The 288,358-nt window shown below is 38.6% G+C and overlaps 3 protein-coding genes across 6 annotated transcripts; 2 read left to right on the top strand and 1 right to left on the bottom strand.

The window, feature by feature from the left end:
- Window positions 1-125,611: 125,611 nt before the first annotated feature.
- Window positions 125,612-159,236, top strand: DPH5 (diphthamide biosynthesis 5). 2 transcript variants are annotated; one of them, XM_040998365.1, is made up of 8 exons: window positions 125,612-125,697; window positions 125,843-125,992; window positions 133,338-133,462; window positions 140,442-140,550; window positions 149,694-149,814; window positions 154,662-154,701; window positions 156,401-156,504; window positions 158,218-159,236. In XM_040998365.1, exons 2-8 carry the CDS (start codon window positions 125,858-125,860, stop codon window positions 158,445-158,447), a joined length of 864 nt encoding a protein of 287 aa, XP_040854299.1. In that variant the 5' UTR covers window positions 125,612-125,697; window positions 125,843-125,857; the 3' UTR covers window positions 158,448-159,236. The 2 variants fall into 2 exon arrangements, with proteins under 2 accessions (XP_040854299.1, XP_040854300.1); XM_040998366.1 differs by lacking the exons at window positions 125,612-125,697; window positions 125,843-125,992 and adding an exon at window positions 131,281-131,568.
- Window positions 159,237-172,330: 13,094 nt separating this feature from the next.
- SLC30A7 (solute carrier family 30 member 7) lies at window positions 172,331-248,139 on the bottom strand. 3 transcript variants are annotated; one of them, XM_040999084.1, is made up of 11 exons: window positions 247,884-248,139; window positions 247,535-247,636; window positions 239,466-239,579; window positions 233,962-234,049; window positions 233,234-233,360; window positions 227,636-227,779; window positions 221,229-221,279; window positions 217,246-217,381; window positions 190,322-190,412; window positions 187,372-187,521; window positions 172,331-178,485 (listed from the first exon to the last, which is right to left on the bottom strand). In XM_040999084.1, exons 1-11 carry the CDS (start codon window positions 247,961-247,963, stop codon window positions 178,438-178,440), a joined length of 1,131 nt encoding a protein of 376 aa, XP_040855018.1. In that variant the 5' UTR covers window positions 247,964-248,139; the 3' UTR covers window positions 172,331-178,437. The 3 variants fall into 3 exon arrangements, with proteins under 3 accessions (XP_040855018.1, XP_040855020.1, XP_040855019.1); XM_040999086.1 differs by lacking the exon at window positions 247,884-248,139 and adding an exon at window positions 241,870-241,927 and having other exon boundaries at window positions 247,535-247,624; XM_040999085.1 differs by lacking the exon at window positions 239,466-239,579 and having other exon boundaries at window positions 247,884-248,127.
- Window positions 248,140-248,234: 95 nt separating this feature from the next.
- On the top strand, window positions 248,235-269,729 carry EXTL2 (exostosin like glycosyltransferase 2). Its single transcript, XM_040998684.1, has 6 exons — window positions 248,235-248,488; window positions 249,075-249,221; window positions 251,701-251,775; window positions 264,663-265,090; window positions 265,592-265,662; window positions 267,839-269,729. Exons 3-6 carry the CDS (start codon window positions 251,771-251,773, stop codon window positions 268,325-268,327), a joined length of 993 nt encoding a protein of 330 aa, XP_040854618.1. The 5' UTR covers window positions 248,235-248,488; window positions 249,075-249,221; window positions 251,701-251,770; the 3' UTR covers window positions 268,328-269,729.
- Window positions 269,730-288,358: the final 18,629 nt, after the last annotated feature.

Here is a 288,358-nt window from a genome sequence, read left to right as displayed (position 1 = left end):
TTCCCGGAGGATGGGAAGTAGAGGATGTTTCAAGTGCTCCTAAATTTATGTGGGATATCAAGATGAAATTCTTGGCTGGCTTTTGGCCTATCCCTGGATGTTGAGGCAATCTGGGAAGTGAATCAGCAGATAGAAGATCTCTGTCTCTCCCTCTCTCTCTTTTTGTAACTATCCTCCAAAGAATTCTTTAAAAAATAACAGCAGCTAACACTTATTGCATATTACTGTGTACCAAGAATCACACTGTTTTTATAAGCAAAATCATGTGATTGCCTCTGCCTTTGAACAGCACTGTTAGCAGTTGTTCCTATTGTGAGCCCCTTTGGATATTAAACATATTAAAGCACAAAGAGGATCTCCATGAAAATATGGTGCTTCTAAGGGACAAAACCAGGATTTTACCCAGATATTCTAGTTGCAGACATATTCTTAGCCTCTCCACTACATTAATAAAAATCCATCAAGAAATGGATGACACAAAAGAGATTTTTAGAGAGAGAGAGATTAAGTTTTTCCATTTTGGTTCTAATGTATAGGAAAAAGGTTCAAATCAGAACAATGTTATACACTAATAGCCAGCCACACTCTTTAAGGCTAAGCTAGGCCATAAGAAACCCTGCAATGTTTCCAGGTAGAGACCAAAGAAGACTCAAATTATATAAAACAGATGAAAAGATAGAATATAAATATTTACTTATCAAATGAGTGTCTACAAACTACTTGTTTAGAACTATGTTACAAGCATTAGGCACGTAAACTAACTGTAATTGACTCTTGGAAATAATTAGAGTAGATAATAAGTTATTCATTTATGTGGTACAGGCAATAAATACACTTGTAAACTGGAAAACAAGTTTAAAAGTTACTTATTTTTAAAAATAATTCTGAAAAATTTAACTGAGAACTATTCATATGCTTCCACATAAGTCTGCTCAACAGAAGTTCTAGGGAATAAAATTATGGAAACCATAAAATCCCATAAAAATCAAGTGTAAAAAAATAAGGAACAAAACTGAAATACAAAGTTTTAAGATCAATTTTTATTTAAAAAAAAAAAGAGAAAAACAACAACAAGCAAGCTTTGTTTAATGATATGACTAAAGTGGAATAGAATTAGGAAAACTGCCTCAGGAAGCCAGAATACAACATAAATCATTCAGACTTTCCATACCTTCCCAAGCGCAGGAAATCTTAAAATATAAGTCCATTTTGCCCGTGTGTGCAGAACAGGCCAAGTTTCTAAGGCATTCCAAATATTTTATAAGTTTGAGATTACATGCACCGTCAAACTGAAGTAACAAATCATGTGTTACCCTTATTTGTATCATTTCAAAGGAGATTTGTTATTAAAAAAAAGAGTAAGAAATTTTATCAAAATTGAGCCAGAGGAAAAGTATTAGTAAAAAAAAAAAAAAGGTAAAATACAGAGACAGAAAGAAAGTTACCTCTTCTAATCTTTCAGAGTAAAATAGTTCATGCTTGTTGAAATGGTAACTATACAAGTATCACCACATGTAGTCACAGATTTTCAAGTGCATTAATAGATGTGCAAGGAGCCAGAGGAATTTAGGAGCTACTCCCCCTTAGAATGCAATTGATTATATGAGATAGAGACTATCTTGGCCAAATAATTCTGAAATTTCTTTATTGAACTAGGTAAGAAGTTCAGATACTTGGGGATAGGCAGCCAAGGAATTAAATCACTTATTTCCAGGAGGCCAGTTTTGTGGTATAAAAGAATCAGCCCAGCTCTGGCCATCTTGGTCACGGGGAGAACGAACCAGCAGGTGGAACATCCTAGTCTCTGTCTCTCCTACTCTATCTGTAAGTCTGCATTTCAAATTAAAATAAATAAACCTTAAAAAACCTACTATCTTATGTTACAATTTGTACACACAGTCATAGATAACTGGAACACACAACCAATATTTGCAGACAGATCATGACACTTCTAAATTCCTTCATACTACAACATTCAATACTACTCTATTATTATAGAAATACAATAAGTTCATATATAAATCAAATATTTGAACACTGTCACTGGGCCCAGCGGCGTGGGCTAGCACCTAAAGTCCTCGCCTTGAACGCGCCCGGGATCCCATATGGGCGCCAGTTCTAATCCCAGCAGCTCCACTTCCCATCCAGCTCCCTGCCTGTGGCCTGGGAAGGCAGTCGAGGACGGCCCAAAGCTTTGGGACCCTGCACCCCTATGGGAGACCTGGAGGAAGTTCCTGGATCCTGGCTTCGGATCGGCATAGCATTGGCCGTTGTGCTCACTTGGGGAGTGAATCATCGGACAGAAGATATTCCTCTCTGTCTTTCCTCCTCTCTGTATACCTGACTTTCCAATGAATAAATAAAAAATCTTAAAAAAAAATCTATCACTGAACTCTACTTATTGGAATCAAAAATATGATTTCATGTTTTGTAAAAAAAAGTTAAATGCCATAAAATTATATAATCGAAATGATATATCAGAATATAATACAAAATTTGATAATAATAGTCAATAAGGGAAAATAGTTATGTATCCTTTTCCTGAAAGATTTTTTTATTTTTATCTGAAAAGCAAATTCACAGAGAGGAGAAACAGAGAGAAAAATCTCCCCCGAATGGTTCTAATGGCTGGAGTTGAACTGATTTAAAGCCAGGAGCTTTGTGCTGGTCACTCACATAGATACAGAGTCTCAAGCACTTGGGGCCGTTCTCTGCTGCTTTCCTTGGCCACAAGCAAGGACCTGGATTAGAGTGGAGCAGCTAGGACACAAACCTGTTCATTTAACCATGGCATCTGCCTGGCTATTTATTCTTTTTAAAATAAGTTTTTAGGGTGTTTTTATATTCATACCAAAAATAATGTAAAGTACAAAATTAACATGGACCCATAATTCCATATATAATCCTTCATTATATTGACCTCCACCACCAGAGCAGTATGTTTGTTACAATTGATGATCCTTTATTGACAAACTGTAATTGCCGCAAACTTATAGTTTATATCAACCTTGACTCTTGGTGTTGCACATTCTATATCCTGTATAATGACATGTACTCACCAATTGAGTATCATGCAGAACCATTTCACTGCTTTAAAAAAATCTATTATGCTCTGCCAACTCACACTTCGTTTCATTTTAACCCTGGCAATCACTGATCATAATATGTCTTGTGTTAATTTTTCACCACTAAAAGGAAATACTTGAGACAGAATATTTTAAAAAGATAAGAGGTTTATTTTTGGTACACAGTTCTCTAGTGGCTTTTTTGCAGTCAGAATCCTGACTCAGGGCAAAGCATCACTTGATAAGAGATGGAGCGTGCAAATTCATGTGTCTATCTGGTTTCTCTCTCTTCTTATAGAAGCACCAAGATTCAAGCATGGGGACCACACCCCAATAATTGTATCTAATCCCTGTCACTTGCTAAAGATCTACCTCTAAATACCATGGTGGGATTATACTTCCAGCTTCTTACACTGGGGACTAGATTTCAACAAATGACCATTAAAGGCATTCAGACTATATCCAGATAATTGCATGCCTTTCCCAGAATGTCATGTCATTGGAAACATTCAGGAAGCAACCTCTTCAGATCAACTCCTTTCACTCCATAGCATACACTTATTTTCTATGCTTTTTCTTGGATTAATTATCTTTTTTCTGTGAAAGAAAACTCAGCCAAATGTCACATCCCTTCATCTTTGAAAATAGCACTCTGTATTCAACATCTGTGAACTCTATACACCTAGCTGCACCATCTAGTCTTTCCCGCAGCGCTATTACCACCCGTTTGTCCCTTAAATCCCTAACTTGAACCTTGTGAAACACTTATGTTCGCAACAAGCTCCACCTGAAAATGCATGTTCATTCCTTCCCTTTTATCGTCCTAAGAAGTGTGAAGAATTTCCCCAAAGATTGTCCTTTTCCTTAAAATAACCAAGAATAATCTTTAAGAGCCTCTCTTGCTTCTTACACTCAAATTGATACTCAATATTATCAGTTCTCGCCTACTGCATCTTGTGTTTGCCTATTTTCTCTATTTGTTACATGTCTTACCTAGTTGAAGATCTCATTATCTCCTGTTTAGAAAATGTCAATAGAATCCCAGCCCACCTAGTCTGCAGAGCCAGCATTCCATATGGGCTCCTGCTCAGGTCCCAGACACTCCACTCATAATACAATTTCCTACTTAGGGGCAGGGAAAGTAGCAGAGGATAGCTCAAAGTTCTTGGGCCCCTGCAACCAGTTGGGAGACCTAGAAAAAACTCCTGGCTCCTGGTTCAGATTGGCCCAGCTCTGGCTGTTCTGGAAACCAGCAGATGGAGGATTTCTCTCTCTCTCTCACTCTCTCTTTCTCCCTTTCAAATATAAATAAGTAAATCTTAAAAAAAACTTTCCCAGATTTCCTTGCCTACTAATGCCTACTTTAAAGTCATTTGAGGGTCCAGCGCGGTGGCCTAGCACCTAAAATCCTTGCCTTGAACACGCTGGGATCCCATATGGGAGCCGGTTCTAATTCTGGCAGCCACGCTTCCCATCCAGCTCCCTGTTTGTGGCCTGGGAAAGCAGTTGAGGACAGCCAAAGCCTTGAGACCCTGCACCTGCGTGGGAGACTCCCAAGAGGCTCCTGGCTCCTGGCTTCGGATCTGCACAGTACCGGCCACTGCGCTCACTTGAGGAGTGAATCATCAGATGGAAGATTTTCCTCTCGGTCTCTCCTGCTCTCTGTATACCTGACTTTGCAATAAAAATAAAATAAATAAAATCTTTGCAATAAAAATAAATAAAATCTTTTAAAAATAAAAATAAAATAAATAAAATCTTTTAAAAAGTCATTTGAAACATAAAATGTATTTATATTAATAGTATAATTCTGAAATAACAGATGGCTGAGCAAGCTGTTGTATACAAAACAATTACAAATATCTTGCAAAAAGATAAAATAATGAAGTAGTTTGACATCAGATGAAAAATCATTCAAGTAAAATGACATTTATCCAGGAAATTACCCACAAAGAATAAATTACATGACTCAAGGAAGAATATTACATCTTTTTTTATCCCAAGATGCTTTCAGAATTTTTAAATATAATGCAACCTAGGATGATGATGCTGGATTGAATCATGACTTTAATCTTTTACAGTACAAGTGTACTGGTACTCACAACTTCCCTAAGATTTTTGTTATTTGATTTGATTTTGGAGTGCAAAAGTAGAAAAGAAAGTCTTATTATTTATATCATGAAAGGATATTTTATTTTATAAGGTTGCTTTTACATTTTAATGTTAACAATATTTAATGGATTAAATCCAGTTTTGGGAACACAATGACAGTTCCTTCTTCCCTCTCCTTACATTTCACTCCCATCAGCAGAATTTTGACCTTTCAAATGTTCCTGAAAATATAGAAAGAGCTATACATTTTGTCTAACATACATAGTTTTTTGACCCTGGCTAAGTTAAAAGTATATAAATTAGTGGTATAGACACATGAATACTGTTCAGATTGACTTGCTAATAAACAGAATTTGCCTGCACTGGTACTCCTGAGTTTGTGTGTCAATTCTGTCTCATTCCACATGATTAATTATGATCTCTCTGTAGTAGATCTGTGGGTAAGTGGGTAGACTGATAGATACTGCTCAAAATATTGTTTTCACTTAGGAGTCTATGACAGTTTTGGGCCATGGAAGCAAAATGACGTTGTGAGTTTCTTTAACATTCTTACTAGTAAGATTTCAAAAGATTTTAAAATAAGTTGTTTCTCTTGGCCATTGAGTTATCTGGCATTCATATATTAGTCTTATCTAAATAAGAAAATATTAATCTAAAAAACAGGAAGCATGATATTATTCTTGGTTCTGTCACAGATTTTACAACTTGACCAAATATTTATGTTTTCAATTTTAAAAGAAATTTTAAATGGAACTTGTTAACCCTAACTCTTCTTTCTCAGAATAGCAATTTCTCAAAAATATGGACAGAGGGAGACAGATGAATTGAAATATATTAAATTGGTAGATGTTAATCATTTGCTTATTCTTTGGTTCAGTATTTGTATTTTAATTAACCTATTTGTTTTCATCTACGAATGACAGAAATAAGCAGAGAAACAGACATAGAGAAATATCCCATTCATTGTTTCACTACTTAAAGGAAACAACAGCCGGAGCTAGGCTGGGTCAAAGCCAGCAGACCAGAAATCAGTCCACATCTCCCACATGCTTGACAAAGGCTCATCCACTTGATCCATCACCTGTTGCCTTCCTGAGTGTGTTAACAAGATGCTGGAATTAGGAACTGTGCCCGAGCTTGAACCCAGGTACTCTGCTATAGACCGTACACTTCTTAACTGGCATTGTAACCATAGATCAAATGCCTCTCAGGGTTTTTTTGTTTTCTGATTTTGTTTGTTAATAATGATTATACAAATTAGTAGTGTGTAATGTGACATTTCAACAGAATATTCATTATATAGTGATCCAATTGGAGTATATGCATCTTATCACCTCATTTTTTATGAGAACATTCAAATTTCTCTTTTCTGACTTCTTTGACATCCACAAGGTATTATTTAATATGGTCCACCTACTGTGCAATAGAGCACCAGAACTTTTTCCACTCCTCTAACGGAATTTAACACTGATTGGTTCACCTCTCCGTTTCACCACTATCCCTTTCCACTCCCTGGCTTTTAATAACCACTGTTCTATTCTCTGCTTTTACGAGAAAAACTTTTCTAGATTCCACATGTAAGTAAGATAATGTGATTCCTCTCTTTTTGACCCTTACTTAGCTTACTTAGCATTATGTCCTCCAGGTTTATACACACTCTCAAACAACGGTATTTCATCCTTTATAAAGCTAGCCATTGCGTCTTCCCTGATTCCGCATTTGTTGAGACACACTACCTGCTAGGCAAATGTGAAACAGCAAAGCTGCCTCCAAAACGCTTGCCATACAGAGGGGCACATCAAACGGCAACCTCTGTATCAGAGTAGGCCAAGTTTTGCTAACAAATGGATTTGGCACCAATTATAAAACAAGTCTTTGCTTTTGACAGCTTTGGGGGATGTTGCAATCGTAGGTAAAAGGTGGTGACGTTATGCTACGGTGTCATACTACATATTCGAGGATAGATGTGAGGAAAGAGAACTATGTGAATATAGAAATTGACATTCCAGCTCAGACTGGCAATGCTGGTAGATCATAGAAGCTGGTTAAAGCTTTGAATGAAATCAAAGCATTGATTATGGTATATTATGGTCCCTTGAAACCTGGAATGATATTGAGGAAGAAATTGGTTCCTGAATGTGAAATTTGTAACTACTTTTGAGCTTTCTTACTTTACTATCAGCTACTTACTATTACCAAGGTAACAATGAAAGCATTATCTGACTTATTCAATTGCCTAAATGATAGATTTTTTAAAATTCAGACAATGTGTTAAATAACAGGATCTTCATTATTCAATCAATTATTTCCTGCATAATTATACTCTAGTCCAAAGTTTTCATACTGTCTTACATGGTTCGTTTGGTCTCTCAGCCCAGTCATACATCGTCTACTCTGTCCCAACATACAAAGCTAATCAAATCACTCTTATGCCTGAAAACATTTTATAGGTCCACACTTGGTAGGTGGGACATGGGAGATACATACATATACAATACACATATATTATAAATATATAATTGTATATGACATAAAATAAGTGTAGGGGCTGAGGTTGTGATACAGCAGATCAAACCATCTCCTGTAATGCCAGCATCTGATTCTTAGAGCACCGGTTCAAGTCCTGATTACTGCACTTCATATCCAACTCCCTGCACCAGAGAAGGCAGCAGAGAATGGTTGCCTTGCCAACCACGTGGGAGACTTGGATAGAGTACCAGGCTCTCGACTTTAGCCTGACCTAGCTCAAGCTGTGGGAATCATTTGGGGAGCGAGCCAGGAAATGAAAGCTCACCTGTCTCTGTAACACTAATTTTCAGGCAAATAAATAAGTCTTTAAACATAAATGAATGTAATCATATGAATGCAATTACGTACAACTGGAGGATCATAATTAGAAATGTGGGGCAGGCATTCGGTGCAGTGGTTGAGATATCGCTCTGAAAACCTGCATCCCAGATCAAATGCCTGGTTTCAAGTTTGAACTCTGCTACTGACTGAGCTCTCAATAAATAATACCTAGATGGAAGCAGACGCTTCCTACCCCTTCCACCCATTCAGGCTTCAGCCAGGCAAGCCCTGTTGGCTGCAGACAATTAAAGTGTAAGTCAGCAGATGGAAGAGCTTTCTGAATCAGCCCCTGTTTCTGTCTCTCTGCCTTTAAAATTAAAAAAAAAAAAAGAATGAATGAGCAAATAAATAAATAAAAATAAAAAGCAAATAAAATGTAAAGCAGATACATCAGAGATGAGACAGTAACTTATACCCAAGGTCAAGGAGAGCAAAGAACAAGGAAGCTTTCTGCAGATTGCAGATTGAACACTTGGTGACAAAAGGCAGAAGAGCCAATTGTTAGGTGAAGATGTGTGAGGTAACAAAACCCAGGCCAGACAAGAGCTTATGCTGAAGAGGCCCCTGGAAAGGAAGTGAACGGAAAGCAAACCTACAACTTCAGTCTGTTTAGTATGTACCTGGAGTATTTTGTTTGTATATAAACAGATTCTTCAGAATTTGTTTTCTTAATAGCGTCACCATTTTTTTCTCCTGGCTTTTCTTACATAAAATATTTGTAGTATATTTTAAAACACAATTTAGGAGACAAGTGTGAAATTAGTACCTGGTCAAATATATACATTAATTTATCAAAAACATTGGAATGTATTTGATAAGTGATCAGCATTTTAGAGAAATTCTGAAATATTCACTAAAAATAAAATACAGAAACACAAAAATTATTACTTTATTGAATGTACTTTTTTAAAGATTTATTTTTATTATTATTATTTTTTTTTATTGGAAAGGCAGATATACAGAGAGGAGAGACAGAGAGGAAGATCTTCCATCCGATGATTCACTCCCCAAGTGAGCGCAACGGCTGATGCTATGCCGATCCGAAGCCAGGAGCCTTTTCCTGGTCTCCCAGGGACCACGCAGGTGCAGGGTCCCAAAGCCTTGGGCCGTCCTCGACTGCTTTCCTGGGCCACAAGCAGGGAGCTGGAAAGGAAGTGGCGCTGCCAGGATTAGAACCGGCGCCCATATGGGATCCCGGGCGTGCAAGGTGAGGACCTTAACCACTTGCGCCACCGCGCTGGACCCATTGAATGTACTTTTTTAAAGTTTGGAAACCTATACAAAAGCTCAATAGCTGTGCCTTTTTGAAAGCATTTGAATTCTTAGTTTCCACCCTGCAATATACTTAGGGATAAAAAGTAGAATACCTCAACTATTCATGTTTCCTAGCTGAAACACTGTTAAAACTAAAACACTAAAACTTTTAAAGTGATTTTTTGGATTATGTTATGACTCTGTAACCAGAGGTGCTAAGTTAAATTTGGAAAGGACAAAATCTATTTTATTTGTCATGGTTTCATTCAAATTCCATTACGAGAACAGGAATTGAGAAAAGGTGTTTAATATGCCTTTGCTTTTTCTTCTCATGCACCATAAGTCACGATTCAGCCTGGTTCTGCTGGAGTTGCTCTATTATTTTTCATTTCCAAATACGATCTGACCTCCTTGGGTACTTATTTCAGTGATAGTTTCAGACATCATATTCAGACGAAATTGAGTATTCCTCAGGTACTATGAAGCATCAATTACAGTTCAGCGAACGGTAAGAAAAAATTCACTTTTTTTGTGTAAGCACAGTGTTATATTCCCTATCGTAATCTGTATTTCCAGAATTTTAGCTCTGCATGGTCATCTTTAAAGACTAGGAAACAAAAGATGAAATGACTTTCCCACATAATCCCATTCAAAAGAAAACCCAGTCAAAACTGGGACCCAAATTCCTCATCCCTTGCACAGGATGTGTTCATTGTTTAACTTCATATATGGTAGTAAATTCCATTCACTCATTTACTTATCCATTTAAACAAATATTTATTAAAGTGACCCAATATCAGGCACTGGCACAGGGAATGTAGAGAAATAAATGAGACAAAATTTCCTTTCCTTCTATACTAATTTGAGTGGGAAAAAGGAAAAAAAATAGGAAAAAGAAGAAAAAGCACAGTTATAAATCAATTGGTGATAAGGATTATTTAGCAAAATAAAGCAACCAGGGGGACAAGGCATAGGCAGGAGGATACTAAGCTTGGCCAAAAATTTCTCATCCAGAAACTGTCATCTGAATAAAGATTTGATAAGACAAAGGACTGGATGTATAGATATTTGTGACAAGAGTGGTCTAGCAAGGGGAACAAGTGCAAAGCCCAAAGATGAGGGTGTGCCTGTCACACAAGGGAGGAACAAAGAAAATGGGAGCAGCCTTGAGACCAAGGAAGGGAGGTGTCCAGGAGATTAGACAAAATTTTGTGGGGCCTGTCTGGTCCTTACCCTAAAAGAGATGAGAAGCCACTGGAGGGCTTTGAGCAGAACAGTGATCAGCTCTCAGTCACATTGTCACTGAATTAGGTAGGCTGCTATTTGAGAGCAGTCTCAGAGTGCATCAGTGAAGCCGAAAGACTAATAAAGAGTTTCTAAGAATTGGTAAAATACAAGATGCAATGCAGAGAGGCCAGCATGACGTAGGCAAAAAGATTGACGAGTGGTTAAATTCTGGGTTGACTTTGAAGGTTGAGTCAACAAGGCTTCTTACCGATTTGGACATGGGTTTAAGCACAGAGAGGAGTCAGGGACAATTCTAAAGGCTTAAGTGATGAATTCACCAGTTTTCACTTAACAAAGAGAGGAAAGCCACAAAACAACAGGATTATAAGGAGAGCAGGAGTTCAGTTTTGACATACTGAGTTTGAACAGCTATATATTCAAGTACGGAGGTAGGACTACAAATATCTGTTTGAGAGGTCAGCTGTAGCACACACACACACACACACACACACACACACACACACACACACACACACTGTTATAAAGTTCCAGGCCTCGATGAGGTCATGAGAGGAGTGACTACAGAACACTGCAATGATCACAGATTAGGAAAGTGAGAAACAACAGATAGGAGCGTGCAAGACTATTTAAATACTGCTGACGGCTCAACTTAGATGCAGACTGAGAATCAGCCACTGCATTTAGCAATGTGAATGTCATCAGTCATCCAGCCAAGTGCTTTACCGTGAAATAGTTAGATGCCTATTGGAGTTGGGTCAGGACCAAGCTTCGTGAGGAAAGAATGGGGAGACTGCAACTATTCAGCTTTGTGTGGTTTTCATGAGATTTCTATGTGAGTGATAAGTATAAAAAAGTTTGATGGTCATAAAAATAACTTTTATTGGATGCTGCTTACATTATAGACCCTGCAATATGCTCCCCATGTGATCACGAGTGACATAGTGATGTCTTGGAAAATATGGCTATATGATATTGGTTTCTACAAGAGTATAATAGAACTGAAAAGTTTCTATTTCTTGGTGACATCATACCTGTTATTTTGCACTTTTTATAATGTAATGCTATTTATGTGAAGTTAGTGCAAACAAGCTGTTGCACTTTAAATATAATTTTGTACTTTTCATAATATTTGATAATGACAATGAATAAATATCACTGGCTTAAGAATTTACGGCAGAGCCCAGCACGGTAGCCTAGAGGCTAAATCTTCACCTTGAATGTACTGGGATCCAGTACTGGTGACTGTTTATGTCCTGGACACTCCTCTTCCCATCCAGCTCTGTGCATGTAGCCTGCAAAAGCAGTAGAGGATGGCTGAAAAGCCTTGGGACCCTGCACCGAGTGGGAAACCCATGACCGTTCTCTGTTTATTCTTCTCTCTGTGTATCTGCTCTTCCAATAAAAACAAATCTTTTAAAACAAGAGAATTACCCACAGTATACTTTTTACTAAGCAAAATAATAAAAAAAAAAAAGGGGGGGAGGAGTTAACTGTGGAGTAGCTCAGGCAGGCCCTGCAGGAGGTATTCACACAGCAGCACTGAGATCACAGGAGATGGACTCTATAATTGTACTACCTATAAAGATCTTCCGGTGGGACAAGATGTAGAAGTAGAAACATTGGTGATCCTAACCCTGCGAAGATCCAGACTAATGTGTGTCTTTGTGTCTCAGCTTTTATCAAAAAATTTTGAAGTTAAAAAAATGAATATAAACAAAGCCTTATTGAATAAGAACATAAAGAAAAATATTTTTGTACAATTGGTAATGCATTTGTGTTTAAGCTAAGTGTTATAAAAGTTTAAAAAATTATTTATATAATATAAAAGTATAGTAAGCTATGGTCGATTTATTATTGAAAAAAAAATTATTTTGTAAACTTAGTATCCACACACATGGAAGACCCAGGTAGGGTTCCTCACTCCTTGTTTGGCCTGCCCAGCCCTGGCTGTTGTGAGTTTTTGAAGCATGAACCATAGGATAAATTCATTCTTTCTCTTTGTCTCTCTCTCTCCCCCAACAATAACCCATCTCCATCTTTAATTCACTGTCATTTTGTTTATCAAACACAAAAATAAATGATTCTTAGAAATTAAATATTACACCAAATTGTGAGAGTGGTTGTTTCCTTATGTTAAATACTAAACTATAATTAATAAAGTCTAATGAAGATCTGCTTTCCTTGCTGGTGAAGGTGTTTCAATCTCCAGCAATGTGATTAGTGGAACACAGTAGGTCTACAGGGCTGTTCCTCATTTCAGATGTCAGCCAACTCACAGCAAAATACAACCATGTCAATGGCCTTTTCAGTATAAAGTGATGTATTGAACCCATTTCAGAAATGCTGCCAAATTCAAAGGATAATTTTATTAAAATGAAATCCAGAGCCATAAATTTTAATAAACTAGGCAACAGCAATTCTGTTTATAGTTCCAGAAGCCCAAATAGGAAAGTACATTGCTTTTTGATCGGTCTTCTGTTTGCATGAAAAGTCATCCTACTTACTCTGAAGCAGAAGATTCTGAGTTAAACTTAAGAGGAAGTACTCCTAATGGCCTATAAGCCCACTCTTTGTCCGTAATTCTATTTAACTTTGATTGATATTTTAATTTTCACTCACACTGAGCAATTAAATTCCCTAACAGCCTGACTTGGGTATAATGGATAAGATAAAGTGATATCAAACACAATTGTGATGAAAGACCATGTGGCCATTAGGATCATAATTGTCTTATGATCCTGTGAGTTTGACTCAATCCTTAAGAAATAAAGTGCTGGGAGAATCAAGATGGTGGAATAGGGTAAGGACACATTTAAACAGGCAGAGAAATATTAGCTAGTGTGAAGCAGAGAGGGCACATGCCAGGAAATAGAAGAGGATAGAACAGCAGCAGAGGGGTACCTGGAGACTGACAGACACAGAAAAGCAGCGAAAACAATGGTTGGTGTTACAGTGACCAATACACCAGCGGCATTGAGGGAACGGTGATCTGAGCTCCACCAGCAGCCAGAACTCCACCAGCAACCAGAACTCCACAGCAACCAGGTGGGAGAGGTAGTTACCCAGGAACTCAAGAGGTGAACCCAGACAACCTAATGCCCATCCTGCTGGTCTGTTTGATTTGACCAGGAGCAGAGAAAGAGTGGCAGGTCCCAGACAGACACTGCAGGAACAGGGTGGATTTCACAGCCCAGTTTGCCTCCTAGAGCTGAATTAGGCACAATTTCATTAAGGAGGAAAGGGCTATGGGGCAGGGCTACAAATGTACAAAGCTGGGAGTGGTTTTATTCCTGGATCAGTGAATGTCAGCAACATAGCATCCTTCAGGTTCCACGCAAGACAGGTCCAAGCAGCCCTCAGACCTAATGGCCAGCAGATCAAGAACTCTAGTAGTGCTACATCAGGCACGATTTTGCACACCGTGGCAAGGACTTTGAGACTGTAGGGGACAACAGTAAGCTGTACATGTGCTGAATTCTCACTGAGCTCATTACATTGCAATTGTCCCTCAGAAAAATAATACTGACTATGGCATTGTATGGGTCAAAATAGGTTCAGGTGGCCCTCAGACCTAATGGCCACAAGATCTGGCAAGATCAGCACCACCAACAACCTAGCTATATAGGACACCTGGCATCTCCTTAATCCTGGGACCTGCTCCACCCAGAAGTGGGAGAAAGATTGTACAGAAAGGTGCAGCCTCAGCACGGTATCACAGGAGGTGGAGACTGGTGAGCCAGGAGTTGGGGCTATGGAGACCAGGGTGGAAATCTAACATAAGAACCCAGACCTGGAACATGCTGATAGGAGTGACATAACTGCAAACAAAGAACCTTGTACCAATTGCAATAAGTAAAATCAAACTGTAGACCTATGTGTCACACAGCTTTAAAAACCTGCCTAAAGGAGAAGAAGCTGATAACTAGAAGCACAATGACCGAGAGCAAAAGAAGAAACAAAGGCAGAATGAATACTACTGAAGACACCACTGAAAAGGAACAAAACCCTATGCCAACCTCAGAGTTAACTAAGGAAGACATCGAGAAAATGGGAGATACAGAATTCAAAACACTTGTTATAAAGCTTCTTACTAACAATAAGAAGCATATAAAGCAGGTGTTAAAGGAATTCAAGGAATATGTCACACTGTAAATTAATCAAATGAAAGCTGATATATCAGAAGTGAAGAACACTGTGGAGCAAATTAAAAGTGCAGTGGAGAGTCTCTGATATAGAATGAAACAAGCAGAAAAAAGAATCTCAGAATTAGAAGATATTTCCTGTCACCAGGGGGAAGCAAACAAAAAGCTGGAAGCTGAGCTGGATCAGGCTAAAAAAAGTATTCAAGAATTGAAAAACACTATTAAAAGGTCAAACATAGGAGTTATGGGAGTCCCAGAAGGTGCAGAAAAAGAAGCTGGGTTTAAAATGTATTTAATGAAATAATAAGGGAAATTTTCCCTAATCTAGAGAAAGAGTAGGGAAACAGCATCCAAGAGGGGCACAACTCCCAAAAGGGTGGACCAAAAGAGATCTTCACCAACGCACATGATAATCAAGCTTATTCAAATGAATATAAGGAAGAGATCCTTAAATGTGCACATGAAAAAAATCAACTGACATGTAAAGGAATGCCAACCAAATTTACAGAGACCTCTCACAGGAAACTGTACAAGAAGAGAATGGAGTGACAGATTCCAAATTCTAAAAGCAAAAATATGTCGGCCCATGATAGCGTACCTTTCAAAGCCTTCTCTTGTGTTTGAAAATGAAATTAAATTCTTCCCTAGGAAAGAAAAGTTAAAAGAATATGCCTCTTCTAAACTTGCCCTACAAATGATACTTACTGATATTCGCTTGACAGAGAAAAGAAATAGCGCCCATCAAAACCAAAGGCCAATGCAAAGAACATCCCAATAAAATAACAACAGAAGATAAATCAATGAACAACTCATTGCTAAAATGACAGAACCAAATTACTACCTATTTGTAATAATCCTGAATGTAAATGGCTTAAACTCATCAACCAAACGTCATAGGTTAGTAGACAATTTAAAACAAACCCATCTATTTGTTTCCTACAGGAGACCTATCTCACCCACAAAGATCAACGGAAACTGTATCTCATGGATTTTGATTTTTTTTGTTGTTGTTAGTTTCATCTCTTCAAAACACTTTCTTCTGATTAAATTCTTCAGTGATTCATAAACCACACAGTAGCATCATTTTCTTCAAGAAGGTCTTGATATTCCTTTTCATTTCTTCAGCAATACGTTAGTCATTCAGTGCATTAGTCATTCAGATGTTAATTAACTTCATGGTGTTATTAATTTCCTTTTTTTTTTCTTCCTGTTGTTTGTTTTCTTTTGCAGCTTTTCATTTAAGGGGATGTTTTGTGACTGTGTACTGGAGACTATCATATCTAGTCACATGTTATTTAACTTCATGGCATTGTAAGTTTCTTATTTTTCTACCTCTTGTTGATTTTCCATTGTGGCTTTAATTTAAAGGCATGTGTAGTAACTGAAATGGAGACTAACATAGGCAGATGTGAGGATACAATGCAGTATGCATCTCTACTTCCAGACAAAGATAGACTCCCAATGAAACAGTTTACTATATCTTGACAATAGGATGCTGGACTCTCTGCCATTGTCCATGCTGGCAATGATGGACATATGACTGTGTATGAAGAACTACACTATAGTAATGACACAGGGGAACTCAGTGAGGGGGGAGGGAATTGGAGAGGGGATAAGGGAAAACTCAGAGTCTATGGAACTGTATCATAAAATGATAATAATAAAAAGAAATAAAAAAGCGTTAAAATCTTCAATGAATTGTTCTTAAAAACTACTGAAGAAAACTGTATCCACTGGTCTTATATATTTGTATGCATTATAATGCAAAAAAACCCTCACTGTACATCATTCAATGTGACAATCACATGTTAAGAAAAGTACAAAAGCAAATAAAATAGTTTTCCCAATATACAAATTAGGAATAAACAGTTATTTGTGGAGTTCTAAATAATTCATAAATATGAGCTGCTACTATCAAATAAGAAATAATATGGCTATATATGCTAATCCATTGACTATGCACTTATAGTTTCAAGCAAATAAAAATTTTAAATATTGGCATCTGTATAGTGCTTCTATTCTTTTCAAGAAGATACACATGCACAAAAAAAGCTTAAGTATTATTATAGTATTAGCTGGAAAAGACCCATGGGTCATAGGGTTTACTTCCTTTCCTCAAAGGTAACCACAGTGTCTAACGTTCTAATTGGCTGCTATATGTTTTGTGAATTTTGTATCAACATAACTATTCATACTTATTATCTATTTTTATGAAGTAAAAATGATTATCATCTCTTAGTTTTTATTCTTTTCATTTTATGAATTTTGTTATGGTAATTACAGCCCATTAAAAAATAAAGGAAATCAGTTCCTTCTCTAAAAGTGTTAAAGTTTTTATTAAACACTTAAATTGTGCTTTGACCTTTAAAAATTCACTCACACAAATTATAAACCTGAGGTTTTAAAATACTACTAGAGGGGCCCTGTGCAGTAGTTTAGTGACCAGATCCTTACCTTGTATCCACCATAATCCCATATGGGTACCAATTCATGCTCTGGCTCCTCCACATCCCATCCAGCTCCTGCTTGGGAAAGCTGCAGAAGATGGCCCAAAGGGGGAGACCCTCCACCCATGCACAAGACCAAGAAGAAGCTCCTGGCTCCTGGCTTCAGATTGCTCAGCCCTGGCCATTGTGGCCGCTTGGGGAGCAAGCCAGCAAATGGAAGATCCTTCTGTGTCTTCTTTCTGTAAATCTGTGTTTCTAATAAAAATAAACAAATCTTTTAAAAAAGGATATTTATTACTAGAAATCAAAACTCCAAAGCAGTAATCATTTAGGTCACATTCTTAAATGTTTGGGTTTGAATGTTATTTTACTCACTGTTATTTGTTATTAGGAAATAGCAACTGGTATTGTTAGTTCAACCTGGAGCTTTCGTAGGGCCGCCTTTGCTGGTTCTAACAGAAGTTCTGTCAGGTGAACCTTGTCTTTGATGCCTAAGTCTTCCTCACTTAGTCACTAAATAATTTGTGAATCCAGGTTACGTTTTAATACAAAAATGAAACACAAAAGCTGGTGGAGGATAAGAAAGACGAAGTCTCTAGCCTCTATCTTCAAAGTTCCAAGTTGGAACCTGGAAATGCATTGCATTGTGGTTTTCGCATTTTCTTTCTGTTCTTGGTGTAATTAATGCCCTGACTTACTGAATGTTCAGTACATACAAACCTGGACAAGAGTGTTGTCTTTGCTCAGTGGAGAACATTTGGATGACTTGGAACCTCTGGTCTTTGGAAAATAAATCTTTTGCTTTATTTATTTATTTTTACAAAAAGCTGATAGTTTTTGAAGACTTGAGAAATGATAAAATGTGCTGTTATATTTGGGGAAACAATACAGAAAAATAAGGATTTGTCATTTTTTGTTATCCATGGTATGCTTAATGTGAAAAAAAGCAAAGTATGACTGTTATGATTGGTTAAAATAACAATTTTCGTGTAAGCACTGCTGAGGTACTTCAGGAAAATGTGCACAGAGCCCTCTGACACAGGACTTCCTCCTGCCCCCACGTCCCCATCCATGCCCTTGCTAAACAAGATGCTCACTGACATGGCTTGTTGCTGGTGTCCAGATTTTAGAAAATAAAGCTCTCTCAACAAAAATCTTCTACAACTTACCTACAAAACGGAAACTAAACCTTCAACAAACAAGAATGATAAACATAGTAATTTTAATGAGAAAAAAATTTTCCAAAATATTGATTTGGGTTATTTTGGGGTCAGGTAGACAAACCAATAGAATTGAACTCTCCCCATTTGCCTGATATTTGTTGTTCCTGGAATAGCATTAGCAAAGCTTTCTTTAAAACCAATACTTCATTATCCAGAGCTACAGTTATGAATTCACTCCCTGCACAGAAATGTGCAAAGATAAAGTTCAAACTAATATCAGAAATAATATCACTAATTTCAGCGTTTTTACTACAGACTAATATTTCTGCAACTCTGTAAAACTGAAGAAAACTAGCAGCTGAAAAATGGAATAAAATAGGATGAATAGATATATGGGTCCAAACAAATATAATACAAGAACAAGAAGCTACTTGTAACAAATGAAAAAAAAAAGATATATAACCACTATGGAAAGTCAGTATGGACCATTCAAAATTTATTCACCCTATGACCCCGTAATCCCACTCCTGGGGATACATCCAAGAAAAGTAAAACTTACATATAAAAAAGCAATCTGCATCTCTATATTCACTGAAGAACAACCAACAATAGCAAAGACATAGAGACAGCCTACATGCCTGTTGAAAGAGGATTCCTAAAGAAAATGTGATATATCTGCTTTGTGGAATATTACTTAGCCATTAAAAAGAATGAAATTCTACCATTTGCAACAAAGTGGTTCCAAGTGGAGATCATTATTTTCAGTGAAACAATCCAATCTGAAATGGACAAATATTATATGTTCTTTATGTGAAAACAAAACAAAAAATATATGAGTAAACAAATAATACATTTATAAACAAATAGTATAATGGAAACTAGAGAACTAGGAAACAAAGAAGAGCTGCAGTATTCACCTCTACCCCTTCATGCAAGAAGACTCCCCCAATAAAACTGTTAAAAATACCTTCACAACAAGATTCCAAATTGTCTACCGTTGCCTACACCTACAATGTCAATACATGTAAAAAGCAGCGTGTTGAAGTCTTGATGCAGCTGAAGGACTACGTGATTGTAAAATACAGGGGACAATGAGTCCGGAAGTAGAAATAGGGAATAAAAGAAGGGAAAGAGGGGAAGCCGGATACCTACAAACTGTACAATGGAAAATAAGAATAGAAAATAAGAGATGAGAAAATGATATGTAGTCATATCTGAATTACAGCTGAATATCTTCTTAAGGATGATGTAACTCAAATACTGCACTTAAATATTGAACTCAAGTAGCAGTCGGAGAACAGCTTGCTGTCACTGTTTCCTTTCTTTCCCAGAATAGAGCTCATTGCTTTTGACTGCCAAGAAGAAACAAAACAGACGAGTGAAGGATTTTTCCCCACATCTCCTTAGACCCAGTTGAAGCTGTAATTCTTATCCTTTCAGTGAGTAAAGCATATATATTCAATTCAAAGTATTGCATTGACAGTGATGTGACTAGGACCTAAGTTTTTAAAGATTAGAAAGAGCTGATCACTCTGAGAACAGTCCGTATTAAGTACTACAAGAACCTGAGCCCACAGCCAGCATATACTGAAGTTCTCTGCTGCTGTTTACAGGAAATGGCATTGAACAGGATACTGAATCAGAAGGAAAAAGGGTAAATGATTGTAGTTTTTAAAAATGAGGAAAATATTTCTATGCAAAATAAATTAAGAACCATTCAAAGAAAGTGAAAATTAAGACATACAAATACTTATGATTCACATACAAAGTAAATGAAAAAATTCCCTAAAATCTATTAATTAGAGAATACTACTCATGTCATTATTATCAATCTACAGTACTCAAATGATATTTCTGCAAAAAAAGAGAGAGAGAAAATTATACAATATGCCCATGGCGGCAAAACCAGTTGTTCCATGACTAAGACCACTTTAAAGAAGGGGGAAAAAAATCTTTAAATAATTACATCAGCATATGGACTCTGGAAAATTTCTACCAGCGTAATAAGGTCAGATGGACATTTCCTGTTTCACATTTCTAGTACACGTTGTCTTTTAGACAATACTAGTGTAAAACAATAGTCTGGCATGGGTTCAATGCATACTAAGAAATGCCCTGGCTCTTGAAGGATTGGATGAGTCAGCCTCAAATGTCCGAGATCTCAATGACGACAACAAAGGTGGGGACGGTATCTGGGGATTGGTGGCCCTGGAGAGGAAGAGTCAAGTGGCAGGCACCGCCTTGACTTCACTTTTTGATTTTTTGTTTTATTTTCTGTTGACCTTTGAAGAGCTCTGGTTAAAGGTTACATTTACAGAGACAGTATTTATGCATGTGTCTGAATAGCTTGGCCTTCTGTTGGCTTGTTTGCAAAGTAAAGCTGAAATATCAAAAAGAGTGAGCTGGTGTTTCTACTTAGCTTGCTCATTAGGACTAATCATTGCTTCCATCTTCCAACCTCTTTACCGTGCCCTGAGGAGTCATGTATGCAAAAAGGAGGACTCTGTTTCCCTTTACCAAAGTTTCCCTCCCACTGCAAAACCCTGCCCCAACCATGGATGTGATAGCTAATTTAAATGATGTGCGACAGACCCATTCAGTACTGCATCTCTCATCTTTCTTCTCTGATGTCAGATTGGAACCCTCATCATGTGCTGCCATCAAAATACCATGTTTTTATGTGAGCCTCTTTGGGGCAGTCATGGTAATGACATCTCTCATCTCTAGTCTGCTGCTTCATTAAAACAAATACTCAGAGAGACCATTGAGAAACTAAGCAGAGGATGCAAAGTGGTTGATAGCAACAGAAAGATCAAGGTTATAGTTAGAATGGGTGGGATCTGGAATGAGAAATCACACAGCAGGAAGAAGGACCTCCATGGGTAAAGGAGTAGTATGACCTTTAACCAGTGCAGGGGGTGCCAGGGATGAGAGTGGCAATCTTGCTTGCCCAGCTTTCTTTTTCACTCTCCACAATCACCAAGTTCTTTCCTCATTTTTTTTTATTGCAAGGGTACAAAAAGTGTCTTGTGCTGTTTGCCCTGCTAAGTAATAAAGTTTGATTACTTAAAAATGTATATAAATATATAAATAATACAAAGCCTTCATTTTAAAATTGCAAAATCATTTTTAAAATTTTTATAAAGCAAAAGTAGCAGTCACTTCCAAGCCTACTGTCCAGAAATAAATTATGTACTAGCATTTATCAAAGAATTTCTAGAAATGGTGATAAACAGATACATGTGTTCTGTGCATGTATGTTCCATGAATGTAAGCATATTGTATAAGATTGTTTTCACAAGTATCCTTCTTTGTAAAATTATGTATTTATTTTATTTGACATACAGAAAGGGAAAAAGGCAGACAGCTCTATCCTGTGCATTAACTTACTCCCCAAATATCCACAATAGCCAGGACAAAGCCAGCACAAGGCCCAGAGCCACAACTCAGTCCAGGTCTCCCACATGACTGGCAGAGATCTAAGAACCTGAACCATTATCTGCTTCCTCCCTCACTGTGCATTAACAAGAACCTGTATTGGATGCAAAGACAAGACTCAAGCCCAGATACTCTAATATGGAATGTGGACATCGCTACAGGGGTCCCAATTGCTGCACCAGAAACCTGGCCCTACACAATCATTTTTAATGGTTGAATAATACTGTTCTGAGGGATTTTTTTTCATGATTTGTAAAATCTTCCATTGAATCATTTTAAAGTTTTACTTAGTATTAACATTTATATATGAGTACTTTGTACAAATAACTGTGCTGTTATTTATTAATCTGATAATAAAAAATAACTCATGCTTTAAATTTTATTACTTCTTGGGCTATTTGTGTTCTTTGATTATTTGTATTCTTTGAGGAATTACTGTGTCCATTTGTCTCTCTGAAAACTTTTTTTTCTTATTGATTATCAAGAGCTCCTAATGTTATCCTTCCATTTTTCATCATTCAAGTATCACAATTATTTTTTCCAGTTTGCCACTTACTTTTCAAACAATTTTACTTTACTGAAACAAGATCTTTTCATTCTTTTAAAAGATGTAGTTATTTCTATTTGGGAGCCAGATTTACAAAGAGAAAGAGAAACAGAAAGAGGCTTCCATCTGCTTCTTCATTCCCCAATTGGTCCTACCGGACAAAGCTGAACTGGTCCCAAGGTGGAGCCAGGAATGTCTTCTGGGTTTCCCATATGGGTGCAGGGGCACAAGTACTAGAACCATCATCCACTGCTTTCCCAGGCCATTAGGAGGAAATTGGATCAAAAGTGAAGCAGGTGAGACTAGATCCTGCACTCATATAGGATGCTGGCACTGTAGGCAGAGGATTAACCTGTCGAGCCACTGCACCAGTCCTCAAGTCTTTCAAGTTCTTTCAGAAATCTCACATCCACTGGTTCACTCTCAGGGTGCCCACAACAACAGGGGTGAGGCCAGGCCAAACTCAGGATGCAGGAACTCATTGCAGGTCTCCCAAGTTGATAACCAGGACCCAACTATTTGAACCATCACCGGCTATTTCACAAGTTGCCCACTGGCAAGGAAGCCAGATTGGAAGTGAAACCATGACTCAAATTAGACACTCTGAGGGTGGATTGCAGGGGTCTATGCAATGGATGTCCCTGGGAGAATTTTTAAACAAAATAGATTCCAAAGAAAAAGCCATGCTTTGGTGGAAATTTTCAGAAGGCAATGAATAAGGTGATACATTCCAAGCATGTGCATCAGGTAGGGCCTTACATTTGACAAACTCACTGTCTTTTCCTTCTTATCATGTTGGTTTCCTCCATCTTCTGGTAGTCTGGTGTGACTATGGGATTGAATTCTGGCCCCAGGATATGGGAGAAATTGGGGTGACTGACTGTTCCAACATGGTCACTGCCAATAGTGAAAAAGGACACTAATAACTGCTGCCGTCAAAATTCAGGCATCAGCAGGGCCACATTGTTGCTGTGGGGAGGAGGGAAGTGTGCTATCAGAGGGCAGGCTCAGCCAGGCTTAACCTCTCCCTGTCTTCTTCCGGCTGGGGATAGAGGAGCACTTACAGAGGACTCTGCATTCCCAATGGGGCCTGAAGAGGAAGACTTGAGTTAAACTCTCAGGGAGAGTGAATTCCAATAAGTTCTTTAACCTTTTTTAAAAGATGTATATATTTGACAGAAAGAGAATGTGAGAAACAGAAAAAAAGAGAGGAGAGCTTCTATCTGCTGGTTCGGTTTCCAAATGGCCTTAATAGCCAGGCAGAAGCTAGAAGCCTGGAATTCCATCCTGGGTTTTCCACGTGAGTGGTAGTAGCCAAAACGCTGTGGCCAGCTTCACCGCCTCCCCGAGCACAGTAGCAGGCAGCTAGATTTTAAGTGCAGCAGTAGGGATTTGAACCAGTTTTCCAAACTGAATTGTGGACCTCACAAGTGGCAGCTTGATCCCTTGAACCACAGCGTGGGCCTCCTCTGTTATTATATCAAACCACTAATTTTTTTAACATCAATTCTTACCCTGATCAGTACCATTTGGGACACAAGGCTTTCCAGTGTACAGTCTCTGCCTCCCTCTTCATCTGTCATCACTTTCAGATTTGAACTTGAGCTCTAGCAAACAGAAATACTTAGACATTCTAAAAACAAAGAAAGAAAGAAAAATCTGCTCGTATATCAATTTTTACCCTAGTCAAGGAGCTCATTGATGACAGAACTTAATTATCTCTGTAGCATTTACAATCTTGCATATAGTACTTTTCATAAGTATCTGTTGAATGAAGAAATACTTACTCAGAAGTGAAAAGCAATTCTTTCAACACAATTTTTCAAGCACTATGTCATGGCCAGAACTAAAATATCTGCACTATATTCATATGTTGAATGGTAGATCTTACACCTGCAGATCTGTATTCAAACTGAAGACTTGGGGGGAATGAGGGATATACTTTACTAGTTCTGAAATACAAATGTAAAATTATTATTTCCCTTTCAGTGTCGCTTTATTGCCATATTCTTCTTATCACGTTTATTAGCACACACACACATTCACTCACTTCCTGGGGGAATATTTGACTTAATTAACAATAGTGCAGTAAGTTTGAAAGCAAAAGAAAGAATTAAGATTCTAAGTTCAGATCCTCATATTGGCCAATAATCCCCACACGAGGTGCTTCAGCTCAGCAGTGGGATTTACCTCTTCTGCTTCCCAAGATGATTAAGAGTTGACGTATAATTGACAATGATGTACACTGGAGCATGTTATCAACTCAAGAAAGGAGCTTTGCCGGCATGATTTCATTAACATTAATGGTGGTTAAGCTGCACACACAGAGAATAATGTTCTCTTTGCTCTAAGCAAAGGAGGGGCTTTCATTGCCTGGATTATGAAATATTGATTAATTCATGTATGCTCAGACATCCATCAAAAAATAGCACTTTTCAATCTGTCGCTTTTTTCCCTTAAACCACATATAAAAACACAGTGGCAGGCCTGAGAAGAACAAAAGGAGTGATGACAGGTGGAAATGACAAAGGATGGTGAGCGTCGAGAAAGAAAAAGGCTGCAAATGAAATATGCCCAACTATGCCCATGGACAAATACACAGTGTGCACAATTACACACACACACATGCACACACAAATCACTCTAATGATTACTTCAGCTTTGCCTTCATGCCAGATATTAGAGAAACATTAATTAGAGAGAAATCTCATTAGTCCATTTCCCACTACATTAATTATATGTCAAAGCCAAGTTTTTTGGTGGTCTGCTATAGATAATCCTGATCTGATAAAAATCCAAAGCTGTGCATTGCACAACAGTATGGGATTTTCCTGAATTTATGGGATGATACTCATGGTGTGTTCGATTTCTGTGTGGCAGATTTGTGTTCCTCATAAATACTCTGTGTTTATGAAATGTCCTTTAAGCTGCTTGGAATTGTTTCCTAGCCAATACTTCATCCAACTCTGTCACAGTCACATTACAGATTCTATTGAACTAGGGGGAAAAAACAATGCAATATTGTGCATGCACTTAATGCCACTAAACTGTACACTTACAGATGGCTCAGTAGTAAATCCAGGCGATGCGTATTTATTGCAATAAAATTACTAAGAAGGGTTTATATCTAGACTTTTAGGAAAAGTTTAATTCAAGGGAGACTATAAAAATGAAAAAGGTTAAAAAATTTCGTCCCAAAAGACTGCTTAACCTCAGGCAGAGAAAATATTGTGGACTGGGGTAGAGAGCCCCGAGGACCTCCATTGTGCTGTTGGCAACAAGTTTTGAGAAAAACAGAGATACTGAATGGCTTCATCTACTAACATTAATTGAGCATATGGAATGTTCTCAGCAGTAGACGTTAGTTAATTTGGAGGTACTTGTGATTAATCACATCCAGTCGCCTACTGTATTATCCCCTATGTTACTGCTTCATTTCTTGATCACCAACTGGATATTATAACCCACTTACGAAATGCCGGTACTATAGGAATCATACTGCCATGCAACCATGCCAGCCCAGTTGTATGGTATTTTAAAGTTCAAATTCAGCCATTGACTCAACAATGTGAAAGAGGCATTGAAAGTATCTACATTAACAGATAAGGATAGGGCAGAACAATGTGATGCTATCAGAGAAGCAGCCTTTGGGACATAGTCTCCCTCCCTCAAGCCACCTGAATCAACTTGGGCTCCATCTTGCTACAGTTACTGCTCTAGTTGGAACAGCAAGTGTGTGGACGCATTGCCCACTGATGCTCCCATTGACTGGTTAGTCAGAGAAGCAGCAGTGATGGGAACCCCACGCAACCTGGCAGACATGATGAAGCTTTTGGTGTCTCAGTTTCTCACTAGGAAAGTCCTAAAAGAAAGGCAGTAAGAAGTAGCAGTCAAGTGTAAGATTTTTATTAAGTTGTCCATTTAATTATCTTTGCAAATTATCTTTGATGAAAGATTAATGAAAGATTAATGAAAAGAGTAATTTTGAGTATATGATTCAGAAGCAATCAAAAACAAATGTTCGTTTTTTTCAGAGTTCTTATCCCAATGCCATATACTTATGCATGTGATAAGACTTATCCGGACATGTATTTATAAAAAAAATATTGAAACCAGGGACCAGTGTTATAGCATAGCAGTTAAAACCACCACCTGTAGCGTCAACATCCCATATGGGCACCAGTTCATATCTTGGTGCTTCACTTCTGATTCAATTCTGTGCTACTGGCCTAGGAAAGCAATAGAAATAGTCCAATTAGTTGGGCTGCTGCCACCCGTGTGGGAGACCATAGGAAGCTCCTGGATCCTGGCTTCAGTCTGGTGTGCTCCTAGCTGTTGTACCTGTGAGAGTGAATCAGCAGGTGAATTGCATGGAAACGTGACTTCAAGGAAAAATTATGGAAAAAGAACTCAAAGACTTGCTTTTTAAATAAACAGTGGGGATATTAAATTCCTGGAAAACCTAGATTATATTAGCTGTCATTTTAGAAAGATACCTCAATTTAATTTTAATGAAAACGTTTAAAACACAAGAGTAAGCATATCTTGTTCAATATTTTGAATTTATAATAAATATTTCAGTTGCAAGAAGGGCACACTAAATTTTTTAAAATCATATTAAATTATATATGAGCAGAAAAGTTTAAAAAACATTATTACAAGATATCACTACCTCTAATACTTACAAAAACAATCGCAGGTAATTCTAATGTCACTCCTAAAACATACTAGCTAAGAAAGTAAAAAACAATGTCTTCAGATTATAAAAATCACAATTCATCACTAAAGTAAATATGACCAATTGAAAACATGAGGCTCATTTGACATCTCTGAATTAACAGTTGTATGGTTCTTCTACATTTTAAAATCTACTGGCCAGCCCATCATGCATATCAGACAAGAGACAATAACCCCAGAGATGCTGTATAAGTAATCTTATAATTCTGTGTCATTTGTAGAAAGAAGCCACATTATTATTTTATTATGTGATAAAGAAACATACATGGACTTGATAACAGAATCCTTAACCCTGGCAATGCTCAGCTGGCTGATATGTGGGCATCAGTCACTATGTTTCAGGAGCTCATTGACTAACCAGGAAGTCATTTGCCCTGGTGGAACTGCATACTCATAAACAAGGAAGACACACATAGCACTCATGAACAACCTATCAAACAGAAAGTGGCAATCTGCATGTTTCAATAAATCTTTTGCAAGAAACTGACAATAAATGATCAATGTTAAAGTAAGATTGAACTTTTAATGAAAATTTAAGGTGGAAAAATATTAAAAGCAACTTTATCAGGCCTATGAGAACATACAGTTCTGTCCCAAATGTGTGCGGAAAAAGTCCTACAGTCTAAACACGTTGGAAGTCCCTAGTGTAAAACACTCTAAGCTAAATTATGGGAAAAGCCAAAGTTATATCAGCCCCAAACAATTGCCCTGCATCGGAATGAAAAGAAGGAAATGTTGTTCTGAACAGCTTGCCAAGGCTAAAGAAAAGTAGAACAGATGCCAAAGTAGTCATCATGGACCATAAGAATGTATTCTCATTTCTGTATGACAGTTAAATTTTGAAATAGTTCATTATCCTCAAACTTAAGACAAATAACATCGCATTGGAGAAAAATACAAGAAGAGGGAGAGACACAAAAGAGCTTACAGTTAACTAATGCATTTTAATTTTCATGCTTAAACAATACATCTGATAATTCATTATGAGGCACACAAATGCTGTGGTTTCCCTTGATAATATTTGGTGTGAGATACAGGTAGATTAAGCACAGAAGCAGTGGATTCGGATATTCCATGATTTAAAAAATGGACAACACATTTCTCGTATAATGTTTGGTAAAACCTCTCCATCACATTGCAGCAGTCACATTTTTAAAAATAACTCTTAATAAAGGAAATGTACTGGAACATATGGGTTACTGCCTTTGCTCCTTCTGCACCACGATTCTGTGCCACCCTCTGCACTCCAGAAGGCTGCATCCCAAGGATGAGAAACCCTAGTATAAAGAAATAGCTACCAATGTAATCTAGACATCTCTTCTTTTCTATTTGTATCTTTACATGCTTCATGAAAACTGGTTCTACTGTTTTGTTTCTCAAGAAATGTATTTATCATTGCAGGTTTATAAGCACATGATGAAAACTAGAATTCTCAGAAGAACGTTTTCCTGTCTTCAGTGTTTCTCTACTGAAACAGAATAGAAAGCTCACACAAGGCATTACTTTCTAAAAGTTGTTACCTGCCCCCACCCCCAACAGCTGTTTGAGAGCTTTATGACGTTGACAGTACGAAAGAAAAAGGATCCAGATCGTTGTGCATTGGAAATCTATACACAACACAGCTGGAGTGCTGGTATGCCTGGTGGCAGTACGACTGAGAAGCTAATGAACACACAGCCAAGGTTGTGTTCATGTGCTTTGAAATGACAGTCCTGCACTGGGGACACAGGCCACAAAACATTCCTTGCCTTGATACAACACGTACACTCCCTTTGTATAGAAGACTATGTTATTAAAGCAGGACTTCTCTTAAGTATGCAATTCATTTTTGTGCAAAAAAAGCTTCCCTTTCTCCAAAAAAAGACAGGTGATTTCTTTAGGTTTCGTCGGGAAGCACAGCTGCAAAATAATCTTCCCTGATTTCTGCTCTGTGCACACATACAGAACTGATGAATGCTAATGGAATTCACACATTAAAAAAGAGTGCCCTCAATCTCAGGATTATAAACATCATTCAGAAAGTTTGTGATTAGAATTTATTGGTATGCACTTAATCTAGGTCAATTTTAAACCTTCAAATTGTTATGCCTAAATGAACAGAATTATCTCCACTAAATCATATTTAATACTGTTTGTAGAAAGAAAGGAAATTATAGTAATGCTATGTTTGCACTTTATTAGAGAAAAAGCAATCATATCTAAATGAAATCTTTCTTTGGTTTCATGGAACATCCTGTTTTGCAATTATAAGTTTCTGAAAAACTATGTCACCATTTGAAGATTCCCATTTTGACTTTATTTTTCTAAACATGCCCATGATAGCATTGAGCAAAGTACGTTAGATAATAAAATCTTCCTCATATAGCACAATGTTTTCCCAAACCATAGTTCAAACATGAAATAAGACAATCTAGCTTTCCACCAGGGAAATTATTATCTGCTTCATGTGTACCGTATTAATTAGATTAGGCCCAAATCCTGGTAGTTTGCATAATTGTATTTAATTTGCCAGAAGGGGTCAAATTGTAACATTGGACCTCTGCAAAGAGGTAATGATGTTTATTCAGCAAAACATAGCACATTCTAAAGAAACGAAAGTACTTATGATTTTAGAAAAATGAAATGCAGTTTTCTCTTCAGAGGCCTAAATTTTTATCCTTGAAATGCTAAAACTCCAGAAACATACATGGCCTAATAGTTGTAATTATGGAATATGGCTAAACATTATTTACAATCTGATTTATTTCATCCTATTCCAGTTTAGGATCTTACCTTAATTGTGTTTTCCAGCACACTTGTCATTACAATGTTAACATTTCAGACACTGGTGTTTTGCTGTTACTTTTTTCTTATATTCCTTTCTTTGGAAGAAAGTATGCTTTCTCTATATTAAATTCATTTTTTACTCTTCATCCCCTACTGCTAGAAAAAAGGGCATTCTATAAACACAGCTACTTGTGTGCCCAACTGTTTCCTAAAGTAGTGCTATTCAAATATGTGTAACACAAGCATCACCCAGGGCACTTGTAAGGTACATATTTCCAGAGAACCAATGCACATTTATCAACTAGAGCATAGGAGTAAGGTAATACAAAGGCAGGAGTTGGCTTTTTCCAGGAAAATTTCTCAGAGGTTTCCCAAGAACAGCTCTATTGAGATGTAATTCTCATAGCATACGATTTACTCATATGAAGTTTATCATTTGGTAGTTATCAATATATTTAAACATATGTGCAGTTATCAGAATTGTTCAGCTTAGAATATTTTTCTGCTTCCAAAGGAATCCCACACTTTGGGTTGTCACTCTTACACTCTGCCTCTTGCCACTAAGCAACAGATATCCCTACTCTGGGCCTGTCAGATGAATAAAATCCTACCTTCTGTGGCCTTTGGGGGCTAGTTAATTTCAAGTAGCATGCTTTTAAGGTTCTCCCACAACTGATCCAAATTGTTACATGTGTGAAGATTTCAATTCTTTTTTACAGAAAAATCATATTCCACAGTGTGAAATAAATGCAATTTGTTTATCTAGTCAGTCATGAGGGACATTTGGGTTCTTAGAGGATTTTGCAACCACTGATAGAACAAAATCAACCCATGTGAGGCCAATTGCAAACTCTCCTCCGAAAACAGCCTGGCTCCTGCATTAGGTCACGTTGGCTGGCAAGGTGGGAGGTTGGGATGGAATTCTGGCTTTGCACCTTTTAAAGTCACATGTCCCAGATAGGGTCATTAATTCCCTTTGCCTCTATTTCTTCACTTATAGATTCATAAAATTATGATGGGAATGCCTAAAACAATCGAAATGAAGTATATAAAATTGTCTGGCACACAGGCACTTCATACACTTTATTCTTGTTCTTCTTTTAAGATTTATGTCTTTTTATTGGAAAGACAGGTTTACAGAGAGGAGAGACAGAGAGAAAATAGCTATTCTATCCACTAGATCACTCCCCAAATGGCCGCAACAGCCAAAGCTGAGCCAGTCTGAAGCCAGGAGCTTCTTTCAGGTCTTCTACATGGGTTCAGGGTCCCAAGGCTTTGGGGCAGTCATCTACTGCTTTCCCAAGCCACAAACAGGGAGCTGGATGAAAAATGGAGCAGCCAGGACATGAACGAGCACCCATATACCCATATGGGATTCTGGTGGATACAAGCAGAGGCTCTAGCCACTAGGCAACCACACTGGGTCTTTTATTTTGGAGGGATGTGGGAGGCAGTGAGGCAGGCCTTTTATTCTTGTTCTTATCTTTTTTGTTGAAGCAGAGCAAAATAGCCCCATAAATACAGAATTATAGACAGCGGGTATATTGTTTTCAAGTAGGAAATAGATTATTAAAAATAAAATAAGTCTCCCAAGTTATTAACGAGTAAAATGTAAGTTGGAAAGTTTATTTCCTTAATTTTTCAACTAAAGTCTAAGTAGTAAATAAGCCTGCTTTTACATTTTAGAAAAAATTGTTTAAAATCACATATAAGGGCCTACCGCGACAGACTTGTGGCTAAAGTCCTAGCCTTCCATACAACGAAATCCCATAAAAGCACCAATTCCCATCCCTGTTGGCCCTGCTTCCCATCCAGCTCCCTGCTTGTGGCCTGGGAAAGCAGTCGAGAACAGTCCAAGGCCTTGATACCCTGCACCTGAATGGGAGACCGGGAAGAGGCTCCTGGCTTCTGGCTTTGGATTGCCTAGCTCCGGTTGTTGCAGATGCTTGGGGAGTGAATCAACAGATGGAAGATCTCTGTAAATCTGACTTCCCAATAAATAAATAAGTAAATCTTTTTTAAAAAAGATCACAAATATTTCTGGCTTTTTGTGTTTTGAAGGCTACATATTTTTCATATTCTGATTCTCTTGAAAATTTCTACCTTTATTGTTATTGGTATGTATGAGGTATACTCACATATTCACACAAGTATATAATTATGATTAACACTTATTCAGCCCTTGATATACACCAACTATTGTAGTTTATGTTCATTGGCACATAGTATCTAATTCTTTCAACAAGTTGCCATGATCAGCTAAGGTGGTTGAATCATGCTGTAATCAAGAACCTTTCTCTGGTTCACATGGCAAATGAGAAACAAACCCAAACTATGTTCCATGACACCTGAGAAAGTTTTTCTTCCTTGTTTGTATACAAGATAGTAGAACAGACATCACCGTTAACCTACTGGATATGTCTACAGCTTCAAAGAGCTTTTACTATAATTCATAGCCCAAAGATGAAGACAAGGTATTGAAGTGGCATCTAAGTACACTTTGCTCCAATCTCTTGTCTTTCAACTTAGGCTCTTTCCATATTATTGAATAGTCCAGGCACCAATTTTCCGTTTATCATTTTAAAGCCAGTTTAGTGTGAATATGTCAAAGCAGGTTCAGGGTCTTTCCTTCCATGCCTAACTTCAGAGTCCTTATTTCATTCTCCTGGTGAAACACTCTACCACACTCCTAAAGCTCAGATCAAATGCAATCCCTTCTATTGAAATTTCTCTACTTCTGTGAATTCAGTCTTGGCTTCTTTCTTTTCTACCCAAGGTATATTTTATCCCTTGCACGACTGTATTTTGGAATTATTTAAAGACCAAATCGAAGAAAGGCAGCTTTGTGAAGGGTACTGGTTTGCACACTGAGCTCCCTGGTGCCATCTGAGACTCAGAGTAAGCCAAGGTAGGAACTCTGCATTTGCTGCCTTGATTAATCCAAGCAGTTCTGCTTTAATTTTTTTTTTTTTTGCTGCATTCTGACTTTTATCTGTTGGTTAATTTCCATTTCAGTGGTTTCTTGACACAAGAAACTGAAAGCTTCTGGTATCAGAAAAACCATGGAGCTCTGGAGCTAAACCCAAGCCTAAGGCCTCTTTACACACAGGTAGTTCAGCTGCAGGGGCTGAGTAACCTGTGTGTGACAGTATGGAACCCAACACAATGGAGATCGATGCATTAATTCCCTTTCCCAATCACTGTAATTATTTCCTTACTTCCCTGCCAGTCTGTATCTCTGAATGTCCATCCTACTTAGCATAATATTAATCAATATTTATCAAGTAAAACAAATGTAATACTGGAACCAAAAGAGATCAGTTTTGAGGTTAGAGGTAGATTACCAAGTGTTTTAAAGGCTGTTAAAATTTTAAACTGAAATTTTGAAAGGTACAGTTATTTTAAATAATGATGTTTGTTTTATCAAACAGATAGTTCAGCTTGAGTCTTAGCCACTATGTTTTCAATTCAGCTTATTGCTAATGTCCCACCTTGGGAAGGCAACAAAAGAGGGCCCAATTGCTTGGGTCTCTGCCACCCAGGTGAGAGACTCAGATGGAGTTCCTGGCTTCTAGTTTTAGACTAGCCCAGACCTAGCCGTTGTAGCCAAATAGGGACTGGGCCAGTAGGACCAAGGTCTCTCTCATTCTGCCTCTCAATTTTACGAATAAATCCTTTAAAACTTAAAATGTGTTGAGGATATAGTTGGACTTTAAGGCAGAATATAGAATCTTGAAATCCGCAACTGGCCCAACTGTTAAGAAAACAGTGAACATGTCTATATCCCACACAGGAGTGCCGGAGTTGAATGCTGTTTCAACTCCTGAATCCAGCTTCCTGCTAATGCAAACACTGGGAAACAGCAATGCTGCTCAAGTAATTTGAGTTCCTGCCACACAAGTAGGAGACCTCAGTTGTAGCCGCAGCTCCTGGCTTCAGCCTGGTGCAAGAGCCCTGTCCATCGTGGGCTTTTTGGAAGTGGACCAATGAATAAAAGTAGTCTGTTCCTCTGGCACACACTCTGTCTCTGTCCCCCCATTTCCCTCAAATAAAGAAAGGATTTATTCTTTAGAAAAGAAGCAGTTTATATAACAACCTCACATTTATTAGCTGTGTGACAACGGACAAACCATTTGACCTCATTTCCCTGGTCTGTACTTTAATTATTCTTTACAGCTATCCTTCTCTGCACACACTTCTCTTACTGCAACTTTCCCTTCTCCAGCACACACAGAGCCTACATGCCTTCAGTGTTAGCATTTAACCCAGCATTTCCCTTCCACTTAACTGTTTTCCCAAAAGAAAAACACTTTAATTGTAGATAAATGCTTTCATTCCACAATTAGCGATAAGGAGCTTGAACATACAAATATCTGAAGCAGTTTTAGCTACAGATGATGATATCAAAATGTTTCCTGTTTGGAGGGAAAAGAGTTGGAGGGCAAGATCGTTGGGAGGGGGCAGAGCAGTCTAGGGGCATGGGAGATGGCCTGATACAATTATCCAACATGTTCATGGTTCTGCATTACTCAAGTTCATCTGAGAACAAGCAGAAAAGCTGGGAACAGCAGTTCTGAGGGGCCATGCACAGACAAATAATCATGGAAACTTGATTGACTAATAAACCTAGGCAGAGATTTAATCTGTGATAGAATATTTATTAAAACTGGATGGAATTTTGGATGGAATGTCAGCTGTTTCAAATAAGAAGTTTTTAATCAGATGCTGGGAATTATGAAACCAAATTCATAGTACGGTTCAAATTTTGTTGGAACAATTATTGTGAGAAAATCCTCATTTCTAAGCCTCACCTTAGAATGGTAGTCAAATTAATTCAAATCACAGTTGTTGTAGTTAATAAGCCCAATGTAGACAGGATCAGAGTCCCTTTTATAAACTAGTTCATAGGTGTGTGAAGTACTGGTAAGGTAAGTGAATAGGAATTGGCAACAACTGAAGTAAAAATACGTGAAATCCTATAACCTGCCCACATATACTTTTTACATCAATTTCTCCATAAAAGTAATTTTTCCTCAACTTTTTTCCAATGTCTTGTATGTTTAATGGTCCTAGCTATGCAACATTAGTGTTGTTGCTCAAGTGTACACACATTGTAGCTATTTGATATCATAATTTCCATAGTAATGAATGCTTTCCACCTATTTCTCAAATCTTGGGATATTTATTTGGCTAACTGTGGTTAACCAAACAGTCAGAGGAAGAACAAATGCCAAGATTCTATGAGCAACATACACAGAACAAGAGAAATTTACTTCCTGGGAGCTAAAAGCTCTCTGTAGTCCCATATGCTATTTAAAATGAATTAGAACCACACATTAGCAAAGAGAGATTAATATTTAATTTTGAATTTCTACCTTTAAAACATAATTTTTATGTGTTTTCCACCATCGATTAGAAAACTTTTTTTACAATAAATATATTTTATTTCTGACAATGTTCACATAGTCAAGAAGGGTGCATGCCCACGTCGACCACCAATCAGGGTGGGGAGGGTCGAGGAATTGGGGAGGGGAAGTAGATGAGACAACTACCCTCAATTTCCATTTTTCTTCCTGCATCTAGGGAAAGTGAGGAGAGGAGAAAGGGCCACACCCACAGACCGACCTCATCAGTACCCGGGGATGGGAGATGACCTCCCAATGCCATCCCAGGGTCCCCAGTGCGAAGCATGTTCCAAGGGTACTGCTTAAGTGGTTTCGATGATTCTGTATTGCTGTTGATTTCATTGTTCCAAGGTTGAAGAAATTTGTCTAAGTTCCACTGACTGACGTAGTCTACCTCTGAGTCTCCACTCCCCCAGATACTTGCTGTCAAAGCTTGACCAGCAGAGCTGTCCAATTTGTTCTGACTTCTGTGGTACTAGATGTTCTGTGCAGGCTTAAATGAACAGATTGTCATGTCCCCCACATGCATCCAGGCATACCATCCACTGCACAGGCTTCAACAATTGAGGAACTCAGTTCTGACACATGCACTCCATGGTCAGACCACAGATACTGTGATTTTCCTGGCGGTTGGAATTCTGAGTTCAGTGTTTCAGTTTTTGGAGGAGGGGTTCCCCAAAGAAACCTCACAAGAGGTAGCCTTAGACGTGATTCCTGTATGTGCCAGCCAGTGTGGGGACTGGCTCAATCTGTCACCCACATCAGCCTACACAGACACTATGGTGGTTGCAGTTGCCTGGTCAGTTCTGTCCACAACTGCGTCTCATATACAAACCAATGGATGCTGTGGCCCAGACCATTCACTGGTGTGTTCCTACCCACCACACACTCAGTCCCCATGTATTATTGAAAAATTTAGCAATATAAAACTTTAGTTTACCTGTTTGGGTTGTTAAAAAAAAATCAAAATGTGATGGATTAAGCTATATCTGTGCTTAGCTGGCAGATTCATAGACCAGAAGACAAAAATGAGCTCACTGGCTAAAATCAGTGTCAACATGGATGTGTTTCTTTCAGAGTCCTAGGAAAGAAGCCATTTCCTTGCTCAGTGAGGCATTGACAGGATCGAGTTCCACGTGGTTGAAGGACTGTGGTCTTTCCTGGATGTGAAATGGAAGGCTATTGCTGGCTTTTAAAGGATGTTTTATTCTCTGGCTCATGGCCCATCCCTCCATTTCAAAAGCTGATGATGATGTTTGAGTCTGTCTCTGATCATAGCAGATGGAGTTCTCTGTTTCCAAGGACACATGAGATTAGTTTCGGCCATCTGGGTAATTATTCAAGATAATTTGGTAAATAATGTTCCAATCTCAAGATCCATAATCTTCTTCACACCTCTAAGGACTTTTCACGTGAAAGACCTATATTCACAAGTCTGAGTAGTAGGGCAGGAGCATCTTTGGTAGTCACTTTTCCTCCTGCTACACCTGAGGAAGCACAGGGTGAGTGGCATGGAAGGAGAGAATGTTTTAGCAGGGAACTGTGGGTTTACACATCTTTTCCAAAACACTGCTACTACTGTAAGTGGTTTATGAAATGGCATGTGAAGTGGCTTATAGTACACAACTCAGGTCGGTTGAAAAAACATCAACCAAGAAGCATGGGCTCCTGGGAGTTTTCTAGCCTCACCAAATCAGGACATTAAGCCTCCCAAACATCAAAAGCCCCAGGCTTCCTGAAATAATGGTCCTGCATCTGAATGTTACAAAAAGTCTTTATTAAGTTGAGCTACAGTAAATCCTCCGAAATAGATAACTTTATTTTGAGAATCTATTCCAAATCTTGGATTATCTTACCAGTTTCAGGTACTTCCAGGAATCCAACATTACTTTTAGGTTGACTCTGCTGACTGTCTGATTTAATCCATGTATTTCTGACTTAGACTTCTCTGGTATTCATTTTTCTGCTTAGGTGCAGTAAGCACTTGAAGTAAGCCTACTATCTTTTCTTGGTCTTTTTGCTAAGAACAAGTGTGAAGTAACTTGACTACTGTTGTAAACTTCTAATTCACCCCTTGCTTCCACTATAACCCATCCCCCATGCTGCCAGCACAGAGAGACTCAACTCTTTGCTTGTCCTAACATATCTTGAGGAATTCAGTTCTCTTCCATTCATAACAGTGGCTCACAGTGGTTATATGTCTCAACAGAAGGTTTGTGAAGGTTATATAAGAATCTCATATCAGATGATGTGAACATCTGTCACATACCTCCGAATGATTCTGCAACATTTTCTTTTATTTTTGGGAGACTTATGGCATAAACATGGCTTACCATATTGCCATTGTTTGTGCCAGACACTATTCTAAATACTTTTTATATGTGTTAATTCATTTAATGTGTAAGTGTCATTGCTAACCCAATTTTACACATGAAGGACATGAGGTTAAGGACTTACCTATAGTCACTTTGCTTATAAGTATCAGAACTATAAATTCAATTCTATGCTCTTTTTTAAAGTTTCATTTATTTTTATTTGAAACACAGATTTACAGAGAGCAGGAGAAACAGAGTTCTTCCATCCATGGTCTCACTCCCCAAATGACTGCAATGGACACAGCTAAACCTATCTGAAGCCAGGAACCAAAAGTTTCTTCCAGGTCTCCCATGTGAGTCCAAGGGCAAAATGAGCTGCATCGTCTTGTGCTCCTTTCTCAGGCCATAAGCAGGAAGCTGAGTTGGAAGTGGAGCAGCTGGGACACAAATAGGAACCCAGAAGATTCTGGCAGTACAGGTGGAGGTTTAGGTTGCTATGCCATATCGCCAGCCCTCAGCCTCTGCATATTTAACCAATAAGTTACATTAAACCTTAATACTTTTGTTGAGAACCCAAAACTATTTGCTAAAGTATTAATGTTCTCATATCCGCATGTTTCAAATTTTTCAGCTTAGAATCTCAACATAATAGACCCAAAATGCTTTTTTAATAACTTGGTTAACATGCCTAACAGGTCTAATGACTCTACTCAGATATCTCTCAGGCTGAGTTCCCTAGAAAACAGAGCCTGGAGTTAGGTAATGAAAAGTGTGATCTCAAGGCACTGAGAGTAAGAAAAAAGGGAAGTGAGTGTGGGAAGGATGAGAATAATAAAACGTTACCTTGCTAGCTACTGTTACATAGTAAACCATAGAAGGAACTAGATAATCAACTGTAATATTATCTTCTCAACCACACTGGTAAACTGTTCCTCAGAGCAAGTGTGTGTGTGTGTGTGTACTGAGAGAAAGAGAGAGAGAGAGAATTAATCCAAATCTTCAAAGGTTCAAGTTAACCCCCTAGGGAGTTAATAGCCTTGTACTTTGTGGTGTAACATGTGGCTGATCAGGAAGCCAAATCATGCACTATGGTGAATTTGTTAGTGACCAAAGCTGCTAGGTACTCTGGGCATGTGGCTAGTTACATGCTTGCACAGTAACTTGGTCAGTATACTTGGACAAGCTACTGGTTGACTTATATCAGCAGATCACATGAGGTACAAGGTAAGTGTACCTGAGCAACTTCTGAGGAGAAGTTGAAGACCGGGGAGGCAGAGTAGGCAAGAACAAGCACATGTACAAACATACATAAGTTGTCTACTGTGATACTTTCTGTCTTTAAAAAAGGTTAATTCACTTATTTTTAAATTCAGAGTTACAGAGAGAGGGGGGTAGGGAGAGACAGGGAGAGGAAGAAAGAGAAGGAGAGAGAAATTTTCTCTTGGTTCACTTCCCAGATGGCTACAGTGGCTAGTGCTGAGTAAGGTTGGAGTCAGGATCCAGGAGTTTCATCTGGGGCTTCCACCTGGGGTACAAGCCTAGGCACTTGAGCCATCTTTTGCTGTTCTTCCCAGCTGCTCTAGAGAGCTGGTTCAGAAGTAGAGCAGCCAGATGTGAGCCAGAGGTCCTACAGAGTACTGGCATCTCAGGCAATGGCCCCACTCATTATTCAACAATGCTAGGCCCAGATATTTTCTATTTTGTAGTTTCTAAGTTCTTTTAGGATAGAAAAACTTATTTATGTGTTATTCAAGGGTTTGTGTTTTGAAAGGCAAGTAACATAGAGAAAGAGAAACAGGAAAAAAAAAGAAAGAAAGTATTTCATTTGATGATTCACTCCCTAAATGGCAACAATGCCTGGAGTTGGGACAGGCTGAAGCCAAAAGCCTGGAACTCCAGCTGGGTTCCAAGCATTTCTATGATTGCTTGCTGCTTTCCAAAGTACATTAGCAAGGAGCACCTGGAACTTGTACATCATAGTACAACTTAACCTGCTCTGTCACAAAGCCTGCCCCAGGACTATTTAGTTTCATCTTACAGTACTTTATATAACTAAAACTCTCTATTCTGTATGTGAGATTTTGATGCAAAGTTTGCAAGGATTTCAAAGATAACCAGCAGGGAAGGTCAAGACAGGAGAGCAAAGCAGGGGAACTACTCAAGCCTTCAAATTGAAATTAATGAGGGAGAATGTTGAACTTGAGTTGAATCGAACACAAAGCGAAAACGATCTACTTTGCCCGGGATGGGCAGGCAGTAACAGCTGACTGAGTATCTTGGCTCCAAGGGAAGCTTGTGATTCTCAGCATCCTACCCAGCAGTTGAGCAGCACCTGCTGACAAGATACAATCCCAAAGAACAGAGCACAGAATACAAAGGATACTATTCAAAGCATGATTTCAGTCCCAGGCATTAACTGGAATAAAACAAATGGCGAAGGAAGGGGAAAAAACCCTCAATCTGGGTCATGGGAACATGCGAATTTTACAGATGAATGGAACTTTAATAGTATTTATATTAAAAACAGAGTAATTTATAGTCAATATTGACTGAGAGCACTAACCATTTTTTGTCATGTTATGTGATCTTCCCAGTAAGCCCCTTAAATGGGTACTTTTATTATTTCTACTTTGAAGATGAAGAAATTGTCAGATATGTTAAATGCCTAATGGATTGAAGGCCTGAGTCCTAACCCCAGAGACTTCTTTTTCCAGAATCTTCAACTACTGTTGAAACTATTAAATGAAAATGGCTTAGAAAATGTTTAGTAGATGCCTAGTCATATAGTGAATACTGAATTTTTCAATTATGTTTACCAATAATAGTGATATTATAATAGAAGTAGTACAATTAATTCTAACAGTGCTCACTGAAGAAGTAGCATTAGCAGGTATGTAGAACATAGGATTAGCCATGAGACTTCTTGACTGTACTGGTTTATAGGAGAAGACTATGAAATATGAACTGTACCGGGGTATAGAGACTATGATTCAGGTGTGATGAGAGAAGTACAGACATAGGGAAATATAACACAGAACCATGTCCTGTCAACAAATGTAATTGAAAGGTGACAGTACATGGGTTAAAAATGTAGACTTTATAATTACAGAGTTATTTATCAGCAGTGAGAACTTCGGTGAAATTACACCACAGATATGAGCTTTAAGTAACTTGTAATTGAAGCTGACAAAATGTCCAAAATATAATAACCATATAACACATGCTTATAGAGTTGATTAACTGCTTTACTTTCATATTTTCTGATGCTGCCTTCAAAGTTTGCAACAGTACACAGCTGCTATGTAAACTCTTAAATATCAAGGCAAATTCTTGCCGGTGCATGTGGCTACTCTTTTTAGCCAAGATACTTCATTACCTGTACCACCTGACATTTTAAACTCCTGCAGAGCTGTGTGCAACGAAAGAGAAATCTGTAATGTACTATTTCTAGCATTCTGGTTCTATGCCTCTGCAGTGAATTTTCTTGTGATATTCATCTACCTGAAGCCATTTTGATTTAACAAGAAGAAGAAGGAAGATTTGAAAAGTGTGCCCACATCCCCCGCTCCAAAAGAGCAGCTCAGTTCAAAGAGCTCTCATTTTAACAATGGCACAATTATGTGTGAAGATAAATATACATTAAAAGGAATGGGTCATCCCTTTCACTGGCTAATTTTCACTATAAATATGAATTCTACTTCCTGGGGCTCAAAAAAAATAATACTTTGATTCATGAGAGCAGAGAAAGAGAGGAGAAAGAACATTACTGCCACCTCTCGCTCACTTCTCGAGAACTTAGGCAATGTCAGGGAAACCTGGCACTAGTTCACCAAGGATTCACATAGACAGACTTCTTTTTTCTTGACCTTTACTGGCTTTCGGTGCAGTCAGAGCCAGTTTGCATGTATATTGACACTATGGAAACCACACAGATAAGCAGTTTTGACTTCGCCTGCTGTATTTGCTTTGGCACTTAACAATGATACACGCATTTCCCTTTAGAGCTCCCAAAGGCTTTGTTCTGATCTCAAGTTGCTTTACTCTTTTATGCAGCTTTCAGATTGCTTTGTAATTACTCTATAGTGTATAATAAATCTAAATTATGAATGCATGAATTTTTAATATATTTTGGCCTAGGTTTACTTTTATTTTGCTATCGTGTGCACTATATTAAGCTTCTTTTAAACAAGAGTGGGAAGAATCCTGTTCAACCTGGGAATCTCATACTCCAGAACTAAGCATCTGGAGGGATGCACAGTTAATTTCACTATCCTAAATATGCAAATAGAGAAGGAAAGGGGGACTCTGTTTTCTCTGATGGGACAAATATTGCAGCAGGGTCACCCTCATATCCAAAGACATTTGAACTTCTCTGTTAAAATCTGTCCCTGTTACCACTGGCAAGAGAATACTTTCTCCAATTCACATTCTGTGTATCAGTTAGATCAAAGCGTACTTCTGAACGTTCTGAAAAATCTGATAAAATGTATTTATAATTCCTTTATTGTGCTGAAATAAACATACCATTTTAACTCTTTTAAGTGTACAATTCAATGATGCTAAATATATTTATACTGTTGTGCAAATATCATTATTATCCATCCATTATTATGCCATCTTCTCAAACTGAAACTCTATACTTGCTAAACAATCAATACCCATTAGTCCCTCCCCCAGCTCCTGCAAAATGCCATTCTATGTTTTGTTTAAATTAATTTAGCCATTAAGCTTACGGCATTTAAGCAGAAGCATATACTATTGTGTCTTTGAACCTGGCTTTTCACTTAGCATAGTATCTTCAAGATTCATCACCCTTCCTGCAACAGGCATGAAAATTGGATTTAATTCCTTTTTTTAAAAAAAAATATTTATTTTCATTTAAAAGGCAGATTTTACACAGAAGGAGAAACAAAGAGATCTCTTTCATCTGCTGGCTCATTCCCCAAATTGCTGCAACGACTAGAGCTGAATTAATCCCAACCCAGGGGACTCCTCTGGGTCACCCACATGGATGCAGATCCCAAGGACTTAAGTCATCCATGGCTGCTTTCCCGGAACATAAGTAGGAAGCTGAATCAGAAGTATAGCACCTAGGACATGAAGCCAGCACACATATGGGGTGCTGGTGCCTACAGGTGGAGGATAAGCCTGAACTGTCACAGCACTGGCCTCAGAATTTAATTCCTTTTTAAAGTTTAATAATATTACATTATGTGAATTTGCGTACCTAAGCAGTTGGGGCATAAACCAACATTGTGTGTGCTTTTCAAACAATCTAAGGTGAAGAATTATGGAGTTATTAGCCTATGCTTGTGCCCTTGACCTTGAGACCTTAATAGTATTAGACTGAGAAGGGATAGAAAACAGAGACACTCTAGTAACTAAGGAGGGAAGAAGAAGACCATATGGCTAGAGAATTGGGTATAAATGGCTCCATGGAACCAAGAAAAAGAGAGATTTTTGAGATCAGCGATGTATTTTAACAAACAAGTTGGATAAGCAAATAAACAATGAACAACGCCTGGTTGATTTTGTGCCTGTATTAGTAAGCTTTCATGATTGTCATGAAATACCCAAGACAAGATAACGAAAGAGGTGTATTTTCACTTTGAAAGCTGAAGTTCCAGATCGGGCAGTCCCATTGCTTTGGCTTTTGATGACAGCAGCATAGTTAAAGAATTGCCAGAACAACCTTCCCCGGGGTACATCCCAGATGACCTAATAACCTTTCGCTAGGCTCACCTCTTCAAGTCATAACTGGATCAAATTCACATCCTCTAAGTACCACATAACTTTTGTACTTAGTAGCCTATGACGTTGGAGTTTGAAGGCCTGTGTGAAATCAGAGGTCAAATCATGTTCAAATCATAGCAGCACCCAGTGACCACAGGAAGCATTCACAGATCAGTTCCAGGCCAGAGGTGTAGGAAGGGGCCTGTGAGATGAATTGAGAACGGAGAAGGCTCAGTTAAGACATTTCTGAATGAGTAGGAGAAATACAGGTGGTACCTTGAGTAGGGCATTCTTTTCTCTTTTTAACTGAAAAAGAATTTTGAGCCTGTTTTTGATTAGAAAGAAGGAACTAAAGAAAAGGAAGAGGTTAAAGAGACAGGAAGGAAAGGGAACAGCTGAAGGATCTAAGCCCTGAAGAGGCGGGATGAATGAGATCCAGAGCACAGGTGTCGGGATTAGCCTTTGCTAGGAGACAGGGTATTCCTTGGAGCAGGAAAAAAGGCAAGGTTACAGCATACAGATATGTCTGTAGAAGTGAGAGGAGGACAGGAAGCTAAGAGCATTTGTGCTTGAAATAGCCTCTGGGAAATAGAAGCTAATGCCTTAAGAAAAGAGAAAGGGACATTTTGGAATAGCAAGAAATCAGACTGGATACATTGACTAAGGTAAGAGTTCAAAATAGAAGGAAACTAACATGATTGTCAAGGCATGAGGTTGTGTGAACTTCAAGGGGTGATAACAATGTGGTTGGAAAAGAGAAATGAGAAGAACATCATGCTTTTTCCTCATATTCTTTTGCGGACCAAATGCCAATAATAGCCTAGAGGCTATGGGAATTCCACATTATAAATATTTCAAAATATATAAAAAGTATATTTTTGGAAATAAGACTTATTAAAGAACTTGCAAAACTATTGAATAGCAGTACTAGTTTGCCGTGGTTAGTTCAGTCTCTGGACTATCTTCATGTCTTTACATGTGCATGTGTGCATACATATGTACATGCACACACATGCACAAACTCAAGTGACATGAAATTAAAATCATTAAAACTGAAAGGATTCTGAGTGACAACCCCAGATAAACCAGGAATGTATATCACAAAGCATTTTAGCAATTTCTTTTAAAAAAATTTTGTGTAGGGGATTTATTTATTTATTTGAAAGCCAGAGTTAATAGAGAGGGAGACAGAGATCTTCTATCCATTGGTTCACTCACCAAATGTCTGCAATGACCAAGGTTGGGCCAGGCCTAAGTTAGGAGCCTCAAGCTTCTTCTGGGTCTCCCACGTGAGTACAGGGGCCAAAATATTTTGGCTATCTTCCACTGATTCCCCAGGGGCATTAGCAGGAAGCAGGATCAGAATGGAGCACCTAGGTCATGAACCAGTACCCATATGTGATCCCAGCCCTTCAGGCAGCTGCTATACACACCATGCAACAAGCATAGGCCTCAAAAGATTTCTTTATGTTTTTATTTGGAAGGCCGAGAAGAACAGAGAGAAGGGAAGTCTTCCATCTACTGATTCATTCGCCTAAATGGGTGAAACAACCAAGCCTGGGCCAAACTGAAGCCAGAAGCCAGGAACTCCATTCTACCTGGGTAGCAGAAACCTAAGCTCTAGGACCATCACCACTACTTTCCGTAGCAATTTAGTGAGAAGCTGGATTACAGAGAACCTGAGATTCAAATCAGCCCTCTTATATAGCACATCAGTGTTGAAAGTGCTGGTTTACCCCATGGCACCACAACACCAAACCAACTCAGCCTCAACTTGAATAATAAATTTGACCCTATTCAGTCTTTGCATGTAGTAAGAGATATCCTGGTTGGATATGTAAGGAAATTGTGACCTACTCTGAGAGGCTACGCTAATAGACCAGCATCTGAGCCTTAGCCCCTCACAGAACCCATCCCCTCAGCAAATCCTAAACTGAAAGCTACCCAAGTAGGTCCTAATAAAACAAATGCAAGACTGCACTAAACACAATCTGAATGCCATTTCCTGTCTTACAGATGAGTAAAATAACTTACTGCATTGTAAAGAAATAAGCATAAGTAGGATCCATCTTTGTTCTGGACTGCTGCCTAGTTACAACCTACTCTTTGTTAGGTAGACTTTGTTAAGTTTGGCTGGTCTCAGTTTTTCCTTTTAGTAGTTTAATCACATATGCATCCATTCAGATACTGATTGCTCCCATGATAGGTCAGAATTTTACCTCACTCGACTACGATACAAGACCAAATAACGATCCAGTATCAAAATGCAATCCTCCTATATCAACTGCTTAGTGCATGGACCCTAGAATTAACATTAGTCACCGGACCATCAGAACAATGTACTGTTCCAGACGACTGCTGCCTCCCAGGTTATGGCCACCCCTACATGCGCACTATCATTCCAAATATCTTAAAAAGGCCCGCCACTAGCAAGGACAATGACAGAGAACTCTCACATAACAAATAGAGACATCTCAAATACATCGCAAACCTCACTATCTACGTCTCGCATAGACACATAGACAACCACACTAAGCCACCACCTCGATGTCCCTAGTTTCAACAAATACAGTCCTATAAAAACGCAACCTGAAGATGCAAAGGCAGATCGGACAGACAAAACCCACCCCCCCGACTGATATTCTTACAACTTAAAACACTGCGAGTATGTGTGTTGCCACCCCAACCCTACATGCACCGGTGCAAATCACTAGCTACTCGATTCTAGCCAGACTCAACTTCTATATTCTCCCTAGCAAAAATGGTATATATACATAGAATAACACATACCTGACTGCTCTACATCCCCTTTACAGCTTCAAAAAAAAATCTTGGAGTCCTGGAGTACTCACGATCTCAGTTATAACAAGAATATCGCGTTGCCTATCTAAAACTCACTGTCTCCTCGCATAAAGCTGTTCACATACAGTGCCCAGCCCAGAGGAGAGAACTGCATGAGCCGTCGACCTTTTAAACAGCATGCTTCATTTGTTTATCGCTATATAGATGCAAAGTCATGCTAGTATATACTATCGATAAGTTATGTATACAAGTGGAGATGGCAAGTAGGCAAAGTCCTCAGCTCACGCGGTGTTCACTGCATGAATGATGATCTCTACGCAGAAAGGTATGCGATTAAGGAGACTTTTCCTTAAGTCAGGATAAAACAAGTGAATTGTGGATATTGATATGCTAGTGCGAGATAGTATATCAGAGTGTTGTACACCGTTACCCACTGCAGACGCCTTTGACTACATGACTGCGTCGCTCTCCGGCACGTTCTAGGACAGCCACTGGAGATTAAAGCCCCTGCGAACGACGAGACTGGATGCACTCTCCCTATCTTGAAAATGCCTGACAACTGAGCACACCCGCTCGCGCCACCAGTAGATCACATGCTTGACTGCTACAAGCCCAACTATCATGCCCTCGCTCTAAGTTACCACCAAACGGCTATGCCACGCACCGATCGAAGCGCTGATCAGTAAACCGTGAACGCTCTGCATCACGCTGGTCATTTGATAACTCTCGTATGCGAGGTGTGATGACGCGAGGGTGAGTGTGTGTGTGGGCCCACACTTGGCCACTCGTAATTTAGGAGCAGCTGCTGCTAAGATGACCCTCGCAGCACTATCTACTTCATCACCATACACCCTAGCTCTGCCAGAGTGTGTTCGGTGGGTATCTCAGTTAACACTTTTACTCAAAACAGTACTTTCACAGCTTTTTGGTAGTGGCCTAAACTTAAAAATGGTGATATTTGAATAGTACAATGAGATTATCAGAAGCAACTGCTTGTGGTTAGAAATAATCAACTGAAGTTCAGGCTATGGCCATGTAGCCTACATGGGGAGGCTAAACATTAAAGTAATAAAGTTGTGGCACCTGCAGTTCATTCTGGGAAACAAGGACCCATTGAGGTTTTCTAAGCTAAAGAGTGAAATAATATGTGTTGTGCATAGAAGACTGATAGTAACACCAAGAGTAAACTGGAGGCAGTCAGAGCAGCTGGAAGCTTTCCTGGGAAAGTTTAAGAAAGAGATCTTTAAGGGTTTGTCATGTGGCATTGATGGGAAGGATCAAAACAAGAGGAGGATTCCAGAGTCTGTGGAGTCACAATGAAAAGTCTTGGTGCCAGTGACACCTTTAGAAGCTCTATATACAGAAGCTTAAGACTATCAAATAAGTTAGAAACAAAAGAGAACCATCATATGTATTTGTATTTACTGTTAACTGCACAGGTCAAATCTTACAATCTGTGTGAAATAACTGACAAAATAATTTAAAATGAAACCTGTGATGTTTTAAAACCTGCAAACATGATAAAAATCAGTTGTCTTTACAACTCCAATGCAGGAGACGGTTTTCACCCCATGAAAGGAGGCCTGATAAGAAGCAGTCTTATTTAAAGTGTTTCAAAATTTTACAGAAAGTCCAAGAAACAGATTTTAATTTCAGATATTATTGTCTAATGTACTTATATAAACATGTCTTATGAACATAGAGCTCTTTTTTCCTCCCCTCGTCATCATCTCTCAGTTTATCTGATCAAAAGGGTGTGGCTCCTGATCCACAGTAACCACTAAGCCACTAGAGAAGGAGCAACAGAGGTGTGAAAGTCTCTCAAGCGTGCAGGAGTGCACACAAGCCAACTTGATTGTGTCCAGTGCTCTTGTACTCAATGCTGTGAACATTAACAATCTAATTAAAAGTATATCCACCAAGCACGTTTTCTTTATTATTGTTCTTGTCAACATGGTGGTAGCATAAGCAAGACTTTATTTTCTTTTTTTATAAATCAAACTGCTGGGATCTACCATGTTTTTATTCAGTAGCACAGTTTTATGGGTTCCTCCCCCCATAAATAATTACAAGAGTAATTAGCATTTCTTTACTAGAATTAAAACACAGAATCTCTTGAAGTATGGCAGTTGAGAACTCAGGGGACCCTCCAAAGAGCAGTTTGGGAAAGGAATGCTGACCACAGTTGGTCTGTGGCCTGGTGTTTGCCGTTATCTGCTAGAGACAGCTGTCGTACACTTTCTGCCCAATTCATTTGAAGACAAAAAAAAAAAAATACCCTGAAGTCAGATGCATGGGAAAGTAGTGCAGAGCATGTCAAGACAGAGAATGAGCTTGATCTATTGCACACCTCACAAGGAGCCAAAAGAGCACTGCAGGAAAATGGAGTGCTTTCCGAGGATCCTCCCCGGTTTACGGAAGGAAGGAAGGAAGCCCAACCCTCAGAGACTTAGAGGAAGCAGGCACGAGGTGGATTCTCCTGCAGAGCGGCCCTTCACAGAAAGAGGGGCACATTTGCATAGACACACAATGATCGCAGCACTTCCTCTTACAAAGGCTGTTGTGAAGATGTGCTTCTATGCCAGGCTAATTGTGGCTGCTGTACACGTGACTGAGAATCAAAGGGAGGACTTCCCAAACAGAAGGTGGTGTGCCACATGCTTCGCCGAGCAAGGCAAGAGGTGAGGAGTACTTGCAGACGCATTCTCCAGAAGCCCACGTTCAAACAACAAAGAGCTTGAAAAACCTCCAGAGCTCTGAAGAGCTACAACGGATACATTACCCACCCCTGAATTTTCCAGATTTGTCAACATCATGACTTGGTTGAAAACAAACTTATTAAGTGTAACCAAATTTTAGTGCTGAAATAATTTTGTCCAGGTGTCAGGATGTGATTAAATTTTATCAAACAAGCTTATATTCATATAAATTTCCCATACATACCCTTAGAAGCAGTAGGCAACTATATACAAACAGGAGGTGTAAAACTAGGAATAAAACACACTGTAGATGCCCAAGAACCAAGTCATTACAACATTACAATGAGAACTCTAGCTATTTTCTGTTGTTGCTTATCGCAGAATTTGAAATCAAATCAGACAATAGCACCCAGTAATATCAAACAGCTCTACTTTGCTTGTTTGTTTTAAAGAAGATGTAAAATTCAGTATCCTTAATTGGCTTAACTGTGAATTCTTCATATAAAGGGGAGTTACTTCTATTAAAAGACGAAAGAAGATATTGGAATAACAACTTTTTATGAAAGCAAAGATCTAGAATTACAGAATTTGGTATGTACAATTTAAGTGGCCACTTTTTTTAGGTGATCAAGAATTCAGATATTCTACTTTAATAGACAATATGATAATAAGTTAGCTTTCATGAAAATTACCATTTTAGGTTATTCCACATAACTATGAAAAGAGTTAGGAAAAAGATAAAGATGGAATCTTCACTATTCACATAGGCTGAGATAATTTTGATGTTCAAAAGCTATAAATAAACCCCAAATGTTTGTTTCAATCCTGCTAATCTTCCCAATAGAGCCAAATCCACAAATAAAAATATGTTAAACATTGGTAAAAGTTCCAAAAACTAGAATTACATGTGCATTTAACTAATACATTTTGAAAAAAGGAAAGCAGTTTTGATTGAATGGATTCTGCAACTTAGCATGGATAAGAAAACTTTTCAGTTTACCTATATGAAGAAAAACTAATTAAAATAGTTGACTTTGCTCTCTTCCCACAGTAGAAAGAATGTGATAGCCAGTAGCAAATGATTCTGGATATTAAACTGCTAGGGACTTCAGTTTTCCCCTTCCTTCACTCATTCAATTGATAAATATTCATTCAGCATGCACTATGTACCAGGCAATGTTTTGGAAGACGCTTTATTTAATGATGATTTGTTGTATGTTCCATAGAAGGCAATACAGACAGCACAGTGTAGTGTTTGGTGATTCCAAGATATACCTTGGAAACTTCTCTTAAAAGATTCCTACCAGTTTGTTTTTGGTGATAAAACTACCCCTATGGGTTTCCCATAACTTCATATTCTTAAACAGCTTAGTTGAAGATCCGTGTTAACCACTGTTTCACTGCAAGGCGAGATAGTTCAGTAAAGCAATTACAGCACTGGCCTAGAGATGACTTATGCACGACTGGCAGAGCACATGATGTGAACAGCATCTTTCTTATCTGTCTATATACAAAAGCCATGTTTGCATAGAAAGAATAAGTAGTGGTGCTTTGAAACAGCACAGCCTCAAGCATCAGACAAACTTGACCAGTGATTATGGAGTGAGGCCAGGTTCTTTCAGACTTCAGTATGGTTACCTGACAAAAAAGAACAGAATAATGTCCATTCCAAAGATACTCTGAATATTTAATAGGAAGACCCATTCAGTAAATATTCACTAAATGCTCCAGAGGGCAATGGAAAGTCCCTGTGGGTCTTAAAACTGTGGCAGCATAATTAGATTTGAACTTTGGAAATACCTTTCTGGCTGCAGTATGGAAAAAGAATGAAAATAAGGTTGGAGGAATGGACATCAATCAGGCTTTTATTTATCATCTTTGTAAGGAGAGGCAGCAGCAGTAAGGAGAAATAAATATGTTTGAGCATTATTAAGAACTTTAGAAAAACAGTATCACAAAGAGAGGCTAACAGGGTGGCTATAGATGTTGAGTGCAAGGTGTGAGGGGGAACATCAGGTCTCACATGGCTATCTGAGAAGGTGGTACTGACATTAACTAGGAGAGAGGACATAGGAAAAGCAGCAGATCTTATGGGAAAGATGACATATTCTTTCCTAAAGAGGTTGTGCCTGATGTACCTATAAGAACCCCTAAGAAGTGACAGATTGTGATTAGAAATACAGGGCAGGAGTGCTGGCATAGGGCACAGCAATTGAGACACTCCTGGGATACCTACCTCTTACACTGGAAGACCTCAGCTTGAGTCCTGTGCACCTCGGGGGTTAGCAGTTGATGACTTAAATAGTTTGGTCACTATTACCCATATGAGAGACCTGGATTAAATTCTGAACTCCTGCCCTCTGCCTGGTTCTAGAGGCTGTTGTAGGTGCCTGGAGAGTGATCCACAGATGAAAGACCTCTTTCCTCTCCTCCCTCCCCTGGTTTTTCAGATAAATAATTTCTAAAATATATATGGAATAAGAGATATCATGAAGGAGCATGACACAGACTAAAGGTAATAGAGGGTATTACTGGTCAGACTTTGTAATCTCTGCAATACCCAAGTGGCCCAAAAACACCCACGGCTCAAAGACCATGTAATGCATGCTAGGTAATCTTTTGAATCTGTTGTTTTTTGTGGGTTTAATTAATTTATTTATTTTTATTGGAAAGGCATATTTATAGAGAGAAGAGACTTCCACCTGCTGGTTAACTCCCCAAATGGGTGCAATGACCAGAGCTGAGCCAGTCTGAAGCCAGGAGTTTCTTCCGGGTCTCCCAGTCAGGTGCAGGGGCCCAAGGCTTTGGCCATCTTCTACTGCTTTCCCTGGCCACAAGCAGACAGCTAGATGGCAAATGGAGCAACTGAGAAATGAACCGGCACCCACATGGGATCCAGGTGCTTGTAAGGTGGGGGGACTAGCTAATTGAGCCATCACACTGGACCCTTGAATATTTTTGTAACCACCAGCCTTACCTGAAAAGTCCATCTAAAGTCTTGTCTCTTGTGGTTTCCCAATTCTGCTCAAAAGGAGTCTTTACATGGTCCACTTTCAGCATTCCATGTATTAGTTAGCAGCTATAGTTTCTCAGAAGTTCAGACTTTCCTGCAGTATTTTAAGACACACTTAATGTATACATGCTCCCTCACTTCATTTTCCCTATACAGCTATTGAGTATAACATGTCATCTTTTGTATTCTTGGGGCATTGGTTTCCCACAAGGATGCCAAAATCTACAGTTCTAAGAGGCTACATTTCCATAAAGGGGTGCAGTGTTTGCATATAACTTAGGCACATCCTCTCATATACTTTCAACATCCTTAGTCACTTTTAATAGCACCCCAATATTCCAAATATTATTAAATAGTTATCCTACTGCAATGTTTAATGACTATTGACAGCGTGGGAGATCTGTACATATTCGGAGCAGATGCAATTTTTTTCAAATATTTTCCATCTATGGTTGGTTAAATCCATGAATGCAGAATCCATACTGTGAAGGCCAAACACACATTATAACTGGGTAAGAATATTTAAGTAAGAGAAGATACAAGCAGTTCTGAGATAAAACACATAAGGTATACTAAAAATCAATGTGGAACTAAACTCCAGGATAGGAACAGTGCTTCAAAAAGATTCTGGAAGGTGAGAGGAACAACCAGGAGTTACGGGGGAATGTGCAAAAATCCAGGGATAACAACATGACTTACTCTGGAATTGCAATATCATGATTCAGGGAGTAAAGGACAGAAGCTGGAGAAGTGTTCTTTGAAGGAACAAGTTTTTGTCATGGTAGCTGTCATGTGGAGAGTGGATTGGCTGAGACACCAGTAGTGGCAGCCAGGAGACTGTCATGTAGTTCCAAATTTGATAATATAACTGTCGCTAGGCTAGGGGAGGAAGGAAGAGAGAGAGAAGGAATAAGGATTATTGTCACCTGGTTTTCCAGTATGGGCACAGATGGTAGCATCCTTCTGTCTTGTCCTTTCCTTAATGAAGATGATGGATGTGTTTTCTCATTTTGGGAGTTTACATGGCTATTAGAACAAAACAGCCTAATACTACCACAACGGTATGCATGTGCATTAATGGAACAGATAAGCAAATAGTGAACTGAAGATTTAAACCTAAGACTTAAAACCACCTAATAACTAGAGAAAAATACAGGAGGGAAACTGTGAGACATTGGCATAGGCAAAGATTACTTGAGTAGAATCCCTAATACACAGACATTAAAGGCAAAAATAGACAAATGGGATTACACCAGCTAAGAACCTTCTGCACAACAAAGGAAACACTCAACAAAATAAAGAAACAACCAATAGGAAGAAAATAGTTCTGAATTTACATCTGCTAAAGAATTAGTATCCAAAATATATAAAAAGCTCAAGAAATTCAACAACAAAAAAAAGCAGTCCAATTAATAAATGGGCTAAGGATATGAACAGGGATTTTTTTTTAAAGATTTATGTATTTATTGGAAAGTCAGATATACAGAGAGGAGGAGAGACAGAGAGGAAGTTCTTCCATCCGATGATTCACTCCCCAAGTGAGTGCTATGGCCGATGGTATGACGATCCAAAGCCAAGATCCAGGAACTTCTTCTGGGCTTTGGGCTGTCCTCAGCTGCTTTCCCAAGCCACAAGCAGGGAGCTGGATGGGAAGTGAAGCTGCTGGGATTAGAACCGACGCCCATATGGGATCCCAGGGCATTCAAGGCAAGGACTTTAGCCACTAGGCCACGCCGCCAGGCCCATGAACAGGGATTTTTAAGAAGATCAAATACAAATGGTCAACAGACCTGTGAAAACATGTTCAAGATCACTAGCCACCAAAGAAATGCAAATAAAAACCACAATGAGGTTTTGCCTCACCCTAGTTAGGACTACCATCCAAAAATTAAAAAAAAAAAAAATAAATACTGACAAGGTTTTGAAGGAAAAGATCCCTGCTCCAGTGCTGGTGAAAATATAAATTAGTACAAGCATTATGAAACATAGTGCAGCTATTCCTCAGACATTTGAAAATAGATATATGATCGGACCCAGCCATTTTTCTCCAGAGCATTTATCCAAACAAAACAAATTCAGCATATGAAGGAATTATCTGTACTGCCATGTTTATAGTAGCTAGCCTCACTGCAGCTAAGACATGGAATTAATCCTGATGTCCAGCAACTGGTGGCTGAACAAAGAAGCTGGGGTACATATACACAACGGAATACTATTCAGTCATAAAAGATTGAAATCCTGTGTTCTGCAATCAAATGGATGCAATGGAGGCCTTTATACTTACTGAAAGAAGCCAGTCCCAAAAAGACAAAATCATATGTTTCCCTTGATTTGTAGCGACTAATGTGTAGTGTACAAACAAGTGTAATTCATATGAGTGAAATTGAAATTTTGAGATTTGATTATTGTTTTTAGTCCTTATCTTTACTCCTGAGGAGGAGTGTTTTCTTACTATTTGTTGAGTTCTTTATTTAGTGGAGGGTCATGTTTGACTATAAAGCAAATTAAAAATTTGTTATTGTAAAAATCAGGAAATAATGAAGGAAGGAGGGCGAGGTATAAGAGCAAGAGAAGGAGGCAGGGTGGGGTGGGCAGTATCACTGTGTTGTTAAAATTGTACAGAATTTGTTCCATATGTGTACATGTATATATATAGAGAAAAAGACAGACTTTTTAAAAATATGAAATATACTTACCAGCTTTGATATTTAATTTATCACAATCTTGAGCTTGTCTAATTTCTCACACACACTGACCACTGTTGTAAGCCACAACTTTCTTTTCAACAGGTATGTTAAGAATTACTATGGCTTACCACAACACCTCAAAGGGGTTTTTTTCTATTATTATACAAAACCTGTCATCCGGTGTGTTCAGAATTAACCTTAAGTATGATATAATTTTTAGTTCAGTTACTCTGAAGTATTTACTTTTAGTTTGTTAGTATTTTTGCTCAGACAGGATGTATTTCATTTGAAAAGAGAAAGGTAGCAAAAGAACTTCTAAGAGTTAATGTCTCCGAAGCAATCAACATTCACTGTTTTTTTTTTCTATGAATTCTGAATAGTTCTTAAGTAAATGCTATAAACACAATGTAATTTTTAAGAAGCAGCATTTGAGGTTGTATTTGTCAGTTATTTCAGTTGTGGTTATATTTGAACATTTTTGTGTGAAGAAAACACAACAAGTAAATTTCAAGTGAGCCTTTTGTTCACCTGTTTAGCTGTGGAAGAGAGATGGTGTGATTGGCAGCAATTCATAACTGTTGAACTATCAAAACCACTTAAGCAAAACCCTCAGAGCTTGCCCCACATCGGGGCCCTGGGATGGATGGGAGGCTAGGTGGGGCTTCTCCCTTTATCTTCCCATTTACCCCAGACACAGAAAAAGAAGACAACGTGGAAATAATAGTCTTACCCACTTTCCTATAGCTCTTGAACCTTGGTGTCCTAATTAACCATGTAAAGACTGTCAAAAATAAAGAGAACAAAAACGTTCATTTCAGTCCAATGCACTATTTGTTTATTTAAGGAAGATGATGTTGATAACATTACAGCCAGAAAAAGAATGTGTTTTTTTAGAGCATTGCCTATACATGTCATGCCTTGAAAATACTGCATGCTCTATTCCATGCTTTTGGTTTTCCAAGAAAGCAATCAAGGTATAGCAGCTTGGCTTGTCCACAGTTCCTAAGTAGTCTGTCTGGTAGGGTAAGCATTTTCTCTATGTGACAGTGCGGTGAATGTTGTTTTATTGTCATTTTTGAAATGCAAAGCAAATACTCTGGCATACTTCATTTCCACAGATACTGAATATTTTTATTTCAGAATGTTATCACCGTTTTCATCCTTTGAGTTACACTGAAATAGAAAATTCTTCATATTTGCTAAATATAACCCATAGTTATCCCAAATTGTAAGGGTTAAGGAAATTAAAGTTCTTTCTTCTATTGGAAAAGAACCCCTCTTTTGTGAGCTAGGACTGTGTTTCATAGATGATGCTATTTTTATCTTACATATTACTTGGCACTGTCTCCAGAGGATCTTGCATGAGAAAAACATGTGCTTGAAGGGTAACTTACTAGGAAGCTACTGGTCTTTAAAATGAGTTTATAATAAATTAATGAATATCTTTATAGTCTTTGATTTCCACAATACACAAACTGAGCTGGAATGTGTATCAGCAGGTACGTAAGCACAGTATAGACATACTTACAGATGGATTTCCTAACCCTGAACAGATTTAACTAGATCTTCCTAAAATTCAGTAGTAATGAGATTATAATATTTCATATGTGATTTTATTTTTTTCTCTTAAATTTCCTCTAAAATAAAGAAGCAACTACACTGTGATCTTACTGCTGAAGGAGAGAGAGAGACACAGAGAGAGAGAGAGACAGAGAGAGAGAGAGAGAGAGAGAGAGAGAGAGAGAGAGAGAGACAGAGCTGTAACTTTCCCCCAAAACATGTAACTGTTCTGTTTGGTCAGGAACATAAATCTTAAGCTTTTAACTTCCTCTCTTTAAAAACTAACCACTAATTTCTGAAACTTCTTAGTGGACCTCTTGATTCCTAAACACCTGACTTTTTTTCTCATTAATACTACTATTTCTACAATATTCTCATAGAGGCTTGAAGCTGAGTGAATCATATAACTTTACAAAAATTACCAAAGCAAATCAGCAGGAAAAATATAAAGCATAAATGTTCATCTTTGCTTAAAAAGGAGCTAACTGCAAGACGATGATTTACTGTATTGATTTGGTATCACTGATTTAAATCCTCATTACAGTTCATACCATACATCCTTTTGGCAAGACAGGATTACATTTCACAGTTGTATAGCAAATCTTGAAATTAAAGCATGTAAAAGGAGTGCTCTAAGATAAAATAGATAGTTGAGACATCAGAACACAGTATATCTGTTTATTTGTGTAACTCACTTTCTATTGCTGTGTAAATGTTTATGCAAATACGCCAAATGAGGTCTCTTTTCTTTAAATTTGCTTTGCTTAATCAACTGTCCTGGCAAATTCATTTGTTTTGTTTTGTTTTGTTTTGTGGTCAATTGAAGCAAAAACAAAGGTTATTTATATATTTAAATATATATATGTATATGTATATAATTTAAAAATGCATTTTACAGAATGATAAACCATCCCAATGTCACTCCATTGCTCCTATAAATTTGGTCATAGACATCCATTCTTCAAGATTTGGTGTCTATTCTCTCTACTTTGGTATATGCTATTTAGGCAAAACAGCGTATCAGTACTTACACATGCATACCCAAAGCTTTTTTTCTCATCAAAGTGGGATCACGTCATTCACACTGGTTATTTATTTTGTGTTTCCTTGATTAAGGCACACAGATTTAGCCATATTCTTTCCTTTTCAGTTTTTTTTTTTTTAGTGAAACTTAGAAGCATGAAAAAAATACACGTATTATTATTTACATATATACAAAGTGAACAACCACATGTGCATTACTGTATAAGGACACGGCCAGGAGGTAGGAAAGCCTGCCCATTTTGAAGGCTAAAGCAGAGTTCCAATGCATATCTTTGTCTTCAGTACTTATCTGTAGATATTCATATTGTCTCTTATTTTTGCTATCAGTAAAATGCTGTGATCAATGTTTTCTGTTTCATTTTTTCAGTGTCAGATAAATACAGTACAAATTACAAAAGTGGAATTATTAGCTCATAAGATACAGATTTTTACAGGAAAGCAAAATTATTGCCCCAAATCTAGTGTAAAATTGTACTTCTATTAACCATATAATAGCTCATGTTCCAACAGCTAGCACCTATCCAAGAGCTGCTATTCTCAATGCTTCAAAAAGTATTCTAATCTTGTTTTTTAAATGTTAAATTTATTTCAATCTATATTTATTTTCTAATGAGATTCAAAATACTGTCATGTGTTATCTGTACTTCTCTGGGAATTGTCCATTCATACTCCAAGCACATTCTTTTGTTGATTAATTTTCTTTTTAACTTATAGCAATTCATTGTAGTACATACAGAAAATATTTTGTTATGAATTACATGAATTTTCTTGTGAGTGCTGTGTTAAGGTTCTATATGTGTAATGCATGAAAAACATAGATTCTGAATTTCGAGACTGTCATAAATTTTCTCTTCCACACTTAAATTTTTCACAATATTTTAACCTCTTGCATCAAAGGCTATTACAAAAATATAAACTATTGAATTTAAAATTGTATTTGTGATTTTTGGCTTCCATTTGAGGATGTACATCTGCATATTGAGTTATTTGCACTTGCTTTTTTCATTCTCATTGACAAAATGGTTAAATTGTTGCTTTCCAAACCGGCAATTTATTACTATATCAAATCAAACATTATATGAAAGTTTATTCCTCAGTAAAAAAAAACAATTGCATTCCTTTAGACTTAAACATGTTCTCAGGAATTTACCTTTTTCTTCTCTCTCTGTCTCTCTTTTTAACGACTTCTTTAGGGACCAGCCTGCTGGTTCAGTGGCTAAACCTCCGGGATTCCTTGTGGGCACTGGAGTGTATCTGGCTGCTCCACTTCCCTTCCAGCTCCCTGCTTGTGGCCTAGGTAAGCAGTAGAGGATGTGCCAGTGCCTTGGGATTCTGCATCCACGTGGGAGAACCACTAGGAGGCTCCTGGCTTCAGATAGGCTCAGCTTTGATCATTGCAGCCACTTGGAGAGTGAATCAGCAGAAGGAATCTTTCTCTCTGTCTCTCTGTCTTTTCAATAAAAATACATACTTCTTAAAAAAAAAATGGGGGCTGGCATTACCTGCAGTGCTAGCATCCCAATGACATTGTTTTGAGTTCTGGATGCTCTGTTTATATCCTGCCACCTACTAACGTGTCTAGGAAAGCCAAATAAGGTGGCCTTGTGGGTCCCTGCCTTCTACATGAGAGAACAAGAGGGAGTTCTCCTGGTTCTTGCAAATGGATTACTCCCACCCAGCCCTGTGCTTGTCTCTCCCTCTCTCTGTAGCTCTGTCTTTTAAATAAATAAATGAGTAAATCTTTCTAAAATATAATTCATTAATTTGGAAAGGAGAGTAGTGGAGTAGAGAAAGGGAGAAAATATCTTGTATCTCCTGGTTCATTTCGTAAATGCCCAGAGTAGCCAGGGCTAGGCCAAGCAGACAGAAACCAGGACTCTATGCAGATGTTTCACAAAGGTAGCAGCGACCTAAGCACTTGATCCATCATCATTTATGTCCTGGATGTATTAGACAGGAGCTGGATCAGAACTGGAAGGCTTAAATCTGCCCCTGTGATACAAAACGTAGATGTCTCAAGTACTGATTAATCCACTATGTCACAATGCCCATCCCAAGACTTCAACTGTCTTCAAAGTTCCTATGTGTCTTTTGGTGTTTTAGGTTTGTAGAATATTTTTGTTGCAGAAAAGTGAGGGAGAAAATCTGGAAAAATAGATGATTTATTAAATACTAGCTTTTCCATTTTAAAAGATTATTTATCCGAAAGAAAAGGTTATATAGAGGCAGAGAAAGCATGAGGAAGTCAGATCTTTCACCTGCGAGTCACTCTCTAGTTGGCATCATGGAGCTTCAGTAGCAGTAGTTGGGCTGATCCGAAGCCAAGAGCTAGCAGCTTCTTCTGGTCTCCCATGTGGGTATTGGAGCCGTCTTCCACTGCTTTTCCCACTTGTGTCACTAGGGATCTGGAATTGGAACAGCCAGAACTTGAACAAATACCCATATAGGATGTTAGCATCTCAGGCAGGGGCCTCACCCTCAGTGCCATAATTCCGGTCCTTGTAATTGCTCTTTTTTTTTTTTTTGAGCAAAGTATGTTTACCCTAATTTTTACAAAGAAAGGAAAAAAACCACTCACCTTGACAAAAGTATGCTTGCAATTATCTTTTTCTTTTCTTTTAAAATTTATAGGTTATAAAAATTTAGAAGAGTAATGAATGTATTTGCTGACAAAAATGCCTGAAGAAATAATACATATTCTATCATTTGAATGAAAAATTTAATATTTTCTAATCTGTGTTAAAGTTCTTTAGAGTTTATAACAAGATGAAAAAAAGAATAATATATTTTGTAAAACAGGAAAATCAGATGCATTCTTGGGGCTGTTTCACAGTAATTTAAGAGTGCCTAATACATTTAATCTGTTTTAATAAGTTTAACAAAATATTTATTTATGAAATAGATAAATTCTCATTTTTTATTCTCTGCTGATTGTATCCTATTTGCTGTTTATTTCATATGCATGAAGTAACTAAAGATTGGCAAGAACTTGCAGCTGGGTTCAGCTTTTAATAAGCCAAGAGATTTTGAAAGAAGATGGGCATTCTTTAGCTTCCAAAGTGTTGACTCTGGGTTTAGCAGCCACTAAGTAATAATAGACTACCCACTGGCTTAAAGGGCAGCATCATGGACGGATCAGAACATCGTGATTATGTGAAGAAAGAAACATTGGTTGTTCAGCTCCAAGTTTGAATTGGATTGTGTTCTGTGACCTACTTTGCTTAGCTTGGTTTAGTCTCTGTGGATAGAACCTGCAACAGTATTCTCTGGAGAAGAACAACAGTTACTGTTTAAAATTTGAAGGTTTTAAAGAACTTATGTCTGGATGATTTTTTTCCAGTATTGCTAATGTGGCTCTTTTGTCAATGCTATATGATTTATATAATTTTCTGTTGCTATAACAAAATTCTTGACATTTTATAATTTACAAAAAATATTCATTAAATGTATAGTTTTGGAGAATGGATAGTTCATGAGCGTGGAACCAACATCTGATGGAAGACATCGCAGGAGAGTAGAGAAAATATCTACACCAAATCTGTCTCTTTTTCTTCTTTGAAAGCCACCAACACCATTAGGAGGCCTTGCCCTGCTGACTTCATGTAACTGTGATTATTTCCATTTGCCCCCGTGCCATGGCGCAGTAGCCATGCATGCACCAGGATCATGTCCAGTTCTTGTCCAGGCTGGCCCACTTCCCATGTAGCTCCCTGCTTGTGGCCTGGGAAATCGGTAGCAGATGGTCCAAAGCCTTGGTAGCCTGTACCTACATTAAAAGATCCGGAAGAAGCTCCTGGCTCCTGGCTCCTGGCTCCTGGCTCCTGGCTTTAGATCAGCTCAGCTACAGCTGTTGCTGTCGCTTGGGGAATGAACCAGCAGACAGATCTTTCTGTCTGTATCTGCTTTTCTCTGTAAATACTTTTTTAAAAACAAATTACTTTTTTAAAAAAAGCATATGTTTGCAGAGATTAAGTTTCCAACACATGAATTTTTGGGGAATAAGTTCAAACCATAACGCTTTATGATGCAAAGATCAGTATAATATATAACAATTAAGATAAACAGTTTACTGCAAGACACAGTGCAAACAACTGCAAACTCTACTGCTGTCCACACTGTTGTATGGTTCCTATCTATTATCTATCTATTTATCTATCTGTCATCATCATCTTGCTATTATTTAAATAATAGGTTTATTAGGACAAAATTTTCACATATATAAAATTGACTTTCTGTAACACGCGCAATTCAGCAGTTTTAGTTTATTCACAGATTTGATAACCAGCAGTATTTAATTTCACATTTTAGTCACTCCACAAATAAATTCTTTTTGAGAAAAAAATGGAAATAATTATAAGTCTTTGAATGGAATAAGCTGGAGAAAAAAAGAAAAGACACAAAAACATTGGTAGATTTTAAAGGGATAATGGAAACTCACTGTTATAATTATGAGCAACAAGTCAATAGATTTAACTTTTATTGGATAAATTCTTAGGAAGACATTATTTACCAATATGAAGACAGATAAAATCCAACTAGTCATAATTGTTGCACAAAATGAATCCGTATTCAAAATTCTATGCACAAAGTCTTGATCTGTATAATTTCACCAGTTAATTTTAACGCTCCCCCCCAAATTATGAATAAGATGAGTCTATGTTTTAAAGAACTTCAAATTCAATTTTCATGAACTTTTAGAAAAGTTTTATTCACTTAATTTTTATATTACTGGAAAGGCAGAGAGAAAGTATATCCATGGATTCACTCCCCAGATGCTTACAAGTAAGACTAAGCCAGGCAAGAGCAAAGGACCCTGAAGTAGTGCAGCTCTCACACATGGTTCTCACAGCTGTGTAAACCATAAGACCCTGCATGATCTGAATCTGTTTCCTGCCTCCTTTCATGCCAGTGCCTCTTTATCCACTCTGCTATAGCTACATTAACATTTTTTCAATTTAACTATTATGGCCAAGATCTTTCCTGTTTAGGGTTTATTTGCATGCTGATCTTCTAAAAGGAAGAATTTGAATACTGTAACAGTAAGTTGTTTCCATTTTGCTTATGCTGTGCACCATATACTGTCGAAGCACCCTGCAGACATTTGTGTATTAATCCTCCCAACGCTGCATGGAATAGTTAATATTGCTCTACATATTTTACATAAGGAAGAACTTGTAGTTGGAGAAATCAGAAGGATGCTCCATGCATTCTTTGTACAGTACCTCCTGGCAGTCTCCACATCTCAGTGTATTAATTTTGTCCCCACTGACCGCCATCCCTGACCACTGTCTCTAAGGTAGGTCCCACTGTCACTGTCTCAACTCTTCGCTCATGTGCTCCAACTTACTCATCATTTGTACCTTTTCTTCCGTGTCTTCTTCATTAGAATTTATGCTACATGAGGACAGCAACTCAATATGTAATTACAAGCATTGATTTTTCAAATATTTTAAAGTACAAAATGATGAATATAAATAACTTTTCAGGACTAAACATGGGACTTTGCGTAGAAAAATGGTATCGCATTGCTATCAAAATACCTATTGGTAGAAAAGGAAATCTCTTAAAATTTGAAACAAATGTGAAAAAAAACACAACTAAAATTACTCTTTAATCATGTATTGGGTTTTACCAAGAATGTAATACCTGTTCTTGACCTGCCCTCCCTGTACTGTGAAGAACAAAGGGGCAAACAGGAAGAAATGTGTCCAGCTGTGAGGGAAAGATAAGCTATGGGATTTTAAAAGAACTCATTGTTAACGTCTTTCTGATTCTAAGTAACATTCAGTTGTTTTAGTAGTAATTACTACTTTATTTCTTTTACAGGTTCAAATAAGAAATAAGTATGGCTTGTTTTCACATCAGTCAATGATCTAGTTTCTTAAGAAAGGTGACAGAAACTGATGCTTTGAAGTAAAGGGAATTTTTTGAGAAGAAATCAAGCACCTAGAACCTTCAGCAAACAGGGACTGGAAACCTTAGAAGAAGGCAGGAAGCAAAGAAGTCACCAGAGACAAAAAGTAAGAATCGACATCACATTTATAATTTGTCATTGGATGATGTGATTTGAATGTCAACCCCACTTTTTTCATCGACTCCCTGCCTGCTGCTGCGCCTCCTAATGTGTTAAGTCCCATGATACTGTATCTGATAAACCCTGCCCAAGTGCTGGGCTGATTATTTCTCACAGAAAGCAACATGAATTCCTCAAAAGGAGGCTAGTTGAACAAATGTTAGTAAGCAGCCAAAGAGACTGCTTCGTGCCAATGTTGTGACACTCCCTGTCTCCCATGTCAAAGTTCCTACTCCTCCTCTTCCAAACCAGTTCTCTGCTAACATTCCTGGGAAAGCAGCACATGATGGCCTAAGCCCCTGGAACTGTGCCACATGTGAGCCCCAGTGAATTTCCAGCCTGATCTATCTCTGAGTGTTATGATCATTTGAGGAGCTTTAATTATACTTGTCTTCCTTTTTACTTACTAAATTGTACTTCATCATTTCAGTCTCCATTTTGTATACTTGATCCTTTCCCAGTTTGACTGCTGCCATCCCCAGATAGATGAAGGTACACGACACCCAGGCATACTTCCTAGACTGTGACACAGGCCAGTTCTACCTGTTGGCTTGATTGTCTCCGGAGCGCTGCAACTACATCTCGTTCACAGCTGTTTTTCTACCCACTGCATTCATCTAATGACTGATTAACTATAGACATTGAAACATGTTTTATAAATGAATTTAGAAGGAAATGTGATTAAATCAAACATGACATGAGACTGTAGAAAACTCCAGACGCAGTGCTTGTTGGATGTCTATGTACAATGGTGTTATCATGCTTTTACTCCAGTCTAGACCCAAAATAAGGAAACTCTGCTACATTCCAAGTTGTAACCTTTTCCTTTTCCACACTCTCCCCAATTTTTGTTAACTTCTTGAATTTATCCAGAATACAAACTCTGCCTTCTGCTTCCATTTCTAGCCCTTTTCTTATCTGAGGCCCCTACAGTGGATTTGTTGGGTCTTGATACTCAGTTATGCATTTCAGTGTTCCTGCTTACTCCGTATTTTCTCTGCTGCTGCAAGTGACAATGCTTTGAGTCTCCCTTTGGCTCCCACAACATATCTCAGCTGAGACAGAGTTGGGGTTAGAGAGGAACAGAGAAAAAGGGGCTACTTCTATCTCCAGTTTGCTTCATAAATATCTGGAATGCCAGCAATTGATTCATGACCAAAACTGGTTGCCCAGTGTTCAATCCAGGTCTCCTGTGTGAGTGGCAGGAACTCAGCTACTTGAGCCATTCTCAGTGCCTCCAAGGATCTGAACTAAAAGGAAGTTGGAGTCACAGACCTGACAGCTTTCATAAGAATATATCTGTTTTAAATGTGCTTCTCACAGTCTAGTGTAGCCAACAAACACATATTGTCCATTCCGACATTTATTTAGCTCCTCTGATAACCAAGCACTATGCTAGTCTCTGGAATAAAATCCTTTTGAAATAAAGATATTTTCTCTGCTCTTCATATTGTTTATAATCTGGGAAGGAAGCATAGTTCTATGCGAATGATAATTACATGATAGTAAAACTTGTCAAAAGAAACTTGCACAGTTTTGATGATAACAGAGGAGAGTGAGTGTATGTGAAAGATTATGTCTAGTGCTTCTAAAGGCCAAAAATAGATATTTCGGGCCCGGAGCAATAGTGTAGTAGTAGTTAAAGTCCTTGCCTTGCAAGCGCTGGGATCCCAAATGGTCACTGGTTCTAATCCCTGTGGCCCTGCTTCCCATCCAGCTCCCTGCTTGTGGCCTGGAAATAGCAGTCAAGGACAGCCCAAAGCCTTGAGACCCTCCACCTGCGTGGGAGACCCAGAAGAGCTCCTGGCTTCTGGCTTTGGATTGGCTCAGCATCGGCCGTTGTGCTCACTTGGGGAGTGAATCATTGGACAGAATATCTTCCTTTCTGTCTCTCCTCCTTTCTGTATATCTGGCTTTCCAATAAAAATGAATAAATCTTTTAAAAAATAGATATTTCATTCATGGCTCTCTGTGACCTGTATCACTCTATCTTTTTAAAACTTATTTCTTCAGCCCAGTATGCACTCTAAACTCCAATCACATTTGAGACTACCATAGACAATGTTCTTCCGGAAACTTAAGCACTTTATTTTAGAAAGATTCTTTTTTATGTTCAGTGAATTCCAAAAAAACTGTCATGAAGTAGAGTTAATTTATTTTGAAGAAGAACTCTTAAGTAAAGCTTTATTATACATGGTCAGCCTGCTTCCAGAAGTATGCATGATTTCAAATGACAAGTGACCTAAGTTTAGTTTCAGATATGTAATCACATATAATTAGATTTGGAGCACATTTTCTGCTTTTGCTCACAGTTTCCCCTAAGAGGTAAGCCCAATGTTTCCCTCCCTGCTTTCAGGCTAATGTCATTGCTTAAAATTTAAAATTAATGCACATTTCCTAACCACATGCCGATGTTGGTATATTTTTGTTGGGTGATGAGGAAAGGGACTGCCTAAAGACTAAAATTTGTTTTGCTTTATTCCCAACTGAATATTTGTATATGCTTAGATGTTTAATTTTCCTAATTCATTTGTATATACAAATTTGTACCAATTCAAATGTGCAACTCCTACACCAAAGTGGTGCTTGGTACAGGCAGTTGCAGTGCTCACTCATAAAATGTTAGAATCCGCCTTTGGGTGGAGTTATTCTACTGTCAACAGATTTAGCCATTGTGGTTTACTCTGCCACTGACTGCCACTTTGAGCAGTCAAGGTTGTTTGATCCAATGTTAACAGACTGTGCATTTCATGAGAACCAAGACAACAACTACTATAGCTGTCTGGGCCAGAATGTGCGTCATGCCACAGACAGCCTGCCCAGCCACTGCTTTCCGGTTCCTGTTTTTGTCTGAAAATGGCAGGTGGGAATCAAAAATTAATTGCAAAATCCCCCAACTGATTTTGCAATCAAATATAAATCTAAGCAAAAGTATACCTACTGTGAACATCAAACATTAAGGTGCATACAATATTAATTCCTCAAAAGTTTTTAAAATGTGTCTGAAGAAATGCACACACTCCCTCACTTCTGTTTTTATCTGTGATCAGAGCATTGGCTTGCCCCACAGATTACAAGCACGTTCCAGTTTCCTTTGGCTTGAAACCTTTTCATTGGTAATTAACTGCGTTGCTGTCTCTGGAGCCCCATTCTAACATACTGCTTCAACAAATGTAATCTGACCTTTCTTTCAAGAAAGTGTTTAATCAAAACTTGTCTGTCTCCCAACCCTATTAACCACTTGCAGGTCATCTTTCCAGGTACCTCTTTTTGAATTCCCCAACACCAGCTATCTAAGCACTCTTCTCTTGCCAGCTGGATGCTGACTCTCAGAAATCTTTCCATTGGACTCTTAAGTATTTCTCAGATTGAGGTCTTTGCCCCCCACCCTTTTCTCCTTCTGTGTTTCCACTTGACTGTCTTATCTTGTTCCACAGCACTTCTTCTAATCCTCAAAAGAGCTGAAACAGATGAAGGTAATGAACATTCATTGTACTAACACAAAGAATGCAGGAAATATCCAGCAAAAGATGTGCTATCTAATCTTGCTCTGGCCCCACAAACAAATATATATTTATATGTACATGTATGTGTATATATTTATTCATAAGTACATATATGCATGCATAAATATATATACATACATATACATATAAATATATGTACTTACTTATTTATAAATATATGTACTTACATGTAAATATATATATTTACTTATAAATATATGTACTTATATATACATATATGTATAAATATTGATAGGAGATCTTTTAAAAATTCATGGAAATATTCATTACCTCTTTTTTATTATTAATTACATTGTATTATGTGACACACCCTCTTAGGCTCTGGGATTCCCTAACCCCTCCCCATACCCTCCCGCCATGGTGGATTCCTCCACCTTATTGCAGTATTATAGTTCAAATTCAATCAAGATTCTTTCATTACAAGCATATACCAAGCATAGAGTCCAGCATCTTATTGTCCAGATAAATTCAACGGTTTCTTGGGGAGATCATCTCTGGTCTGAAGGTAGAGCTGGCAAAATATCATCCCGATCAATTAAAAGTCCCAAATAACATCAACAACAATTTACAACATTATGGAATTAATTGACATGGTATTGAGTAATCAATACGTTAACAAATGCAAGTTCTTAACCACATACTGTGACTACTTCATTGACATTTCAATTTAGTTTATATACAACTGGTTTCTATACACTTTATTCAGCTGTCTTGTGTCTACTTCCATTTTAGCATTTAGCAGTTTTTTGTGTTGAAGCATAATTTTGCTGAACTTGGCAGATTTTAGAATAGTCTAAACTGGCTTATAACTCTAACAAGGCATATGTCAACAGTTTAGGTGCAGAACAGTTTTAGGAGCGGTGTGCAGAGAAATCTTAAATTCCCTAGTGAGGAGATCTTCAAAAAATTCATGGAAAATATTCATTATCTCTTAATTTCATTTTTCTTTTCTTTTCTTTTCTTTCTTTCTTTCTTTTTCTTTTTTTTTTTTTTTTTTTGAGAAGAGCTAAAAGTAGAGGAATCACAGAAGAACCTGGGCTATATTCAGGGATAGAATGGGCAGGGAGAGGAAAGGTGGGGGAGAAATAATTCTGCTTTCATCTTGTGTCTGTGGGAAGAGACATTGCATGGCTTTCTATGAACCTGGAAAGAGGAGTGGTTCTATGATATCATCCCCAAGCCCAAGAGCAGGGAGAATACATTTTGGGAAGGAGTCTTTTGACTGACAGGTGGGCAGATAGTATTACTCATGGTCGGGGAGATACGGCTTCTAATTTGTGATACTAAGCTAGTTACTTGCTTATTTCATTTCATTGTTTTTCAGAGATTTATAATCCTTATTTATTTTTCTATTCTTATTATTGTTTTAAGATGCAGTTCCACAGGCTCTGGGATTTCCCATCCCTGTGTCCAACTCTCCTCCTCTCCTATTGATCTTCTCTCCAGCATTACAATGCTTCATGAACAGTCATTTCTTCCATCATCGTGCTATTGAAGTGTGCAGGGACAGTGTCAGAGAGACCAGCATCCTACTGTCAGGATATAATCAACAATTTCACTCAGAATCTATTTTGATCTGGATGTAGAGATGCGTACTACACTGTGTCTCCACATCTGAACATGCCTGACCATTACCCTTAAAGATTGCTAAAGGATACGGATACATCACATCTCCTATATCTACTTCTTGCTGATTATAAGCATAGGCCTTGCATGTTCCAGGTTCAAAAGTCTCTCCTTATTTCATCTCATGAGCCTGAGACATTCTAGCCAATGCCAATGACTGTTTCTCCCCTATTTGTCATCACCGCTCTGAGAATTCATTGGCCTTTTCAATAGACTAGACCATCAATCAATATGCACACACTTGGAAAGAAATAAATTATGCAGAGTGCTCCTGGAAAGCAAAGATCATACTCTATTATTTCCGAATGCTGGACAATGATAGACTCCTCCTGTGCATATTTTAAAACCCGTTGGAGTTCAAAGATTACCATTGTCCCTTATGGTGAACGTGCAACCTTCATAGTGCAGATGACAGATTCCATCAGTTCCCACACAGATACTTCCCTGGTCCACAAGTCAATAATCAGATGTCTAGATTCAGGTTCACGTGCAACATCAGTATCTACCAATTTATCAAGAGAGACTCACTAAGAATATCTCTTACATGTAATGGTTTACACAGAGGATCTAGAGAGGAGACAGGAAAAAACATGTCTGCCTTAAACTGCAGTGACCTTCATAAGAGAAAAGCAAAGGCCCACTTTTTGCCTTTTAGCATCTGAGGTTCTTAACTGATTTACAGGAGCAGGATGACTCATCTTTCATGCGCAACTGGTCATGATCCTCTTCCCTGCACAGGAGTCGGCATGGGAGTTGGCACAATGTGCAGTGTGTGCTCTGATGTTAGGGCACATATCCTTGGGGTGTGGTTCCCTAGAACAGAGATCCTGCTGCTTCTGTAGTCAACAGGACATGACAGCCCAGCCTTCTTGCATAGGCCAAAGGTCACCAGTGGAGACCCTGCTCCACCCCCAGACTCCAGGTTCAGGCCTCTAGCCTAGCATAATGGTGCATCATTGGTACAAACTGCCTAGACTCCATCAGGTCCCTATCCTGCTGCTCCTAGTATGCTGTGGGTGTGGCCTGCTTAAGACCTGGTGCCAGACCCAGACCTGCCTCTCTTGCCTACAACCTGTTAGGCTCCTGTCCTGCCAAAGGCTATCAATATCTTCCACCCCACATACCCCAGGTCCCTAGCCTCAGGCCCCCAGCCCAGCATCAATGTATGCTGCAGGTATGGCATGTTTAGGACCTGTGAGACTACTGGCCTGCCTATTCCCAGAGTGGTGTAGCTGTGGATTGTGGGTACAGTCTGTTTAGACCGTGGACTCAGGCCCCTATGATTACAGCATGCCTAGGACCCTTGAGGTTTCTTGTCTTCTGCTCTTACGTGGGATTTATCAGGTCCCTGGCCAGCCAAAGGCCATTAGTGGGACATTCCTCCAGGACTCATGGGTGAGGCCTTCAGCTTGCCACTGGGCTCAGCCTTCCTCATGACCCAAGTTCCATATTGTACGAATTATTCAGAGTATCCTCAAATATTTATACATAGACATTTACCTGTATAAGGTTTATTTTTACATACATATATAATATATGCATACATATATGAATTTACATTATTACAAATATTCAAACCCATATGTTACAAATATTCAATATTGTTCTACTACTCATATTTTATTTTTACAGCAAATCATGGATCTCTTTCCTAATACACATGTATGAATCTTTCTAATTTTTTCTGTGGTTGTATGGAATGGAAGCATCATATTTATTTTCTAAAACATTTTTTATTTTTATTTGAAAGAGACAGAGAGGGAGAATTAGAGACACATACACACACACATAGAGAAAGATCTTGTATCTACTGGTTCAATCCCTAATTGGCAGCAATTACTATAGCTGGGCTGTTCAAAAGCCAGGAGCTGGGAACTTCTGGATCTGTCATGTGGATACACGGGCCAAAGAGCTTAGACCCTTCTCTACTGCCTTCTAAGATCAGGGAGCTGTGTTGAAAGTGGAGCTGTCAGTACTTAAATCAGAGCTCACATGGAATGCTGGCACTGCAGGCAGAGGCTTGGTCTGATATACTCTGGTGCAAGCTCCAGGAAGAGTCATATTCCTAAACTCATGTTGAACATCCCTACCAGCCCACAAGCTTCTCTCACAAGCTAAAAAAGTCAGTAAAGAAGACCCCAAGTCATAATTTACATTCTAATGTGTTACAAATGTCTAAAACACATTATCTGCTTAGTTAACAATATCCCCAAATTCTCACAGAACTAATTGGAAAGCTAGAACTTTCATCTCCCATGAGCCATAGATGTAGATTCCTTTATCTAGTAGAATTGTTTTTAGGGTGGGCCACAGGTGCCCTAGACTCTGCCTATCCTAAATTAAATCTTCATCTGGGGGCACCAATTTCAACCTTGGAATTGAAATAAACACTTTTGAAGTCACCTGTTTCCTGTCGCATGTCACTAAGCCTTTTCAATTTGCCCTCCTCAGTACTTCTTGATTTTTTTCTGTTGTTTCCTTATTTTCATTGCCTTATAAATTAGAATTAGGATTTTGTTATTGTTCACCTGAAGTACTGCAGCGTTGCCTATACAATTTTCTATTCCTTAACCAAGCTTTCATCAATATATTTTTCTCTGTCCTTTTCAAACCAGTGGTGACATTCAAATGAGTGGTCTGTTCGTTTACCAATCTGCTAGCATAGAGTCAAGGGCTCCTCCAGGCCACCCATGTTTTTCACAAATTTGTGTTCCCCAAACTACACTGCTGTCTGTTCTGCAGCATGAAAATTTTCATTGATTCCCATTCACGCAGAAAATATTCATGCTCTTTACCTTGCAACACAAAGTCTTTTAAGACTCTTATCTAGCTCTCCAATGTAATTTTCTTTCAGTTCCATCATGCATTTATATTTTTTCTGTGTCAATATGCTTATAAATATAACACACAATGTGAATGGCATTTCTTTTTTTTAAAGATTTATTTATTTTTATTACAAAGTCAGATTTTTTTATTATTAATAAAATTTATTTTGACATTCTTTACATACTTAGAGTAAGAAGGTTCAAGGGCTACAGGAAAGTGGATAGTACTAGTATGTTTTCCATATTGTTACCTTCATGTTTAAACTGGGGGTATTAAGGGAGAAGGCCCACCCAATTTCCCACCCTCCCCAAGTCCCGGGTGTAGGGCATGCTCTGAGGTTCTTGCTCAAGTGGTTTTGATATTGCAACAGTTATGAATCGCTGTCAATCTTGTCACTCCAAGCACTATGAGGTCTTTGAAAAATCCACTGATTGACATAGTCCATCATAGCTGAGATGGTTGGTTGACCCGTTCTGTCTTCTCTCTTTTCTTGGTTAGGGTTCTGAGTCCAGCATTTAGATTAGGAAGATCTCCAAAGAAACTTCTTGTATGTGCTAACAAGTACAGGGCCTGGCACCGTCCATCACTCCAATAGCTGGTGGTTGTAATTGCTGGGTTGGTTCTGTTTTCACTCCCGACTTCCACTGGAACCAATGGGTGTTGCAGTCCAGCCTGGTTCTGCCCAGCACATACTTGGCCCTCACCTAAACCAGTGGGAGCTGCAGCCTAGTTGGAGCGACCCACAATAACCCCCACCAGGACCGCCCCTACCCTGGTTTGCCAGTATGTGTAGCAGTAATCCAGTCTGTCCCACACCCCATTCCACCCCAGCCGCTGTTTAGTTTTATGTCCTCCTGTGGAAGTGGTAACCCAAGAGGGATGAGCCCACTATTACCCTCCCAGGCCTCTCCCACTCCCAGATTCCAGTTGATGCTGCCCAAACAAACCTCGCCCACTTTAATTCTGTTTGCACCAGTAGGAATAATCCGCCGAGCCCGGCTTTTCCCTGATCTAGTCCACATGAGGCGCACAGGTGTGCTAGCTCTGCCTAGTCTGGTCTGCCTCCATCCCAGCCCATGCTCTCCTGCGGAAGTAGCTATCCTGCAAAGGAACCCTCCCTTATTCACCTGCTGGCTCTGCCTACTTCCTTTCTTATTCTCAGGCTGGTTGGACGCTGCAAAGTCAGATTTTTACACAGAGGAGTAGAGACAAAGATGAAGATCTTCTGTCTGATGATTCACTCCCCAAGTGACTGCAATGGCTGATGCTGTGCTGATTGGAAGCCAGGAGCCGGGAACCTCCTCTAGGTCTCCCACACAGGTGCAGGGTCCCAAGGCTTTGGATTGTCCTGACTGCCTTCCCAGGCCACAAGCAGGGAGCTGGATGGGAAATGAAGCTGCTGGGATTAGAACCAGCGCTCATTTGGGATCCTGGCACATTCAAGGCAAGGACTTTAGGTGCTAGGCCACTGTGCTGGACCTGAATGGCATTTCTTGAGATTACCACATAATGTCAGCCTCTCTTTGTGAGATGTCCTCGGTTACTGCCTATCCTGGGAAATTCCCATTTATTTTCCAAATCCTGTCTTCTTTTATTTATTATTTTCCATAGTCATCTCTTCTTTAATGAAGAACTCCCTTATTCTCCCCAGACAAAATAAATCCCTTTTCTTTACTGTTTGTGAATTTTGTATGTACACTATTTCCTTTAGTTTTACCTGGATTATTATTTATTTACCTGTGTAATCTGTAGCTCTTGATTATAAAGGCCAATGTTTCTTGTTTTATTCTTGTATAAGTAATCAATGCTCATCTGGTACACGGTGAGCACTCAGTATATTTTTATTGGGATAAATGAAATATGACTTTTATTCTGTTGTCTCCTTCAGTATCTGCACGCAATCAGCGAACACAATGTTACCTTCTCAACTATAGTATCTATCTTTTCTTTTTTGCCCCCTACCACAAGGCGTAAGAGCTCATCGCCCTTTATCCATGTATCCAGTACTACTTGTAAATATGTGTGGCTTGGGGAACAAAAAGCCTTAAAAATATAAAGCTTTGAGGAGCCCACTGATGACACACTAGGGGGACAAACATAGATCATATCAGTAGCTTTTATTTACCATGAAATAAAGCCATTTAGATTGCAGACAAAACTCTGTGTTCTATATCCTATTAAACCCTTTTTCTATTCTATTCTGCTTTCTGATTCTACCCAATTTCCAGTGATTTAAATCACTCCTCTTATGCGAAATCTTTCAGAATCCCTCTAATTGTGGTCTTTCACTTCCTTTGCTAAAGCATTAGTGTGAATTCTTTGTGTTATAATTATTTGTGTACATTTCTGTCTGCATCATTAGATTATGGTAAAAATAAGATTTAGGAGGTTTTTCTTCTCCTTTTCAGATCTCACAAAATTAGTACGAATAGAAAAATAGCAGGCATTGAATTTGAAGCTTATTTCTTATTCTGTTTGAAGGTTATTCTGCCCTTTTATTATATAGGCTGTAGTGAGATTTCTATGAGCTTTGCAGAATCAAATTCCATGGTGGACAATTTTATTTTATTTTTAAAGAACATGATTCTTTTATAAAATAACCTCACACTAAATTTAACTGGTTTTCTAAGAAATGATTTTATTGCCTAGAGCCATAGTGAAACTACAGAGCCAGAGCATCCATTAATAGAGAGTAATTATTGTACAATGGTAATCTCCAATGCAAAGTAGTATTACAAAAAGTGTGTGTACTATACTTGCCAAATAAATTGCCACTGCTTACTCTTTTGATTAAAAGATCAAAGATTTTTAATCATGTCTTTGCACATTTTGCATGCAATCTGCTGAACCCAGGGAGAGCGATAACAAACCTATCCTTTATGTACATGTTCAGAGGTGTAATAATAATGAAACTTGGATTAGCTCTTATGGAGGAATGAGAAGTGCAAATATGTAATCTTCTCACATGCATGCAGGGTAGGATAATTCTCTTTTTCCAGTCGAGAGCTCTTTAGAATGCAAAAGTGATTTTATGTTGCTTTTAGATCTTTATTTGGTACATTGGCCTGGAGGAAAATTGATTGGAAAGAACTGCAGTGAAACTCAAGTAGAAGCATGGGCAGCCATGGCAGAACTGTACAATGGAGATTAGTTTTCTGTGTTCATTATAGTCAAATATTCATCTGGACATACTAAGTTTGTTATTATTAGAACTGCTTTTTTTTTTCAAGAAATGTAGCTTATTGAAAAACCTGCTCAATTCCACATCTTATTGATGGACAACTTGACTGTGTAGGAGACGTATATGATTTATTTGAAAGGCAGAGTGTTCGAGAGAGAGGGACAAAAGAGAATGAGATCATTTTTCAAATGGCCTCTATAGCCAGGGCTACTGGAACCTATAGCTAAGAGCTATAGCTCTTATAGAGTTCTGGTGGGTGGTAGGGAACAAAGATCTAGTACTGCTTTCCTACTGCATTAATAAGAAACTGAATCAAAATCAGAGCAGCTGGGGCTCAAACTGGTGCCCTGGTGACCACGTCAGTGTCACAGGCAGTAGCTTAACATGTTGCAACATAATGCCAGCCCCTTTTCATCGTGTTTTTTAAAGCTTCAACAGCCTTCCCTATCCCTAGATTATAAAAATATTCAAGATATTTTTTATTCTACCTTTTCTATAAGGAATTTTTAAAATTCTTGAACCTATTAAGTGAAGAATCCATAAACAAAATTTTCATACAAATAAATAGATGCATAAAAGTGAAATACTGAAAACAGGCTGTAAAGTTGAACCTTTGTAACCTATGTCCCATGATGGAAGCCAGCCACAGAAGGCACTGTCATGTGATTTCAGTTATAAACATTGTCTCATGTGCTTGGTGAAGAATAGTTTATAAAGAAGACTAAGATACTGTGACTTACCTGTTTCTTGCATCACAGATAAAGAAATAAACCTATTTAATCAAATGCAGCTGATCCATATTTTACACAAAATTTGAAGGAATAAGTCTGCATTCAAGTAGAAATGAAATGACATCAAAATTGTTTCTCTGGGATCTAGGCACGAAACTAAATATTGCATATGTATTAAATAATTTATCATAGCAAATTAATATGGTGATTTGTATTTTATAGATGATAAAATGAGACACAGAAACACTAAATAACTTGAGAAGGTCACACAAAGTTAAAATTTCCACCAGTCTATGCTGTCTCTCAAAAACAACTCCAACTAAAATCTAATATTTATTATTGAATGACATCAAAACATTATATTTTGTGTATACTTTCAAGAGACATGAAAACATTTTGAAAAATGTAGAATATTATGAACTGTAAAGTATTTTGAGTACAAAGCTTCAGTTTTTACTTCCAAACCCACAACTTTCATTTTAATATAGTATAATTTAATATAGTATAATATAGTTACATTTATTAAGGCAAATTTATTTTTTTTAAAAAAAGATTTATGTATTTTTATTACAAACTCGGATATACAGAGAGGAGGAGAGACAGAGAGGAAGATCTTCCGTCCGATGATTCACTCCCCAAGTGACCGCAAAGGCCGATGCTGCGCCAATCCGAAGCCAGGAACCAGGAACCTCTTCTGGGTCTCCCACACGGGTGCAGGGTCCCAAAGCTTTGGGCCGTCCTCAACTGCTTTCCCAGGCCACAGGCAGGGAGCTGGATGGGAAGCGGGACTGCCAGGATTAGAACTGGCGCCCATATGGGGTCCTGGGCGTGCAAGGCGAAGACCTTAACCACTGAGCCACCGCGCCAGGCCTGGCATATTCACTTTTAAAGACAATATAGCTTTCAAAAACTGATCTGAACTAACATCCTTGTTTACTTAAATAGACTAATATGCTTTGACCCTGTAATTATGTTTAGAAAGTACAATGCAAAGAAACCACAGAGAAAATTGAGTTATGAACAAGTTGATTTATTATATTGCTACATAGTATTTTGAAAGTAAAGAAGACTAAGCACTTACCAGCAAATAAAAATTTATTCTAGAAGATGCAGGAGGACATTAAAGAAAAAAGCATCTCTAGAGAGCAATAAAAGTACCACACATGAGATACAGCGAGAGTATAATATACATGAAAAGGCCTCAAAGTAACAGGCCACAAAAGACAGGAACTGTTGGGAAATTAGCTATAGAAATTTGTATACCCACTGTGGGACCAAAGTTAGTGTATGAAAGAGTTGAGAACTCATAAACAAGAATACCCTTAAAGGAAACAAAAATAATTACAATATTATTTTGCTGTGCTACTAGGGCTACAGAAAAATCACTATTGCAATTAAACTGTATTTTGGAAAAATATTTTACACTACCTCAGGAAGGTCTCCTAAAGCTAATCATGTGAAAATATTTAATAAAACAAACTCTCTTTTCTTTAACTCAAACCAGTTAAATGATGATTCTTCGTTCACTAGTCTTTTATGACTTAATTACCCAGTACTGCAATACTGTTTTTTCTGACTCTGATTATACCAAAATGAACAAATGCATAGATCAATTGTAATGTCTATACATATATTTTACCAATAAGAAATTCAGAAGTCATTGATTGCTCAAAGCCTTCCAACCTGCTTTTCAAAGCATCAATATATGCAGATAATGATTTCATGGAAATAGGGAAGTGAAAATAATTTGGGTTTTTTGGCTGTATCCCATGTGTTTTGATGTTTTTTTTTTTATTTCAGTTTGACTTATTCCAAATAATCTCTTTTCTCTTGTTGAATTCATCATGGACTCGTGGATTATCCGATGGCATCACTTTTCTGAAGAGACTTTTGTGTCTCCCCTTTGTCACCCATGTGTTGGTTACTCAGCAGCAAATTTTTTCATGGTGCTATAATTTGTTGTTGATGTTGTTGTGGCTGTTCTAACTCATACCACTTGTTTGCCTTGTTTCATGGCTTCCCACTTATGGAAATGTATAGTGATGGAGTATTGGGATCTATCATAAACAGATATGGGGGTAAATGGAACATGCATCCCTACTTCCAAATGAAAGATGGATCCTAATGAAACTGTTGGACACTTGTAGACAATGGGATGCTGGACTGTCTGACACTGTCTGTACCAATAAAGTTGGAATACACTTAAATAAGAGACTGATAGAATTATGATTCCTCATGAAGGACTACACTATTGCAACAAAATCAGAATAATCTGATGGGGGTGGGAGTTTGGGGAGGAATCCCAGCCTATATGAAATTGTTCCATGTAATTCAAAATTCAAAACAAAAATATATATAATAAAAGAATATAGACCTTTAACAAACAAGTGGAATATAGAAGAAGAAAAAAAAAAAGGCAGGAGACTACATTGAGACATATCTCTCAGTTCCTTAAAATGTAAAGATTTATGCTAAGAAAATTCATTTATAAAAATCACTTTACGGTGTTGAAGAAATTACATAAGAAATGACCATTAAAGAAAGTTTCAAGATAGTGGAACATTTAACATGGAATGAAAAGTAAGTGGTTTAAGAATATTTTGTTTAAAAATAGTAACCAACTTGTTTTATTAGTCTCAATAAGCTCCTTATCTATGTGTGCCCAGAAATTCTCCATAAACACTTGGTTTAAGAAATACTTTAAAGAACTCCCCTCTGTCCCATTACATGGGGGCAAATGAGTGGGTCAATGTCCCATCAGGGGGAGGAGAGGGCTGCAGGGTGGCAATAGGGGCATATTAGTGCCAAGATACCGAGATTTGCTCCAAACTAAAGTTCTGGAAGAAAACCTAATTTCCAGTCATCAACATTCAGCTTCTTTTCTACCCAAGAAAAAGGAATAAAATGCACACTTAAAAAGGAAGACAAATTCAAAGAGAAACTATCAGAGATCCAAAATCATGATTTCTTTCCAGAGAGGGCTGGAAAAAATGTCAAAGCCAGTTGTATTACATAAGATTAGCTTTCTGATGTTCTAAAACCACAGCAAGGACAAAATTTCACAAAAACATAAACACTCATATAGCAAGTGGAAGGAAATATGCTTTATTAAGAGTGGTCATATTTGGGTTCTCCAGGAAACTGAATAATACTGAAATTTGAGTGCACGGGGGCATGAACCCAAATGCAATCTCCACACACACACACACACACACACAATTAGCTTTAAATCAGCCACTAGTAATTTCCTGCATGTAAATTTTTCAACCATGCTTTTATTATTTTAGTCAATACATTAATTGCATAGTATTTTCGAGGTCTAGAGATCATACAATATACATCAACTATGTCCTCAGTATAAGTAGCAATTTAGACCACGGATTCCCTGGCGTGTTTTGAAGCAAATATGTTTCTTATCAACTCTTCAAAAAGCTCATTCCCAGAGACAGATGAACATTAGATGATTAAATAAATAATGAAATATTCTTCATTATTATTTTTAAAGAGCCAATTATTTGAAAAGCAGAGTTAGACAAATACAGAAAGATAATTTTCCTCTGCTGATTCATTCCACAAATGGCTGCAACAAGCAAGACTGAGTCAGGGGAAAATAAGGAATCAGGGACTTCACCCTGATTTCCCACATGCGCTTAGGTTCCAAGCACTGTGGTCTATCCACTGCTTCTCCAGGCACTTGAGCAGGAAGTGGAGAATGGTGGGGTGGAAGCAGAGAACAGAGGGCTTGCTGGGATATAAGTAAGGAATCCAAAATGGGATGTCAGCACTGCAAGTAGTGGCTTAAACCTTGAGCCACAACCCCAACTCTCCCACAATACACACAATAAAACACTGATGCTAATACTCTTCTCTCAGTTATTTATGAATTATTGTGAATAAGCTACTGCATGATATGATTTACCATGAGGCTTTAAAAGATTAGTGAGGAAGAATCAAGATGGTGGAAAAGGGTATGGACATGTTTAAACACATGGAGAAATATTAGCCTGCGTGAAGCTGAAAGGGCACATTCCAAGAAGTAGGACAGAACAACAACAGAGGAGTACCTGGAGACAGACAGACACAGGAAGCAGCAAACAAAATGCTGACACCACAGCAGCATTCAGTGAGTAGCAATCTGACATGCCCCAGCAGCCAGAACTACACCAGCAACCAGGTGAGAAGGGACTTTCAATGGGAGCTCAGGAGGCGAAGCCAGACCCCCTACTTCCATCCTGCTGGTCTGTTTGATTTGACCAGAAGCAGAGGCAGAGTGGCAGGTCCCAGATGGGCAGTGCAGGAACAGGGTGGATTTCATACTCCAGTCTACCTCCTACAGCTGAATTAGGTGCCATTTTGTTTAAGGAGGCAAGGGTTATGGCACAATGCTGCACACGCAGTAACCTGGGAGTGAATTCATTTCTGACTCTGGACTGCTACAACATGACATCCTACAGGTTCCACCCAAGACAGGTCCGGGTAACTCTCAGGCCTAACAGCTACCAGATCAAGAACTCTAGTACTGGCACATCATGCTCCATTTCTTACAGTGCGACATAGACTTTAACACTGTATGGAGGGGCCTGGTGCCGTGGCCTAGTGGCTAAAGTCCTCACCTTGAATGTGCTGGGATCCCATATGGGCACTGGTGCTAATCCTCGCAGCTCCACTTCCCATCCTGCTCCTTTCTTATTGCCTGGAAAAGCAGTCGAGGATGGCCCAAAGCCTTAGGACACTGCACCCGTGTGGGAAACCTGGAGAAGGCTTCTGGCCCCTAGCTTCTAATTGGGGCAGCACCAGCTGTTGTGCTCACTTGGGGAGTGAATCATGAGATGGAAGATCTTTCTCTGTCTCTCCTCCTCTCTGTATATCTGACTTTGTAATGAAAATAAAATAAGTCTTAAAAAAAAAAAGACTGCACGGAAGAGCAGTGAGCTGCACATGCACAGAGCTCGGTAAGAACTAATTAAAGTCATTTTATTGCACTGGTCCTGCAGGAAAATAATTCCGACTATGGCATTGTATGGGTCAAAATAGGTCCAGGTGGCCCTCAGACCTAACAGCCAACAGGTTCTGGCAAGATCAGCACCACCAAAAACCTAGCCATATAGGACACCTGGCATCTCCCTAATCCTGGGATCTATTCCACCCAGAAGTAGGAGAAAGATTGTACAGACAACAGTGTAGCCTCAGCACGGTATCACAGGAGGTGGAGACTGGTGAGCTAGGAGCTAAGGCCATGGAGACCAGGGTGGAAATCTAACATAAGAACCCAGACCTGGAACATGCTGGAGGGAGTAGCATAAGTGACTGCAAAGAGCCCTGTAATAACCACAATAAGCAAAATCGAACTATACACCTATGACCTGCCTCAGGAGAATACTGCTCATCAGAAGTACAATGACCAAGAGTAAAACAAGAGACAGAGGCACAATGAATATTACTGAAGATTCCCCTGCAAAGAAGCAAAACCCTTTGCCATCCACAGACTTCACTAAGGAAGATATAGAGGAAATAGGAGATACAGAATTCAAAACATTTGTTATAAAGCTTCTTACTAACAACAAGAAGCATATAAAGCAGGTGTTAAAGGAATTCAAGGAATATGTCACACTGTAAATTAATCAAATGAAAGCTGATATATCAGAAGTGAAGAATACTGTGGAGCAAATTAAAAGTGCAGTGGAGAGTCTCCAAAATACAATGAAACAAGCAGAAAAAAGAATCTCAGAATTAGAAGATATTTCCTGTCACCAGGGGGAAGCAAACAAAAAACTGGAAGCAGAGCTGGATCAGGCTAAAAAAAAGTATTCAAGAACTGAAAGATACTATTAAAAGGTCAAACATAGGAGTTATGGGAGTCCCAGAAGGCACAGAAAAAGAAGCTGAGTTTGCAGATGTATTTAATGAAATAATAAGGGAAAATTTCCCTAATCTAGAGAAAGAGTGGGGAAACAGCATCCAAGAGGGGCACAACTCCCAACAAGGTTGACCAAAAGAGATCTTCACCAACGCACATGATAATCAAGCTTATTCAAACGAATATGAGGAAGAGATCCTTAAATGTGTACATGAAAAAAATCAACTGACATATAAAGGAATGCCAATCAAATTCACAGGAGACCTCTCACAGGAAACTGTACAGGCAAGAAGAGAATGGAGTGACAGATTCCAAATTCTAAAAGCAAAAATATGTCGGCCCATGATAGCGTACCTTTCAAAGCTTTCTCTTGTGTTTGAAAATGAAATTAAATTCTTCCCTAGGAAAGAAAAGTTAAAAGAATATGCCTCTTCTAAACCTGCCCTACAAATGATACTTACACATATTCGCTTGACAGAGAAAAGGAATAGCGCCCATCAAAACCAAAGGCCAATGCAAAGAACATCCCAGTAAAATAACAGCAGACTAAATCAATGAACAACTCATTGCTAAAATGGCAGGACCAAATTACCACCCATACATATTAACCCTGAAAGTAATTGGCATAAGCTCAATCAAACGTCGTAGATTAGTAGACTGGATTAAAAAAACAAACACATCTATTTGCTTTCTAGAAGAGACACATTTCACCAACAAAAATCAGCGGAAGCTCTATCTCATGGATTTTGATGTTTTTGTTAGTTTCATCTCTTCAAAACAGTTTCTTGTGATTAAATTCTTCAATGACTCATAGATCACACAGTAGCATCATTTTCTTCAAGAAGGTTTTTGATTTTCTTTTTCATTTCTTCAGTGACACATTAGTCATCCAGTAGCATGTTAGTTACCTTCTTGGCATTTTTAATTTCTTTTTTTTTTTCATCCTGTTGTTGATTATGTGCTGTGGCTTTTCATTTAAGGGGATGTACAGTAACGTGCAATGGAGACTATCATATCTAGCAGCAAGTTATTTAAATTCATGACATTGTAAATTTCTATTTTTCTTCCTGTTTTGATTTTGTATTGTGGCTTTTCATTTAAGGGGATGTACAGTAACTGTGAAATGCAGACTAACATATCCAGATGTGAGGATACAATGCAGTATGCATCTCTACTTCCTGACAAACATGGACTCCGAATGAAACTGCTTACTATATCTTAACAATAGGATGCTGGACTCTCTGCCATTGCCTATGCCCATACTGATAGACATATAATTTTGTATGAAGAACTATACTGTAAGTAATTATATAGAGAAATTTGGGGGGAGGGTAAATTGGGAAGGGATAAGGGAAATCCCTGTGTCTATGGAACTGTATCATAAAATGATAATAATAAAAAGAAGTAAAACTTAAAAAAAAAAAGATTGGTGAAACTGTTTTGTATATATAAGGAGCAGGATACCAGGTTCTTTAAATTGAAGAAAGCATGTGTTCTCAGACTCACTCTTGTGATTTATGAACTGACATTAAGAGTGGTTGTGAGTTACTATTAGGTTTCACGGCAAAGGATAAATAAGCCTCCCAAACAGTAGCTCAAGAGAGATGGAAATGCATTTGTCTTGTAGAAATGTTCACCAACTGCTTCATGGCTGGCACGGTGCTCTGTGTTATCAGCAGTTTAGACTCTGTTCAAATCAATGTTCTGTTCTGTAAGGCTTCAATGTCACAGCCCCAGTATGGCAGCACCACATTCCAGAGGAACAGAACAGGGAAGGGTTGGAAGCCAAGAGAGTTGGGGTGCACACCTCGTTCTCTTGACACTTCCACTTATTTGCTATTAGTCACACCTGCTGCATGCTAGAAATGCTGTGTTCAAAGGGATAAAATCTGAGGCCTTCCACCAAAGGAACAACTATTGTATATAATTAGTAGCTTATGTCATTTGTCATGTAATTATTTAAAATTGGAAACATTTTCTTTTTGAATGAATAGTCTTAGAAACATGTCTGCAAGGTAGCATAACAGCTGTTTTGTCAATGTTTATTGCTGTCTTTTTTCTCAGTAATTAACTGCAACTGCTTCTTTTTATTATAAAGCAGATACATGAATGGTTTAGATACAACTGATTTTTATCACTTCTTCCAAGAACTGTATGTCTACAGTTAACTTATGTACTGTGTCCCTAATTCTATCAAAGCATTAAATAAAGCCAAAAACTATTGTCAATCCCCTCCCCATATTTTAATATATAGAAATGTTACTGTTCTTCAAAAATATAGACAAAGGTTATAATCTCAAAGTATCAATTTCATTCACATAAATCACATTTTTTTTTAAAGATTTATTTTTATTATTTTTTCATTGGAAAGGCGGATATACAGAGAGGAGAGACAGAGAGGAAGATCTTCCGTCCGATGATTCACTCCCCAAGTGAGCGCAACGGGCCGATACTATGCCGATCCGAAGCCAGGAGCCTCTTCCGGGTCTCCCACGCGGGTGCAGGGTCCCAAAGCTTTGGGCCATCCTCGACTGCTTTCCCGGGCCACAGGCAGGGAGCTGGAAAGGAAGCGGGGCTGCCGGGATTAGAACCGGCGCCCATATGGGATCCCGGGCGTGCAAGGCGAGGACTTAACCACTTGCGCCACCGCGCCGGGCCCATAAATCACATTTTTAAACACTGTATACTAATTACCACAAATAACTATTGACTCATTTCACTAAGCATAATTGTCTCCCTATAAAGCTATGATTATCCCTACTATAATAACAAAAGAGGGGAAAAACATGATACACTTATTTAATAAAAGTTTTTCTTTGAAACGGATTGATTTCAGAGGCTGATAGAGAGGAAGAGAGATCAAAGTTCCATTTGCTGGTTCTCTCCCCAAATGGCCACATGGCCAACTTTGGGCCAGCCTCTAGTCAGGCATCAGGAACTCTGATGTCCCACTTTACGGAAGCGGCCCAACACTTCACTAATCTTCCATTGCTTTTCCACATGCATTATCAGGAAATGGGAATGCAAGCAGTGTAGTCAGGATTTGAACCATTATTCCCACATGGAATGCTAACACTACAAGTGGTAGCTTAACCCATTGTGTCATAACACTGGCCTCCTAATCAAAGATTTATATGGCACTGGAGCTTTCTGGAAATAAAGGTTCAAATATGGAGAGAAAATAAGCAGTTTCTTAGATTTAATGAGGAATGGACAACCAGGTAGAAATGTGATTACACAAAAGTGTGTAGTTTAATGGTAACTGGCTGAAGGAGATACCTAGCAAGGCCTATCTGTGTGGAACAACACCCCTGAAACACTCCATCAGATGCTCCAGGACCCCAGACTCATAGACTTTCAGCAGACTAGGAGTGCTAGCTGGAAGAAGAGTTCCTGCTGGAAGAAGACTGTGGCTGCCTCAGCTGGCCAAGCATGGCTGGAGAAAAGCAGAAGCTCCCCTTTGTAGCCAAGCATATTCCCTTCCTCGGTTAATTGGTTTGATTGTCTGAATCCGTTCTTGAAAAAATACGTTTACTCCTTTGACACTATGGTGATTGTAACTTCATTTCCTTGCTTGTTATCTTTAGAGGGGCTTTGCATAGTTGCTTAGGTAACCTGCCTAGTGTATGTGTATATATATCCTGTTGGGTTCAGTAAAGTGTGCATGGCTTCACTTGCCTTGCATCTCCTGTTCCTGTGTCCTGATCTTTCTCAGCGCGGTCATCACACACACGTCCTGGTCCCCTCAGAGGGATCATTCACATATCTGCTCAGATTCTTTTTTTTTATTCAAAATTTATTTATTTTTATTGGAAATGCAGAGAAAGATCTTCCATCAGCTGGTTCACTTCCCAAATGGCCTGAAGACCGAAGCTGAACCTATCTGAAGTCATATGCCAGGAGCTTCCTCCAGATCTCCCATGCAGGTGCAGAGTCCCATGGCTCTGGGCCATCCTCTACTGCTTTTCCAGGCCATAAACAGGGAGCTGGGTGGACACAAACTGTCACCTATATGGGATCCCAGTTCTTGCCGGTGCATGGTTAGCCAATTGTGCCATCACAGCCTCTCTGCTCAGATTTTTATGTCCTTTTTTTATGTCCTATTTTTATGTCCTTTTATGTCCTATTTTTCTTTGTCCTAGACACAGAAGAAACCTCCTTGGAATGAGGGCCTTCAAGGTGAAAGGGAAAGAATGACCATTGTGGGGTTTATGGCTTGCTTTAGGGCAGAGAGATTTTAGCTCCTCTGACGCAGCTTAAAGAAAAGAATTTTGGTCTCTATGTCTCACTTCTGGGAAGAACGCTGCATGGGCGACAGGAGAGCAAGAGGTCAGAGACTTTCCTTATAAGGCTGCTTCCAGTGCCTTCCAATTTTCTTCAGTTCAGCGTCCTCACCGTGCCAAAGTACTGTATGCCTGGGTATCATTTTCTGAGGTCCAACAAAGTTTAATTCATGCCCAGGGTGGAATTCATCCACCAAGATAATGAGTGATGATTAGCCCAAGCCCATGATTTCCAGACTGTTTACCCTCACCCCAAGAGTGCCAAAATAAACTCACTGCAGGGGGATGGCATCACATACTCCAGATTTTCAAGGAAAGTGGGGAAATCACATCTGAGACAGTTGACCTGTTAATTATGTTGTTAACTAAGAGTAGAGGACATCGTGTTGAGTAAAATAAGCCCTATCCAGAAACACAAATACTGCATGCTCTTCCTTGGATGTGGAGGCTAAATTTATTTAAAAACAAAATATATCAGTATTGCTGTAAATACAGATTTGTAAAACTTTGTTTCATATCTTTGTTAAACTAGTGCTTAAGATATTATTCTACTATTGTTTCAATGACCCATGATTACGTTAAAATTTATATGACTGAAAAGATTATTTTTCCATTCAAGGATTGTTTATAGCTATTGTCTATATTTCCACTAAACCAAGCTCTTCTTATTTTCATTTATTAAACCTCTTACTTATTGATGCTCTACGCCTTTTTTTTCTTTTTTACTGCAATGTAGGTTTAAAATATGTAATCCCAAAAACTAAAAAAAAAAAAGAGAGAGAGAGAGAGAGATGGAGAAGAAGTGTTGTAGTGTTGTGATCTAGGTTTCTAGGTTTAGGCCTAGTATATATTTCCTAGATCCTTGCCTCTTACTTTAAAAAGCATTTAAAGTTGGGCCCAGCACCATAGCCTAGAAGCTAAAGTCCTCGCTTTGAATGCAATCAGAATCCCATATGAGCACCGGTTCTAATTCCAGCAGCCCCACTTCCCATCCAGCTCCCTGCTTGTGGCCTGGGAAAGCAGTCGAGGACAGCCCAAATCCCTGGGACCCTGCACCCGCATGGGAGACCCAGAAGAGGCTCCTAGTTTCTGGCTTCAGATTGGCTGAGCTCCAGCTGTTGCGGCCGCTTGGGGAGTGAGCAATTGGACAGAAGATCTTCCTCTCTGTCTCTCCTGCACTCTGTGCATCTGCCTTTCCAATAAAAATAAATAAATCTTCAACAACAGCAACAACAAAAAAGCATGTTAAGTACAGACACCAACATAGCCTGTGAAGTAATAAGATTAAACTAGAAGGCGAAGAAAATCACAGCCAAAGCGAGCCTTGCTCATGAACAGAATGGGCAGGAAGGGAAGGGCTTGAGAGGTATCTACTTCCCACCAACTGCATCTGCAGTGAAGGAGACAGGGAGCCACTTCCTGCTTACCAGGGTTCTTATGAACTTGGAACAGGCATGGTTACGAGATACAACCCCTGGGTCACAGGTGAGAGGAAGTACTTCCTGAGGAAGAGGTTTTAAATTGACAGGTAAGTAGACAAGGTTATATAAAGTGGGAAAGGGTGTGGCTTTCAACTCCTGAGGCTAAACTAAACTATCTACCTACCTGTCCCATATCAGAAGGAGTATGGGAAGGAGACAGGAAAGGGGTGAGGGGCAGGATGGAGGAAGGAAACATCACCATATTCTTAGAATTTTATTTACAGGGACAAGTGCAATGCCCAAGTGACTAAATCCTCACTTTGCATTTACCAGGATCCCATACGGGCACCAGTTCATGTTTGGCTGCTCTAGCTCCCATCCAGCTCCCCGCTGAAGGCCTGGGAAAGTAGTAGAATATGGCCGAAAGCCTTGGGACCCTGCACCAGCTGGGGAGACCTGAAAGAAGCTCCTGGCTCCTGGCTTTCAGATAGGCTCAGCTCCAGCCATTGTGACCACTTGGGAGTCAAGTGGCCTTATCTTTGTAAATCTTTCTCCTTCTCTCTGTAAATCTACCTCTCCAATAAAAATAAATAAATCTTTAACCAAAAAATGTATTCTCAAATCACAGTGACTCTCTTAAAAATTAAACATTTTAAAAGTATTTTATTAAGAATAATTACACATAAAAATAACATGAGCATTTGCTTTCTTTAGAAGGTAACTTTATGAATAACTTTTAAAATATAAAGATAATGATTTATGCATAGATCAGAGTAAGCCACATTTAATTCAGCAGGATTTAGTGAGTTCTTTTTATGAGCTCTGTGCCTATCACCTTCACTTTTTTTGCCATTGTTGCAAAGCACCTAAACTATATTTAATGCTTTTGCTACTGTCAATTTGGACTTTAAATGAAATAAATGTATCTAAAACAATAGTGACAGAGAGAGACAGTCAGACAGACAGAGAATGGGGAGCGGTAGTGCCAGAGCATTTTATGCTAATCCTTAGCCTGCATCCCTGGCATCCTGTATGGGTGCCAGTTCCTGTCCCAGCTGCTCCACTTCCAATCCAGCTTCTTGCCTATGACCTGGGAGGGAGCTGAGGACAACCCAAGTCCTTGGGTTCCTACCCACACACAGCAGACACAGAAAGAAGCTCCCAGCTCCTGGCTCAGCCCCAGCTGTGGCAGCCATTTAGGAGTGAACGAGTGAATGGAAGACCTCTCTTTGTATCTCTCCTTCTCTTTCTCTGTAAAATAAAAACAAAATACATGCTTGAAAAAAAAAAAAAGGAGTGATCACTCTCTTCGGAGATGATGATGATTACAGATGTCTACAAGGCATACCTATATATTCTACTCCAAGCCATCTATAGGACTTCAGACAGGAGTCTACAGTGTGTTCTCAGTGAGGGTCACTGAGCCATAGCCTTGTGGTTATCCAAAGCTCCTCATGCTTCATGACACTGTCAGTGAAGACTTTCTCAGAAGATTTTGCAGCTATATGCTATGCCTATGTGATGGACACCACATTCTTTCACTACATACCCCACAGGTTCCTTGGTATAGTCATCCACAGGAAATATCCAAAACAAGAGGAAGGTGATAATCACCAACATTATGTAAGTATTCTATTTTACATATTATTCTCCTTAGCCATGGATCTTCCATCATGTGGGTGACTTCCTCATGTAATTATAATTGTTCTTAACACACAGATGGATCTTAGTGAGAAGTTTACCCAACATCTAACTGAAACAAAATTAGGGACATCCTATTTGTAACCACAGAAGGTAAATAAACTACACGTGAGATTCGGTGAAGTTAATATAGGAAAAAGCTAGATGAATTAAAAAAAAAACAATAACAAAAAAAAAAACACTATGTGTAAAATACCTAATGCCAGGCCCAGCGGTATGGCTTAGTGGCAGTTAAAGTCCTCACCTTGAACACGCCAGGATCCCATATGGGCACCAGTTCTAGTCCCAGCAGCTCCACTTCCCACCCCGCTCCCTGCTTGTGGCCTGGGAAAGCAGTCGAGGACAGCCCAAAGCTTTGGGACCCTGCACCCGCGTGGGAGACCTGGAAGAGGTTTCTGGTTCCCGGCTTCGGATTGGCTCAGCACCAGCCGTTGCACTCATTTAGGGAGTGAATCATCGGACAGATGATCTTCCTCTCTGTCTCTCCTCCTCCTCTCTGTATATCTGACTTTGTAATAAAAATAAATATAAATCTTTTTTAAAAAATACCTAATGAGGCCTGGCGCGGTGGCGCAAGTGGTTAAGGTCCTCGCCTTGCACGCCCGGGATCCCATATGGGCGCCGGTTCTATCCCGGCAGCCCCGCTTCCCTTCCAGCTCCCTGCCTGTGGCCTGGGAAAGCAGTCGAGGATGGCCCAAAGCTTTGGAAACCTGCACCCGCGTGGGAGACCCGGAAGAGGCTCCTGGCTTCGGATCGGCATAGTATCGACCCGTTGCGCTCACTTGGGGAGTGAATCATCGGACGGAAGATCTTCCTCTCTGTCTCTCCTCTCTGTATATCCGCCTTTCCAATGAAAAAATAATAAAAATAAATCTTTAAAAAAAATACCTAATGCTATTCATTCAGATAATAACAAACTTGGAAGTGGCTTGATATCTGTGCATTTACTCAAATAAGTGTGGGACACTCATTGGAACAAAAAGAAGTCCTAAGTGGAGAAAGGAAGTTGGAAATCTGAATCAGACCTCTGTCCAAATCTTAGCTCAGGGATGCCACAGATAGCTTTCAGCCTTCTAAGGATCTTACACAGACTCTTGTAAAATCCATGACAGGTGAAACCGTTATCAAAACTTTTTGTATTTTATAATGAACTCCATTGGAGTGATACCAACTCTGTCCTAATCATTGCAGAATCCCCTATATTAATTCTTCAGTTGGCACATGCTAGCATTTGATAATTATCTGTTTCATGAATGACTAGAAGAAAGGAAAGAGAGGGAGACTTCATGCATTCAGCTGAGTGATCAAGGAAGGATTTATGGAAGAGGAGGTCTGTGAAATAAGCTTTACAATTTGTGCACAGTATTAAAAGGGGTGGGAATATCTGGCACAGAGGCTGGGAAATGAGCAAGCCAGTGAATGCCAAGGGAAGAAGGAGCAGTTCATTCTGCCTTTAGATGATGTCTCATGTAAAAGAGGAATAAAAGATTGAGTTGGAAAGGAAGGTTCACCAAATGATGATAAGGGAGAGTTCTGTTTTGGAAACCAATATATAATTTTGTGATTCAAGGAGAAACAGGAGGGATTGCTCACTGGCTGAATAAAAGAGAAAAAAGAATGCATACAGTAAACTGCTTGAACTCACAAGGCACTCTACGTAAGAGAAAAGGAAAGCTTAAAACGGCACTCTGATTGCATATGATAAAAATACAGCATGGCCATAGGATATATATTCCAGGTAGAATTTGTGGAGAAAGACTAAAATACTGACATGAAATATTTTAGGGAGATTAGAGAGAGAGCTAAACCAGCATACCTCTTGAGGGTTCTGTGACAGTAACCAAAAGATCGAATCACGGATAGTAAGCAAAGTGAAATTATAGGCTTTTATTGTAACTCTGTTTAGCTATATTTTTAGCAATTTCCCTAGAATAATGCATCTCTGGGGTAAATATTGTGAATCAGTGGATAAAGATAAATGGATTGAGCCCGACACAATAGCATAGTGGTTAAAGTCCTTATCTTGAATGCGCCAGGATCCCATATGGGCACCAGTTCTAATCCCGGCAGCTCTACTTCCCTTCCAGCTCCCTACTTGTGGCCTGGAAATGTAGTCCAGAATGGCCCAATGCCTTGGGACCCTGCACCTGCATGGGAGACCTGAAAGAGCTACTGGCTCCTGGCTTTGGATTGGCTCAGCTCCAGCTGTTGCAGCTGCTTGAGGAGTGAACCATTGGACAGAAGATCTTCCTCTCTGTCTCTTCTCCTCTCTGTATATCCGCCTTTCCAATAAAAATAAAAAATAAAATAAATTTTAAAAAGATTAATGGATTAATGCAGAACTTCTGCTCCAATGAGATTTTTATATTTATGCTTCTGGTAATTCCCTACTCTTATAACTCTTTTTTGTTTATAATTCTCTTAGTCTTGTATGCCATAAAAGCATGCAAAAAAACAAAAAGAAAAAGAATAATTTAAGCCATGGGATAAACACAATGCATCTTCTTGGAGAAATAATTGTGCAGAAAACTTGAGAAAATAATCACTGATCAACTTAACTCCCTCTTTCACTTTAAAAATATTTACACTAAAGTAAACAGAAATGTATGATAGATGACACTAGTCATACATGAATTTTGAAATAATATTCTTAAACAGAGAAATTTAAACTTGGCAGACTGCTTCAACTTATACTTTCCTTCCCCAAACCTCACTTTTCAGTACAAATTTATTCTGCTGAGTTCAGTTGTCTGAAAAACCATGGCCCAAATATATAGGCTTAATACTAAAGCAAGAATTTTAAACCATATCTATAGAGATTACACAATTAAAACACTATATAGTGATCATCTAATGGGTTTTGAATTTTAGTTAGTACCAAACAGCATCCATCAACAACTAGGTATAATCAATATCATACTTAGCATCACTCACCCAAGTACATCATTTGTAAGGTCAAATACTGGGAGCTGGTATTTTTCAAAAATAAATTAGCAGAAAGGTTTAAGAATTTGTTCAGAACAAGAGATTTTTCAAAGTGCTTGGGAGACATGAGATGAAATCAACACATACAGACAAGACATGATCTGTGTGATGTTTCCTAGTCCACTGCATACTAACCAATGTCTCAGTTAGCCGTCTTTGAAGACCCAGTTCATCCCTCAACTTTCAAAACACAGAGCATCATATTCCTGCTTGATACCTTGAAAGTACAGTTCAGAAAATCCTTTACATGTGATTCTAAGAAACCCTTTAGCAACGAATTCCCATAGGTCTAAGATCCAAAGATCTCTTGGAGATCCTAAGATCTCTTGTGGTTGTTGCAACTAAGACTCTCTGAAAATGTAATAGTGAAGTCAAGATTTCAGGGTAATGGTTTATGTAAATGATTGAAAAAAGGAAACAGGATTGGGAAACAGAGTTCCTGGCAAAAACCCGGAAAACAACATCATGTGCTACAAAGAGCCAGACCAGCTGACAGACACTCAGGAAAGAAAGATGGCTGAAGTGGGGATGGAAAAGCCAGGTAGTGAAAGCCCCAAAAGCAAAGACCAGAAAGGCATTTGTGGAGCACACAAAACACTAATGTTCTCTTTAACAGCAATGGGATGTAAAGGAATAATTTTAAACAGAAAGTGATGCTCTCAGGTAAGATCTTCACTTAAAAAAATCTCAAGACATCACTTGGAGTCAGTATTAACATACAATGTGCCACCATTGTTTCCAGATGTAGATCCTCTGCTGACTCATGGAAACCTGGATGCTGATTAGTAAATTTACTGAACAGAATTTCACTTTTGAATTTTGTCAGATTTGAAACCCCAGGAGTGAAAAACACAAAGGCTTTCCGTTTAAAGCCTTGGGGTACTAGGAAGTGTAACTTTTAAACTTAAGTAACCACTTTATTTTTAAAATGTTGCCAAATGCATGAAATTTGATATCACAGCATTGCCAAGCCACTTTATAATCTTTTTAAAATACATATTCATTTAGATGCTTAATATGACCAGTGAATACAAAATTATATAATCACCATGAGAAGCACTAGAGTTTTCATAATGGTTTCTTGGCATTTGATCTTCTGATATTGGCACCGAAGAAATTAGGTTATGGCTATTGTTTCTCTATGTGGCTGAAAAGACATTTCCAAGTACAGAATGAATGGAGCTCATTCAAAGGCCTTGCAAATGGGCTGTGGCTCCTTCTTATGAAAAAAAAATAAAAGGCGGAGGAGTGGGGGGCCAGCAAGGATATTTAGGGCAAAACCAAGTTTTCCTGTTTTGTTTTACTTTGTTTTGTTTTTTAACAAGTTGACAAAGTCCTCATATTTTTTCTTTTTTATTGTTATTATCATTTTATGATACAGTTCCATATCCCTGGGATTTCCCTAATCCCCTTCCCAAATCCCTCCCCTCTCACTGAGTTCCCCTATATTATTTTTTAATGATTTATTTATTTTTATTGGAAAGGCAGATATACAGAGAGGAGGAGAGACAGAGAGGAAGAGCTTCCATCCAATGGTTCACTCCCCAAGCAGCCAGAATGGTTGGAGCTGAGACAATCCAAAACCAGGATCCAGGAACTTCCTCTGGGTCTCCCACACAGGTGCAGGGTCCCAAGGCGTTGGGCTGTCCTTGACTGATTTCCCAGGCCACAGGCAGGGAGCTGGATGGGAAACGGGGCTGCCGGGTTAGAACCAGTGCCTATATGGGATCCTGGCACATCCAAGGTGAGGACTTTAACTGCTATGCTATCATGCCAAGCCCTCCCCTATATTATTACTATAGTATAGTTTTAATAAGCTGTCATATGTCCATCATTGCAAGCACCGATAATGGCACTGAGTCCAGCATCCTATTGTCAAGATATAGTTAACAGTTTCATTGGGAGTCCATCTTTAATCTGAAACTAAAGATGCATACTGCATTGTATCCTCACACCTGGATATGACAGTCTCCATTACACAATTACTATACATCCCCTTAAGAGAAAAGTCCCAATACAAAATAAACAATAGGAAGAAAAATAGAAATTTACAACGCCATGTAGTTAAATAACATGCCAATGGGTATTGATACTCTCCATTACACAGCTATTTACATACCCTTAAATAAATGTCACAAAACAAAATCAACAACAGGATGAAAAAAAAAGAAATTAAAAATGCCAAGAAGGTAACTAACATGCTACTGGATGACTAATGTGTCACTGAAGAAATGAAAAAGAAAACCAAGAACAAGCTTAAAGAAAATGATGCTACTGTATTATCTATGAGTTAGTGGAGAATTTAATGAGAAAAAAAAGATTTGAAGAGATGAAACTGAAAAAAAAAATCAAAATCCAGGAGATACAGTTTCCACTGATTTTTGTTGGTGAGATATGTCTCCTGTAAGCAACAAATAGATGGGTTTTGTTTTTTAATCCAGTCTACTAATCTGTGATGTTTGATGGATGAGTTTAAGCCACGTACATTCAGGGTTATAGGAATGGGTGCTAATTTGGTCCTTAGCAATGGGTTTTTCATTGATTAATTTTCTATTATTTTATTGGGATGTTCTTCACATTTGCCTTTGATTTTTGATGGGTATATTCCTCTTTATCAAGAGAGCTCTCAGTATCATTTGTAGTGCAGGTTTGGAAGAGGCATATTCTTTTAACTTTTCTTTGCCATGGAAGAATTTGATTTCATTTTAAAAGACAAAAGAAAGCTTTGCTGGGCACATTATCCTAGACCGACAATTTTTTGCTTTTAGAATCTGGAATGTGTCACTCCGTTTTCTAGCTGTAGCATTTTCTGTGAGAGGTCTCCTGTGAATTTGATTGGCATCCCTTTATATGTCAATTAATGTTTTTCATGAGCACATCTAAAGATTTTTTCCTTATGTTCAACTGAAGAGAGCTTGACTAACATGTGTCTTGGTGAAGATCACTTTTGGTCAACCCTGTTAATCTTTCTCTAGATTAGTAAATTTTTCCTTATTATTTCATTGAATACACCTTTTATTCCTGTTTTTCTTTCTGCACCTTCTGGGACTCCCCTAACTCTTATATTAGGCCTCCTAATAATATCTTTCAATCTTTGACTCCTTTTTTTTTTTTTTTCAGCTTGATCCAGCTCTGCCAGTGCAGTTCAGATTGCTGCTTGCTGCATTTTGCTGGAGTATAGGTCACTGCAACACCACACTGTTGTGTCAGCACTTTCCCATGTCTGTCAGTCTTCTCTCGTTCTATCCTTTCCTATTTCCTGGAATGTGCCTTCTCTGCTTCACACTGGCTAATGTTTCTCCATCTGTTTATAAGCATCCTTATTCTATTCCATCATCTTCAAAGTCCTCACATTTTAAACCAGCTGCACCTGCTAGACTTCCTTAGGTTTAACTGCTCAGTCATCACTTTTCTATAGAAAAGTGTCAAGTATGCCACATAGTTTCCAACTCTGGAAAGGCAGCTAGTGTTCTTGCTTTATTTTATTCTGTTTTAGTTTTTACTAATAGGTCAAATCACAGGTTACCTAAACCTAAATAACCAAGTGCAGAGGAATTTCCAATAGACCAAACTTGGGGCAACAATGTGAGATTCTAACATCTGATGAAAAAGAGAGGGACAGAGCATCTCTCAATAAAACTGTGTGTGGTTACAGTAGTCACTGAATATATTAGGATAGTACTTTTTAAAACAGATCTTTTTAAATGCGCAAAATTATAACAATTTGGAGAAAAAGAGATTGTAGCCCACTTCCTCCATACCCTCTTGATACCTGAAATCAACACTTTGTGTGATCTTTGTCTTGTGTAGTATCCTGTCTCACTATGACTGATCTATTAAGAGTCATAATAACTGTCATCAATAATGCATCACCACCCTGAAGGTCCCGTGATTTTGCTTAACATAGATCCATCTTGTCTGTTTACTCCTTTAAATACACCCACCTACACAATCATGCATACATCAAATGACTGAAATTCACAGCTGGTATAATAAAGTACTTTTTTCCCATACTGGTATGGCTTAAAAGGACATGATCAAAAGATTTTACCATAAAAGGGAAGGAATTACAAGTTATTTGACCTTTAAGTTCAATATTTAAAGAATAACTAGTTTTTTGTGTCAGCTTTAACTAGAAAGCCAGTAAGTTCTTAGGTTGGTCCGGGGGTGTACCTCCTCAATGTAATTTGCAGGTTAGATTACAACAGACAAAGTAGCCCAGTGAGAAGAGTACTGATGGATGTAAGAGGCCAGTGGCTGGCACCTGGCTAGGCTGCAGCTTGCCTTTCTGCCAACACTAACACAAGCCAATCTGCAGGTAACATCCAGGAACCTCAAAGCCACCTGAGTCCTCTGACTCCACTCTCCAGCTGCAGCACAGTAATACCTTCACGTTGTGTGTGTTGAGGAACTATGCATAGTGTGACACTAAGGCTTAAAAAATAGTTCTGACACCCACAATGATTTGAATCAAGTGAAACCATTTCCAACAGAAGTTTTGCCAATCTTTGTTTCCCATACGCTTTTTTAAGGATGCAAGGCTACAGATATAACTGCTAATTAATTCCCTTGTGTTTTATGTAGATATTAAGCTCATGCTCTTCCTAACACTATATTCTTATTAACTATACATTACATAATTACTGTGTATGCATTTTAAACATTTTATTTTGCCATAATATGTAATTACCGTGGAAGTCATAGTAGCTTCTGCCTCATGGGTTTGTGGACAGTATCTCTCTCACTGGTTTTGGATAATAAAGTACTCACAAGCCAGGATCCTGACACACAGTAAAGGCCATTTTTATTATCGCTGTCATGGAAGATATTCATGTAAAACTTTATTTCTGGTCCAGATAAAAACCTGTTTCAATGGAGTGACCAATGTAAATAATAATTCTGAGATTTGAAAAACAGAATTTTTATGCAAAAAGATGTATGGTTTTGAATTTCCCTAATACTTAGATTTCATGTCGGCTGTTCAATTCCTAATGTCCGTGAAGAGATCCACATACTCAAGAATGCAAGCTTTGGCACTGAATTAGGGAATCTGAATCCTGGCTACCTGACTTATTCTCTCCTTTGTATAGAATGGAACTAGCAGTTGTACCTAAACCTCAGGGATTTTATGAGGCTTAAATCAGCAAATCAGCAATACATGCAAATGCTTCCAACATTGCTTGGCACTTAGTAAATGCAAATCTGAGATACCCATCACCAGCATTAGCGCCACATGGCAGAATTGGTAAATGGGATTTATGTTCCATTGCCTGAGGTTATCTTTGATTTTTTCTGTACTATCAGGTGACTAATTCCAATTTCATTTATTGCAGAGCTAAATATTCCAAAACATGAGACAATAACATTGTTCTTCTTGAAAAGCTGGAGAGCTTACCTAAAACACTCAGAGTTACAAGGAAAATGTACTCATCAGCTCATGTTTTGGTCAGCCAAAGACTGCACATATACCAGAGATCTCATAAGATTATAACAAAAAAAACCTTGTAACCTAGTGTCATTGTAGCCATGACAACATCATACTAAAACACAGTATTCACATGTTTGTGTTGATGCTCATACAAATACAGTTAATGTGCTACCAGACATATAAAAGCAAGGACATACAATTATAAGTAGTACACAAATACTTGATAATGATAATAAATGATCATGTTATGGTTTATATGTTTATTATGCTATAATTTTATAGTTACTTTAGAGTATGTTTCTTCTAATTATTAATTTAAAAAGTTTACTGGAGCAGGTGCTTAAGCTATCATTTAAGATGGCCATATCTCACACTGGAGTTCTTGGGTTTAACTTCCGGTTCCAGCTCTGGACTGGATGCCTCAAGTAATCAGTTCACTCTATCTATGTGGATCCTGGAGCAAGTCATAACATCCTGGCATAGACAGTTGGAGACATAGGCAGGTGTGTCTACTTCTCTGTTTCCTTTTTTGCTCCTCAAATACATATTAAGTAATAAGTTTAAAAGCTTAATGTAATAGTATTTTTAACTTTACATGTAAAAGTGCCATTTTACTTTGGCAACAGCTTTAAACTTCGTATAATTACCATGTTTCTTGATTACATCGAGAGGCACAGTGGAGTGGGGTTGTGCAATGGCAACATCATCAAAGTATTAATTTCTCAGAGCATGACTCATCACTTAGAAGACCCATAACTAAAAGGTATAAGGGAAATTCCAGAATCTATGGAACTGTATCATAAAATGATAATAATAATAATAAGAAAAAGTAATTAAAAAAAAGAAGACAACTCATAACTGTTAATCCCACATTGGGAGGCTCAACCACTAGAAGAAACCACTAGGAAATGAAGCTATGTTTTCCATCTTATAGGGAGTACAAGGCCTCTTTGGTCTCTTCTCTGCTTCTCTTTGTCAGGTCTGTTTCCTTCCTCACAAATGGTCCAGGTATAGTCTACATGATTTTCAAATCAGAAGTCATTCACAAGGTTTGGTGTCTGATCTCTAAATCTCATTGAGAGATATTCTTAGTGGGGTAGTTCATTCTCAGATTCTTGCAATTAATACTTGTTTTTGTTCATCTATCATCTATCTCCATGTAGCCTCTTAACTCCAATTCTGGATTACTATATCCAATGCTAAGCTTATTTTCTCGACACTTACTAATTTCTCTCTCTCTCTCTCTTTTTTTTTTCATTTTGGGTTTTAGTAAGCTCTTTCAACTTCCCCTTATACTAAATGAGGTACATTAAAAATAATCTAGTATTTTCTAAAAACTTTTTTCTAATTACAGAATTAGACTCCTGAATCAAGTTGACTTACACAAATTCTTGGGAATTTGAACCTCAATTGAAGAGTCTCTGGGTTAAAGGAATCATGAGCTGTCAGTTCTTCAGAACCCAGCATTTTCCTCCTGGTTGCTAATTCCCTGACTTCGGTGATGCCTTCAACTCTGCACCTACTTTAGAATTCTCCTGTTGAAAGATGTTTTCTGCTGTTTAAGCACTCTTCTAATTCCTTGGCAACGAAAAGATAATAAGTGATTGAGTTCCCTGCGGGGATTTTAACAGTCTAATAAAAGACCTAGACAGGATAAATTAATATAGAAAATAATCTGTGATATATGTAACAGGGGACACTGGTGGTTGTAAAAAGAATAAAGATTTGTGTCTACAAATACTTTAGATAATTAGGATATAACTAACTATTTAAATAAATTCAGTCTCAGTCACTAGGCATTATAATTAGTATTCACTATATGAGAATTCAGGGATATTTATATGGTTAAAGCTGAAATGTGGTTCTTGAGTAATGTCCAATATAGGGGGGAAGAATATAATACATGCATGAGTACACTTAAAATTGCAATACAGGGCAAGATGTGCTGACTACTATGATAGGTTAAAATAAAGACACAGAAGAAAATACAGTTAACTTGGACTACGGAATTAGTTAAATAGGTCAACTTTTTGCTAACCTCAAATATCACGCTTCATAAAAAGCAAAGTCCCCCTTTTCCACATCTGTGTCCCAAGTAACACAGAAAATAGAAGTTCCCAAGTTTGTAAGTGGGCTTGTAGGCACTTAGGAGACTCTTTAGGTATAGGCTAAGTAATGGCTGAGAGTGGAAAAACTTCTTTGATACAAATGAAAAATCTTTCCTTCCTAACCTAGTCCTTGGTTGAGAGGCATTCTGTTCAGTGATCTGTTCAGTGGGCTGTCGTTTTCCAAGTTATTTCAATAAAGAGAAAATCTGAATTTCCACACTTTTGAGCAGGTGAGGAAGGAAAGTACACCATTTTCCTCACATCTTGAATCTAATGATTTCTACGGACAAGTTCTAGCATTAAGTGAGTGCATTCCCTAATCAGACAGTGTCCCCATCATATGACCTATGCCCCATAGATCCAGGGGGAATGCCCTGCCTGCTCATTTCCAGCTCTGCGCTGCAGAACTGAGTCACTTTCCTGGCCAACACCCTTGTTACTCATGGGAACAAATTATGCTGATTCTCAACAATTTCTCTGATTACAACTGTGGTTTACATGGACACTATGTATTTTAACCCCCACTCCAATAGGCAATGCTCTTTGAACATCAGTGATGCTCTTAGAAATGTCTGCAAATTTTCTACAAAGAGTCAAGCAGTAAATAGTCTAAGCTTGGAGAGTCAGAGATTCTCTGTCACAGGTTCTGTATCTGGCATAGTTAAGGGCTAAAATAGCCATACACCACATTTAATTGAGTGGGTGGAGTTGTGTTCTATCAAAATTTTATGTGAAAAAAGAGCAATGATTTAGCTCCTGGTTTTGGTTGTAGACCCCAGACTCTTAGGCATCATTCCTTATTCAGTATTAACATCATAGGTTTTTCTGAGAGAGGGAGCCCACCTCCATCATTTCCAGTTCTCTCTTTATCTTCACATCTGTAGCATGGCTTTCCACATTCAGAACATGTTATTGTACCTTACTTCAATTCCTGGCAATATTCCAGGGCCTAAAATGAATGTTATCCATGCCCAGTCATTCTATCAAGAGTACAAGTGAAATAAGAAAAATCAGAAGTGGTGGTATTTGTATAGTTCTAAGCAATGAAGAAAATCAAACTGACCTAAAAGAAAGCAACTGTGTTCCTCAAACACCAGTCAAGAGAGGTTGGCGTTGTGGCATAGCAGCTTGAGATAACAGTATCTCAAGTTGGAGCACAGGTTTGAGCTCTGGATACTGCACTTCTGATCCAGCTTCTTTTGATGTAGCTGGGACTGCAATGGAGGATAGCTCAAGTGGTTTAGTCCCTGCTATCTGCGTGGAAGATTCTGACGGAGTTCCTGGCCCCTGGCTCCACACTGACCCAGACATAGCTGTTTCTGTCATGTGAGGAGCAAACCATTGGATGGAAGATCTCTCTGTTCTGCCTGAGGTTCTTTCAGAGATGGAAACATGCAAAAGTTAATTTAACTAAAGTGAAGCCAACTTACTTTAGTAAACTATTTCTGAGAAGAGCTGTTTTTTTTATGCTAGACTGAAGATGAGTAATACTGAGGTTTAGAGTTGTTAGTGGTTACCTTTAGAAATGAACTTCTTAGAAAATAAAGCAAGTATTGAGAAAGGTAATCCACAGAAAGCAAAGATACCAAATCCTGAAAATAGTTATTTGAACCCTGAATACTTGAATAATGATAGTTAATTTTTAAAAAGGTTTATTTGAAAGGCCAAGTTACAGAGAAGAGGGCCACAGAGAAAAAGATCTTTAACTCTCTGATTAAATTGCCAAATGTTTGGAATAACCAGATTGGGCCAGGCTGAAGCTGGAGCCAGAAGATTCAGTGAGTTCTTCCACACAGATGCAGGATTCCAAGCAGTTGGGCCATCTTTCACTGACTTCCCAGGCACATTAACTGGAGACTGGAGAGGAAGTGGTGTCAACTTGGGATGACATCACAGGCAGTAACATTACCCACTTTATGCCACAACACTTGCCCTAAGAGTTCATTTTTCAGTTGTACCATATTTGCATTGTTTTCTGTCTTCCATTCACTTTTTCTTCCTGAAAGAGGGTAAATAATACAAGTAATAATGCAATTTATTTTATGTTAGCCATTGAGTGTGTGGTTTTCCTCTAATATGCAAAATAGTCTGATGAGTGGGTAAGATTATTCTCATTTTCAGTTTGGGCAACTCAGGAATAACATACCTGTGCACATGCAGTTGTATACTGCTTAAAACTATGATTCAACTTTAGGACAGTCTAATTCTAAAGCAGATGATCCTCCCTACACTCCCTATTCTCAAGTATCAGGGCTCCCAACGAAATCAAACCTTAAAGTCTCAACAATTCACATCCCTTACACTAAGTGGCCATATATATGAGAGTTATAACAGCAATAACAGATCTGCTCTGAGCAGTGCAGTGATGTGAAGTAGATGTTCCATATTTGAAAATGTATCTGGGACTAGATCTTGGGGTTTGGGCCCACCAGCCGGTCCCGAGGTCACCAAGGGTGAGGCAGATGGTGGCCTTTGGCCGCAAGGACCGCTGGAGACAAGCTAGTGAGGAACATCCACTTTATAACACACAGGATACAGGTGTTAAAGGATAAGGAAGGGGAATGGAATACAGGAGGAAACCGTTCAACAGACACCAGGCCCACCAAAGAATTGGTAATTGGTTAATAGCAACACAAGATATAGGCTTTAAGGGTGAGGAAGGGGAGTGAAGGAGGAAGCCTTCCAGCAGATACCACACGCTATAATTACCTGATAATGAAGATCCTCTGGGGCAACTGTCCACAACTAGAATTGTGGCACAGTGCGTTAAGACACTACCTGAAATGCCCACATCACACTCAGAGAGTCAATTTGAGCCCTGCTGTTCTTCCTCTGATCCACCTTCTTGATTATGTGCTCACGGAAGGCAGCAGCAGGTTATCCAAGTACTTGGCCCCTGACACCCATGTGGGAGAGCAAGATGGAGTTCCAGGCTCTTGGATTTAGCCTGACCCAATCCTGGCTATTGAGGCAGTTGGAGAATAAACCAGTGGAAACAAAGAAGGATGGATGGAAGGAAGGAAGATCCATGACCAGGGTATCACAGAAAAGTCATTCTTCAAAGAGGCATCTTTAAGGTAGATTGCAGTTTCCACTTTTAGCCCAATATGAGAAATGCATTTGAAGAGAAAAAGAGAGTGCTTACTCACTTTGCAACAGACACTTCGAGACATTTAGAATATATCAGGCACTAAGCTTGTCAAAAGAGAAATGCACAAAGCTGGCTAGAAGTAATGCTTGATGCCTTGCATGCACCGGGATCCCATATGGGCATCAATTCTAATCCTGGTGTCCCTGCTTCCCATCCAGCTCTCTGCTTGTGGCCTAGGAAAGCAGTCAAGGATGGCTAAATGCCTTGGGACCCTGTACCCATATGGGAGAGCCAAAAGAGGTTTTGGGCTCCTGGCTTTGGATCAGTGCAGGTCTGGCCATTATAGGTCACTTGGGGAGTGATTGAATGTACAGAAGATCTTTCTCTCTGTCTTTCCTCCTCTCTATATATCTGCTTTTCCAATAAAAATAAAATAAATCTTTAAAAACAAAAGAAGCAATCTTTGATATTAAAAAAAAAGTCATCTTAAACTGATAGGCTACTTGTTGTTTCCTAAGTACCTGCTTGAAGTGTTTATACCGCAAGTGCTCTGACAAGGAAAGTTTTTTTCTGGCATGAAAAATTTCATGGAGAATAGTATTTTTTTCCAAACACAGGCACAAGAATCTGAGAGACACCATAAAATAGAGATTCATGTGCTCAATGTTGAAGGTCATATTTTATCTTTGGCACTTCTCAGCTAGATGATCTTCAGAGTTATTTATTTTTAATGTTGATTGTATTTACTGGAAAAGCAGAATGACAGATACACACACACACACACACACGGATTAGAAACTATAGGATCCCAGTGTCACAAGCAGTGGCTTAACCAGCTGTGCACAATACTGTCCCCTTGAGTAATTATTTAATCTGTACTTCAGTTTCTTCATGTGATAAATGGAATAATGATGCCACTATTGTTAGTTCTGACTTACTGCTTCATTTTTAAGTTTAAATATTTGTAAATGAAACTTGATGGACAGTGATTCACTTACTCTGCTTTCTCGCCCCATACTTCTTCTCATGCACACGCACTAAGATGCTTCATCAAGTAGTTCTAAAATGAATTAGCTTAAAAATGTACATGTTATGCAGGTCCAGAGTTACTGTAACTTGTGAAATGACATTTTATCAAAAGACAAAATCTATGACCATTATCATAGAAAAAATAAATACATCAAGATATTTTTTATTATAAAAATGTTATTTTAAATATCTCCCTTACAAAAGTTTTATTAAGTTTGATCTAGCCATATGGCTTAGATAATTTACAATAACAAAACTGAAGCCATTTTAAAATATGGCTATTTCAAACCAGTGATTGTCATGTAAACATTGTTCTGTCCTATGCATACTTATCTTTCTGTCTAGTTTAGAGTCAAAAGACAGACTAAGGCTGTAGGAAAATTTCAAATAAGGTTAAAGATCAGAGGAAATTCCCTTTATCCTGATCATAGTATATTATGATAGACCATTAGACTGAATTTCAAACAAATCTTTCTTTGGAATGTAAAACCAATATCTCTAAATTGTTGTATTAGTGAAACAGACAGCTTAGACAGCAAACATACATGTCCTTCCATGCCTATTTCATACTGAATACACGACACAATGCATACACAATACAGTATTTAAAAATAAGAATCCTGGTGCATAACAAGTCCAGATTAAGATGAAGGCTCTGAACTTATTGTGTAATTCTTGATGAGATTGTTAGATTTAAATATAGTATCATTCATAAAGTGCTGAGCATGTTTCCTTTTATTTGTAGACAATAAATCAGAGCTTACAAATATAAAAATAGTTGGACCCAGCACAGTAGCCTTGTGGCTAAAGTCCTCGCCTTGCACACAACGGGATCCCATATGGGCACAGTTTTGTGTCTCGACAGCCCCACTTCCCATCCAGCTCTTCATCTGTGGCTTGGGAAAGTTTGTGGCTTGGGAAATCAGTAGAGGATAGCTCAATGCCTTGGGACCCTGCACTCATGTGGTAGACCCCAAAGAGGCTCTAGGCTCCTGGCTTCAGGTAGGTTCAGCTTCAGCCATTTCAGCTGCTTGGGGAGTGTACCATCGGGTGGAAGATCTTCCTCTCTGTCTCTCCTCCTCTCTGTATGTCTGACTTTCCAATAAAAATTTAAAAGTATAAAAAGATATTTATATACAAAAATTAATGATAAAATTATAAAATATTTTTATTGAAACAATTTCAGGGATAAAGGAAATATTAAAACATAAAGAGCTATGTTTCTTTTACTAGTAAAACATACAAAACCCTAAATTCATATTCTTTAATTTTTTTAGTTGGAGAGAGAAACACAGAGGCAAATGGATAGATATGGAGAAATCTCAAACTGTCTAGTAGTTCACTCCACTAATTCCAAAATGATTGAGGCAAGGCAGGAACCAGAGCCAGGAACTGGAAACTGAATCCAGGTCTTACACACGGCCCATGGAAACTCATTTACAGAGCCCTCCTTGCTGCCTCCCAGGGTTTGCATTGGTGGGAAACTAGAAAATAAGTAACAACATAGCGTGGATTAAGAGCTGAATCCCATTATGTATACAAAGCTGTATATAGATATCAAAGAAATGTTGTTATTCTTGGCGATTAATTTTTTATTACTACTGTTTTAAAATAAGCTGTTGTAATATATTGGTTCAAATTCAATATTAAATGTTATATCATAAGGTGTCTGTATTTGATTTTCAATGAATCACACATTATAGGATTTGGGATTATTTGTTACTTTTAAGTGTTTTTAAGGTTTTTATATACTTCATGGCAGTAAATTGAACACTTTGATAAGTTTCAGTTACACAATTCTAAGGCAGTTTTCATCATACAATTATTCTTTTAAAATTGAATGTACTTGAACAAATGTTCAGAGTGTGGACAGCTGTCCAAACAGTAAGAGCTCTATGTATCCAAACAGGTGCTGTTAGTAGTCCCCAAATCCATAACACAAGTGTTGGTTTATAAAAGATTTAAAAAGCTTAATCAAAAATTAACAAGTAACCAGTACTAAAACAAACAAACAAACTTCAGTATTTCCACAAGAACCAATTCTTCCATGAAAATGCTAATGAACATAACAGGGATTGTTCACTATTTTGGAATATTTTGCTTCCACATGGTAACACCTTATTTTGGCCATCTCTCACAACTATCTAGAAAACTCGAGGCATTGCTTCAAAGAATCATCCAGCAAGTTCCCAAACCCTGATTTACCAACTTGATTTACAAACTGTGGTACTGCAAGTTACTTCAGATTTCATCATGGTTTAGCTGGTGCTTTGCATAAACTTCGCAGTGAATATTTGAGTATGAAGGAGAATAGCAGACTGAAAATCAGTATCTGTTAGAAGGGCCACACCACAGTCACCCATCCCACTGGCTTAAAGCCAATAGGTGACCAAATGAAGTGGTGAAGTGGTCTTGATTTCTAGCACTTCTACCCTCGATGGGATATGTGGGCATGTCTATGAACTCGTCCATGAGTAAAATATCTTTGTATTCAAAGTTACTAGTGAAAAAAACTTTTTCTAAGGAAAAGAAGTTACTAATGAAGAGAGTACTACGTAACAGGCAGTTAATTAAAATATTTTGAGATGCATTTATGCTGAGACTATAACTGTTTTCAATGACTTTTTCCAGCACAAGGAAATGTTATCCTCTTTCCACGGATCTTGGCTCAACAAATACAGTGACTCCACTGTTTTTCACAAGTACTTGTTTACAGCTCTTATGTGGTTCCTGTCCTTTACATGTTGAGCTCTGATAACAATTACTAGCACTCAGATAAGGTCAAAGGGAAGAGTTTCTTCATTCAGCTGTGTGTGTGTCCATGTGAGATGCAGAGTGGGTTACATAAGTAAAGACAAATACTCCTTTCTAATCTGTCATAGAGATCTACCCATTGATTGAGCTGCCCTATTGACTCCTGCCTTATCTAGGGAGCCATACTGTGCTGCTCTGGTGAAAATTGTAGAGGGAAAGGGAAGAAAAGAATTAGAAATAAGCTGAGATAGAAATTTCATTTCTGTTTGGGGGCACATCACTCAAATGCTACCATCAATCAGCCCTCATGATGTTTTGTCCACAGACAGGAATTATACCTTTCCTGGTGTGGCCACTTAAAAAGGATCTCACTAAGCTCAAAAATCAAGCACATTGGCATAAGAACAGTGACTATAAAGTATTCACACGCTGTTCTCATTTAAAGAAGATTTTTCTTCATTATCTTCTTGAATTAATACTTATGAATACTCATACAAATACATATTTATCACACAGCACAGTGAGAAAGTTAGAGAAATTTCTGTCCTCTCAGCTTCACTGTATTATAGAAAATGAGGAATAAGTGGAGAGAAGGTCACGTTCCATATTTCAAATGTCAGTCAAAACTGCCACGTAAGTGATTGTAATCAGACAATTTTGACAACAGGGTAGATCTGAACAAATGCACAGTAAACATTTGCCCTCACAGGATGAAGTAAGTAAACACAAACTATCTTCATCCCAGTTCTTTCACCATTAAAATTAAGAAACCAAAGTAATTCCTTATTTTGCTGATTGAAAAATACGAGGTAACATTTCTTAGACAATCTCTAGACACTAGGGATTTCTCCAGCAGCATCTTCCTTCTCAGGCTGCTTACTACCTAATGAGTGAGATGACCTCAAATGGACAGCCCTCTAGAGAGCTTCAACACATGCAGTGCACTTGCGGTCTTTCTTGTTTTCTTATTTTTCCTGTTTTCATTGGCAGGATTTTTCCCTGCCCAAGCAGAGCTGAAAATGAAAGCAGCTGCCCAAAGTGGAGGAATTTCAAAGACCAGAGAAGAAAGAGAAAGGAGGTAGGGGTCAAACAAGGAAAACAAGTGAGGACAAGAAGAAGACTCTTGGCAGCTTTGCCTTGTGCAAAGGTCCAAAGCAGAAAAAACAATTGAGGGCAGATGGATCAGGCACAGTTATGGCAAAGAGGTACACAACAGGCTTTAAAGTGACGAGCAGAATATCATATTTCTACACAGACTCAAAACTTACAATGTTCCTGAGGGGAAAAAAATATCTCTAAATATTTTCCCCTGAATTTCTAGTGGTCATCTTTTTGGTTTCTGTTGCATATTCATGAATGCTTCTGAATCATGCTACAGAAAAAAAATATATTTGACACTGCTTGTAAGAATTTCATTTGGTTTCATTGCTAAAAGCTGTCAAGTACACAAAGCTGTAGCTGTTTTGGAATCTAACTTCAACAGACGCAGCTAGAGGAAAAGTGTATGTTTAGCATTTATTGTTTTTAACAATACTGCTCACTGATTCATTAGTTATTAAATTGAATCCTGGAATTGTTAAAGAAGGGTTATAGCTAAAACATTGCAATTATTTTCTTTTGTAGGGAAATCAGAAGAGTTCAAATAAATGCAATTGATGGGACATTTCAGAATACATTTTAGAAATATATTTTCAAATACATATAAATACTCTATTTTATGACTTTCAATGCATTTTGTGCAAAATAACTTATTTGTAATTCTTTGCTGAGACATGAGTTCTAGAAAGCTGGAATTCCAAAGCAGACTGAAAAACACAATGGCGTACACAGATTCTGGAAAGCATCTTGCCTGAATATATTTGCAAGCTCAAGCATCTACAATTTTAGCACAAAAACTTCTCTACTGCCATAACTGCTTTAAAAGAATAGACTTAGAAGCAAGAATGACTGTGAAATAGGACCTAAAAATGTTTACTTTATGTTGAAATTTCATAAACGTAACTGTAGATCGGTAAACACTTTGCAGACTGACTGCCAAATCTAGAAGCCTTTTCTTTCAGTCAACACTTTCCCACCGTGAGAACCATTTCTCATTAGCAACCAAATGGTTTTCAGATGCTGCGCTATAAGGGGTTTCCTTAGAAACCATTGGGTAAAAGACTGAGGCTTTCTCCCATAGAAATCTCAAGCAGTGAAAAGGCTGATTTTCTGGCATAAATCAAACCCAATTTCTAGGGTTCACTAAACCCTTTCTCCTCAAAATAATGTTTGGTGACTTGATCTTAGCAGCTAATAGTACACGCAGGAGAGCTGGTGTGAACCAGTTTTAAATAAATTTTATTCCATTTCTTTTGTCTTTCAATAGAAATCACTTCCAGGGCTTGTTATTCCTCGATGAAGATTTAAGAGTACAACTAATGGACAGGGCAATACATTTTACAGGATGACAAAATCTGTGATTTTTTTTTTCCACTCACTGTGCTCAAATGAATTAATCTTTGTAATGTTATAACAGAGCTATCAGTTCTGATTTCAGAAAGTTTTCCTGGCTTGCACTACATTATTTTAAAAGAAGCTTGGTTAACAGAAAGGTTTCTGTGCTAAAAATATAGATATATTCAACTCCCTAACATATACCAATAATGTAAAAAGTCTCTATGCACAGATTCAGATGAAATGCACCAAAAAGATTATTTTCTGCTATACTGTTCTTTTTGCCAACATTATGATTCCACCTCTTCAGTAAATTTTAATTCTCCTTCAGATCTGGCTGAATCACGTCATCCATTCATTTACACATTCAACCAAAAAATTTTTACTGAGCACCAACTGCTAGATTTTTTTTAAATAATATTTATTTGACAGGCTGAGTGACAGAGAGAAAGAGATGGAGAGAAAGAGAGATATCTTGCATCCACCACTTCAGTCCCTACATAGCTACAAAGACCAGGGATGGGCCAAGCTAAAGCCAAAGCCTGAAACTCCATCTGGGTTTTCTAGCTAGGTGACAGGCGTCCAAGTATTTGTGCCATCTTCCACTGTTTTCTCAGGCACATAAACAGGAGTTGGAATAGAAGCAGAGCCGTGGAAACTCAAACTGGAACTGGGTTACAGGATGTTGGCAACTCTGTGCCACAATGCAAGGCTCCTACCCCCAGAAATTCTGAAGCACTTTCATGGTTAAATAATTTTTTTTTTAATTTTTAAAGATTTATGTATTTTTTTTTCTGAAAGGCAGAGTTACAGAAAGAAAGAGGGGGAGAGAGAAAGAGAATGAGTGGGATGAGTGGGATAGTTAAAGGGAAAGGGAGAGACAGAGAGACAAAGAGAGAGAGAGCTCTTCCACTGGTTCACTCCCCAGATGACTCCAAAGACTGGAGATGCGCCAGTTGGAAACCAAAAACCAAGAGAAAGCAACGTTGACTGCCACACACCAGTCCACATGAAAGCTATGGCTGGGGGCCTGTCTGGCAAGGCTAGGTGCCAGACCTGACTGAGTGTTGGAACACGGGATGGGTCACATTAGGCAAGGTCAAGGCACTAACCAGCACATGAGGGAACCAGGTCCGGGGGTAGATTCTGTGGGGGATGTGTGGGCTAAATTTGGAAATACAAGTCCCGCTGGTTAGCTCAAGAATTGGAGTGGTGATGGACTCAGATAGGTGTGACCATGACACTGACCATCACTCACAGGCAAAGGAACCGACAACAGTGTGGGCAGGTCAAGGCAGCAGCACTTGAATATGCATCCTATGATGGAGTGTGGAGTGGGCCAGGCTGCAACATTCACCAGCTCATACAAGGCCAAAATGGAAGGGTAGACTATGCCGGGTTCTGGGCTAACACCCACTGGTAGTATGAGATCTGGGCCTGGGAGTAGGTCAGCTGGGGGAACTTGGGAAACTCTAGTGGGTTACAACTCTCACTGATGATCACATGTTCCAGGCATGGGGGTTGGACAAGCTGGGTGAAGTAGCTCTAATGGCTGGCTAATATGTGGGTTGTTTTGGAAGGGGGCAGACTAGGCAGGGTTGACCAAACCTTAGCTCACAAGCAAGAACAGAAATCAGGTTGCAGCACAGATCATGCTGAGCTAGGGTCTTACACAGACTGGTTTGCATGAACCAGGGATGCCAGGCCACAGCATCAAAGACAAAAGTCAAGACAGGTGAGGGGCTATGCCAAGCTGGATCACAGCAACCACTGGCATTATGCGCAATCTATAGCTGGGAACAGGCCTGGCTGGGGAGCTAAGAGGACACCCTTCCTGGGTTGGGGTTCCCACTGGTGAGTGCCGGGGCCAGAGTTGGGGCTGCATTCTGGTCTGGACATGGCAGCAATGTCCCTCAGCAAAGTGTGGACTGGAGCTGGGCGCACTGATCCAGACTTGACTCCAGCACTATCTGGTGCTCTGGAGGACCAGGGTAGATGTAGCACAGACTAGGCTAGGTCTCTGTCTTTGTTGAAAATACAAAGAAAAATGTAATACAGTATGGTTCCTGATATTAAAGATCTCTATATAAGTAAGTATAATCCTGTCAGGCTTTTGTGTGTTTTTTTTGGCAAAAAGAAAATATAATGGAAGCACTCCTTTAAAAATTTTCTGAGGGCCCAGCTCAGTGGCCTAGCGGCCAAAGTCCTCACCTTGAACGCGACGGGATTCCATATGGGTGCCGGTTCTATCTTGGCAGCCCCACTTCCCATCCAGCTCCCTGCTTGTGACCTGGGAAAGCGGTCAAGGACGACCCAGAGCTTTGGGATGCTGCATCCATATGGGAGACCTGGAGAAGGTTCCTGGTTCCCGGCTTCAGATAGGCACAGCACCGGCTGTTGTGGCTCACTTGGGGAGTAAATCAACAAACAGAGGATCTTCCTCTCTCTCTCTCCTCCTCTCTGTATATCTGACTTTGTAATAAAATAAATAAATTTAAAAAAAAATTCCGAATGAGTGACCATCTGCTATCTGTAATAATTTGCTGATTCTGGAATTAAGTCTATGTTTATACAATTCTATTAAATAATCTTTCCAAAACACAATAAAAGGAAATTTCATTAAGTTCTGATTACTGTCATTAAGATTGTTACCAAAGGTGAAGTCAAATTGAACCTAATCATAGTAAGAAGAGCGTGGGATTGCATTGTAAAGTTGTCAAAGCTTGATAATAGCATTCTGGACTTACTACCATTGTCTATAGAAACAATGTCATGATACATTTAAATAGCCTAATTACCTATGCATTGTATATTCAGTTCTCTTACCATAACAAAAATACCTTATTCTGGGTACTTTATAAAGAAAAGAGATTTATTTAGTTCACAGTATTGGAAGATGAAAGTACAAACATTGCACAAGAGCATAAGCTCTGGTAAAAACCTGCCAATCATACAGCTATATCATATCACACAGGATGACATCTTACGATAATGCATAAGAGTGATCACATGGCAAGACAGGAAGCCAGAGTGAGGAAGAGTGATTGAGTCCTGCTCTTTTATAATGATTCATTATCCCAGAAACTTACTGAAGTCCCCAAAGTGCTGTAATCATTTGACCCAATCATCCCACTCCTGGGAATTTACCAAACAAAATGACATCAGCATCCAAGGGAGTTATTTGTACCCCATGTTTTTTGCATCTCAATTCACAACATCTAAAATATAGAATCCATCCAGATGCCTATCAACAGTTGATTGGATAAAAAATGTATATACAAGCTACGGAATACTACTAAGTCATACAAAGAATGAAATCCTTTCTTTTTGCAACTGGAAACCATTCTGCTGATTAAAATAAGCCAGCCCCTCAAACACAAATACTATGTTTTCCCTAGTCTGTGCTAATACACAGAGTACAAAAAGTGTAAACTACAAAAGACACTAAAATTTTGAGATTTGATTATTGTTTATAGCTTTCGTCTATACTCTTAAGGAATTTGTAGGTTTTTCTTTTTCTACTTGCTGTGTGTTGAAATATTTACCTAACTGGAGTGTCAAGCCTGTGATCTCAAAGTGAAATAAAAATATGCCGTTGAAAAACATGAAATGAAGAAGAAAGGAAAGAGGAGGCCATGAGGGGAAAGTTTATGTGGGCAAGGGGTTCAGGGAGAGTTTCACTAGCCTCCTAAATATGTTTTGTGAAATACTTAACATTTGCTCACTTTATATAAATAAAGTAACTTTAAAAACATCCTTAGCAGTGCCCTCAGTGACTTAATGATTTAGTAGGACCCACCTACTAAATGTTCCCTAACCTCAAGATTTCCGCATTGGAAACTGAAATATTTTGGGAGATAAAAATAAATAGATATATATGTAAACTGTGGCATAGTTCAGATATGATTTTAAGTGTGTATACCAAAATACTTTTGTTGAGAAATAGAGACCTTGAAGAGAGGCTCTCACAGAGGCAAAAGAGCCAAGACTTTCAAGATGATCAACAGTGCCAAGCATCATTAATGGATCATCTGAGAATCAAAATCTAGTCACAGAATCTGACTCTTTGTAGTTAACAAAACTACATGGCAAGATGTTTCAGTACAATTTATAGCAAGAGAGGTATAATCATAGTGGGTTGAAAAGTGAAAAAGAGGAGTTGAGGAAGTGAAGGCATGATTGTAATGTATTTGTAGAAATGATAACTCATACGTTCCAAAAGACATCTTTCCCTTTAGCTGGGGCTTCCCAAATACCAAACTATTTGGGTCTTCCCCAAAAGTAAAAACCACTCTCACGCACTAGGTCAGCAAGAGATAGTCCTGGCTGCTCCACTTTGGATCCAGCTCCCTGTTAATGCCCCTGAGAAAGCAGGGAGCTGGTCCAAGGACTTGTGTTCCTGCACCTTTGTGGGAGAGTTGGATGGAACTGTGGGCTTCTTGCTTCAGCCTGACCCCACCTGGGTCATTCTGGCCACTTCAGAAAGTGAACCAGCAGATGCCATTTGCCTTTCAAACACATCAACAAATACATCTTTTTAAAAGATGATTATTAATTTATATTGTGACCTTCTCTTAAATTTAACCAGGCCTAACAGATGCTTGGTATTTGAACTAAAGAGAAGAATGAAACAGTAATTTAACAGTCTGACTTTCAAAGATTCACATCTAACTCTAGATTTATTTATTGTCTGATGCAAAAGAATAAAATTTTAACAAGGTAAAGTCAACAAAACCATAAATCATTAGGATCACAGTCTTTGGGAATCAAATGGAGTTAGTGTCAAATCCCAAACCAAAATGTTCTCTCAGTGTTGGTTTCCAATTGATTATATAGGCAATATTTCCTAGATATACAATTACATACACACTTGAAGGTAATTTTAAAAGTTTATGTGAAACTGGAACAAAAGTGTACTTATTTTGGTACCAAAATTCTGAAATCCATGTGGTCTTGTATTGTTTTAAAGATTTTATTGATTTATTTATTTGAAAAGCAGAGCAAAAGAATGAGCAAGAGACATAGAGAGAGAAGAATGACATCTTTCACCTGCCAGTTAACCCCTGGCATGACCACAACAGACAGGGCCAGGTTAGGCAGAAGGCAGGAGTTAGAAACTCCGTGTTGTTTCCCATGTGAGAAGTGGAGGCCTAAGACCTGGAATCATTGTCACTGCCTTCTCAGGAACATTATCAAGGAATTGGATGGGAAACACACCTGTTGGGATTTGAGCTAACATTCTAATATAAGAAGAATGCTATAAGAAATATAAGAAGCTATAAGAAGAAAACTTATTTTCATATATCTCATGTAGGTCTTAGTACTGGCATACTAGGACACATATAAACAAACCTATCATGTAACATGCTAGTTTGAAAATTAATGCAGTATGTATGATGATATAGAGTGGCCAAAGCAGAGAAACGTGTTAAGCAAGAGATTTACTCTATGTTAGTGCTAGGAATGTTTTGTTAGTAATCCATGTGTATATGGAAGGCAGCAATAAAGGTAATGATTGTTATTATTAGAACATTTAATTGAGGCATCTCATTTATAAGTACTAACTCTGATTTCAAAATGTGCAAGGCTAGTACATTAGAAATATAACTCAGAATGCTATAACTGGGAAAAAGACTTCACTCCTGAAAGTTTAGTAATGCATTTTTCAAAATAGTTCAAGCATTCTAAATATTTAATTAAAATAAGCCACACTTTTTTTAAACAATATTTTGCTTCAGCATCAGCAAGTTTCCTTCTTTCCTTTCAGGATTTATTTATTTGTTTGAAAGGCAGAGTTACAGAAAGAGAAAGGGAGAGGGAAAGGAAGAGACAAATCCTTTCATCTGCTTATTTCCTCCCCCTTCTATTGCCTTTGAATCTACCTTTTCCTTTGCCCTTGTTTTTCTGTTTTTCTCTTTTGCTATTCTTTACCATATATAGGGACATAGTCCTTTGCCTCTGAAGAATGCATTGCACTGATTTACCTTCTTTCTTTCTCTTGTCTCATGTGTATTTTCAGAATTAATGGATTACATTGGTAGAGCTGCCAATCTGTGACTTTCATTGTGCCTATGGCAAATGGATGAGTTATAGATATTACTTGGAAGTCTGCTTCTTGCAAAGGAAGAAATATTTGAAAAGGCAGACAAGTAGTCAAGTCCCTTAGGATTCACTGGAGTGATGGAGCCATCCAGCTCTATTATCCTCTATCCTGTGAATCTTTTTCACTGGTATCTGAAACAGAGGCCACGATGCAAAGCACTTAGATTGAGGAGTGAACTGAACTGGATTCCAAACTGGGTTCTACTACTTACTAACTTTAGGTCTTAAAGCTACCCATCCTTTCTAAACCTCAATATATTCATCCGTAATGTGAAACTAAAACTTAACTAGGATCATAATTATAACATAATTGATAAATTATCACATAACTTGTCATTTTGAATAATATACAATATACATAATATGCTGTACAAAGGAACTAGTAACTAAATGGTCAAGGTAGTTAGTTTCTGGGTTAGTCTTAGAAACCCGTTGGTTGTGAGTTTCACATATCGTGGGTCTCTGTTCAGTGAATTGACACAATGAAAGCACAGAACTTAAAGATAAATGAATAGATTTTGACAACTGAAATGGTTATGTAATTAACACCTGGTCAACACGATCATCCCACAAACTTCCCTATAGGACCTTCCCAGCTAAGCTTCTGCCTACAGGTAATCACCTACAGTCTGAGCATAGTTTTGCTTGATTTTAAATTTCACCTAAGTGAGATTAGCAGTATTTATTCTTTATATTGGGCTTCTTTTTTAAAAATTATTTATTTTTATTGGAAAGTCAGATATACAGAGAGGAAGATCTTCCATCCATTGATTTACTCCTCAAACGGCCACAACGGCCGGAGCTGAGCCAATCCAAAGTCAGGGGCCCAGAATTCTTTTGGGTCTCTGATACAGGTGCAGGGTCACAAGACCTTGGCCCATGCTCAACTGCTTTCCCAGGCCACAAGCAGGGAGCTGGATGGGAAGTGGAACTCATGGGAACAGAAACGACACCCATATGAGATGCCAGATCGTACAAGGCAAAGAATTTAGCCCCAGGCAGCAGTAGTTCATTTTTAAATTGCTGGACGATCCCTTCATGTGACGGTGTCACAACTCTTTTTGTATATGCCCTCTATAGTACTTATTTTGATTTTTCCTTAGTTTTAAAGATTTAATTAATAAGAATATATTTCAGTTACAAAGATACTAAAATTCGGGAGCAGGGATTTAGAATACTGGTTAAGATGCACATGTCACATATCAGAGTTATTTTACATAATACAGAGCTCTGGTTTCTGTATTCAGCTTTGTACCAGTGTAGGCCTTAGAAGGTCTTGATGACTCAAGTGGGTTCCTGCCAATCCTATACAGGACCACTAGTGAAGAAAGCTTGACCAACCCTAATCTAAGCTTATTTAACGTTTCCAGTGGAATCCAGAAAGACAAATATTTTTGAATATGCAGATATTGCAATCTCTTTTGCAACCATCAGCCTACCTTGCTGCAATGTGAAAGCAATCACAGACAATAAAAAATAATCTCGACCAGGCTCTAATAAAACTGTTAACAGTGGAATTTGAATGTCATGTTTGGCTTCCATGTGTCTTTTGAGCATTTTCAGCTATTTAAAGACAAAGAACTATTCTGAGCTCACAAATATGTGAAAGCATGCAGCAGGTAGCCATTTGGTAAGATCCCACCTAACCTTCCTGAACTTCCACCTTCTCAGGGGGCAAAACCTACTAAATTTGAAAGTGCCAGTGAAGAGCTGTTGTAGCCTCAACCACTTCCTCATCTCTCCAAACTCTCCCACCCCTGAGAACACTGCAAGACCTTAAAACGATAAGAGGCCTAGCCTGCTGAAAACGACCCCTGCCACATGCTTGTGGTTGCAGGTTGGTAGCTGATCACCTCTTAGGGTTTATTTCTCTGATATTAAATTCAGTTTGGTTGTGACTCCGTTGCCCATCTCTCCTTTGTTCTGTTACTCTTTCTCAACATCTGGGATGGGAGCGGAAAATGACCCAAATATGTGAACCCCACGTGGGAGCCTGGGATTAGAGGAAAGTGGAGGTGAATATTTTTAAGAAGAGAGCATTCAAATACCCTGCAAGAAAGAAGTCAGTGGAGAGGGAGTTGTTGGAATGATGGAAGAAGATAACAGATAAAGGTCAATCTCTATAGAAGCAGAAGAAATTCAGAGAAGAAACAGCAGGATCTATATTATATTTGTGGCAGAATTTTATTTTAGGGAATGGTGTTCTGCCTAGCAGTTAAAATGCTACTGGGAACACCCACATCCCACATTAGAGTGCCTGGGTTTAATCAGGCTTTTCTTCCGATTCCAGGTTCCTGCTCCAGGTTCCGATTCCATGACCCTGAGAAACAGCAGGCAACAGCACAGGTAGTTAGTTCTCTGCCCTCTATGTAGGGAACTGGCTTGGAGATCGACTGGGATTGAGTTTCTGGCTGCTAGCTTTGGCTTGTCTGAACCCTGGCTATCATGGGCAGATTGGAAACAGGCTGTTTCTCCCTTTCAAACAAAATTCAAAGCAAAACCACCCAAGAGTGGGGGAGTATATCACAAAGAAAACAAATTACAACTACTGATTCAGCAGTGAATTCAATGTCAATTGAAATATGATCGAGAGTGGGAGCACTTTAAAATAATATAATTCATATTTATGTACATTTTCACAGAAGAATATCATACATTACTTTTTCTTTTGCTTTTTAAATTAACTAATTTATTTTATTATTCCATGATACAGTTCCATAGGCTCCAGGATTTCCCATCTCCCCTCCCCAAACCACCACCCTACCCCACTAGTTTTCTCCATGTCATTACAACAGTACAGTTCTTCACATTCAGACTTAAGTTCATCATTCTGCTATTTAGTTGTATCCCAACACTGTAAACATTGACATTGACAGAGAGTCCAGCATTCTATTGTCAAGATGCATCTAACAATTTCACTGGAAGTCAATCTTTGATGTGCAAGTAGAGATACACACTGCATTTTATCTTCACATCTGTATGTGATAGTGTCTACTACACAGTTACCATACATTCCTTAAATTAAAACCCATAAACAAAATCAACAAGAGAGAAAATAGAGAATTTACAATAACATTACGTTAAATAACATGCTGAGTGACCAATGTGTCACTGAAGAAATGAAAAAGCAAATCAAAGATCTTCCTGAATGCATTAAGACCAAAGAATAAAAAGTACTTTCTGATTGTTTTGTTTTCAATTATTTTTCATTGGTTAATTCATTTTTGTAAGTCATAAGCAGAGAGAAAAAGCTCTAATTTTCTGATTCACTTCACAAAAACTCAGTCATGGTTGGATCCAGGAAACAGGTCTTCTACACAGGTGGCCAGGCCCCAACTGTTTAAGGCATCACTGCTGCATCGCAGGAAAACATTAGAGAGTGTCATAATGAGATGTGAAGATACATTGCAGTGTGTATTTTGACTCCTGGGTGATAGATGGACTCCCAATGAAACTATTAAATATATCGACAATAGGATGTTGGACTTTCTAACATAGTCTATACCTACAAATTCAGGACACATTTAAATATCAGAATAATGAACCTGTGACTGTTTTTGGAGGACTATACATTTGTAATAATACAGAGAAAATCTGTTGTTGGAGGGGAAATGGAGAGATGATGAGGGGAAATCCCCAAGCCTCTGGAATTGTATCATAAAAAATAAATAAATAAATAAAATTCAGTGTGCAAAGATTTAAACCAAATCTTTGCATGTGATGAGCATACATGAATTTACCAAAAACTGCTAAACGTGTGATTCTCCAAAACTCAATATATCTGGCTTTTGAGGCTTTTGGGAGAAAGGTGTAAAATTATTGAAAATGATTTGTATAAATAAGCAACAACTCCAGTTCTTTCTGTAATTTTCTGTGCCTTGTTGATTACAAGAGAGAAAAAAATCAGCTTTTTCTAGCTTCTTGAAATGTAATCACTAAATAGAATTTATGTCTATGCTCATTAAATGCTAGGGCAGTCTTAAAGAATAAAAGAAAGCTGGGCCCAGGGTGTTCCTGGCTTCGTATCGGTTCAGATCTGGCTATTGCAGCCACTTGAGGAGTGAGTCAGTAGACAGATCTTCTCGGTTTCTCCTCCTCTCTGTATATCTGACTTTTCATTAAAAAATTAAAAAATAAATCTTAAAGACTTGAAAGAAAGATTTTAAATGATCTATTTGTGGGTTTAGATAATATGAATATGGAATACTAAATATTTGGATCTGAGCTTATTATTTTTATTTTCTTGGCATATCTCATGAACTTTTAAAAGAAAGAAGCAGGTTCCTATGTGGATGCCTGCTAGGTTTTAGTGCCTTTCCTTCTCTCCCCTTCCTTCTCTCTTCTGCTTCCTTCCCCCATTTAATCATGCTCATAGCCATCCATGTTTATGTCTGCAATCAACACATCTCAACATACTTTACCATTGAGCATATTTCAGACTTATTTACCAATAATTTACCAATCACTTTCGCTTTTCTAACCTCTTCTCTCTTGGCATATTATCATTATCTACTGGCTTGTGTCTGTTAAGGACCACTTCATCAACACAATCTAAATATTCATTGAACATCTATTAAAGCAGACCACTAACAAAAAAAAGTAACTTGCAACATCAAAGTAATATTAAAGGAAATCAAATTAAGGAAGAACAGAAATAGCAGAGTGAGTTGAGAAAACACCATGGAAAAGGGGCTTCTGAACTTGAATTTATTATTTTTTTAGTCTATTTATTTTAAAAGGAGGGAGGGAAGAAGAAATAAGAGAGAGAGAGAGAGAGACAGAGAGAAATACCTTTAATTTGCTGGTTCCACCCCAATACTTGCAAAAGCCAGGGGCCAGGAGCCAAGTACTCCTTCAAGGTCTCTTCTGTGGGTGACAGGAAACCAAGTAGTTCAGTCATTGCTTTCTGTCTCCCAGGATACATATCAGTAAAAAGTAGGAATTGGGAGCAGAGCAAGGATTTGAATTCAGGCACTGCAGCATGGGCTGTGGGTGTCTCAAGAGATATCTTATTCACTATGCCAAACACGCACCCTTCAACTAGAATTTAAAGAATAAAATTACAATGAGATAAAAGTAGGCAAAGAGTATTCTATGTGTAGCCATTAACAGTGAGAGCACGAAAGCAAACTGGAGGACTAGCACGATAGCTCAGTTGAGTGATGCTCAGCCTGTATGCACCAGTACCATGTTTATGTGCTAGTTTGTGCCCCAGCTATTCCACTTCCCAGGTAGTACTCTGCTTCTTTCTTCGGAAAGCAGGGAAGCATAGACTTAAGGCTTGAATGTTGCACCCAATGTGGGAGACCTGGAGGCAGCTCCTGGCCCCTGGGTTTGGGTTGGCACAGCACTGGCCGTTGCAGTCACTTAGGCAGTGAATCATTGGATGGAAGATCTTCTTCTCTGTCTCTCCTCTCTGTATATCTGACTTCGCAATAAAAAAAAATAAATCTTCAAAAAAAAATTAAAAAGGAGTTAGTTTGATCTGTAGATCCCAAATGAACATTTTCTCTGCTCATTAGTAAGCTTTATTTGCTAAAATACTACTAAGCAAAATGCAAGTGTATTTTGCCTTCTTTAACAAATTGTTAGGCAATGTGTTTAGATGCCATATGATTTTACATTGTTGAGGTCAATGACAGAAGACAGCTTTTCTCAAGAAGTGAATCTCAGAGTATAAGAATTGATTACTTAAAATTATTTTTCTTTGTAAATCAATAAGATAACTAGAAGGCTGGTCTGAGATTATTGAATTACATAAACAAATTCATAGAACTTTTGCGAATGAGGAAAAAATCAGAATGAAAGGGGATAGTGAGAATTTGAGGCTAACTCTCCTAATCTGATGGATGTGAAGAGAGCCATAACATCCACTTTAGAGCCTCATGTATATCTGCCAACACTTGCTAAGGATTTAATAACTGCTTGGCACCAGGCTGGGCTCTCACTGAAGAGGCACATGGGGATGAGAAAACGAATGCATTACTCAGTACAGAAGCTTGGATTAAAGCCTTAATTTCAAAATCTGAGTTTTCAACCATAATGGAAATATCCTTCTGTCCAGGTCTACCTTTAAGACCTCATTTATTATTCATTACCATATGTAGATGTATATTTATTCATTCTGCATATATTTATTCATCATATACATCAAGAATGATTTCTGGTGTTTGTTTTGTTAGAAAATAACAAAAAAAAATCCATGCATTTTTGACTTTTCTTTATGTTAGGACCTGGACAATAAAAATGAAAAAGCGTGCTCTGCCAAAAGGCTAAAGAATACTACAGCTGGTAAATGAGCAGGAAAATGACGGAAAATGCTGACTGTGGTTTTACACGGAGTGACCTTGCTGGGAAGGGAAATTTTGTGCGAAGACTTCAAGGAAGTAGAGGCAGAGCAACAAAGATAATCTGCGATAACTGAGGGGCAGGAGAGACGCAGGAGGTGCTGGGGTCGGAATCTGAGAGGGAATGGGGGGGAGGGGATGTATTGAATGGATATTAAAAAGGGGCTCATATGCTTAACACAGAGATTAACGGGCCACTCTTCAGAACTTGGATCTTGAGGGAAAGAGATAACATGCCTCTCTTCTTGACCACACCAACTCCTGGCTAATACAGATGTGATTATCTAAATAAAACAGTCAACATTATGTAGACTTATAAGCACAGAAAGGGCAAAACCATGTATCCCTGATTGATACCTTTTTACCAACTGATCGGGGAGAAGAAGTGCCAAGTAGAAAAATGGCTTAGAAACAAAGAATAGATTGTACACATACAGTGAGACACATACAGGCACTCAACAGGACACGGGGCAGCAGCTTTGAGAAAAACAGGGTTCCAGGTGATTTCCTTCCAAAAGCTTACTTTTGTGATCCATTCAGCCTGGTTAATGACAATAAAAATTTCCATTTTCACAGGAAATAATTCTAGATGTTTCCTTAAAAATAATTTATTCATTTCCACTATTGTATAAAATGTGGAATGAGTAAATAAGAACAATGAATAAAAAGTGAGTTTTTTCTAAGTAAATCATTCTATAACAAAAATAACTTCATTTTTTCTTAACTGTAAGAAAATATAACTCCTTCTAAAGCAACGTTATCTATAATTATCACTTATTTGTGAATTGTTGGAAAATAATGACTCAATCAACTCAGGATCTCTACATTCTATGAATATTAATCAAGAGTTCCTTAAACAAAGGCAATCTCTGAGAACATTAGGTTAAAAGGCCAGACTCAGAATAAGATAATATTCTCTATTCATAACAAGGTCAGATGGAGTTTAGTTAGTCCCTAGATATCTTCTTTTCAACAGACAAATAACTAACTCACATAAGAAAATTGAATGATGACTTCTTTTGCATGAGAAGTAATTACAATTAGTCCACACAGCAATGCACCATGTCAATTCTGTTGTTGGCACTTTAAAACCAAAGTAGCATGTGATGCATTTATTACAAAATGGAAAACACATTGGCGTTAACTTTTTAGATAAAAATAACTATTTGCATTTCTCAACTTTTACAAATATAGCCTCAAGGTCTAAGAAACAAGGAACAATTTCTGGCAAGGTACTAAAAATGGTTGACAAAGGTTGTAAAAGCATCTTACACATCTTCCAGAAAATTCAAAGTATCCTCAGGGACGATTTGGGAGTATCCTACCTGAAAAAAGTAATAAAAAGTAGAAAGTCCTTTAGGCCTCATTTATTCCTGTTTTTCGGTATAAACAGATTCTCTCTCTCTCTCTCTCTCTCTCTCTCTCTCTCGGTCTTGGAATCATCATTCTTTCTACTCATTATTTTCTTCTACTACATTATATTTCAAGTTTGTTGTGTCATTATAAGCAAATATGCATTCTCATTCTTTCCATTATCATTAAATACTCAAATGTTTGTTTAAAATCAGAACAGCTTTACTTTTAGTAAAAAAAAAATGTCAAAAGTCAACATAAGAAAGAATATAATTTAACCAGGTCTCTACTTAAGTATGTTTCATTAATTTATCATATAGAAAAGGAGTTATCTTTCAAGCAAAACACAGTTGAATTTGTGTTAAATGATATTTTCAACTCTTCTGAAAATGGATCAAAGGTGAGTTGATGTCTGGGTAGATGGCAAATATGTGATAAAACAATTGCAGCAAATTGTTAACAGGTTTAGAACTGAGGAAGAGGATGACAGTGCAAATGACTACAGGAAAATTATTTCACCTTGCATATATTCAAAACTTTTCTTACTGAATTGTTACAGAAAAGCAATCTGACCTGAAGCCTTTTTTGAACAGAAAGGGAGAACTATCCAAATACCACAGCACAGTTCCGCAGAAAACAATTAGATAAGACTTCTATTTGTTGAATTAGGGAGGGGAAGCAATGGCCATAATGCTTTATTTATCTATCTCTAGCAAATTCCAAGAAATTGATGCTTCTATTCAGGACTGAAGGCAGATAAGGTTTATATGTTTATTGTGAATTCAATAATGAAAGTACGTTTGGTCTTCCAGCTAATTTTGAAGATAAAAAAGAAAATTTATTCTGTATTTACAAACACATTTCAATTCCTTGCTCATACACAATAAGTTCATTTTCAATACAAATTTACTGCCTGAAAGAAGATTAACACATTTTCCTTTGGATTACTTAATTATAGCCAGCCCTTAGTATTCATGGGTTCTGCATCGATGGATACAATTAACTACAGATGGGTAATGTTTGGAAAAAATAATTCCAGAAAATTCCAAAAAGTAAAACTTAAATTTGCCAAGTGCCACATGCTAAACTGAATCCAAATGAATAAAATGGTATGCAGTAGGCATTGCAAGCAATCTAGAGATGGTTTGAAGTATACTGGAGGATGTGTGTAGGTTGTGTGCCAATAAGGAGTGCTGTGCTATTTCATATGAGACTTGAGCCTCTGTTGATTTTTGTATTTGATTGGGTACTGGAACCAATCCCCTTCTCCCACCCCAACCATTGAACCGTAACTGTAATTCTTTTTGGCATAATCCTTTTTCTGAATCTCGCTGAAATTATTCAAGGAAAATCTGAAACAAAAGCATGCAAGCAATGGAAAACACACTGGAAAGCTTGTTAACCTATTCGAGTGTGTCTATTAAGGGGCTGTGATACACATCATAAACTTTTTAATACAAATACTTTACATGTTGGTGTTTTATATTTCATTATTGAGTTTTTAGTAGTTGTCTAAAACACCCTACCCATTTCATAAAGATTAAAAGACACATCACAACTCAAAGAATTCACTCCTTAACTACTGGATACAAAATGACCTACAAACAACAACTATTGAATACCTGCTATGTGACAAGCAAGGTGGCAAGTATTAGGAATGAGACTTTGGGTAAAACACAGTCTTTAAAGACTTCATGAAGCTGATAAATTGGGGTAAAGAAGAAATGCAAATGGACAGTTACAAAAACACTTCATATAACTAGTATGTGCAGGGGATTGCCAGAATGAAGAAGCACCTAATTTAGTTTAGGTGATTGAGGATCTCGGGAAACCTTGAGGTTCATTTTTGTTTAAAATGGACACTGTGTGACTCTAGGCTAGAGAATGGGAGAAAGTAGTCCAGGCTGAGGTGACAGCAGAGAAAGTGTGCTGCAGGCACACAATGCTAAGTAGCTCAGTAGTGTAAGAGAGAACTCATGGGGTACAGCGGAGAGAGGCAGCTAGGGAAGGTAGGCCATTGATCCTGTAGGATTTGTTAGAGTCTGGATTTTTTCTTGGCCTCAAGGGGACTTTTAGAAAGTGAGTGATGGGGGCCAACACAGGGACACACGTCTGGCATCTGATATGGACACTGGTTTGAGGCCCAGGTGCTCAATTTCTAATCCAGCTCCCTACTGGCACACATGGGAAAGCAGTGGAGGATGGCCAAAGTGCTTGGGCCCCTGTACCCACATATGAGACTTTGATGAAGGTCCAAGCTCCTGGTTTCCCCAGCTCACAAGCATTTGGGAAGCCAAAGAGTGGCTGGAAAGCTGTGTCTCTTCCACTCTCTGCAACACTTATATACTGTGTTTTGGATAGAACTCCCTGACCCCAGAAGAAGGAAAAATGTGAGGAAAATATGAAAAAAAGTGACAGGATTAGAACCCTTACTAAGACAGTGACAGACTGGTTTCAGGGGTGATTCCGAGTGTTTGAACCCCATCTCCACCTCCACCCAAAGTAGGGAACACAGAAATACCAGCCATGTTCAAACGGATCATGACAGACTCAGTTCTGCACGTGTCCTACTCAATAGATCTTTGGGTTAGGTGGGTGATTTCCAGTAGAATCTAAGTATGCAAGTGTGAAGCAAAGAAGTCTGGCTGGGCGGTCAAAATCCACACCAGCAAAATATTAGAGATATCTGGGATTATGGGAGTGGACAGTTTTTCTGGAGTTTTGCTTTCATTTTAGTCCTTTCAGCAGGTGGTAGTGCTATCTCCTTTTTAGTTCCCTAGTGTTAAATCCCACCTAGCATCTTTTTACTTTAGATGTTATTACTATATCTCCCTTGCTCAAATCTTTTTGCGACTGTTTTCTCCTCGTGTTGTATGTCATGGTGTCATGATGAGCTTAAGTTTCAGTAACTCACTCAAGAAATATTAGCCTGAAAAAGGTCACAAACTAATTTTCCCTATGATTTCTGCTAGAATCGTTTTAGGTTTTCTGTTTATGTATATGATTCACTTCGAGATTTGTTCTTTATGTTTGATGGGTTTTTTCCCCTTTACTCATGATGTGAAGAACAGAAAGTATAATGACAGCAGATACAAGCAGGCCAGAATAATATATGCAGAATGAGAAGTGAAAAGGGTAGGCAGAACCCGAAATGAGAAAAAAAAAGTCACGGCTTAACCCAGTAGACAGGAGCCCAAAGCTACAGCAGCCTGGACGAAGGAGACGAAGGAGCCCCAGGAACCGCCCCGTGTACCAGGCGATGGAAATCATCTCGGTGATGACGTCACCAGCGACCCTAGGGTCATTTCAGTGGAAACCCACCTTCCCGACACCCGAGCTGCTACCGAGCCTCATCACTTTACAAGAACTTCCCCCGAAGAGGCACCTGGGCGTGGGCTGGACTCAAAGGTCACTTCCCTGGGTCTCGCGCCGGGCGACCGAGGCACACCCTCGGGACATTCCGGCCTCAGATTTTAGGGAGATACCCGGGCAGTCACCGCCCCTCTGGAAAAAATCTGAAGCACACCCTTCGCGGGCTCGGCTGCCGACTCCGCCGTCCCGTCGACCAGGCGGGGAAGGAAACCTGCGCTCCGGGGGAAAGCCCGGGGCCGGCCGGCGACGTCTGGGCGGGCGGCGCAGCCTGCGCGTCACGGCCGCCGAGCGAGGCGGCACCCAGCCGGCCGCCCCTCCCATCGGTCGTGAAGTGTCGTGAGAAGCCCGGCGCTTTGCGGCGCCGACGGTGAGGCTGGCGGCGTGGGTCCTGGCAGCAGTGAGAGTCGTGCACGACCCGGATCCGCTGCCAGTGTGTCCGCGGGTATATATGGCTTGTTGCAGTTCTCTGTCGCCCCCCGCCACTTGGCTTGCACTACTTTGGTGTTCATGGTGGTGGTATTCCTTGCTAGGTTTTAGGTACCCTCGGTGTCGCTGACGCTGTTTCTCTTGTTCCCTTCGTCTTGCAGTTTTTGGAGTTCGAAATGCTTTACCTGATTGGCTTGGGCCTGGGAGATGCCAAGGACATTACAGTGAAAGGCCTGGAAGCTGTGAGACGCTGCAGTCGAGTGTATCTGGAAGGCTACACCTCAGTACTGACTGTAGGGAAGGAGGCCCTGGTAGGTGATGGAGTCACGCAGAGTGTGCGGGTCGGCCTGCTCGCACCCTTTAAAAACATGCTTCCCGTTCGTGTAGGATCTAAGGAGTAGGAGGAGGGAAATTACATAGCAGCCTAGTGAGTTGGAAAATGAAAGGGCGGTCTTTGTTCTACCCCACAAGTCTAATTATGCGGCTTTCTCCAATGAATGGGAAAAGAAAGTTATTTGACACTCTGGGGATAGTTATCAAAATGCCTTATTGCATGAGACGGCCAAGCAGTCCTTGCTGAGTTGAGTGCTAATGAGGTTGCCGACACGGCCTTAATGAGTTGGTTATACATTCAGAACCCAAGCTGAAAGCTTCCCCTTTGAAGTGTTTCTCTGGGGAGTGGTGATTGCTTCTCTTCTATCATATCCGGAGAGATCTTAGCTTTAAATAGCGCTCTTCCCACAAGGCTTGCATTCACACATGTATATATTGAGTGAGCCTGGACTAAGGAACCAGAGGGTTGGTTAATCTGTTGTACATTTGGCCTCATTAAGGGCCCGGTGAATTTTGGAGGAAGGATCAAGTTTGGGTTCATTGTCAAACACCAAGTAGAATACAGATTAAGATGAGAAGATGATAGACATGTTAGGGGAGGAGAGAACGGATTTTGAGGATTGTCATGTCTTCCAAACAAACAAACAAAATGACCCAGAGAATTTCAGGTCTCCGGCCTTTTGTGTCCACAGTCCAGAGAATTCTGAGGGTCACAAGAGTGACTTTAAAATCTTGAGGAATTAAGGGTTGCTCCTTGAAGTGACCATGTGCTGAAGTAAAAGCTGGGGCCAAAGCCTGTATTGGATGTGTTGTCTCCCATTTTTGTCACTCTCAGAATAGAATCAAAATTCCTCACCTCCAAATGGTGGAAATGTACCTTCCTAATTGGTGTCAAGGATAACTAGAACGGGTTTGTAGCCGTTCACAAAACTAGAGACAACAGGTCCGTAGTTTTATATACCAAGGTGTCTGCACATGGCCCGAAGGAAAGTGTACAGCTAGCTTGCCTTTGCCCTGCTACATACTAAAAGCCTTCAACTTTAGTGTCTTACTAAGTGATTGTCAACACATTTCCAAACTGTGTTGAACTGCAGTGCCTTTTGTCAAATGCAGATGAACTACTGTAGATTCATGTTGGGTTTTAATAAGATTGTATATAAGGATATTCCAGAAGTTTGTGGAGAATGGAATAGATGTTTATGTTGATGTAAAAAATTTTAAATGTATGCATATGATTTTTTTTTAAAGATGTATTTTATTTTTATTGCAAAGTCATATACAGAGATGAGGAGAGACAGAGAAGGATCTTCCATCCGATGATTCACTCCCCAACTGGCCACAATGGCTGGTACTATGCCGATCTGAAGCCAGGAGCTAGGAGCTCTTCTGGGTCTCCCACGCAGGTGCAGGGTCCCAAGGCTTTGGGTTGTCCTCAACTGCTTTCCTAGGACAGAGGCAGGGAGCTGGATGGGAAGCAGGGCCGCTGGGGTTAGAACTGGCACCCATATGGGATCCCGGCGTGTTCAAGGCGAGGACTTTAGCCGCTGGGCCCATATGATTTTCATAGTATACATTTTCCATGAAATCTCTGAAGACCATTCATACATAAGGAGTTATTTTTATAGTTGATTTTTCATTTTATTTGAATGCAAAGAGAGAAGACGGGATTTATTGTTGTCTCCCGTTGATATTATGGTTCTTTCCAACATTAAAAAAAAATTTTTTTTTAATTTACTTGAAAGGTGAAAAGCATGTGTGAGAGAGATCTTCATCATCCCCCAGATGCTCACACAGCCAGTACTGGCCAGGCCAAAGTAGGAGCTGAAAATTCCATCCAGATATCCCATAGGTGACAGAGATGCGTGCACTTAATCCATGGTCTGCAGTGTGCCAGTGTATGACCTAGCTTGAAGCTGCATCAAGCCGAATACCCAGGACTTTGCCATCTACAATGAGGGTATCGCAAGTCAAACGGTGCCACCACTATTATGTCAAATGCCAAATTCCATCTTTTATTAGCTTTTTGAAGTACTGTCTTTTGGGAGAATACAGTATAAAGTTTTAAGCAGTAGTCGAACATATACTTTGGCTGCTATAATTTTCAAAAGTTTGTTACTCAAAAAATATTAACTGGTAGCTGTATTATTGCAGAGTCAAGGTCTGGGGTCAACTTGTAAGTAAATTTTGTGTACTTTGATAAGGTGCTAGAATATTTGTTCTGCAGCAGTAAAAGGCATCGACACAGGACATTTACTGTACTACAGTATTACAGGACAGAGAGGTTCACTTGACCAGTGTTACACAGTCATGATTTTTGGTGCCACGTTATGGAACAGTGTAATCCTGAGTTGGGAACTGCTGCTCATGAACTCTACACTGTGCTGTGTTTCAGTTCTCAGGGTTAGATAGTAACTCCATAAAGCATAACTTTAGAGAACATCACAAAATTCCTTTGGGGTGCTCTTTATATCTTCCTCTGGGTCCTCAGCTAGCGTTCTTTGAACAGCTCTGTATTCCTCATCTACCTTAAATATATCGTTTCTGGACTGCACAGGTTATGCTGCCAGTAAAATCTCAGGAGCCACCTTACTTTCAACTGTATCATTTCTTCTATCTGACCTACGTCTCTTTTTTTTTTTAAACAAAATTTGCATGGCTTTCAAACTTTTGTGCGACAATAAACTACTTCTGTTTTTTTTTCATTAACTTTTTGAAATACACTCATATACTTGTACAATCTGATTTTAATAATTATAGATAAATATTACACAGTGAAAAATGAAAAATTTTGTTTTCTGCAATGAATGCACTTTTTTACCAATAGTCCAATAATTTATCAAAGACATGAGTTGCTAAAGAAGTCTATCCTTATGTTGGAAACTATTATTTTCATGTTGCCCAGCAGGCAGAATTATTTATACATTTTCTATTTAAAACTCAATTAAGATAGAGGATCTAGGAAAGAGTTTTCGTTTTAGCATATGTACCTGGAATTTCTTTAGGCACTGTCAGTGGGTTAATGTTGATCTCTATCTGGTTTGAAACACCTATGTGTATAACACAAAGAAGCATAAGGTATGGCTTTTTTTTGTAAGTACTTCCCATTGTAGGTATTAATGAGTGATCTGAATAACAATTTATAATAGCAGTGGAAGGGAGAAAGTGTAAAATTACATGTTTGGCAATGACCTAGAGAATATTATGTAACACGTTTGCTTGCACCAACTGAGTGATGGAAGCTATCCAAAATGTAAAATAATTACTAGTTTTAATTGTTGAAATACTTGTGAAACAAAAGAAAATTTCAGGTTGTGGTGGATAGGACTAGATTGAATTTGAACCTTGTTTTGTTTTGTTTTTGAGACAGAGAAAGAGAGAGAGATCTTCCCTCTGCTGGTTTACTCCCCAAATGACTGAGGAGCTGGGATGGGGCCAGCCTCAAGTCTGGAGCTCTATTTGGGTCACAGCTGGGACTCCACTGGCATTCACATGGGATGCTGGCATCACAAGCAATAGCTAGCCTTTCAAGCCACAATGCCAGCACCTCTGTTCCTTTCTAAATTACGAGTATTATGAGCAGAGTTGTGCGGCAGGTTAAGGCACTTCCTGCTGCAGCACCCTGTGGGGCTACAGGTTTGTGTCCTGGCTGCTCCACTTCTGATCCAGCTCGCTGCTGAAGCACCTATGAGGCCAGCAGAAGATGGCCTAAGTCCTGGGGCCCCTGCCACCCAGTGCAGGAAGCTCCAGTGAAGCTTCTGGCCCCTCACTTCTGGCTTCTGGCTTTGACCTGGCCCAGCCCAGTTGTTGCAGCCTTTTGGGAAGTGACCCAGTGAGTGGAATGTCTCTCACCCCTTCCTCCTTTCTCTGTAGTTCTACCTTTCAAATAAATATAAAAATCTTTAATAAATAAAGTGTTGGTGGTCAGATCTGTCCTTTTATTTGCTTCTATGTACTATTTGAGCCTCTACTATTTTATCTTTTGACTAGAATAACAATTAAATAATTTGAAATTCGAAAGGTCTTAAAAAGCATTAAAACCAAAATGTTTCTACCCAATTTCTCATTCTGGAAGCTTTCAGTACTAGTTTGTTTTAGGCCCTTCTAGAAATGTCTGGAAACAATTTTACATTTTAAAATTACTTAACATATAATGTAACTATGAACTTAAAGCAAGAATGAATTGTTCTTCATTTTCTTGAATGAAGAAGTTTAGGGCTGGAATTGTTCAAAAAGGGACTAGAGGGTGATTGTATTCAGTGTAAGTCATATCATATGTAAAGTCATCTGATAGTTGGTACTGCTTCTTTTGTTCTTGCTTTGATTTCCTTCCCTGATGTTGCTGGATGCTACTATTGTACATGATTTGTTTATTCCTGATTGTACAAGGTACGTTCCTTCAGGGCAGTATTTCACCATTGTTCCAATACTGAACATAGTGTTCAGCATGGCATATGTGCCTAAGATGTGTTTTTTAAAAGAGTGAGTGAGTTAATAAGTACGAAGAGGTAGGTAAATTAGAAAATAATGTGATAGTGGTTTCTTGTTGCCTTTACTCCCTTTAATTTTTTTCTTTTAATAATGTTTACATAGTAGATCAGGATGGGAAGGATTGAGGGGGGGAAAAGTAGGTGTGATCATTGTTTCCAATTTTTTTGTTTTAATTTTTATTGGAAATTCAGATTGATAGAGTGAAGGAGAGATAAATCTTCCATTGCTGGTTCACTCCCCAAGTAACTGCAACAGTCGCTGCTGAGCCGATCCAAAGCCAGGAGCCAGCGCAGCGTCCCAAAGCTTTGGGCTGTCCTCAACAGCTTTCCCAGGCCACAAGCAGAGAGCTCTGGAATGGAAGTGGAGCAGATGGGACACAAACTGGTGCCAATATGGGATCCTGGGCATGCAAGGCAAAGACTTTAACCACCAGGCTCCCACCCCAGGCCCTGTTTCCAAATTTTCTATTCCAGTTTCTGGAGAAAGGGAGGAGATAAGGGGAGAAGTTAAACCTAGCCTTCCAACCGACCCAGTACCCAAGATGGGGAGTGGCCACCTGATATCAACCCAGGTTCCTGATGCAGTGCACGCTCTGAGGGTTCTGCCCAGCTGGTTTTTATACTTCTGAAATGCTGTTGGTCTCACTGATCCAAGGATGAGGAAACCTTTTCGATGTCGATTGGCTGACACAGTCAACCTTACATTCTCCATTTGTCTAGATATTTGCTGTCATTGTTTGGTTGGGGTAGTTGTCCAATTTATTCTGTTCTCCTTGCTCTGTGCTTGTACCAGATGTCCTCTGCAGGCACCAGTGGGCTGCCATATCTTCCCTGTTCATCATGGCCTGCCATCTAGCACTCCATCCTTTACACTGAGGAGGACCAATTCTCATACTTGGGCCCAAGGACCCGGCCAGGTGACCCGGATCCTGCTGTATCCCCCAGCCCCTGGGGCTCAAGGACCTGGCACCCACTGTGCAGGTGGGCCCAAGGTCCCAGGCCATGAGACCAAGGCCCTGATGAACCCTCCACCTCCGGGGCTAATAGGCCCAAGATCTAACACACAGGTGAACCCTTTATTTTTAAAACTTTTTTTTTTTTCAAAATAATCAACGATTTTGTTTGTATATGTGTAAACATCATTTTCTCAGACAACACAATTAGATGTTTCTTAGGGTAAGAAATTAGAGATAGAGTGATAGTTGATAGAAGTCTTAAAAGGGTTTTTTGTTAAATCACTTGCAAATTATGGGATGGGGTTGTCTTTAGCATTAAATTATTAGAATGTGATTTCTTGTTCCTTCAGAAATGTTAAAAGTTGGGACAAGTATTTGGTGCAAGGATTAGGTTGCTGTGTGGGACCTCCATGTTCTATATTGGAGTGTCTGGTTTGAATCCCTGCTATTCTGCTTCTGATCCAGCTTCTGTTCATGTGTAGTCTTGGAGGCAGTAGATGGTGACTCAACTAACGGGGTCCCTGTCACCCATGGTGAAGACTCAGACTAAGGTCTGGATTTGCTTTGGCGTGGCCTACTGTGGCCCTGACTGTTGCTGGCATTCAGGGAATGAAGCAGTGAATCAAAGTCTGTTTGCCTCTGTCTCTCTTTCTGTTTTCAAATGCAATGACCAAAATAATCGAATGAAAATAATGAATTAAAAATGTTAGAAGTTCAGAAAAGGCCATTCTTTTCAGTTCCTTTAATCATCAATGTGTGCTCTTAGGTATGTGAATACAAATTTTCTACAACAATTACATTTTCTGGGTTTATAAAATCAGAATAAAACAAAAAATGATTTAAAAACACATGATAAAATTGAGATTAAAGGGCATTGGTCATCTGTAAAAGTATCATTAGGAACTTATAGGACATATCTAAGAAGTCATATAGAAAAAGGAAGCGGTATTTTTCACATTTTGGAGCAATATTCTAATTAAGTTTTAGGACACGTTGCTAAAATTGTACTGTTCAGATGTTTAATCATTTGTTCACTGATAGAATTGACAAATATTATTGAATGCCAGACACACCTTCACTATAATAATCCTCTTTAATGACTCAAACAAGCTTCTCTATGTATGAATCACTGTAATGTAACTGTGCATCCATTTTTACTCAATTTGAATTACCTAGAAAATCAGTTATAAGACTCATGATGTTGAAACACCTGTGACCGTTGCTGTGTGACCACTAGCTCACTCTCTCCTGGATTTGTTTTCTGTGGTAAAACCTCAGAGCATTGTTTCACAAAGCAGTTTGCACAGAAACTTCTTGTATGTTTGGAATTCAGCTTTTTTTCCTCCATGTGCTACTACCTTTTTAACAAGAATTGGGAAATATAGTTTTCTATTAGTCTTTCCTGCTTTTGTATTAATGCACACTTGTCTACAACCCCTAAATCTTAATTTTTTATTTTATCTGGTTGAGCATGCCTTTGCTTTTACCATAATAGCATAGATTTTTCTACAGAAAAACTTAAATTGCCATGTATGTTTACAATTATGATTTGATATCATTGTTTTATTATGTTTCTGAAGTAGGGCTTAGGTATTATATATTCCCTGTTCACCTTACAATGGTTTTTAGAAGCAAATTTAGCCAAATTTAAAATGCAAAAGCCTCAGATGTTAAGAAGTCTGCCTCCCCTCGGGATATTAGAACAGTCCCAAAGATAGAGCTTAATTACAACATGATATAGAGTGCTAGCTCATTGATGGGCTGTATTGAATGATCTGTGTTTGGACGATTGCCAAGATTTACACCATCCCCAAAGATTGTGTGTGTGTGGAAATAATCACCTGCTGTCTCTAATTTCTGTATTTGACTTAAACCTGTAGGAGGAGTTTTATGGAAGAAAATTGATTGTTGCTGATAGAGAAGAGGTGGAACAAGAAGCTGATAAAATTTTGGAAGATGCTAATATCAGTGATGTTGCATTTCTTGTAGTTGGTGATCCCTTTGGGTAAGCTAATTTGAATTTTCAACTTAATGATTTTTTTTTTTCACTACGTGGGAGTTTACTCTGTCATATTTAGTTTTTTTAAACCTAACAGATCCTAGTAAGAGATCCTATTTAGTTCAGTAAACCGTATCTAAAATTTTTGTGGTGTAAAGTTTCATTGTTGTTAAGATTAATGGAGAAGATCTGCTTGTTAAAGATACTGTCATTTCACCACTGTGTTATCAGGTGTCAACTCCTGAAGTTTGTATCATTGCTGCTTCTGTTTTTCTTGAAAGTGATCAAATGCCTCAACTATTATTTCACTATTAAATAGATGCTTTTAAAATTATCAAAAGTCATGCCTGCCATTTGGTTCATATTGTTGGAGTGTCTTCAGTTTCCTTGGCTGTAGACTTTTCCTTTGTTTCTTAAACCATCTAGTAGTTGGCAATATTGCTGTCGTCTTATTTGCCTTAAGTTTATTGTTTATAAAGCCTCTGGTTTCAGTTGCTTCTGTCTTTTGGGAGCTTCTTGTTACCAAGAAGATGAGCTTCTGGTTGTCTAGTCAAGCATCATCAATCTCTGATGTCAAGCAGGACAGAGTTCTTTGTCTGCAGCTGATGACCCAAGATTTATGTCAAGGACTAAAGAGCTTAAGGACAATTAAATTACTATGTGCCCACCAACATGGATATTTTTCAAGAGAATGGAATTATCTGTGTATGTGTCTGTCAAAAAGAAAATAATTTATAGCAGTATGAGGTGCTAGATATTATGTTAATTTCTGTGCTTAATTTTAAAAGACATTGAATAATCTCACATTTTTAAACATTTAAATAGCTTGATTTAGTGTCTGAAATGCTTTTCTGTAAATGTAAGATTTCCCTGGAGTTAGTGGTATTTGTCTTTTTTGAAGCCATGATAGTAAACAAAATGAGAATAATGATAACTAATTTTATAAGAAAATACCTTATAAATCATAGTGCTTTCTTTTTCAAAATCAGAGTTACAGAGAGTGGAAGAATCAGAGAGAGAGGTTTACTCCCTAGATGGCTGCGATAGCCAAGGCAAATCCAGAACATAGCCAGGAACTTGTAATAGTCTATTATGTGTGTGGCAAGATCCAAAGTACTTGGGCCAATTGTTGCTTTTTCAGGCCAATAGCAAGGAGCTGGATCTCTCTTTCAATCTCTTCTCTCTCTGTGATTCTGACTTTCAAGTAAAATAAATAATCTTAAAAAAAAAATAGTCTGTAGCCTTCTATCCCTAATCCTACCTTAAAGAGTTACTGAATAGAGGTGTTCATTAAAGATTTATTTGTGTCTGTTAGAGAGGCAGATTTACAGAGAGAAAGGAGAGAGAGAAAATTCCTCCATCTCCTATTTCCCTCCCCAAATGGCAGTAATGGCCAGAGCTGAGCCCATCAGAAGCCAGGCTCCAGGAGCTTCTTCCAGGTCTCCCGCCCCAGTGCTGGGTCCCAAGGACTTGAGCCAAGCTCCATTGCTTTCTGAGGCTGTAAGCAGGGAGCTGGGTCAGAAGTAGAGCATCCAGGACACAAACGTGTGTCCATACGGGATGTCAGTGCTTGTTGGTATAGGATTAGGCTGGTGAGACACAGCGCTAGCCCCAGCTCTTACTTAAGCAGACTCTTTCCCATCGTCTGTTTTTTGTGTATATGTTTTATAGTTCTTCTCTGTGAGTGTGTGAGTATCTAGTAAATTAACATTATTTTTTAGCTCTTTGTACACTTTCCTTAGTGCACACCTTTAAAAAATGTACCTTTGTACTTTTGTCTCTTTTGAATTCCTAATATACGCAATTTGATCATTTCTATTCTGAGTAATCCTTTTGAAGAGTACTTGACACCTAGTAAGTATCCAATGAATGTCACCATTATCATTAATCAACGTTTTTCCTCACCATAAATAAAGCGGCTGTGTATACATTCGTGTATATAATCCTTTTCACCTTCCCATTTTTCCGTCTTAATATTCTTTTTTTTTTTTTTTAAAGATTTATTTTTATTATTTTTTCATTGGAAAGGCGGATATACAGAGAGGAGAGACAGAGAGGAAGATCTTCCATCCGATGATTCACTCCCCAAGTGAGCGCAACGGGCCGATACTATGCCGATCCGAAGCCAGGAGCCTCCTCCGGGTCTCCCACGCGGGTGCAGGTTCCCAAAGCTTTGGGCTGTCCTCGACTGCTTTCCCAGGCCACAAGCAGGGAGCTGGAAGGGAAGCGGGGCTGCCGGGATTAGAACCGGCGCCCATATGGGATCCCGGGCGTGCAAGGCGAGGACCTTTAACCACTTGCGCCACCGCGCCGGGCCCCCGTCTTAATATTCTTAAATAATTCCTTGTGATAGACTTTTGTAAAATAAGTTCTTAGGATAAAGATATTAAAAGTTATGCATGGGACATTTTCTAGTGTATAAAACAGTGCCAGATTATTTTTTTCAAAAGAAAGTCATAACTTATAGTGCTTCCAGTTATCTATGAGATTATTTTTTTACCTTATTTTTGCAAATCTTAGAAAGTTTACAAATCACCAATCACATTTATCTTGGTAGTACTACATCTGTAAACTGGTAAATGTGGTTTGATCAAGTAAAATTTAAAACCAAATGCTAAAGTGTGAATCGTGAAATTGTTCACCCCATTTATTGTTTCAATTAATAAAAACATTTTTGGGTCTACTCCTTTGAAGATGTCTTTGGAACATTACTGAGACAAGATTTGTTGTCTGTTTTTTTAACTATTTCTGGGCATTTGTTCAGTCGAGTTTTGGGTCCTTTGAATTGTGGCACATACCTTCACGATAAGAAATCTGTACGTATGCAGGAAAATCAAGATAGCGGAATAGGGTAAGGAGGGAAAAACATTTAACCAGGATGAAGCAGAGAGGACACATTCCAGGAAATAGGAGAGGACAGAACAACAGCAGAGGGGTACCTGGAGACTGACAGACACAGGAAAGCAGCAGACACAACAGGCATTGCAGTGACTGATTCAGCAGCATTCAGCTAATGACGATCTGAACTCCACCAGCAGCCAGAACTCCACCAGCAACCAGGTATGAAGGGACCTTTACTGGGAGCTTGGGAGGTGAACCCAGACGAAGAACTGTCCCTCCTGCTGGTCTGTTTGATTTGACCAGGAACAGAGACAGAACAGCAGATTCCAGACAGACAGTGGGAGAACAGGGTGGATTTTGCAGCCCAGTCAGCCCCTAGAGCCAAATAGGGCACCATTTTCCATAAGGAGGCAAAGGCAAGGTAAAGGACTGAGTATACCCTGACTGGGAGTGAATTCATTTCTAACTCAGTGAACTACATCAATGTGACATTCTACAGATTCCACCCAAGACAGGTCTGGGTAGCCCTCAGACCTGACGACCAGCAGATCAAGAACTCTAGTAGTGGTATGTCAGGTGTTATTTTGTACACTGTGGCAATAACTTTAGGACTGAAGAGGACAACAGTGAACTGCATATGTGCTGAGCTCGCGAGAACTCACTGAATTCCTTGGATTGCACTGGTCCCTCTGGAAAATAATACCGATTGTGGCATCATACAGGTCAAAATAGGTCCGTGTGGCACCGAGACCTAATGTCCAACAGGTTCCGGCAAGATCAGCGCCACCAGCAACTTAGCTATATAGGACACCTGGTGTCTCCCTAATCCTGGAACCTGCACCAACCAGAAGATGGAGAAAGGTTGCAGAGACAACGGTGCAGCTTCAGCACAGTATCACAGGAGGTGGAGAGTGGTGAGCCAAGAGTTGGGGCTGCGTAGTTCTTTGTGGAAATCTAACATAAGAACCCAGACCTGGCACAATTGGCGCCAAGCAAAGAGTTGTGTACCAACTTCAATAAGTAAAGTCAAACTGTAGACCTGTGGGTGACATAGCTTAGAAACCTACCCCCAGGAGAAGAAAGTAATAACCAGAAGTACAATGACAAAGAGCAGAAAGAGACAAAGGCACAATGAGTATTACTGAAAACTCCCCTGCAAAGGAGCAAAACCCTATGCCAACCTCAGAGTTAACTGAGGAAGACATTGAGAAAATGGGGGCCACAGAATTCAGAAAACTCATTTTAAACCTTCTGATAAAAAAACGAGAAACACATACAAGAGTTCAAAGGACTTAAGGAAGCAGTAAAGCAAATCAAGGCTGATATGTCAGAAATTAAGAACACAGTAGAGCAAGTTAAAAGTATAATGGAGAGTCTCCAAAGTAGAATGAAGCAAGCAGAAGAAAGAATCTCAGAATTGGAAGACATTTCCTGTCACCAGGGGGAAGCAAACAAAAAGCTGGAAGCAGAGCTGGATCAGGCTAAAAAGTATTCAAGAACTGAAAGATACTATTAAGAGGTCAAACATAGGAGTTACGGGAGTCCCAGAAGGTACAGAAAGAAAAACTGGTTTTGCAAATGTATTTAATGAAATAATAAAGGATAATTTCCCTAATCCAGAGAAAGAATTGGGAAACAAGATCCAGGAGGGGCACAGAAAATCCCATCAGGCCTGATCAAAAGCTATCTTCACCAAGACACATGATCATCAAGCTGTCTTCAATGGAACATAAAGAAAAGATCATTAAATGTGCATGTGGAAAAAATCAATTGTCATATAAAGGAATGCCAATTAAACTCACAGGAGATCTTTCACAGGGAACTCTACAGGCAAGATGAGAATGGAGTGACATATTCCAGATCCTGAAAGAAAAAAAATGTGGGCCTAGGATAACATCCAGCAAAGCTTTCTTTTGTCTTTGAAAATGAAATAAAATTCTTCCACAGTAAAGAAAAGTTAAAAGAATTTGCCTCTTCCAAACCTGCCCTACAAATGATACTTCAACATGTTCTCTTGACAGAGAAGAGGAATAGCATCAAACAAAGCCAAAGGCAAATGTGAATTACATCCCAGTAAAATGACAACAGAAGACTAAACCAATGAACAACCCATTCCTAAAATGACAAGACCAAAGTACCACCCATACATATTAACCCTGAACGTAAATTGCTTAAGCTCAATCAAACGTCATAGATTAGTAGACTGAATTAAAACACAAAACCAATCTATTTGTTGTCTAGAAGAGACACATTTCACCAACAATAATCAGTGGAAACTGTATTGCATGGGTTTTCATGTTTTCTGCTAGTTTCATCTCTTCAAAACAGTTTCTTGTGATTAAATTCTTCAATGACTCATAGATCATACAGTAGCATCATTTTCTGCAAGAAGGTTCTTGATTTTCATTTCTTCATTGACATATTAGTCATTCAGTAGCATGGTATTTAATTTCATGGTGTTGTTAATTTCTTTTTTCTTCCTGATGTTGATTTTTTTTTTGTGGCTCTTCATTTAAGGGGATGTATAGTAGCTGTGCAATGGAGACTATCATATCTAGTAACATGTTATTTAACTTCATGGCGTCGTAAATTTCTATTTTTCTTTCTATTGTTGTTTTTGTATTGTGACTTCATTTGAGGGGATGTACAGTAGCTGTGAAATGGAGAATACCGTATCCAGATGTGAGGATACAATGCAGTATGCATTTCTACTTCCAGACAAAGATGGACTTACAATGAAACTGTTTACTCTATCTTGACAATAGGATGCTGGACTCTGCCATTGTCCATGCCCGCAATGCTGGACATATGACTGTGTATGAAGTACTATACTTTAGTAATGATTTAGAGGAACTAGGTGTGTGTGGGTGGGGGAGGATTGGGGCTGGGATAAAGGAAATGCCAGGAGCCTGTGGAACTATATCATAAAATGGTAATAATAATAATAAAATGTAAAATGTGAAAAAAAGATATCTCTACATATGTATATAGTTAAGTGATCATTTTAAGTGAGCTTGTGATTAAGGCAGAATTTTAAATGTTTTTCTTCTCATTTATTTAAATAACTCACCAAGTAACTAACTTATTTCTCATTATTTTTAATGTCCCATAGTGACATTGTTGTTCATGACTTAAAAACCCTATTTGAAACTGTCATTTATACTGCTTTTGAAAAGCTAACTCTCAACATAATGATTATTTTTCATACTAATTTTTGTTTTGTCTGTGTGATTAAAAGCAGGCTTCCCTGGTGGGTATTTGTTAATCTGTGTCTGACTGTCTCGTGGGGTAAAAGCTCTTGATCTTCTCACTAGCATTCATTGACAGGTTGACATGCTCTGCTTGCAAGGAATTCTCAAACATGCTAATGTTGCTTTCCCCAGTAGAGTTTGCAGTTTTTTTAAAGAGAGGAAAGGGCCTTTAGTAATTTAGTTCTAAGTTTATATGTGGTTATATTTCACAGTTTTTGTATTTAGATGTGCTTTCTTTTTACCCAACCTACCTAATTAGCATTGTGAGGCTTATATTATAAAAGAAAAGGCAACAGGCAGAATATGCATATACAAACACACATATATGCAAGCTAGTTATATATACTAAGCCAACTGAAGACATTTATAAATAAAATCCCTGCTAGACAGATGTACTTAATATGCAAGTAGGATTCTGATAGAATTTTTATATAAAGAATGAAAGACTGAATCTCAGTAAAAATGTTGTTTATTCTGCCTTACTTTTCAGAGTACAGAGTAGAAATAAATTGGGTCTATTTGTGACATAATGTAATAACCACGGGAACAGTAATTTTAGGAATGTAAAGGGCCACTGAATCATTAGTTTAAGAATTGCTGCTCAAGAGTAAAGTTGCTGAGTTCATATTCCACAGATGTCTTCTGTAAGTGTTACCAAGACAAAGGATAAGTATATATGCCCTTTCTCAGTAGCTGCTATAAGAGTTATTGTTGCAGTTCAGCATTGTGCAGTGCATGAGTAGGTTTATATTTGGCTAATAAAAGTCTGCAAAAAGCTTTATGCAGATGCCTGGAAGAACATGAGGAGTAAAAGTTACAAATGTTGCTTTTCCCAGCACCTGGTGAAATTTTATAACCTAAAAAGCCAGTGTCATTTACTTTTTATCCTACAGGGCTACCACACATAGTGATCTTGTTCTAAGGGCAACAAAGCTGGGAATCCCTTATCGAATTATCCACAATGCTTCCATAATGAATGCTGTTGGCTGCTGCGGTTTACAGGTAAAGCTGCAAAGAAAGTTTTACACTGAAATGAAGTTAAAATTATTTTATTTTCTACAACTTGCTAATAGAGTTTATTGAATATTACGAATTGCAAAACATATTGCTGTTTGAGTCTATACCATTTACCATGTGCAAAATATCTTAATACTAATCTTTAAATACTGTTTTCTCTTATAACTTGAGTTCTTCCCTTTCTCATTGGACTAGGAGAATGTTGAGAATGATTTTAATCTTTTATCCAAATGTACATTCATAAAAAGGAGAATATAAGCTGATGAACTTGGTTAAATATTTTTAGAAAATTTTTATTGTCTTCTCAGCAACTTATCATTGTCAAATTTCATGGTTTTCTGCACAGTATTGTTTTCTGCACCATCTAAAATATGGGGACACTGCAGGTCTTAAAGAGCAAAAATGTTAGGTTTATCATTATTGATACATAAAGTCGGTTATTTTTAACTCCAGAAGTCTTTATTCTTAATAATTGAAACAGTACAATACAATTATTTCCGAGATCATCCTCTACGTTGTTGACATTTGTTTTCCAAGTTTGCTGTTTATATCCCACTGTTCACACATGCATAACTTATGACAGCTGTGATTGCTACATGACAAAGTGATTTTAAAACTTCCTTCTGATTGGTAAGACACATTTTTACTTTAGATACTCAAGAATACAGGTTTGTGGAAAAGGCTCTGAAAAGACAGGTTAATGATGTGAAAGCTTGAACATCTGTGCATAATTTTTCATACTACACATTTCTGTGAACTTTGTGAGGGCCACTTATGATAACATGCATCTCAAGATTTGCAGCATGCCTTCCCGAAGAGAATAACTTAAAAACCGATGTTTACAAAGCACATCAATCATTGTTAGGTGCTGGTGCCGTTCACAACTTTAGAAGAGTCTACTTTCCGTACTACCTAGGAAGAATAGTAAATTAGGTGACTAGAGATGACAGTTAATCTCAATATAGTGCCTTTGGTTGTGAAGAATCCAAGAAAAAGTGTTCATGTTTTGTTTTTTCAGTGTTTATCTCTTGCTACTCATTACTATGTTTCAATGGACACCAGGCAGACATTATGACTCAATGGCCTAAGCCGCCCCTAATCCACTATTTTGGAACCCACAGATGCCCAAGAGCCAGTTGCATGTACTTTTTAAAATAAGTGCACAAATATCCTTTATCATACAAGAACTTTGGCACAGTCTCCTTCCTTATAAGAGCTGGATTAATCTTTTCACTTTGTAGAGTAGCATTTATTAAAGAAACCATGGTGAACAAGTGGTTCTTGCCTATAGCATTCAGTCACCAGCAGGGTTTGTCCCAAGGTCTGCGGAGCCTCTGAGACCCAGGGATTCTAACAGACTCACTCTGGGATGAATTCATGGCTTGCAGATGGTGCCAGAGAATCCACACTTTGAGAGCCACTGATCCAGATGAGTGAGCCGTCTTGGAAAGTGAAAGAATTGTGTTGTCTTTTTTCTAGCCCAGTAGGTTCAGAAGAGTAGTTTATAAGTCTTAGGAATACACTTGCTGAAAGTAGACATGTTACCTTATCATGCTGGTGCTCTTAATTTTGTTGAAGATCAGGGAGGTACCAGTTTTTTTTTTTTAATTAAAAAAAAATTTTTTTTTGGTAAAGATTTATTTTCTGAAAGGCAGAGTTACAGAGAGAAATCTTTACATCTGTTGATTCACTCTCCAAAAGGCCTCAAAACTAGCAGCCTTCATCTAGAACTTCCAGGTGGATGGAGGGACTCAACACCTGGGGCATCTTCCATTGCTTTCTTAGGCACATTAGCAGAAGTTGGATCAGAAGTGGAGCAGCTTGGATACAAGCTTGTGCCATGTGGAATGCTGACATTGCAGATAATGGCTTAGTGTGCTGTTCTGCAGTGCTGGCCCCAACTTTGAAAAGGCATGTGCAAGAGTAGTCCGATGAATTCACAGAGAGCCACTGAGTTGTTGAACAGAAGTACCGTTTTGAATGTTGTGATAGATCTGAACAGTAGATTCTTTCTGCCATCTTTGCCTCAGATTAAAAGGTGGCACCATGAAATATAGTCCTAACCTACAAAAAATCATGATCATGGTGATAAATTTTTAAACTACCAGTTTATTAACCTCCTGTGAAATGCTTAAATGCTTATTTGTGGTTTTCTGAAGAAACTACATGGTAGAGTTCAGAACTAACTTTGAAATTTGTTGACCAGCAAAAGGTTCTTATTTGTTAGTGGTAATTATGGTAAGTCATTGCATTACTAACCCTGCCATATACACATATACAGCTAAACAATATCCGTTGTATTAGAGACATACTATGAAATAAAATTCCTTAGCAAAAACTCCATTATAATCATGAAAATTTTACTTGTAAAATGGGAAGTATGTTAGAGACTTCCGAATTAGCCATCTTTAAGGGGATTAGTGATGTATACATTTAACAAAAGCTGTTTGCCTGCTTATTGTTTGTAACTTAAGAGCCTTTGGACACAGTGATAATCTTGACCATTAAGGTCCCTGCTTTCAAGGAGTTTATTTTTAGTGAAAAGGATAGTTAATAAGTATAAAAAATTCAGATCAGCTATTACAATTCAGAGTGATTTTGTTGCTGTCTTGGTCAGAGGAAGGATCCTGTCTGAGAAAGGACACTTCAGAATCAAGGAGATACTAGCATTTTCCTGTCAGAGGGAGCAATTAGTACAAAGGCCTTAGACTGGGCATGGTGTATGGCTTGTTAAAGGAACCAATTCAGGGCATGTTGGACTATAGTAGTAAAGGAAAAATGACTTGAAGCTGGACAAGTGTGTAGGGGCTGGATCACTTAGCTCTCTACCCAACTTTAGGAATTTGAATTTTTATCTCAATGACATAGATTTTCACTGAGTGGCTATAAAGAAGTCAAAATACTTTGTCAGGTAAATGATTTTTAAGACATATCTTTGACTGATGTGTGGAGATTCTAATTCCTTCCAAGCAGAAATGGAATAGCAGATGTTAATTAAAAGGTGGCTAATAGGGACTGGTGTGATGGCTCAATGACTAAATCCTCACATTGCAATCTCTGGGATACTATATGGGGACTGGTTTGTGTCCCGGCTGTTCCACTTCTCATCTAGCTTCCTGCTTATGATCTGGGAAGCAGTAGAGGGCAGCCCATAGCCTAGGGACCCTGTACTCAACTGGGAGACCTGGAAGAGGCTCCTGGCTTCAGATCAGCTCAACTCCAACTCGGTGTTGTGTTCTTTTGGGGAGTAAACCAGCAGATGGAAGATTTTTCCATCTTCCTTCTCTTCGTAAATCTGATCTGCCTTTCCAATAAAAATAAATAGGTTTTTTTTTTATTTTTAAAGAAAAGGGTGGCTAATAAAAAAAATTTTAAAGGAGAGCTATTAATGATTTAGACTGTCTGAAGGGGCTAGGATGTACTACATCAAACAAGGAGACCTGAGGCACTTTTTACCAAGAGAATTGGAATTTACAGATTTAGTGAGGCGTCCCTCCTGTAGTGCTAGTCCTAGGAAACAACATGAGTGTCTTCTATCTCCTCTACCGCAGTTACTGTGATTCTGAAAGACTTATCGGTGGAGCTGGATCTTTTTATTATCATTGTTCTTTGGCTGCCAGTGTTTTGATGACTTGTGTTATCGTTACCAGAGCAGTTGGCTTCTGTCACTGACAGCCCTGTTCCAGTCTTCTTGCCGTTCGGGATCATGATTAATCCTGACCTTGATGATGTGGGAGAGTGTGATTCAGCTTGTCTTTCTCGTGGACTTTTGATGGTATGAGTGTTGCCCTGAAGTCCTGCTTATTCTCTTTCTTAATGTCAGCATAAAACAGTGTCACACAAGATGTTTGGGGGCATAGAAACCACAACAGTCTCCAGATGATATTCTGTGCAGAGCAGCAAACTAGTCACTCTGCATTCTGTGGCTTTGTACTGTATGTTTGGACAGTTCTGCTGGCTTGCATTCCTTTCACCTCACAAATTTAACACTGATTTGAGGAAACACATATGTGAAGATACATGTGGGGCTTAATTCTTAGAGAGTTAAATCCTCTAGTTTTTCCATTTACACAATAGGTTTCCCAATTTAACAGATTCTTAACATAAAAAAAGGGAATTTTATTTGTGATGTGAAATATCAAGACCATGTGGCCTAATTATAATATGGAATTTTACCAAGTTTGCGAAAATGAAGAAATATTGGGCAACAAGCCTAGTTGACAGATTAATAAAGGTATTCAGACAGACTAAGGTGAAGGGAAAGAAAATGAGATGGCCTATACATAATAAGTAGTTTTAAATTAAGGTTTTTTGTTTTTGATGTCAATAGATGAAATATAATCAATATCAAATTAGTAAACTGCCTTTTCTAAAAAATTCAGTAAAATGTAAAGACTGAGATATAAAGTACTGTTTTTAGAAAATGAATGATTATTCTCTCTCTCTGGCTTTCCAATAAATAAAAATAAATTAATTGAAATTTAAAATAGGAAAATGAAGGTGTGGCAGGCATTTGGAATAGCAGTTACTATCATTTAGGGTAACCACATGCTCTATTAGTTCAAGTTCTAACTACACTTGCAATTTCAGCATCCTGGTCATGGTAATGGTATCCTGAAAGTCAGCAGGAGATGGCTTAGCTACTTGGATCCCTGCCACCTCCATGTGGATCTGGATTGAGCTATGGGTTCCTAGTTTCAGCATGGCCTAGCTCCAACCATTGCACACATTGGGAGTGACTTAGCACAAGGAAAAGCTTTATCTTTGTCAAATAAATAAAAGAAAAATTTTAAATAAGTGCTGATTTTGTGGTGTTAAAATTTTTATTAGTGATATTTCTTGGGGAAAAAAAAAGAAGAATCACAGCTCTAAGTTGCTTAGATTTTTAAGACAGCTCATCAGTAAATGGGCTTCTGCAACCTGAGGTCTTATCACTGTGAGTTTGCAGTTCCTCATTATATTTTACTGGAAGGATGACGAAGGACAAAAGACAAGTCCTTCTGAGGATATTACTTTAAGATAGTAACATATTGATGGTGAAACTGTGTAATGTTCCAGGGCTCATTGAAGAAGTTTGCAAGTTTGCATTATACCACAAGAGTAATTAGTTTGTAAACCTGGAAAGATTGCTTGTATGAGGGGTTTTTCCTAATCCCCTAAATTAGAGGATTCAAAAAGTGCTTTTACACAGACTGCTCAGAGACTTGTATTCCAATTGTCTTTAAAAGATCCTGTTTTTGAAATGAAGAACTAAGTTATTTGTATCTCTGTGTTTAAAGTATTTATACATGTATGTATAATTTTAAAAATTTAATAGCTTTTCTTCTAAAGTTTTATTTTGTGGAATAAAACTAATATAAATTTTTATCCATTTATTTATTTGAATAGCAGTGAAACAGAGACAGCTTCTCCCATTTGCTGGTTCACTCTGCAAATGTCCACAACAGCTAGGGTTAGGTCAGCCAAAGCAGAAGCCAGGGGTTCAGTCCAGGCCTCCACGACGTGGGTGGCAGGGACTCAGTGTGAGCCTGTAACTGTATGGGATGTGGGCACCTGAAATGGAGACTTAACTGCAATCCCAAATGGTTGCCAAATCATTCAAAATTTGATCAAAAAGAAACATTCTTTTTTAGAATGGGAATAGTGGTCTTGTCAGAATTAAGTAATAAATGTGGTTTGGCAAATGTTTAATAGCATTTTTGAGCTCACTACAACAAGGAAAGCAGTTGAATTATAGCAAGTCCTAGTATTTAGGACATCTTCATGTAATTGTCACGAACTTGATTTTTATTGCATCCTCAAATAGCTGACATTTACTGTCCTCACCATGTGCAGGGCTTTACCATGGACTCTACACACTTCATTGTCATTCAGCTCTTAAATATTATTAGATTACTGTACTTATTTGCATGAGGGCTCTTCCTTGGGTCAGAAAGATTATTTGACTTGCCCTTAATCACCCAGCTAGTAAGAACTGATGCCATGATTCTGGAACCCTTGCCTTCCCTGTGGGGCATAAGTGAGATGGGTCTCCTGAGGGCCGCAGCTCTGTCTTGTTAGTTATCATAAACCAGCATAATACCTGGCAAGCAGGGCATGTAAATAGCTGTCAGGTAAACCTGCCTCTCAAGAACAGTAAAATAATAGACCCTCTCGGCAGGGCCAGGGCCATGCCTGGGAGATTGGCACAGGATGGTACTTTCCCAAAATACCAAACTACCACCTATTTATGTTAACCCTGAATGTAAATAGCATACTCATCAATCAACTGGCATAGATTAGTAGACTGGATTAAAAACACAAAACCAATCCATTTATTTTTTTTCATTAATGTACTTTTGGAATAAAGCTCATTGTTGGCAAGTTGGAGGTTGTAACGAGGTACAATGAGAAACTTTCCATTTCGAACTAGATTTTAGACACTTTTAGGCATTTTTGGCTGCTGTTTTTGGAATTCAGTGTGTTTAAGCCAAGGATTTTTGAGTGTTTATAGGGAACTAGGGACAGGAACCCATCTTTCCTTACTATCTCCATTTTTTATCTTGTAATAGCCTCGAACCTAAGAAGCCTTGATTTACTAGAAACAGAGAATGACCCATCTCTGCTCAAGACCAGTTTCTTATTTTTCAAATAAAGCAAATAAGCTTTAGAAAAGTTGCCTAAAGACACAGTTATTTCAAGTGCACAGTGAATTTGTGGTAGAAGTCTAGATGTGACTCTTTGTTTCTAGTGTTTTTAATTCTTTGATAAATTCTTTCAAGCATTGTTTAGATTTAAATATTAAATCTATATAAAATTAGTGTTATATTTATTATACATTAAGCCTTTTAAAAGACACATCCTTTACAAAGTGCTAGAAAAAAATTAACATTAGCGTGTTAAATCACCATTTGAATAATTTTTTGGCTATCTTTTGACCCCAACAGTCCTGGGAAGGAGAGTGTTTTTATTTTATCATTATTCCTACTGTACAAGTGTATGAGGGTACTTTAAAAAGTTCATAGGAAATGGACTTAAAAGGGCCCAGCTCAGTGGCCTAGCAGCTGAAGTCCTCACCTTGCGCATGCCAGTATCCCATATGGGTGCTGGTTCGTATCCTGGCAACACTCTTCCCATCCAGCTCCTGGCTTGTGGTCTTGGAAAGCAGTCGAGGATGATCCAAAGCCTTGGGACCCTACACCCATGTGGGAGACCCGGAAGAGGCTCCAGGCTCCTGGCTTTGGATCAGCGTAGTTCCCGCCATTGTGGCTGCTTGGGGAGTGAATCATTGGACAGAAGATCTTCCTCTCTGTTTCTCCTCCTCTCTGCATATCTGACTTTACAAAAAAACAAAATAAAAAAGAAATAAAATGAGCTTAAAAGATAAGTTTATTTTTTTTGCAAAAAAAAATATGAAATCTTATTTTTTTGTAGATTTATTTATTTTATTGGAAAGGCAGATTTACAGAGAGACAAGACAGAAAGATCCTCCGTCTGTTGGTTCACTCCCTACGTGACCTCATGGAATTGAGCCAATCTGAAGCGTGGAGGTTCTTCTGGGTCTCTCACGTGGGTGCTGGGTCCCAAGGCTTCAGGCCATCCTCTGCTGCTTTCCCAGGCCACGGGGTGGTAAGTGGAGCAACTGGAATGCAAACTAGCACCCATATGGGATCCTGGCCTGGGCAAGATGAGGATTTAGCTACTGAGTCATCCCGCCAGGTCTGCATAATTAGTTTATAACACACATTTTCATGAGCTTTTAAGAATAATTAATTTATTTGAGAGAGAGCTCTCTTCTACAGTTTGTCTCCCAATATTCCCACCCTCATCCCTGACTGGCTAGACTCAAGCCAAGGCCAGGATTTCAACCAGGTCTCCCTTGTTTGTGTAAGGAACCCAGGTACTTGACTTACCACGTGCTGCCTTCGGGATGTGCATTAGCAGCAAGCTGACGTCAGGAGCTGCTGGAGAGCAATGCATGTGCTCTGATGTGGGGCATGCTTCATTGCTATCCCAAGTACCTGTCCTCACCCCGCCCCATGAACTTGTATGCAGGGATCTCATTGTTTGTTTCTGTGTGTGTTTTTCTATGCCATATCAGCATGTTTTAATTGCATTTTCCTGTAAAGTTTAAAAATGTTCCTTATAGACTTAGATTAATATCACAGAACTAACAAGTTTCAGAATCAGTATTGAAAATTAAATTTTTTTTCAGCATGAGACTTGGAATCAAGGGCCAATGTTGTGGTACAGTGAGTAAAGCTGAAGCCTGCAAAGCTGACATCACAAGATGGCCCAAGTGTTTGGGACCCTGCTACCCACATGGGAGACCCAAATAAATTCTTGGCTCCTGGCTTGAGCCTGTCATAGCCCTGGTCGTTGTGGCCATCTAGAGAGTGAACCAGTGAATGGAAGATCTCTCTCCATCTCCACCTCACCTCTGTAACTATGCGTTTCAAACAAATTAAATCTTCAAAACAAGAAGTTTTGCAACCAGACTCAATTGAGCTTGTGAAGCTAACCTAGATTAAAGAAGCAGGCTTCTCAGTGGTAAACAACAAATTGGGTAAGCCATTGCAGAGAGAGTAAAAGATTTAGGGAAAGGCTTTCATTGTTAAACTCTGTAGTTGGTGGGGTGAGTGTACAATTGTGAATTTTACTGAAATGAAGTGCTATAAAGAAGGAACGTTCTCTCAGATGTATCTTCATGTTTTTTTTTTTAATCCAGCTGGTGACCTTGGGTAGTCAGTTGATCTTGGCGGTCCTGTCTGTCAGCGACTAATCATTAACTTTGTGAAAACTCCCCTGACTACTTAGATGTCCGAGATCTTTTGTTAGTTTTTCTCTCTGGGTTCTGTGTATTTCACTATTTTTAGCTGAAACATAGCTAAATTATGAATTGATTATATATGTTCCTGTCCTGAATGTGTATGTACTACAAGTTTATTGTGGAAAGGCATATCGGAAGGATACCAGCTATGAGAATCAACTTTTGTTCCTTTCTTTCTGATAGATTGTATTCCTGAGCCACCTCAAGTCTGGTGCACATTTTTAATTTTGGTCATAAAGGAATTAAGTTCTCATCTATGGACTAGTAGTTGCTGATGTGTTCCATTGCTGATTAATGTTTTTTATTTATTTTTTTTTAGTTGTATAATTTTGGGGAGACAGTATCTATTGTTTTTTGGACAGATACTTGGAGACCTGAAAGCTTCTATGACAAAGTGAAGAAGAACAGAGAGAATGGCATGCACACATTATGCTTACTAGGTAAGGATTTTGGAGATGCCTTAAAGTCACAATGCAGAGTTGCCATAGTGTTCTTACTTGGCTTTGGTGTTGAGCTGAACACTGTGAATAAGTACAAGTAGTGTGGAAGCCACACTGCATTGCGTTCTCTCAGGGGGATAGGCATCTTCCCCAGCAGCACATGGCTACTCATTTATATACACCTCACGTACTGCCTTTGTGCAACCTGGCACATTCTCACCAACAGGCCATTCTTGCCATTTGTCCATCAAGACCTTCTTTTTAATATATTGCGATCCAGAAGACTTGTATTAAGCATTTGTCCTCACTGAGCACAATGCCAGATTTTTCTAGGGATGTTCTTTACATAAAGAGGTATCAGTGTTGTTACAAAATGTTGTATCTGAAAACAAGGTTGATACGATCTTACTGAGTCGGGCTTTATAGATGAAGTTGTGGAGAGTGTTCAGTCATTTCTCCAGAGACACACAGTTCTTGGTGGCATAAACGGTGGCATCCAGATAGTCTTCTGTTTATATCTCTTTCTGCTATATCATCCTACCAAATTCATTTTCCTGTCTATTGTGGAAAGGGCTGAGGTTGTTCTTTTTGTATCGAGATAATGATACTGAGTTTCAGACCAGTATGGATTTTGCTTTCAAGCAGGGACTCTGAAACTGCCCTGGTGCTTGTTCATTAGTCAGTGGCTCTTCTATTAGCCTTGTTGTAGAAATTCCGACATCAAAGTTTTAATCTCTGATGAACAGCATATAGCTAACTAACATATTTGATAACTTTCAAATATTACTTAGAGTGGGATCAGAAGGCATAATTGTAGCGCTCATACTAATTATATGGAGATTATTATAAATATTCCATTACCTTTGGCTTTATTTTTATCACGTAGGAATATTTCCTCCTCCCTCATAGAACTGGTTAGCACCAAACTTCTCAAATTGTTTTTGGTGAAAAAGAAGTGTGTGCTTTTTTTAAAAAAAGTTTTTTCAAGAATTTCCGATCTGTTGTGTATTATATTACTGTAAATGTTCATAAATAATTACTCTCATTCCTCTAATTCCTTTGTCATTTACTGGTAACAGAAACTCACATCCTGGCATCGTTGTGGATTTATGCTTCAGATTGTACTAAGACAGCAATACAGTGTGTGAAGTCCCCTAACAGGTTGTATGTGATAGGGTCAGGGCGGAGGCTGCACCCGTGATTTTGGCATCTCTAACAACACAGACACAACATTAAGAAAGGTTTCTATGTATTAAATCTTTTAAGTTATTTGCATAAAATAATATACTTTACTATTCAATAATGCATAATTTTTTATTGCTCAGTTGGTATACTTAATAAAATTAGTTTATAACTCACTTTTTACTAATTAATGGTTGGCATTTACAAGGATAAGGCACATATGGCTTACCAAATTATTAGTTTTGGCTCTGCCAGAGTTACCTCAAATTGGACATAAACTTCATAAATTTATAGCAGGCTAATTTTTAAGTTAATAATTTTATTTTGTATGGCCTGTAAATGATGTTATATAAATCCAAATGTCCTTTGTCAGAAAAGTGTTCCCCACTTTAGAAATTAATATTCAGTGCCCATGAATCCAATATGACCTTCTGCTTTTGTTGCAAATGTGGCTTTATTGGAATACAGCCAAGCATATTCATTTATTTATTTTAATTTTTGGCTACTCTGAGGCTATAATGGCAGCCATGAGTGCTTGTGACAAAGAATTTAACCTAATATAATTATTATTTTGTCTTTTAAAGAATTTGCCAAGTCCTAATCCGGGGTAAAATTTTATCTAATCTCATATATTACACTCTGTTCTTTATCCAAGCAATTGTTTCTTATTACATTATTTTCTTTCATAGTCTTATAGCTCATCTAAATTATCTTATCCACTTGATTGATTTCTTCCCTATTTCATTAAAACTGGAACTTTTTTAATGCTTTCTTCCTAATGTGCAGAAATCTGGCATAGCATAACTTCAACAAATGTTTATGTATAGGGCCCAGCGTGATAGCATAGTGGTTAAAGTCCTCTCCTCGCATGTCCAGGATCCCATATGGTCGCCGATTCTAATCCCGGCAACCCTGCTTCAGATCCAGCTCCCTGCTTGCGGCCTGGGAAAGCAGTCGAGGACGGCCCAAAGCCTTGGGACTCTGCACCCATGTGGGAGACCCAGAAGAGCTCCTGGCTCCTGGCTTCGGATTGGCTCAGCTCCAGCCGTTGCACTCACTTGGGGAGTGAACTATTGGATGGAAGATATTCTTCTCTGTCTCTCCTTCTCTCTGTATATCTGTCTTTCCAATAAAAATAAATAAATAAATCTTTAAAAAGTATATATTTATGTATAATGGTTGGTTGGATTTTTGTTGTTTTAGTTATTTGGTCAAACTTGGTCTTGCTGTCCAAAACAGTCTTTACCTCTTACTGTTCAATCAATTTTAGACGGAATATAATCCATTTATTCTGTTAGCATTGATGTCTGATTAATTCTAGACCTACAACAGGCCATAAATGCTACTATACCTTTTTTTTTGGGGGGGGGGGGGGTTATGCCTGTATCCCACATTTCAATAGTTGGCAAAATACATCTTCTTGTTTTATTTTACTGCCAGTTGTTTAGTGTTTCAATGGTAATTATTAGCTTTATAGTTCTGTCCTTGAATTTTCCATCAGAAAGGAGACAGGTTTTACTCTTTCTAGTTCTTACTAACCAGTACACTGCTCAGCATTTCATTAATCAGTGTGGGCTTTGCAATCAGATACACCCAGCTATTAGACCAGGCTTAAGTCTCTTTAAGCCCACGGGTGCGTGCAAGGTCAATGCAGAATGGGAAGAGAAGGTGTTTCATAGGACACTTGTTCAAATGAAAATGAAAGTATAAAGGTGGGGCATTGTCAGAGCTCAGTTCCTAGAGTGCAGGTGTGCTTTGCAAGAGTGAAGGTTAACAATAGAAGAGGGAGAGAAAAGTCCAAAAGGCAGGCTACCTGGTAAGCTTTCAGTGTATCTGTTAACAAAGGAAGGAAGGAAAGCAATCTCCATGTATTTTTGGAAAGATTTAGAAAGGCACATAAAATTCATTTATAAGTATTTATTAGGTGATTGTTCTGTGTTCACTGTGGAGACAGGTTCTTTTGGAATATTTCATATTGGATGTGGATCTTTGCAGAGTTTTAGAATCTAGTTTGGAGCCAATATGTTAATGTACATAAAAGTTTAAAGAACACTTAAGTTCTATTGTTTAGAGAGACAGGAAGGACAAACCAGAAATTTGGCTCTTGAGTTTTCTAAGAGCTATCTCTTTTCTTAGCTTTCCTGAGAAAAGACAAACAAGATTAAACAATGTATCTTCCCTGCTCCATTAACAAAAGCAGGAACAGGGTGTGAAATGTAGGATGTCTTGATTCCAAATTATGGATCTCATCATTTAATCCTATTGCATTATCTTTATTTAAGTTAGATTTTAAATTAGGAGAGTCTAATGTGTTTAGATTGTTTTGAATGAATAGTTCTTGCATGTAATCCTTGCAGGGATTACTGAACAAAAACTATAGTGGGGAAACACAGAAAAATGTAAAATTTTTACCTACAGAGATAGCACCAGTTATCTGACATAATCAGAGTTTAGTTAAAGATGGCATTAGTTTTGTAAATATTTCTAAGAAAAATGAGCATTTAGAAAAAGTGAATAATTTAATAAGTGTGTTGAATTTTTTAAAATGTCATAAAGATGTTTTAAAGGAGTTATAAATACTGACCTATACCATAAATTGTATTAGAGGAGGCTAGATTTTCATTAACAGATATTTATTTCTTCACATAGACAACAGACAAGTAGAAATACTAATTATTGCTATTTTAAGACTGAGAAGGGCTTTTGGTGCTCATCCCAGAAACATTTAAAATACGCAAGCGAAATTAATCTCTGCTCTAATTTCTAAACAAATTCTTTAGTGTCTTTTGAAAGAAAAAAAAAACACTTAGTAAAGCTGCAAAAATTTATCAAAAACTCTGCAGTTCTTAGTCACACTGTATTTATTTTTGCAAAAACAAACTTCGGCCAAACCATTTGTGTTTGGCCTGTAAAACAGGAAACAGCTGTTGCTCTTGGTGTTGCGTGCTCAGTTCCTGTGGGGATGTAGAGATTCTGCTTTTCACCTTTTACTGAGGAATTTAGCTGGGCATCAGGGATTTAAAAGTACAAGGAATTGGGTATTTGTGATAGTTGGTTTGACAGGCTTGATGGAAGAAGAGATTATGTCCGGTCAAGTCCCTGTGCACCCAAATGCCCAGCACAGTGTCTGACACCTTGATGGTGCTCTGAAGCCCTGCTCAAGCTGTGAAGACTTGGGGCTAAAGTATATGTTCTGATTTATTCGAAAGCAAGTTTGTTTTCAGAAGCCAGTTGCTTTTGAAATTGATGCGTTCATTTAGTGGCTGAAAAAATGATAAGAACAGGTATGTAACAAGACTTTTCAGTTGGGTCTCTGCGGTTACTAGTTAATAGAAATGAAAACAAAGGTTATGATGACCTGTTATTTAGTGTACGTGCCAATAATTGATTCTTTGCCTACTTTTTAACAGGAAATTAGATCGGTACAGGATGGTGTCAGGGGCAAGTTCATGTTTTTTTTTTTTTTTAACCAGTAAACTTTATGCAACCACAGGTTTCTACTCTTCTTTATATTTCCTCAAGAAAGATTTAAGTGTGAAGGGGAACACTGGGAGACTTGGGAAGAAAGTTGCTCCCAGTTTTAGATAATCCTTAATCAATGTTTATATGGGTTTTGGGCAAGGTTCTTCGTTAAGTTAAAAAAGCGATTTTTCACTTCCTTGCAGACATCAAAGTAAAGGAGCAGTCTTTGGAAAATCTGATCAAGTAAGTTGTTATTCTGAGAATGCTTCTGTCTACTTTAGTTCTTTGATTCAATGCATTCTACTTAAATGACCTGAGTTCCAGAGATTGTTGAAAATCGGCTTTTACTGGGAGTTAAACATTAAATGCTTTTATTATAATTAGCGTGATAGAATGGAAATAGCAATAGATTGCATAGATAGATTCAATACTGAGAATAGTAGTGGGCACCTGGTAGGCAGTCAGTAGATGTGAAATAAATTAATGCATTTGGAATTCAGAAGATGGATGTGAGTCCTCCATCTGCCCCTACTTGTGTGTTTGTGGCAAGTCACTTCTGGCTCTGAGCCTTATTTTCTTTATATTAATGGTAGTTGTAACCCTTTTTGTTTATAGTGGCAATAGTCAATATAATAGTTGCTCCCTGCATGTGGCTAACTTTCACTGTTAAATGTGGTTACTGTGACTAGGAAACTGAAGTTTTCATTTAATTTTAATTCGTTTAATGCTGTTTCTTAATTATTGGAAAAATATTAAGTTGCTTTGAATAATTTCAGCAGATGAGTCTATTTTTCTGCCATAGCTTTTAAGAAATCTTACTAACATCTAAGTTAAGATGTGCTGGGGCTGGTGTTGTGGTATAGTGAATGGTGTGCCACCTGTGATGCCAGCATCCCTCCATCTGGATGCTGGCTCATGTCCTGGCTGCTCCAGTTCTGATCCAGTTCACTGCTAATCATCTGACAAAGCTGTGGAAGAGACATCCCAAGGACTTGTACTCCACCCCTGTGGGAGACACAGATGCACCTCCTGGCTCCTGTTGCAGCCATTTGAAGAATGATCTAGCAGATGGAAGATCTCTGTCTTCTCTCCAACTCTGCTTTTTAAATAAGTGAATACGCCTTTGAATAAAGAAATAATTAAGATATGCTATAGGTACTTATCAGGCTTCAATGAGTTAATATAGAAGAACTTTTTAGTAATTTTTATATGAATAAGCATTAGAATATATCTTGCACATTAATGCATTAAGATTCAATTTAGCTTGTTTTGCTTTTTAAGTATTGCTACCAAGAAATTTATAATTCTTAAGTTTTATAAATTTAGGCTATCATGTTTGTAGGCTGCATTATATTCTTTAGACAGCACAGACTTAGAATTGGTTTGAGAGTCTATAAAATAATCTAATAAACTTTTAATGCTATAGAGGTTGTTTTATTATGCAAAACTTTTGTGGCATACAGAAGTAGCCATCTAGAGAGGTTTCAGATTTTTAGCGTTTGAATTTACTTTTCTTAAATGTGGAAGTGAAACAAGTGATACGTGGCCTAAACATGGTAATAAAATGAACACTAGAGAACCTGATCACCCAAGAATATAGATGACATTGCCACTTATTTTGAATTGTTTTTGCCTAAGGCATCACTTTGAATAAAGATAACTTTGACTTAGATATCTGTCTTTAAGTTGTTGGAATTCTATATTCAGTGTCATTTCGTTAAGATCAGAGGATAATTGAAGTAGCATGATGAAAAGCGTAGGAAATTTACATGTACCCATCACTGTAGCCATGCTTTTGTGTGTATTTAAAGTAGGTATCATGAGGAAACTTCAAACAGAATGTAGGCAGCGGTGCTTGAGCATACCTGGGGGAGTAATTGCTTTAATAATGTATTATGTAATTTCATGACTAGGAACGTGGAATCTACTTTTATCCTTACAGGGGAAGAAAGATCTATGAACCTCCTCGGTACATGAGTGTAAACCAGGCAGCCCAGCAGCTTTTGGAAATTGTGCAAAATCAAAGAATACGAGGACAAGAGCCAGGTACTCAAGACCCCGTGAGAGTACGCCTGTTGTTCCTCCACTGCCGCATGTAGAAATTTATGTGACGTAATGCCTGACTTGTGACATAAACCACCTCTGGAGCAGGAGTTAGTATGTTTGCATTGGTTTCCTCCAACTTTGACTTAAATCTCACAGGCCTTAGACTTAAACCATTCCAAAAAGTGAAGCTTTTTGAGAAATTAGATATAAATCAGATTTGATATAAATGTTAACATATACATATTTTGAGAAAATGCAAACTTCCCTTTTGAATTGTAATCAGTGATGAAATGTGTCCTAAAAATTTATGTTTACTCTCCGTTTGTTCTTTCTCAACACTGAGAAATAGTTTTCTTTAGGAAAGAAAGAAAACTTATCCTTACATTTCTCAAATGTAGGCAAAGTATATGATATATAATAAAGCGTTTGTTGGCAATAGGTCTTCACTTGGAGATTCATATATAATTTGCTTCTTTTTTTTTACTTTTTTTTTTAACAAATATTTATTCATTTTTATTAGAAAAGCAGATTTAGAGAGGAGAGATAGAAAGATCTTCTGTCCACTGGTTCAGCCCGCAATTGGCCTCAATGACCAGAGTTGAACTGATCTGAAGCCAGGAGCCAGGGGCATTTTCCACGTCTCTCACATGGCTGCAGGGTTCCAAGGCTTTAGGCTGTCCTCTGCTGCTTTCCCAGGCCACAAGCAGGGAGCTGTATAGGAAATGGAGCAGCCGGGACACAAACCTGTGCCCATATGGGATTCTGGCACATGTAAGGTGAGGATTTAGCCATTGAACCATCATGCTGGGCCATATTGTATTAGCAGGTGCTGTGTATCCTCTGTAGGCCTTGCTACATTCATGAAACAAATTGGCTATAAGGCTTTCCCTAACTTTGTGCAGGTATTTTACCTGCCTGTTTGTCTTTATCTGAATCATTTGCCCAGTTGGTCATTGTTTAAATGGGATGACTTTCCCAACTAGACAATAGAAACATTAAAGGATCAGCTTTTCATTTATAGCACCAGGCTAAATAGATCTAAAGTGTTATTCTGAGTGTAACTAAGTTTGGTTATTGTTTAGTATAGCTAAGCCGGGTTACTTTGACCTTAACATACAAAGAAGTGTCATACTGCTCATTATTTGTTAGGTGCTCTGTAGTTTAGTAAACACTGTCATATCCGTGAGCCTTTCTAACCACTGTTTAACAGAGAGGATGCTGGGCTGTAGAAAGAGAGAAATTGAACTTTGTCTCATAGCTGACTAGGTGGGCAAGCAGACAATTCTGCGCATTTTATCTTTTTATCCCATAGTTTTTCCAGGGCATCTTTGTGAATATGAATGTATCTCAGGTAAATTTATTAAAAACACAAATAAAACGTTGTCCCCTCAATCTGCTTAACAAGAAATGCTGTGCAGTTGTAAAGAGCGTGCCTGCAGCTACTTGTTTACAACTTGAAATCAGGCAAGAGCCTGGAATTCTGAAAGAGTACGGCTGGAAGTGCTTCATTATATTTCTGGCAGTGCAAATGATTTAGAAAAGTCTTGGATGAGTCAGTGGATCATCTAAAGAGCTAAGGAGATTGAAGATTTTGTGACTTTTTACATGTGCTTCTGATGCTAAAACCAATTTGAGTATTGGACAAGATGATGCATTTACCAAATTTAATGGTATTTTCTCTCTCTCTCTCTCTCTCTCTCTCTCTTTTAATAGCAATCACTGAAGAGACACTTTGTGTGGGCTTAGCCAGGGTTGGAGCAGAGGACCAGAAAATTGCAGCAGGCACTTTACAACAAATGTGTACTGTGGACTTGGGAGAACCGCTACATTCCTTGATAATCACAGGAGGCAACCTGCATCCGCTGGAGGAGGAGATGCTAAGTCTGTTTTCCATTCCAGAAAATAGCTGCGAATCCCAAAGCATCAGTGGAGTCTCAATATAGAAATATTCTATTGCTTGATATTAATTTTAGTCACCTGCGGATATATCCACATTTTTATAAAAATTACACGGGTTTTTTGGTTTATGCACTGTTTAAAACAAGTGACCACAAAGGAAGAAGTTGACTCAGCCATGCTTGGTTTCCTGCAATGCATTTTACCCTATGATGTCATCTGTTATTGTAGCTATTTTGGCAACTTTCCCAGCTCTGCACATGGAGCAGACCAAGCTACACTTGTGGATAGGCATCCAGACAGAATCATTTTAAAGCAGTTTTTATTTATGAAACCAAGTTACACAGGGTGAGGCCAGCGCAGTGTGACTGAGATGTAACTGGAATATGAGTTACATTTATCCCAGCTTTAAAATATATGAAATGTCAGGAATGGAAAAGCAAATAGAGTATTGCTAACATTTCACATACTGCTTTTGATTTTTTTATTTTCTTAAAAAAAATCAGCTGTCCTCACTATAGGATGAGTTACCCTGATCACAGCTGCCATTAGGACACAAAACAGAAGTGAGACTTAATGTCCGCCCAGCAATCTCACATATTTAAATAGTTCAGCTGCACACGTGCCACGAATCACACTCTGTACTGGCCATCTTAGACAGCTGACACCCTGGTTGTGTGGCCTGTGTTCTGCTCTAGTTTGGAGGTTATATAATTATTTAATTCTAAATGTTTAACCAGCCATAAACAGTTGCATTTGGGTTTTAAATAGCATCTTTCACATCCAAGCAGACAAATGAATAGCTTTCTGACTATAAAATGAAATTTTAAAGTATTTGTTTGAGGGCAACAATGAATTAGTCAAGATTCATCGTATCATTTGACTCAGTTAATATGCCATTATATATTATGCATTTAGTCTTGCTCTCACTGATTTTATTTATTTATTTTTTTATTCATTTGAAATTCAGCTTTACAAAGAGAATGGGAGAGACAGAGATCGTCCATTTGCTGGTTCACTCCTAAACATCCTGGAGTCCTGCATGGATGGGCAGGAGCCCAGCACCTGGACCACCTTCTGATACCTTCTCAAGTTCATTGGCAGGAATGCTTTTATCACTTCAAAATAGAAATGACTTTTAAAAAAATGCCAGTTAGTTCAATTAGAATTCCTATGATTTGATCAGTTTACCTGACTTCTTTGATTCATAAATTTGTTTGAAATTAAATAAAGATTTTTCTTTTTCCTGGGATTATAAATTAGATAGTGGCACTTTTTGGCTTATTTGAAATAAAAATGTTTTAATATGCATGGCAGCTCATTTTCAGCACTTTGAACACATGACAGGAAAGAACCACATACAGTTTTCTGTGATTTTCATTTAAGCTGTTAAACCAAATATTTATTTTTTTAAATTTTTGTTTCTATTTTTTTTTTAAGATTTATTTTTTTTTTAATTGGAAAGCCAGATATACAGAGAGGAGGAGAGACAGAGAGAAAGATCTTCCATCCGATGATTCACTCCCCAAGTGAGCACAAGGGCCGGTGCTGTGCCAATCCAAAGCCAGGAGCCAGGAACCTCCTCCAGGTCTCCCACTCGGGTCCATGAACCCAAGGCTTTGGGCTGTCCTCAACCGCTTTCCCAGGCCACAAGTAGGGAGCTGGATGGGAAGTGGAGCTGCCGGGATTAGAACTGTTGCGCATTTGGGATCCTGGAGCGTTCAAGGTGAGTACTTTAGGCGCTAGGCCATGGCGCCAGGCCCACATTAAACACTTTAAACAAAAGATTTCCAATCCTGGAAATGGCAAAATCACTTGTAATGTATCTGCCCTTCCAATTATGAAATTTGGACAGAATAAATAATTGTCTAAAGGTACTAGGTTGTTACTGAAATCAGGCTGAGCATTGCACTCATAGGCCTTTTCCTCACAGGATATCCTAAGACTTTCTGATGATGGGAGGCCAGAACTAAAACCAAAGTTGTCTTCTCTAGTGAGCTTCAGTTGTTAAAGGATAGTATTAAGGACAGGAAATCAAAGTAGGAGAGCTCAGATTTGAAGGTAGCAAACAAGGAGGGGGGCTTCTAGTCAACCATAAAATCTTTCCACAAATCCTTGGCTGACCCCTGACTTGGACGTGCATAGAGAAACTCCAGGTAACCTGGTGGGAATCCACACCCGGAAGGCAGAGGAAGCTGTACAGCGATTGCAGCTCTGTTACCGGAGAAGGGCGAGGCTTAGCTTTGGGTCTAGCTAGTTAAATGAACTTGATAAGCATATTGTTTTTTCTCCCCAAACCTACAATTGACTGAGTTTTTAAAAAGATTATGTCCAGGACTAAAGATGTAAACTTCTTACATAAGACTGAACCCTATGGAATTGAAGTGATTGGCCAATGCCTATTAGAGGGGCCTGGAGCTATAGTGTAGTAGTTAAGGTCCTCGCCTTGCCCACCCGGGATCCCATATGGGTGCCAGTTCTAATCCTGGCAGCCCCACTTCCCATCCAGCTCCCTGCCTTGTGGCCTGGGGAAGCAGTTGAGGACAGCCCAAAGCCTTGGGACCCTGTACCTGTGTGGGAGACCTGGAAGAAGCTCCTGGCTCCTGGCTTCGGATGGGCTGAGCTGCAGCCATTGCAGCCACTTGGGGAGTGAATCAATGGACGCAAGATCTTCCTCTCTGCCTCTCCTCCTCTCTGTATATCTGACTTTCCAATAAAAAAAAAATTAACAAATGCTTATTAGAAGCAAAATTTCTTATTCTTCAGATTAAGATAACAGAAAGAGTTTATCCCCCAGCTGTAGGCAACTGCCTAGGTTGCATTGTATGTAGGCAAGTGCTGCACTGCTGAGAGAAAAGCAGCGAATAGCTAGTGGGCATCCTGGGCCTAGTTAATGCCAAATTTGTGTCAGCTATACCAGTGTGACAACATAGTTGCCTGTTCTGTTCTTTTGTTTTGTTTTTGTTTTTGTTTTGTTGGGGAAGAGGGGCAGATGCTTCCATGCCGGCCGACAGGGTTGGGAGACCTGTGCCACAGTGTGCATGGGCCCTGGATAGGCACGCAGGTCCCCAGGCTGGCACAGTGCACCGCTAGAGGAACGGGCTTGGAGATCCACATGCCTGCAGGCCTGGGGGCTGTGGATTACTCAGGGAAGGGAGTCTGGGAATGTGAGGGAGAATGTGACAGGTAAAGAGTGACTTCTGGGGGACTTCCACCAACCAGGCTACTGCACTTGCAGGTAAACGAGGTGGTGTAGAGGAGGGAAACCTGAGGACTTTTAGGGGTCAAACCAATATACCCGCCAGTGTGGGAGATCTGAGCTGGGCTTGTTGGTATAAACTATCTTCTACTGGTGTACACGAAAGCTATGGCTGGACTCTACTATAGTAGCTGCTGGGAGCAGGGAGTGGGCCATGTTAGGCCTGGTGATGATACCAGTTCATGAGAGAACTGAGCCTGGGAGCAGATTCTGCCTTGTGGATTGTGGGCTCACCCATGTGGAACTGCCATACCACCTGATTTGCTTGAGGACTGGAGTGGTGATTTGCTGAGCTAGACATGACCATGGACCCCAAGACTCACGTGTACTGGTGGTGTTGGGAATAGTCTAGGATGGTCCAGGCTGTAGCACCCACAGGTTCACACCAAAAAATTGGGTGTGGGGTGGACTGGGCCATAACACCCATCAGTGCACAGAAAGACTGAGACTCGGGGGAAGACAACTGGGTAAGGGTCTAGCACCTGCTAGCATGCATGAGATTTTGATAGAGTGGACCTCTTGAAAGAACTCCCCTGGTGGGCTGTCACTCTCACTGTTGAGCATGCAAGTCAGGGCTGGGTGTTTTGTCAGCCACACAGGGCTGTTTCACTTGTTGTCAGGTATGTGGGTGGGTTCTGGTGGGGATGGGGTAGGCCAGGCAAGACCAGGCCAAACTATAGCACATTGGCATGCATGGGAGCCAGGATGGGGTGAGGGCCATGCTGGGCTGGGTTAGGCTAGGCTATTACACCTACTGGTTTGCATGAAAGCGAAGGATAAGAGCAGGCTGGGCAGGGATAGGCTGCAGCACCCATCAATGAGAGTTGGGAATGGGGGCAGTCCAGGCCAGGCTGTAGCATCTAATGGCAAAGTCCAAGACAGGATGGGTTATCCTTTGCTGGTTTGGCACAACCACAAGCATATGCAAGATCTGTGGCTAGGAGTGCATGTGGTTGGGGAACTAAGGGGATGTCCCAGCTAGGCTGCTGTTCCCACTGGTGTGAGTGGAAGCTGGAATAGGGGCAATGAACTGGGCTGGACATGGCTACTGTATTCCTTGGCATGGGTGTGGACTGGGTCTGTTGTGTGCCAGTCAGGGCTAGGCCTTAGCACCAGCTGGTACTTACAAGAGCCAGAATGAGTGTAGGACAGGTTGGGCTAGGTCTTGGCACCCACTGAACCATGTGAGACCTGGGCCTAGGGGTAGACCAGACAGAATTGGGCTGTAGCACTCAACAGTAAAAGCTAGAATGGATGTGGGGTGATCAAGCAAGGCTGCTATATCTGCCAGGACAGGAGGTGAGCTAAGTTTGGCTAGGCCAGGGACTCACTGGTGTGTGGGAGGTCTGCCACTGGGAGGTGACCTGACAGAGGAATTTGCTCCCTGTAGGGAGCATAAGAACCCCAGGCTGCTGGTCTGGGTTAGGCAGCATCCACCAGCTTGAGCTGGAACTGCAGGCATGCTGGGCCAAGTCAGGCTGCAGCATGCACTGATGAATGCCAGACTGGGCCACAGTTCCCACCTGCACACATAAAACCAGGATGGAGGACAAGCTCGGTAGAGGCACTGCAGGGGCTCCCCTGCTGGGCCACTGCTCCCACTAGTGATCCTGAGAGTTGGGACTCAGGGCAGACCAGACTAGGCAAGCTACAAAGCCCTTTGGCCTACATGTGATCTGGGTTAGGGAAAAGCTAGGCTGGGCTTAGCAACCATATCCACTGCTGCATATATGAGCCAGAGTAAGTTCAGGCCGATTGTGCTTTCCTGCAGCATTAGCTAGCAGGTGCTGGGACGTGGGGCAAGTCCTCTCAGGCTAAACCACAGTACCGCATGTAAAATGAAATATCTGGCAGTGGGCCTAGTAAGGAGATTGAGGACACTGGTCCGATGGGCTGCATGCAGCTCTCACTGGTAAGCATGAGAACCAGGGCTGGGGGTAGACCGGCTGGACAGGTAGTGGCACCTGACAGCGTGAGTGTGGACTGGATAGTGTGGGTTGGTTAGGCTGAGCTAGGCTCCAGTGCCCATTGATGGATGTGTATGAGAGCTGAGTGGGATGCAGGACAGATTGGCCCAGTCTGTGGCATACCTGGGCATGCACAGGAACCAGGAACTGGGCATGGGCAAGGTGGAGGTTATTGGGGATCACCCTGGCTATGCTGCAGTTCCTGTTGGTGTGTGTGAGAACCACGTATGTGGTGGGCAGCGTTAGGCTGGACCACAACATCTTTTGGTTTGCATTTGAAATGGAGCTGGGGATAGAACTGACCAGGTTACAGTAATCGCTGAGGTGGATGATGGACTGAGCTGTACCCTGCACTGCCTAACACACACAGGAGTCAGGTCGGGGTCACCTCTAGCAAGGTTTCTTTGGGGACCTCCCCCACCCCCAACTTGTATATTGGTCTCAGATCTCCAACTACAGTGGAAATCACAGGACCCATTCCTCGATCCTTCCCGTCCTATCAGTGGGCTTACACGAGCATGCATCACTCTCAACTGTGTAAACATCATCACAAATAAAATGAATTTTATTATTGAAATTTTTTATCAAAAATTACCAAACTACAAAAAAATCTTACTAGGCATATAAAGAAAGAAGAAGATAGGGCTTGTTAACAATTAGGAGAGAGGCAATTATAACATAACTAGATAGTGGGGTTAACAGAAAAGGATGTTTTTGAGCAGATTTTCAAACTTTATGAAATGAAAAGGAAAGGGGATTATGATTAGTGAATGCAGATAGGCCTTCTCAGCCAAGAATGGGGGGAAAATGACCAATGAGGTAGTAGGGTATAGATGACAGATGAAGAGAAATCCTCTCAACTAAGGAAACAAGAAAAATGGTTGATGCACATAGCTTCTAGATCATGGGAGACTGTGTCTGGCTACTTACGATTATACATAATCAGATTTCCTGAAAAAGTAGGGTGCCAAAAAATATGAATAAGGGCCAGAATCATCCCACATTTGAAGAAATACCAACCTAGATCCAGTAAGCTCAGTGAATCCCACACCCAACATCAATTAAAGCAGCTTAAGACCAGAGGTAAGGGCTGGTGCTGTGGCATAGTACGCTAAGTCTCCATCTGTGGCACCAGCATCCCACTAAAGCACCACATTTGGATCCCAGTGGCTCATCCTCTGGTCCTGCAGACACCACCATGTAAGAGGTTCCTCCTTTCAGTACCTCTGCCTTTCAAATGAAATCAATAGATGGGAAAAACAATTAAAAAGAACTTAAAACCAGAAGTAAAAGAATTATTTAAGAGAAAATCTTAAGAGCCACAAAGGGTAATAGGGAGCCTACCAAGCTTTTATTTGAAATTAAAATTTATGGGCCCGGCGCGGTGGCGCAAGTGGTTAAGTCCTCGCCTTGCAACCCCGGGATCCCATATGGGCGCCGGTTCTAATCCCGGCAGCCCCGCTTCCCTTCCAGCTCCCTGCTTGTGGCCTGGGAAAGCAGTGGAGGACGGCCCAAAGCTTTGGGAACCTGCACCCGTGCGGGAGACCCGGAAGAGGCTCCTGGCTTCGGATCGGCATAGTATCGGCCCGTTGCGCTCACTTGGGGAGTGAATCATCGGACGGAAGATCTTCCTCTCTCTCTCTCCTCTCTCTGTATATCCGCCTTTCCAATGAAAAAATAATAAAAATAAATCTTTAAAAAAAAAAAAAAAAAAAAAAAAAAAAAAAAAAAAGAAATTAAAATTTATTCCTTTTGCTGTTAAACTTTTTCCTATTTTAAAACTTTAAATAAAAATTTTAAGGTTTTATTAAATAAGTGAATTTGATTTAAATAAAATTATAAAATCTGCTTTATTTGTCAAGAAGAAATGGATAAAATATTTTCAGCTTACTATCCTAAAATCCCAATATTTGACATTTAACATAGAAATACTTGAAACTACATGGATTTCTGTCATTTTTAGGTTTTTAATCCAATTTATTACTTTTTAAAAGATTTATTTACTTATTTGACAAACAGAGTGACAGAGGGAGAGACAGAAAGAGCAGTGGCACTTTCCACATGGCCACAATGACGCGGCTAGTCCAGAGGGAAGTCAGGAGACCTGGCCCTACTGCTCTGTGGGTGGCAGTGGTCCAAGTATGTGGACCATCTTCTGGGCTTTGCTAAGCACACTAATAGGGAGCAGGGTCCAAAGTAGAGCATCCGAGACTCCCCTGCTGCAAAACAACCCCAGACTCTTTAATATAATTTCTCATATAGTAAAACTAAACAGTCAAGTGTAGAACCAATACCAAAAGAATTGCTTCTCATTGTTCTCTTTGCTTCATCTATCCTTCTCCAGGCCACTGTTGATTCATTCTGTCTATAGTTTGGCATTTTTGAAATGGTCAGAAATGAAAGTGGTTTCTTTCAATGTGATGCTTTTGAGAGTCATCTAAATTGGATGTATCAAAAGTTCATTTCGGGCCCAGCGCGGTGGCGCAAGTGGTTAAGGTCCTTGCCTTGCACGCCCGGGATCCCATATGGGCGCCGGTTCTATTCCGGCAGCCCCGTTTCCCTTCCAGCTCCCTGCTTATGGCCTGGGAAAGCAGTTGAGGATGGCCCAAAGCCTTGGGACCGTGCATACTCATGTGGTAGACCCAGAAGACACTTGCTCTCTGCCTCTCCTCCTCTCTGTATATCTGCCTTTCCAGTAAAAATTAAATCTTTTTTTAAAAAGGTCATTTATTTTTATTGCTATTAAATGAAATATTGCTCTTATATAAATAGAATGGTTTATGTATTATTTGAGTTTTTTTCCAGTTCTTTTTTTTTTATTAAAAAAAAATTTTTTTTAATTGAAAAGTCAGATCTACAGAAAGGGGGAAGAGACAGAGAGGAAGACTTCGCGTCCATTGATTCACCCTCCAAGTGGCCACAACAGCCAGAGCTGAGCCAATCTGAAGCCAGGAGCTTCTTGCAGGTCTCCCACATGGATTCAGGGGCCCAAGGCCTTGGGCTGTCTTCAGCTGCTTTCCCAGGCCACAAGGAGGGAACTGGATGGGAAGCAGGGCTGCTGGGGTTCGAACTGGCACCCATATGGGATCACAGTTAATTCAAATCCAGGACATTAGCCACTAGCCTAATGTGCCGGGCCCTCCAGTTCTTAGCAGTAATGTACAGAAAACCCAAGAAACCGTTGAATGTGTCTGGACAATTAGATGCTGGACTCTTTGCTTGGTATATGCTTGCAATGAAAGAACCTCAACTGAATTTGATCTGTGATACTGCAACAAGGTGGAGGAATCCACCATGGGAGGAGGGGATGGGGAGGGGATGGGGGAATCCCAGAGCCTATGAAACTATGTCACTTAATGCAATGTAATTAATAAATTAAAAAAAATACATAAAACATTCACCTACAGGTTTTTCAAGCAGTTGTAATTTTTTTTAGGTTTATTTATTTCCAGCTACTTGAAAGAGTAAGAGAGACAGAGAGAGAGAAAGCCTCCATTCATTGCTTCACTCCCCAGATTTCCACACTTGCCAATGCCAAGCTACACTAAAGCCAGGAACCTCTAACCCATCCAAGCTAACCCTGTTGGTGGCAGGGTCCCAAGAACTTGAGCCATCATCAGCTGCCTCCCACGGGATGCCTTAGCTGGCAGCTGGGTCAGAAGAGTAACCAGGACTACCAGTACGCCAACACGGATATCAGCACCCCAAAAGGTAGCTTAACATGCTACATCACCCCAAAGGGTAGCTTAACGTGCTACATCACAGCACTAACTTCAAGTTATTATTTCTTAAGCATGAATATCTAGGAGTAGGTCTGTTAGATCACATGCCAAATGTACAGATCATTTTCTAAGAAACTGCCAAAATGACTTCCCAAGTCACTGCGTCAGTTTGTATTCCCACCTGTACTGTGTGAGCTCTCATTGCTTCATGATGGCAGTGTTTCCAATTCTCAGTATTCTGATAGGCTTAAGTGTGTTTTCATCATGGTTTTAATTTGTGATTCCTTAATGGCTGGTGATGTTGAACATCTGTGCATGTGCGTATTAGCCATTTTTAGTCTATTTGATGAAGTTCATATCCACTTTAAAATTTTTTATGGCTAAGTTTTGAATGTTCATTATGTATTCTGGATATACATTTCTTTGTATGTTCTTTCTCTTATATTTTATTCCCTTAACAGATGTTTGGTACATGAGAAATGCTTAATTTTGCTTAAATTCAGTTTGTGAATGCCTTTTCTTGTATGGATCATGTTTCACTTACCATATATATGAATCCATCTCCAAACCCAAGGATACAGACATGTTTCCCCTATTTTTGTCCATACTTTTATATTTACTGCTGTGATAATTTTGAATGCAGTTTTTGTATGAAGTTATATTTCATGGCTCATTTATTCACATAAATTGTTTGTGTCCACTTACTCCAACACTGTTAAAAAGATTGTACTTCCTTCATTGGATTCTGTCTGGAGCACTGGCGAGGCTCATTTGTTTCCCTTGTGGCTGTGTGTTTCTGGACACTTCTTGTGGTCCCATTGATCTGTATGTTCTCTCCCACACTTGCCTTCATTATTTTACCTTTATGGTATGTCCTAAAAACAAGTAGAATGATGCCTCTAATTTAATTTGTTTTAAATTGTTGCAGCTATTCTAATATCTTTTCTTTTTTTTTTTAATTCTAATTTCTTTGTATTTCCACGTAAAATTTACATTCAGCTTGTTCTCTGTAGATGTTGCTTGGAATGGTTTGATGTGGTTATGACTATTTTGAGATTTAGCCCGTTGTGGATTTAGTCAGCTTTCAGAATCTATGGGTTGGTTAAGTTTGTAGCAATTATTTCCTCAAAATTTAGTTCATACTATTATTTGCCACAGTAGTAGTAGCCTAGGGAGAGAAAGCTCTGCTGGTCTACTCTGCATATGGCTGGGACAGGTCTCCCACACAGATGGCAAGTACCAAATGAATTGAGCATCACTGCCACCTTCCCGGATCTGCTGGGGTCAAGGGCCTTCAAATCTGGCAATGAAGTTTGGGACCAGGACAAACACTCCTTCCTAGTGTATTTTGAGTCGGTGAATACTTCATTCTATCTTCTGGAACTGTCATATAAATGTAAGACTTTTTGTTGTCCCACACTTTCATGAGCTCTGTTCGTTGCTGTTTTGAATGTATTTTTTCAATCACCGAGGGTGCATAATTTTTACTGATTTACCTTTGAAACTCACTGTCTCATTCTTTTCTCCATTTTGTTGCTGAGTGCAACCTATAAGTTTATAATTTTGGTTAACATTTTTTCCTAAGGTTGCATTTAGGTCCTTTTTATTTATGCTAATTCCTGTTTTAACGTTTGTTGTCTTATTTATGAGTGCTCTGTCTAAACATTTCTATAGAACAGCTTTAAGATCTTTGTTAGATAATTCTAACATTGCTAGCATTTTCATCTTGACTTTTTTTTTTTTAGCAGATTTGAATTTTTGTGGTATTCTGTGAAGTATTTTGGATTGTAGCTTGGACATTTTAAATTTTATGTTATGGAATTTTGGGTCATGAGGAGATTTTATGCAAAATGTTAGTCTTTTTATTTTAGGAGGCAACCAACCTAGATAAATGCAGGATACAATTATATATCTGCTTTCTGTGGCCTCTGCTTCCAGTGTCAGTTCAGTTTTCAAAGAGTGCGGCTCTTTTTGGATCAGTGTCAGATTTGTGACACGGTCTGATTTGAGGAGGTTGTGTTGGACAGTTTGGTCCTCTAGGCCATTTGTAATCATCACCGATGGTGCTCCTTGAGCTTCATAATCAGTGTGCAGATGCTTTCCTAGGATCCTGTGTCTCCATGATTCCCCTCTACCCCCTCTCCCTGGGTTCCCCCTTCCGGTCCTCCGATCCTGTTCTGTATGTTATACCTTTATGATGGGGCTTGCATCCTGAGCCACGTGAAGGAATGGCACACAAGGGTTTTGCTCTCCCCCTTTGAAACCAAAGCTCTCCCAAACAGAAAAACAAGCCTCTATCCAATCCCGAAGTTGTTGTTGCCTTGGATCAGCAGAGCTGCTCACCATTGCCACCTCAGGACTCCTGGGGCCAAAGCTTGGCCTCACTTAGCTTACTTACAAATGCAGTAAGTAATGCTTACTTACAAATGCAGTTCTTCATTTATTTACTTTTTTGTTTGTTTGTTTTTTTTTTAAAGATTCGTTTGAATGGCAGAATGACAGAGAGAGGACAGATGCATAAGCAAGGGAACTGGACTGGAAGGGTCATGGAGTGGGTTTTGGGAATAATATTTCTTTCTAGGCTCTTGCCTGTTACTTAAAAAGCATTTGAGGGGCCTGGTGCGATAGCATAGCAGCTAAAATCCTCTCCTTGAACACACCTGGATCCCATATGGGCACCGGTTCTAATCCCAGCAGCCCCACTTCCCATCCAGCTCCCTGCCTGTGGCCTGGGAAAGCAGTTGAGGATGGCCCACTGTCTTGGGAACCCTGCACCCACGTGGAAGACTTGGAGGAAGTTCTTGGCTCCTGGCTTCAGATTGGCTCAGCTCCAGCCGTCCCAGCCATTTGGGGAGTGAACCATCGGACGGAAGACATTCCTCTCTGCCTTTCCTCCTCTCTGTATATCTGCCTTTCCAATAAAAATAAATAAATCTTAAAAAGAATACATGAATGAACCGGACCCAACTGAAGTGCTTTAAAAAAAAAAACTGAAAATTGCTATCATTCTATTTGTATCTTGAATCTATTTGTTCCTTATAGGTTTGTTGTTTCTCTAGGTTAATGAAGTTTGCTTATGGCCATAGCATGAGTAATGAACTGAATTAGGAAGGAAAGAAAAACATTTTGAGTTTCCAATGTTGTTCTGAGAAATTTATATTTGTTAAACCTCGGGAGCCACTCATCCCTAAGCAGGAAATCTGAAGTGGAAACTTCAGAGTGGAAAAGTTAATTTTCTCTTTCAGTGTAGCCTGGGCTGCCACCTTGGGAGTGGGGATAAAGCAGGATTGGTGGGTAAGCCTGTGAGCCAACAAGAGGGGCTGCTCTCAGGGCTTGGTTAGGCCACTGTAGACACAGCTAGAGGCCGACTTTAGACAACAAAGGAAAGGCAGGGAGCCCTTGGCAGGTGCAGTCAATCCAGCAAATCAAAGGGCAGCACACAGAACGGTCAGCACAAGGGAACCAGGAAGCTAGGACAAGGCACAGATTTTCAAAGGCTGGGCAAGAGTCAGATTCAGCAAAAATTGGTTTACTTTTTGCCCAAACCAGATAATTTCTTGGGTATGGAAGAGTGGGGGAGGGATAGGAGGCTGCAATGGAGGAAGCTAGAGATGAGCACAGGATAGAAAGCATAGGCAGAGTAGTCATCAGTGACATCCTGGATTGGAGAAGTGCAGACATAAAAGGTCAGTCTAAAACATTTCAATGCAAAAGAGTAGGAGGCCTTGGCGATCGGAGATTCAGAAAATGGGGGTGGCAGAGGCAGAGGTTATGGTTTCTAAAAACTCTGTAAGGAATTCTGACAGAAATTGGTAGTTAAGAATTTTTTTAAAAAGATTTATTTTATTGTCATTACAAAGTCAGATATACAGAGAGGAGGATTTTCTGTCCGATGATTCACTCCCCAAGTGACCACAACGGCCGGTGCTGTGCCGCCAATCTGAAGCCAGAAGCCAGGAACTTCTTCCAGGTCTCCCACGCGGGTGCAGGGTCCCAAGGCTTTGGCCTGTCCTCAACTGCTTTCCCAGGGACAGGGAGCTGGATGGGAAGTGGAGCTGCCGGGATTAGAACTGGCACCCATATGGGCTCCAGGCGCTCAAGCCAAGGATCTTAGCCGCTAGGCCACGGCGCTAGGCCTAGTAGTTAAGAAATTTAAATGGGAAAGATAAATTTAGTTTCTGTTGAATTTGAGATGTTGGTTGTTTAGCAATGGAAGTGACTAGAAATAAAACCACTCACTGAGGGTCTTAAAAAAAACTTACACAAAATAGGAAAGCTGGAAGCTGTGTTATTCGGAAGTATGGGGAAGGGAAGAAAGCAGGATGCGCATGTTGCCCACAGGAGGCCTTTGATAACAGACACCTGCAGGCAGAGCCCTCTGAGTGGCAGATTCATAGCAAAGGTGAGCTGCTGGGGTAAGGAACTTTGGCAAGATGGGGGTCATGGGAGTCTGGGGATTTGTGAGAAGTTATTTTTGAACATTTAACCTTTTTTTTGTTTTTTTTCTTTTAAAATTTTCACTTTACCCGAAAGGCACAGAGACAGAAAACTTTCATTCACTGAAAAGATACATCAGCCAGTGCAAGATCAGGCTGAATCCAGGAGCCGAAAATTCCATTCGTGTCTCCCAGGTAGGAGGTAGGAATTTAAGTAGCAGGGTACAGGTTAGCAGGAAGCTGGATCCAAAGTGGGCAAGTTGTGACATGACCAGACACCACTAAATGTTGCAACCAGTCATTTTAAGCACCGTGTGAAGGGCCCTCCCCCAAATGTTATAAAATGGAAATTCTGATTGGATACAGGACAACGGAAGTTCATGTCAGGTATTTTTTGGGTCTTCATCTCTTTTGATATCACCCACAGAGAGACTTCTCAGAATTATTCTTTTTCATTGCTGAAGTCTTCTAGAATCTACCTGAATAACAGTTCAGTTCACAGTGTTCCTTTCAGCCCATCAAACCGATAGACACAATTCAGGTAAAGATTTTTAAACAGAAATTTTATTGAAAGAATTTTGACACAATTGTTTGATGCTTTTTAAATACATCTGAGGTTGAATAAAACGTGAATGTGTTCAAGTAGAAAAAGGTGAAGTATACATAATAGTTTTGTTGTATTGCACTTAGGCAAATCATAATTGCTTGCTTTAACATATGTAAACCAAATTACAATACAGTCTTCGAAATCTGACATTCCAATTTAGCCTTGCACTCAAACATTTTTAGAAATGTTTTGATGCCTTAATCTTCACCAGAGGGATTAAACCCAAATACAATCTTGGCCATATGTTTAAAAACCATTAAAGGCAGGGAGGTAACATGTTTTAGGAGTGTTTAGGATATACCAGAAAGGGGATTTGGCAACTTATCTTTCACAGTATTTCCAATATAAAAAAACACATTTTATTCATTTATCAGCACACAAAAAATTGGCAGGGAAATATCATTTGGGAAAAATATATCACCGAGTTTGTGGCTAACAGGGGAAACAATGAAATTATGGGGCAGACTACTGACAGGAGACAACTAGTTCAAGATGGACTCTTCAGTGAGTAATGTACAATCTAGGAGGGATCACAAGCAAATAATAAAATCTAAAACATATATTTTTTAATGGTAAAAGATTTGTAGTGAAAGCAATAATGAAAATAAAAATACAAAGAAGCTGCTACAATTTATTATATAGAATGGAAAAGAAAAAATGGCAGACATTGCAGGAATATTTAAATCACGCAGTGAACTCATGTTTTACTATTTTTATAGAAGCACCTTCAAGAAGTTACCTCTGAAAGAGTTTCTAGAAACACATTAGGGACAAATGATATTGAAGACATATATAGGCCCTTAAAATAATGGAAATATGGCAATTTTATGTAAGAAGCAAGTAGATGACATAGTTCCCGATTTGGCTCTTCAGACAGATATAAAAATTCAAGTGACCCAGGTTCTGCTGCTCCAGTTCTGCCAATTCCTGTCCAGCATATGAAAAAAGGCTTAGCATCTTTAAATTTCCACTGTTTGTATAGTAAAAATTAGAAGCAGCTCATGGGGCTACTTGGGGAAAAAAAAAAACAGGAAAAATAAAAATAAGCTCACATGCTTATGCAGAATTGCCCAAATAAATGCTGAGAGGCCCTCCATAATAAAGTTACACATTTGACCTGCCCCTAGCCCTTCACTTTCGTATCTACCACTGTCTACAGTATTTACTCAGGAGCTAATCAACATTTGTTGAGTATGTAAGTGTACTTTCATGCTAACTTGGGGAGAGATGGGATGCACAAGGCAAAAGTCTTTCAGAAATTTTCTACATCATGACCAAAATTACAAACAATAAAATTTCAAAGCTGTGGCAGGAGTTCAAAGTTAAATAACAATTTTAAACAAAACTTTTACTGTCTATAAAACTGAGTTCCTTCTTTTTGAAAATGTATGTATGACATGTGATTTTCAATCCTCACAGCTAATAACCCTCTCCTTGGCAAACTGTTTCCTAATAACCTGAGGTAGGGTCTCCCATGTATAAGGTCAACTTCTCTGCTCATATTGGTGTGGCGGGAACTACCTTCTGTGTCAGTTCCTTAAGCAGCTGCCTCTTTTGACTGTCAAATAAAAGCTTCTAATGCTTTTGTTTTTTTAGTGACCTTAATAAAAGCTCTTGACAGAGTTTTGAAGGTTATTTTACTCAGTAGTTTTAGATCAATGCAAAGGCCAGGAAATAAGTGTAGGAAAATATTGAAAGAGGAAATCCTAAACAAGGAATATTAAGTGTTCTCCCATATAAATTTTGTTAAAATCAGTGTCCACTGGTTTTTAGCTGTCTATTTAGATTTGTTTCAATCCATGCAAATTTTCTAGAAACAGCCTCATCATCTGTAAAATGAGGATTAGAATTCCTTTGCTACAAGGATATTAAAAAAATTTGAACTAAAGGTATATTTGCAAATGTTTTGTCAATCATAATTAAGTCATATAAAATTATTTCTGTGAAGAAAAGTGACACATACATGCAATAACATGAAAAGGGCCCTAAGAAGTCACTGGAACATAAACATAGAAAAAGGTTATTCCTGACTCTTGTTTTCTGTATAATTTACAGATGGGAAGTAGTTAAATATAAACCAAAGACACCCTCATCAAAACAGACTTGTATCCATTTGACTTTTGAAAATTATATTTCTCTGTTCCTTTTCTGCAGATACTTTTGAATACATAATTTTTCACTGAATCTCCTTCTTGATTCTGTGATTAAGATCTCAGTCACTACAGTTTCCAGGGGATCATGTCTTGAAATAATCTTCTAATCAAGCTTTTATTAAATGTTCCTCAAAGGATGAAATAGTTTTTGTAAAATCAAGTTCTTGTGAATTGAAAAATAATATTTTTCAAAGATAGTGAGTTTTTATAAAATAGAAAACAGAAATTTAACTTTCCCAAGACAATGCTTTCATGATGACTTGAAAGTAGTCAGTTGGCATATATAATCCTGATAAGACTTCAGAATTTTATCCCACTGAATTAAAAGGTTCATTCTATACAATTTTTAATGTGCAATTCTGCATGACTCAAAAATTTTAAAATGTAAAAAGTTGTTGTGAATAAAAAGCAAAGTGGAAAAATTGAAATGATAGGACCAGTGAATCAACCTAGTTTTTTAAAATATACAAGATTAACATCGAATAAATGAAATCTACAAACTAAGCAACACTTAATTTGTACTAAGCCTTGGGCATTTTAAAGAGAAGCCTACTCACAAGTTAGAGGTGTCCATTTTAGAAATGCCATGATTTTTAGAGTTAGGACAAGTTTCACACAAGTGAAAAACAGAAAAACTAATCATAACATGTTCCATAAAGAATATTATGGAAATAATATTTTAAATCTCTTAATTACATATAAAGAGAATAAAACTCCATTTATAAAGTGCCTTAATGTATCAAAAATGGAGGTCAGATATCCCTTTTTACAAATGATATTTGATCATGTAATATATATAGAAAGGCAGATTCTATACTGAAAAGATAGCACAATCTACAATAAAGAACTTGGAGTCCAAAGGTCTGAATTCTAGTTCTGACTTTGCAACTAATTATCTGTGGTCTTAAATGAATGGGCGCCCCTCAGGCCTTCAATTTCCTCATAAGAAAAATCAGAGGTAGAGCTAGATTGCTTCTAAGGACGGTCCTTGCTTAGATGTAAAATTCTAGGTTAAGATATTCTCATTCTTTAATTCTAACATTACATAACAGGTGACACCATATGAAGAGTATGTGTAAAAACTGCTTATTTCATAGTAGATAAAAACATCACAGAACTCTGATCAATTTCATTTTCAACGAGTGATCTGGCTGCTTTACAAAAGTGCACAAGTCACAGTACTTTGGTTACTGATAATTATATGTAGACTTTAAAGGTTATGGAAACCTTCCAGGTCCAAGGGATCCCACGATGCGAGTGACATGTGGTAAGCCTTCTTTATCCTTCCAAAACACAAGAATGATATGAAAGCATGGTGGATCATGACCTACAGGTAAACTAGATACTGTCCTTGACAAAAAACGCAGAGGGTGTTAGCAAATTGAGACAGTTATGCAAATGCTAAACCCTTTATCTTGAACAATTTAATATGGATTTTTTAATGAAATTTGTTTAAGTATATTCCTCTTTGGTGCAGTTTAGCTGGCAAAGTAAAATTTCTCAGAGCAAGATTAAACTCAACATAAGGGTTATCTAAGTTTAAGAGCAATCAGGTACTTCTCAGTGAACTTTTCTACTTCAGTAAAACATCTGTGCCAATAACACTGATAAAATGAAGTATTTCCAGGAATAAAAACCTTTTTTTTTTCCCCCAATAAAATGTTCAGGGTCGTGCACATACTAACATTTAATTAAAGCAAGAATGTTAATGTCAACCTATGAAATAATTATAAGCTGTCAACTTCTTACAACCAGTACAAAGTGGTTTCATATGTGTCTAACATTCCTTATCAAAGAAAAAAAAACATGCCTTAATGCATTGAGAGAATAACCAGAGTATGCGTATTCATTTTGACAAAAACTTGGATTGGAGGGCTCAGTTAAAAGCACAATTAGATTTTCAAACTACACTGGTAAAACTGACAGACCAAAACCACTGCCTTTTCTAGATCTATCATTTCCTATAATATGCCAAACCAACAGAATATTCTAGTTTATAGGATGTGGTAGGTGAGGTTGCAAACTTCCAGAGAAAACACTACCATTCTTGAGACATTTCTTTCAGTGCTTTCCTTTCTAGACGATGTGAAAACAATTGTTTCAGACACATATAGCTGACTGCAGGAGTTCTTTGTTCTAGAAGTGCCATTAAGCAAACATGTTGTAGAAACTATTACTTTATCTGTCAATTTGACTATTGACAAAAAAAAAAAAGTCCTTGGCAATCTGAAGGTTCAGAGAAGCATGAAGGAAATGGTCTAACTTTACTAACGGTTCATAAGTTGTGAGCAAGAATAAAAGAAGGAATAACATTAAGACTGACAAGATCAACTGTAATTTCTGCCACGGCATTGAAAAAGTGCTTATTATTTGCTTAGACTACTAACAATCATTTCTGCCCTGCAGTGTTTTTTCTCCAATACTCTCAATTTTTTAAAGTTAAAAGTGAATATATGTTGTGATAAGAAGTACATGGGAAAAATGTTTATCCAGATCAATACATCTTTATAAAAACGCAGAATACTTAAGTAGTGTATTCAAGCATTTATCACCTCAAATTGTAATTTTATTTTTCAAATACATAAGAATCTAGGAAATAAACTTATTTATTATTCACCCCTTTGATACCTGCTTAGGAAGAGTTCTACATCACCACATTTGCTCCGTACCTTTAATAGTTCAAACACAATCAAATGCTGCTATAGGATTCTGGAAAGCAATTGGATTTGTGCAAAGCTTAAACAGGAAAACAAATCATGTAACTTGGCATGTGAGGAACGAAAAAGCAAAAGCACACTATCACAGCTACTCCTTATTTTAGTCTACATTGCTTTTTCCTTCCATGAATAAAATCCATAAAAATGGCAAGAAGAGATATAGGACCGTTTGCCAAAAGCACAGATTTAAAGAAATTTGGAATTTAGCAGCTGCTTTGTGTCAAAATAACTTTCTGTATAACAGATGTATTTGCAAAGTTTTGCATACATAGTCCACAAAGTAATTTAATGTGATAATAGTTTGTTTAAAAAGCAAAATAGAACCTTTTATTTTTTTGTTGAGATAAGACAAAAATGGAAACTTTCTTTATATATCTAAATCTATGTTGGAAGTACACAAAAAGATAATCTGTATACACTGCTAATAAGAGTCTTGTTTTGTACAGATTACACAATATCCATTAAAAAAAAATACATGGGACCTTTGATGGTACAATTCTATGCTGGCAAACATTTTCTGATACAAAGGCACTTTGAAAACCCAATATGGTTTGGTTCATAAGTTTGCGAGGAACAAACGATTTAACAAACATATGATTATACCAATGAATGTCAACAACTGTGACATTGCATATAAAACAATTTCTTTCTTTTTTTTTTGTTGTTTTTTAAACTAACACTGGTTTTGTGGAAATGAAAGCAGTGGTTTCCAGCAGCTTCTGTAAAGACGTTCCAGATGATTGGAAGCCCATTCTGAATTTCTTACTGACTGTGGTGAGGGAATAGGAATGAGGACATTCAACAAGAAACAAAAACAAAGCAATAAATGAAAAAAAGAAAGGAAGGAATTAAAAAACACACAAAATGAAAACCCAAAGAACTAAAAACACACAAACCAACACTCTGAAACACAATCAGGAATCTCAGAAATCAAAATGGTTTACAATGGAGGGGCACAAAAGACAAGACCAAAAGTCCAGGAAATATCCTCTCAGTTCTTATCCCTTAGCTGTGAACTCCCGGCAGGACCCGAACACCTGACACTACCTGGTCTGCTTGGTGCCCGGCAGCTGTAGTGATGTTTCCTCTATTGTTAAGAAGCTGGGTACAATGTTTTGGATTGTACAGTACCAGAATAATTTGGTCCGAAAGAAAAGTATAGCATAATTTCACTCATTACATGGCCGCAAAGTCAATCTGTACATAAAGCTGCCTCACTCCAGCCTGAAAAATTAAAAAGAAAAAAAATTAGAAAATCAAACAAGCCAATAATCATGTACACATATTACAAAAAAGTTGAGGAATTATACCCTCATTAATTATTAATTTTTATTTTCACTTTATTTGAAGAAATATTAGATCACTGGCTTACTACCCTAATGTCCTTAAAAGCTGGGCTCAGTCTGGGTTTCCCACATGGGCAGCCAGAACTCACTTGTGTCATCAGCTGTTGCTTCGCAGGGTGCACATTACCAGGGAGCTGGATCCAAGTGGAGAGGAGCAAAGCCTAACACTAGGCACTTCTGATACAAGGCTGCAGGTACATCCCAAGCAGAGTTTTTTCTTAAAGATTTATTTATTTATTGGAAAGGCAGAAATATAGAGAGAAGGAAAGGCAGAAAGGAAGATCTTCCATTGCTGGCTCACTTCACAAGTGGTCACAATGTCTTGAGCTAAGCTGATCTGGAGCCATGAGCCAGGAGCTTCCTCTGGGTCTCCCAAGTGGGTTCGGGGTCCCAAGGCTTTCGGTTAGCCTCTACTGCTTTCCCGGGCCACAAGCAGGGAACTGAATGGGAAGTGGAGCTGCTGGATCATGAAACTTTACCCATATGGGATCCTGACACATGCAAAGCAAGGACTTCAGCCATTAGGCTATTGTGCTGAGCTCCTGAGCTGTCATAGAACTTGTTCAAAAAAGATTCATTTAGTTGAAAGCCAAAAAAGAGGGAGGGGAGAAGGGAAGAGGAGGAAAAAGAGAAGGAGAACAACAAGAAGAAGAAAAAGAAGGGATAGGAGAAAGTCAGAGAGAATGAATATGAATCTATATACTGGGTAACCTACCTCCCACGGCCCACCCCCGCCAATAGCCACAGCAGCCATATCTGGCTGAAACTAGAAGTCACTAACTTCATTCTGGTCTCCCAAATCTGAGGCAAGGACCCATGTATTATTGGGTTATCTTCTGCTGTTTTCTCAGACACACTAGCAGGAAGCTGTATTGGAAAAAGAGTGGCCAGAACGAAGTGGCAATGTGATATAGATGCTGGTGTTAACCTGCTGTACCACAATGCTAGCACTCCAACTCACTTTTTTCTTCTTAAGATTTATTTGTTTTCATTACAATGTTAGATATACAGAGAGGAGGAGAGACAGAGAGAAAGATCTTCTGTGCACTGATTCACTCCCCAAGTGGCTGCAATGGCTGGAACTGACCCGATCCAAAGACAGAAGCCAGAAGCTTCTTCTGGGTCTCCCACATGAGTGCAGGATCCCAAGCTTTGGGCCGTCTTCGACTGCTTTCCCAGGACACAAACAGGAAGCTGGTTGGGAAGCATGGTTGCTGGGACATAACCCGGCACCCATATGGGAACCTGGTTTGTGCAAGGTGAGGACTTCTGTCGCCCTGTGCCAGGCCCCCAGCTCAGTTTTTCTTTTTTTTTTAAAGAACTGTTTTTCTTCTTGATTCTGGGATATAATTCATTTTTTTTTAATCCTAAGTCAACAAAAACTACAAACATGTTCGTAAGTTGAAAAATTCTTCATTTACCGCATCACACAAAAGGCAGTCACCGCCTTTTCTCAGTGACAATAGAAAAGTGTGGTTTCCCACATACCATTACTACAAGAGAAAGTCTAGTTTTTGAGTTGTTTGGTGCTAATTAATATGTACAAATCAATTTAGTCTCCATCCTTCCATGATAAATAATTACAAACACTCCAATAAGAGTATATGTATTGGCCACTTAATTATTTTATACTCTAACTCCTCTCTTCAATTGTGGATATGAACTTGTTCCAGAGGAATACTGTTCTCTAAATTGTGCCCTATCTCCTCTATGTTTTCATTTTCTCCCTTTCAATTACCATGCAAACACAATGCAGTATTGTCTTTCTGTAAAAACAAACAAACAAACAAACAAAAAACTTCCCTTGGTCCACACTCCCTTCTAGCTATAGTCCCGATATCTGCTTTTTTGCCGAAAAAATCCTCAAAAGTGATTGTCTGCATTTACCATTTCAATGCGTATTCTCTTTTTCTTTTGAATTTACTTCCATCCAACTTACAGTTTCTCACCACATCCCCCAACTGTCAAGGTTACCTTCAAGTTGCTAGCACATTCTCTATGTTCCCTTTACTACTTAGCATCTTATCAATAATAAGGTTGATTATTCCCTTCTACTAAATATTTCCCCACCTGTTAGTTCTCATGGTTGCCCTTTTATCTCACTGGTCAATCTCACTCTCCTTGTCGGTTTTTCCTCCTGTCTTTGAACACTAAACACTGAAACACCCAAAGGCCCATCCTCCTGTCTTCCTACACTTTTTACTTATATGCTCTCATGTAGGATACATATTTCAAATTTCTATTTATAGTCTGGAATCTATCACATACTTCACATTTCTCCTCGGATATCTGATATCCACCACAACACAACCAAACTGAATTCCATCTGCCTCCTCTAAAAATGTTCCTCCTGTCGTCTCCTACTTATTCTGTCCTTAAAATTGCTCTTTTTTATAAACCCTCTCTCCTCTCATACCAAATATCTAATCCATGCATAAAACCTATTTGCCTTATTTCCAAAATCATACAAAAGCCAGAATATGACCATTTTGCATATCCACTGGCAGCCTGTCCTAGCCACTGTGATTTCTTGCCTAGATTTTCCAACAGCCTGCTTTGGTTTCCCTGCTTTTGCTTTTGCCTTGCACTGGTCTGTTCCAAAGAGAGCAGCTGGACTGGTGTGGCCCCTCAATGACCTCCCCTCGGTTTACTCTGCCATACTGGCCCTTCTGCCTGGGACATGTTCCTAAAGATAGACAGATGCCATATTCCTGCTCTGTATTCAGATGTTAGTGAGGCCTACCCTAAGCACATGGTTAAATGCATTCAGTGCATCTAATTCCAGACAGTTTTGTTCTATAGGCCTATGATAGCAAACAAAACAGATAAATCAAAGTTTCTTACCAATTTCTGTCCTGCACCATTTGTTTTTAACTGCCAACTCTCAGAACCACAAGGATAGCCAGCATACAATAAATGATCAATGAGCATTTGTTGAATGAGCTGCAATTCTACTAATTTCCTTCTTTCAATAAAAAATGATTGAAGGAAATTCACAACAAGGTCTTTCTTGGCAATACTTTAGAATAAAAGGTAGACTGTACTATTTAATAGGAAGGAGAAAACCGGATTGCAGGTAAAAAGTCTATAGCAGTACTTTCTTGCAGTTATTTGTGGGCTCCAAGAAGCACTGCTTCCTATCATGGCTTTATTCAGACACTCAGGTAGTAGGACTCGCACCTAGGAATGCTGACAGTCAGAAATACTAACAAAAACAAAAACAAAACAAGAGACCCTTGGAACTTGTATAGTCAGCTTTTCTGCCTCACTGAAAAACAAAAAACAAAGAGATATCCTACATTAGGCTAAGGCTGTTATCTAATTTACAGATAATGCATGTAATAGTATCTTCTTAGGTGAGCAGCAGGTGGCTGGAAAAGGGCAATAGTTTTATATAATCTTTAAGAGCAAATTAAAACCAAATGTGTTTTTCTCATTTTAAAACAGTCTTGATATAAATCAACCCTACCTATCTCACAGAACTGTTATTCATTCATGCAATAGTAACAAATGTTTAGGAAATCTTTAGAACATACATTACTATAAAGGATCATACATGAATACACGAGAAAAGATTTTATGTGTTATAAAGACTATCACAAATTGTTATGATTGTAAACACCTAGCTTAATTTATTCAACCCAGATCACTTTTGAAATAAATGTGCGGAGGCACGCTGTTACAGAACCTTAAGAGAAAACAGCTATTGACCCAATAGCCTTAAATTTTCTCTTTTAACAAAATTATTCATGAAAGTTAAATGGCAAAAAAAAAAAAAAAAAAAAAAAATCAGGCTCCTTTCATTGTTGGCCACTTTCCCTATCCTTATCTTTAACAATGTGAGGATGGTAATATGAATTGAAGTAGCCCAAGGCAATGAAAAAGAAAGAGGAAAAACAAAGAGGTTAGGTAAATTATCTTTGCATAATCATGAGTTAATTACTCAAGCTGATATCCTTTCCCCGAGGGACTGTTTTCTCCATAAAAGCTCAGTCTAACCACAGGGGAATTTTTTTTTTTACTCTATCCATCTGTCCCAATGGAACAGCTTCAAGTTTTCCAGCTTTTCATTTTCATCTTTCAATTTCCTTTAAAATAGAGAGAAACACGGGATCTCCAACGAGTTCTAAGATGTCCGTTACTCACAGAATGCAAAGCTTTTCTACAGTTTACCCATTCCCTAGTGACACGGCATGTACTGCCGCAGAGCACAGCAATGCTCCACCAAAGGCAGAGGTACCGAGAGGCTGCACTTAAACAGTGAGACCTACAACGTACTTATTGTTTCCTGAGAAGAACTGGTAAGCCACACACAGTCAACACTTTTTAAAATGAGAAAGATGGCTAGATATTTAGAGTATAAATATGCTACTAAGAAAATAAATGTAAATCTGATGACAAATGCTTAATGCTTTCCTCCACATAGATTCCACACTGTGGAAAAGAGAACAACGTAGAAGAAAGAAATGTAAGTTAGAATATGCAATAGAAAGTAATATAAGAATCAGAAATTCTCTGTTAGTTCTTGACTGAACACACAAGCACAATGTTATTTATCCCTTCAAGGTAAAGTCTTTATAAATGGCCTTACTTTCCATGTGCTAAATCATATTCAGAGAGTGAGGGTGACTACATGTCAAGTCAAGATTAATTTAGGTCTTGGCTTCCTTAGTCGTTTTGTGAGGATCAACTGTTTTCTTATATATTTCAGCCTGGCACATGGTGGACTCTATAAATGCTAGCAGCTGCTGCTACTATTTCCATCAATATTACTGTACCACCGAACATTTAAAGCACACAATAAAACAGCAGACCAAGGGGTGCTTTTGGCTTTTATATTCTATGGTTATTTACTCCAACCTCCTCAGGAGAATGAGTTCTGCCAGACTTCAATGACACGTGGTGAACAAAGACAATGGAAAGATAGATAAGGAAAAATTAGAATAGGCAAGCCAAACAAAAGATCTAAAAAAATTAAAGCATCTGACCAAACAAAACCACACACACACACACACACACACATACCAAAAACAAAAATGAAAAAACCCAGTGAGAAAATAGCAACCCACATTAGGGGTAGATGCTCTGACTCTGTCTTTTCCCACGAATAGGTCTGGATAACAGGTCTTCTCTCAGCCAGGAAGAGATTATGAGCCCAAGAGAGATTATAAGAGGGGGAAGGTTTCTAAACTTTGCAACACCCCGATTTGCGAGTGTGGGGTGTATGAAGTATTTTGGGTTCCTTCCTGAGTATTAATGTTAACTTCTATTTTGAGACCAGAGAATATGGCACAGAATTGAAGCAGGAAGCTGGAGACTTAGCACTTGAGAGGGCACACCATAGTTATATTAAGGAATGATACTATCCTTACCTGTCTTTTGTGCCGTGTGGAACTGAGGAGGATAATCAACTGAAAGCATATCATTGATTTTTCATCAACTAAAGTCTACAATTCTCTTCAAATATATTCCAGATTTTTTCTTTGATACGTTCTTTTATCACATTCAACAAAGGAGTATGAAAAATTACTTGACGTTGGTATGATGGCTTCAACTGGCTAATCTTCCTTATTCAACTGCCAGCACACCATATGGATGCTGACTCTTGTCCCAGCTACTCCACTTCCAATCCAGATCCCTGCTGCTGATCTGGGAAAGCAGTGGAGGATGGCCCAGAGCCTTAGGACCCTGCACCTGTGTGGCAGACCTGGACAAGCTGTTATGACAATCTGGGAGTGAACCAACTCATGGGAGATCTTTCTTTCTGTCTCTCCTTCTCTCTGTATATCTGCCCGTCCAATAACATTTTTACTTTAAAGAGTAACTGATAATGTGAGAAAATGAGTTCAGAAAGGACAACACCTAATACATAGTTCTAAAACAGTCACAAATTAGCCTCATATGTAAAACATAGCTATAATACTCAAAGTTTTGATGATGGTGGTCTTATAAATTTAAATTACTGTCATATAAGTTTTAACTAACAGTTTTTAAACAAAAAATATGAGCTAAGTTCTAATTTTAGATCATCTGCAAGAAAAATACCTTACAGAATGATAAACTGAGAGAGGTACAACTTACTGTTGAATAACTGCTTTGGTTTTTGGAACTACGTCTACCAGGAATTTAAAGTTTTCTATAAGATATAGATCTACAGAAACAGTATGATTTTAAGTAAAAAGCAGAACAATCTGAGTTTTGTTATTTTTGATAAGTAAAAGTTACATTTAAAGCAAAATAAAAAAGGATTTATACTAAATTTCAACAAATGAAAACACATTTTCATGTCTGGCTATATCCAAGTACTCACAGATAAGGAGTCTATGCATTAAAAATTGTAGTTTTGCCAATGTCAGGACTAAAACACCTGAAAATCATTAAGTGCAGCATTGAAGGTTATCAGTAGGCTAACTGCCCCTTCCCCCTAATATAAACATATTGAATTATCTTCATCACAAGCCCAAAGAGTCCTTTGTTGTTGCAAATAAATAAATAAAGCTGACTGGATGTTAGCTGATAAAAAGGCTTAAAATATTTTTCAGAGTTTAAAATATTCAAACCTCAAATGCAGTATATAAAACCAAAAAAGCAGCTGAACTTTCAATTTCAGTCATTTTTATAAGCCAAGATTTCTAAAGTCACCAAAAGACCCTCCTCCATCGTACTTCAGTTACAACCTGAGCAGTGTTTAAGCACAGAAAGACTTGCTCCAACATTTCCAAACCTAGAAATGGCATTCCCTTCCAGAGGGAGCACAGCAATACAGTGTCAGGGTCATGGGAACGTAGGAGACACACTAGAGGTCAACAGAAGCTCGCCCTGTAAAGGCTACAAGGACATGACGAGGAAAAAAATCCATGGTAAAAGAAAAATGATCTGGACACTACGAGGGTGGGGGTGGAGGGAGAAAGATTAAGGCTAGCATTGTTTCCTTTTTGCTCCTGAAACATGAAAGAGGCGCATAAAGGCCTAAGCATGCTTTGAAGACCTTGTATACTTCATTATGAAAGCCAAAATGTTAAGCATCTGCTAAGAAAGACACCTAGTTGTGATCCTACTTACATGCAAAATTGTTTTATATTTTATGTCCAAAGGAATCCAACCATATTTTTTTCTTTCTCAGAGAAGACAGACCAGCATTCATTTCTAAGGCCCTGAATGCAACTAAGTTACATCCTATGCTCTTCTGCCCATGAATGAAGTGATCTCTTTCTCCCCCAGAAAAGCGGGAAGAGGAGATAGAGGGGAGAGCAGGCGACAGGAAGGGACAGAGGGCAGTGCAAGTATGCACAACGTGGGACACGTATTTCTTTAATTTTCAACTTGTTACTTTTAAAATGCTCAAAACCAATAGTACAATACCAAAAGTACATAGGTATTGTACCTACATTTAATAATCCTTAATCATTAACCTACATTTAATAATCATTAACATTTTGTCACATTTGTTTCATTCCTCCATTTTTTTTGGTGAAAATATGTGAACATTAGACAATTTAGCATGAAATCCCTCAGTACATTAATTCCAAAGAGTAAGAACATTTTTCTACAGTCACAATGCTATTAGCACATCTAAGAAATTAACATACAATCAGTTCTAAATTTTCTTAATTACATTAATTCCCCTGTGGCTGTTTTCCCCTCTCAATCCAAGAACCAAATGAGGATCACAGAGTGCATTTAATTGTGAAGGCTCCTTGCATCTGTAACGATCCTTTGCCTACTGTTTCCTTTTGACATTGATTTTTTTTTTTTAAAGAATCTACACTGTTTTGCAGAAGTTGTGAGGGTTGTTTGCTCATGATTAGTTTCAAGCTAAATACATTTGGCAAGAGTACCACAGAACACATCCTATATTTCCCTTGATATTATATGATGTTAGTTTTCAATCAGATGTTTTCAAAGGATAGAAACATTCTTCAATTAGAGCTCTGTCTTAAATAATTTTGATAGCAGTATCAATATCCAGGGTTTTTTTTTTTGTCAAATATTTTCAGCAAACCAGGCTGCTAAGATAATTGTGTGCTTTCTTTAGGTGTTATTGACATGATCTTCCTGTCAATTACAACGTTGCAATCACCTTGAATCTCATGGTATAACTGCTATACAAGCAGTAACTGCTATACATACATACATATACATATGTATGAGCACACACACACACTAATTCACAATTCAATTCTAACTATACTTGGGCTGAATATCTTTAATCTGAAAATCAGAAATTTACAACAATCCAAAATTTTTTCGTCAGATTAGGGATGCTAAATTTGTAAGCTCTATGCAACTGTGACACACACACACACACACGTACACACACACGTACACACACACACACACACACACACACACACACACACACACCCCTGACATCTGAAACTATTCTGGTCTAAACATTTCACTTAAAAGATATTCACTCTGTATCAAGGAAAACTGAGTAAGGTAATATTCTCATTCCAAATTCTATTTTAGAATTCTTGGCTTTAAACGGGATTTAACATACCTTAAAGGGGAATTTGAAATTTACTCTTTCTTGAATGAAATCAAATCAGTACGACAATGAGCAAACTGGAGTGATCTTTCTTAATAGTATGAATTAAAATCTCTCAAATTTTATTTTGTGGTTAAAAAAAGTTAATTTCATGCTTATTTCATAGCTCAGTAACATATATGCTTAATATGCTAAACAGTAAGTACTTTTAAAACCAGTAGAGACACAATGAATTTTAAGACACTTAAAAAGAAGCTAGCAGTAAAGTAATACCTGAGTGAAAATATTATGTGTTTGGCTTAAAATCCACCTGGCATCAGCATCAGGAGCTACTACTAATTTCAAGGTCCCAACGTAGACATCAGAACATAAAGTCCAGAAGTGCTGCTCCTGTAAACTGTAAACTCCTTGTAACTGCTGCACCTGAAATACAAAGGAAGATAGAACATCATGCTTGCAGTGTCCCTTCCACTGAAATTACTATATAGCAGATCAGTAAGCCTGGATTCCACCGATTGCATTTTCTTAAGATTTATTTTTATTGGAAAGTCAGATACATAGAGAGGAGAAAAGACAGAGAGGAAGATCTTCCATATTCTACTCTGCCTTTGAAGTAAATAAATAAATCTTTAAAAAGAGAAAGGGAGAGAGAAAGAGGTGAAAATTAAAGCAAGTTTAACAAATCCAGGGTTTCCCTATTCAACAGTGCAGAGTTTAGTGTATTTCCATGCGTTATCTGGGAAGGCCCCATGGGACAAAACTGTTCTAAAATATCCTATTTCAAAAGCAAAAACTTTAATGAACTCAAATCCAAATTCAAGCTTTCAACTTATTTCTCTGATTCTTTTAATAACAGTATTGAAAACAGATACTTGTAGCAATTGTTTCTACTTCTCCAATTTATTTTCCTTTTATCTACTCAAACCACGCTTTCTTCTCTACATGTCTCTGAAACAGTAGTGATGTTCATGACGCCAGTTAACAATCATTCTTACCGTAATTGATCTCTCCAGAATTAGCTGGCACAGTTGATTACTTGTTCCAACTTCAACATTGTGATACTCAACACTTCGGTTTCTAGCTCCTTTACTAACCACTTGCCTTCCTGGCTTTTCCACCTGCATGCTAAGTCTAAAGATGAAGGCAGAGCCGATAGAATAAAACTATAACCTCTGCCAAGATAAATATTTAGAATCTTCATGCTTTAGAGGTTATTAATATATCCTTGAAATTCTAAATCTGCATATTCAAGTATTTAACAAGAGGTATAATAGGCACTTTAATTTTAACATACTAAAATAAACTCAGTGTGTGTGTATGGAGAGGGTAGAATTTCCAACTTCAGACCTCTACCAGCCCAGCTTGAAACTCAGAAGTACCAGCACCATCTGTCAAGTTGAGTCAATACGTTTCCTTTGTGTTAATATAATTCACCTGCACAAACATCCCAAATATATATTTATCTCCACTTTCAGTGCAACAATAATCTAAACCATTAAAAAAAAAAAAAAAAGAAAGCAGATTCACAGGAAAAAGAGAGAGAGATCTTCTACCTGCTGTTTCACTCCCCAAATGGTCACAATGTCTGGAATGAGCCAATCTAAAGCCAGGAACTTCCTCCAGGCCTCCCATGTGGGTGCAAGTGCTAAAGGGCCTGAATATACTCTACTATTCTTCCAGGTCATAAGCAGAGAGCTGAATAGGAAGTGGAGCAGCCAGGACCAGAACCAGAACCCATACAGGATACTGGTACTGCAGGAGGAGGATTAGCCTATTAAGCTACCACACTGGCCCTAAGCCACTGCTTTTTTTCCCCTAGAGTTGCTTTTTATATAACAGCCAGGACAATCATATAAAATATGAGATTCATGATACTTCCAATGTCTAAACATGTTCCAATGTTTGCCAGTGACTGAGAGAGTCAAATTTGAGCCTCTCAGGATGAAAATCTCTATAGATCTGGTTAATGCCATTCTTTGCAACATTTCAAGTAACTCTTCCATTTATTTATTATTTATTATGCTTTAGCCATAATGGCCTTTCTTCCTGTTCTTCAAATCCATTAAAATAGTTCCAACCATAACACTGTTGTAATAAAATTTCTATCACCTGGATTTTCATATGGGTAAATCTTATCATCCAGGTTTTGGTTTCCTTGAAAATAACTTCTTCAGTGAATCTAATGTAAATTAGATAACAACATGGCGATTTCATCACATTATTTTATTTCTATAATAGCAATTGTCACTGATGTGTTCTTTGTTGATTTAAGGTTTAGTGTCTTTTTTGTTGTTGTCGTTATTCTTATTTGAAATGAAGATTCACAAACAGAAGGAGAGACAGAAAGAGAGAGACCGAGAGAGATACCTTGGTCCTGTTGGTTCACTCTCCAAGTGGCCATAAGGTTTGTGGCTGAGCCCATCTGAAGCCAGCAACTAGGGGCTGCATCTAGGTCTCCTACTTGGGTAAAGGGTTCCAAAGACTCAGACTATCCCCTACTGCTCTCTCAGGTCATCAGCTGAGAGCTGGATTGGAAGTGGAGCAGCCGGGAAAGGAACCGGGATGACTGGTATGACTGTTTGCCCTAGGCTACCCCATAGTGTCTGTGTTTTCCACTAGATGATACGCTAAGTGAGAACTTGCTTACCATTGTGTCCTAAGTATACGGTACAAAATGAGAAATAAAAAAGCATACTGGGGAATAACATTTAGCTAGAGTTTAAGAACTGATTGGTTGGGATGTTCCTATCACTGGAATGTCTAGGTGTGACATCCATGTTTAGCTCTTGATTCTGGCTTCACTAACGCAGACATAGAGGCAACAACAATGGCTCCAGTGGTGAGGCTCCTGTTGTTTATGTAGGAGAGAAGCAGACTCAGTTCCCGGCACTCGCCTCTCCTTGCTCTAGGTTTGGCTGTTGTGAGCATTTAAGAAGCGAACCTAAAAATGGGGGCTCTCTTTCTCTTGGTTTCTCAAATAAATAAAATATTTAAAAAGTGTATGCTGAATAAATGTCATCTGGTGTTCATTCTGTACTTTAAAAGAATTGCTCAATTTTTTAATGAGGAAAACATTTTTTCAGGTGATTTTATTCTAGTTTGGATAAATGGCAATCTTCATCACAGGTTAGGCATATAGTGCACCCAAATTTACGAAAACTGAAAACCTTTAACTGTTTGGAAACAACATAAAACTCAAAGGTTTGGAAGCTTTAAAACTCACCCTCTGATAGCACTGGGGTAAAGCATTTTCCAACAAGGGAGGAGTTCTCTGCATTAATATTCCAACAGATTCTTTTAAGAGAGGAATAACACTAAAGGAAGAAAACAAATTTGTTTATTAAAGTGACAATTCCATCTTTCACGAAAGCAAAATTATATCTGCTTACTATAGAACATAAGATTTACCAGAATAACAACAAGAAAAAACCAAATCACAGTCATTGTTCCAAACTCTTCATATAATCACCAAACTAGTAAAAACTGTGGAAAAAAAGTATCAATACACAGATAATTAAGCTTACCCAACTGAATATTGGGTCATCTAAAATCTAAATGTAGCAAATATTCAGTTTCTATTTACACTAAGTCTCCATGTAGTCACAATCTTCCAAGACAGATAATCCATCAGACCAACTAGAAATTAAATATTATTGGATACCTTCATAGCAAAGTTAAGAGAAACGAAAACATTAATATTGGTTTGTCAGTTTGTTATTGTTCAAATTTGGTAATTCAACAGTTTGCATGTCACTATTTGTAAACTCAGTGCCTTTAAGGATGGCACCCCAAACCTCTGAGACATAGTTAGTCTTCAGCCAGTTATTTAGATGATTAAATCTATACAAACCAATTAATAATATAAAATGAAAGTGACTAGTGTAATAATTTACTAATCCAACTGGACATCAAATACACCTTAGAGTCTTCTTTCATTTCAGTTTCTGACATACTAAATAGGAATCATTTGAAAGGATGGTCTAGAAATCTACTTTTTTTTTTTTTTTAAGATGTATTTACTTGTATTTGAAAGGTGATTTACACAGAGAGAAAAGAGACAAAGTAAGATCTTCCATCCACTGGCTCAGGAGCCAAATGGCTGAAACAACCCAAGCTGACTTGGTCTGAAGCCAGGATCCTCGAGCTTCTCCCAGGTTTCCCATATCGGTGCAGGGCCCAAGGACTTGAGTCAGCTTTTGCTGATTTCCCAGCCACATCAGTATAAAGGTGCAACAGAAATGGACAGCCAGGACTTGAACCAGCACCCGTAAGGGATGCTGGCACTGTTGGCAGAGACTTAACCTGAATTTTAATCCCCACTTTATGTATTTCATAAGCTCTCCACCTTCAATATCATTGATGGAAATATAAATAGTATGGCCATGTGGAAAAACAGAACAGAGGTTCTTCATAAAACAAAATATGGAACTACCACAAGACTCAGCAATCCCATTACTGTATAGATATTCAAAGGTAACTGAAATCAGTTGTCAAATAGAAATTTGAACTTGTATGTTTATTTCAATACTACAATGACCAAGAAATGGAAACAACTTCTGTGTCTATTAACTGAAGAATGGATGAAGAAGGTGTGGTACAGAAGCATAATTCTATTCAGCTACTGTAAATAACAAAATATATTCATACGTAACAGCATAGATAGAACCAAGGGCTATGTAAAATAAACCGACACAGAAAAGAAAGTATTGTATGGTCACACCCATATGTGCAAACTTTTTAAGTTGGCCTCACAGTGGGTCAGATACAACGGTGATCACCAGAGGCTGCAGAGCAGCTGGGAAGGAGGGCTATGAAAAGTAGGAGTGAGTGCTGCTGTAATGTGACTATCAGTAATCACAAGCACTGGGTGTTTTTCTTTAAAACAAAAAGCTAGGAGAAGTTTTCAATGTCTTGTCATAAAGAAAAGATTGATATTGGTATAACGTATGTTACACAATGTATACACATACACCAAAATATCATGTTACCCCATAAAGATGAACTGATTTTATATTTTAGATGATTACTTAATCTCTAGAAAAAAAGCTTAGGAATCACTCCAGGTGCTCCCGACACGTCAGGGTGCTGACTTTGTTCTCTCAGTTTCCTGAGAGGTCAGATGTAGACAGTGCCCGTGTTTAAGCTTAGAGGATCTCAAAGTTTCCAAAGCAAAACTTGGCCAGATAGTGACACAGGTGATAGAAATAAAAGGAACATATACCATTCCTGGAAGTTCTCCCAGGAAGAGAAGCTGAAGTTGAAGTGTACACTGAGATCAGTTGTGTTTTTGACAGACAGAAAAGAACAAGAAGATTCAGATGAAGACCACAGGCAAGAGACAAGCTTGTTTTGTTCACTACTGTATTCCTAACGAGGTCTCAGAAAGTGCTAATCTCAAGGCAGAACAATGACAATTTTTGGGTGAATTACTGATATGCATGCAGACACTAGGTACTGTGAATCTGAACTAAAGAAAATTAAAGAAAGAAATTAAGAAATTGTCCCCATACTTTAAGAGTACAAGGATAAGTACCTGGATAATGAGGACAAACATATAGGAAAGGTAAACACAGAGAAATAACTGAAACCCACAAGGAGATCCATGGTAAGGCGATTCTGGATTATTCAAAGTTGAGCAGGGTATAGCTGCAGTAAAGATAAAACAACTAAATGTGGAGGGCCAGCATGATGGCTCAACTGGCTAATCCTCTGACTACAGAATGCAGTGCTGACACTGATATGGGAGCTGGTTCCTGTCCTGGCTACTCCATTTCCCTCCCAGCTCCTGCTTGTGGCCTATGAAGGCAGTGGAGCATGGCCCATGGCCTTGGAACTCAGTACCTATGTGTGAGACCAGGAAGAAGCTCCTGGCTAGTGGTTTCAGGATGGCTCACCTCCAGTTAGTGTGGCTATTTGAATGCAAGATCTTTCTGTCTCTCCTTCTTTCTGTAAATCTGCCACTCCAATTAAAAAAAGAAATCTTAAAAAAAAAACTAAAACTAAATGTGAAGAGGAGTTTCAGCAATATTCAAGAATAACATGCTTTAGTCAGTGACTTAAGAACCAAGAATTATTAGATATCATTCTTACCTGTTTCTTCTCCCTTATAACTCTCATTCTATAAATCAAATTCTCAGGGTTTTTCATCCTAAGTATTTTTTCTTTCTACCTCATCATTTTCCCTTCATTCTACCAAGCAAGTCTATAATAATTTCCATTATCTTTCACTTGAATTTTTATAACAGGCCGGCCCTAAGTTGTTCCTTAGCCTTCAGTTCCTAAAGTTTACCTGACAGGTAGCCTCAAATGGCTTCTAATGGCTCTTACCCCCAATATTCGCATCCTTGTGTAGTCACAAGTGGATATATGTACAGAGAGGCAGGACTTAGTGATCTGCTGCTAATAAATACACTATGGAAAAAGTTATGCCACTTCCAATATGGTTTAAAAGACCCTGCTTACCTCTCATTTGCTCCCTCACAGTTGCCATATAACAAACAGTGTGACAGAGCTGAATGCAGGAATTAATCAAAGGGGAAGTAGACCTTCAGTCCCACTACTAAAAGGAACGTAAACTGGGCTTGGAATCATGCCTCAACTGGCTACCTCTCAGCCTGAAGGTATCAGCAAACCATATGGGTGCTAGTCATGTCCTAATTCTTCCACTTCCAGGATGTGGGACAGCAATGGAGGCTGGCCCAAAGCCTTGAGACCCTGTATCCATGTGGGACACCAGGAAGAAGCTCCTGGATTCTGGTTTTTGACCAGTTCACAAGCCGGGAGCTGGATGGAAAGAGGGGCCGCCGGGATTAGAACTGGCGCCCATATGGGATCCCAGGCATGCAAGGCGAGGACCTTAACCACTACGCCACTGCGCCACCACGCCGGGCCCGAGTATAAGCCCTTTTACATGGTGTATGTTGAGCTCTGCCTTCTATCAACCCTTGCTTCAAATGCAGAGAGTATCTTTGTACCAATTGTACTTATATAAAGAGACGAAAATTTGTAGGTTTACAAAAAAAAAAAAAACAAACAAACAAACACAGTACAATTCCTTTCCTCTTTAGAAATCACTCATTTGACACTCAGTTCAAGAACCACATGCAGACAAAGCTCTCAACATTGTATTACACTTTAAATAGTAATATTTTTTAAAAAATCAGAAGTAGGTAATACACACCACATCTTGGTGATGGTTGGGTGGCTCATACTACAGATTACAGTCTTGTATTAAGTAACTGAATGAAATGTCTAACAGTCCCTCTGTCAAATGAACCGAGACCTCAATTACTTTGAACTTTAGGAAACGGTCTAATTTTTTTAAAACAATCTTCAGTACTGTTGGGTCTGGAATTTATCCCACTGCCTTGAACAGAGGAGTTCCACATGAGATAATGCAAAAGCAAAGGAACTTTATTGCTAGTGTGCTAGGGTCCAAGTCCCATCCAGCGCAGTGGAGTCTTGACAAGGACCCCAACCATACAATTCACATAGTCCATATAGGGTTTTGGCTGCAATTCTAGGAATGGACCATTGATTCTACAAACATGCATTGGCTAGATTGTAATCCATCAGTTTCTATCACCCATGACCACTCTCATGGTCGGTCTCACTTATCTGTGCCCACCCCAGTGGTCAGCCTCTAGCATCACGACCACCTGATAACTAGGGGCCTTTCAAGTTGCCTCTGATTGGTCAGTTCAGTCTAGGGTGTGTGGTGGTTCACTTCGGGGAAGTGAGTGCCTCAATTCTAGGGACTGAAACTTAGACCTACCCTCTCTGAGGCCTGCCCAAGGCCTGTCATGGCTTTACTTTGGTTCCCCTTGTAGGAAGCAAAGCTCTCATTACAGAAGCCAAGCTTGGTCTTATTTTCTTTATTGCTAGACATTAATTTATTATTGAACCATTTCCTAATACTACTCCTTGACTTAATTTCGTATTACTATCATTCTAGTACTATTTACCTACTGCTTAACACACTATTCTATTGATTCCTCCATCACTCAGTACACTTTAATACTACTTAACCTCTTTAGTTCCACAGTCTCACAGTACACGTTATGCTCACACTTCTCACTATTACTAAAAAAGTCAAACTAAAACAGAAAAAAAAAAAAGACTTTCTAGTGAAATGAATATTAGATGTAAACATCTATTTAAAAATAATAACAGATCAGTGTTGTGGCATGGTGGATTAAGAAACCACCTGTGACACAGCAAAGATGGCCCAAGCACTTGGGATCCCGACACTCACGCTGAGACCTGCATGAAGAACCTGGTTGCTCATTTCATCTGTCTCGCAAATGTGACCATTTGAAGAGTTAACGAGTAAGGACATTCTGGACTTCTCTCCCTCCCCCACTCTATTTCAGATTTATCTGAGATAAATAACTGAGATTTACTGATTTATATTGGAAAGTCACATTTACAGAGAGAAGCAGATATACAGAAAGATCTTATATCCGCTGGTTTACTCCCCAAGTAACCACAATGGCCAGAGCTGAGCCAATCTGAAGCCAGGAGTTAGGGGCTTGCTTCTTCCTGGTCCTCCACATGGGTACAGGGTTTGAACCATCCTCACTGCTTTCCCAGGCCAGAAGTAGGGAAGTAGAGCAGCCAGGATATGACCCAATGCCCATATGGGATCCCGGTGCATGCAAGGTGAGGACTTTAGCCACTATGCTACCACAGTAGGCCCAAATAAATAAATTTCTTTTAAAAAATAACTAAAGACATAAAAATAGTTAAAATGAATTAAAATAGCAATTTCTTTTTAAAGTGAGCCTGTCCTTACTTGGCTATAGTATGAAACTTTGAACTGTCGTCTTAGATGAGAATTTTACTGAAAGGTTTGCATTTAACAGCAGCAAGCATGTGACAAAAGCATACTTGATATGCCACACCAGTTTTCTCCAATAGCAGTTTTAAAATAATGTTGCAGCTACAAAGCTCTAATGAGGTCATGAAACTGGGATAGGGAAAAGGTAATTGCTAAATCACATGGTGCTATGCAGTTGAGAATCAAGTTCAATTTCTATGATTATTTCAAAGAGCATAAAGATGCAAGAGAAACCTGCAGAAACCATAGGTTTTGCCTTTTAAAATTGTGTTTAGCTCAGGAGTTTGTGCTCATATTTTTCTGACTTACTGTAGTATTGAGGAATCATAAAACAGATCTTAGCATAGACCTAGCTAGCCATAATGACAGGGTATGTGGAAAAAGACCAGCGTAGCAGATTCCTGACTGAGCTAAGACTTAGAGCTCTAGCCAAACCCCAAAAGGAAGCATTTGGAAACAATTAGAGGCTCACTTCTGGTTGACTAACCCAATTCTAGTTTTCACAATGAAATACTATCTTCCTATCATATGTAAAAAGGGATGAGTCATTAGGTTTAAGTTCTTCAAAAGCTCAAAACAAATAAAATTTATAATTAAAAAAATCATAACAAACTAAGTGATCAACACTTAGTTTTAAAAGCCAGTTACTTTGCTAAGGAAAATTTAATAAAATCCTACTTAATAGGCCTTTTAGTGAATTAACCTTACCATTTCCACAGCAAATAAAATTTCTAAGACTAAATATAAGGAAATCAAACAAAAGTATCTATATTATGAGAGCTTTTGAAGCACAATCTACTTTAAAGTGTTAAAACATTTATTTAGATTTAGGAACAAACATCCAGAAATGATCACTAAAATACAACTATGATTCTACTTTATGAAGTGGGTCATGGGTTAAGTCCTGCTCCAGAAAACCACTGCTTCTGATAACCTAAAAATAAATAGGAAGAAAACTGCTTTTTAAGGTAGTTCAAATATTTGAAGACCTGGCATACATCATCTACGTCCCATACACACCTACATAAATCCGTAGTGATGGATTAATGTGAATCCCAAGCTCCATAGGCCTAATATGGGGCAGATAATACAAACTTATACCACCTGAGGCTATAGTTTACTTTATAATTTTACTGACTTTTTGTAACCTATGGATGAAATTTCTACATGTTACTCAATGATGGGGTTAAGAGGACATTCTATGGTACCTAAAGAACTTGGAGCAAAAACCAGGAAAAGGTCACCCCATTCCTTAAGCTTCTGCAATCTGGTTATAACAATCTAATGCATCTGGTCTTTCAGCCAAAAGCATCTGTTTATAATGTCAGATTAATAAATAAATTATAACATCTTTGTTTAGGTAGCATGGAATAGTTTTAAAAGTACTTTCATAAAATTTTAATAACTTAATCTTCATAACAAGATGAAGACCCTTGAGAAAATGCTTGAATCACAGAGCATCAGATGAAGGTTAAGACTACAAGAGATCATATGGACACACTCTTATTTTGCATATTTAAAAAAAAAAGCTGACTCACAAGTTAAGCTGACTTTTACTTTGTTGCACAGGGGTAAGAGGAAGAATTGGGTGTGACAAAATGAAACTCAAACCTGCTGCATTGAGTCTTACATGACAAGATAGCCAGGTCATGATTTCCTCTTTGCTAGTGTTCAACACAGTGCTTGCTGTATCAAACTACTGAGTAAGCACTTCACATCTATCTGCTAATGCATTCCTTATTCAGTAATGTGACTGGAAAAATGTTGGAATGTAGAATAGCTTTCATTTGACTTGACTTTCAACTCTTCACAGTAACAGCTAAATTTAGTAAAACAATAAGAGCGGTTCAATTCAGTCACCTACACAAAGGAAGCAAGGAGGGAAAGAATCTTATCCTCTATTCAAACACAGATAAGAAAAGAGTAATACTTGGGAAGGAACAATCAACATTCTCAAATCTCAGTGTGCAATTTGTTACCTTATACAGTCTTTTCTCACTTTTATTAAACTCAATCATATAAATCAAAAAGGTTCTTAAAATGGTTAGCTTGAAATTAATAAAGTTAGAGCAAAAAGAACTCTACAAAATATACATAGCATTAAAGTCAGGCAGCAATAAACTCTTGCTTGTATCAATGGAGGTAATATTTGTACTGAACAAGTCATTAGATGTGGAGGGATCTTCTCCCAATCTCTGTCAATGGTTGAAAGCAGTCTAGGGCTAAAGTGAGAACCACAGCAAATCCGCATATAAAAAGCACACAAGTAGCTAAGCAGGATCTCATTTAGAAAAGCAGCACAAGCACTCATTAAGAATCTCAAAATCAAATTAATTATCATCTGGATAGCCTCAGCTACCACAAGATTTCATCCAAAAAAGTCTTTCAAGGTTGTAAGAATAATGGAGAATCAGTAAGACTATAGTGCCAATACCTAGTTCCAAAAAGCTGCTAAGAATCTGAGCAAAACCATGTTTGCCTAGCTTAAATTAAAAGTTGGCATACTTATAACTGAATCGATTTACATGGTGTTCAAACCTCATCATTTCCTTATAATGAAGTTAAAGAGCTTCACAGTTTAATGACTGATTGTGTCACTAGAAAAAAAAATCCAGTATCCAGGAGGAGAACTGGAGAAAAGAGCATCATTCAACCCGTAGTCCCAACTTCTTTGCCCTCTGAGACGCAGGTAGCTGTCCAACAGTCCCAATATTATTTATTGAAAGGACCAGCCTTTCTGAAGCTTCGCTGGCTGTACATGCAGGGGCTCACTTCTGGGGTTTCTAATCAATTCCATGAGTCTTTACTCCTGTACCAGTACCAGTTGTTTTGATGCACTGCCTGCAGTATGTCTAGAGCTCTGGAATGTGATTCCTCCAGCTTTGTTTTTATTTTTCAGGATAGCTTTGGTTATCCTTGTACTTCCAGATGAATTTTTGTATCATCTTGTCTATTTCTAAAAATGTTGTTAGGATTTTGATTGGAATCACACTGAATCTGCATATGACTTTTGGTAACATAAATATTTTGATGATGTTGATTCTATTGACCCAGGAAGATGGTAAATTTCTCCACTTATAATGTCTTATTGTAACGTTTTGTAATTTTCTTTTTTTTTTTTTTTGTAGAGAGAAGCTTTGTTTTAAAGATTTATTTATTTTTATTGGAAAGTCAGACATACAGAGAGGAGGAGAGACAGAGAAGAAGATTATCTGTCCGATGATTCATTCCCCATGTGGCCAAAACGGCCGGTGCTGTGCTGATCTGAAGCCAGGAATCCAGATCCTCTTCCAGGTTCCCATGCATCTGCAGGGTCCCAAGGCTTTGGGCCATCCTCGACTGGTTTCCTAGGCCACAAGCAGGGACCTGGATGGGAAGCAGGGCTGCTGGGACTAGAACCAGCATCCATATGGGATCCTGGGCATTCAAGGTGAGCACTTCAGCTGCTAGGCTACTGCGCTGAACTCCACAGAGAAGTTTTATTTACAAAGTGACCTAGTGAACATGGAAAGAAGAGGGGAGGGGAAAGCACTTCCTGGGAGAGGGATGGAAAATGGGGTGCCTCTTGAAGGGAAAAAAGGTACCCTACTCCACTGATGGTGGGAATGTAGCCTAGTGCAACCACTATGGAAGTCAGTATGAAGATTGCTCAGACAACTGAAGATAGATCTGACAGTTATCCCACTCCTGGCAATATATCCAGAGGAAGTGAAATTTGTATATGACAAAGTAACCTGCAAGTCTATATTTACAGCAGTGCAATAGATGATAGTGAAGACATGGAAAAAGAAACTGGCATAGCTGCTGCATTAAAAGAATGAAATTTCATTTGCAACAAAAAGGTCCCAACTAGATATCATTATATACAAGGAAATAAGCCAATCACAAAAGCACAACAAATACCATGTTCTCTTATGATATAAGGCAAACTTCACATAAAATACAAGGTCAATAGATTCAGAGGTAAACACGTATATATATACATTGTCATAGATGAACTGTATAATGGTGACTAGCATACAAGGAAGTGAAGAAACACTGCAGTATGCATCTTCTGAATAAAACAAGGGCTCCTAATAAAACTATTAATTATATCTTTACAACAGAATACTATACTTTCTACCTTTGCCTATGCACACAATGTCATGATACACTTAGATAGCAGAATGCAGTACCTGTGACTGTTACTGAAAGACTATATTATTGTAATAATATGGGGGAATACAGTGGGAACGGGCAATGGGAGGGTGCAATGGGGAATCTGTGCCTATGGAACCGCATCATTAAAAAAACACAGAGATAGAGATGAACAATAATAACAGAATAAAATAAAATCGCTGAGCTAGCATGTTGGATCAATTGGCCAATCCTCTACCTCTACGTGCCAGCATCCTACTTGTGTTTTGGCTGCTCTAGTTCTGATCCAGCTTTTTGATTGTGGCCTGGGAAAGCCATGGAGGATTGCCCAAGTACTTGGGACTCTGCACCTGCATAGCAGACCCAGAAGAAACTCCTGGCTCCTGGCTTTGAACCAGCTCATCTCTGGCCTTTGAGGCCATCTGGGGAGTGAACAAGCGAATGGAAGATATTTCTCTCCTTCTTCCCTCTCTGGGTAAATCTGCCTTTCCAATAAAATTAAATACATCTAGTTACCCCCCAAAATGATGTTTATTTTAAGGTTTGGTATTAGGCTATTTAAGACTTGGTAGCAGTGATGCAATTGACCTTTCGAACTAACCAAGTTGGGAGCTGGTTCATGCCCTGGCTGCTGCTGTACCTCAGATACAGTTTTTTGTCTATTGTCTAGGAAAGCAGTGGAGGATGGTCCAGGTCCTTGTGACCCTGCACCCACATGGGAGACTGGCAGAAAGCTCCTGGCACCTGGTTTCAAATTGGCTGAGTTGTAGCCACTGAGGCCATTGGGAATGAACCAGGAGAAAGAAGAACTTCCCTATTTCTCCTTCTCTCTCTGTAAAATCTGACTTTCAACAAAAAAAATCTTAAAAAAAAAAAAAAGTTGCCAAGATCTAGTATTTCTAAAGTAACCAGGGAACTAGTTCCAATGAAATGCACATTTTTGTTCCTCCATTCCCCCACTTTTCCCATCTGATGATGTCTGAATAAGAGTCAAGTAACATTAAAAAAAGTATGCAACCCATCTAGTATGGTAAGATTACATTTAAGTAGATGGAGTCAGCTGTGCAACAGCCCTCCTTGGAGAAGGAAGACAAATGGGCCAACAGGCAATTCAACATATTTCTCATGTCGCAGGCGACACTCAATAATACACACTATCAAAAGTATCATTCCTATTTTAAAGATGACAAATGGTGGCATAAAGAGTCTAATTGAATGTGCTTCCCCAGTTTGCATTTCTGCCTCCAGTGAAGCCAGGAAAACGGTTTTGCAAGTTCTCCCAAAGCATTTTTGTCTACAGGAAAGTCCTAAGGTTAGGTAGGAAATGCTGATCTTCAAAGTGTTACAGAAAGCTTGTACCACAGAAAGAACAGAAAAGTCTCAGGACAATTTGAACAGCAAAAATGACCCAAGAGAACCTTGGCAAGAGGTAGTGATGGCAAACAATGTGCAAGTTTTCCACCATCTGAGAGCTCACTGGTATGGTCAAAACATGACCAGAGATAAATCCCTAACACTTAATTTCCGTTCTGGGACCATACTCAGTGCTAGCTTTTTGTTCTCTCTCTTTTTAAGGTAGGCTAATAATTTTATTTTAAAATAATTGTTATCTTCTCTTTAAGTGCTGACTTTCAAAACCACATTTGCTCTGAGGAAATCTAGCATTAAAAAAATCAAAAGGAAAGATTCTGTGTTTACACAAATTGAGTTTTTAAAAGCATCTCAATGAGAATACACACACACACATATATATTTTTGTTGCTGCGTGATTCAAAGCCGATTTCTAATTGTAATATAACTTGGATGCTGAATATGTTAAAATAGTTGCTAAGGTACAAATAGAAATGTTTTCAAAAGTTGAAAAGCTTAATTCATTGATTCTACCCAGGGGTACAGAGTTGGAAGTTAATTATACATATAAGTAGGACAATTAATGTTAAAGAAAAGGGAGTGATTTTTGCAGCAAGTGAATTAACAGTTAAGAAAATCTTAGTATGTTTTCCACCTTTTATGATTTACTTTTATTTTTTAAGGGCTAAAAATCTTAACTATCATAAAGACTAATTTTTTGAACCTGTCATTGATACTGTCTCAACCCAGATGTTTCGAAGAATGGAACTTGCATTATTTTTAACATATTGTTTACCCAATACTATGTCAATTAATTCCATAATGTTGTATAATGATACTGAGGCCTTGTTGGGGCTTTTAACTGACTGGATCTTTACTCTGTTAGACCTATCTTCAGACCATAGAAGGTCTCCCCAAGAGGCCACTGAACTTATCTGGACAATAAGACGCTGAACTTTATGCTAGGCATGTGTTTGCAAGCAATGAATCTCAACTGAACTTGAACTATGTTTATGCAACAAGGTGGAGGAATCCACCATGGAGGGAGGGGTATGGGAGGGGTGGGGGGGATCCCCAGCGCCTATAAAACTGTACTACATAATATAATGTAAGCAACAATAAAAAAAAATATATATATATATACATATTTAATGCCTCACTTTTGATCTCTTCCTTTTGTTCAGCCTGGAAGAAGTTACATTTTTATCCTATAATCATTCCTCTGGTTATTTTCAAAATTAAATGCACGCATGTAGATCACTTGCAAATTCCTTCTTCTCTTACAGAATGTATCAGTGCTTTCATGGACCTTGTGCTATGCAACTCTGAATTGTGTGTCACGCCAAATGTTATTTTGCTTTAATGATATATCTTGAAAAATCACAATACAATACAAAGATCATTCTTCTTAGAGTTGTCCAGAAGTCTCTTATTGACACTGTGTTTTTCCCAATTTTATTACAAAGAAAGTCACAATGACTTATAAATATGTTCTCGTTATCTTTTCCGAGACAACTGGGATATATTTCTGAAGTAAGATTGCTTAATCAAAAGTAAACGTTCACTTAATGCTGCCAGAGACTGACAAATTTCTCCCCACAGGATAATACCATTTTCATTCCTATCAGCAAGGTGCCAGAGTGCCTACTTCATCACAGCTTTGTAAAAAGATTACGCAAACTTGTGAATAATTATCAACTTGTTAGACAGGTATTTTAAGTTGCAATTTCTTTTTTTTTTAAAGATTTATTTATTAAAAAAACAAGAGAAAGTGAGAATCAATAGCATTAAAGATGAAAAAGGCAACATAACAACAGACACTGCAATCATTAAGAAAATAATTAGAAATTACTACAAAGAACTGTACTCCCACAAATTTGAGGACCACCAAGAAATAGAAAAGTTCTTGGACTCCCACCACTTACCAAAACTCAGTCCGGAGGCAACTGCAGAATTAAATAAACCCATAACCGAGGTAGAGATAGAAACAGTCATCAAAGATCTCCCAACGAAAAAAAGCCCAGGCCCAGACGGCTTCACTACAGAATTCTACAAAACATTCCGAACAGAACTAACCCCAATCCTCTACAAGCTCTTCAAAACAATAGAGGAGGAAGCAACCCTCCCAAACTCATTCTATGAAGCTAACATCACCTTAATCCCAAAACCGGACAGAGAACCATCAGAGAAGGAAAACTACAGACCTATTTCTCTGATGAACATTGATGCTAAAATTCTCAACAAAATCCTAGCCAATAGAATTCAAAAAATCATCAGACAGATCATTCATCCGGATCAAGTAGGATTCATCCCTGGAATGCAGGGATGGTTCAACATTCGGAAATCCATAAATGTTATAAACCACATCCAAAAACTGCAAAACAAGAACCACATGATAGTTTCAATAGATGCAGAAAAAGCTTTCGACAAAATCCAACACCTCTTCATGCTAAAAACTCTAGCCAAAGTAGGCATAGATGGGAAAATCCACAACATAATCAAAGCAATTTATGAAAAACCCAATGCCAGTATCATACTGAATGGAGAAAAGCTAGAACCCTTCCCACTGCGATCTGGAACAAGACAAGGGTGCCCGCTATCACCACTGCTATTCAACATAGTCCTAGAGGTACTTGCAGAGGCCATAAGACAAGAAAAAGAAATCAAAGGCATACGTATAGGAAACGAAGAAGTCAAGCTTTCACTATATGCAGATGACATAATCCTATACATAGAAAAACCAGGAGACTCAATACAGAAACTGCTAGAACTTATACGAGAGTTTGGCAGAGTGGCTGGGTACAAAATTAACGAACGAAAATCAACAGCCATAGTGTACGCAAATAACACCAAGATGGAAGAAGATCTAACCAACAGGATACCATTCAAAATAGCAGAGAGAAGTATGAAGTATTTGGGAATAAATTTAACCAAAAGCGTAGGAGACCTATTCGAAGAAAACTACAAACTATTTAAAAAGGAAATTGAACAAAACCTCAAAAGATGGAATAACATCCCGTGCTCCTGGATAGGCAAAATCAATATCATTAAAATGTCTATACTACCACAAGCAATATACATTTTCAATGCAATTCCAATCAAATTGCCCAAAACATTCTTCACGGAACTGGATACAATGATTCAAGAGTTCATCTGGAAACACAAAAAACCACGAATAGCTAGAACCATCCTGAAAAATAAGAAGTTAGCAGGGGGAATCACAATCCCGGACCTCTGGACATACTATAGAGCAGTGGTTATCAAAACAGCCTGGTACTGGCACAAAGACAGAAAGGAAGATCAATGGAATAGAATAGAAGCACCAAAAGGGAACCCACACAAATACAGCCAATTAATCTTTGACAAAAAGACCAATGACAACTCAAGCAAGTGGGAAGGCCTCTTTAATAAATGTTGTTGGGACAACTGGCTGATAGCCTGTAGAAACAAAAAGATAGACCCACATCTATCACCATACACCAAGATCCAATCTACATGGATAAAAGACCTAAACCTACATCCAGAAACCTTCAAACTCTTGCAGGAAAATGTAGGAAATACCCTGCAAGACCTAGGAGTAGGTTCCGACTTTCTAAGTAGGACACCAAAAGCAATAGCAGTTGAGAACAGAATAAACAAATGGGACCTCATCAAACTAAGAAGCTTCTGTACAGCAAGGGAAACAATCAACAAAGTAAAAAAGCAACCCACAGAGTGGGAGAAGATCTTTGCACACGATATAGGCGATAGGGGGCTAATTTCCAGGATATACAAAGAACTTCAAAACAACCAAAAAACCAAAACAAACAAACCACTCAAGAAATGGGCACGGGAAATGGGCAAACATTTCACAAAGGAACAAGTCCAAATGGCAAACAAACATATGAAAAAATGTTCCAGCTCCCTAGCAATAAGGGAAATCCAAATTAAAACATCGATGAGGTACCACCTAACACCAGTAAGATTGGCCCACATAAACAAGAACACCAACGACGCTTGCTGGCGAGGATGTGGGGAAAAGGGAACCCTACTCCACTGCTGGTGGAGCTGCAAATTGGTACAGCCTTTATGGAAATCAGTCTGGAGAACACTCAAACAACTCAAAATCTGCATACCATATGACCCAGCAATAGCACTCCTAGGAATATATCCAAAACACCTGTTTTACGACAAACCAACATGCATCCCTATGTTCATTGCAGCACAATCAGTAATTGCAAAAACATGGAAGCAACCGAAATGCCCATCAGCAGAAGATTGGATAAGAAAGCTTTGGTTCATCTACTCCATGGAATACTACTCAGCTATTAAAAAAAACAAAATGCAGTTCTTTGTGGCTAAATGGGCCCAACTGGAAACTATAATGCTAAGGGAAATGAGTGAATCCCAAAAGATTAGATACCACATGTTTGCCTTGATTTAACCTGTAATTTTTTGTTTGGTTGTTTGTTATTTTTTGAACCTGTCATTGATACTGTCTCAACCCAGATGTTTCGAAGAATCGAACTTGCATTATTTTTAACATATTGTTTACCCATTACTATGTCAATTAATTCCATAATGTTGTATATTGATACTGAGGCCTTGTTGGGGCTTTTAACTGACCGGATCTTTACTCTGTTAGACCTATCTTCAGACCATAGAAGGTCTCCCCAAGAGGCCACTGAACTTATCTGGACAATAAGACGCTGAACTTTATGCTAGGCATGTGTTTGCAAGCAATGAATCTCAACTGAACTTGAACTATGGTTATGCAACAAGGTGGAGGAATCCACCATGGGGGGAGGGGTATGGGAGGGGTGGGGGGAATCCCCAGCGCCTATAAAACTGTACTACATAATACAATGCAAGCAACAATAAAAAAAAAAAAAAGATTTATTTATTTATTGGAAAGTCAGAGATACAGAGAGGAGGAGAGACAGAGAGGAAGATCTTTCGTCCGATGATTCACTCCCCAAGTGAGCGCAACGGCTGATGCTATGCTGAGCTGAAGCCAGGAACCAGGAACTTCTGGGTATCCCGCACAGGTGCAGGGTCCCAAAGCCTTGGGGCGTCCTGGACTGCTTTCCCAGGCCACAAGCAGGGAGCTGGATGGGAAGTGGAGCTGCCAGGATTAGAACTGGCGCCCATAGGGGATCCTGGCGCGTTCAAGGTGAGGACTTTAGCCGCTAGGCCACTGAGCTGGGCCCGTGCAATTTGTTTTTATATCAACAGAGATGAAGTGTTTCAGAGCTAACTGTATTTCTTTGCCAATGAAGCAAATGAACCTACGTTCCTGTTCATTTTACTACCAGGATATCGGCCTTCATTGCCATCTTTTCTTCTGGTGCTGCACGGTTTTATGTTTTACTCTCAGTTTAAAACCAAGAATTTTTCCATATATGCAGGGTGAGTCACAATGCCAAATTTGTTTTTCTAAAATGTTATCTATTTATTAGAGGGGTCATCTTTTCCCGGTCTGATTTCAGGTGCTGCCATTGCTGCTGCTTCATTTCAATATGCACACAAGTCAATTATTGGCTTCTTAATCTGCTCCATTTCTTGTCTACTTTTTAGGTATTACACCATTTTAATTATGGAGGCTTTGCCTTTCACATCTTCCCTTTGCAACTTTTTCTTGGCTACTCCTCCTGTTTGTTTTTCCTTTTACATGATAAAATCAGTTTTATTACCCCCTCTCCAGAGAAAGAGGTATTACTATTGGTTTAAATTTATAAACGTGAACTGTTGATTCATTAATGCATTTAAAAATGCTTTGTTATGCCTAGTTTTGTGTTTTAAAATTCATAAAATTTTCACTTAATTTTTATAACTTTATATTGTCAATGCTACTGAACAAGCATCAGGTCTTCAACAGGATAATTCAAGTGATTTTTGACCCATAAATGGTACTGATTCATCTATAATTTTATTAAGTTATCTATTTGTGATACCACTCTACCTAAGAAAATTCATAAAATGGTAGAAGACATATTTTAACAAATTGCAGCAAAAATTATAACACACAAAATAAGTCCTTGACATATTGATGAATCCATAGATGTTTCCAATCATTTCTGCTAAATTACTTGCATTAGTTAGTATAGAAACAACAATAATAAAACAGCTCTGTAAAAACTTGCCTATCAATATCTCAAAGATATTTTCAAAACTTTGGACACTTTTTTTCTATGATTTGTGAAACAACAAGAAGTTGAAGTGACGTGGCATAAAAATAGGCTTATTGTTCATGTCAATGCTTCAAATTTGATTTTTAATTTGAAAGCACTGCTTTATTTATTTAAAACAAACAAAAAACTAACGTATGGCATCCAGTGCACTGGCTAAGACAGCACTTGGGAGGCCTTCATTCTGGATCAGCTTGGGCCTGCTTCCCATTCAGCTCCCGGCTTCTGGCATGGGACAGCAGCTGAGGCCGGCCCAATGCCTTGGGACCCGCATGGGAGACCCAGAAGAAGTTCTGGAAGAAGCTCCGAGTTCCTGGCTTCAGACTGGCACAGCACCGGCCATTGCGGCCACTTGGGGAGTGAATCATCGGATGGAAGATCTTCCTCTATGTCTCTCCTCCTATTTGTATATCTGTCTTTCCAATAAAAATAAATCTTTGAAAAAGGAAAAACAAACAAAAACCGACCTTTTGCTACATTTGAAAGGAAAATGTTGGGACCCTTCTTGGTAGACTAGTGGCTAAAGTTTTCGCTTTAAAACACACCAGGATTCCATTTGGGCACCGTTCTAGTCCTGGCTGCTCCACTTGGCTTTCAACTTCCAGCTTATAGCCTCAAACACCAATGACTCTTGAAAAAAAATGTTTATCATCAGGAAGAGAATTAAATTACTTAATGGAAAAATGAAGACTTTCCTTTCTGATAGTTCATTTGATTGACCCATATGACAATTATCTTCAGCAACTAGGCTATCTAAAGAATATTTCCATAAATCAAATGAGCTAAATTTGCAGTGTGAGCATTTTGACTAAAACAAATCAAAAACACATGGGACCAGCAATTATGGCATAGCCAGTTAAGCAACCTTCTGCAACACCTGAATTCATATGGATGTCAGTTCAAGTCCTCGCTGCTCTGCTTTGCTCTGCTTTTGGATGCCTGCTAATGTACCTGGGAAGGCAGCAGAAAATGGCCCAAGTCCTTGGGCCCTTACATCGTGTAGGAAACCCAGGTGAAGCTCCTGGTTTCTGATTCCAGCCTGGTCCAGCCTTGGCTATTGAAAAGTTGGTTTATTTGGGGAATAAGCCAAATGGATGGAAGAACTCCCTCTCTGTGTCTCTGCCTCTCTTTATAGCTCTATCTTTCAAACAAAATATGTTTAAAAAATATATATATTAAAACACAAATAGTTTAAAAGTATAAGCCCCTGAACCTGGAGAGATAGCCTAATGGCTAACGTGAACGTCTTGCATTTGCTGGGATCCCATATGAGCACCAGTTTGCACCCCAGCTGCTCCACTCTCCATCCAGCTCCCTGCTTGTGACCTGGGGAGGCAGTCAAGGACAGCCCAAAGCCTTGGGACCCTGTACCTAAAGGAGAAATCCCAAAGAAGCTCTTGGTTTCAGATCAGCCTAGCTCCAGCCATTGCAGCCACTTGGGGAGTGAACCAGCAGATGAAGATCTTTCTCTCTCTTCTTCTCTCTGTAAATCTGACTTTCCAATAAATATAAAACAAATCTTAAAAAAAAAAAAAGGATGCACTTCATATAAAAAATGTCACGGCACTGGATGCTTACTACAAGCATAAATTTGCAAATGAACAGCATCTAACAATGGTCATACAGTCATATCTTGTAGGCAGTAATAGATTTTTATTTGCTTTTAACATTGATTAATTTTATATCTATTAGTAGTGAGTGAAAAATCTTAAATGAAGGGAGACAAATCATTGGAGACTACTATGCGAAACAAGGCTAAAAGGACAGATTATAAACATAAAAGGGACTTTAATCAAAACAGACTTAATACAGAAGCACCAGTAAGGCACTAATGGTTTTTAGAAAGAGGGCCCTGGATAAGATTATCCTTAATGCTTATTTGTGCCTTGTTTGTTTCTCTAGTCTAGCTCTGATTGTTTTTATTTATAACAGGTCTTGTTCCTATCTTGTTTGGGGAAACTTGGTCTGCCTTTCTCCGGATTCACTGTACCACACTCAGAATTGAAGCTACACAAAACAAGCAGTTCCGTACTACATGATTGTAAAGCACAAATGGGGTGGAGAAAAAGGAAAAAAAAGTTTTGATTTTTTAATCAAAACCGCACATGTACGCCATTGCTAATCTTTAAAATACTGACGTAAGTCTAGTGATATTCCCTTTGCACCATAATTTGTTTTTCTTCTTGTAATGGAAATATAAGTTGCAGATGTCAAAATAGCTATGTTAAATTGCTATTTATTGAACTAACAATTTGGAAACTTTTATGGGTAAAGGAATAATAGTCTTATTTTTGTTTTCTTCCTTCATTTTAGCTTTTATTCTCCAATGAAGTCATTGATGCAAACACAAATTTCCTTAAAGAAGTTATAGTTTAAATTTAACAAAAACCAAAATGGTAGAGTTAGACAAAAGAAATAGCAAATTCTGCTGCTGGCTCATATCATTTTCCTTTAATAAAATAAGCACATCTAAATTATTGATTATTTTCATAATGATTATCTATTTTTCTGTAGGAAATCAAAAGCATTTAAAGACTGAGGCTATAATTCTATTTCTTGTAATCAAATGAAATAACTACTGAGTTTTTTTTTTTTATAGTTTGTGGCTTTAGGATAAGTGGGAAAAATACAGTATGCTTGATGACTGGAATGAAAGAAATGATTTCAACAATGAATTTCTGAACAAATTAGAAGATGTTATCCTAGAAGCCTCTTTTCAATTTGCAACCATATAACTATTTCAGATTTTGATAGAGTGCTCCTTCAGTTATGAATAAACATTTCATATAGAAATAAAAGCAAGTGCTAATCTCCGTATGGATGTGTTTTAGGTACTTTTAAATCAGCTGTTTGAAAGATCATCATTTTCCTTGAGAAGCAGTGAAAAATGTAGTTCTATAATGGGTATTTGAATCAGAGCATACTAGCATAATAATAAGCCCTGTCTTTGAAGTAGAGTAACTGTGCTTGCACCACTTTTTTTTTTTTAAATCAGTCAGTTTCAAATGACAGTCTCCTCTACTGGCTATGAAATAACTCCAACCCTGAAATAAACGACTCTAAAACTAGCTATTGTAATCCTTCACCAGCACTGACAATTATGGCATATTTATGAATTGTGCATGTGTGAATTTGTGCATGGGGGGAGGTAAGTGTGATAACAGAGCAGAGGATAGAATGGGTGTTTTTTCCTTGAGTAAGAGACTTTTAAATACATTTACAGGTGACTTATGGGTGCTTGCTAAGAAGTAAATCAATGCCTGGTACTATATCTTCTTCAAAATCTAAGAAAATATAGGGAAGAAGGCAAGTGGTTCAATAGAAACAACTGAATTTTTGTTAAATGCTGTTCTCACATAATTCAGGTTCTGAAGTACAAAACTCCTTTAATACCACTGCACTGTTTCTTCTTCTCTTTGCTGGCCTTTCTTAACTACGGCGCCTCATCTGAACCATCCAACTGCCCAAGATGATTTGAATGACTATTTCTCAATTCCCCTGAAGATAATATATAACCAGTTCCTCTCCAGATGCATAGGTGAGAATAAAATAAGATCAAAGAAATCGGGGCATTCTCGCCTAGAACACCAGTTGACAAAAAACATTCTAGACAGTCAGTATTTACAATGCGTTCACTGTGATGCATCTACTTTATTTTAATAATTCAACTGCTTTTCACTAATGTTTCAGTATATTCAACTTCATAATCATGGCAGCATATGTAAACAGCAAGTTAAAATCTTGTCTAACTAGTTAACTTTCTCTTAGTCCCCAAAGCTGTAGTTCATAAATTATACCCACTTGAAAGGCAAACCACAAAGGAAATTGTTAGGGAACACCCAGAAACATTTTTGAAAAAAGAGCTCTATAATTTCTCATATATGACTTACTATCTGAAGACACAGTAAAGCTTCCTATATATCTTTTTAAAAAAAGGTTTACTTTTTACTTAATACACAGGCCACAAATAATTATATGCTTAACCATGAAATCGACAAGATGGATCAAAAAGGTTCAGACTTTGTATTCAACAGTAATGCTGATCACTTATAATTTAAAATATCATGTTTATAGTTTTGTTCCTCTTGCCTGTTCTGTCTCATACTGTTAGTTATGACCATACTTGTTACTTCTGAAGTGTATACCTCAATTTGCATCTAGAAATTATTTTTGTCTTCAATATAAGAACTAACTAACTAAATAAATAAATTTGTGTCTAACAAAAAGATTTGCCCAAAAAGTTTCTCTTTACATTTAGAGGGTGGAGCCACCAACATGGCAGTGCCAGCATCCCTTTTGACACTGGTTCCACTCCTGATCACTCCATTTCTGATCTAATTCCATGCTAATGTTCCTGGAAAAGCAGCAGTGGATTGACTAAGTTTTTGGGCCCCAGCCTCTATGACTGGCAGACCCAGAAGGCTGTGGGCTCCTGGCTTCCACTTGGCCTAGTTTCAGAGGTTGCAGCAATTTGAGGAGTGAACCAGCAACTGGACAGTCTCTCTTTCTCTCTGCCACCAACCCATACTTTTCCAACTCTTTCACATAATTAAACCTTAAAAAAAAAAAAAGGAAAAAGAAGAAGAAAAAAAAGAAAAGCCAGAAAAGCTTCAAAAATGCAACATCAATACATTTACGTACTCTGATTATACTTTGTGATTCTATCATGCACAGGTAACTCTTTTATTTAAGTGATTTTAAAAAATCCTAATCTATGTAAATGGCACTGTTTTTAAACTATGCTAGGATTCAAAATTAAACTGCTCAGGTTTCAGCATTAAAAGATACCAACTGGATCCATTACTTCCATTCTAACATTTTTCCCCAACATAGAGCCTCTTCTCCTTGATCTCATCATCTTTTAAAGGCATATACGAATATCTTTGAATATTAACTCTTATCAATACAATCCTTGCCTTGCCTCCTTCTCACTGTCAGTACTCAGCTGACAAACTCCCCAAACTATTTATTCTGTGTCTATTCCCTACTTTTTTTTTTTTTTTTTTTACCAAGTAGCTAATCAAGACCAAAGAAAAACATGCAATTGTGCTGGTTGTTTTCACTTTAAATTCATGACCACAAACCTCAAAGTGGGCGCTTGGTGCTGCCAAGCAATCACAATGCTCCCCTTTACAGCAAAAGGCTTTGAAATAGAGTTGACTGCAGTTGCTATCTTCATTTCCTCCCCTCGGTTTTTTTTTTTCTTGAAACTATTCCGTTTAGGCTTTCCTTCTCCCTTTCTGAGTGTCTGCACTAAGTTACCAACGAACAGTCCCAGAAGTACCTCCTTTCTGCTTGAGATCCCTTCCTTACATGGCTTCTAAAGCACGGTGTGCTCTCCCACCCCCACCTCCCTGGCCTCCTGTTCCTCACTCCCTCTTAGGGATCAGACCCCTGACCTCTTCTCTTTCTCCATACTCATTTGGAAAACTCATCTAACCCCCTGGCTCTAAATAGAATAAACTGATGACACTCGCTTCCTTCTTCCACCCAATCTCCCTCTCTCACACGTACATCTACATATTCTTGCGAAGCTATCTCGCTGTACTCCAGCTGCACTACCCTTCTCTTGGTTTTCCTTCAACATGTCAGACGTGCCCCTGCCTCAGTGTGCCTATATTTGAGATATCATCTAACCTGAGCACCCTTTCTCTGAACAGACCTATGTCCTTCACTTATCCATGGAGGTCTCTGCTCCAACATCACCATATGCAGTTGGCTTGGCAAGCCCTGCTACAGTAGCAGTCTCCCTGCTCTTCTTTCTAGCACTTGCGACTAGCTGACATCGCATTACCTGCTTGCATATTCATTTGCCTTATAGACTGTTTCTCCCACTGAAATATAAATCTCCATGAGTGTAAGGTATTTGGCTATTGTGTTTACTTCTTGGCAAAGACTGGGTTCTAAGACGTTTGTTAAATGACTCTAAGTCATCTTCAAGTTTTCTCTTTGGAATTATAACAGGTATAGGCAAATTATATATCTCAGTTATACAGGAATTCTTGACATCATTTTGGCTATCAGAAGAAAAGAACACATAAGCAAATTAGCTTAACAATAATGCAAGGAGATGCAATTAACCCGAAGCAATATATTTATATGAATGAATAAAAAAAACTTTCATATGCAGGTCAGTGTGACCTAGATGGGAATGACAAACAGAACTACCCTGGAAGCTGGTGTGACTGTTTACAGTATAATATTGAAAAGGATCCTAAAGCTAAATCAGTTTCAACAGGAAAGGCTATCATATTGAGGGGTATTCTCCAGAAGGAAGGGGTGAGACACTCCGTGCCTTTAAATCTATGCCTTTACATCTTAAAGTTTTTTTCTTTGTTCAGCTGACCACTTCCAAGAAATCCATACATTTATATACATATATGGTTATAAAAGATTTCCATAGACAAGGGTCCCCCAGAGGAAGACTAAACTAAGGATATCAATTCTTACACACATGTAACTTTTTCATAAAAATACTCTTATCTACACATGACAAAATTTAAGTTATAAATAAGTGCAATGAGAGCTAACATCAAAGATGAATAATAAAATACAACTATTCTAAAAATAGAATAAAATAACCAGCATCGCTACTCTGCATTTTGGAACCAATTATTATATAAAGTAAGGGTTACTTGAAGAGAAGCGCTGCAATCCCATGACAGGTGGACAGCTATTCAGTAGGAGCGTATGGTCAAAGTGACGATTCTCATTCTGGTGGGATGGAATTGGTCACAAGACTTCACTATGTTACTCAGAACGGCATGCAACTTAAAACTTATAAATTACTTATTTCTGAATTTTTCTGCACATTTTTTTTTTTTGGTCTGAGCTTGGCACATTTAACTCAAATCATGGAATGTAAAATCAAGCATAAGAGAGTCGTACCACTTCGATACTTAGAGGGCTCAGACACGGAATAACTGAGACAGATTTTCTGATTTGCAGACCTTCTCACAAACGAGGCAAAACATGCTTGCTCACTATCTCAGTAGTAACACCTTCATTCACTCAGCTGCTCGGGCCCAAACTCTGGATTTAACCTTGGGTCCCATCTTTCATACAATCTTCACCCATTCACTCCACAAGCATACCTTGTTAATTTTACCTGCAGAGCATTTTTTAAAGCTTTATCCACATCTTTTTATTGCCACATTCATAGCCTAGACCACGCCACCATGGCCTTTCTCTTGGTCCCCTGTAATAGCAACCTAGTCGGTCAGTCTGTTTGTATTTGTGCCCCTTCACAATCCATTATCTACACAGCAGTCAAAATGACTTCTAAAAGCAGGAATCAAATTTTATTATTCTCTAATCATTTCCCATTTTCCTTGGAATAAAATCCAAACTCCTAATCCTGGGTAATTTCCCCAGCCTATTTCTCCAACTATATTGCAAACCATTCTCCTCTTATTCCCTGTGATTCTGCCACACTGATTTCCTTTGAGCCCCAAAGTTGTTTTTCACTCCAGGGCTTCTGTAACAGCTGGCCTCTGGAGGAAATGTCCCTTCTCTGATAAGCTCTCCTTAGACAGTCAGATTTCATCTAAAGTCCCCTCTCAAAAGGCTTCGCTTATCATGCAATTGAAAGAGGCAACTCAACCCTTATATAATCCTATCTTTACTTTGTATAATCCAAATAATTCTTCAGTTTTTGAGCAGTTCATTTCTTATTATAAAATACATAAATTATATATTCTTGTCTCATTCACCATTACGAAAATGACTGGAATCTTGTCTTTGTACTACCTTGATGAGAGGGGTTACCTAATAAATATTTGCTGACGATGCTTTGTGCTGTTTTAAAATACATCTTAGTAATAAAATGTGTATATGTTTATTTATTCCTATTTGTAGAATAAATGAGTGATAATAGAATCAAGTAAGCATTTCTTCTTGGGATTAGAGATGATAATTCTCTGAGGCTGAAGAAAACAGGAACTCCCTTGGATACAAATTCAAAATATTCCAACATTTTTCCTAGGCAAAATGAGAGGCTGACTATAAAACAATGGGAATAGAATTTATGCTTCATAGAGCTAGAAATCATAAAACGATATCACAGCAAGTAAATGTCATGAAAGTATATGCAATAGGTGTGAGAGGTACACACTTAAAACACGCATGTGTGTATGTGTGTTTGTGGGAAAGTAGATAGGAAAAAAAAGCACATAATGTTCGAGTATTTTCGACAGAGGAAGTATGAGTGAATCCAGAATCCAGAGCTCATAGCATGCTTAGGGAACTGAAAACAACGCAACTGGCTGGACAGCATAGGAAGAACTAAGAGGTACTAAGACTGAAGGCATATAGGGATAATATCACACAAACCTGCCAAGAGCTTCAGACTCTCCGATGACTAAAGTGTCACTGAGAAAAATCTAAAGCCAGGCAATTTTTACATGTAACAGAATCCTCATTAAAGTAAGATATTCTTAACTAGTGTGAAGAGTTTAGAGGGATAAAGAGGTCGAGCTGCAGACTGTTAAAGGCTTTCTAGTAAGACAGAGTACTGGTGGAAATCAGAAAAATGGAATATGAAGATCCTACTCTCAGGAAGCAACAAAGAAACCGGGATATAATTTACAAACAGAAGAAACTCCAAGCCTCCAGTCATAATATAATGTTGAAGAATGATGCATGGTGATCCACGTTGGGTCAGTTATACTGTTCACATGTGTTGAAATGGCACACTGCATCCCGTAAAGGGGTGAAATTACTGCTAACTTCCTTGTACAAACTGCTGGCCTACTTTAGTCCAGAATTTTAAAATATCTATTTGGGATAAATCTTAACATAATGTACTTTCATTAAATCTTTTCTGGCAAATTATGTTCTATGAAAGTAATCACAGCCTGACCTCAAGTATGATTTTGGTAACATTATAAATGTCTTACTGATAATAAAATGATATAGGAAAATAAAAAGTCCAATCAAGACATATGTAACCTTTTAAATAAGTGATATCTGTAAAAATTCTTTTATTACTTTGATAAAAATAAACCATAAAACTGTCTCAGAGGAGCTAGAAGAGATAATAACCATACATTATAATTTAACAAATAGTCATAAAAATCTATACACTTACACAGCCATATCCATAAATGTATATGGATTCTCTGGTTAGCAACACAAACACCAACAGATAATAGGCAGATATTTTCTCAAGAAGATCTTCATTTACATATACTTTCAAATTTAACTTCAGTTAGGATTTTGAATAAACTTCTGCAATGATAATGTGAATCTACACTTGAAAATCACACAACGTTGTGGAGGGATTTTGATCCTGCTATGTTTCAAAGTGTAAGATACAGATACCAAAGAATGATATTCTAACTATAATCAACACATTATAATATACTAAATCTCAAACATTTTACTCTGGGATAACAGGAGGGTAGTTTTAAGGAAAGTATTACTGACTTGAGTGTGATCAAAAGGCTCAATTCTAATACCAAGAAGAACTATCAAACTGTTGGCAAAACTTAAACAGCAAAGAAAAATAACATGAAGAAGACATAAGTTGGATAGACATCTGTTAAAGATCAAGGAAAGCCAATTTTATAATTTGTACTTTAAATCTGTAATGCAGGCAGCACATTTACCTCCAAAATCTCCTTTTACCACTAGAAAGCGACATATAACACTTACCTTATAACTATCAGGAAAGCTATCAGGATTGAACAGATAGGATCTGCTATCATCAGACCAAAATTCTGCATCATGATGGCAGAGGCAATTACACCAATACTTCCAAGTGTATCTGCTAGAATGTGTAAAAATACTCCTAGAAATACAGCATAATAAAAATAACAAATAGGTTCTGATTAACATAAATACCAGTCTCTTGAATCCATAATTTACAGATTAAAAAATATAAATATCAATTTGAAAAATTACTAAGAATGCATATATTTTTAATAATTAGGTAACATAACTATATAAATATTATCAGTTAAAATACTCTTCATTTTTTCAATCAATAGGGGTTCAAAGATCTAGTAAATTTTTCCTGTTTTAGTGGTATAATATAACGGAAGAATTTGAGAAAATACTGCTTGTCAAAATTTATCTCAGACTAAAAGAGGTTAAAGTTTAATTTGTTACCAGAAAGACACTGCATGCAGCTCTACTCTAACTGGTCAAGAAAACGTTTTAACTATAAAAAATGTACATGGAGTGCCCTCTGCTGGTGACAAATATTATTACCATTTAGGACTAGAATTTCCTATCCTGACTTATCCAGATTTGTTATTTATTATAAAAGTATTGTTATATATATTGGGTACATTATATACATAATCTTAATGTAAGAGAAGGTAGGAATCTGAATATTTTAAAAATAAAGTAAAATTCATATTGACACAGGCACTGTGGAATAGCAACTTAAGCTTCTAACATGAAGTACTGGCATATCATTTGGGTAACGGTTCCACTCCGTTTCAGATCCAAGTCCCTGCTAATGTGTCTGGGAAGACAATGGAAGATGGACCAAGATGTGGAAGACCCAGAAGAAGCTCTGAGCTCCTGTGTGGCCTGACACAGCCCAGGCTGCTGTGGCCATTTGAGGAGTGAAACAGCAGATGGAAGATTTCTCTATGTCTCTCCCTGTCTCTCTCTGTAACTCTCTGCCTTCCAAAATAAATAAATAAATGCTAAAGAAAAATGCATGTTAAACTTTTAATAAACAAAGTAGCAAATGCAGTTTGAAAACCATTAAAAATACCAAGAAGTTTAACATATAACATGTTCTGAAGACTTGACAAGGCAATAAATTATTTAATATACATACTTTAATAGATAAAATTTAAGCTTTAATAATATCTTATTAAAAGTAGAATATTCTTCAACACTCTCAACTACAATATCTGAAAAGGAGTTGAAATATGAAAAAGAAGTACCTATTTTGGTACATTGTTTTTCCTTTTTTATTATCCATTGGACAAAAATAATTAAATAATAATTATCCCTAGGAGTAAAAAAAAAGAAGATTCAAAGTAAAAAGTTAAAAAATTTAAAAGATGTCTATTAATATGTCCAATAGAATTTTAATGTGCTCTAGGAAGGTATATTTCAATTGATCAGCTACTGTAGAACTCTGTCTAAATGATAACACATATAACTCATACTCTACCACGTACACGTGCCTTTTCATCTGTATAGCATTTCGACTCATTCTCTGAAACACTGATGGATCAATTCAGAGAAATTGCTCCACAACAAGAGAATTTGCCAGAATATACTTAGACAATATATTTTCTACCCTAAGGCATTTCAAATAGCAAAGCATTAAATAGATTAATGTATTTTAACCACTCGATTTTTTTTAGAAAAACATGGAAAGCAATTCACAGCAGTTACATATTTGTAAAATATATAAATTCTCAAATTCATGTGAGAGACACGGAGACTGAACTGTCAGTTGTGTACCCCAGGTTCATTCAGCAGACGCCCCTGGGAGCCGGGTCAGGCAGCAGCCAGGAGGCACTCCAGGCGGGCCTCCCGTGCGAGGACACATTCACCTGCTCCAGGCAGCGTCTACTGCTTCAGAAGCAGGATGCCGCCTCACCCGGCCCCCACACGGGCACCCCAAGCAGTGGCCGAGGTGCTGCACCGCACGCTTACAGGCATTGTAATACAATCCGCACTGAGAACAAGTCAATACTGAAAGAAAAAAGAGGAGACTCATTTGTGCTTGCTTTTCCTTGGTTGGAAAGTTTCTAGCTGAATCTTATTCACTAAGCAGAAAACTGGCTTTAAAAATCTGTATCACTCGGACAGGCACGGTGGCATGGCAAACTATTCCTGTGCATGGGCACCAGTTCTAATCCTGGCTGTGTTATTCGGGATCTGGATTCCTGCTACTGACTCGGGAAAGTAGTGGAAGATGGCCCAGGAATTCGGGTCCCTGCACCCACGAGGGAGGCACTTCAGAAGCTCCTGGCTTGGCTCTGGATCAGCTCCGATCTGGCCATGGCAGTCACCTAGGCAGTGCTCTTCCCCCGCCTCCTCCACCCCCCATGACTTTCAGGTAAAAAGCTCTTTTTAAAAAAAGTATCATTAACCATCTAAATCTTTCTTATTTTCTAGTACCTGCTCTAAAAAAAAATCACACAAAAATATAAACTAATATTTTACTTATGTGCCTTGTAAGACTTTATACAATGCTGACAAACTAATTCTCCTCAAATTTTGAAGTCAGGGATCACAATTAAGATATAGCAAGTACTTTTTAAAAAAACAGTTAACTCATGGTTTTGCATGTGTGTGTGGCTATATGGTTGTTTTGAGCAGTTTTCTCTGTTCTTCAACTATTCATTAGATGCTTCACTAACTATATACTCTTAGATATTCAGAAAAAGAATCTTAAGAGCTTTTTTTTTTTAAAAAAAATTATGTTCTATCATTTTTTGAAAGCCAAAGTCAGAGAGCGAGTGAGAGAGAAATGGCTTCTGTACACTTTCCCTTAGATGATGGCAGCCAAGTGGTGCTGAGCCAAGCTGAAGCCAGGAGCCAGAGCCACCTGATTCTCCTATGTGGGCAATGGCCCAGCCACTCAGGCCATCCTCCATTGCTTTTCCCAGGGGATCAGCAGTGGGGTCAGCCAGGATACAAAGCATCACCCGTACTGGATGTCAGCATTGCAGGCAGTGGCGCTACTCACTACGCGACAACGCCAGCCCTAGGCATTTTCATTCATTGTAGAAGAGGAAAGAGAAGCAGACACTGGTTCACTTATCAAATGCCTGCCACTCCTGGGGCCGGGCCAGGCAGAACCCAGGAGCCCAGAACTCATCTTAGTCTCTCCTACTGAGTCTCAAACACCTCGGCCATCATCTGTTCCCTCCCCGAGCATGAATTAGCAGGAAGGCAGAATGGAAAGAACCAGGATATCAACCCAGACACGCTGGTACCGGATACGGATAGCCCAAGTGGTATTTCAATCACTGTGTCAAAATACTCACCCCAACATTTAATATTATAAAAGTTTTTATTAAAAAAATAGCTAAAAAGGCAGATCTTTTTTCCTCCAACATAATTCTCAAAACTTCAGTTTGGTATAATTTATATCATTTAATGCAGATAGATCAAATATGTATGATAGCAGCCAATTAACTAAATGCTGTTTTAGAGCAATTTTATATATTTCATAAATAGAATATTTGTGATTGAAAGATACATTTAAGCATTCTAAAAATAAATTCTTCAGGTCAGAGGAACCCATTAAGAGTGAAAAAATAGAAAAGTAAATTTCATTAAGAAATAGTGGAGAAATAACGCTATACATATTAGAACAGAAGCTGCTGAAAAAGCCAGACTCATAAATTCTGCAATTACACAAGAATATTCAAGTAAAACCATACAATACATCCACGAAGGCAAGCATTCTATTATAGAGATACTACATTAAGTAGCATATCTTAATTTTTTTTTTTTTTATGTTAAACCTAAGAAGATCCAGTGGCAAGACAGTATCTGCTGGAATTCAACATAGAATATATAAAATAATCACTGGGAAAGCTAATATTTTAAACATAAATATTATGCCATATATTTTTCTTAAGGAAAAAAAGAACTCAAAACTAAGAATCCACTTTTATAAAATTGAGAAACTTACAAGTTGCTTGTCATACCTTGTAAAATCTGTCTGCTGGGTCCTTGTGTGTCTTTTAAAGAGGGACCATCTGTAGAGAATTAAGTTAAATTATTTTAAAACATGTCTTCAATTCCTGAGTCAAATTTTTCAATTGAGTCCTTTTCATTCAAATGTATCATGAAGGACGAATGACTAGTCATATCAGACCTAAAAAATTATTTTTAAAATTCAATAAAGTAGTTAAGAAGAGGTAAATCCAGAGGAGGCAACCTTAAAATACATCAGTGGTGCTCAGTACTTTGGAAATTATTGTCTCCCAAAATTGAAAGTACAGAAATATAAAAACATTGTCAACATTTTCAAATATTCCCAAAATATCTTCTGTAATTTTACAACTGTAAAATTAAAAAGAAAACCGCATGTGCTGCCTGATACAAGAGGTCAAGGAAATGAAAAAGCAGGGAAGAATTCAGGCTACCTTGATCCTGACAAACACTTGCTTTCAATACCTTTTATCTCTGTCAAGGCTTTTACACAGAATAAAAAAATTCTCTTCAAAAATGCAGTCCTTATGCTGAAACAATGAAACACTGCTGCAGTGAACCGAGGACCCAGGCAGACAAGGTAAAAGCAGAGGAAGGTGTCTTCTGAGACGATGGGGAAGACTGGCAGGCCTGTTGGTCCCGGTTACCTGAGCGCTCCTCCGCCCTTCTCACTGCTTTCTTGAAGTCAGACGCTGAGTTCACCCCAGATGTTTTCTGCCTACTAATAATTATGACCTCTTTGTGTTTCAGTTCCTAGTTAAGAACACGGCAACAACAGCCCTACCTACCACATAAGCTTATTATATGGGGAATTTAAAAAGTTAATATAATTGAATCATTTAGAACATATTTGACACATGAATGAACATTCAAAACTCACAATGACCAATACTGTGGGCGGTAGTGATGATGATGCTAATTGGAATACAATATCAGGTTACAATAAAAAGTTGTTTAACTCCCAACAAATACACCTGATGAAATGTTTCAACTTTTGCCCCAGGTCTACAAAATAGGTATGTTATTAAAACCTCAAATATGTCTTTCTAGGAATTTAAAAACATTTTTCTTTGTATATTTCTTCAGCAAGTGATCATAACAATGACATTCAGTTTTCTAATCTAAAAATGGTCTAATATCTGCAATTTTTTTTAACACAAATTTGATATTCAAAAAATTTCAGATTATGCAGCATTTAGATTTCAGCCTAGGGATGTTCAGGTAATAAAGATTGCAAATACTCTAAAATTTGAAAAAATCAAAATCTGAAACATTTTTTCGATAAGCAGTATTTAACCCATGTTATTTGGTTTTATTGGTGGTTGGATATAGTAGAGGAATTAAATCTGGAGCAAATCTTTCAACATTTAATAAGATGCACAAATGTAAATAGCACTTAAATATTCATGAACCTACTAAGTGTTTAATAAGTTGTCCCTAACATGCCCAGTTATGTTCTTGCACCAATTAATTGGTCTGTGTGAGCCAGGGACGATAAGCCAAAGTGTCTAAGGCAGGGGTCACGACAGGCGACGGGCTGTGCCGGGCTGAGCTGGAGCAACCACTGGCATACTTAACACTGGCTGGGAACAGGCCCGGTTGGGGAGCTGGGGGGGAGACCCTGGCTGAATGGAGGTTCCCACTGAGGGGCGCACAGGCTGGAATGGGGCTGCGTTCTGATCAGGATACAGTTGTAGTCTCCCTTGGCACAAGTGTGGACTGGGACTAGACGCACCAGGCCGGGTCAGACTGCAACACCTCCTAGTGTCATGGAGGACCAGGGTAGATGTGGGACGCACTAGGCTGGGTTTCAACCCCAACTGAGCCAAGTATGAGCAATACGTGGGTATGGGAGAACCGTGGTTGGGCTGAAACATCCAACAGCAAGAACCAGAATGGGTTGAAGGCCAGTTAAGAAAAGCCACTGCTGGGCCCAGCGCGGTGGCGCAAGTGGTTAAAGGTCCTCGCCTTGCACGCCTGGGATCCCATATGGGTGCCGGTTCTAATCCCGGCAGCCCCGCTTCCCTTCCAGCTCCCTGCCTGTGGCCCGGGAAAGCAGCAGAGGACAGCCCAAAGCCTTGGGACCCTGCGCCCGCGTGGGAGACCCAGAAGAGGCTCCTGGCTTCGGATTGGCATAGTATCAACCCGTAGCGCTCACTTGGGGAGTGAATCATCGGACGGAAGATCTTCCTCTCTGTCTCTCCTCTCTGTATATCCGCCTTTCCAATGAAAAGGGGGCTTGGGGGGGCTAGACAGAGAGACACCCAACATCCATGAGGGCTGGACAGTTGAGCTGGAACAAGGTTTTAATACCCATTGACATGTATGAGAGCAGAGGGGGATGTGGGACAGACTGGACTAGTCTGCCACACATACTGGCAAACCAGGGTAGGGGGCGGGCCTGGTGGGGGTTATTGTGGGTCGCTCTGACTAGGCTGAAGCTCCCACTGGTTTACGTGAGGGCCAGGTATGTGCTGGGCAGAACCAGGCTGGACTGCAATACCCATTGGTTCCACTGGAAGACAGGGATGGAAACAGAACCAACCCAGCAAGTGCAACCACCAGCTGATGGTGCAATGGACCGTGCCAGGCCCTGTGCTTGCTAGTACATGCAGGAATCTGGTCTGGGAACACCTCAGACAGAGTTTCTTTGGGAATCCCCCAATCGAGCTTCCGGACTCAGAACCCTAACCATCAAAAGATGGAGGACAGAGCAGGTCAATCAACCACCTCAGCTATATGTTGGCAATGAAAATACTAGGCAAACAGAGACTCTGTGATGGACTAGGTCAATCAGTGGATTCTTCAACAGCTTCATCATGCCTGGACAGGCAAAATTGGCAGTGATTCATAACCGGTGAACTACCAAAACCACTTGAGCAAGGATCTCGGAGCATGCCCCACATCTGGGACCTGGGATGGGTGGGAGACTGGGTGGGGCTTCTCCATCAATATTCCCTTTACCTCAGACATATGAAGGAAACAATAGGTAAATAGTGGTCTTCCCACTTTCCTATAGCCCTTGTACCTTTTTACCCTAATTAACAATGTAAAGAATGCCAAAACTATTTTTAAAAAATTAATTCTTTGGGAGCCAGCTTCCTGTAGCACTGGCATTCCTTATGAGTGTTGTTTCTAGTCCTGACGGCTCCACTTTTCCCTGTTGATGGCCTGGGAAAGCAGTGGAAAATGGTCCAGGGGCTTGAGCCCCTCTACCCACGTTGGAGACTTGGAAGAAGCTCCCAGGTCCAGACCCATACAACTCTTGTCGTTGCAACCATTTGGGGAGGGAAGCAGCAGCTGGAAGTTCTCCCTGTCTTTGTAATTCTTTCAAGTAAAACATAAATTTTTTAAAAAAAAAAACTTATGCATAGATTTTAAAATGTTTCTGTACCGCAATAAACTATATATTTTCATTAAAAAAAAAAATCAGTTGTCGCTACATTCCAGGCTCGGTGTTAGAATAGCTTCTCCTTTTCTGTTTCAGTTTAGTCAATGTTGAATGGCATAAGCAGTTAGTTGAACCTCTAGACTAACTACAGCATCACAGGCATATGTCATGTTGCACATTTTGTGAAGCAATCACTGATTGCACATAGTAATGAAGTGATTCGGAGCACAAGACAAGGACAAATGAAGTGCTGGAGTTAAGCAATGATACAAGTAAGAGGCTCTATTTTTAGATTTATAAAACTTCAAAAGCTTTCCTAAAACCTATCTGCCTAAGAATTCCTTAGTGCCTCAAATTCTTTCTGGTGAACTACTGTTCTTTATCAAACTTAACTACTGTTCAACCTATATTGAATCTTACCATATAGAGGGAGTACTGTTGACTATATAAAAGAAATTCTGGGCCAACCATCAAGGGGTCAGTAGAAAACGCTGGTGAAGGGAAAGGAAGTAATAACTTCACAACAGATTAGCAAATCCTTTTATAAGCACTGTGGTTCCCAATTAATCACTTTAGGATTAAACATCGGGATAGCCTAATGAACTCACAACTGATAAATCTATAAAAATGATTCTTGATGATACATCACTGTAGGTTTCAGAATTTACTTATGAAAGTATTCAAAGGATTGTGAAAACTGTTGTAACTGTATTCTTTCTATTTAAGGTTTCTTAGCATTTATAAAGATGACAAACAGGAAATTAATTGATATAAAAACCTTTTTTAAGGCCAGTGTCATATAACTACAAAAAAAAAGAGCTCCAGTTATCTAATTAAGACACATATTTCAAATATTAGAGAACTTCAAAAAGTTTATGTAAATAGAATTTTAAAATGTAATGTGATGCAAAAAAGTCCAGATCTATGCATAATATGACTTTTCACACTTTATAATTTATTATGCATGAGAAACATTGTAAAAATAGTGTTGGTATAGCTTATATCCTTAACACATTTAGGTTCCACTGTAGGATAATGAAGTATTCATTCTAAATTATTAACTTCAATGTCAAAAATCAAATTCTTTGAAATCATTTTGTTAAAAAAACGTAAAGAAATCATCTTAAAAGTATAAAGGACACACAGTTTTTCAAACTTACTTGGAATTCATAAAGAGTTGGAAATGCAAACCAGTGCAATCATTACAAAAATGACAAATTTCAGAGAATGACACAGGCAACAATAGCAAAAATAGATCAGTGAGATTACATCAATCCAAAAAGCTTCTGCAGAGCAAAGAACATAAACCAAAGGAAAAGGCAACTGAAGCAATGGCACAACACACCTGTGAACTACACACCCGGTCCAGAATACCTAAAACACATACAGAATGTACACAACTCAAGGCCAGAAAAACAAATCACTAAAAAGTGAATAAAGGAATGCAACAGAAATCTTTCTATAGAGGACATCCAGGTGGCCAAGAGGGATGTGAAAAGGATGAACTACATCACCTCTCACCTGTCCAATGGCTATGTAGTGTTGGTGAGAAAGTAGAGAAAAGTGAATCTTTCTACATTCTTAGTGAGAATGCAAATCAGTGTAACTAATATGAAAAATACAATGGGACTGCCTCAAAAAATTAAAATATACTATCATGAGGCCAACAATCCTATTCTGGGTACATATGCAAAAAAACTGAAACTAGGATCTCAAAGACCCACCTGTACTTCCATGTGCATGATAATATTATTCATCATAGTCTATGCATGGAAGTAACCTAAAATTCCATCAACACGCAAATGCCTAAAGAAAATGTGATGTGTACACACACACACATGCACGGATATACAAAATGGAATAACAGTCAGCCTTCCAAAAGAAAATTCTGCTACTTGAAAAACAAAACATGGTTAATGTGGAGAACACCATGCTAAGTGAACAGGCTAGAAAAGAATGACAAATACTGCATCTGTAGTATTTAGACAAGGATCTACACTGTCAGACTGGTAGAAATAAAGGCTATAATGGTGGTTGCCAGGGACAGGGGGGAATAGAAAAGAGGAAGTATTAGTAAAAACACAAAGTTTCAGTTATATCCTTTGTAATTTTCTGGAAGTCCCGGAGATCTACATAACATGGTGCCTATGTTGACACCATCTGTATATTTAATAATTTGCCAACAGGTTATATCTTATGTACTTTTACATAAATAAATAATTAAGCATCAGAATAAATAAAGTGCAAGAGAACACTTATGGTGCTATGACGCAAATTGTGGTAACGATTCACTGGTATTTTTATCTCCAAATTCATCAAGTTGTACACATTAAACATGTGTATCCTCCTGTGTATTAATTATATTCCAGTAAGGCAGCTAAAAAATTCAAACATTGAAATGGAATTTTCACTCCCTAAGGTCCCCTTCATTTCTTCAAAATCTAAATCTTCAGGATTCTGTTAATGTTAGTAAAAAATAAAATTTAAGCATGTAATCTATTTAAAGATTAATCAAATTGTGTCTCCCAAGCAGCTTCTATTGATCTAAATCCTGAAATTTATAAACTGGTTACATTATAATTTAAAATATTAAGTTGATGAATACCTTATAATAGTACATACTGTTATATAAATTAACATTTGGAGAATTTTAAATAGGCATGAGAAAATAAACATCAAGAATTAAAGTAAAAATGCAAAAAACTGAATATCCCTATGACATTTTTATAACACAAAAACCCTCATCATACTTAAAAAATAATGATTTTGATTTGTTAAACTACAACCGTAATACTCACCAACGTTTATTTTAAATGATGGCATTTTATTATGACATACTCTGAAAGTTAATTTCATGATACACTAAAAATTATTCCTGGAAACCACTGAGCCTGACTTCTTAAAAAACTGACGACAGCATCCTTTTCGTGGCTACTTTCATTAGGAGAAACAGTTGCACAATTTCTGTGTATTTGGAAGGCCACATCAAAATGTTCAGGCTCCACTCACCGTGAGAATGAGAATGCCCATGTCCGTGCCCATGACCATGGCTATGTGCAGGACCATGTTTCAGTTCGTGACCGTGACAGTGGTCTCCGTGGCCGTGTGCCGCATCTAGAGCTCCATTAAAGAGGGAATGACTGTGGCCATGGCCTAGAAAACAGTATTAGAACAGGAAAATAAACTATAGAAACCGCTAACAATATCATGCGGTATACTAAAACAAGCCAGCTCTAAATCCAGACTCAATTCACTGAACATTTACTTGAAAAAAGTGCTATAGATTAATTTAAATAATCCTGAGTTCCTACTATAAACAACAGGAAAAAAGTTAAAGCAAGACTTTCCTGAAAATGAAAATGAGTATGGACGAGATATATTCAGAAATACTTAAAGGTAATGACATTTGTTTATTCAAAAACTATTTATCTGGGACATAGTATGCTAAAGGCCTCGGGATGCAGCAGTAAAAATACAGACAAAAATCTTGAATAATACTGCTGAGCACACTGACAGAGACGAAACCAAACATGTGCATATGGTCACAATGACACAGGTGCAGGGAAGCACCTACCTTCAGCAGAAGGATTCGCAAAATTTATATCTATATCTATCTATATATACACACACACACACACACACACATATATACATTTTAATATTTATCTAATGTTATTGGAAAGGCAGATATACAGAGAGGAGAGACAGAGAGAAAGATCTTCCATCCAATGATTCACTCCACAAGTGAGCACAACAGCCGGTGCTGAGCCAATCCGAAGCCAGGAACCAGGAGCTCTTCTGGGTCTCCCACATGGGTGCAGAGTCCCAAGGCTTTGGGCTGTCCTCAAGCGCTTTCTCAGGCCACAAGTAGAGAGCTGGATGGGAAGCTGGGCTGCCGGGATTAGAACCGGCACCTATATGGAATCCTGGCACATGCGAGGCGAGGACTTTAACCACTATGCTATTGCACTGGGCCCGTAAAATTATATTAAAGCTATCAATTCTTAAAGAAACTTCTTATTCAGACTATTCAAAAACACAGAAAAATATTGGATATTATTTAATCAGAAAAATCATTCATGCTCAAAAATATTTTAAATACCAGAACAAATACATTGTTACGTCTTAAGAGAACAAAACAAAACAGAAAAATGAATGACTGTGGTTGGTGGAAAGAATGATGTTAGTAAACTACCTTCTCTAAAGTAACAAAATTGTGAAAGATGTAAATCAGCAATCATTCCAGAAAGCTGGCAACTAACCACAGCTGCACAACACACGGAAGGTCATCTCTCCCAGAGAGATCACTGAGCCTTGGCAAGATGGAGGGAAGCAAAAACCTTTGACATTTAAACTTGTATCTGTTCCCATTCCACCTTCCTTCCTGGCACCTGGGCAAAGCAGGCAAAAATCCAGCCAGTGGCCTTGGTAAGGAGACAGTGGACGCCTCTCCAGGATTTCATAATTAGTATTTCATACAAACTTGCAATTCCCTGCAAAAATTTGTTTCAACTATATGGATCTTACAGCCCAGATCAGCCTCAAGAAGACAAATGTTGGGAGCAGGGAATGACAGATTCCTAGGAATGTGCGCAAGGCTCGGCTTTCTGTTGTGGCCTGACAATTAAAAAGAAATGCCTAGGACGTTAGACAAACGTAGGCAACTGTGAAGACAACCTACATACTCCGGGGGTCTAAAAGATCGCACACACTGTGTATACACACGGATGGAAGACTTGAGAACAGAAAACTCACCACTCACCTCCCACTGAAAACCCTGTAAAAGCAGAAAGGAAACCCAAGGATATTTTGTAAACTGCCTAAACATGATTTCTCATAAATATCCCTTTAGCAAGAGCGGAAGACATACAGGCAGGGAATTTAAGGAAATCTTCTAATTACTGACTGACCACTGAATTAGACTAGTCCAGATGAGATTTCATAGGGAGCCCAATAAAAATAACAAAACTTAAAATTTACAGGATAGTCACAAAGGAATTCTAATAAATTAGCCTGAGAAAGACGTACAAGAAGAAAAAACACAATTACCATCACCACCCATACACATCACAATGAACTTTGGAGGTGAGACACAATCTCATAATAGGATTGGTACAATACATCACCTAAAATGTTCAGTCCCCATCAGATTCCGAGGGATGGAATAGTAAAACACACATTCACACAGAGAAAATCAGGTAACAATGTCTCTGAAGAGACCCCACATTTGAGTCTGAGTAGACAGCTTTTACAACACCTGCTACAAACACGCTCCAAGATCTAAGAAAATCATGTTGAAAGAATGAAAGACTTGGCTAGGCTTCGTGGCACAGCAGGTTAAGCCACCATTTAGGACAGCCAGGGTGCACACCAAATGCCAGTTCCAATCCTGGCTACACTGCTTCTTTACTGATTCCTGTGAATGCATCCAGAAGGCAGCAGATCATGACCCATGTCCTTGAATTCCAGTCACGTAACAGAAAGACCAAAATGGAGTTCCAGGCTCCTGGTTTTGGCCTGGTTCAACCTGACTATTGCAGGTTATCTAGGAAATAAACTAGTGGGAAAAAAATTAATCTATTAATAAACCAACTTCTCCTTTTCTGCTCTTCAAATAGACTAATAAACAATTTTTTAAAATTATGAAAGTGCTATAATGATGAGTTTACAAATAGATAATAAAGAGAAAAATTATATTGAAAAAGAACCAATAGAAATTCTGGAGCTAAAACCATAATGACAGAATTAAACTATTCATTCATGTATTTGACAGCATGTCTAAGTTGCATTAATAACAAATCTGAAGATGAGTCAATAAAGATCTATTCTGAAGGGAACAAAAATGAAAACCATCTCAGAGAACTGTGGGTAATCAGAATCTAAACAAGAGAAGAGGAAGAAGGCACAGAATATATTTAAAGAAATAATGTGGCCCAGTGCAGTGGCCTAGTGGCTAAAGTCCTTGCATGCATCGGGACAGGATCCCTTATGTGCAGTGGTCAATATTCTGGCTGCTCCACTTCCCTTCCAGCTCCCTGCTTGTGGCCTGGGAAAGCAGTCGAGGACGGCCCAAAGCCTTGGGGTCCTTCACCTGTGTAGGAGACCCAGAGGAGGCTCCTGGCTTCGTACCCTGGCTCAGCTACAGCTGCTGGGGCCACTTGGGGAGTAAACCAATGGATGGAAGATCTTTCTCTCTGTCTCTCCTTCTTCGATAAATCTACCTTTCCGATGATAAATAAATAAATATTTAAAGACACTTTCAGATAAAAACTTGCTCCTCGAAAAAATTAGCAAATCCTTTTGGAAAAAATGAAAGAATACACTAAACAGTAAGTTAAATTCACACAATTGGTAAGAAGACACAGGTACCACCAAAGACAGAACACCTATTTTCTTAACTTCATTTCTAATTTGTTTTAAAAAACAGTTGCACAAATCAGTTATAAAACTCGTGTTGATAGCTTGGGTACAGTTGAAGGGTACAACCAAGGAAGCTTTCATGGGTTAAAGGTTCATCTTCGCAGGCCCAGCGGCGTGGCCTAGCCAAGTGGCTAAATTCCTTGTCTGGAACATGCCGGTATCTCAACTGGGCGTTGGTTCTAATCTCAGCAGCCCCACTTCCCACCCAGCTCCCTGCTTGTGGCCTGGGAAAGCAGTCAAGGACGGCCCAAAGCCTTGGGACCCTGCACCCATGTGGGAGACCCAGAAGAAGTTCCTGGCTCCTGGCTCCGGATCGGCACAGCACCAGCCATTGCACTCACTTGGGGAGTGAAACATTGGACAGAAGATCTTCCTTTCTGTCTCTCCTTCTCTCTGTATATCTGACTTTCCAATAAAAATAAAAAAATAAATCTTTAAAACAAAAGGTTCATCTTCGCTATGAATGTCAGACCGGACTGACTGTGATTCTAACAAACAGGCTTTGGGGGATTTTGAGGACTAGGTAAGATCACCAGGCAGAGACCACATAAATGAATTAGGAGTGGCTCTCTATGTTCCCTGCCTCCGGCCACGTGATACCCTGTGCCACCTTGGGATTACGCTAGCAAAAGGCAGTCACTGTCAGATACAACCCCATGCGCCTCCAGAACCATGAGGGAAAATAAACTTTAGCTTTATAAAACAGCTTATCTTGGATATTTTTGTCTAGTAAAAAAAAAAAAAAGAAAACTACAATGGGCTTGTATTGACATATATTTCGACATAAAAATAAAGGAGAAGGAAGGCAACAGAAGTATGGTGTAAAGTTTTTCTGGAACACTGAATTAAGTTACTACTGATTGGTACTATATTGCTTTAATTAAGATGCTATTTGTAACTCCCAGAGCAGATAGCATCAAAATAAAGCACATTTTAATAAATGGTGACAACACAACTATCTGTTTATATTGAGTAGAAAAAGAAATTAAGCCTTAATTCACCTTGTCACAAAATATATTACATGTAGATGAAGGAAGATCATCAAACCAAAAGTTGCTAAAACATTAAAATATAAAAGATTTGTAACCCTGGAATGGAATAGGAAATTCCTTAAACAAAGCAGAAAATGTAGAGAAAGGCATTAGACAAAAACCAAGCTAATCTAAAGCAAGAATTCCTACATAAAGTTTAAAGATAGGCAAGACTAGAAAAAGATGTCAACAACATGCAGAAGAAAGGATAAAGGCAGGAAATATTAGCAATGATTACATATATGTACTAACAAGACAACAGAAAAGCAAACAAAACTATAGGCAGGAGAGGAGAAGTCAGAATGACTGCAAAAACATAAAAAAGATGTTGAGCCCAATTTAATGCTGCTTCAGCTGTGTTAAACCAATAACATTATGCACCAAAGTGAGCAGGAGGAAGTTAGTCCTTGCATTAATTCCTGGCAGTAAACATAAATGCAATGCTCAAATGTCAACCGGAACTAAACATGTATGTAACTAATGTTTTGGCAATTCTGTCTACACCCTAACACACTGCCAAGAACTGCCCACGTGGATGGGAATGTTCTACAACGTGCTGCTTACTGCACACTTGAATGTCACTAGTGTAACAAAGGAACTGAATTTCTATATTCTACTTTCTTGAGCTACGATTTAAACTGATGAGCAGCACAGCTCAACACTCGCATGTTTTCACAAGGCAAGGTCTCCTAGACTAGTGAAAACATGTAAACAATTTAAGATGTTTCCACAGAGCACGTTTTAAACAAACCATAGTTACCCAGTTCATGGAGTTTCATATGGCTGTATTTCATTTGATGGAAAGATTCCGAAAGAATCTGTACAACAGAATTTTATGTATACAATTCAACTTTTTAGCAACTAGATTAGTTTTGTTGCTTTCTGATATCTGTTTCATATAAATAGTAACACACTGACTACATGAGCTGCAGAAGTCTATAGGAGTCTCCCCAGAAATGATAAAATGCACAGATCTGAGAAGACAGTGAAATGGAAGGACATGCACAAGTAAGAAGAATGAGTCAGGAAGATATCAGTAAGCATTTATTTTCTTAAGAACATACTTTATATTTCAAAACCACACATTTTATAAAGTAAATAAGTATGACAGAAACCTGGTAGGAAGTGAAGAAACAAAGGGTTCTAACCATCATACCAGAGCCATGAGAATGTCCATGACCTCCATGCTTGAAAACAAATATTCCTATTAGGTTTACCACAAAGCCAAGAATGGAAACAAGCAGCAGTCTCTCATGGTGTACATCTGGAGGTGCTAACGCTCTCTAGAAAATACATAACACAAATAGCATTGGCACATTTTTAATTGATCAATTGATAAAAACTTATGATTAAAATGTCTAGTAATTTTTAGAATTGAAAGTGCTCAAAAAAATCTGCCAAAATAATCTACAGAAGCAAAACCAGTGCTCATATACTGATGAAAAAGTAACAACTGTACATGTAGGAATAAATACTTTGTCTTCCATTTTAAACTCACTAATATTTACACTATTTTTACATTATTTTTTAAAAATGTCAAACATTAATGATTCATTAGGAAAACTTTCAAGTTTTATTCTCTTTAACATTCCCAATTGCTCTCATTATCCAGATAATACCTTGATTTTTCAGTGTCAACACCTCAAATATTGCTTGTAAAGCACTAACATTTATTTTCAATTTTAAAGTTTCCAACAATATTAATAAATTCAATTCTTTTTAAACTCCTCCTATATACAGATAATATTATTTGCCTAATCCAAAAAGTGCTCTCAGTAGATACTTAATGATCATTTAACAATTTAATTACATGCAACTTTAGGTAATAAGCATTTTTATTATATAGTAAAGTCATTAAATCACTCTAATCATTATCTACTATACCTCAACGCCTTCTGAGAAAATAAAAAAAGCAGTGAAGATCAAAAACAGGCCATTGACAAAGCCAGCCAGAACTTCTGCTCTAACATACCTAAGGGAGAGCAAACAACTGAATTACTAAATCATTCCTTGCAAATCAAATGATCAATTTACATATGTTCAGTGATTCCAAAACAGTTGGTTATAAGTGGCCAGACACTTCCTAGTATTTATAGTACAGCATTTTATTTTACATACATCTTAGCAATTAATGACAAAATGAATTTAATTATTATGAATCAAGTTTAAAACAGAATGCCACACAGCGCACAGATTTCTACAAGCCAACCAAGATACCTTCTGAAAGTAAGTAGGTTTAGAAAAACCTTTCACAGAACAGGTAAATCTCAAGTTGCCACTGGATACAATAAAACAAGATTAGAGATGTGGACCAAGAAGAAAGTCTTCAAAAACAAAAAGTAGAAAAAACAGGCCTGGAAGAGTGTTCTCGAATTATGCCTCCTTCTCTACGAGTTCCTCATGCTCTCTGCTTTGTAGCTTTCAGCTTTCAAAGCTTTGTACAATGGAGCTTTGATGTGAAAGAAAATAAAATTATTTTGGAATTATCCCAGATACAACTTGAGATTTTTATTTTTAATGCTCTTTCTCTAAGATTAATAAATTTAGCATACACTTTCAGTTACCTAGTTTCAGAGTCAATTCTAGCTTCATAGAATTCTAATTAAACTGTTTTAAAAATACCTGTCTTTTTTTCCAGGGACTTCTGAAGCTTTCTGCTTCCTACCTGTGTGAAGCATTGGGGAAACATTTTATTTTTCCATAAAAGTGTATTTGGTTTAGTTAAAGTTCTTAGAAACAACTTTAACTATTTGTTCAACATAATTCAAACAGTGCTGAAAGCAACTAATCACTTTGGTCCTTAAACAATACAAGCGAGCACTGAAACTAACACTTTGCCTAAGCTTTGTATGTTAACTTCCAGAAAACACGATTTGCAGTGTAAAAAATATTTTTAAAAAGAACAAACTCTTCAAATGTATCTAATTACACTAAAGTTTGTCCTATCAAATGCATTCTAACACAGCATGTGCTTATATACTCAACAAATATTTTCATTTTCTAACATAGAAAAATAAGTTATTTGCTAAATATTAACTTTGTTCTACCAAAAAATTTCATTTCAATATCTTATAGCCGGTTTTCCATCATCTATCATTAGAAACTATTTATTTATTTATAAATAACTATTATAGATTTATTTATTTATAAAGATCATTTATTTGAAAAGCAGTGACAGATGGGAAGACCATCTACATGGGTCTAGGAGTTCAAGCACTTGGGCTATCTATCCTTCACTGCTATCCAAGGAGTGTTCACAGGGGACTGGATCAGAAGCAACACAACCAGGACTTGAATTGGTGTTTGGATGCCAGCATTGCAAGGGGTGGGCAGCTTAAACCTCTGTGCCACAATGCTATTGTCAAAGCATTTTCTTGTAATCTACTCCTCTAATCCCATAGTGAATTCTTGATTTTGAAAGTCTTTGTTCCTCGAGTTCCCTTAGAGTTCAACATCTAAGGGAAGAATGCCTTTTGTGTCCATGTGCTTGGACCCCTGCCACTCACAAAGACCAAGATGGAGACACCAGCTCCTGGCTTAAGTCTGGCCTAGACGTGAGACCACCTGCTAAGGACATCTGGCAAGTGAATCGAAAGATGTAAGAACTTTCCAATACCCCTCTCTTTTCCCTATCTCTGTCCTTTTCCATGTCATTATCCCTTTCAAAAAATTAAAGTTTTTAAAACTACTTTTCAAAAGGTTTCATCTTATTCTTAATCCCTAGATCACTGAAAATGCTCCATACATTTTTATAAATTGTTCTGTTCAAATAGTGACAGTATTTTTTAAAAAAAGATTTATTTTATTTTTATTAGAGAGTCAGATATATAGAGAGGAAGAGAGACAGAGAGGAATGATTCATTCCCCAAGTGACCTCAGTAGTCAGAGCTATGCTGAGCTGAAGCCAGGAGCCAAGAGCTTCCCACGGGTGCAGGGTCCCAAGGTTTTGGGCTGTCCTCGACTGCTTTCCCAGGCCACAAGTAGGGAGCTGGATGGGAAAAGAGGCTGCTAGGATCAGAACCAGTGCCCATACGGGATTCAGGTGTGTGCAAGGCGAGGACTTTAGCCACTTGGCTACCATGTCGGGCCCTATACTATTTTTAGAATATTTCTCAATGTAGTTGTAGATCTAAACTGAAACACTAGTGCAGAGTAGACGCACTTGCCTTTACAAATAACTATGATTACTTGAAAGGAGTCTGGGAATTAGAACATATAATTCAAGAAGGTGCTGTTTGCAGTCTTGGGGCAGGGCAAAAAAAAGAAAAAAAGCAAGGATATGCAGACATGTACATAAGCATGGATGTATACAACGACCACCTATGGCATCACACTACTTTTATGCTGGATTTTTCATCTCAAAAATAAAAACATGAAAAGACACAAAGTTTATATTTATATTAAGTATATGCCAACATGTTTACTTGCTCAGATTTCCCTACTAGTACTACCGTAAAGCCAGTTTTTTTATTATGATCATCTTGAATTGGGGGTTTGCAAAGATATATTTAGTGCTTAGCCTGCTCAGTATCATGTTGATGTACCAACATCAGCAATTTACTACTGTAGCTACTTACAGCTATAGCAATTCTTCAGTTTCAGATATTACACCAGCTTTTTATTCCCTCTTTTCCAAAAGGGAAAAAAAAAAGACAAGATAAGAAATAAGGGAGCAAAATAAAATACTATTGAATATGATATTCCAATGAGGTTTTTGAACATATGAATTACCAATTTTTCACCTAGATTAACCTTTAGATATAATTTTTTTAAAAGATTTATTTTTTTATTATTTTTTTATTGGAAAGGTGGATATACAGAGAGGAGGAGAGACAGAGAGGAAGATCTTCCATCCGATGATTCACTCCCCAAGTGAGCACAACGGCCGATGCTATGCCGATCCGAAGCCAGGAGCCTCCTCCGGGTCTCCCACGCGGGTGCAGGGTCCCAAAGCTTTGGGCCGTCCTCGACTGCTCTCCCGGGCCACAGGCAGGGAGCTGGAAGGGAAGCGGGGCTGCCGGGATAGAACCAGCGCCCATATGGGATCCCGGGGTGCAAGGCGAGGACCCTAACCACTGCGCCACTGCGCCGGGCCCTAGATATAAGTTTTATTTATAAGAATGTTTTAGGGCCTGGCGTGATAGCCTACTGGCTAAAATCCTCACCTTGCACGTGCCAGGATCCCACATGGATGATGGCTCTAATCCCGGCAGGTCCACTTCCCATCCAGATCCCTGCTTGTGGCCTGGGAAAGCAGTGGAGGATGGCCCAAAGCCTTTGGACCCTGCACCTGCAAGGGAGACCTGGAAGAAGCTTGAGGCTCCTGGCTACGGATTGGCTTAGCTCTACTGCTGCGGCCACTTGGGGAGTGAATCAGCGACAGATCTTCCTCTTTGTCTTTTCTCTTCTCTATATATCTGAATTTTAAATAAAAGTAAATAAACAAGCAAATAACTTTAAAAAATGTTTTAGTTGCTATACTCAACACTATTTGATTGTCACTAAAATAGTTACATCACAGAAAATTTTCTTAATTGAGATTTCAAGCTGTTTAAATTTATAGATATATAGGAACTCTTGCTCTATACTAACATAAAGAAGAATAATTAGTATTTTTGTCTTATCTAAGTAAAATCAGCAAGTTCCCCTATAGAACTTTGTCAGGAGCCGTGTACTATAGCCACACTGAAGCCATTTTGAATATAGAACTATGGGCCAGTGGAAAATCCCTGGCTGGCTAGATGCTTGAGAAAGAAGTTATGAAACTAATCACACGCTTAGCTTCAATTGTTTGTAGCAACTGTTTTAGAATATGATTTATGCTGTACCTGCCGACATCTTGTTACTGATTACCTATGCTATTGTTGATATGTTGGTTACTATTGTGGATATGGTGACTGCTCAAGAACAATTGGTCTGGAGACCATGGCTTGCGTCCTAGTTTCTCCTTTCCTCCCTGAGCCTTAGTTACTGAAGGATATAAAAACCCTCAACTAAAATCAATAAACTGACAGCTTGATCAGACATCCTGTCTTGCTGTCCATTCTTCGTGTCTCTTGTCCCCCAATCTCTCCTAGGTGGTTGCGACCCCCGTTGACTGTCCTGCTGGACAGGACAGAACTTCACTATCTGTTGCTGCACATGTACATTATATAGCTATTGTGGTGCTTTCGCAAAACTGTCTTCCCATGAAATCATAACTTCTTCCAAGGCAACAGCCGTGTTTTACTCATTTTTTTTTATCATTAGCATCGACAGAAAATTCAACTGCCAATGGATCTACAACGATTACCCATAAAAGGAACAGGCCATTAAAAGACTATGGGTGCTTGCTAAAAAACAAACCAAAACTGGAAAGAAAAAGGAAGAAATAAAAGAGAAGCAAAAGAAAAATGGATCTAAGAGATGGTGCATTTATAAAAGTGTGTGTAAACAATAAGATACAGCAGGAGAACTGCACAGGAAAGGAAGAAAGTGAGAGAAGCAAAGATATCGGGAAAGAGAGCAACAAAAGAAAAGAAAAAAAAAAGGACCCGACAGCTACAGTGGTGAAGAACAAAATGAAATACAAAGCAGAGCAAGCAGGAGAAGTGGTGAAACTGGTGAGAGGTCGTGAGCACAGGTCCAAGGGGTCAGAGACAAAAGAAGACAGCAAAGGAGAGAATAGGAGAATGAGAGAGATGAGAGGTGTGAAGTGAGGTGGAGAGAAAAGTCTATGGGCTAAAAAAAAGAAGAAGAAAAAAAAGGCAGCATAAATAATGGAAAATAGAAAATCCATTGTTTTCTTCAACCAGACACAGGTGGCAAAAAGTAAACTCTACCTAGTCCTTTAGTATAAAAATACCTTCCAAGCGCTTGAATTATTGTCCAAATCAGCAAAACTATGGGAAGAAGTATTTCACATAGTCAGGGCTGAAATGCATAATAATATAAAATCATATCATAAAATAAATGAAATAAAAACCAAAGCATCCCTTCAAGAAGAAAAAAATTGATACTTTTTATATAATAAAAACATTTTCCTCTCAATAAAAAGGGTGGGGGGAAATTGAGAAATGTACCTATATGGCGACAATTTTGCCTAAACTTTTTTTGGTAAAATCAAATGCCTTACCAATTTGAACAAACAAACAAAAAATGTGAGATACAAACAAAGCACATGCTACTCAGTTGGATTATAAACTGTGCAGAACAGGCAAAGCTAATCCATGAAGTTACGAAGGTGGCTGCTCTTGGGGATGTGAATGGGAAGGAATCAGAAGCGGCAGGAGAGTTTTAAGAATTCAAATTACAGAATTGTGTTCATCTTACAAAATCTGTTGAGTTTATGAGCTGTATTGTTTTCTATATATCTAATACTTCAATAAAAAGATTTTTTGAAGTCTTACCCGTAAGAGAAGGCATCATTGTCTCTCCATTTTGAAATAACAGAAGCTGCCAATCCAGCCAAAATGGCAGTGCTATCGAAAAACATGTGGAAAGAGTCGGAAATCAAGCCTAAACTGGAAAAGAACAAAACAATGGCACATTTTAATAAAACTAAGCAGGCATTCTAGTCTTGGATTCTGAAACACTCAGCCTTTGTTCATCAGGAATTAACCTGCTAAAGAGGCAACATTTACATATGATATGCAGAAAGACATCAAGGATAATTGTTACGCTTTTAGAAAGGAAACCATTGAATACTTGGGAAAACAAAATTCCCAACTGCTGTTGAGAGGAGTAGAAATAAAAGCCATCTGCCACACGCAAATGGCAGGAATCTAGACAACCCCTGCTCATCAGCAAAAATTATGATAGTGAAAGAAAGAAAAGAAAAGAAAAGAGAAAAAAGAAAAAAAAAGAAAAGAAAAAAAGAGAAAGAAAGAAAGAAAGAAAGAAAGAAAGAAAGAAAGAAAGAAAGAAAGAAAGAAAGAAAGAAAGAAAGAAAGAAAGAAAGAAAGAAAGAAAGAAAGAAAGAAAGAAAAGCCATCTCCTCTTACTGGTGGCTAAGCTGAAATCTGTTTGGGCCCATGCTCTTCCACTGAGATAAATCCAAAGTGTACAATTTGGTTGATGTGCTCATCCCTTGGATACCAGACTGCGTGCTGAGCAGGAGACAAGGAAAAGGCAGGGAGGAAATGCAAGAACTCTGAGAACCCCCACACTGACACTCAAGCATACAGCATACTCCTGTCTCTGTCAGGAGAACCTACTGCTCTTCTCTCCTTTACCAATATTGAATAAAACAGATACAAAAGCCTACTGCTAAGAGCATGAAAAGGCAGTTGAGGATGCTGAGCACCAGGGGCCCTGCCACCCATACGGGAGACCCAGATGAAGTTGCTAGCTGCTGGCTCCTGCCTGGCCCAACCCTGACTGATGCTACCATTTGGGGAATGAAACATTAGTTGGAATATCTACCTCTTTTGTTTCTACCTTTCTGCTATTCCACTTTCCAGATAAACCTTTTAAGACATACAGAGGAAAGGAGACAGAAAGATCCCTTGCAGGTGTGCCAGACATGATAAAAGCTGAAGTGTGTGAGAAAAAAAGGTCTCTAACACTCCAAATCACACACCAGAATCAAAGTAACAGGAAATATTGGGAAAATTAGGTCTATAGCTTGTTGAAAATTAAGTACCAACAACAAAACACGGGAGCACAAAACTCAGCTTATGAGCAACCTTGATCAAATAGGATTAAAACTCCTATACCAAGAGGCGGACCAAGCAAGCAAACAAACAAAAGCAACCAAAATCAAGCCAGTGAGGGTTCATTTCTATACAAATACATCATCATTCAACCTCCATTTCTATTATTATATTAAACATAATAGCTAGCACTCAATAAATATTAAGACACATAATAAAAGTGGAGGAACAAAAGAAGAGTCCCTGTTCAGAGCTAAAGCAATCATAGAATCAGAACCAGAAATGGGCCAGATGCTGTAATTGTGATAGGACTTGAAAAAATATTTAGTAAATATGTTAAAATATGTGACACAAAACAATGGAAAACTCATGAACAAATTACCAGATAGATACTATATAAGAATCAAATGGAAATGATAAAAATTCTAAATTAAGCACTGAAGATGAATAATATGCATGTGCTACAGAAAAAAAAAAACCTGACCCAGCAAGAATCAGTAAAAAGAAATCATACAAAATGGAGAACAAAGAGAAAATGCAATGAAAAACAAAATAAAACAGAGCATTCAAAACCTGTAAGAGTATCAGATGAGACTTAAGCACTCAGTGTTTCAAAAACAGGGAACAAAAGAATGGATTAGAGAAAGTATTTCAAGGCAAAATACATGCAAATTTTCCAAAATGTATGAAAGAAAATCAACCACAGTTCTCAAAAGCATAATTAATCTCATACTATGGGAAACAAAGCAAAACAAAACAAAAAACCAAAACCCTGCATTCTTTGCAAACTGCTAAACACAAAAGAACCAGAAAACTCTTAGAAAACCATTACTTATAAAATTACATATAAAAGATTAAGAGATAAGAGTTATGAAGTTTTCATCAGGAATTATTAAAGCCAGAATGTAAGAACATCTTTAAAGTAGTTAAAGAAAAATTAACAATCTAAAATTCTATATCCTGCAAAGTATCTCTTAAAGGCTCGGCCCAGTCCTGGCTGATGCTCTTTTGGCTTTTGCTCCTAAGAAAAGGAGGAACAGATTGGCAAGTAAGGGCATGCACTCTATCTCAGCTTTTCAAATAAATTAAAATTTTTTTTCAAGCAAAACTAAAGACTTCTTCAGACAACCAAGGCTCAGAGAATTAATTGCCAACAGACCTGAGTTAGATAATAAAGAAGTTCTTCAAGTAAGATAACGTCACATGGAAGCTCAGATCTGTAAAAACAAATGAAGAGTACTGAAAATGATAAATATGCTACTCAATATGTAAGATAACTTTCCTTACCTTCAATGTGTTTTAAAGGTAATTGAGGATGGAAAAATTTTTAAAAATCAACAGATCAAAAATTGTTTTTGTGAAAAGATCAACAAAATTGGTTACTTGTAGCAAATAGATCAAGTAAAAAGGACTCGAATTATTAAAAATTATGAAGAAACAGGGACTTTTACCACTGACTTTACAGGAATAAAAAATATTACAAGGAAACACTAAGACATTAGGCAACTCAGACAAAGTAAATTAATAGCTAAAAATCAATCTAAAAAACTGTATTTAAAAATATCTTAACAGACCTATAACAATGATGAGGATTGAATTAGTTAAAATTTTGAAAAAAGAAACAGCAATTCTGGTTTCCCTAACAAATCCTACCAAAAGGCTAAAGAACAACTAAATAATGGTCCTTTTCAAACTATTTCAGGAAATAGAAGATGAAAGAATAATTCCCAAGGCTTAGACTGGTGTTAGTTTGATACCTAAACCAAAGACATTGCAAGAAAACAAACTCCAGACCAATGCTTTAGTAAAACACATGGAAAAATCCTCAGCAGAAGACTAGCAAAGGGAATCCAGCAATACTGCAAAAGAGGTTATACTATCACCTCATAAGACTAAACCAAGGCAAAGTTGATTTAACATATAATAATTGCTTGATCAACATATTCTTCCTTATCAATGGAAAGACAAGCACCTTAGTAGCTGATGAAAAACATTTAACAATCTCTTTTATTAGGAGACACTAAAAAATTAGAATAGAAGAACTTCAGCCTGATAAATGGCATTCACAATAATTCATAGGTAACAACAACATCACAAATGGTTACCATCAGGTATAAGGATGTCTCTTCCCATTATATCTGTACCAGAGGACTTAGCCAGAGTATTTAAGCAGCAACAGAAATAAAAGGCACCCATGTTGGGGGAAAGGGAAGAAAAGAAAATTATCTGTAAATGACATGATATGGTATAGAGTCCTTGATTTACAATGAGGTCACAACCTGTTAAATCCATTCTACATTAAGAATTTAAGTTGTTGAAAATGCATCTAATATTGTAATCTCCTAAACACAATAGCACAGCCTAGCCTACTTTAAGCATGTCCAAACACTTAGTGTTTGTTAGTGTACAATTGAGCAAAATCACCTAACAAAAAGACCACTTTATAAGAAAGTATTGAATATCTCAAAATTCAAAGTATTATTTCTAATAAGTATGTATTTATTTCCTACCACTGTGAAGCAAAAACTTTTAATTGAATCATCGTTAAGTCAGGGAATGTTGATATGTAGAAAACCTTAAGTAATCTACCAAAAAATTATTAGAAGTATAAACAAATTCATAAGTTTACAGATAAAAAAATCAATAGATCATAATAAATTTACTCCTCCACAGCATCAAAAGCATAATATCAAACAAATGAAATGGCAATGCTATATCTGCTAAGAGATCTAAACCTTCACACATGAAGAACTTTTAAAACCGAAGAAAAATAACCCAATATAAAAAATGGAGTAAGATTTAAGTAAGCACTTTACAGTGACATACAAATGGTCAATAACATCATTAATTACAAGGAAATGTAAATGGAAATCACAATGAACAACAATTTTGGACTTACTAAAAGACTATAACAGAAAAAGATTAGCAGCAAGTATTGGTGAATACAGACAACTTAAACCATGATATGGTGATAAAATATTACTTGATAGCAGAAATAAATGGAACACTAATCCATAGAAAACATAGATGAACTCCAAAAGCATGATAAGTGAAAGATATCAGTCTCAAAAAAAAAAAATCACATAATGTCCATATTATCTAGAATAGCCAAAAGAGGCAATTTCACAGACAAATACCAATTCAAACAAAGATATCAGAAGAAAATACAGTCTTAATAAAGGATTACTATGATAAAATGCTGAGAAAATTTGGTTTCAGAAAAGCAGCCTCATATTCTGAAAACAAAACATCTTTGTGGAGTTAATGAAAGTTTACAACTAAACTTAAATTAAAAGTCAACCTCAGGGAGTGGGCAGTAAGATATCATTTGGAACACCTGCATCTGGTATCGGAGAGTCTAAGTTTAAGTCCCAGCTCCATTGCCAAATCCAGCCTCTTGCTAATGTGTATGCAGGGAACAATGATGATGGTTCAAGTACTTGGGTCTCTATTTTCCATGTGGGAGATATAGATTGGTTCCCTGGTTCCTGGCTTGGCGTGCCTCAGTCCTAGCTGCTGCTGCATCTGGCAAGAAAAACAGGTGACAGCTGGGACTGAAGGCAGGCCAGGCTGCGCCAGGCTTTAGCATCTGCTGGCAAATGCTGAGGCAGGGGATGAGTAATGTCAGACCGACTACAGCACTTGCATGGCACTCAAGACTAGAAGCAGGCCTCACGAGGGAGCTTTGGGGATTCCCTTGCTGGGCTGCTACTTCTACTGATAAGTCAGAGAGTTGTGACTGGAAGTTGGCTGGTCTGTGGGTGGGCTAGGTAGGGCCAGTCTACAGCACCCACTGGCAAATGCTAGGACTGAGTGTGAGTGATGTCAAGTAGGACCACCGTATCCCCAGCCAGCCCAAAATCTGTGGCTGGGAGCAGGCCTGGTAGGGAAACTGTGGGCACTCCCCTGTGGGCTGCAGCTCCCAATGGTGAGCACAAGAGCCAGCGATGAAGGGTAGTGAAGGCAACAACACCCATTGGCATATGTGTGGGCTAGGGCTGGGGGCAGGTCCAGATGCACTAAGCTGCAGCACCCATGGTGTGCTTGAGCCAGCTGGGATGCAGGACAAATGGGGTAGGAAACAGCACATGCTTACACAAAGATCAGGTCTTGGGGCGGGCCTGATGGGAGTTACTCAGGGTCAACCTGGTTAGGCTGCAGTACCTTTTTGTATGAGTGAGGATTGGGTTTGAAGTGGTTGGGCTGGGCTAGGCTGCAGCACCCACTGATTCATGAGTTATAGAACTAGGGCAGAACTGACCAGGCAGCTGCATCCAGTGGTGCAGGTGACAGACCAAACCTGACCCTGCACTTACTGGAACATATAGAAGTCAAGTCTGAGGTCACCCTGGTGAGGTTTCTTGGGGGACTCCCCAGCTAAATGGCTGGACTCAAATTCAGCCATAGGAAAAATCACAATATATGTGGTCCAACCTTGGAATCCATGTACTGGGACTGGGCATCCTCAGTTGCTGATGCTTGTGCATTGGACTGTATGCCCAGATGCACATGGGGGATGTGACAGTCAGTTTATTTAGGCCAACAGAAGAAGACGTCAAGCGCAGCAAAACAAGTTGGACCACTCTCCTGGCCAAGCTTTGCAACATACTCCTGGGTCTGTGGATACCATGAGGTGGGCTTTGTTGACCAATAGATCTTGAAGAGATTTTCTAAATCCTGGTACAACAAAGTTGACAACATCTCAGAAGGATTAAAACCACTCATGGGACACCCTTGGAACACTCACGCTTCCCTTCATCATGGTCTCTAAGATGTCATCAAATAACCACACCCCATCTCCAGGTGCTGATATTGTTTGACAGCAAGAAGTATCCCCCTCGTTTACCCTCCCCTTCAGTCCCTGGGGACACAGAAGAAAATAAACAAAACATCCCATTCACCGTCCTACATACATGATCTCCCCCACCCTAATCTGAAGCCAACATGGACATGCATCCCTCTCAACCATGTAAACAATATTAGAAATAAGTAAACAAATGAAAAATAAGTAAATAATGCCTTGAAGGCTAACTGTGAAAACAGGGTATTTTCTAAATCTGCCAAAACACTCATGAGAGATGAGCTATGTTTCATATCCATTCATTAAAATTAAGGTTAGGGATTAAGTGGTTGGTGATGGAGCTGAAAGCAGTATACCTAGCAAGAGGTGATGAATAATTGCTCAATGACTTAGAGTTAACTAATTCTATGGTTACATTCCAAATCTAGAGGATATATTACAGTGAAAGAATAAACTGAAAGAGTATAGAAAAAATTTACCAAAATCATTCTTTTCAGGATGCAGTGATAAATATGACGAATGACTTGGAAAACAACAGTTCCAGTAATCTCCTCATTAGATAGATCAAGAGGGTTACAACAATATACCCGATCTTTCATGAAAGAGATGCTTAGGCACTTTCAATTCAAATCCCTTGAACAAGTTATTTCAGGTGGTGCTTAATGTAACAGAATTCCAGAGCAAAATATGAAGCACTGTAACACAAGAAACTAGCAAAACGGACATATATAAACCAGGATACAATCTTGATAAAATTAGCATACATGCTATATTAATAGCAAAAACTACCAAGAATATGTAAAATGTTACAAATGGTACATACTTATAACAAAGGATGATGATTCAAGTAGTACTTTTAAAACCTATAGTACACTGAAGCATGTTAGTATTATGGGATTAAAAATACCTCAGTCTACCCGGGCCATCCTTCACAAACACAAAGGGTCTTTAAGTTTTATCATCTTTTTATCACTGGCTACTTTTGATAAAATTCAACTGTGTTGACAGAATTGAAAGGATCATTTTTCATTTTAAAATACACATGTCACAAAACTTGATGATATTATCTAAAATCACTGCTCAACCCCAAAGATCTAGGGCAACAGTTTTCTGTTAAAAACAGACCGCAAAGGACAGACTCTGTTCATCTAACTGTTTGAAAGAAAGTGTAGACGGTACAGGTTCCAAGCCAGGGGTCCAAGATCTATTTTAGGGAATCCAAAAATTCCTGAAACTCTCAGTAAAATTCATATATATATATATGTATATATATATGAAATGATCTCAGGGTTGAGCAATTTCAGAAGACCTTAGTAACTACCTAAATAATAGTAGACTCAACATTAACTACCTAAATAATGTAACTTTATTTCTACAAAGCAACACCGGATTATCATTCTGCCCAAAGCAGGTCTGGAAAACCCTCGAATGCTGACACCAAAAACCAGCAAGAGATGAATACTTTTAGAAAGCTACAGGGCAACATCTAGCACAGTCAGGACCAGAGGAAAACCATAAGACAGCTTCAGCATTAAAGAAGGTAGACAATGACACAAATTCCTAAATACAGTTTCCTTTATAAACCATTTCCTCATTCCAAAACTTGACAAATTCAGCTAAGTGGGACACCTCACTTTTTCCTACTTAGAATCTTAAGGGGAAAATCCAATGCCACTCCTCCTCCCGCCCCCACTTCTCAGGGAGAGGCAAGGCACAGGTTTCTGACAATTACAGGAGAGCATGCAGATCCAAGTTGCACAGTGTCACCCAGGGAAGGTCTCTCCATTTGTCAGAACGAGGAGGTGTCGCTCTGGCAGACCAGGGACCAAGGGAGGGGGCGCGACTGTACGTGAGAGGTCCTGGGCCCAGGAAAGGTGGCCCTCCCAGGTCCGGGAGTGTAGCAGCAGAGGTAGCTGCCTGGGCGGACCTGGACCTCCTGGTGAGGAGCGACGTGGCATTAAGCAAACAGTCTTGGGTCTCCCCCATCCCTGCTTCCGCCCCAACCTTTTCCCCTCTTGGTTACCAGTTGCTCCAGATGCCGTAGAGAAGTTCCACAAAAGCGAAAGAGAGGTTCAGGCACAGGAAGAAAAACAGGTTCCGGGAGGTCTTGTCCGACAGGATGGACCTGGATACGACACGGTGGGGGAAGAGCCAGGAGAGTGAATGGGGTGCGGGATCCCCCAACCTGGGAACCCTGGGCTCAAGGCTGCCCCGCTCTCCGCCCACGCGCGCGCACAACACCCCTGTCCACTCGCTCCTGGCCTCAAAGTGGGCAGGAGGCTGACAGGGAGTCCCTGGCGGGGTTCCCCTCCCCGGCGCCAGCCTTCGGTCTGGGCCTTGTCCCCGACACCCGCAAACACAGCACCCCGCACCTAAACCAGCTGGAGATCTTGCCCAACAGATTGAACTTGGGTGGTTTGTATTCATCGTCTTTGATGGACAGTGGCAGCATCTTCTTCACCTGGCGAAAGGCCAGGTCTGGTCCCCTCTAGAAGCGGCTTCGGGGGGTTAGGCTGGCAGTGACAGTCGTGATGCCTCGGACGGCAATGTCCAGCGCTGATGGGCGGCCGCGCGCCGCGGCCAGACACAGACCCAGACACACACACACACACACACCCAGGAACTCGCAGACTTCCGGCCCGGCCGCGCAACGGGTCCTGGGACGGGAAAGGGGGCGGGGCGTGCGCGCGGGGCGGGGCTTGCGGCGGTGGGCAGCGGAAGGTGTCTAGAACCGAGACAACTTCTGTCACCCGCACTCTCGAAGCAAACCCTGAGGCGGCCGGCTGGATTGCGGTGTTCCGGGAGGCCGAGCGCCCGCTCACGCCCTCCCTGCTGTTCCCGGAGGGGCGCAGCAGCTTTCGCCATCAGCCCCCCTGTGGGCATGAGGCTCTGGGGCGGCGCTGCCGGGGGCTGCGGGCCACACCGCGTGCTGTCCGGCCGCCAGGCCGCCCTTAAGCCCTAGAGGAGGTTCAATTAGGTGAATTCAGTGGGCCCCCCCAAATCGTAGTTCTCCACCCACTTCCCTGAAAACAGCGCCCGGAGGAGACCGCACGCTTTTCAGAGGAAAGACGGTCGAGGGGATCTAGATGAAGCGCTCCAGAGCGAGGCCCCTGGGGACAGTGTTTGGGTCAGGGTTTGCTTGATGTGTTGCTTCCTGGAGGATCTCTGCCTGCTTCCAGGTCTTGCCCGAGGTTCCGCTGCCGCTTATCGTTGCAGGCAGACCCCTCATTACCGATGTGGGGGTCCTGCAAGCCGAAGCTGAGCCGTGGGTGTGAGCCGGGCCAGTGCGGGCGCAGAGCTGGCACCCACAGGGCCCCTCTTCAGGAGCCTTCCCGGGAACGCTTAGGGTTGGGTCAGGCAGTCCGTCACGGGAATGACTGAAACTTCTTATCCTAGGGGCAAGGGAATGAAGGAGAGCAGGTCGGCTGAAAACTACAAAACCCAGCTTCTTGGGAATGCCTTTTGGGGGAACAGGAAGTGGTGCGTCACCGAAGGGGAGGGGTGGCCACTCGGGGGCTGGCCCCTGCTTGCAGCGCTCACTTGGCGGGCGGCGCTTCTCCCAGGTTATCAATCCAGCCAAGGAGGCTGGGTGCAGGAAGGCTGCTCGGTGGAGAAAAAAAATGAACCAGCGAGACGTCCCTTCCGTTCTGTGATATCCGAGCTGCAGGCAAACACTTCGGCTGGCCTCCCTGCAATCTTCTGCATTGTCGGTAAGGAGACAGGGAAATGCAATCGTGTATTTTTTTTCTTTTCTTTTTTTTTTTTTTTTACAGTGAGGAGATGCGCATTTTTGCTGTTCAGGGAACTTTTGTGTAGAAGCGTAATTCACTAGTTATTATTTTGAAAATATGTGCTTAATTTACAGTTTTCTTAATGCACATGGTAATTAAAACAAGTGTAAAAGCAGCAAGGCTCCAGAAATTAAGCTCTGGAAGAATATTTTGACTTTGCCTTTCTTCTTGTCAGTAGATCTCATTGTTTTTACTTAAATACACAAGTGCTTGCAATTAGTATCATTTACTTTTTTTGTTTGTTTAGGAAGATTTTGTATTAGTGATACAATGTTACTCTACTGCACTGTTGGGGAAGCCATAATTAAGTGCAAACTAGTTAATTTAGAAATCTTTACGTGGCAATTTTTTTTTTCCTTAAAAGCTGCTTTATTTCAGCATGATGTACTTGGCTGGGTGTGATACAGAAATCATTCAATTTCAGTAACTGATTTCCAGCGTTCTATTATCAAGGCCGACTGCAGTTGGAACCTGTGGTTTTGTATTCTTTCTGTGAAAACAAGTTCTGTATTTTATGCTATTTTGCCACAAATGAGAAAGTGTTTAACTAGAGAAGCCTGAATTGCTCTTTTTCAAATAAATTTTAAAATATGTTCGGGAATTGAATTTTCATTTCAGTGTATCAGTTTCCAGAAACTCCCAAATTTCCTCCTTCCCCCACCCACCCTGCAAAAAAAAAGACTCACGCTGAGTTTTCCTATGAGAACCTTCTCTTTGTAAAAACTGGCAGTGCTACTTGACTTCAGGTCTTTTGGCTTTGCACAGCATGATGACCAAATTTAACTCTTTAGTATCATTATAAAGTGTACATAGACTCTGGTTAAATGAAGGAAAGTACTGTGAGTGGGAAATGTTCCACTGTCTCTCCCTTGTTCCTTCATCTTAAAACATTAGCCTTCTCTCCTAACATTTCATTCATTCGTTCAGTAGTTTTCCAAGGAGGACAGCTATGTGTCAGATGCTCAAGGCAGTACAATCCGAGAGTCAGAGTTCTCCCTCTGGTGGAATTTTATGCAGAGGAGAAACTGGTGTAAAGGGATGAGTGATAACAGACAAATCAGTGTTTTAAAACTGTGTCATGTTTAAGAGGTTTAAACGAGATGCCCTTTGAGAATGAGAAGAGATGCTATCATTTAATGAGTTGGTGTATGCCCAACGATTCCTTTTGCCCCTTCCATCATCATGCATTGGAAAAATTAAAGTGGTTCTTCAGCTGTGTTCAGACAGCCAGTATCTTGCAAGTCTCCAATCAGATGCTATATGTGGGTATTTTCCAATCAGAATTTTTTTTTAGACTTATTTTTTTATTTTATTAGAAAGTCAGATATACAGAGATGGGAGAGACAGAGAGGAAGATCTTCTGTCCAATGATTCACTCCCCAAGAGCCTGCAATAGCTGGAACTTGAGCCTATCCGAAGTCAGGAGCCAGGAGCTTCCTCCGGTTCTCCCACATTGCTGCAGGATCTGAAGGCTTTGGACTGTCCTCAACTGCCTTCCCAGGCCATAAGCAGGGCACTGGGGTGCACCAGGATTAGAACTGGTGCCCATATGGCATCCCAGCGTGTGCAAAGCAACCGTGCTTTGCTCCCAATCATTATTCTTAATTCCTTTATATTTTAACATTTGATGGATTTATAAAATTATAATATAAACATAGTAATACATGTTTTAAACTAATTTATTTGTACCATGAATTTTAAAATATTTATATCTTATCCTGAAATTAATTGCATTAAGTTCCAATGCATACTTTATGGGGGGAACAAGCTTTCTAAACATGTGATTGAAGACCATGACATGCAAAAACAGGGAGTTAAGGGGCAGAAGCTTGTCTCCAGCTGTGGTTCCAACTGCTTTCTGAGAACAGTCGGTAAGGATTGGCCATGATGCTGTCGGTCAGCCCTTATTAGTCAACCCTGGCTGTTACATGCAACACTATTTTAGACTTCATGGTTTTTTTAGGTGCTTTGAGTGGATTGTCCTGTGTAGCTTCAGTGAAAAAAAAAAGAGTTTATAATCATGGGTAAGACCATAAATACATGTAAATCTAGCAATTTTACAAGTTCAAATTGCTGATATTTCCAGAAGTTGTGTTCTGTGACATATACACTGTAGTTACAAGTAAGAGAACATTGGATGCTTGAGATCTTGTGCTTTTACTCTGCTTCTAGAGCTTCAAGAGAAAGAAGTTAGTGTTGGCAGTGTTAGCCTGAATGAATGGGAAGTCATTCTTGCTTCATTGCCAAAGTGTGGTTTGTGGGACACAAAATACCGGATTCTTATTTCCAAAAATAATTCAGGCCCTATAGACAGTGGCATTAAAGCCTTGAAATCCTTTTGTAACTTTTTGCTGATTGATAAAAACATTATGAGAAATTCTTTGCTTTTCCTTGATAGAGCAAGGGCCTGTTCTGATTCAGTACTGAAGCCATAAGGAAATAAAAAAAAGGCCCAAAAATCTGCTAAAATGAGGTAAGTATTAGCATTTTTTTCACTTCTTACCAAAAAAGTGATAAAATACATATGTATAACAAAATGTTTATCTTAACCAGTTTTAAATGTGCATTTCAAAATTGTTAGGTACTTTTACTTCTGTACAACACATCTTTAGAACCTTATCTTGTAAAACTAAAACTGTATACCTCTAACTTTAAACCCTAACAAACTGATCCACTTTATGTCTGTGAATCTGAGAATGCTAGATATGTCATTTTTTTTGTAACTGGCCTATTTAAAATAGCATAATGTCCACAGGGCCCATCTTTGTTATAGCATGTGTCAGAATTCTCTTCCTTTTTAAGATTGAATAATGTTTTATTATGTGTCTGTCTCATTTTCTGAATAGATATCAATTCATCTGTCACTAGATGTTTCAGATATGTCTGAATTTAAGTTTGACAAATCCTGCTGTGAACAAGGACAAACTACCAGTGTTCTTTTGTTTTCTTTTTCTGAGAAAAGTGATTTCCTATTGAAGTATTCTGTTACTCTGAAAATTGAAAGTTCGTAATTGAGTCCCGGATTGTTAGAAAATTACACAGGCTTTTGTATGTCTGATGCATGGAAATATTAGATTATAGAATGAAGATATTGCTCATAAGTTTGAAAATTTTGTAGATTAGAGCAAAGTTGAAAATCGAGACTATGCAGAAGACAAAAAATGATAAATGGCTCAAGTGAAAGTTGGAAATTTGGTTGTGACCCTTTGCTCTGACTCAGGAAATTCATTTCATGTTCTCATTCCCAACTATTCTGTCTACAAATGAGATGGTTGTTTTTATATCCTTGGTGAAGATTTGAAGTGTTACCAATTTGAGGTATTATGTGGAATGAAAGGACACAAGAACTCTGGCAACTTTGATTATTCTTACTAATCTGAGAAGGCAGGAACTGGGTCTTGCACTCATTACCAACCTGGTGCCTCATGATGCTGGGCACAGGTAGCACCAGTAAATATTTATGGACTGGTGGGCCCTCCCTCCCAATATTATGACCATTCCTTATAGAATGAGATAACTCACATGAGTTGAGGTTGTTTTCATCTCAAGTTTGAATTATAAAAGTTTTAGTAAGACATAAATCACATGTATGAAATCTGTTTCTTTTAGAGAGTTCATGGTGGAATGTGAATTTATTGTTGAAAACCAGAATTGGGTAAAATAGAAGAGGTTCTATAAAATATTTTAAGGATCTGTGAACTAGTCTAACAATCTTGCCTTTCTGCCTTTCTCCATTTGCTTTCTTTATAAGATCTATTTACTTTTATTTCAAAGGCAGATTTATAGAGAGAAGGAGGCAGAGAGAAAGATTTTCCATTGGAGCTGAGTAAATAGGAAGCCAGGAGCCAGGAACATCTTCCGGGTCTCCCACACAGGTTCAGCATCCCAAGGCTTTGAGTTATCCTCTATTGCTTTCCGAAGCAGGGAGCTGAATGGGAAGTGGAGTAGCAGGGATTTGAACCAGCGCCCACATGGGATCCTGATGTTTGCAATGTGAGGATTTAGCCAATCAAGCCATTGCACCTGCCTTTCCCCATTTTCATGTGGCTAAAGCAAACAGGAGTTTAAATGAAAAGCTCTGATATGCTGAGATGGTAAAAGTAATATATTTGCACATGTATTTGGTTTCTTTTTTTTTTTGACCCATTTCTGTAACTAATTTTACATGGCACTGTACTGAGCAAAAAATGCTTCTCTATTTCTAGCTTTCTTCTTTAGGTTCCATTGACTACTAGAAGACACTGATATTCTTATCAGACACAAAGCCACTTTTTCTTACTCCTGTCCTAATTTAGATCCATTGAACTACTTATATCCAAACTCATCATCGTCTTACCTTCATCAGTAGCTACAATTAGTTGGCAGGTCCAGAAGAGAGGGTTAGTTCGAGAAAGAACTATCATCTAGCATAATTCACACCTCTGTGTTTTGAAAATAAAAAGGATTTTATTTGCATCAGAAACAAATGGCTGTTTTCAAGAAGACAAGGACTGCATTAAAAAGACCCTATACATAATGTTTTTATGTTTCTTACCTTATATCAGTGATAATCAAACAACCTATTTAATTGATAATAGCTCCATAAAAATGGTGTGGAAAAGGGAAATGATACTTAAAAGAGGAAATGGAAGAGGATAAATAGAAGCTGCCCAGACTTTTGATCAGCATTTGCCAGAAGATAAAGGAGTGAAATGGGATAATGAAATAGACTGGGATACTTAGAGTCTGATAACCCTGTTTGAAACGCTGTTCTTTTTCCTTCTATCTTAATATAACTGTACAGAAATGACTCATTTAATCTGGCTGCCAGTAAAAGAACTTTCTATTTAATGTAATTAGTACAGAAACATTTTTCTCACAGCTTTCAGTGAAAAATAACCTGTTGCTGTGGCATCTATTCAGATGTGATACTGTAATACCTGTAGTTATTTCTCAGAAAGTTCTAGCAACTTTGAAAACAAGTCTCAAAAATGATTTAAGGACAGGAGCAGTCCTTCTAAATGACAGGGTTTAAATTGGTTATCAGTGGTCATATATGTATACAGTTATACTGTCAAGTGCCAAGATAGGGGTGAGCATTTTGGCAAAGCCTTTCAGACACCGTGTGTTTCATGTATCAGAGTGCCTGAGTTCTCCCAGCCTGCTGCTAATGCACGCCCAGGGTGGCAGCAGGTGCTGGGAGTCGGGTAGTTGGCTCTGTGCCACCCACATGGGGACTCAGCTTGAGTGCCTGGCTCCTGTGTCTGAGGGGAGTACAGCAGCAGATGATGTATGTCCCTCATTGTGTGATGTCTGCTTCTCAAAATCAGTGAAAAAGGAAAGAGGGACCATTTTAACCCTGAAAACTAGCCCATAAGTCAGGGAGGCCACATTGTAGTTCTCTAAATCTGCTCACATACCTGTGTCATTGGATAGAAACACAGCAAGATCACAAGATGGATCTCTAACACTACGTACACCCTTTTATTATTGTTATTAAGTATCTGTTCTTATCTTTCCTGCTAGATTAATAATAAATATAGTATTCATTTATAAATAGATATAAATAATACAGTATTTATTATTAACGCAAAAGAAATCATTCTGATATGATTATATTTGAAATGGGAAAAAGCATAAGGGGAGTTTAGTACCTTACAAGAGATATCATTAGGCGAAAAATAATAAACCATTAAAAGGTAGGGCGAGGCTTGATAGAAGATGAGAAGAGCTATATGGCTTTTCTGAAATAACAGTGAAAAGAACACATTTTTTGAAAATGGGTAAAATCCTAAAGTCAAAAACTCTTCTCTATATTACCAAATAGCACCTGGAAAGCCTTGTGAAGAAAAGTGACCTTTCATATACTACTACTGAGATTCTGTATTATGCTGTGAAACAAATTATCTTGTGCTGCTTAAAAGTTTAATGGAAGAGGCTGTTCAGAACAGTTTTGAAGTGACTTAGATAGTTTTGAGGTCTTCATATCCCATCCCGAAATCTATAGTTTTTGTTACATGCTGAACTTAAAAAAAAAAAAAAGATAATTTAAACAAGCTCTTCTTCTTCTCTATTTAAATCATGTATGGCTGCTGAGTGAAGTAGTGCAGTTTCTACTTACACTCCCTTGGAGAAATTCAAGAGGATGATATTATTAATAAGGCAAATCAGTTCATTTACCAGTTTATTCTTAGAATTAAAGATCTTAAAAGCTATTTTAATGTGGCATGTCTTTGAAAAGATGTGAGAAAAGTCAGGGATCTGAGACATCTTCTATGCAGTAGCTGGGCCCCAGGACCAAGCAGAGAGGTCGCCTGTACGTTCTGATCACGTAGTCTACATTTCATGACCTGCTATCCGATGCGTGATAGCCCAGTTCTTTGACTAGGAAAAGGTTTCTTTGATGCTGTGCAATCTTATTTGGACCTTAATTCACGTTTAATTTTGGTTATAGTCTGTTAAAGTTTCAGATATCCATTGTGATGCATAAAGCAATTTGAACAGAGATTCCCTTGCTCCACTAAGAGAATTGTGAACACTTACTAAAAAATTGGGCCAGACCCTATTGTGAATTATAAAGATGGACAGAGACTGCCTTATTCGGGCTGGAAAGGGAGCTAGAGGCACAGTTGATAGTTGTGATACTCAGAAATAGGATCTGTTTGCACTGTATTCAGAGTTCTTGAGAGCCTCGAGGATGCAGAGTTGATGAGGGAGTCACTCACAGACAAAGTGATATTTGGAAGAATCTTGGGAAAGGGGTGCAGAACTTATCAGATGGAGTGAGCAAGGGGCTTTGTAAAATGGAGAAAATAGCTTGGACCAAAACTTGGAGTCATAGACTAGCTTGCTGTGTGTAGGTATCAAAGAGGGGCAAAGTCTTTTTGGAATTTGGCTCCTTTGCCTCAGTTTGAACAATGCACATGCTCATGCCACCAACCTGGCCAGAAACAGCCCGTCGGCTGTGTTCGCAAAAGGAAAGCTTTGGTTCTAAATCAGGCTCTGTTTCATGGTGTTGGCTCTTGGCAACTAAAGGCCCTTTTCTGAGCATCTAGATTCTATTTCCGGGCTTGGGGCAAGTACACAGTCTGGGGGATGAGCCAGAGGAGAAACAGTCTGTACAGTAAGAGAAACATTTCATGGAGAAATGGCAGATAGTTGTGCTGCTCTACCATCTGTGCCATCAAAATGGAAATGACACCTTCCCATCGCACAATGCCCAGCTGCTCATGGCTCTTCTACCTTATGAGTCAGAAAACACAGCTAATTTTTGTTCATGCTAGCTCTGGCATGCTGGTTTATGGCTTCTCCGTGGGTAATTGCTGGTCTTCCAATCTGAAGCAAATAGCTCTGAGGAAAGAGTTCTGCATTGCTCCTTCCAGGGTACTTTGATAGCTAGTGCAGTAAATAAATGAATAGCAAATCTTTAAAACTTCCAATTGCTGATCTATTTGAAGATGTACATGAGGAAATTAAGCATTGCTTTATAGACTGTATCATTTGCTTTCTTCCTCTATCTTATATCCACATTTTAAAAACTCATATAATTTCAAATAATGCTCTTCTAGACTAGTTTAGTTGTCAGATATTTGAATATTCATAATGTAATAACCGGGAAATTCTATTCCTAGATACATAACCAAGAAAAAGAAAATGTGTATATTCACAAAAAGGCTCGTGCGTGAGGATGGGTCAGTGGTCTACCAGTGAAGACACCAGTTGAGATGTCTGTATCTTACACCATAGTTCCATAGGTTAAAATCTAGGCTCCACTCCTGATTCTGATTTCTAACACGAGAGGTGATGGTTCTCACAATCAGGGTCCTGGTATCCCAACCTGGCAGACACAGGCTAGGTTCTTGGCTTGCTGTCTTCCTTTGGCCTGGCTCACTCAAGCTGTTGGGAATATGACCTAGCAGATGGAAAAGATACAAAGATAGTCTCTCTCTCTCTTTCTCCCTCCCTGTCTCCCTCCCTCTCTTCCTCCCTCTCCCCATGTGTGTGTGTGTGTGTGTGTGTGTGTGTGTGTGTGTGTCTTCCACTTCCCCTCCCTCTCAAATAACTAAAATCAAAACCAAAAATAGCTTGTTCATAATTTTTTTGGTAGCATTATCTGTAATAGCCAAAATGTAAAATCAGCTCAAAAGTGCAGAAGATGATGAACAGGGAAATGAAATCTGATTTATCTACACAATGAAATTTTACTTTTTATTAGAATGTCAGATATACAAAGAGGAGGAGAGACAGAGAGAAAGAGCTGTCCACTGACTCACTCACCAAGTGGCTGCAATGGCAGGAGCTGAGCCAATCTAAAGTCAGGAGCCTGGAGCCTCTTCCATGTCTCACACGCGGTTGCAGGGTCCCAAGGCTTTGGGCGGTCCTCGAGCTGACTTTCCAGGCCACAAGCAGAGAGCTGGAAGGGAAGCAGGATGGCTGGGATTAGAACTGATGCCCATATAGGATCTCAGTGTGTTTAAGACGAGGACTTTAACCACTAGGCGACTGCACTGGGCCCTAATGAAATTTTTTTTTCGTAGTAAAAATGAATGAAGCTCTAATATATTGGGATAGTTAAAAAAAGCTCATGGAAAGTGAAACTAAAAGCTTAGGTTATTTTTATACAGAATAAATTTGAAATACATACAGATAAGGGGTCTTGAAAAAGTTTTTGGGAGATGTATATCAAAGTTACAGGGTTTGAGTCCCACCTCTACTCTCAGTTTCAGCTTCCTGGGAGACAGCAAGTGGCAGCGTAAGGACTAGTAACTCTGCCATTTATTTGGTAAAGGCAGAATGAGTCCCAAGCTCATTGCTTTGTTTTGGCCCAGCGAGTTGTTTTAAGCATTTGGAAGTAAACCAGCAGGTCTGTCTCCATTTTATTTCTGTGATTCTCTACCTCTTTCAAACAAAAATGAAAATAAATAAACCTTTTAAAAAAACTAAATTGTGTTCTTTATATGAGTGAAATATGTGCTATGTGAAATCTAAATACAGCTTTTACTACATTATCATGCAGTTATCTTAGGGAAAATCCTGTGTGAATATTTTGACACATCTTTACAGAATGTACCCCACCATAGGGGAAAGAATCATGGACTGTGCTGTCTGGCTCTGCTCCTGCTGAGTTGCATGTCACTGCTGGTCCTTCAGCAAGCTTCCTATCCTGGGCCTTATGTTCTTTAAGTATAAAATAAGGAAGTTTTTAAAGAAAAAGCCCAAGAATACCTTTTGGCTCTTTGAATTTACATGTCTGTCCAGAGAGGGATATGAATATTTGGTAAGTTTTAGAAATATAGTTTTGTCCCCCTATATTTGCTTTACATGTGACATATAGTGGGGTTTTAGAGGCCAACATACACTCCTGCCTACCAATGGACAAGTATATCTTATTGGCAACTGAAGGGTAGAGCAGGGTTCCTCAACTTTGACGCTGGTTGGAGCAGATAATGCATTGCTCTGGGGTCCAGTTCTGTGCACTATATGACGTTTGGTAGTATCCCTGAGATCTACTCACAATATGCCCTAGCATCTTCACTCCAGGTGTGACAATCAAAAATGTTACAGAGTATACCAAAAGTCTGCTGGAGGCAAAACACCCCTGGTATTGAAGATGCTGAGTGACAGTATATCAAAATAACAGAAAGGTGGGACTTAGTGTGATGGATCAACTGGCTAATCCTCTAAATCTAAGTGCCAGCATCCCATACAGACTGGTTTGTGTCCTAGCTGCTCCACTTCCCATCCTGCTCCCTGCTTATGGCCTGGGAAAACAGTGGGGAATGGCCACGTCCCTGGGACCCTGAATGTACTTGAAAGACCTGGAAGAGGTTCCTCACTTCGGATTGGCTCAGTTCCAGCTGTTGTGGAAATCTGAGGAGTGAAACAGAAAATGGAAAATCTTTTTCTTCCTTCTGTCTTTGGGTCTGCCTTTCCAATAAAAATAAATCCACCTTAAAAAAGCAATTCATAAAAATAAAAATAACTAAGAGTGTGAGGAACTTAAAAGTTAACATCAGCACACATACACACACACACAGAAGATGTCACCATAGCAATCTCTGAATTTTCAAATGATGAGAACAGGATAGATATTTGGTTTCTTTACTGACATTTCTGTGCTTTCGAAGTTCTATTTATTCTATTGTAGCCATGGGAATGGAAGAAGGGCAGAAACAGAATCCGCTATGAGCTACCATTTGGAATGAGATAGGTATCAGTACAAATAGACAGAAAAAAATTTTAAATGGAAAAGCCAAAACTAAAAGGAAAATTTAGAACTGATGGCAAGAGAACTGGAAGGTGCTTACAGTTTACCTCCTAGTTCCGTTCATGAAACACATAGGTCATCCACATGTGTTCTTTCTCATATCTCCTGTTCAGGGCTGAAAGCTGTGAATTAGATATTAGGTTCTTTCTCTCAAAAACTTCAGAAGAGGGCCCGGCAGCGTTGTCTAGCAGCTAAAGCCCTCGCCTTGAATGACTCAGGATCCCTTATGGTCACTGGTTCTAATCCCGGTGGCCACGCCCCCCCATTCAGCTCCCTGCTTGTGGCCTGGAAAAGCAATCGAGGATGGCCCAATGCTTTGGGATTCTACGTCTGTGTTGGAGACCTGGAGGAAGTTCCTGGCTCCTGGCTCCGGGTTGGCATAGCATCGGCCGTTGAGCTCACTTGGGGAGTGAATCATCAGACGGAAGATCTTTCTCTCTGTCTCTCCTCCTCTGTATGTCTGACTTATAAAAATAAATAGATCTTTTTTAAAAAAAAGATATGTTACAAGCATGTATGTATTTAAGAAAACAAACAAACAAACAAAAACTTCAGAAGAAAGCCATAAACTGAAATCCCCATTGTAATGAAGTCAGGGATACTCTACATTGCAACAAAGTTGCTTCTTTTGGGCCCCCAGTAGAGTTGTATAAATCAGTCATTCTCAAAGTGCTGCCTGCCACCTGCACTGAGTCTGCAAAGGTCTGACTCTTCTTGCTTTGTCATACAAACTGAAAAATTTATGGAATTCTATTGAGCTGCATTATTCAATAAATACCCCATAAAATATTCATACTATATTTCTAAAAGTATAAATGATTTAGACATGCAAAGACTTTACTGATACAAATAATATAGGGGATTAGAAGTTATCTGGAAGAGAAAATTTATAGGGATGAACTTAAAAGTGCAGATGAAAGTGAAAAGTCACACGTGTCTTCCATTTATGTTTTTACAATAAGTTTAATAATTGATCTTTATTGCTTTTTTCAGGACTAAAACTGACCGTATTGTTAGTTTCTACTTTACAGACCAGAAATCCTTCTGTGAAAGTTTTTGAATATGCTATTCCTACTCAGCTGCAGAAAATGGATATAAAGATCTTACTCATGGTGAACTGGAATGTACTTGTTAACATGATTCGTTATTCTTTAAAATTTTTTTAAATATTTATTTTTATTGGAAGGCAGATTTACAGAGAGGAGGAGAGACCGATCTTCCATCTGCTGCTTCACTCCTCAGATGGCTGCAACAACCAGAATCAAGCCTATCAGATGCCAGGAGCCACAAGCCTCTTCCGGGTCTTCCACATGCGTACGGGGTCCCAAGAGCTTGGTCCATCCGCCACCATTTTCACAGGCCAAAAGCAGGGTGTTGGATGGAAAGTAGAACAGCTGGGACAGGCTGTATGGGATGCCAGTGATGCAGGCGGATTTTAACCAATTAAGATGATTCTTTTTTGAGTGCATATACGAGGTCATTTTTGTATAGAACTGAAGATGTGTTTGATAGGACCTGCCTTTGATTCTTTTTTAAAGGAATTTTCACTTCCTTTAAATCATGGCTGTTAATTCATAATGGCTCACCTTTGAGTGACTGTAAATACTAACATTTTATTGTTGTTTTTGTAACAAGGAACATAAAATGAAACCCTTGTTCTTTAAAGCCTTAAATTGTTGTCCTTGAAACATAATCATGGTAAATCTGAATTTACTTTAAAAACAATTCGCTTTATTCATATCTTGCAGTGGAAGTGTGACAGGAGAAATACAAAATTGCTTTTTTTCGTAGAATAAGCTACTGAGAAAGTCCAGTAGAAAATATCCTTGCAAGTTCTTCATAAAATTTATAAGGAGGGTAGAACTACTGTTCCAGGCTGGACTGTTGAACAGGAAAGCTGCTCAATGACCATGTGCATTGCCTTGTCCTTGTAGATAAGCTCTTTGCTCCTGGGTGCTTCGGCACACCATCCCACCATGGAGTGTGTGCCGCTTTCTCTCAGAATTCTCCATCTTCAGAAACCTCAAAGAAAAATGCCAACCTCGTGACCTGCATGGTCTCTTTATGTCATTGAACTAGATAGAAACATTTCTGTAATTATGTGACATGCCTCATTAAACAAAACCACCAGAATATAATGATCACTATCACACCCATTGCAAAATCTCTGTGAAAAAATGATTGGATTGGGCATCACTGGAAAGCAAAATGAACTGCAGTTTGGAATACAAGGTTTTACCTGGACAAGAAGACACAGACTACAGTCTTAGGATTGCCTGTAACATGATATCTGACTTCAGCCATAGATGTGAAGAGAAGTGCACAAGGCACTATTCCAAGAAGATGGGGAGGACCAAAAACACAATGTAAAATTAAAAGACAGAACGAACAGCAGTCCTCCCGGCCCACCACCAAGGGCTTGCAGTGACAGGTCTTTTCGGGCTTTATATCATTTGTCTGTATTAAGCAATAGACAACCGTATCTTTCTGCCGTGTAGCTTAAGATGAAAATTGTATCAAAGGAATAAAAAGCAATAGACTGAAATACATGATCATGAATCAATTATGTCATCAAAAATAATATATATCCCATTATTTCTGAATCTGAGCATTCTGTTTTTTTCTTAAAGATGTTTAAAGTTCTTGGTTGTTTTGCTTGCAACCTTTTTGTAAGTAAATTTATTTGAGCAATTGTTTCTCCTAACTTCTGGCTTTTGTACTTGAATAAAGTATTAAAAAGGTTGCCAATATACTAAAATGAGTATGAACAGTTGCCAAAAAATTTACAATAAGGATATATCTAAGAAGGTTTTGTAGGCTTATGAGAAGAAAGCACTGCGGATTCAGAAGCAGAAATAGCAAACGAATTATAAAACAGAAGTAATGGAAAGACAATAGTGATGTAGTAGGGGGCTGCAAGCATAACAATAAAATTATGTGGAAATCAGGAAATAGCAGTTTGTGAGATCTACCTTTTTTTTTTGTTTTTTAAGATTTTTTATTTATTTATTGGAAAGTCAGAATTAGAGAGGAGAGATGACAGAGAGAAAATCTTCCATCTGCTGGTTCACTCCCCAAGTGGTCCCAATGGCTGGAGCTGAACCTATCCGAAATCAGGAGCCCTGAGCCTCTTCCTGATCTCCCACACGGGTGCAGGCGCCCAAAGCTTTGGGCCGTCCTCCACTGCTTTGTCAGACTGCAAGCAGGGAGCTGAATGTGAAATGAAGTGGCCAGGGCATGAACTGATATGTGCAAGGCAAGGACTTTAGCCACTAGGTTACCACACCAGGCCCATAAAAAATGTGTGATTGAAAGGTTTGATTAAAGATGGTCTTCTGACTAGTGAATAGCAAAGCAACACTCCTCGGTTATTCATTCACCACGGTCCTCATGACCGTGTTCGTAAGCTCCTTTAGGGATGATAAAGAAGCTAAGAGAAAGCGTGTACTTTATGTCATGTGTGAAGGCACACAAGAGCCTTAATTTGGATTCAGGCAGTGCCCTCCTGCAGCTCATGAATATCCTGGGCTCCAGGGGCAGATTGTTTTGGGTCCACTACTTAGCTTGTTTACTAGTCTTGCAGGAGTTATTTGACTTTTGTTATTTGATTTTGTGAACTATTAAATGGGAGTAATGAAATTTAAGTTGGATTGTATTACTCTCATAATCAAGATTTTAAAGGATTTCCTCTCGCCTAGAGCAAAATCCACCTTATTTATTTGGACTAAGAGGGGCTCACATAATTTGGCCCTTGCTTATTAACGTTACTCTAATTTCTTCATAAACATTTCTCTGGTCCGGCTCATAGCCTGGTAGCTAAATCCTCATCTTGCACATGCCAGAATCCCATATGGGCACAGTTTCATGTCCCACCTGCTTCACTCCCCTTCTTGCTCCCTGCCTGTGGTCTGATAAATCAGTAGAGTAGGACCAAAGTCTTGGGACTCTGCACCCACATGAGAGACCTAGAAGAGACTCCTGATTCCTAGCTTCAGATTGGCGCTGCTTCGGCCATTGCAGCCACTTGGGGAGTGAACCAACAGGACAAAGATTTTTCTTTCTCTGTTTGCTCATCACTGTATATCTGCCCTTCTGATAAAAATAAATATTTTTTTAAAAATCTCTAGGGCCTGGCGCAATCACGAAGTGGTTGAAGTCCTCGCCTTGCACGCACTTGGATCCCATATGGGCACCAGTTCTAATCCCGGCAGCTCCACTTCCCATCCAGCTCCCTGCTTGTGGCCTGGAAAAGCAGTTGAGGACGACCCAAAACTTTGGGACTCTACACCCTTGTGGGAGACCTGGAAGAGCTCCTGGTTCCTGGCTTTGGATTGGCTCAGCTCCAGCTAATGTGTCCACTTGGGGAGTGAACCATCAGATGGAAGATCTTCCTCTCTGACTCTCCTCCTCTTTGTATATCCGCCTTTCCAATAAAAATAAATCTTAAAAAAAAAAATCTCACTGTAAGCAGTTCCGAATTTTCTTTCACTGTGTTTCTGTCTCCTTGACGCCACCTCTGCTCCTACCAAGAAACACCTTGTCTTGTTCATTGCCATGTTCACAGCACTCAGAACAGTACCTGACACACAGTACTCAGTACCATGTACTTGTTGCCTACATAAGGACACAGCGTGGCATATGGAGCACATATACAGGGTCTGGTAAACGGTAGCACCCGTCCTAGTGATTTTCTGCTGCTCCCCATTTTTGATCTGCTTCGTGCATTGTCTTCTGCACGTGATATATTTGGGCAAAAAAATCTGCGAGCAAAGTGCGTGTTGAAAATTCATTTATCATTAAGGAAAATATAACTACATTTTAAAAGTAATCTTACTTTCAGATTTTTAGTGATGAAGTGAGGACAAATTTTTAAATGGCTTTCTTCTTTCTATGTGATGTGTACTCTTGCCTACAGGTCTCAGTCCTCATCAAAAGGAAGGTAGTGTTAGACTCTACTTTTTAATCTCTTATGCTAAATTGCCTATCAAAGAGAGAAGAACTGAATTTGATGACTAAAACTAGATTAATCTTTTTTTTCTTTTAAAAACCTAAATAAAATCTCAGTATTAATAAAAATGCTGACATTTCATATTTTGTTTCCTCTTCCACTCCAGGTGTTGCCACATCTGCAAGCTTCCTGGGAGAGTGATGGGGATTCGAGTGCTTCGTTTCTCTTTGGTGGTCATCCTTGTGTTGCTCCTGGTAGCCGGGGCTTTGACCAATTTACTCCCCAACATCAAAGATGACAAGATGCTCTCTTCACGTAGAGAAATAAAACCCCAGGGCAAGTCCACCCTGGATTCATTTACTGTCATAATGCAGACATACAACAGAACGGATCTCTTATTGAGACTTTTAAATCATTATCAAGCCATACCACACCTGCATAAAGTGATTGTAGTGTGGAATAATGTTGGGGAGAAGGGACCAGATGAAGTATGGAATTCTTTAGGGCCTCACCCAGTCCCTGTGATTTTCAAAGTACAGACAACAAACAGGATGAGAAATCGACTCCAGGTTTTCCCTGAAGTGGAAACCAATGGTAAGATACACCTGGCCTGTGGTCCAGAAGGGCTACAGCCAACCAGAGTTGGGGCAAGCATGTCAGAACTTCTGCTCTTAGCTGTCTGGAGGCAAAAAGGTGGTGGTAGAGGATGGGGAGGGTGTGTTTGGCGGCGGGGGTGGTGGTGGTGGTGGTTAATCGTAAAAAGGCTCTTTAAAAAGCTTGAAAGGAAGTTTCCAAGGTATCAGTATCAAGAAGTAATTTCCTTACGATAACAAAGAAGTCAATATTGTAAAAAAAAAAAAAGTGAGCATGCCCTAATTATGTTACTGTTATATGTTACTGCATTACAGAACGTCATAAAATTCAGTTTGTTGAGGCTTTAATTTGCCTTAAGAGCACTGGCATTTTTTTTTAAGATTTATTTATTTGGAAATAGAGCGATGGAGGCAGATAGGAGACAGAAATATTACTGTATGTTACTTGTTTTGATTTCATTTCTGAACTGTTCAGTGTGAACTTTTTTCCTTTCCATTTTAGCGGTGCTAATGGTAGATGATGACACACTGATTAGTGCACAGGACCTCACTTTCGCCTTCTCAGTTTGGCAGGTAATGTTGATACATCCTTCATGAAAACGTCTAAATAAGGTCTAAACCTGTTGCTTAACTGAGACAACATGCTCTACTGTGGGGATTACCCATAACAGTGTAGGCAATATTTATGTAAAAGATAGGTAAAATTGTTACAATTTTTTTCAAATTTCCTGAGCTTAGTTAAGCCAGCTTAAAAGCTGTGGTAAGTTTTATGTTTATTTCCTTTTATATTTTGCCATATTACTCTGGGGGGAAGAGCTGAAACTGCAGACTGCAATGTTGAGATGTTTTCTACAGGTCGCGGACTTGTGTATCAAATGAGAAATAAGTTTCTATATTGATAGTATATGCAGCTTTTCAATATAGCACTTACTGCCTTCACAGAACATAATTCCAGTAATGATACCGTTAGTTAGAAGGTTTGTTGTAATACTGTCATTGTGGTGGCAGATTTTTGTTCTATTTGTTTTTTGAATCCTAGCTTGGATAAGCAGGCATAGCTTGTTTTATGTTCTATAAAAGTATCTCTCTTTTCTTGAATATGTACTAATCATAGCTGTTTCTGTAAGTTGCATCATAGTTCTTGGGCCCAGTACTATATATAAATACCTTGTAATTCCTGTCGAATAACTGAACACTCCTGTTACACAATAAATAGTCTAATTTTCATAGTAGTAACCCTGTAATTCATTACTTGGCTATAACAGCAGTAGATATTAGTGGTAAGTGATCTGCAGATGTCAGCATTCTACCACCTTCGGTTTTTACTTCATGCCTAGTATATTGCTCAACAAATTGATTTTTTTTTCCATCTCCGCAGGTTTTTCCAGTCCTGTAAACAGAAGCTTCTTAGGCAAAAAGTTCTAATGTGAGATTTCTGTTAAAAAAAAAAAAAGCTTACTCAGAATATAAGGAGGAAAGGAGCATTCAAGGGCTGTAGTTAATGAAAACAGTCCAAGTAATCCAATAGTTAAAGATGAAGAGTTATGTTGTTATGTTTTATCCAGTGTCTGTCAGCCCCAAGATAATCTGTCAGCTTGGCCCTTTAGTGCCCTTTGTGGTGTGATTATTCAGGCCGAGGGGCAGGTGAGCCTGGAGCAGGCATTCCTTGCCTGCTGCCTGCTCAGTTTAGTGCTTTCTCTTTCTTCCCCCTGGCTAGTAATAAAATGCCTTTCCCTTCTTCAGGTTGTGTGAATTGTACTTCCCTAAAACTTCCCAAGCTTTATCCTCTATCTCCTACCCCCTAACCTTTTCCTTTGCCTCCCGGCAGCACGGTTGTCATTCTGCCCTTAGGGCTGCCATAAGATTGCCCGGGTGCACTGACAGTGTTGTCACAGTGCTCTAAGTCTTGCTCAAGTATGTGAATCATAACATTCCTAGTCTATGCTTTCTTTGAGACTGGATTTCATTCAGCCTCATTTCTACATGTATATCTGTGTACTTAGTTCAGTGTCTGTTCAGCAAATGAACTCACATTATTTACAGAGTAAACTAAACTTTTCAATTCTAAATTATTACCTCTTTCCACTGCTTCAGTGTTTGCAGGCTTTTTTCTTTTCTTTTCATTATCCTTATAACAAGTGTTTTGTGATACCTATTCTTTCTTCAAAAATCCTGACATATCTCCTATACATATGTAATTTATATTGATGTTTATTTATAATAATTAAAAAAGGAAATATCCAAGCTGAAAAGGTATAAGATAATATATTATTTAAAATCAACAGAGTTTCATGATTACTGAAGTCAGTGTTGAAAAACAATAAAATCATATGTGTGGACTTGTACCTCTAGAATATTCTTGAGAGATTAGGAAAGTTTTCCAAGTGATCACATTGTATCTTCTACAATAAATAGCATTCATATAGACTTTTTTGCAGTAAGCAATTTTGAAAGACTACAATTTTATGGTACTGAAATTTGTTAATATCAAAGCAGTGTTCTAATTAAGAGAACAATTAGGAGGTTAAAAAATTTCTTAAGTGATTTGGTTGTGATGCAGTCTGACCTATAAACTTATCAAGATACAAAGTTGTATAGTTGTCTAGAATTAGATGAAACTAAGATACAGAAAACAGGAGAAAGGAAACATTGCCAAGTTGGTTTTCTCTGTAATAAATTGCCTATTTCACAGTGTGTTGTGTGCTCTAGTGAAATGTATAATCCAGTTGTTCTGTTTTCCTCTTTTCAGCAATTTCCTGATCAAATTGTAGGATTTGTTCCCAGAAAGCATGTTTCTACTTCATCAGGTATCTATAGCTATGGAGGTATGGAATTACAAACTCCAGGGTTTGGAAATGGTGACCAGTACTCTATGGTGCTGATTGGAGCCTCATTCTTCAATAGGAAATATCTTGAACTCTTTCAGAGGCAACCTGCAGCTGTCCATGCTTTGATAGATGAAACTCAAAACTGTGATGATATTGCCATGAATTTTATGATTGCCAAGCACATTGGGAAGACATCAGGGATATTTGTGAAACCCATAAATCTTATCAATTTGGAAAAAGAGACTAATGGTGGTTATACTGGAATGTGGCATCGAGCTGAACATTTTCTGCAGAGATCTTATTGTATCAATAAGTTAATTAATATCTATGATAGCATGCCTTTAAAGTACTCCAACATTATGATTTCGCAGTTTGGTTTTCCATATGCCAACCACAGAAGTAAATTGTGAAAGTAGAGCAAACAAAAACACACCTGAAACCTGGGTGGTACTTGAGTAGCTCTCCATGCTGTATGCTTTGTTGTTTGATTGTTGTTGATTAAAACAACATCATTTTTTTTTCAATTGAAGCCCAAAGTGCTTCTTTCACAAAAGCCTGTTGGTATAGGGAAAAGCCATGTGGGAGGGAATGGTCTCAATCCCATAGGAAAGCAAGAGGAAAATTGATGGCTGCCAGTCCTCCTCTTGTGGCTCTCCCAGATTTGCAAAACTCACTCATCCCAGCACGGTCTTGATGCAGCTGTCAGTGCCCTTATATTTGTTAATATCAGTCTGTTGAGACTGAGAAGGTTAATTTTAGTAGCTGAAGGATGTCTGGTTGTTTGCTTGGCTTTTGTACTTACTGCATGAGTCACAAAATATTGCAGCCTATGTTTCTTATATGCAACTTAATGTTTAACAAGTAGTAGTTTTGTTGTTAGATTAAATAGGACATTTTGTCACTGAATCTGACTTTAAGAATGTATGATAATTCTAACATTTTATATAAAGTGTGTGTTGTTTAAGAAATGGGTATGAAGCACTTTATAAGAAATGATTAAGTAATATCCGGAAGAAATTAAAACCTTTACTATCAAAAGATCATTATTGTTAAAACAGGTTATCTTATGAATACTAAAAGTAGTGTGTATTATACATACACATACACTGGAACCAATATTTTTTTTTCCAGAAATGGTCCAAGGCAATATTGGGCTATTGGTCGTCATGACATTTTGGTTACATAGGTCCAGGAAACATTTAAAACTGAGTCATAGCAGAGGAATTCTGCATCAGTTAATTAACAAGGCTCTGTATGTGAATTACTGTCTATTCCAGCCAATGTGTGTGGCAAGGAATACTCAACTATACCTCTGTCTACTGCTTTCTCCTCCTCGTTCTCCTGTTGCTTTTCCTCCGTCTCCTCCCCTAATTCAGTATAATTTTAGCATTTCAAAGCTGTGAGAATATTATAGTTAATGTTACAAAATGAAATATTTGTACAGTTAGGTTAGTGTAGTGAGTACGTTACCTTCTTAATATTGGTATATGCATGTCTTAATGCAAATCAAATTAAGAAAAAAAACGAGCTTGGAACTTCAGTAAAGATCAATAATGTAGACTGTCTTCTTTGTTCAACTTCAAACTTAGCAACAGTTGTTTTTTTGTTTGTTTGTTCTTGGGACTTTGTCTGTTTTCCTCTTGGGATTATAGTAGCAGACAAATAAAATTTTACCATCCAGGTAAAATGTTAATCCAGGTTCTATGTTTATTAGGGAGATTCATATTTATATGGTCAGTGTTTTTATAAATCTCTGTGTTCTAATATATGGCTAAGAATAAATAGAGGCATTACATATATTCCTTATGCCAAGATTTCATTTCTTATCTTATGTTTTTACTTTGTTTTTTGTTTTTTAAACATTTACTTATTTTTATTGGAAAGTAAGATTTACCAAGAGGAAGAGACAGAAAGATCTTCTTTTGTTGGTTCACTCCCCAACGGGCTACTATGGCTGGAGCTGAGTCAATCTGAAGCCAGGAGCCAGAAGCTTCCTCCAGGTTTCCCACGCAGGTGCAGGGTCCCAAGGCTTTGGGCCATCCTCGACTGCTTTCCCAGGCCACAAGAAGGGGGCTGTATGGGAAGTGAAGCAGCCAGGAGAAAAACCAGTGCTCGTGTGGGATTCCAGTGGATGCAAGTTGAGGACTTTAACCAGTAGGCTACTGCACTGGGCCCCCATCTTGTGTTTTTAAACTTGTCTTGTGTACCACATTAGTTAGTCACAGCATTTCTGCAGATATTACAGAGCAAATACTAAATCAAACTGCATTTCAACATAGATTACTAAGAGTTTTGAATTATAGCCAGGCCCCTACTATAATTATTTTTTTTAAACACATTTCCCCTCAAATGGTTCAAAGAAGATACTCAGACTTGAAACTGCATAAAAGAAGTGACGGTGTCAGGGTTAAGTATGCAGGCTTTGCTGTTGTTCCTTGATCTCAAATCCTCGCTAGACCTCGCGTGACTTAAAACCACTGAGAAAATATCTCACTTGCAAAAGAATGATACTGCCTGGGGTTAGTTTTAGGGAATGGAGGAGATACCTTCTAAATAGCTCATTGTAGATATGCAGTAAATAAAGTTGTTGGCATGGACCTGGCACAGTGGCTTAGTGGTTTGGGTCCTCACCTTGTACATGCTAGGATCCCATATGGGCACCAGTTCTAATCCCGGTTGCCCTGCTGCCCGTTCAGCTCCCTACCTGTGACCTGGGAAAGCGGTCGAGAACAGCCCAAAACCTTGGGACCCTATACCCGCGTGTGTGGAAGAGGCTCCAGGATCCTGACTTTAGATTGGCGCAGCTCTGGCCATTGGAGCCACCTGGGGAGTGAAACAGCGGATAGAAGTTCTTCTCTCTGTCTCTCCTCCTTTCTGTATATTTGACTTGCCAATAAAAATAAAATCAATCTTAAAAAAGAACTTGTTGGTGTTATAGTGTCATTGAGAATAAGGGCAAAGTTAATCCTCCAGGTTACCACTGGGTATGTAAGTTCGAGCATCTACCAAGTGAGATGTTTAGATTGCCAACACAAACATATGCATTTGGAGTAGGAGGTAGCTACCATGAGGAAGAAAGGGAGGATGGAGGAAGGCAGTGGAGGTGCTAAATGTTAAAATTTGTTTCAACAACTTAAAGGGTCCAATTAGATCTCTGTCTCATGCCAGTTTTGTAGATCTTCACTCTAGGGTTCTGCCAAACTTTACATTTATTTATTTATTTGAAAGGCAAATAGAGTATGAGACAGAACTTCATCTACTTGTTCACTGTTGCATGACTGTGAAACCAGGACTGGGCCAGGCCATAGCCAGGAGCCAGGAGCACCCTCCTGGGCTCCCATGACGGTGACAGGAGCCTTGGGTCCTGTCCTCCTTCCCAGGCACGCTTACAGGGAGCCGTGTCTGAAGCAGAGCAGCTGAGATTTGAACCGGCCTTCTGATATGGGATGCAAGAGTTACTGCACCAGCAGCCAGCCCGCAGGTTGTCCCAACTGTCCTCTTCCTTCTCTCTGCCTCTACTCTTCCCTTCCCCCCATTCTTTCCTGAAGGCGTCTCACTGTAAGAGTCATGAAAAGCTGCTTACATTGGATAAAACTAAAGCATCTGAAATTCTAGAAACATGTACTGAAGCTTAATTTTTCTGTCAGCAGCTTGGGCATAAAAATACTTGCTCTAAAATTACTTATGTTTCCAAAAAACTGTTTTCAGAAATTCACATTTATCAGAAAAATAAAAGAATATTAAAAAAAAAGCCACAAATAAAGATCAGCTTAGCCAAGTTAAAAAAAAAACTTAGTTGTGAATAATAGCTATTCCAGTTATGCCTCAAATTATGTGAAACAAGAATACATATGTACATATGCAAATACTGAAAGCAATTTAAGGAATCAACTTTAGCTCAGAAGGGATATTTAAATGATATATTTATCTAGAGATGACTCCTGAATCTCTCAAATGTATATATTTTATTTGAAAAGAAAACAACTGATTTGTCCTGCTGCCTTAGCCCCCCGTCTGGAGTCTGGAGACCTTTTTGATTGTTACAGCAGGATAGGGTAGGGGGCAGTTCATGCTGCTTTCCTCTAGTGAGGAGAGGCCAGGGAGGATGTTGAGCTACAATGCACAGACATATAGCATCCCAAATTGGTGGCCGTGCTAAAGTAGAGAAAAAAAATGTTCTTAACATTGTATTACAGAAGATTTAATTTCTAATTATCTATACAGCACACACATCATTACAAAGCAAGTTGGATTTCTGAAGTTTTATCCTGTATAGAGGTATGAATTGGAATAGAAAATGGGATATGTGGCTACATTATTAAGGTAATTGAAGTATAATTCTAAGAACATAGCTGTGATCAGAGTCAGATATTTTCATTTCAGGTTTATTTTTGACTTTTTTTTTCTGATCCATAGCCCTCTTCCTATTTTTACATCTGAAAGAAATTGACAAATAGGACTTGATTTTCTGGGAAGGACAGATAAATAAATATATATTTCTGAAGCATCACAGCAGCATTACATAATATCCTATATTTGAATAGCATCCTTAGAGAAAGTTGTGATAGCTGAGTTGAAATAAGCTAAATATAAATTCTTGAATAAGCATACTTTATGTGTTTTTATATATTTGGTTTAAACAGTGCACTTCTAAATACAACTTATGAAAACAGTTTCAACAGTAATGAGGAATCCGGAAATTTGAGAGTCACAGAACCTTGTTCTGGTATCAGCTGGATGATTAAACTATTTAAATTTATCTGGGCCTCAATTTCCACACGTACAAAGTAAAAGAACAAACAAAATAATCAGTAGAATTCTTTCCATTTGTAAAATGGAAAAATTAAATCATTATTGAGCTAGTAGGTTTTAAAGTAGGTATGTTATACTTACTGAAAATTATAATAATAACCCCCTAGTACTCAGTTCTTATTGCCTCGCTTCCTCCCCTACCCAAGAATCTTTTTCCAGGAACACTTTTTCAAAGTGAGTGCTGACTTGCGGCTGTGGTTGTAACACAGCAGGAGTTGATGCCTTTGTAAAGCTAGCATTCTATAACAGCGTCCTAGTTCAAGCCTGTTCTGCTCTTGTTTCTGATCCATTGTATATGGGCCCCACTTCATGTTCCACCTTTTCTACTTCTGATCTATCTCCCTGTTAATGGCCCATTCGTGTATTTTGGCCTCTGTCACCCTTACAGGAAACTTGGAAGAAGCTTCTGGCTTGTGGCTTTGGCCTGGCCTAGCCCTTTTTCCTTGTAATCATCTGGGTAGTAAGCCAGCAGATGGAAAACCTCTGTCTCTTGTAAAATAATCTTTAAGAAAAAAGGGGGTCCAGAATGATAACCTAACAGCTAAAGTCCTCACATTTCATGCACCAGGATACCATATGGGCACCAGTTCTAATCCTGGCAGCCCCGCTTCTCATTCAGCTCCCTGCTTTAGCCTGGGAAATCCTGGGAAAGGAGGCCCAAAGCCTTGGGACCCTGCACCCATGTGGGAGACCTGGAGGAAGCTCAAGGCTCCTGGCTCCCGGCTTTGGATTGGCGCAGCTCCAACCATTGCAGCATCTTGGGGATTGAATCAGCGGATGGAAGATCTTCCTCTCTGACTCTCTGTATGTCTGAATTTACAATTAAAAAAAAAATCTCTAAAAAAAGCAATAAAGTCAGTAAGTTAATTAACATCAACTACTACATCAACAATTACAGTGGTGTCATCATTCAGTGATAAAGATCAACAAGAAGAATTTATGTGTTAAAACGTATCTTATACCTTGGGGCTGGCACTGTGCTGTAATGGGCTAAGCCTCTGCTGTTGGTTCCAGTGTTCCTTATGATCCCCAATTCATGTCCTGACTGCTCTGTATCCAATCCAGCTCTCTGCTTATGGCCTGGGAAAGCAGTGGAGAATGGCTCATGTCCTTGAGCCGCTGCACCCACCTGGGAAACCAGGGAGAAGCTCCTGGCCTCTGACTTTGGATTGGTCCAGCTCCAGTGCTACAGCCGTTTGAGGAGTGAGCCAGCAGATGGAAGACCTCTCTTTCTTTCTTTCTCTCTCTCCATCTGTTTCTCCCTCTGTTTCTCCTTGTTTCTCTGTCTCTTCCTGCTATTTTGCCTCAAAGAAAAATTAGATAAATATTTAAAATATTTATTTTTTTATTTTATTCACAGCTTCTATTTTTTTTAAAAAAGATTTATTTTTAAATTTTTATTGGAAAGGCAGATATACAGAGAGGAGGAGAGACAGAGAGGAAGATCTTCCGTCCGATGACTCACTCCCCAAGTGAGAGCAACGGCCAGTGCTATGCCAATCCTAAGCTAGGAGCCTCTTCCGGGTCTCCCACGCGGGTGCAGGGTCCCAAAGCTTTGGGCTGTCCTCAACTGCTTTCCCGAGCCACAGGCAGGGAGCTGGATGGGAAGCGGGATCGCCGGGATTATAACCGGCAGTCATATGGGATCCCGGGCATGCAAGGCGAGGACTTTACCCACTGCGCCATCGCGCTGGGCCCCACAGCTTCTATTTTATAGCTTCTATTTAAAGGTACCGCTGGCCCTTTGAAGAAGACAAAAAGATTTGCCAGAGGCTAACTGCTTGAAGCAGTTTAACTACAAATCAGAAGTGATCATGTACAGCGACTAATTTATTAAACCCAGAATGTAAATACAGATTTAAAAAGACCTGGTTGAACTATGTGATTTAAGCTTATTAACATCATTTCTATGAAATATACTCTTTCGCCAGCAGATGTCAGTGCAACCTTCCTTAACATTTTTAGCAGTTTCAAAGTGCATAAAAAATTGTCTTAAAATAGCAAGGTTAAGACACTAATGTCAATGTTTTTGATTAGGAATATCTTCTTAAATGGAGTTTAGAAAAATACCAATCTTTCCAACATTATTTAAATGAGTTTCTTGCCTAGATAAAGCATATTGCATATGTAATAACACATTGTTATCTTAATTTATGTGACAGTTGCACTTGGCAGTGACATATAAAAGACATGACCTCAAGTACAAATGTTAATGTGTGGGAAAGTGTTGGAATTAATGCATTATTTTAAAAACTCATGCATCACGACACTAAACCTTAGCTAAACTATTTTGTCTCTTGATGACAATCACGCATGCAGTCCTTTGAGGAGCTCGTTAATACGTAATGAGTATTGAAGCATCAACAGAATGGCACCTCTTCCTTTTTGCCACAGTTTTATGTCTGATGACAGTAACAGCAGCACCTATTATATACTCACCTCACATTCACCCATATAAGCTTAGTAACAACCCTGTAATGTACATATTTGTATTGTCTATATTTTGTGAATACAGTAATGTGTTTATTAACAGTAGGCAGTTTTAATAAAGATAACACAGGAAGCCGGAGTGACAAGCTGCAAATGATTCTGCGCCTTCAGCATGCCCTTTTTTGCAATACCCCATTAGGTTTAAAATGCTGTTTCACAGCCCCCTCATTGAAAAGGCCTCTCCTTGCTTCTCTGTTACACTGGGACTTAAAGCTATATTTTCTATAAAATGTGACATGAAATGATGTGGGACACACTAAAAGTAAATTTAAATGGTAAGGGAACATATGTAAAATTGCCTTTTAAATACAAAAACCACATTTTTCTAAAAACAATTCCATGCTTGGGCATTTACACAAGACATACCCAAGATATATATATACATATATATATATATATATATATCTGCAAAAGACCTGTCCACAAATGTTTGTGTTTTTTTTGAAATTTTATTTGGAATTACCCAAAGTGGAGAACAACCCAAATTTTTACCAGTCAAATAATGAAGATACAAAGAAACCCCCCAAAACCTACAGAAAACATATATGTAGAAAAAAAACTGCTTAGGTTTCAAAATTTGTTTCCTCAGATTTAAGTTCCATTTTCCACAAACTTTCTAACATAGCCTCATACGGTGATTTATCCATACAGTGGACTGGTACTCAGAAAGATGAAAGAAGCCAACTAGTGATGCTTATAAGAGCCTGGCTGAATCTGAAAAATACTAAAATGAACGCGAAAGAGGATGCACATGTAGGGCAGAATACTTGCATGATTGCATGTACACGAAGTTCTGGAAAAGGCAGCGTTACAGACATAGTAACAGTGTAGGGGTCAAGGGAGGGATTGACTACAAGATGGAGTGTGAGAGAACTTTGGGGAATGATATATCTTGATTGTGATGGTGATTATACCACTGCCTCAAAATCTGAGCTATACACTAATCAAAATCTGGAACTGCACACTGAAAATTCATGCATGGTACATTTTTTAAGAAACCAAGTTTTTTTGTTTTTTAAAAAGGAAAAGACATTAGGTATATGTAAAGCCTGAATGATATCACCAGCAATAAAATTTGAAAATAGTTGAGTCAATGACAAGAAATAGAGAAAATGCTAACTTGAATTGTTCCTGGTCTGGAAATGCAAGACAACAGAAGCCAGGACTCTAGTACTAGCTGGCCAGCTCACTTGTTCTGTGACCCCGAGTGTGAGATGACCTCTCTACAAGTCTCAGTTTACTTACTGTTAAAGAAATTGCTTCACCTTTTTAAACACGTGTGGGACAAGTGTTTGGAAAGCAGCTAAAGCTTTGGTTGGGGTACCTGCACTCCATATTGGAATATATGGGTTTGAGTACTGACTCCAATATCAAGTCCATTTTCCTGCTAAGGTAAAACCTGGGAGGCAGCAGGTAATGTCTGAAGAGGCTCGGTCCTGCCCACTACTTTGGAAACCTGAATTAAACTCCTGGCTGCAACCTGACTCGGCCCCTGCTGTTGTGGGGTTTTGGTGAGTAAACCAGATTCCTTGAAAAGCTTTTCAAACTAGAAAAATGAAATAATCAACCTAATCATTCCAAAAATCTCTCCCTTTGTTGGTCACTGAGGCAAAGCCCAGGCCACACGAGATGTCTTTGGTTGGGCCCAGTGTGGTAGCCTAACAGTTAAAGTCCTCACCTTGCACATGCTGGGATCCCGTCTGCACACTGGTTCTAATCCTGGCAGTCCCACTTCCCAACCAGCTCCCTGCTTTGGCCTGGGAAAGCAATTAAGGACGACTCAAAGCCTTGGGACTCTGCACCCACACGGGAGACCCGAAAGAGGCTCCTGGCTCCTGACTTGAAATCAACGCAGTTCCAGTTGTTGTCTCCACTTGGGGAGTGAATCAACAAATGGAAGATATTCCTCTCTGTCTCTCCTCCTCTCTGTGACTTTGCAATAAAAATAAATAAATCTTAAAGAAAAGAAATATCTTTGGTTGAGAATCAAATTAGTAAATAAGCTATCACTCCCTCTTCCTACAGAGAGGAAATGATACAATTTGGCCAGCAGGTGTCATGCACGCATTTATAATAAAAATTATTTTTTACATCAAAATGCTTTTTGAAATGATTGGGTGGCTAACATTTTTGTCTAAAGTGATCATGAACATAATTTAACCATATCAATCTTTCATAAGAGGAAAGATTTCCTAAGCATTCCATCTGTTCAAACTTTCTTCTCAGCTCTAATCACCTATGCTAGTTGCCTACCAAGGTGAGGAGAACTCCTTCTCCATTTTGCGTGATGTTTCAGGGGCTTTGGGGAAACAGGTTGATGATTTACAAAAACTACCTTGTGTTGGCAATCTGAGCGCTTTAATGGGATTCTCTTTGTTCTCAATGTCACCTCCTGCCTGAATCCTTCCTCTGGGGTCCCCAACACTGTATGTACGTGTGTATATCCCACATAAAGCATTATCCACAATTTCTTGTAGGTATTTATGTAAAAGTGTCCCTTCTTTTTTGGCCATTTCCCTAGCTTTAACTTTGTGGCAGCTATCAATGCTGCGTACCCAAATGTGTGGCATAGTTCCTTGTGCTCAATATTGTGTGTTGGTGGAGAATAAATAAGTGCATGAATATTTGAATCCAATGTATAATGGAACAGATAAAGGGTGTAGGTATGAGCAACTGGAAAGCACATAGATACACGATGCTGTTTATTTTGCCCATTAGAATATGTATGATAATTGTGCCTTATAGAAGCAAGCAATGTCAGAAGTGTGTAGAAGCCAAAAGCATGAGATAATGGAGTCAATTTAAATGCTTATGTAATTCGAACAAGCAAGAAACCTTAACCTTTTTGTGCTAAAGAAAGCTGAAGATCTAGCACCTTGGGATACCTGTGGACTCCTTCTTAGAATAATGTTTTAAAAACAGAAAATACACAAAATGACAATGAATTACATTCAAATACAGTTATCAAAATATTTTAAGCAATTTATTTGTAAGATCTCACAGCAGGTTTAAAATTACTACTGTTTCATAAAAGATAATTGTAAATGATTTTTTGAGAAATCTGCGACAACTCTAATATGATATGAAAAAATATTTTTGACAGTCATAGTTATTACAAATCTGTTGTTTTGCCTAAATTCACAATTGGAGGAAATGATCAATTTCAGGCTTGTAAAGTGCCCAATTTTGGTCAATCTTTTCCTCCTTTTTAGATATATAGACTCTTTCAACCCAATTTTTGAACTGCTTGAGGGGGCATATGAATCCCCAATTAAGAACCTCTGGACCAAAAGGAAATTAAGATGTTAGCAGTCATGAAGAATAAAGGACTATGAGAATTTTCCTTCTAAATGTAGAGTCCACTTCCTCTCTCCATTCCTGCACAATGTCAGCATGTTTATTCCCTTATCTCTTGTTTGTTTTACCCCCATTACAATGGGGTGTATAACCTAATCCCTGCACTTAACCATTTTGCCTTTCTCCAGCCGTGCCTGTCTAGGCATTACACAGTCCAGTTGGTATATCTTTGTCCGTACCCTGCTTGATTTCCCTCTGACTGTTTCTTATTGATCATCTTCTTAAATCTTTCTTCCTCTGACTTACCTCTGTTTAGAAGTTCCTTTTCAGCCTTCCATCCTATCTGCTCTTCTGCTTGTAGATTTGTCATCAGACTTCTATCAGTGTCCAGATTCTTGACTCGCTTTATACATCCAGTCTATATCTTCAGACCTCTTTCCCAAACCTAGATCCCAGGCTGTGGCATGACTCTGGAAACAGCAAACATTCCTCAAACTCAACATATCCAAAATTAAACTCATCTTCTGTGGTCCCTATTTTGATGAATGATGTTGCAATTACAAAGCTGCCTAGATTAATAATCTAGTAGCTATTTTGTTTGTTTTATTTCCTCCTGTTCCTTACTTCCAGATATAAAATTACTTGGTGATTTTCAAGATTATCTAAGATCTCTCCAGTTTTCCCAACTCTGCTATAACTATCAATAGACATCTTTTTGACCTCAATAAACCCAAATTTCTTTATCCTTCATGTAAAATCTACTGAAATAGAGGCAATATTTGCAGTGGCCCAATTAGCATGCCTTCAGCCTGGTTGCTTTGGGCAGGATATTGTTTCTTCACATTTGCTCAGTATTCTTATCGATAAAAATGCAAACATCAATTTTGTTTATTGCATTAGCTTTGGAGTGGATTGAAGGACCATGTGAATTAGCATGATGTGGGAAGATGTATTGAGTAGCTTATTGTAATAACCAATAAACATCACTTTCTATTTAAATATTTTTACTTATTGAAAATCACAGTTAAAGAGAGTGGGAGATATACACCCACTCACACACACACACACATACACACACCAAGTAATCTTCCCTCCACTGATTCACTCCCCAGATGGCTGCAACAGCCAGGGCTGAGCCAGGACTAAACAAGGAGCTAAGATTTTCATCTGGGTCTCCCACATAGATGACAGGATCCAAACACTTGGATGATTTTCTGATGTTTTTTCCAGGTTGTTTGCAAGGAGCTGGGTTGGAGGTTCAGCAGCCAGGAATTGAAGTGGTATCTAATGGAATGTGGTTTCACATACTATACAACATCACCAAACATGAGGAGCAAAAGTGGTTTTTAGAGAAAATATATATATAAAACCTTAAAGGCTTATACTAATGAACAGGTAAGCTATATATACAACCTAAAAATTCAGAAAGCTATAGAATAAATTTTGACACTCTCATAAAATAAGAACAAAATGAATTGTTTAGAAAGCAGAACATATGGTAAGTAGAAGCTATATAAAGTCAAAAGTTGGTTGTTTGGAGCCTTGAACTGTGTAAACCTGTAGTAAGAATAGTAAAGAAAATAAGAGATGTCAAAATAAGTAATATTAGCAATGAAAAATGAAAATAATTTTATACCTAGCAAGCTAAAAAAGATAGTATGATAGTATTTTTAGTTAATTTTATTCCAACATTTGAGAACACAGACAAGTCTATAGAAGTAATTTAATCATAATTAAAGACAATAAAAAGTAATTGAATATCTTCCCATAAAGAAAGCACCAGCCCTGCATAGTTTTGTTCTTCCACATCTGCAAAAGAGAAAAAAAAAGAAAAAGACTAATACTCAGCCAACTCCTAATGAAAGCAGGAAAATGAGGAACATTCCCTACCACATTTTGTGAGCTTAATATCATTTTGGTAAAAACTAGACAAGGATTGTAGGAGAAAAGAAAATTATAGGCCAATTTTACTTATGAATATGGATGTAACAACTCTCCCAAATTATCAAACTATAACTAGCAATACATAATTTCAAAAATAATCATGATGCATCGTGATCATGTTGGATTGCCTTGAGAGTGCAACCTTTAGAAATAAAGCTTTAGAAAATTCTAGAATGTCATTCATCGGAAGAATTGACTTATAGGAAGTATACCCTGTAAATTCTTTCTTGGAAGTTTGATGATAGCCCAAGGAATATTTGGGAAGGAGAATAAAACATCAAATTTAAATCCCAGCTTCCTACATTTATCTGGCTCTAAAAGCGTTTATTTGTTAAATGAACTGGCAAATGAGAAAAATAAGACAATTAAAAGTTGAGGGGGAAAAATGAGCCTTTTTCACTTGTATTCCGTCTTCAAAATACTATATTTACTAGACCAGGCACTGAGTGTGTATTTATTTATTTATTTGTAGGACTTTTGCCCAAGTTCACATAAAATTTGCATGAATATTTTGGGGCAGCACTATTATTAAGTTATTGGTGATGAATGCCAGTGTCACTTTTATCATTTTACTTTGTAAATTTAAAATTTCAGAAGATTGTTGGTTATTTGGCATGACTAGTGCTTTCAAAGATCTACATTGCTCATGTTAGATGCTTGTATATATTTCCTCAGTGATAGATTATAATATCATCCATAGAATAAGAGCAATTATGAACAATACTTATAGGAAGCTCTATGGTTGTTTTTAGTCATCTGAGTTATCCCCAGTTCTTGGTGATTCTTCAAAAATTCCTTAGTAAACTAACATTAAAATACAGTTATAAATCATTTTGCTCCCAAGTGAATTTAAATGTTCTGGAGATTCAAGCTACATTTCTGGGTCTATGGTCCATTGTGTCATACTGGGAGTCTTTCTCTTACGCTTCGTTGCTTGTTGGTAGGTTTTATATGGGATTTTTACAGTCAGCCAGTCAATATTGAGCAAGTGACCTGATGGAAAGGACTTAACCCTCTTCTTTCCTTAACATATTTGGTTTAATAATGTTTACCCCCAAGAGTCAATGGCTCCTTCAGAATGAACAGTGAAAATTCTGTCTTCCAGGTATTCCTGTCTGTCACAGTAGCTAGCACTCAGTTCACTCTAACTCTTTAATTAGATTGCAGGATTACCCAAAACAGTGTTTCCTGGCACATCTCTGGTACCTGGCTCATAACAAAAAGACAAAACTCCGGATAGCTAGGATAAATAAATTAACAGATTCGTCAGCTTTATGCAAATCTTTGCTCACCTGCCCTTGAGACATGAGAGGAAAAGAATAAATATATAAGTGTTGTATTAGTCTGATCACTGACTCAAAGTAGGAACCCTATATATAGAATCCTTACAGAGAGTTAAGCCTCTGATAAAATCTTTCCAGAAGAGGAATGAACTTGCCTTTTCCATTTATGGGTAGCTCACATTTTTAGAAAGTGCTTTTTATCACTGAAGCATAATTTGCCTGCTTGACTCTATTGTGCCCTTTGGACTTCTGTACATTTCTGTTTCTATAGTATAATTATCTGAGCTTGTTTTAAAAGACACAAAATCAAAATTATTTAAGAATGGTTTGTCCTCCTGGGATCACTATCAGCTGGAATGTTTACCTCTCACCCTTCACCTCCCAATAAAATACACAGGCCTTATTTTTGAACTCAGTTATTTGCAGATCTGTCAGAAACAGAAAGGCAGGAATACCAGTGAGCCAGGCTACAAATTCAGGAAGGGAAAATTGCCACTGTGTTAGAACACTATTGTTCAGGTACTTCATGTTATTCTAGTTGCCACTTAGATCCATTATTGCTTGGCTGTTCTTACAAGATAATATCAGTTATCACAGTGGAGGACAATTCTTATTTGCTATAACAAGATGGTTCTTGTTTATTCTAAAGCTGACATTAGTGCATTGAGGTGCGCATTAAAGAAAAGGGGAAACACTCCAATGTCAGATAGCATGACCTTGGGATTCTTTTTTGGCTGTGATATTTTATATTTGAAGATGCTAATCAGGATTCCTCTAAGTTCCTTTTTTCTATTCCCACACTGCCACTGCCTAGGTGTTATTGTCTTCTCAGATTCTACATATGAAATTTCAAAATTGCCTTCGATTCTTAACCTACTACTCCCACAATCTTCTCTATCACTGGCACCTTTTTGGATTTATTTTTTAGATGAGGTTTGTTTATCCTGCTGATCCTCCTTGCTGCCAAGTGCCTGGGCATGAGCAATTCCTCCCCACCAGTGCTTCTCACATACACTTCCTCTCCAGTTGCCTTGAGAGAAGATCATCACTGCTGCATGATCCAGTCTCTGATTCCCTTTGTTACCTAATGTCCATCCCATTTTCATCCAAAAGGCAATGCCAGCTACATTCATTTATCTTAATTTCCATCATTCTCAGTGTGGTGTAAAACTCACTGTGTGTGAATGTCCTATTGAATCAGTCTAAACTGCTTTGTTCATTTACATCTCAACATCTTCAGCTTCTTTAATCTTCAGCTCCCACATTACCCAGCTTTAATTCAACTGTTTTACCTCCCCGTTCAACGTGGCAAATACCAAGTCTACTCCGATCAGCATCCTCTCCTTGCAAACTACATGTTGCTGCAGCCACCAGAGCTATGCTATGTGTACCTTTGTTTTGATCTGCTCTCTCCTCTGTGCCAGTTGGGGGACCAACTTCACTTCTATTTCCTCTACAAATATTTGCTCCACTGATTCCAGGCCTTATTCATCTCATCTCTTTTTTTTCCCTTTACCATTATTACTGTGAATTACAAGATAAACAAGAGAATAAAATTTAGATATATAACTGATTGTAAGAAAGCTATGTATGTTATTACCACTTTGAAGCAAATAGAATATTGAATCTGGAACCCTGGGAGCCCTCTCTCAGGTGTCCCTTCCCAATGAGTTTCATAGTACTAGCAGTCAGTACTTCCTAATTTAGCACTTTAAAGTAATTAAGTACCATTTTGCCTTGCTGGTGGCTTCAGTCCATTGATTTTGCCCCTTCTACTCAATGGTAGATTCTTGAAAGGTAGTGATTACATAGATTATTCTTTAAGATAACCTGGAGTGTCTCAAGCAGAGCTAAGTGAATGTTATGCATTTAATAGATGCATTTTCATTGTTGAGAAAAGAGGAAATAGCAATATCAAGAATGATTAATATGCATGCCTGTGTCTAAGAGTTAACATTGTTATATTTTTCAAACATGTTACACTTTAAAGAATGGCACAGTTATATTTTCTCAGATTTTTTTTTTTTTGCCACATATTGTTCTTGTTACTTTCAGTTTTCTTTTCCTTTCTATGACAGCTTTCTTGGATATTTCTCAGGGAATTTCCAGCTTTGCGAAACAGAATATAGAGGAATGCTTTGTTAATGAATAGAAATCCATAGCAAACATGAGAGGAACACCAAAGATTGCCTCCCTTGTTTTCATTAAAGAACTGCTGTAAATCACAGACCAGCCTTCTCTTCTCCACTACACAGCTCTCCAGAAAATCAAACATAAAAACTGAGCATCCCATCCCAGTATCTTTAGCATTCAGTGCCTTAGCAAATGTTAGCAACACTCCATAACTTGGAAATATTTTCACTTGCAAATTCCAACAAAGCTTCTGTGGTACCAATAAAGAATATATACATATATGTTCATACTAAGCACAGAGTAAGAGGAAAAATAAAGATAGCAAATACAACTTTAAACAGTTAATTTGCCAAAAATTTCTGTGTAAGTAAAACATTTACTTCAAGGAGATTGCATTAAAAATGTGCAAAGTAAGCCAGTGATTACACAGAGAAAAACAGCATAGACTTTAAGAGACAATAATTATGACGTTTGATAAGGCCCATGCATCAGTGAACTAAATAAGAGATTAAATCTAGCAGCAGAAACAAATACACATTTGTATTTTATCCTTGCTGCTCTATGATTAGCACAAAAATTTACTTAAGAATTCTGGCATGGGTTAATTATACTTAGACGGTGGAGGACAAGCAGAAAGGAAATTACATTTCCTGAAATGAGTTTATATACAACGATTTAGTTCACAAACCAGTGAAATAACTGCAGTAGAGTTGTAACCTACGCAAAATCCATTTCACAATCTTGATAAGTGGGGTAGGTAACTTGGCCTAACTGCCAACTTGCATATCTCAGAAGAAAGACAGTACTATTTAAAAGATGTATTTATTCAGTTACTCAGGTAGCAAAATTATGTTGAACTCTCTTCATATGCCACAACTTGCTATATACTTGGGATACATCAGTGAATTCTTGTGGTATGTGAGAGGCCATTCTTAAGAATTTCAAAAATTTGTGGGAAAACCTTAGGAAGACTTCAAGTGAGCACCGATCTGAAGGCATGGGGTAAACTCTGGAACAGGGACAGCAATAGACTAAAGAAGAAAGAAATGATAGCTTCAGCAATATCAGTTTGATATAAAGTTTCTGAAACAATAATGAATTGGCAAGAGTTAATTGTATTATTTGTCTTTATAAGAAAAATACAAGTTACATAATTTCTTCGTACACATGGAATATTACATTATGAGTGGTTTTTTTAAAAAGATTTATTTATTTTTATTTAAAAGGCGGATTGTGCAGACAGGGGGAGGTTTTTCATCCACTAGTTTCAAATGGCCACAATGGCCAGAGATAAACTGATCCAAAGCCAAAAACTAGGAGCTTCTCCTTCGTGAAAGAAGGGTCCCACGGTCTTAGGCCTTTCTCTTCTGCTTTTCCAGGGCATAAGCAGGGAGCTGGATGGAAAGCAGAGCAGCCAGGACACAAACCAACGCTGATATGGAATAAGGGCACTGCAGGCTAAGGATTAGCTTGCTAAGCCACTGTGCCAGGTTCATCATGAGGTATTTTAATGTAAGGATCATTTTAAATAGTGTCAAGAGGAAAGCGTGTGGACCAAGAAAGTTGGCACATGTAATTAAAAATGGCTGAGAAAAACACTTTTTGTCCCTTTAGATTGCTGTATTGTTTGAGGTAAGATGAAATTGGATTACTCATTACTTTTAATAGTTTAGTCTGTTTAGAATTACCAGATTTATATTATCGAATAAATGTATATTCCTTGGATTGGACTGCCTGGATGTAGATGCTTTACTAGGCTTCTGCAATGAAGTGCCATAGGCCAAAGGGACTAAAACAACCAACGCTTATTTTTTTTTTAAAGATTTATTTTTATCATTTTGTTATTGGAAAGGCGGATATACAGAGAGGAGAGACAGATGATTCACTCCCCAAGTGAGCACAACGGGCCGATACTATGCCGATCCGAAGCCAGGAGCCTCTTCCGGGTCTGCCACCCACGCGGGTGCAGGTTCCCAAAGCTTTGGGCCGTCCTCGACTGCTTTCCCAGGCCACAAGCAGGGAGCTGGAAGGGAAGCGGGGCTGCCGGGATTAGAACCGGCGCCCATATGGGATCCCGGGCGTGCAAGGCGAGGACCTTTAACCACTTGCGCCACCGCGCCGGGCCCAACCAACGCTTATTTTAAACTTGCTGTTCTGGAAGCTGATTGTCTGCAGTCAGGCTGGAGGCACACCTGGGTTCTGGTGAGGGCTGCTGCTTCTGGCTTCAAATGGTTATGTTCTCCCTGCATCCCACATGGCAGGTGAGAGGAGAGAGAAGGGGGAAGAGGGATCCAGAGAGGAAGAGAAAGAGAGAACACATTAGGTATCTTCTCACAAGGGCAATAATCCTACTAAGAGGCTCCACCCTCAGGGCCTCATCTAAACCTGAATACTTCCCACAGACTGTGCCTGCAAGTGCCATCACATTGAGGGTTAGGGCCATGGGTAGGTATTTTAGAAATAGACAAGAAAGAAAAGAGCCAGGCTAGCACAAAAGGAAAAATTGAGCAGAAATGGGTTTGTTGAAATTTTAAGTCTCAGCAAAAGATATCAGTGGCTGTAGAGTCAGGAAAACCCTTCAGAGAGGCAAGGAATCAAGGCAGAGAGGTTGTTCTTGGCTATTGGCTTCTCCCTAAGGGGCTTAACCATGGGCAAGGTAGTGCCCAGAGACACCAGGATGAACCAGCATGCCAGTAGCTGGTGTATGGTTGTGTGGGCACAGAACAAGTAACCTGGCAAAGAATCTCTATGCCTTCTATAAAGTTTTATGACCTAAATTATCACAATGATTAAAACAGACTGGAATTAAAATCTGAGTTCTCTGTGACCTTAAGAAGCTTAAATGCAATCTATTTAAAAAGTCTCATCTGCTTAACATGATGATGATGAGGTTATTACAAGGATTATATAAATTAAGAATATATAAAGAAACTTGCATGGTATCACACACAAATTTAATAAATGGTAGGAAGTATTATACATCAATATGTCCTATTCTTTCTAAAATAAGACTGATTAGATACAAATTTTTAAAAATCAGAAGTTTCAGATGTTATGTAATTACTTCCTATGATTAGAAGCCTATTTGAGAAGTTTTCAGTACCTGTTGATGACAGTGCCTTAGAAAGGTTCTGAACTGCAGTCAGAACACTCAGACATGAGGTATAGACTCTTAAGGGCAATGGCAAACAGATGTAATCTCAAATGCCAACCAAGTGCACTGTGTATGCAGTGTTACACAGCTTCCAGGAGAGGCTTCCACCTCCAGTTAGGATATAGCTGGAAGTGACAGAACTTTGCTCCTGCAGTAACAACAGGAAAAAAAAATAACTCAAGCAAAAAAGAAAAATCAGGATTTGGAGTTTGACAAGATGAAAGGATACAAAAATGCCTGATAGGGGGAGAAGAGTTGCTTCTATACTCGAAGCAACTTGATTCAGCACTGCTGAGGGGTTGCCCCACATGTGAATGGACGGAGGAATTGCACTGTCACAGAGTGTACGTAAGACAGTATAAGCCAGTTAGGCATAAGTGTGAGGAGACAAAATGTTCCAGTTAGTCCCAAACACCAAGCAAATTGCTGGCTTGATAATGTTTTATTCCACTTGGAATATTTTCTAAAAATGAAGTAAAGATTAATGAGTCTGAGAATACATTCTTTGGGATGCGTATAGTAATGAGAATCCAGGTCCCTGCCAAACTAAGTTCAGAAAGTGAAAAGAAAACATTCTTGTCACAAATGCAGCATAATTAGCTGCCAGCTCAATAGTTGATAACATTTAAAAAGGCAGAGATACGAAGGCATATGATTGAACTAGTCACAAATGAACACAGAAACAAAAACTGGGTAGTTCTAAAACTGAAAATTTTAACATTTGAAATTAACATTTCATTGCATATGTCCAACAGCAGATTGGTCATTGTACAAAATAAATGAACCTAAGAATAGCTAAAATAATTATTTAAATTGAAGAAAAGACAAAAATTTTTCAGAAAATGAGCAAATCATGAATTGAAGAAACTTGTCAGATGATCTAGTATAAATATTGGATTCCCCAAAAAGAAACAAAGATAACTGAAGGTGCAAAACGCATTTGCAAAAATTTAGAATTTTTCAAATCAGCGAGCTACAATGATTGTTCTGAGTGGTTGAGGTACAGATGTTTATTATAATAGACTCCATTTTTAATATTTAAACATTTTCACTACCAAAAAATCAAAATTCAAGAGAAAGCATTTGAAATCATATTTGTTGTATTTGAATTTCTGTTCAACGATTATTAGTGTGGACCTAGACATATTTATCTGAGACTTATTGTCCATCACCTGAAATGGATAATAATATACTCAGGTCATAGAAAGCATGAAACAGTAAATTATGATTTTTAGTTCCTGGTGCTTAGTAAGAGTTTAACAGATTTAAAATTGCTTCTTCTTCTCAATCTTCTTTGTATTAACAAAATATTTCCATTCAGTGGTCCT

This window comes from Ochotona curzoniae, unplaced genomic scaffold (genome assembly GCF_017591425.1).
Source record: "Ochotona curzoniae isolate NIBS_2020 unplaced genomic scaffold, NIBS_Ocur_1.0 scaffold_1037, whole genome shotgun sequence".
NCBI lineage: Eukaryota > Metazoa > Chordata > Mammalia > Lagomorpha > Ochotonidae > Ochotona > Ochotona curzoniae.
The sequence above is the reverse complement of the archived record's forward strand: the minus strand, read 5'-3'. Positions and strand labels throughout refer to the sequence as shown.

What these genes read in the sequence shown, in the direction of transcription:
- DPH5 (XM_040998365.1), top strand. Translation starts at nt 125,858, where the DNA reads ATGCTTTACCTGATTGGCTTGGGCCTGGGAGATGCCAAGGACATTACA. An exon ending in CTGTAGGGAAGGAGGCCCTG is followed by an intron (nt 125,993 to 133,337) that starts GTAGGTGATGGA and finishes TTAAACCTGTAG; the next exon opens with GAGGAGTTTTATGGAAGAAA. An exon ending in GCACACATTATGCTTACTAG is followed by an intron (nt 149,815 to 154,661) that starts GTAAGGATTTTG and finishes ACTTCCTTGCAG; the next exon opens with ACATCAAAGTAAAGGAGCAG.
- SLC30A7 (XM_040999084.1), bottom strand. Translation starts at nt 247,963, where the DNA reads ATGCTGCCACTGTCCATCAAAGACGATGAATACAAACCACCCAAGTTC. An exon ending in AAGATCTCCAGCTGGTTTAG is followed by an intron (nt 247,637 to 247,883) that starts GTGCGGGGTGCT and finishes TGTCGTATCCAG; the next exon opens with GTCCATCCTGTCGGACAAGA. An exon ending in TACGGCATCTGGAGCAACTG is followed by an intron (nt 239,580 to 247,534) that starts GTAACCAAGAGG and finishes GTTCTTTTCCAG; the next exon opens with TTTAGGCTTGATTTCCGACT.
- EXTL2 (XM_040998684.1), top strand. An exon ending in CCCTGAAGTGGAAACCAATG is followed by an intron (nt 265,091 to 265,591) that starts GTAAGATACACC and finishes TTTCCATTTTAG; the next exon opens with CGGTGCTAATGGTAGATGAT. An exon ending in TCGCCTTCTCAGTTTGGCAG is followed by an intron (nt 265,663 to 267,838) that starts GTAATGTTGATA and finishes TCCTCTTTTCAG; the next exon opens with CAATTTCCTGATCAAATTGT.